This window comes from Typopeltis vanoorti, chromosome 17 (genome assembly GCF_054136105.1).
Source record: "Typopeltis vanoorti isolate ZY-2024b chromosome 17, IOZ_Tvanoo_1.0, whole genome shotgun sequence".
Lineage (NCBI taxonomy): Eukaryota > Metazoa > Arthropoda > Arachnida > Uropygi > Thelyphonidae > Typopeltis > Typopeltis vanoorti.
This window is the reverse complement of record NC_143565.1, coordinates 56,716,222-56,962,119: the sequence shown is the minus strand read 5'-3', so window position 1 is coordinate 56,962,119 and position 245,898 is coordinate 56,716,222. Positions and strand designations below refer to the sequence as shown.

Here is a 245,898-nt window from a genome sequence, read left to right as displayed (position 1 = left end):
TTATAAACACAAATTAAAATTGATACAGTTTAAATAATTTGACTCCATAGCACAGTTGGAAGAATGATGGTACATTGCAGCCTTTGAATGGACATGACCTGGGGTTTGATTCTCATCGTGACGAGAAGAATCTTTATATGAACTTTTTCAATTGAATATAATAAATTTAGTTTAATCCTTTATCCAAGTGTGAGCAAACAAAGTTTGTGCTTGAAAGTATCTTCAGGAGTGGGGTAAGGTGGTACAACACCAGGACACTCCTTGCAAAGGTGGAGCAAGCTACCAACACTCCTATCTCAGTATCTCCCATAATGCAAAACACATCTCCTTGCGGATATGTCTAATGTTATGCATTAAGGGAAGGGCCACAACCCAGACTAGTTTCGACCTTTATTGAGGTCTCTTCAGTGGGAGCCAGGCCCAAGTGGAGATACCAGGCAGAAGCATTAGCAGGTCATCTCTACGTATAGGAGTTGCCAAATGGTGTGCCACCCTTTTTTAATAAATTACTCTGGATTTAGAGAAAGACGTTGAAATTTTATTTTTTACTTGGTTAGAGTATAATAAATTTAGTTTAATCCTTTATCCAAGTGTGAGCAAACAATGTTTGCGCCTGAAAGTATCTTCAGGACTGGGGTAAGGTGGTACAACACCAGAAACTCCTTGCAAAGGTGGAGCAAGCTACCAACACTCCTATCTCAGTATCTCCCATTTGCAAGGAGTGCCCTGGCATTGTACCACCTTACCCCAGTCCAGAAGATACTTTCAGGCACAAACTTTGTTTGCTCACACTTGGATAAAGGATTAAACTAAATTTGTTATACTCTAACCAAGTGAAAAATAAACTTTCAACATTTTTCAATTGAAGGTGAGTTTATATGGAGATAAAAGGATTTTTCTCCCAGAAACTCAGTATTTCATTCCACATACTCTGACAAATCAGCCAGGGGAATACCACAATTTACAGACAAAAAAAATACAAGTGGTGGTGGTGGGTAAGTGATGGTATGGGTGCTCTGTGTAGTTGGTGGATTAAGTGGTGGAGGCAGGGAGTTGTAGAGTAAGTGCCCTCTCTCTCCCGATGATTCCTTGAAGGTATCATGTAACCATGATAACATCTGTGCATCTTATTTTTCAAACACCTTTACCCATTAAGTAGGTGTGCAAATGTAATATAGTATTGAATTAAGCCTATTTTTACAACTCACAAAATGAAATAACTTAATATAATTGAATACATACTTTTTAATACTGTTATTTAAAAAATACAGTCATCTTTCAAAGACAAGTCAAAGACCAGACCATGTGACTGAGTGCATCGCAAAAAGTGAGTCCTGCTCCATAGCAAGTGCTATCTACTGTCTAGTTTTCATGGATTTTATTATTTGTGTTTCCTATTAAATTATTGATTATGAATCATTTCTATAAATTAACCCTTCATTATGAACAATAAACGAAAGAAGATACAAACTGAATTGTGATAAGGTGTGGTGTGGTGTACATTTTAAACCCACATTAAAGAAAAGCATATTTCTGTATAATTACATGTAATGTATAGTAGGAAGGGGTGCTTAAGGGTCAAAGCTGTATAACTGAGAGGAGACCTACACATAGCCTTTAAAGGAATGCAGAGAACCGACCAGGGCTTTTGATCTAATGTCCAATCCTCACCTTCTCGAGGTGCACCCTGTTGGGTATCTACTTGGATACTGAACGAACGAGGATGGGCTGGCAATTTGGGATTTAGCCGACCAAATTGTATTCTTATTGGTTAAACCAAAATAAAAAATGATGGTACAACATGACAAAATTTCATGCCGGCTGGGGCATCGCCCGGTTAAACAAGGCCCCCATTGTTTTCGCCAGGGAACCAGGGCGAACAGCGAAAAGTCAGCTACTGGAACAAATCTGAAAACAAAACCCAACTCAACATCACCATAGTTAAAGATTGGTACTATCAACGTAAGAAGCCTGAATGGTAGAGAAATGGAGCTAGCTGAGGAATTAGATAAGTACCAGATCGACATAATAGGGGTGACTGAAACAAAAAAGACCAAAATTGGTGAGATCTTTCTGAGCAATAAATACAAAATGTTATATTCAGGCAATGACAATCAAGGAAAAGAAGGAGTAGCCATAGTGTTCAACACAAAATACGAGGCTAACTTCTAGTCAGTCTCAAGTAGAGTAATGTGGGCAAATATGAGAATGGAAAACTGGACAATGAGACTTATTTGTGCCTATGGTCCCACAGAAGGTTCTACTAAGGTAGTAGTGGAGGAATTTTTTGAGGCTTTAGAAAAAGCAACTGACACAATGAAAAAGGAAAAGTTGGTCCTTGTTGGGGATCTAAATAGCAGAGTAAGAAATGATTGCAAGACATACAAAAATATTTTGGGAAAATTTGGAGAAAAGAGCAAAGCTAATAATAATGGCAAATATCTGTTGGATTTCTGCTCAGGACATGGACTGGTTATTACTAACACCATGTTCCAACATAAAAATGTGCACAAATTCACATGGAGAGAAGAGGCTAGGAATAAGAAAAGTCTCATTGACTATGTTACTGTTGATAGTGATGTTTTCTCCCTGGTGCAGGACACCAGAGTGTACAGAGGATTTGAAATTGGAAGTGATCACTATTTAGTCTTGAGCAGGATAAAATTGAATTTCATATTGAAAAGAATAACATGAAGAAAGTTTTAAAGCGAATAAAAGTTGAGCAGCTCTCAGATGTGAACTGTAGACTAAAATACACAAATGTTATTGAAGAAAAATTGAAAGAGTTTGAGAACAGGAATCAAACTTGGAGATTCAGTGGCAAACTCTGAAGAAAACATTGATTGATTCTACCAGAGAGGCATGTGGTGAGGTTGTCTGCAAGGATAAAAAAATCAGAACTCCCTGGTGGACACAGGAAGTTAAAGAGGCAGTGAAGGAAAAGAAGAAAGCATATCAAAAGTTCCTGTCAAATAAGTCAGCTTGTGCTCTTAGAGAATATAGAGACAAATGCAAGAATGCTAAACACTGTGTAAAACTAGCTAAACAAAAGCCATGGGAGGACTTTGGCAAGAATATAGAAAATAAATATCAAGAAGGTGGCAAAATATTCTGGAGGTTGTTGAAGAAGCTTAGGAATGGAGGAAAGAGTGCTGTAAAAGGAGTTAGAGATGATAACGGTGACATGAAAACTGGAGAAAAAGATATCCTTGAAGTATGGAGTAATTACTTTGAAAAACTGCTAAATGAAACAAGCAGTGATGACAGCACAGTGGTAAAAAACACTGACCAGACATGCAGGCAGGAATACATATCTATACTTGAAGTAGAAAAAGCCATCAAAGGCTTGAAATGTGGAAAGGCAGCTGGAGTAGATGATGTTCGACCAGAAATGCTGAAGTATGGTGGTATAAGAGTCTTACAGTGGCTGCACTGCATAGTTCAGAAAGCCTGGACAGAGGGACGAATTCCTGATGATTGGAGTAGGGCTCTCATAGTACCCATATATAAAAAGGGAAATAAAACTGAATGTGAGAATTACAGAGGTATTTCCCTACCGAGTGTTCCTGGCAAGATCTATGCAAATATACTTGAGAAATGGTTGAGAAGAATTGTGGAAGAAAAGCTTGGTGAAGAACAAGCTGGATTCAGGCCAAATAGAGTCTGTCAGGATCAGATCTTCACTTTATGACAAATAGTCGAGAAAGTATGGGAATATAACAAAGATCTGTATTTAAGTTTTGTCGATTTGGAAAAGGCATATGATAAGATGCCAAGAGAGAAACTATTCAATATGCTGCAGTTATATGGTGTCAATATGGCATTATATCAAGCAATACTTAGTCTTTATTTGAGTTGTAAGTCAGCAGTTAGAATTGAATGAAGTACAGGAAGATGGTTTAATGTTAAATCTGGTGTCAGACAAGGATGTACATTATCCCCTCTGTTATTCATTATCTATATGGATCACATTATGAAGGAAAGTGGTATTAAACATGATATCAAAATTGGAGACGTTAATGTCAGCTCTTTGCTTTATGCAGATGATGTTATACTTCTAAATAAATCCGCTACAAGTCTGCAAGATTCTCTGACTAAATTGAATAGCTGTTGTAATAGATATGGTATGAAGGTCAGCAATAAAAAGACAAAGACAATGAAAATAGGCAGAATCATTGAAAATGTCAACTGTGTTGTGAATGGAGAACCTGTGGAACAAGTAAAACATTTCAGCTACTTAGGCACGATTTTTACTGAAGATGGTAAATTAAATATTGAAATAGACAACTGAATCAGCAAAGCTGGTATGGTGGGAAGTCAATTGAATAAATTCATATGGAATAAGAGAGAAATTAGTCGGAACACTAAATTAGCTGTATACAAGACAGTGTTCAAACCAGTTTTAACTTATGGATCTAAGAGCTGGGTCAGAAGTAAAACACTTGACCAAAGACTAGAGACCGCAGATATGAGAGTCCTGAGAAAGATTATAGGCATGAACAGATGGCATCAATGGCAATATCATATTAAAAACAAGGATATTAGGAAAGAACTTGACATTGTCAGCATCCAGGAATGCGTTAGCAGAGCTAATCTCAGGTGGTATGGTCACTTAAACAGAATGGGTGAGGAAAGATTAGCGAAACAAGTGTTCTCTGCCAGGTTGGCAGCAAAACGACCCAGAGGAAGACCAAGATATAGGTGGATTGATACGGTACAAAGTGCCTTAGACAATAGAAATATAAGATCTGATAATGTTGGAGTCTTGACAAGTAACTGACTGATTTGGAGGAAAATTGTAGATAGGAAGTTAGTAATGATATAATTTTTTCATGTAGTACTATCATATCCTGAACACCCCTTGTGGGTACATGGCAGGAATTTGATGATGATGATGAATAATTTCTATAAATTAACCCTTCATTATGAACAATAAACGAAAGAAGATACAAACTGAATTGTGATAAGGTGCGGTGTGGTGTACATTTTAAACCCACATTAAAGGAAAGCATATTTCTGTATAATTACATGTAATGTATAGTAGGAATCAAAGAATGTCATCATAACACCACCTATAATAATATTTATGTAAAGCAGACCAATACCTTGGGTAAGTAAAATTTTTTTGTGGATAGCAGATTTAAGTTGTATTTCTAGAGCCCTGCACATACAGTGTATGCGTAAATTGTGAAAGACAGTTGAAGTCTTTGATGAAGTCTTGGGGTGGTCGTAATAATAATAATAAATACATTTCTTATGCCTTATCAGTGTCTTTCACATTCACATAGCAAAGACTTTTGAATATGATATGGCATGGTAGAGGTAGTTGTTGATTCACCATTTGTCTTGATAGCTCCTCCCATTAAGTACAGTGTGAATGTGAACAAATTATTATTATTACCACCCCAAGACCTCATGGAGTCAAAGACTCATCTAGGAGGTCCTTTAATCACACACACACACACACACACACACACACACACACACACACACACACACACACACACACACAGCTCATCATACCATGTTTTAAACACATTCAAACTCTCTGCAGACACCACATTCTCAGGCAAGGCATTCCAATCATTCACAACTCTGCACGAAAAAACCTGCCTCTCGCTCCCCTACTCACACCCTCTTTATACAGTTTCCAGGGATGACCTCTGGTTCTCCCCTGATCTCTCACTATTCTCTGTAAAACTTCTCCAGCATTGATCCTACAACAACCCCTTACCAACTTGTAGGTCTCTATCATATCTCCCCTCTTCCTCCTGTCCACCAGACTCTGCAAATTACATCTTCTCAATCTTTCCTCATACTCGACATTCCAGAGATCAGAAACTACCTTAGTCAGTTGTCTTTGGACCCTTTCCAACATCTTTTCATCCTTCTGAAAACCCAGTGACCAAATCTGGGCACAACTATTAGCTGACTAGATCTAAAGAACCAATTTAGAACAACTCTCTAAATTGTGAAATCTCTAAAGTGTGAAAGACAGCTGAATAATATGATAGTCTTTGCCTAGATACACAAATGATTAATGTCATTTGTGGATCTAGTTATACTGCTCAAAAGGAGTCAGATTATTGTGTGGAATCCACAAGATGAGCAATAAAGATAATTCTTCAACCAACCTGTCCCATAGGAGAGATAGTACCATAATAAACTTAGTTTAATCCTTCGGGGGAGCTGTAGGTGCCAGGGAGAAGAGCCCCCTAGTAAAAATATAATAAAATAAAAAACAATGTTCATAAACAGAGACAAATACAGAAGAAAAATGATCAATCCCTTAATTTTCACAAATCATATAAAGGAATAAATTACAAACCTATCAACAAAATGTGGTTAAAAAAAGCAACAGTAATCCTGAAAAAAAATTATCACATCTTTGACAAAAGTTAGAAATAGATTGTAGGCAATTATATAAAAGGTTCATTTTCTAATAGCATTCTTACAGAGTAACATGATTCACTATCCAACAAGTGAACACAGAGATGTTTTAGCATATGTAATAGACTTATTTAATCATTTTTAATTTAATTTTTTATTTAATTAAATATATAAAATATTTCTGTTTTAACTTTTTTTTAATAATCAATCCTACACATAGGCAAGTAATGAACCAATGTAGTGCAATATACAGCCTATCACAGTCAAGTCTACCACTTTTACACAATCTATACATAATACCCACTTAGTAATCAATGTAAATAAGAAATTGTAAATTCAAAATTTATTTATAAGTGAGTTCTTCTTTCTCATCCATCAGATGACGGATTGAATCCCTTATGTACAAATCTTTACCATCTAAGTTCTATCTCCTGTCATCTCTCTGAAGTTCGATAATTGTAACCTTTCCTTCAAAGAATGTAGTGAAGTTCTTTTTGGTCTACCTCTTGATCGTGTTCTTCTAATGATTCCATTCAAGACTATATTTGGTAATCTTTCAAAGGAATAGCTATGATATCTTCTCTATAGTTTAATTCATGTTTGACTTGCTCATTTGTTTTGTGTTCTGACCAGCGAGTCATTTATTTTTTTAAGCATTTCATTTCAAATGCTCTATTTTCTATATTTCTTTCTGATTGAATGTCCAAGTGTCAGCTCCATACATTCCATATAATAATGGTTTTACAGTGTTTTGTTTGAGGCTTTTTGAAATGCTGTTATTTTTCCTATTTTGTTTAATTTATTCATATTAGATCACCCGGTCTGTATTTTACTGTTTCTGTATTGTTGAGGTTGTGGATAATGAGACTGCCAAGATGTGTAAATTGCTTTGCTTGTTCAAGTATGTGATTTTCTAAGTGTATTGAAATTTTCCTCATCTCTTCCTATTTTCATTGTTTTAGTTTTGCTTAGATCAATTTTCATTCCAAAAGTTTTGCACTCTTCATATAAAATTTGTAATGTGTTTTCCAATTATTCTTTATATTCTGCAAGAATAATAATATTGTCAGCATATTTAATATGGTTGATATTCATGCCATTTATTTGTAAACCTGGTTGTTCAGCTATGGATTTGCATATTTCTTCGAGATAGAAAATAAATAAAGTGAGAGTGAGCAACCTTGCATGACTTTTTTCTACTTTGAATTTGTCTGTTTTTATTTCATTAAATTTGACAGTTTCTTTGGTATCTTTATAATAATTTGCAATAAAGGTTTATTAGTTTTGAATCTAACCTCATAGATTTTAAGATATGTATCATTTTGTTCCTGTCAATGGAATCAAATGTTTGTTTGAAGTCAATAAAACTGCAGTATATAGGTAAGTAGTATGCCCAGTACTTTTCAGCCAGGCTATTAACTGCAAAAATAAGGTCTATATTAAGTTTTTCATAGACCTTCCAGATCTGAATCCTGCTTGATCTTCTCCTATTGTCTCATTCATTAAAATCTGGATTCTATTTTGAATAATGCAAGAGAAAATTTTGTAGCTATGATTTTGCAATGTTATGAGTCAATTTTCACACCTTCATTTATTTCCCTTTTTTGGGAGGGAATTGGTATTACAATAGCTGTCTTTCAATCATCTGAAATTTCACCAGCATATAGTATTTGGTTAGAAAGATTAAGCAGGAAATTGATGGCTGCTATGCCACCATATGTCTACAGTCTGGTAGGAAGTCATCATAACCAGGTAACTTAGATAAGTTCATTTGGTTTATTGCATTCAATATTGGTGAGTACAGTTATAAATCATCAAAAACATCAAAACAAGGAATGTCTGATGTTTGTTGAAACTGTCAAAAACTAACTGATTTGTGTCAGATAATGAAATTTTTGTTTTTTACATTTTGCTATATATTCACCTGTGAATCTGAGGTACAAATGAGATTTTGTTTTATAAATATATGAATAAAAATGCTGTTTTGGAAAACAACAATGATTATACAGGGTGGCCTATAAGTCACGAAGGGGTTTAAAATGTAAATAACTTTATGATTATTAAGTTTTTCATTTTATTTTTTCAGGTATTCTAAAGAACTTTTGGGAAATTAATCATGAAAAGTTCACAACCAACAATGAACCAAATTCATGTAATTTTAGTTTGAAAATGAGCATGGAACTCCTAAGGCACATTTTTGGTGAGTAAATCATTACATGAAGATCTGCAATTAATTGGCCATCACATTCTCCAGATCTGATGGATTCTGAGTTTCTTCCTATGGGATAACCTGAAGGAAAATGTGTATGTGAACAAGCCCCAGACAACCCAATAGCTGAAGGAGAACATTTGTGCAAAAATTAGGCACTGATAGCTGTTCATGTTTCAGCCAGATACATGAACAGCTGTCATGGAACAGCCATAGAAAGGCTGTTCCATGACAGCTGTCTTTGTGAAGCCAAAAATGGAAGGCATTTACACAATGTGGTTTTTCATAACTAATAAAAAAATCTCCAGGTTCTGTGAGAATAAAAAGTTATCAAATGTTTAAACCCTGCCAAGACTTATGGGTCACCCTGTATAAGCCCTTTTAAATTAGAACATAGAACTCTATACTGACTACATCCACATAACAAAACTGATATTTTTCCTGATGTCAAGCCATATATCTGACAATATTTTCAATCACTATGTGCATAAATAAGTTTCCTAAGTTATCATTTAGCAGAATCCCAAAAGAATTTATTCGAAGTAGTCTGCTATTCTATTCTGCACACATCCATTACTGGCTCACAGAGGCCCAGATATACACAATATATAGCTTCTCTTGGTCAAGTCAACCTCAGCTTCTTGAGGTGTGGATTGTTTCTACCATATGGACTGGCAATACCAGTGAGCCTTGCTGCTGCTGTAAAAGGATGATCTTCATCTATGATATTCAACTACATAGATGATCTTCATCTATATAGTTGGGAGTAAATGAATCATCATCAAGTAAATGATCATCACCTTTACCATCAATAAAGCAGATCCACAAGATGGCTGCCAGATAGCTTATGAGACCAAGTCTGATGGTTATGATTTAGGAGACTTCCTGATCAGCTGACACAATCTCTTCCAAATATCATGCTTGGATGGAAGCTGCATAAGTGATATATGAGGGGAAGGCACAAGTGAGGTCATTATGCATGCACATTGGATTAACTCTGTACTGGCAATGTCACTAAGAATCTTCTCCCATAGTATGTTCCTTTACTCTTTTTCACCTCTGAACTTCTAACATGATAATAAACCTAGAAACAAATATAGTATCACTGGAATTAAAATAAAAACAAACCTCCCTCAAAAAAAATATATACACACACTGTGTGTGTGTGTGTGTGTGTGTGCTTGATATCTGCAACATGTTCCTTCTTTCTCACTTCAAATTAACGCTTGTCTGTCTTACGTAGTCTAAACCACAAGATAAAATTTCTTCCACATTCTTCTTCTTCTTCCTCTGTGCATTTATCCCGCTTCCAATGCAGGGTCTGCATGTTACATTAGATATGACTTCAGTTTTTGTTAGTACAACTCCCAACTAGCCTGTTACCAAGCCTGCTGGGAAGGGGGGTATTTTTTTGACTGTAGCAACGCATGTTCATGGGGCCAGTTTGCCTGTTCTGAGGAATGAAAAAACCCGAGTTTCCAGGAGGGGAAAACCCTCTACCTCCGTATGAGCTAATTCACCTTTCGTCGAAAGAGACCAGATAAAGGTTCCTCAAGTCACCAATGGGAACCAAACCCAGATCGTTCCGACCAAAAGGCTTCATCTATACTGACTAAGCTACAGAGGCTCTTATGAAAAAAAAATTTTCTTTGACATTAATTTCACCAATATATGTGATTTAAACACCACTAAAATATGTGTACCATTACATATAAACATCTTTTATATGTAATGGTACCTGCTTTTGAACAAATCCCAAAATACTGCCACCATAACCACAGCATCTTAACTGTTCAAACTACACCATGTATGATTCCTTCTGCCACAAGGGTGGTAGCTGTGCTTTTGTGCAATCTGATATTTCTTACCAGAGGATGCCTAATCTTAAATCTCTCCTTTTTCAACCTTCTATGGCTTAAAATTTCCTTGCCATCTCTCCAATTTCCTCAATTCTGAAACTCTTGAATTCAAGCCTGCAGCCAGCTGGCTGGAAAGAAGACATGCTAACCAATTGGGCAACCAAGCCAGCAATTGACTGTTTTCTCATTTCCACTGACCAAGCTAATTAAGAGAAGTAATGAGCTAAAACAAATTATTCATCTTCCATCCAGAATACACAAAATGCCTCTCTGTTCACCTAACATTCTTGAGTTTTTCTTAACCAGTTCTCCTTCAAAGTACACTGCTGAAGTAATTATCCTTCTCGATAATTCAAATCAAAACCTCATCCAGGTTTCATCTCATGTGGAAAGCTCTCCCCTCTGCCAATCACAGCTCTCCCACGCCAGTGTCCTTTGGCACAACAACAACACTTAGTAAGAAGGAAGATCTGTGATCTTTTTATGCCCTCTTTTCATAATGACTATTATTTCCATTCTCCAGATACTTGTAATGTACAAAAATTATCCATGTTAAAACGAGTGCCTTCACTCCCCACTGTGATCAAAAAGTTTCCATCCAATATCCAAGCTATAGTTTTCCAAAAAAGTGCACCAGACAGGCCCAAGAAAAATTAGCTTATTATAAATGGCCTGAGACAAAAACAACAAAGACCAACAGCTTCATCCAAAGTCTACACAGAAGCCCACAACACTTACAAAACCCATCATTAACAATAAGTCTGATTATAAAAGGATCTGTAGAAATCCTTGCTACCTGGCCAAATGTCAATGGTGACTCTGGTCCCTCACAAAAGCTGTTAGGTGCAATTTCTATCTCTTCTCACCTAGATGGCACTATTGCAACATCAACGAAAATAAGCTGACCCTCCTGGGATCATTCAACTTATCCAATTCCTGCAGAGATGACCAAGTCAAATTACCTCCTTTACCTAGAAAATTGCATTACATGCCTCCTATAACTTTTTGCCAGAAAGACAGCAGAAGAATCTCAACCTGGATACCAAAAATATTTCTGGTCTTCCATCCCCCACCAGTTGTATATAAGAGATGTGCTCTGAACAGTAGCAAAGGAACAGTAACAGGCTACTTGGAGAGACCTGTTCTTATCATCTCTACACTATATTATACTCAGCAGTAAATATGTTACTTTTTTCAAAATGTTATTTTAATCTGTCCAGCTACTAACTCTGTACAAATCTCAAATCTGCCCAACACTGGAATACTGATCTCACATTTTGGAGTGGTGCATCTAAAATCTCTCAAAAAATTTTTGATGCTCTTTATAACAGAGTAATTCAGGTGACTCACAATACTGCTCTTATACTCTTCAGCCACTGTCTCATAGATGGTTCAGTTTCCAATGCATCTTTTCTAGTTATTTTCATGGGTATTGTTCCAAACAACTGGCATCCATCATGTCACCTGCATCTGATACAATAACGTGAACAACATCCTTTTACAGCTGAAATGATGACTTACTGAACCTACTACCCTTTTATCTTCAATTCCATCTTCCTTAGTTCTGTGGAAGTCTTCCTCATGAAGTATTCTAATTACAACCTCCAGCTCTTCAAAAAGAATACTAACAGGCTACTTTGCTCTTGATCCAGCACCACAGGTGGCATCACGCTTGACCCACGAGAGGGCGCTCATGAGTTAAGCGTGGCAGATGTGTGTAAGAAGAGCTCCAGATTGAGATAAGTTATTCTTGGAATAATTAAGTATATATGAGTATTTGTTTGAGTAAGAGCTGCTGTAAAAGTTGTGCGTTACCAGTATTATTAGTGTGGGGGATTTTCTTTTGCCTAAACTTAATTACGAATTTGTTATTATTAGACCTCAGAGTAGTAACTGGCAGAGGAAACATGGTGGCAGCTTTGTCATTCCATGACTTTAATTTAGACTTCAGTCATTTCATTAAGTGTGAGGTGTGCTATATGTATTCTTTTGATTACATAAATGATTTGTGGATGTTTAGGGCAGATGGAAGGAGGGTGTGTGCAAAGTGTGACCTGAAAGAGGAAGTGATGAATGCTAATATGAAATTGATGACAGAAAGTGTTAGTAGCGAGACTGTCATGGGGAAAATGAGTGCACATTCGAAAGAGAAGGATGGTGTGAAAGAGAGGTGAAAGAATATTAAAAAATCAGTAAAAAAGAAAACGAGCAATTTAAAAGCTGCAATAGATTAAAAAGGACGAAAGTGAGGCGAGAGTGGCGGAAGGAAACAAAATTAAGAGAACGAATGAAACTAGAAATGGCGTGACACAGGAAGGAATCGAAAGTGGAAAAAATTGAAAGAATGAATGTTAGTGAAAGTTGGACCGAAAGTACGGAAATACAGAAGGATGAATGAGAGTGAAAGTGAGAAGAGGGGGTCAAGAGTTAGAAAATTAGAAAGATTGAATGACAGAGAGAATGTGACGCGAGATTTGGAAGTTGAATTGGATTGGATGAGGAAAGAGATGAAATGGATGCAGAATGAAATTACGAAAATTTGGGTAGAAACAATTAAAACAAATCATGATGGCATGAAAGAGTTAATGAAAGATGAGCGAGTGGCATTGTATAGAGACCCATTATTAAAGGTGTGCTGGATGATAGGATGTGCAAGATGTTTTTCCAGGCGGTAAAATGAGTAGAGTGATTGAGGATTGGATATGAGGAGGGAGCGAGCAAAGGAGTTGATGAATTCAGAGGTATGAATGATTTGTCAGACAAAGAGCATGTCAGAATGGATATCAGGAGATGCTTAGAAGGATAAAAGAGAATAGTGTGACAGGAAGGGTAGTCAGCATGTTGCCTAGGTATGACTGCAGTGAGATGAGGTGGAGAGCAAGGATTATGAATGATATGCTGGCTGAAATGTGCAAACAGATGGGAGTACAGTTTGTTCATGTGCGGAATGAGTTTGAAGGACAAAGTGAACTGTATGGGAGCGATGGACTGCATTTGAGTGGTTATGGTGTGAGGCGCTTGGAGACCGCTGTTGGAAGACAGAGAAGTGCATAGAGTGGGAGAGAAAGAATCAGATCAAGCGGGAAGTGATGTGGAAGAGCAGGAGAGTAAGACAGGAGGGATTGAAGAGGTGGTTATGAATGAGGAAATGAGTGGTATGAGTATAGAAAATGAGAGAATGGGTGTGCAAGAGGAGCATGGAAATGGGGAGGCCCAGGGTGGACAGGGGTACACAGCGTGAGAAAGGTGGATGCTCCAAGAGGAGGTGAGCAAGTGTAGGCAGGAAAGGAATGGGATGACCAGGGATCAAGAGGAAACAGTTGGAATTGAAAAGGGTTTTAAAATGAAGAAGCAGAAAGGGAAATGGCCCCAGTCGAGCATGGAGAGATCACATCGAGTGAGTGGTATCAGTGGAACTAGCTGTAGATCCAGAAATGAGCTATTGTGTTTGTATACAAATGCCAGAAGTATAAGAAACAAGGCAGATGAAATGGTTGCACTAATTGCATCTGTTCACCCAAAGATTGTCGGAATAAGTGAGACATGGTTGGAAGAGGACGACATCCTGACAGGAATAGAGATGGAAGGGTATGATGTGTTTTGTGAGGATAGAAGGGGTAAAAAGGGAGGGGAGAGTGCTATTGATGATAGAGAAAGAGTTATGTCCATAGAAAGTAGAGATGCAAGAGGGAAATAGTGCCAGTGGTTTTGAGGCAGTATGGTGTGAGATAGAGGTGAATGGATTCAAATATATTGGTTGGATGTTGTTATAGACCAGGTAATGTGGATGGTGGTGATAATGAAATGTATAATCAAATTAGCCAAGCAAATAAGAAAAGGGTGATCATTATAGGCGATTTTAATTATGGCAATATAGACTGGGATGATGAGATAGCAACTGGAAGTAAAGAAAATGAGTTTCTTGAGTTTTTGAGGGATAACTACCTCAGACAGTATGTAACAGAGGGCATGCGAGGATTGAGGGACTTGGATTTGGTCATCTCATCAGAGGATGTAACTATAAATGAGGTGTCAAATCATCCACCAATTGGTGAGGGTGAACCATCAGGTGATTACCTGGATGGTTGCCAGCAGTGCAAGGACCCCTCTGAGAAAAGGATATATGTGAAACTACAAGGGGAGGGGGGGGGGATTATGACGAGCTCAGGAGACAGCTTGTGGGTGTAGCATGGAATGAGGAGTTAGCTGGAAAAGAGATCAATGCAGCTTGGGGGATTTTCAAAAACTATCTAGCAGATGCAATGTCTAAATGTATTCCAGGGTGAGAAGGTTAAATAAGGTAGGTGTGAAATGGATGAATAAAGAGATCAAGCATACGATATAGAGAAAAAGGGAATTGTGGAGGCAGCATAAGAGAAGTGGAAATAACCAATTCCATGAGGTCTACAAAGACCAGGCAAGGAGGGTGACTTGGTTGGTGAGAGTAGCTAAAGAGAGGTATGAACAGCAGTTAGTTAACGAAGCCAAAAAGAATCCTAAGGAGTTCTTTTGATATGCAGCCAGTAAAAGAAAGAATGATTATGGAAGGATGACATTGATTAGAGAAAATGGTATAAAGACAACTGTTGCAGAATGTGTGGTGGAGATACTTAGCGAGCAGTTCATAAAGATCTTTCAATCTTGTGAATGTGAATTCATGGAGAGATTGAGAGCAGTTGATGATGGGGAGGAGAGACTGACTGTAAGTGAGCATATGGTGTATGGGGAGTTGAGTAAACTAGATGTTAACAAGGCTGCGAGACTTGATAATATATCACCACGTATTCTGACAGAATGTGCCAGGGAGTTGACACCTGCCTTGACATATTTTTTTAATATGAGTCGTGCACTCGGTCATGTTACTAAGGAGTGGAAGGAGGGCAAGATTGTGCCACTTCATAAAGGAAGTGATCGAACTCAAGCATCAAACTACAGGCCTATCTGTGTGTCAGGTGTTGTGGTTAAGTTGTTGGAGAAGCTTGTGAGAACTAGGATCCAGAGTTGGGTTGACAACAATGGTATTATCTTTGACGGACAGCATGGATTTGCTAAAGGGAGGCATGTTTTAGTAATCTACTTACTTATTGCAATAAAGTGACTGCTTCCTTGGACAGAGGAGAAGGATACACAGTAATATACTTAGATTTCGCAAAGGTTTTTGATAGAGTACCTCATGATAAACTGATAGTCAAACTAGAGCAGATGGGGTTGGATATTAGATTAGTGCATTGGATTAGAGACTGGCTATCTGATAGGTATCAACAAGTTGTGTATGGGGGAGCGATATCCATGAAAAGGAAAGTCACTAGTGGAGTGCCTCAGGGGTCTGTTTTAGGCCCATTACTATTTAACTTGTATATTAATGATATTGGTGAAGATTTGGATGGGGATATTCAGTTGTTTGTAGATGGTGCAAAGTTGGGACGAACCATGAAGAGTAGTGAAGATGTTGTGGCCTTACAAGAAGACTTAAATAAATTGAGTGATTGGGCAAGGAAATGGAGAATGCGAGTTCAATGTTGCAAAATGTAAGGTTTTAAAATTTGGAAAACAAAGATGGGATGCAGAATTTATGCTTGGTGACGATATATTGTTGGAGGTGGAAGAAATAAGAGATCTGGGGGTGATAGTGGACAAGGATCTGAAATTTAGGGGACACATAGCCAAAATTATGAAGACAACACAAAGGCTTCTGGGAATGATGCAGAGGACACTGACATGTAGAAGTAGGGAGATTCTTGTTCCGTTGTATAAGACTTTGATTAGGCCACATATGGACTATTGTGCCCAGATTTGGTCACCTGGTTTTCAGAAAGATGAAGATATGTTGGAAAGGGTCCAAAGGTGACTGACTAAGGTATTTTCTGACCTCTGGAATGTTGAGTATGAAGAAAGATTGAGAAGATGTAATTTGCAGAGTCTGGTGGACAGGAGAAAGAGGGGAGATATTATAGAGACCTGCAAGTTGGTAAGGGGTTGTTATAGGATCAATGCTGGAGAAGTTCTACAGAAAATAGTGGGAGATCGGGGAGAACCAGAGGTCATCCCTGGAAACTGTATAAAGAGGGTGTGAGTAGGGGAGTGAGAGGCAGGTTTTTTTCATGCAGAGTTGTGAATGATTGGAATGCCTTGCCTGAGAGTGTGGTGTCTGCAAGGAGTTTGAATGTGTTCAAGGCACAGTATGATGAGCTGTGTGTGTGATAAAAGGACCTCCCAGATGAGTCCTTGACTCCATGAGGTCTTGGGGTAGTAATAATAATCTATATGCTAGAGGTTTTGCAGCCTTCTATACATGGGAGTGATATAAAAAAAAATTTAAACACAGCTTATCAGTAATGTAATCATAAACACTCATCTATTAAATGACTGAATAACTTTTTTGATGAATAATGCTAATATAACCTGCATTAACCATAAAGATTAACAAAAACAATACAGATTAATATTATTTGAAAACTAAGGAGGACAATTTGCAAACTGGGCAATAAGGAATAACAGCAATAACAAAAAAATCATGTTCATCTCACTGATGGTAGTTAAAAGTTAAACTCCATCTATAACTAATATTTTTAACTTTTCTATAGGAACTTGCCTTTTCTCCTTCGAGAAAGATCGTTAATTTATTGCAATTGCATCCAGCTTCTCTCTGCTTGCTTTACTTCAGTCAATATCCAAGAACATGCAGAGTAATGTAAAACCTGTAAAACAGTCATGAGGGAGTTTTTGATCGAGGATAACTTGAAAAATGATCTCCTGCTGATGCTATACTAGCCTGAAGCTTCAAGAAGCAAGGTGTTAAGATTTCTAATTGCATCATTTAATAGGATAATTATCAGCTATTTTTCTTTATAAAATGTGTCAACATGCAGATTTGAGTTTCCTAGAAGAGGAGGGAAAAAAAGCATTTGAATTATTGGTTTATTTATTTATTTATTTACTTACTTGAAAATCAATGAATATAATAAAAAAAAATGTTAGTTTATTATTAAAACTTAAAATGTAAATTATTAAATTTCTTAATCTGAGTTATTTTTTTAAATGCTGTGCTGTTTAAATCAGCCTTAGCTAGTTCAAACAAAGATGAATTAGGATTGCTGACTAGAAAACTGTATTATGGAAATGAGGCAGACATGAAGCATAAGACATAGACAAAATAATCTCACTTATTGAAACAATTATGTTCCTAAAAGGTAGCATGATATGTCAAGCAAAAATTTATCATACAAAACTGGCTATCATAAATTGAGATATATTTTGGTAACAGAGTTAACAAATATAGTAATAGATGTTAGATGTAATAGTAGATTTGTTACACGGAGAATTATCAGTGAATGGAATGCATTACCAGAATGTGTTGTTAATGCAAGGAGTGTTAAGGACCTTAAGATTCTATATGATAAATATGTTGTCAGATGAATGAACCTCCCACAATGAGTCTGTCGACTCCATGGAGGGTGTAATAATAATAATAATAATAATGTTTTTGCAAAAATTTTCTAAACGGACTGCAGCAGTCAAAAACATCTTCATAAAGTTCAATTCTGCAACAGTCACATTATTTCCAACTAGCTGCAATATACGTTTGCCATCAAGATGCATGGATATCATCTTCACTCACTAACATACAGACCACAGGTTCTAATCCCACTGTAACATGGAAAATGCAAATGTCTTTAAGTGATAGATGAATTTCATTGTCCAATCTTAGATAACTCTCCTTTGGGAAGATGTAGTTTTATTAAAAAAAAAAAAAAGAAGTCATATAAACAAGAAAGTTAGTAGCCCATTCATTAATCATGAGTCCCTCAATAAGTCCTTGAAGAAAACATTAATAAAGAGAAGATTTTTTACAAACATCTATGCCTTACATTAGTGAGATTTCAGACATATTTTCTACAAGTACTTCTGTAATATAGATGTACTTGTATCCAGAAGTACTGGAGTCCAGTTGATGTGATTAATGGAAACAAAAAAAAAAAAAAAAATCATGGTTTTTGCATCACTGTAATGAAAAAAAAAAAACACATATCACACTGTATAGTTATATACAGATGGTGTTCTAATAAAGAACATTACCTTTCCTTTTTCAAGAAAATACACATGAAAAAACTGTAAATTAAATTTTGATTAAAAAAATATATATATACATACATATGTATGTAATATTATATAACACAAACACAATTATCCATTATATTTTAATATAAAAAAACTTGAAAATTATAAAAATTTAAATGAAAAAATGTTTTCTTTGGAAACCTGTTCTAAAGCAAAATACAACCCAATCTCTCTCTCTCTCAATGGAATCACAGTTCATTAACTCAATGAATAGTGCCACAACTTCAATAAAAGAAAGTAAAGCTTTAATAAATTTAGTTTAATCCTTCATCCAAGTGTGGCAAACAAAGTTTGCACCTGAAAATATCTTCAGGACTAGGGTAAGGTAGTACAACACCAGGCAACTCGTAGCAAAGGTGGCCAAGCTACCATCACTCCTATTTCAGTATCTCCCATAATGCAAAACACACTTCCTTGTGGATATGTATAATGTTATGCATTAAGGGAAGGGACTTACCCCAGTCCTGAAGATATTTTCAGGTGCAAACTTTGTTTGCCACACTTGGATAAAGGATTAAATAAATTTATTATAGTCTAACCAAGTGAAAAATAAACTTTCAAAAAAAGTAAAGTTTTATTGGATGAGATTCTTTGGTCATTTGCACAGTTGCTTGAGGATCCAAGTTACTATGCTTATTTTGGAGGGAGACAGCCACAGAACTTCCTGCTCTCATTATGTCCTCAGTGTACACTGAGAAAAAAAAATTCGGATAGCTAATGTTGGCGGGAGGTTATTATTATTATTATTTGACACCTTCAGGGAGTCCAAAGACTCATCGAGGGAGGGCACTTACTCTACAACTCTGTCTCCACCACTCAATCCACCAACTACAATGAACTGCAACTACACCAATGCCATCTGCCGCCCACCACTAGTATTTTCACAGGCAATCACAAATATCCATGCCCACAGCAGGATTCGAAGCTGCAGCCTTTTGGCTGGAGAGCGGACACACTAACCACTCGGCCAACCAGGCGATTCTTCAAGGTAGGAAGGAATGAGTCATTCCGTTTTTTAGAATTTTTTTTTCTACTTCAGTTTCAACATTTTATTCAGGATAAATGCAGGGCTCAAAAACATGAAAATCAATTTCCAAACAAGCCTTGAATTCGCTGTTATGGTAAGAGTCATATGAAAACAAATAATGACTGCCGTTTATGCAACTCATCAACAATTTCCTTCAGATTTTGTAGTGCAAATTATTTTTGTAGTCTCTGTGTATATAGATTGTGATGCAACTTTACTGCTGACATGAAGAATTTCTTATTCAAAAAGATCTTCAGAATGAGACTGGCCAACTCTTCAATGTAACCTCAGAGCCAAGATTTGCACTTCAGTCACTTTTTGCTGTTCATCATAATAAATTATGAAGACAGTTACAGTAGCCCCCCCCCCTTTATCCACAGGGAGTACGTTCCAAGACACCCCGCAGATATCTGAAATTGTAGATAGTACTGAACCTTATATATACTACATTTTTTCCTATACATACATACCTATGATAAAGTTTAATTATAAATTAGGCACAGTAAGAGATTAACAACATCTAATAATAAAATGGACATTTATAACAATACGCTGTAAATTAATAAAAGTTATGTGAATATGAATGGAATCTTAGCAATCTCGGCATACGTTTTTACTATTATTATTTATTTATTATTTTATGAAGTCAAGAACTTTCACCTTTTCATTTAAAAGGAAGCACTTTACAGCTTCTCTCTGGCATATCCGAATTGCCAGCATCACTACTCTTGTGCTTTGAGGCCATTATTAAGTAAAATAAGGGTTACTTGAACACAAGCACTGCGATATTCTGACAGTCAATCTGATAACTGAGAACCACTCAGAGCAGTGTGTAACTTAAAACTTATGAACTGTATATTACTAAAAGAAAGAGCCATACAGCTTCATTTTGCGAATTCATAGGAAAAGTGGATATTAGATCCAACATTATATCAAAGATGAATGTTTGTAGAAACTATGAAGGTTCCACAAGTTGACCTGAGAGATTACAAGAATACAATCTTCAGTATCCCTGAATTGTCTTCTTACACTAGTTCTCAGTCAACCTGCGAAACTTTCATAGTTTCTACAAACATTCGGCTTTGAAATAATGTTGGATCTAGTATCCACTGCCTATATAAACTGCCTATATAATTATAAATTGTTTATTTCTGGAATTTTCCATTTAATATTTTCGGACCAGGGTTGACTGCGGATAATGGGGGAATTATGGCACTGTGTTAGAGTAATAACTTCAAGTTAATATAAACCAAAACAGTCACTCGACATTTCAACCTTCACATCAAGATGAATATATCTGGAATATATGTATTTACAGAAAGAGAGACAAGATACATCACAATCAGGGCAGCGCATTGCAGTTGTGCAGATTGTGCACCGCACAAGGGCGCTTGAAGATAGAGGTGCCATTTCACCAGAGAAATAATAAAAAAATATATATAAATTTTCTTATTCTTGAATTATATTGTACTATATAAATTACACAATTACAAATTATAGTTAATGCAATAAAAATGAAATTTTAAATCAGTCAAATTATTATGAATTCTTAATAATCTAACAACATTTTTAACTTAATACATCACCAGTTTTATTATAATTTGTTTGAAGTGAAACGTTATCAATATTACCACAGATTTTATTTCACAGAGTAAACATCGACTCACTGGAGTCGATTATTTCACACTGGAGTGATAACTCGCTCCCTGCAGTAAACAATACACCATTCCCAACAGCCATTATACTGCAGAAACACAAAAACCAATTAGTTTCATCATGTCACTGGATAAGGTTCACAGACATTTGCAGACTGTGTAATATATTTCTCAACAAATAGTGCAATTACAGACAACTGGGAATATAAACACTAATTAATGAATCGCATCTTCCCTCCAACAGAAACTGCTATATACAACTCAAGCAAACCACGTTGCAGGTGCAACATATGGTTTTGCTTGACACTACCCTGTCATGAACGTGTTAAAACTAAGAAATATATAGTGAATGCATTTCAGATATTATGGAAATCGGTTTAAGAGAATTAGCATTTCAATTTAATTGTCAGCTTGTTTTGTTTGGGTCGTGCGATCTTTTGTTAATACTGCACCAATCATATCCACTTCTTAATAGTTGCTTTTTCTCTACTGGCCTACAATAGTGCACATCTTTCACTTCTCATTAGTAATTTGTCAAGGATTGTTCATTACGTATCTCAAGTCTGAAATTACTAGTAATTTTTGCTTGATATAATGGGAAAGAAGATGACTCTATTTGGGTAGATAACTTTGATTGCACACAAGAAAACCACTATGCTCTCGAGGACAGAAGTGATGGAGAATAGAAGCTTCTTGGTAAGTCATATCCATTTTCAGTTTTTTTTTCTGAAAACCTTAGTTTCTGAAAATCCCCGCATATATCTCGCAGCACGATTTTTTAGCTTTAATTTTGGAAAAAAAGTCTGAGTTATAGTCAAGTAAATACAGTAATTTTTTTAGCTTTCAAATTGTTAAGTATAGATCATTGGTTAAAGACTGGTTTATAAAACGCACAAAAGAGAGCAATATAGCAGATATAGAAATAAGCAATTTCATTGATGATAAATCCTCTCATTGATGATAAATTATTTATATTAAGTAAAAATGTATAGTATCTTTATAAATTTTGTTCTATTAAAAATAAATCATATTTTTTTGTTTAAATGTACATCTAAATTCAAATAAAACAGACATTTACAATGAAATATATTGTTATTTATTATTATTATTATTATTTTGATAAGGGATTTTGAAAAGGTACTTAGTAATAATGAAAATTAAAGAAGGAGAACACGGATATCTGAAGTTTCAGAAACAGTGATCTATCCAAAAATATTTAGTCTGAAACATAGGTGTATATTATAATGTTCGTTTTCTTAAATTCCACTTCGAATTTGGATAGAAGAAATAGCATCTATCCAAATATGCACTTCTTACATTTTTTTCAGTCATTTCAATTTTGAATGTGAAATATTGAGTGTATTGTGTGTTTAAGTGACTTTGATTTTAATTGTGTACTTATTTTTGGATTTTTGATAGACAAATAAAATTTTAAAGATAATAGTTTATAAATTATAAACATATTAATCAGCTGAGGGACCACAGCTAAAAATCCCGTATATATGCGGGGTAGATTATCGGAGCGTCAGGCTGACGTGGCTCGAATTAAATTAATAAACATAGGTTATTTATGAGCTATAAAACTCTTTAGATGATCTAAGTTTGTTTACAGATACTGCAATTGGCCCTTTCTTGATACTTTTTTGGTGTATTTTTGCATCATTTCATTTTGTGTGTTACAGTAACAGTGTTACTGTGCAGTTGCCTTTTGTTTTATAAAATATATTTATGGTTGTTTGGTAAATTTTTTGTGAATTTGGATTATTATTCACGTAAAGTAAGTACATCTATTATATTTTTGCTAAGTTTGAAAATCAGTTAAATTGTTTCATTTTAGTTAATTATCTTATTTTGAAAACAAAAGATTTTTGTTATTTTGGGTAGATGTCTAGAAAATAAATAATTTTCAATAAGAGATTTATTTATATATTTGTTCTTGTTCTGGTTGGAAGACATTGGGGTCCTTTTACTAATTACTTTAATAAATAATTTTTATATTCTAGAAATTTCTTAATTATTAAACAATTACCAGAATGTAAAAAATATTAAATAAATATCACTGAGAAATCAATCAGTGGCTAATATCTCTACATGTCAATTTTCAAAAAATACTTAAAATGTAAGCATATTTATTATTCAAAACATCTGAAAAATCAAATTCTGTAATAATAAAAAAAAAGTCAGTCTTGGGCCATTCACCTTAAAAATAATAGTCAGTTAAGGGGTTAAAAAATAAGTTTATGGGAAAATTTCAGAAATTATTATTTATTTTGGTGGACAACTTTTAACTTGATTGTTTTGTTGAGTATTGCCCATGTCAAGTAGTTAATAAAGAATTTCCCAAAGATGAATCTGGCCGCAAGTTTTCCGATTCACACTATTATCGAACTTTAGCAAATGGAGAAAAACTTTTATGAAGTTAATTAGTTTATTCAGAATCGCGAAATTCGGTTTTCTGTTATTATTGCAAAATATTTGGTAGTCAAAATTCCCAACTTACTAACGAATACGGTTGCAACAATTGGCAACATTTGAATCATATCTAAAAATACACGAGACAAGTTCCGTGCACATTAAAAACTATTCAAAATACAGTGAACTTAAAATGTCATTGATTAAGAAATGCACTATTGATTGCACACAACAAACATTATACGAAACTGAGAAAAAATATTGGCAATCTACATAATACAATATTTATCAAGACAGTGTATAGCTTTTAGAGGTTCTTCACAAAAACTTTTTGAAAATGAAAACGGCAATTTTTTAAAGTTAGTAGAAACTGTTGCTAAATTTGATTCGATAATGGCAGAACACTTGCATCGCACCCAAACATCACAAAAAAGGAACATTGCTCATTATTTAGGTGATAAAATACAAAATGAAATCATCCGTATAATTTCTGAAGCTATAAAACAAAAAATTTTAGAAATGATTCAAGAGGCAAAATATTATTCATTAATTCTTGACACTACTCCAGATATGAGCCACACAGAACAAGTATCTATTGTTATTAGATTTGTTAATCAAAATAAAGATAAAAATATAGCAGAAATTCATGAACATTTTTTGGGTTTTCAATCTGTAGAAGATACCACTGGGCAAGGACTATTTCAATTTATAAAAAATTATTTAAAATTATTGAATATGAACATTTCGAATTTACGCGGCCAAGCTTATGATAAGTTCAAATATGCGAGGCAAACATAATGGACTGCAGAAAAAAATCCTTGAAATAAATTCAAGGGTTTTTTCATTCCGTGTGCTGCTCATTTATTAAATTTGATAGTTAGTGTTGCAGCTTAGATATCTTGTGATCATGTGAAACTGTAAATTGTTTTGGGGTAATACATGAATTATATAATTATTTTTCAATATCTGTGAAGCGTTGGGCTATATTAAAAAAACATATTCGTGTTTTAAATTTGAAACCACTTTCTGCTACTAAGTGGGAAAGTAGAGTAGAAGCAATAAAGCAACTTAAAAATAATATCAAAGAAATTTACCAGGCTCTTTTTGATATTACGGAAGATGAAACTAAAGATATCGATTCTAGAGTTCAACTTAATTTAAAAGATTTATTCGTTTCAATTTATTTGCTCTGTTCATGTTTAATATGAAATCTTAGGACTTGTACATGTTGCAAGCAAAATAATGCAGAAATCGACATTTGATATAGGAAAAATTACAGAAAATCTTGATTATGTTATACAAGAATTAAATACTCGCCAAACAGACCAATATTTTGAAAATATTATTAGAACTGCAAAAGAAGTAGCAAATGATCTTAATATTGATCCTATTTTTCCAGACATCTGCAAAAGAACAAAAACAAAAATGTTTGGTTATGAAGCATCAGATGAGACAATGCATGATCCTAAACAAAATTTTAAAATAAATTTTTTCTTCCCGATTTTAGACACAACAATAACTTCAGTCACAGAAAGATTCATACTCTTAAAACAACATAGCGAGGACTTTAAAGTTATAAGAGACATTAGCAAATTAAAAAATTGGAGCGATAAAGATTTAATGAAACATTGTAAAGATTTGCACTTAAAACTGAGCAACAATCAAGATTCTGACAATTGAGATATTGATGGTATGACTTTATTTGAGGAATTAAAAACTTTGCAATGTTTTATTAAAAAAGAATCTGCTCCTCGGGATGTTTTAAATTATATATACGAAAATAAATTAACCGACACGTTTCCAACTACTGCAATTGTGAGGCATATTTATTTAACATAGCATCAGGGGAAAGAAGTTTTTCAAAACTGAAACTAATAAAAAATTATATGCGGTCAACAATGTCTGGAGAGTGTCTAACGGATTTATCAATTATATTAATTGAAAATATTATGGATTCATTAGACATTAAAGATATTAAAAATTTTGGGGAGGCTAAAGCAAGATGGATAAATATGTAAAATAAATCTACATTTATACTGATTGTTATATAGTTAAAAGCATATCTCCAAATTATTTTTGTTGTGTAATATTTCTTTTTATATTAAAATAAAAGTAATTTTTGTTTATATATATATATATATATTATTATTATTATTATTATTATTCAGGCCTCCAAGGAGTCAAAAGACTCATCGAGGGAGTCTTTTTTCTCCTCGATGAGTCTTGACAGACATAAAGTCTGTCAAGACTCATCGAGGGGAGGTCCCCCCCTGAGAAACACAAAGTTTATCATACCACTCTTTAAAGTCACTGACCGTTCTCGCTCCCACCACTCCATCAGGCAATGCATTCCACGGCTCAACCACCCTCCACACAAAGAAACCACTCCTTACCCTCTTGCTCACAGTTTCCTTTCGTAACTTCCAGGGATGGCCTCTTGTCATCACTCCTTCCCGCTGATCAACCAAGCGAAAGAACTCCCCAGTGTCAACCCTGTAACCACCTCTCAACAGTTTAAAAGTCTCAATCATATCACCTCTCCTTCTTCTATCCGCCAAACTCTGCAGTCCACATTCTCTCAGCCGATCCTCATAACTATCATTGTACAGTCCTGAAACCATCTTTGTCATCCGTCTTTGTATCCTTTCCACAGTTAATTTATCCCCTTCAAATCCTGGGGACCAAATCTGAGAACAATAGTCCAAGTGTGGTCTGATCAGAGACTTATACAACGGAATGATAACCCTCTTATCTCTGCAGGTCAGTGTCCTTCTCATAATAGCAGCAATCCTCTGTGTTACCTTCACCACCTTTGCAATATGTCCCCTAAACTTCAGGTTTCTATCAATCATCAACCCCAGATCTCTTGTCTCCCCTACTTCCTCCAGTATAATTCCTCCCATAGAGTATGCAGCATCCCATCGATGTTTCCCAAACCTCAAGACCTTACATTTTGCTGCATTAAACTGACACCCCCATTCATTTGCCCATCTATCTAGCTTATTTAAATCCTCTTGCAGGGCTACCACATCTGCGCTATTACTAATAATCCTTCCCAGCTTCGCATCATCCGCAAACAACTGAATATCCCCCTGCAATCCACTGGCTATGTCATTGATATAAAGGTTAAACAATATAGGTCCTAGTACTGAGCCCTGTGGGACCCCACTTGTAACCCTCTGCCTCCCCTATATATATATATATATATATATATATATATATATATATATATGTATATATATATATATATATATATATATATATATATATTCTGTTGTATTTATATATTAAGGAATAAACATTTTTGAAAATGTTTATTATTAAAAATTCCTCATTAATGAATTTCAGTGATTACAATGTTCTACTACTGTTAAATAAAATTTATTTTTATGTATGCGTATAAACTGTTTTGTACTTTTAACAAAGTAAAATTTTTCACAAAAATTTTCCATGGAAACTTATTTTATTGGGGCGCTGAAAAAAGTTTTGCACAAGGACGCCTCCTACCCATGCCACAGCACTGATCACAATACACATAGTATGCCAAAGTCATACTAATTTGGTCAACCATTACTGGCATTACTTTTACAAAGAGTTACAAGGAATATATGAAAAATTAAATAAAACAGACCATATAATTATAGCTGGAGATCTTAATGTCAGAATAGGAATGAAAAAAAATTAACAATAAACCAACAGTAAACAAAATGGAAAGCAACTCATTGACTATACAATATATAATAATTTAAAAATAATGAATACATTTTACAAACATAAAAATATACATAAATATACATGGTGTGCAAGAGAACAAATATCAATAATAGACTGCTTTATAGCAAATGAAAAAGCAGCAAACCTCTTCCTAGAAGTTAAAGTTAGAAGAGGGCTAAAAATTGACACAGATCGCTATTTTGTAACAGGCAAAACTAAGATTTCCACCAAACTGGCTACAAAAAATATAAGAAAATAAACAAACTAGAGAAACAAAATCTAATTACAAAGTAAGACTACTAAATGATTCAAGTATAAGAAATTTATACCAACAAAGGATTAATAACTACTTAGAAAAAATACAAGAAAATGAAGACATTGAGAAAGAATGGAATAATATAAAAGAAATTATCGCATCAGCAGCATATGAAACAGACAAAAAATATCATAAAAATAAAAAATTACATATATGGGACAATGAAATAAAAACAATAATTGAAAATAAAAACCTGGCTTTTAAAAGATGGTTAAGTAGCAAAAAACAAGAAGATGAAATTGAATAAAAAATGATGAACAATAGCCAAAAGAGAAACCAGAAACAGACACAGAGAAAGCTGGGAAAATTTTGTATCATATCTAGAAAACGATATAAATAAAATAAGACCCACTGCGTACAAAATAATAAAACACATGAATACAGATATAAAAGAAACTGCAAATATAAATTGTGAAATAGAAGTAAAGGAATTCTTGGATTACTTTACAGATAGAATGAGGAAGGACGTAGGCATCTGGAGAGATTGCTGTTCTGAACGAGTCAGTGTGTCCCAGGGAGGATGATAGCAGGGGTGGCCTCTTGTGGGAATGGATACTTGGGAGAAGGGAGACAATGTCAGGTAACACTGAGCCCAGTGGAGTCTAGAAGGGATAATGCTGGGTATAGAAACAATGGCATTTATATGCTTTATACTAATGCCAGTAGTATCCAGAATAAGGGAGAGGAATTGGTGGCGCAGATAGCATCAGCCTGGCTAAAAATTATTGTGATCACTGAGACGTGGTTGACAGAAGGGGATATAACAACAGGAATAGAAGTCTCTGGGTATAGCATTTTTCGTCAGGATAGGAGGGGAAAGCATGGTGGTGGGGCGCTGCTTATGATAAGTGATGACCTATGTCCTCTAAGAGTGGAAAATTTAGAAGGAAGTGAGACAAATGATTCTGAGGGCGTATGGTGTGAGGTAGAGGTAGGCAAGACAGGATATTTAGTGGGGTGATGCTACAGACCCAGAAGCACAGAGGATAGGGACCAGGAGATGTTTAGACAGCTAAGTTTGGCAAGTGAAAGAAGAAGGATTGTTATGGGAGATTTTAACTTTAGTATAAATTGAAGAGAGGAAGATGCATGTAGCAATATGGGAATGGAATTTCTAGAATTCTTGAGGGACAAATGTCTTAGGCAACATGTAACAGAGGGAACAAGAGGTTCAAAAGTTTTGGATTTGGTTATAGCATCAGAAGAGTTGATAATAACTGAGTTGATGTCTCTCCCACCAGTTGGAGAGAGTGACCATATGGTGTTGACTTGGAAAATGAATAGACATGCAGGAGTATCAAAGAGACGGGAACTTATGTGGAATTATAAGGCAGGTGATTATAATAGTCTTAGACGTCAACTTCGGGAAGTTTCATGGAGGGAGGAATTGGAAGGCCGGGATATCACCAGTGCATGGGACATTGTGAAAGAATATTTGTTATCGGCAATGGTAAGTTGTATACCACGAGTGAAGAAGAGGACACAATTTGGAGTAAAGTGGATGACAAACAATATTAAACAGGAATTGCATGCGAAAAAGAGGCTATGGAAGAGATATAAGGAGACAGGTGAAGAGATGCATGAGGAATATAAGACACAGGCCAGAAGAGTGACTAGTGTGGTAAGGAAAGCGAAACTGGAATATGAGAGGAGATTGGCCCTAAGATCAAAAGAAAATCCTAGGGAATTTTTTAGCTATGTGGCCAGTAGGAGGAGAAATGACTGTGGAAGAATGATATTGTGGGATAAAAATGGGAATAGAGTGACTGATGCAGAGGACATACTGGAATTGTTCAATGAACACTTTATTGGAGTATTTCATCCTAGAGGAGTCAGTTTTAATGCTAGAGGGATAGGACTGGTTCGAGGTCTGGGGGTACAGGAGGAGAGTGTGTTTCAGATACTGAGTACTCTGGATGTCAGTAAAGCTGTGGGACTGGATGGTATTTCACCACGAGATTTGAGAGAATGTGCTAGGGAATTGACAGTACCTTTAACGTTGCTTTTCAATGAAAGTCTGGCTTGGCAAAGGTGCCCAGGGAATGGAAGGAAGGTAGGATAGTGCCACTGCATAAGGGTGGTAACAGACTGGAAGTGTCTAATTATAGGCCAGTCTGTGTGTCATCAGTAGTTGTTAAGATCTTGGAGAAAGTAGTGAGGGACCGTATACAGCACTGGGCAGATGAGGGTCATGTTATTTGTGAGAATCAACATGGATTTGTGAAAGGACGCTCTTGTTTTAGCAATATGCTAGCCTTTTATAATAAAGTTACAAGAACATTAGATGAGGGAAAGGCATATACTGCAATTTTCTTAGACTTGGCGAAGGCATTTGACAGGGTGCCACATGATAAGCTGATATTTAAGTTGCAGCACATGGGTCTGAATGTCAGATTGGTCAACTGGATTCAGGATTGGCTGTCTGATAGGTATCAGAGAGTTGTGTATGGTGGAGCATTTTCCAGGAGTCAGAGGGTTACAAGTGGGGTCCCACAGGGCTCAGTACTAGGACGTATGTTGTTTAACCTTTATATCAATGACATAGCCAGTGGATTGCAGGGCGATATTCAGTTGTTTGCGGATGATGCGAAGCTGGGAAGGATTATTAGTAATAGTGCAGATGTGGTAGCCCTACAAGAGGATTTAAATAAGCTAGATAGATGGGCAAATGAATGGGGGTGTCAGTTTAATGCAGCAAAATGTAAGGTCTTGAGGTTTGGGAAACATCGATGGGATGCTGCATACTCTATGGGAGGAGTTATACTGGAGGAAGTAGGGGAGACAAGAGATCTGGGGTTGATGATTGATAGAAACCTGAAGTTTAGGGGACATATTGCAAAGGTGGTGAAGGTAACACAGAGGATTGCTGCTATTATGAGAAGGACACTGACCTGCAGAGATAAGAGGGTTATCATTCCGTTGTATAAGTCTCTGATCAGACCACACTTGGACTATTGTTCTCAGATTTGGTCCCCAGGATTTGAAGGGGATAAATTAACTGTGGAAAGGATACAAAGACGGATGACAAAGATTGTTTCAGGACTGTACAATGATAGTTATGAGGATCGGCTGAGAGAATGTGGACTGCAGAGTTTGGCGGATAGAAGAAGGAGAGGTGATATGATTGAGACTTTTAAACTGTTGAGAGGTGGTTACAGGGTTGACACTGGGGAGTTCTTTCGCTTGGTTGATCAGCAGGAAGGAGTGATGACAAGAGGCCATCCCTGGAAGTTACGAAAGGAAACTGTGAGCAAGAGGGTAAGGAGTGGTTTCTTTGTGTGGAGGGTGGTTGAGCCATGGAATGCATTGCCTGATGGAGTGGTGGGAGCGAGAACGGTCAGTGACTTTAAAGAGTGGTATGATAAAGTTTGTGTTTCTCAGGGGGGGACCTCCCCTCTATGAGTCTTGACAGACTTTATGTCTTAGGAAGGACCTCCCTCGATGAGTCTTTTGACTCCTTGGGGACCTGAATAATAATAATAATAATAATATCTTTGGACGGATAATACTGGCATCAAAAATAATTACCAAAACTTACAAAATATCTTAAATGATATGATAACAATGAAAGAATTAAAGCACAACCTAAATAAAATAAAAAATGGCAAATCAGCAGAAGAAGATGGGATAAACTACGAACTGTATAAATTTGCTGGAAAAAAATTTCATCAAAGATTATTAAAATTTTTAAATAATATATATACAAATACCAATAGAACGGAATGGAATACAAGCATAGTAATATCTATATTTAAAAAAGGGGATAAAAAAAAACCTGCTGACTACAGAGGTATTAGTTTATTGAATACATGCTACAAAATATATAGCAGAATACTTAATGAAAAACCAAAAATATACAATGAAAAAATATTATTAGAATGTCAAAATGGATTTAGAAAAGGACGCTCTGCAATGGATGCAGCTTTCTGTTTAAAACTACTTATAGAAAAAAGAAGAGAATTTAATTTGGAAACTCATCTTTTGTAGGCGTTTCTATGGTTTAGCAGTTCAGAAGAAAGATTCTGGTATTGTAATCAATGTTTATTAAGATAAATAAAAAATAAAAAACTCATCTTTTGTTTATAGATTACGAAAAAGCATTTGACAAAGTAAAAAGATATACATTGTTTGATATATTACAAAAAATAAATATACCTAATATTTTACTACATGCAATATTGAATATATATAAAGATAATAAAAATAAAAATAAATGAAAAGTTGTCTGAAAACAATCTATACACCAAGGAGTAAGACAGGGATGCCTTCTGTCTCCAAAACTTTTCAATATTTACATTAATAAAATATTAATACAGTGGAACACCTTAAACAATCAAGGTATAGAAATTTCCCAGAATAACAAAATAAATACACTATTATTTGCAGATGATCAGGTAATAATATTAAATAAGGAAGACAATTTACAAAGAGCAATACAAGTTGGTAAGCGGTTGTTATAAGATCAATGGTGGAGAAGTTCTACAGAGAATAGTGGGAGATCGGGGAGAACCAGAGGTCATCCCTGGAAACTGTATAAAGAGGGTGTGAGAGGCAGGTTTTTTTCTTGCAGAGTTGTGAATGATTGGAATGCCTTGCCTGAGAGTGTGGTGTCTGCAAGGAGTTTGAGTGTGTTTAAGACACGGTATGATGAGATGTGTGTGTGATTTTTAAAAGGACCTCCTAGATGAGTCTTTGACTCCATGAGGTCTTGTTTAATAATAATAATAATATATAATTTAAACATTATAGTAGAACAGTCAGAATGAAAATTTCCATAGATAAAACTAAAACAATGCCATTTTGTTGACAAACTCCAGTTAGAAGCAAAATAATTATTAATAACAAAATAATAGAACAGATAAATACTTTCTTGGATGTGAAATATCATATGAAGGAGAAAAAGACATAAAATTAAATACTTTAAGATTTTTACAGATTATAGGCCTGATAAATAGAACACTCAATCCAAATATAATACAAAAAGAAACACATATTGTACTTACATATTATATGGCAGTGAAATTGGGGCAATAAACAAACAAGATAAAGAAAGAATAAAAACAAGGGAAATGAGATTTATGAGAAGAACTGCAAAATACACATTATTAGATCAAAAAAGGAATGAAGACATTTTAAAAGAACTAAAATCAAAATCAACAGAAGAAAAACTAAACAATTATAAATAAAAATGGATTGAACATGTAAACTGAATGGCCAACACCCGACATCCTAAACAAATATTAAAATTTAAGCCAATTGGAAAGAGAAGGCAAGGTAGACCTCAAAAAAGGATATTGGATGGATAATGAGACCGGAACAGACCAATATGGTCTACACCCATAATTAGTGTTATGATGATGATTACTGGCCTGACCCCTGGTGAGAAAAAAAAAATACTACATAAAAGCTGGAGTCCTATTATCCATTTGGCTAGAGATTACTCACAGATAAATCAGAACATAAACAGCACTGATGGTGGCCAACATATAAAATAAGAAATTATTGCTAAAAGTCATGAAGCAAGAATTTGCTAGAAACCTTGAAACAAATTATGGCTGAATGTGTGCCATCCATATTCTTGAGATTTTTAGGCCACCATTATTGTTTAGATTAGTGTGGTTGATCAAAATATCATGGCTTCCTTAAATTTGCATTCATACCAAGTTTCTGTACAATATAAGGAACCGGTTCTTTTCCATTTAGTGTTAATCAGAGAGGCCGATTTACCAAAAATTGTTAAATCTGATGTGTTCATGTTCCAGTTTCACCAATATACGTTACAGATGCAATTGATTTGGTATACTTCAGGGTTGGCCAGGGGATCCTAATCAAAAAATTAAACAAAAATTGTTTCACTTTTTGTTTAAAAGTAGCATTAAGGTTATAACTGTTAACTGTTCTGGCAAGATTGATTGATTGCATTATGGTCCTTTATCCCTTAGTCAGATTTGCAGTGAAATTATTATGTGACACCTCCAAGGAGTCCAATTTCTGGATTAAAAATATTATTGAGGACTTAGATCACCCATTATGCGCTAGTGACTACCACTGAGTTTTTTTTCCCCTTCTCCTTTTATATTAAAAAAAAAATTACTTGTTCAGTATGGTTTTTATCAGATGTTTGTCCTGAGATATATGTTTTAGTCTACCACTAGGTGGTAGACCATAACAGGATTGGAATAATATTACTGAGCCTTTGGCTTTCTAGCAGTGGATTTAAAAAAACTTACCTGTCAGGATGATTTTGGGAAGTGTATTTTGCAGGATTATGCTCACCAAATGCTTACTCTCACCAAAGAATTTTGCAGCTTTATTAGTATTATCATCTCGACTATATTTCCTAAACATGAAAGTAAACAGATTTGGCGATACTTTTGGAGGATGTGTGCTGCATTTCTGGTTTTGGGATTAAGATTACATCTGCTACTTTCCATCGTGCAAGGAAGTAGTGATATAGTGATATCTTAATATTGCATTAATAACAGCAACAATATGCATTATGGCTTTATCATTATCATATTAGCATGTGACCACCATGGAGTGAGCATCTCATCATACGAGGTACACACTATCACACACAAAACTCATCAAACAGTGCCTTAAAGGGCACCATAGGATGAGCCATCACCATCTTACCACAACACACTCAAACAAAGTATTCCACTTGCTGACTACTCCTGATGGAAATGACCTGCTGCTCACATCCTCCTTTTACAGTTTCCAGGGATGGCCTCTGTTCTACCTCCCCTCTCTCATTCTATTAGAAATTTCTTCCATGTCAATCTGATAACCACCCCTGACCAACTTTATATGTCTCAATCACATCCTCCCTCCTCCTATTTATAAGGTTTTGCCATTTACATTCTTTCAACCTGTTCTTCATATTCCACATTCCAAAGACCACTGACCACAATAATAAATTTAGTTTAATCCTTTATCCAAGTGTAAGCAAACAAAGTTTGCGCCTGAAAGTATCTTCAGGACTGGGGTAAGGTAGTACAACACTGGGCAACTCGTTGCAAAGGTGGAGCAAGATAACATCACTACTATCTCAGTATCTCCCATAACGCAAAACACATCTCCTTGCGGATATGTATAATGTTATGCATTAAGGGTAGGGCCACTACCCAGACTATTTTTGCTCAAACTTGGATAAAGGATTAAACTAAATTTATTATAGTCTAACCAAGTGAAAAATAAACTTTCAATATCTTTCTCTTAATCCAGAGTAATTTAATAAAAAGGTGGTACACCTTTTGGCAACTTGTATAGATAGAGATGACCTTGCTATTGCTTCTGCCTGGTATCTCCACGTCTGGGCATGGCTCCCACTGAAGAAACCTCAATAAAGGTCAAAACTAGTCTGGGTAGTGGCCCTCCCCTTAATGCATAACATTATACATATCTGCAAGGAGATGTGTTTTGCATTATGGGAGATACCGAGATAGGAGTGATGTTAGCTTGCTCCACCTTTGCAACGAGTTGCCCAGTGTTGTACTACCTTACCCCAGTCCTGAATGAAGATACTTTTAGGCACAAACTTTGTTTGCTCACACTTGGATAAAGGATTAAACTAAATTTATTATAGTCTAACCAAATGAAAAATAAACTTTCAACCACTGACCACCTTCATGAATCTTCTCTGGGTATTTTCTAACATATCCACATCACCATGAAAACCTTGTGACCAAATCTATGCCCAATAATCCACGAGACCTCATACAATAGAATCATAAACTTTTTTATTTCTGCACACCAGGGTCCTCTACATCACTGTGATTATCTGATGTTATGACTTCACAACTTGTGCAATGTTGCTCCTGAATTTCAGGTTCTAGTCCACCACCACCACTCCTACCTCCTCTACCTCCTTTAAAGTTTCCCCACCAGTTCAACTTTGCATCTCATCATTGCTTACCAATTTTAAAACTTTACACTTTGCAAAATTGAACTGACAGTTTCACTTACATGCACGTTCATACAATGTATTCAAGTTCTCCTGTAAGGCAATAACATCTGCTTGACTTGGCATTGCTCTCTCCAATTTTGCATCATCTGCAAACAGCTGCATATCAAACCCATCTCAATATCATTAATATAAAAATTCAACAGAAATATTTTTCCAATACAGACTCCTGCAGAACATCAGTAGTGACCTTCCTCTTTACTGCTCTCCCATATACAATTTTCTGATACCTATCTGACAGCCAATCACTGATCCAATTCAGAAGTCGGTTATCTAATCCCATCCATTTCAATTTATTTAACAGCTTGTCACGTGGCAGTCTATCAAAACCTTTGGCAAAATCGAAGTAAACCACTGCATATGCATCTCCCTTTTCCAAGAAATTTGTCGCCTTGTTATAGTACATAAGTTAGTAAAACGTGATCAGGAAGGTGCTCATGCTCACCACGGAGAATACCGCTGTTATCAATAGATTTCGGTATCCAAGTTCTCACCAATCTCTTGAGTACCTTCACCACTACTCCTACACAGCCAATCACCACCTTTATGCAGTGGAGCTATTTTACCTTTCCACTCTCTTGGAACCAGTCTTGGAACAAGAGTTCTCTTGGAACTCTTATTAAACAGGCTTGCCAATACAATTTTCAATTCTCTGGAATATTCCCTTAAGATGCATGGTGATACATTATCAGATTCATCCTCTCCTATGTCCTCTACAGTTAAGTTTTTCACGATTTCACACTGATGAGGATGAAACACACCCTTACAAATTGATCACTGAATACGTCAACAATGTCTTCTCCAGAAGTTACTTCTACCATTTTCATCCATTAACATCATTTTGCCAGAATCATTGTTCCTTCCACTTGCAACATACATCTGAAAAACTCTACAGGGTTTTTCTTGCCCTAATTTGCTAATTTCTGCTCATAGTGTAATGTTGCTGTTCTTACCAACTGAGTCACCTTCCTGGTCTGCTTTTTATACTCCTTATAAAATCTATTGCTACTATAATTAATCTCGTGCTGCCTTCAACAGTATCCTCGTCTTCCAAATTTCATGCTTAATCCTTTTATTCATCCAATTTACACCTACATTATTCAGTCTTTGGACTTTCAAAATACATTTGCACATTGATGTTGTTATATATCTTTTGGACAATTCCCACACAGCATTTAACACCTCATTCCATGCTATAGCACCAAGCTATTTTCTTAGCTTTTCATAATCACCAGCCGTGTAATTCCACATATATGTGAAGAGAAGATGCATGAAGAATATAAGACACAGGCCAGGAGAGTGACTAGTATGCTAAAAAAAGGTGAAACTAGAATATGAGAAGAGATTGGCCCTAAGATCCAAAGAAAATCCTAGGGAATTTTTTTAGCTATGTAGCCAGTAGGAGGAGAAATGACTGTGGAAGAATGACATTGTGGGATAAATATGGGAATAGAGTGACTGATGCAGAGGACATAGTGGAATTGTTCAATGAACACTTTATTGGAGTATTTCATCCTGGAGGAGTAAATTTTAATACTAGAGGGATAAGGAAGGTTCGAGGATTAGTGGTGCAGGAGGAGGAGGGAGTGTTCTAAATACTGAGTACTCTGGATGTCAGTAAAGATGTGGGACTGGATGGTATTTCACCACAAGCTTTGAGAGAATGTGCTAGGGAACTGACAGTGCCTTTGACCTGGCTTTTCAATGAAAGTCTGGCTGAAGGAAAGGTACCCAGGGAATGAAAGGAAGTTAAGGAAGGTGCTATTGCATAAGGGTGGTAGCAGACTGAAAGTGTCTAATTATAGGCCAGTTTGTGTGTCATCAGTAGTTAAGATCTTGGAGAAATTAGTGAGGGACCGTATCCAGCATCAGGCAGATGAGGGTAATGTTATCTGTGAGAGTCAACATGGATTGTGAAGGGCGCTCTTGTTTTAGCAATATGCTAACCTTTTATAATAAAGTTACAAGAGCAGTTGATGAGGAAAAGGCATATACTGCTATTTTCTTGGACGAAGGCATTTGACAGGGTGCCACATGATAAGCTGATATTTAAGTTGCAGCACATGGGTCTCGATGTCAGGTTGGTCAACTGGATTCAGGATTGGCTGTCCGATAGGTACCAGAGAGTTGTGTATGGTGGGGAAGTTTCAAGGAAGCAGAGGATTACAAGTGGGGACCCACAGGGCTCAGTAATGGGACCTATATTGTTTAACCTTTATATCAATGACATTGCCAGTGGATTGCAAGGGATATTCAGTTGTTTGTGGTTGATGCGAAGCTGGGCAGGGTTATTAGTAATAGTACAGATGTGGTAGCCCTGCAAGAGGTTTTGAACAAGCTAGACAGATGGGCAAATGAATGGGGGTGTCAGTTTAATGCAGCAAAATGTAAGGTCTTGAGGTTTGGGACACATCGATGGGACCCTGCATACTCTATGGGAGGAGCTATACTGGAGGAAGTAGGGGAGACAAGAGATCTGGGGGTTGATGATTGATAGAAATCTGAAATTTAGGGGACATGTTGCAAAGGTGGTGAAGGTAACACAGAGGATTGCTGCAATAATGAGAAGGACACTGACCTGCAGAGATAAAAGAGTTATCATTCCGTTGTATAAGACTCTGATCAGACTACAGTTAGACTATTGTTCTCAGATTTGATCCCCAGGATTTGAAAGGGGATAAATTAACTGTGGAAAAGGTACAAAGGCAGATAACAAAGATGGTTTCAGGACTGTACAATATTAGTTATGAGGATTGGCTGAGGGAATGTGGACTGCAGAGTTTGGTGGATAGAAGGAGGAGAGGTGATATGATCGAGACTTTTAAACTTGCGAGAGGTGGTTACAGGGTTGACACTGGGGAGTTCTTTCGCTTGGTTGAACGGCAGGAAGGAGTGATGACAAGGGGCCATCCCTGGAAGTTACGAAAGGAAACTGTGAGCAAGAGGGTGAGGAGTGGTTTCTTTGCATGGAGGGTGGTTGAACCATGGAATGCATTGCCTGATAGAGTGGTGAGAGTGAGAATGGTCAATGAGTTTAAGGAATGGTATGATAGACTTTGTGTTTCCTAGGAGGAACCTCCCAAGATGAGTCTGGATAGATTTTGTGTTTCTTAGGAAGCACCTACCACGATGAGTCTTTTGACCCCATGGAGGTCTGAATAATAATAATAATAATATCTGATAATGTTTGAGTCTTGACAGGTAAAAGATTGATTTGCAGCAAAATCTTAGATAATAATAATAATAAATTGTAGATAAGTTAGTAATGATATAAATTTTTCATGTAGTACTATCATATCCTATACTCCCCTTTAGAGTACATGTCAGGAATTTGATGATGGTGACATCTGTGCTCTGGAACAGTCTTCCTCATGATGTTTCACAACAATTTCAACCTACAGCTCAAAAAAAAAAAAAAAAAAATCATTCAGAGTGGAGGGATTTACTGATGATCCCAACTTCCACTTTAGTAGATTCATTTAACAAAAAAACATCATTCACTTCATGATTTACTTTCCAGTATAATGGCTACAATTTCAAGCAGTTTTCAGAAAAATAGAAACCAGTCATTATTATTCATTGAGTTTTTATCCGAGTTTAAAAAACAAAACAAGACACTAATAAGAAAATAAATAAAATATTTATTTACTTAGTTGCTGATATTTTCCATGTTTTCTACCCAGCATCTTCAGAACACAAATAGTTTGTCAAGGTAAGCAAAAAGTAACAATTAGTCAATAGTGATAGCAGTTTAAAATTGTATGGACAATACAAAGAATCTGAAGTCCTAATTGTTGCCATTCATTGGATACAGAGAGAAATTAGCAAGTATTAATTCAATCTTAAAATCAGTGTCATCCAGATTTTTGGTAAATTGATAAAGCACCCATACTTGTTGAGGTTTGGGTAATGTTTTCAAGATGCGGCTGATTCCAAAAATACTCTCTCTGAGTTGTAATGACATCTGTGTAGCACTTTTGTTTTCTTCTGCCTACATTTTTAAGTTGTTCCCACTATTAACAAATTGTTGCTGTTTGTATACTGTGACAAACTATTTGTACCCTGCATATGCTGGGTAGAAAACTAACACAATATCAGCAACTAAGTAAATTAATATATCATGTATTATTTATTAGTGCCTGGTCTGGGTAGTGGCCCTTCCCTTAATGCATAGCAGTATACATGTCTGCAAGGAGATGTGCTTTGCATTATGGGAGATACTGAAACAAGAAGTGATGAGAGCTTGATCCACCTTTGCTACGAGTTGCCAAGGGATGTATCACCTTACCTCAGTCCTGAAGATATTTTCAGGTGCAAACTTTGTTTGCTTACACTCGAATCAAAGATTAAACTAAATTTATTATAGTCTAACCAAGTGCAAAATAAACTTTCAACATCTTTCTCTAAATCCAGAGTAATTTAATAATAAGGTGGTACACCCGTTGTTAACTCGTATAGGTAAATATGACCTCTCCATTGCTTCTGGGTTAGTATTACCACTCTGGGTCTGCCTCTCACTGATGAGACCTCAATAAAGTCGAAACCGGTCTGGGTAGTAGCTCTTCCCTTAATGCAAAGCAATATACATGTCCGCATGGAGGTGTACTTTGCATTATGGGAGATACTGAGAGAAGGAGTGATGAGAGCTTGATACACCTTTGCTACGAGTTGCCAAGGGATGTACCACCTTACCTCAGTCCTGAAGATATTTTCAGGCACTAACTTTGTTTGCTTATACTTGGATAAAGGATTAAACTAAATTTATTATAGTCTAACCAAGTGCAAAATAAACTTCCAACATCTTTCTCTAAATCCAGAGTAATTTAATAATAAGGTGGTACACTCGTTGTTAACTCGTATAGGTAAATATGATCTCTCCATTGCTTCTGCCTTAGTATCAACACTCTGGGTCTGCCTCCCACTGACGAGACCTCAATAAATGTCGAAACCGGTCTGGGTAGTGGCCCTCATCTTAATGCATAGCAGTATACATGTCTGCCAGGAGATGTGCTTTGCATTATGGGAGATACTGAAACAAGGAGTGATGAGAGCTTGGTCCACCTTTGCTACGAGTTGCCAAGGGATGTATCACCTTACCTCAGTCCTGAAGATATTTTCAGGCACTAACTTTGTTTGCTTATACTTGGATAAAGGATTAAACTAAATTTATTAAAGCATAACATTATTAGTGATTTAACATCATGTAGCTCGTACTATTTTGAATAAATCAATTGTTTGCATTCTACCTTGTAAAAAACTGTTGTTTAAGCCACTGACAGTAGTTTGTTAATTTCAAACTGAAATATTTCGCAGTATATTTAATAATTAATAAATAATACTTTTCCTTATGTTTATGTGTAGATAATTTATAACTGCAGAAATCATTCTAGGAATTGTCATCTGAAGTCTCAGTGGGTGGATAGGTAGAGGTTGTAGTTATTTGTGGTTTTTGTTTGAAGTTACAGATATTATTCTATGGAGACTTTTAAGATAGATGAGATATAACTAGAGATCTTTTTTGTTCACTGATATTCTAATTCCTCCATTACCAGATTTGTCTGCTGATGTATAGATAAAAGTCCATTTTTTGCAGTTTAATAACTTCATTCCATTCAAAATCTGTTCTCCATGTTTTGAATGCAGACTGCATCAAGATTTGCTAACTTAGCTTCAGTGCAAAATACATTAAATTTTTCATATTCAGATTCAGAGTTGATGTTTTGCATGCTTACTTCTCATGCTTTAGATTGTGGGCTTACTCAAAGGCTTTCACCAACATTCTTCATAACTTCTCTTTGACTAAAAGGAATGGAGGTTGCACTATAGTATTTTTCTAAATTTCTTGTTCCTTTCATAATCAGCAAAAAATCCATATATAGGTGATTGGTCCTGATGTACTTAACTAGGCACATTAGCCTAATGGAAGTATATCTAGAATTTCCTGGGAATGGTGAAGAACCAATTAGGAGGTGTTGATCTGTTATTAAGTGATGAATCAACCTTTCACATTTGCAGGAAAGTTAAAATAACAACTGTTACATTTGGGGTATTGAGAATCCTCACCAAGTGATTGAAAATGAAAAGGACACACCAAAAGTCAATGTCTGGTTAGGAGTGCAAAAAAAACGGTGTTATCGGTCCATTTTTTTTTTCCATAGAGCCCACAGTGACAGGAATACATACTTACCTTGACATGTTGCAAATCTTTGCTGTTCCACAGACACCCCCAGGTTTCATGTTTCAGCAAGATGGTGCTCCACCACACTTCCATTGAGATGTTACTACATTTCTGAATGAGAAATTTCCTGGACGTTGGGCCAAAAAAGGAGGCCTAACTGCCTGACCACCTGGATCTCTGGATATGACTCCATCGACTTTTTTTTGCATGGGGCTTTATTAAAGACTGTGTGTACTAGAGAAAAGTTCGAGATTTGGATGATTTGAAACAGCATATAATTGCAGCAGATGCTCTAATAATGCCTCAGATGTAGGAAAACTGTTGGCAAGAGCTCAAGTATTGCTTTGACATTTCATATGCACTTCATTTGATCCTAATAATTTAGTTATTGTTTTTTTCCTGGTTCTCTCAACTGCATATAAGGTGAGATTCCATTCTCTCATACCCCTTCATTGTTTAATTTTTTCAATTTTCAAATGGAAATAAACTGATGATGATTCATGAATCAAAATAATTGTAGTTAATTTGTAACTTTACAAGAATAGTAAATAATGCACAGTTATTCCTCAATCAAAGTTTCAAACTAAAAAAAGTGAATTTCAGTTTACTTTTTTTTTTTAGTGAATTTTATCATTCTTAAATTAATATTGAATCCTCAAGATGCTGAAGAAGTTGACAGTTGATAAACTTCTCCATTACTCTAGAAAAACTGAGATGAGAGCAATAGGTCAATAGCTTAATGGTGAACATTTATCACCTTTTCTGGGAACTGGCTGCATATTGACTGTAAAATCGTGTAATTTCCTTTTTCCAATTTTACTGGAAAAAGGAAATTCTATTCAACATACTTGTGATATCAGCAAAATTTGTTATGTTTAGTAATATAGAAATAAATTTTTGTGTATTGTTAAATAGTGTAACCGCAAAAATTTTGTAAAAGAACAAAGAAAGTTAAATGTGAAATAATTTGTGTCAAAAGAAAGTTACAGACAAAGATATTTCCAAATGGATTATCTTATTAACCTATGGCCTAGGGCTATTACAATCCTGAAGGTCAAATATGTATGGGGGTTTCCTGTCTTAATGCAACGACGGAAAAAAGGTGGTAAGTGCAGACCCATGAAATACCCAAGGGATTAAAACGTAGAAGAACCCAAGGGCAAAGGGACCAGATAAAAGGGGCTTGCTACGACGTTATGGGGACAACAGGGACACAACGAGATGAAAAATCAGCGACGCAGTCATAAGAGGGTTACGGTGAGACAGGTTATGCGGTTGCGATGTAAGTTACGAGGGTTATGGCAACGGAGGTCAGAGGTTACAGAGTCGCAACAAAGTTTTGTTAATCGTCTTCAGGTGGAAGGCCACACAGAAGGAGAGGCAGATTCGATGTGTGTGGCAGAATAAGTTCATCTTTGTTCCGTATTGGGTCTGGGTCCCAATTCAAGGTCAGCGTCCTGCGTTCCAGCCAATAGATGCCAGAAGTGTGAGACAACTAATTTGAGTTGTGCTTGAAGAAAGTAGTTACTGGATTTTCATGCTGCCAAGTTCCTGAAGTTCGTAATAGTAAGAAGAGATCTCACAAGTCCCAGAAAAAGCTCCCGTGTGCATAGCTGAGATCGGAAAGTACAGAGGAAAGAGAATTCAAGAATCTATGAGAGTGGACTAGACTACCATTTCAAAGTAAGGTTATTTATGTTGTTTTTACTAAAGACAGAATTGTGACGGTGATTTGTCTGAAGTTTTCTTTATAATAATAATTAAGGACTATAGGCATTAAGCTATTCTTAGAATTATCTTGTTCAGTTGTATGAGAGAAAACTTAGCATATTTTAAGGTGAAATGATATGTGCTTAATATTGTTGACAATGGTATTAGCTAAGCCTGCCTTTGTTTAGAATGGAAGAATTGCTCTGTGTGATTAAGTGTTAACTAAAGAAATATCACAGACATGTTGTTTTACAAGGACTGTTTACCTAAGAGGTTTAATTGTATTCATGAGTTGATATTGAAGTATAGAGCCGGAGAATTAAGTTGTAATTTTAGCATTAACCCTTTTGTACTTTTTGATTATGAATAAATTGTTTTCTTGTTTAAATAATTTGCCTGATTCCGACTTACCAATGCACTGCTCATAAAAATGAATCTGTGTCCTAGAGTTGAATAGCCATGACTGTAGTATAGAAGTTTTACGTTGCTAGATTTAGTATTAAGTGAGAGAGAAAGGTTCCGTGTTTTACTGAGTGTTTTTCTTTGGAAGTATATTCATCTCCTATCCACGAAATTTGGTGGCGCTGCTAGAAATCAAATAAATTTCCAAATTTCAATTTAGAAAAATGCATTATTCAGACAAAGAGATTGGCTGGAGCCAATCTCTTTCTTTGTCTGAACAAAGAAAGAGATTGGCTCCAGCCAGAGGCAATTTCTTAGATCTAAAGGTTTTGCACACGTCAATAATAATATTTGTGGCCTTGAGACAAAAGGGAAAGAGAGGATTGAAATTTAAGAGATTAAATCAAGCAACAGATTAAGAGCTCAGAGTTACGACTGTTTAAGTTAAGATTGAGTTAAAGTAAGATTAAAGAATTAAGTTAAGATAAGGTTAAAGTGAAGTAAAATTTTGAGAATAAGTTTTGAATATGATAAAATAAAACGTATATTTTGTGAAGGCATAGAAGACAAGATTTAATAAGATTTAATTTAATCACCATAAATTTTTACAGGACTTACTTTCCATGCTGTAAGGCAGATGCTAAACTGTACTCAGTTGGCATAGATGATATATATATATATATATATATATATATGTGTGTGTGTGTGTGTGTGTGTAGATGTTTTGTATAGATGATAAAGAAGAGGTGTTAGCTCAGGAGTACATCTCCTGAGCATAATAGGTATGATTCTATCAGAACCAGCTGCCTTTGTGCCTAAGTATAAAATGAGAAAGAAGATGGAGATTTCAATGAAAGCCAACTGCAATATACTCAGTTCTTATATAGCTTTGACACATTTCTTGGAGAACCAAGGCTTAAAAGGATAAGGAACCAAGGATAAGAATTTGATGTGAAATAGAAAATAAATGTTTCCATATCAATAACAATTGCTTTAATGATATGTTCAGTGCAAATGTTTTGATGAGAAGACTGAAAACAATCTAAGGAAATGGGGCACAGACGTACTGATGATCATCCTACCTGGCATTCTTACAATAAACAACATGTGGATGACTCCATAGGAAAAGAAATCAAGACTAGGGAATGGTTTAAATTGTCTAAACGACAAACCGTATCCACAGTATATGGTCATTAGTGAGCAAGAGTTCTACTATTTAAGAGCGAATAAGGTTATCTGGTAGATATGAATCAATGGTGAAAGAAAATGTCTTAGTATTTCTAGCTGTTTGATATGTGCAGTTGATTTCAGAATGGTTGGTTTCAAAATCAGAATGGCTGGTGGAATTATGGGAGTGATAAAGACAACAAATGAATTGCACAGAATGGAAATGAGAGAACTTTCAAATGAAAATCAAAAACAGGAGATTTTAGGTTAAAAATTCTGACTATGACAGAAAGCAATTGGAAAACTTAAGAGCAGCAGTGTTTGAAGAATATGAAATTTGAGTTGTGGATAAACTTAAAAAATAGGGAAATAGACAATGAAATTAGTTGCATTACAGCATGCAACTAACTAAGAAACTGGTAAAAAAGTGATCCTTATTGGAGATCTAAATAGGAAATTTAGATCTCCAATAAGGGACTCATTAGGAAATGAATCCCACAAGCATATAGCAATGTTCTGTAAAAATATGGAGAAAATGTTTAGGTTAATATTAATGGTAAGTACCAGCTGGATTTCTGCTCAGGATAAAGACTAGTCATTACTAAATATGCTCCAAAATAAAGATGTGCACAATATCGCTGATAGTGATATCTTCATGCGGTTCAGGATGCAAGTATACAGAGGATGTGAAATGGGAAGTGATCATAACTTAATTTTAATCATCATTAAATTCCTGATATGTACCCTCAAGGAGGTGTACAGGATGCTATGATAGCAGTACATGAAAAAGCTATATCAGTACTAAATTCTGATCAACAGTTTTGCTCCAAATTAATCTGTTGTGTGTCAAGACACTAACATTATCAGATGTTATATTTCTACCTTCTAAGACACTTTTTACTGTATCAATCCATCTATAATACATTTACAGGTCTTCCTCTAGGTCTTTTTCCTGCCAACCTGGCAAAGAACATTTTTTTTTGTAATCTTTCTTCTTCCATTCTGTTTAGGTGACCATGCCACCTGAGATCAGCTCTGCTAGCATATTCCTGAATGCTAGCAATGGTGAGTTCTCTCCTAAGATCCTCAACTTTTAATGTGATACTTAATTGATGCCATCTGTTTACCCCCAATCTTTCTCAGAACTCTCATATTAGAGGTATCCAGTCACTGATTACATGTTTTATTTCTAACCCAACCCTCAGATGCATAAATTAGAATTGGTTTGAATACTGTCTTGTATACAGCAAATTTAGTATTCTGACTAATTTCTTTATTATTCCATATATATTTATTCAGATGACTTCCTACCATACCAACTGTAATAATACTGTTGTCTATTTCCATATTTATTATTATTATTTAAGTATAAAGAGCTAATAAGCTTCATTTCGGCAATGAAAACATTACTTAAATTAAGGGGATATTAAATCCCACATAGTTTTAAAACTGAATAAGAAACTCAAAGATCGGAATTAGAGAGTTTCTTGCCGAATATAGTAAACTATAAAGTATCGGTGACACTAGCGTTAGCCAATGCAAGTGATCCTAGTACGCAGTACAATACCGGGCAACTCGTTGCAAAGGTGGGGAAAGTTCAGATCGCTATTCTTAGGTATTTTCCATAATGTAAAAACACATTTCCTAGGAAATGTATGCTGTTATTACATTATGGAGGGAGGTCACTACCCAGACCGGTTTCAGCCTTTTTTGAGGCTTCATCAGTGAGTAGCTGAACTTCCCCCACCTTTGCAATGAGTTGCCCGGTATTGTACTACGTACTAGGATCACTTGCATTGGCTAACGCTAGTGTCGCCGATACTTTATAGTTTACTATATTCGGCAAGAAACTCTCTGATTCCGATCTTTGAGTTTCTTATTCGGTTTTAAAACTATGTGGGATTTAATATCCCCTTAATTTAAGTAATGTTTTCATTGCCGAAATGAAGCTTATTAGCTCTTTATACTTAACTTAATGGTTGCACCTGTTTGGAAAACTCGTTCGCAGAGTACATAAGTTCTTTTCGCTGTACACTTTGGCATTAGGTCTAGCTACTCACTGATGAAGCCTCAAAAAAGGCTGAAACCGGTCTGGGTAGTGACCTCCCTCCATAATGTAATAACAACATACATTTCCTAGGAAATGTGTTTTTACATTATGGAAAATACCTAAGAATAGCGATCTGAACTTCCCCCACCTTTGCAACGAGTTGCCCGGTATTGTACTACGTACTAGGATCACTTGCATTAGCTAACGCTAGCGTCGCCGATACTTTATAGTTTACTATATTTGGCAAGAAACTCTCCGATTCCGATCTCTGAGTTTCTTATTCGGTTTTAAAACTATGTGGGATTTAATATCCCCTTAATTTAAGTAATATTATTATTATTATTATTATTATTATTATGTGCCACCTTGAGGGAGTCCAAAGACCCATCGAGGGAGGACATCTACTTTAAACTCTCCGTCTTCACCACTCCACCAACCGCAACTACCTTCATCATCTACACCAATGCCATCTACCGCCGACCACCACCACCACTAGTATTTTCACAGATAATCACAAACATCCATTGGCATGGATGTTTGTGATTATCTGTAAAAATTCGGATTCAAACCCACAGCTTTTTGGCTGGAGAGCTGATATGCTAACCACTCGGTTAACCAGGCCGTCATATTTAATTGCCATCTTCCCTAAAATAGTGAAGATGGCAATTAAATTGCTGCTTTACTATGACTAAATAGCTGTTTTACTTGTTCTATAGTTTCACCATTGAGGAAACAGTTGATGTTTGAAGTGTTTCTGAATATTTTCACTGATTCTCTATTTTTATTACTGATTTTTATACTAAATTTATTACAGCAGTTATTCATTTGGTCACAGAATACTGCAAACTTGTCCTGGGTTTATTTAGGAGTGTAACATAATCTGTATAAAGTAAAGATCATATCTGCATAATGTGATTCATATAGATGATGAATAACAAAGGAGATAATGTAAACCCTTGTCACATACCTGACATAACATCATCTTGTTTTTGGAAGTTTTTCCACTTGGTTATACTATAAATTAAAGATGCAAGGAATTATATACTTGGTTTAATCCTTTATCCAAGTGTAAGCAAACAAAGTTTGCGTCTGAAGTATTTGCAGGACTGAGGCAACTTGTATAAGGAAACTAAGACTTCATATCACTTGCTTTAGTATTCCATAATGCAAAGCACATCTTCTTGTGGACATGTATAATGCTATGCATTATGGGAAGGATCACTACCCAGACCAGTTTTGACCTTTATTGAAGTCTTTCAGTGGGAGCCAGACACCCAGAGGTGATACTAAGGCATACCACGGCAAATGATGTGAAGGCATACCACCTTTACCACGAGTTGCCCCCGTCCTGAAAATACTTTAGGTGCAAACCTTGTTTGCTTACACTTGGATAAAGGATTAAACCAAGTATATAATTTCTTGGTATCTTTAATTTATAGTATAACCAAGTGAAAATCCAACAACTTTCTCTAATTCAGAGTAATTTAATAATAAGGTGCGACACCTTTAGGCAACTCGTATATGAAAATATGACTTCTGCATTACTTCAACCTTAGTATCACCTGGAGTTTAGATCTCGCCATTTTAATGATGTTGTTAATGTTCGCGGTTTGATTTTGCCATTTCATGTTATGTTATACAATGTGGTGATTGAAATCATTACAGTTTTATTCCATGTGTTGATAGTGAATTGATTATAGTTAATTTTAAATGAAGTTCGTGAGTACTGCTGTTCAGTTGTGTTGGGTTTGGGAAGGCTATTAATCTGAGAATGCAAGTAAATGAACTGAAATTCGCTAGGCCTAACAGCCGCAAGAATCGCCATTGTTGGCACATTTATTTCAGGTTCATAGACTCACAGGATTCACTTGTGTTTACACGCAAATTAATAATGATGAACGTGTTAGATTTGGACATCCTCACAGATTCTCTTGATGAAGAGCTGGCACTTATCCGTGTAAATAAGCTTCAAAGGAAGTTTAAGCTTAAATGGCCATCAATTATGATAGATCCTGACATCATCATAGATTCTCTAGATAAAGAGCTGGCATTCAGCTTTTTAAAGAAACTTCTTAAGAAGTTCGAGCTTGAATGGCCCGGTTTCCTAAATTTCTATTCTTTACCAAGGACTGACGATGATCAAAATGAAGACACTCCTCAAATGGAGGAAAAACTAAATCTAGTAATCTCTGACTCTACTCACTCAGATCAAGGAGACACACACACATGCACAAAAAGCGCAAAACTCTCGCCTCAGAGTCAACAAATGATAATGGCAAGGATGAAGATGCCCCCCAACACAGACTCCTCTACCTCCACTAATGAAAAGGTGCCTCCAGTCATTCTAATGGAGAAACAGAGATGGACAGTCTTAAGAATGACCTTGGCCAACCTGCAGATTAACTATTCCACTGCCAAAAACATAGAGGAGGGCATCAAAATTCAGCCCACTACGGTGACTGATTATAGAAATTTAACCAAGGAGTTGGATGTAAGAGGTATCCAGTATCATACATTCAGACTTACCTCGGAGAAAAATTTAAAAGTGGTACTCCGAGGAGTATCAGACGACATCGAAACAGATGAAATAGCTGCTGACCTCATGCAAGATCTGCCTCCCATAAAGGTCAGCAGAATGAACAGATCAAATAAGACCCCTATGCCTCTGGTGTTGGTGGAGATACATAATATCTACAAAAACATATACAACTTGAAGACAATCTGTGGGCTTAAGGTCTCACCGGAGCCACTTAGGAAGAGCGCCTCTTCTGGGCAGTGCCATAGATGCCAAAAATTTGGCCATGCCCAGAAGTTGTGCAAAGCTCAATACAGATGCTTAAAATGTAGTGAGATCCACCCCACATATACCTGCTCCAAGCCAAAAACCACCCTGGCTAAGTGCGCTAATTGTGGTGACCCTCACCCTGCTAATTACAGAGGGTGCATTTGCCACCCCAAAAACAGGCAAACTGAGTTAATCAGTCAATCCACCTCATTATCAGAAACGAGAGCTCCAGAAACTCAAGTTCATCAGTCACCCAAAAGGATGACAGGTGTTCACCCATCATCAACTGAGCCCTCCAAGAAAATGAACCTTCAACACCAAACTAGAACATTTGCAGACGTGGCCCACCCCAAAAAGACAATCAGGACCAGAATATGCCAAACCCACATTCAAATATAACAGCCATCATCATCACCTCTTGCAAATATGTTACAGGATTTCAGTAACTCAAATCCATCACTAAGCATTACAAAAAGATTCTTACAGCACACAGTCCATTTTATCTGCATTCTCCAATGCATAGGAAAAAATTCACACCAGATTCTTTAAACATTATTGCTCGGAATGCTAACGGACTCAAAAATAAAATACTAGAAATACAAGAATTCAATGACAGATATAATCCAGATATGTTACTAATTAATGAAACTCATTTGAGACCTGCTGACAATCCCAAATTCAAAGGATACCAACTTTACAGGAATGATAGGCTTGATTATAGAGGTGGTGGTACAGCCATCCTCATCACGGAGAAACCAGTCGTCCTCCAGAATGTTAACCTGCAGTACACTCTGGAATCACTGAATGAATTATCATCTGACCACAATCCTATTCTGCTCCAACTGGGTTATCAGAAGGGGACTTCCCCATCACCTCACACCTTCATACCTTGGGAAAAACTATCCAAAATGCTTCCAAACTACATTGACCCGTCCCCCATATTAATTCCAAGGAAGAAATCGAATCTGCAGTCAATACACTTACTGATCAAATCAACACAGCCATAGCATCTATCTCTTCAAATTCAACTGTTTTTAAGCCTAATCGACTACCTGAAGATATAATGAACTGAATCAGGGAAAAAAATAAAGCAAGAAAAAGATACCATAACACCAGGGCACCCCAAGACAATAAATATCTCAACAAAATGAACAGTGCAGTGAGAGATGCACTTAAAGCCCACAGAAACAAACTATGGGAAGACAAATTAGCCTCCATATCACCCAGTGATCAAACCATCTGGAAGCTGCTGAGAAACATCAAAAACAAAAACAAATCTCTTCCCCCTCTCAAATCTGATCTGAACATCATTTACACAGATGCAGAAAAAGCCGAAACTATAGCTAAAAATTTAGAAAAACAGTGTAGCCCTTCGTATGATAATCTAAATTTCAATCATATTTACAAAGTCCACCGCCACATCAGACACGTATTAAAACTGCTTGATACCTGTACCAGCCAACTCACATCTACTTCTCCAGCTGAAATTTATGACATTATAAAGAATTTAAAAAATAGAAAAGCTCCTGGGCCTGATGGCATATCCAACAAAGTTATTAAACTGCTACCCCGAAAGGCCATTGTATATCTTACAACAATAATAAATGCTATGTTCAGGTTCAAGTACTTTCCTTCTGCATGAAAGTTGGCAGACGTGGTTCCTATTTATAAGCCTGGCAAGGATCCTCAGCAGCCTCAAAGTTATCGTCCCATAAGTCTGATTTCTAATTTGCACAAAATAGCAGAAAAAGCTATCCTTTCCAGAATTCAACTTTCAGTAAAAAAGTTAAACATCCTTCCTGCAGAATAGTTTGGTTTTTGCCAGTTTCATAGTACCACTCAATAAATTCACAGACTAATCGAGTTCATTACCACAAGTTACAATTGGCACCAATACACCGGAGCAGTTTTTCTTGACTTAGAAAAGGCATTCGACAAATTATGGCACTTTGGACTACTATACAAGTTGATTTTAGCTGGCATTCCATTAGATCTAGTTCAAATTACAAAATCATTTCTTAGTGGCAGACGAATGCAAGTCAAACTAAATGATATATTATCTACCCAGCGACGATTCTATTAAGCCACACCTTGCCACCAAGAAACCACAAGAAAACCTGCTGAAATTAGAGCACTGTTATCGGAATGGAGATTGCAAGTAAACCCTCAGAAGAGTATCGCCATTCTCTTCACTAAAAATTCAATATCTCCCAAAGATGACATCTTCCTATTTAATACCAAGATTCCCTGGAAAGAGGAAGCCAAATATCTCGGTGTACTGCTAGACCGAAAACTAACCTTCAGTCCACACACAAAAGCCTCATGTACACAGGCATCAAAAATTATTGCACAGCTTTACCCTCTTATCAATAGGAATAGCAAAGTGGACAAAAAAATTAAACTGCTCCTTTATCAGTTGATGATTCGACCTATTATTACTTATGCGTCCCCAGCCTGGAGTCACACCTCAAGTACAAACATCCTCAAACTACAGAGAGTGCAAAACAAATGTCTCCGCATGATCTTAAACGCACCATGGTATATCAGAAATGTCCAACTCCACCAGGATACAAATATCCCCTACATCTACTCCTTCCTGCAATCTTCAGCAGTAAAGTTCTTCTCAGCATCGTCTTCACATCCAAATGAACTTGTACAACAAGCAGCAAATTATGACAAAACAGATTTCTCCAAATATAGGAGACCGAAGGCCATCCTAATTCCTAACGAGAATCTATAACTCACACCCACCTGGGCAGAGCACTTGGCTCATAAACGTTTCCCTACACAGCAACCTTATCAGATAGCAGGGATTATAAAAGCATTTTGCTTCGCCCTTACAGACAGCAAAGTCTTGCGTCTTGCTTAGTATCACCTCTGGATCTGGCTCCCACTGAAGAGACCTCAATAAAGGTCGAAACCAGTCTGGGTAGTGACCCTTCCCATAATACATAGCATTATACATGTCTGCAAGGAGACGTGCTTTGCATTATAGGATACTAAGACAAGTAATGTGATGTCTTAGGGTCCTTATATGAGTTGCCCCAGTCCTGAAAATACTTCAGGTGCAAACTATGTTTGCTTACGCTTGGATAAAGGATTAAACCAAGCATATAATTTCTTGGTATCTTTAATTTACATCAAACCATCTTCCTGTAACTCCTTCAATTCTATCTGCTGACTTACAGCTTAAATGAAGACTATGTATTACTCGATATAATGTCCCATTTATACCATTAAACTATAACATTTTGAAGAGATTTCATCTTGCCACTTTGTCATATGCCTTTTCCACATGGACAAAAGTTAAATACAAATCCTTGTTATATTCCTTGTTATTCCTCTTTATAAGGCGTTGATACTTCCACATTTGGATTACTGTGCTCAAATGTGGTCGCCTGGATTCCTTGGAGATGAGGAATTGGTGGAGAGAGCTCAGAGGAGAGTAACTAAGTTGGCGAGTAGTGTAAAAAATGCTCCCTACATTGCCTGCCTTATAATTTCACATAAATTCTTTCCATTTTAATACCTCGACATGCCTATTCATCCTCTTTCAAGTCAGGAATGACCATGCGGTGAGAGTGACTACATGGTCACTCTCACCAACAGGGAGCAAGCATGACATTTTAGTCACAATCAAATCCTCTGATGCTATGACCAAATCCTGAACTCTTAATCATTGTGTTCCTTCCACCACATGTTGCCGAAGAGAGTTGTCTCTCAAGAAATCCAAAAATTCAATTCACTTATTGCTGCACGTCATCTCCTTTTCTGAGTTTATATCACTATAGTTGAAGTTTCCCATAAGGATCACTCGCTTTGCACTTGTGAAACTAATTTGCCTAAACATTTCCTGCTCATCACCAATTATATACCCTGGTCTGTAGCAAATACATTCCATTAAATATCTTGTTATATAAACATCTCACACATATACTCTCAAGACCAATAGTGTTATCTCCACTGTGATTCTCCATCCTGAGAGGGTGCAATTCGTATATCATAAGTAACACTTCATCACCATGTTTATTTTCCCTATCCTGTCCAAAGCATGCTATACCCTTCGATTTCTATCTCCTGTCAGAACATTCTCCTCTGTTAACCAAATTTCACTGATACCAACAACCTTTGGAGAGGCTGAGTCAATCAATGCCACAAACTCATTCCCTTTATTTCTAGTGCTCACAGCACCTGTATACAGAAAAACAAGTGCATTACCATTATTATAGCCATCCTTGTAGACATTATTACTACCCTCGTACTTCACCTGGCTCTGTACACTGTACCTCAATATCTTTACTGATGATTCTGTTTATATCAGTAATAGTTTCCTGATATAATCATATAAGTAAAGGCCATCGTTTTTTGATAGTCTCTCCACAGTTTGAATGGGGGGGGATACATCATAAATGTAAATGTACCTAATACTGTGGAGACAACCACCGTGTTTGAGTAAAACTTTAGTTTAATATAAACCAAAATCTTAAACTAAACTTATTTGAGTATTAAACTAAAGTTTTACTCAAACACAGTAGTGTTCTCCATAATTTTCCAAAATGTATTCTGATCACTGTGTAAGTCTAAAAGAAAGGTACCTAATACTGACTCCCAATTTATACTTTAAACTGAAACATGCCTTTAATACCTTTTGGCTGATCTTTGTCCATTTGTAAAGTAATTAATAAACAAAAAAAAAAAAAAAAAATATGGATAACTATGTATAATGATGAAAAATTAATATTTGACAATTTTTTGAAAAGTTGCATTAAAATTTTCATTCAGATTTCATATATCCAGAATGCTGGTAGTATTCTTTAATGAAGTAGTAACATGATTAATAAATACTACAGCCGACTGCTTTTTTTTTTTTTTAATATGTCAAGGACAGAATTTTCTATAATATGCCAATGCAATAAAGTAATAACATGTCATCCATTTATGCTGGTATAAGTTTTGATGACAACTTATCAAAATTATTGTAATATATTTAATGGTAAAGAAGCTCATTTCTAATGGCAAAGGAAATTATTATTATTATTATAGGTAGACACAGTCAAGAAGTCAGGGACTCATTAAGGAAGGGCAATGGAAGGAGCAATTCTTGATACCTATCATATCTCTCCTTAAAAACATTCACAACATCTGGCAGCGTAGCCCATTTAGTCACTACACATCATGATCGCGGCCATATAGTCGAAGCCAGACATATGGGGCACTCCATCTCCAAAGTCGTGCAGGCTTTTCACAGGCCACTGTGTCAAGAGTTTACCGTGAGTACATGGAATCGGGAAAAACCACAGCTGCCAGGGAAAACTGCCGTGGTGTACAATGTATCGATGACAGGGGACGCCGTCAGATAGCTCAGATGGTAACAGCGGATAGATGGGCTACAGTGCCGCAGATCACTTGCCAATTCAATGGTACCCTAGTCAGGCGGTGTCTTCTTAACCCCATCTCCTCGCTACGGGGTACAAAGACACCGCCAACTAGGGTACCTCTGCTCACTGCACATCACAAGGCACAACGATTAGCATGGGAGAAGGAACACCGCCATTGGACCCTCAATGCATGGAAAAAGGTCATCTGGACTGATGAGTCGAGGTACACATTGGTACATGCCGATGGCAGGGTACAAGTCATCACCAAGCACATGAAGCGATGGATCCCTCGTGCCAGCAGGGTACAGTTCATGCCGCGGTGGTGGTGGTATCCTCGCATGGGGACTGTTTACATCGGAAGAAATGGGTCCCCTGGTACATCTACCATCGTTCCTCAACAGCAAACGATACAGGGACCTGCTGTCAGATCATGTGCACCCATTTTTGCGTCTACAGCACCCTGCAGGAGACCTGTACCTACAGCAAAAAAATGCACCAGCCCACCACTCCCAAATTGTGGCCAAGTGGGTGGATGAACACTCCACAGACATGAGGATGCTTGGCTGGCCCCCGAGGTCCCCTGACCTCAATCCTATTGAACACATCTGGGATGCTGTTGAGAGAGAGATATACGCACCCTGGACCCTGCTCCGACCAATGTCCGTGCATTGTGGGAGGCTGTGCAGCGGCCATGGATCAGTTTGGCTCCCCAATACTTCCAATGCCTTGTGGAGTCCATGCCACGCTGCATCACCCCGTCATCAAAGCGAAAGGGGATGCTACCACTACTAGGCAGGTATCTCTAATTCAACTGCTCATGAGTGTATATAAATATATATATAATTATGACACCTCCGAGGATTCATTGTGGGAAGGCACACTACTTCACCACACACACACACAAATATTGCAGCATTCCAATTTTGTAATTATCATGGGAAAATTTTTATAGTTTTGTAACTCCACTTATAATATCAAAACAGAAAAATGTAATAAATCAATCAATCTTATCCATTTCTACAGAGAGAGACTAGAGATCATATTCTTGAAAGTTCATATCACAATAACCACAGTTTTATTAAAATTATCCTTTATTATTGATTCCATTCAATCATCAGTTATATATACACACACAAAAATACACACACACACACACAAAAAACTACTCAGGGCAAATCCGTACGGTGCCAACATACAGTGAATCTTGGTTAAAACTACTTAAACGGTGAAGTTAGGAAGGGGCGATTAAAACATACTTATAATTTTCAGCTGGCAAAGTAGAGCACATGTCATACCTCAACTCCAGACGACACTAATTCATTCCATCATAGTTTTAGACTGAGCTAATCTTGCCATCTGGGAGTTAATGTTGGCATTTATTTATTTAATTATTATTTTATTGACCGCAACATGGTAAGAATTTCATTTTATTTTTTATTTTATTTATTTATTTGCAAGCCACAACATAGTCATATGCAAATAATGATAATAATATCGGTACTTACAGACCTCTAAATCCACATGCCCAAATTGGCTTTCATAAGCAAAATTTCTGAAGCTAGTTAGCAGTCACGACATACTAAATGTGGGGTCCAATAGGAATCATTGTTATGAACCCTGACCTAAGATAATTAGGTATCGAAAAGTTTCGTAAAATAGACTTCATATATGAATATCTATTTTAATAAACACAAACAGTCATGGTGAAAAGTAAAGTTCCTCGTGGTTTTTTTGGTAGGGGGAGGAGGAATTTTTTTATCACATGTGTATCATAGGAATGTGAAAGACTGTGAAAATGGGGTGTGCGAAGCATCCCGAAAAAAGTCGTTCAACTTTGAATCTAGAAGAACGTTTTCTAACCATTTCTTCGACGAGAACCAAAGGTAGTCGACCTCTGGTAGGTAGGGTGACCACCCAGCAAAAAGACTTTGTACCATAAACTTATGCAGGAAAAAGGTACTAAATCTGAAAAAAAAGTACTAGATTTTTCTGTAACAAATTATATGTAAATAATATAACGTTAAATTTTCAGTTATTTACATATATACAGGGGTTACAACTCACAACAAAAAAACACTGGAAATATTTTTCATTATTTTTAACAGATTTTGCTACATTAATTATTACATAATACCTCCAGGGAGTCCAAAGACTCATTGAGGGAGAGCACCTACTCTTCAACTCACGGTATCCATCAACGCAACTACGTTTCATCATCTACACCACCGCCATCTACCGCCGACCACCACTAGTATTTTCACAGACTATCACAAACATCCATACACACGGCGGGATTCGAACCCGTAGCCTTTTGACTGGAGAGCGGATACGCTAACCACCCGACTGTTAACTCTTCAGAAATAGACAAGCTGATGAATATTTCAATTTTTCTTTTGTCAAAAGGAATCTGTAGTTTATCAATGGAGTTGGTAGTTTATTTCTTATTTTATTTTTATTTATTGTCACTGCTGAAAATATTCTTTCAGTTGCTGCTGATGAATGAAGGAGGCTCAAACTAATGTTGTTAAATTGGGAAACATTTTTTTCTCCTAACGCATTTTTCATTTCAATAACTTTATTCCAAAAAACTATGAATTCTTGACCTTTTTCCAATGCTTCTACAGTCTTCAATAAATTTCATATTCATTCTCTATCGAAGTCTTCATAACTATTTTCCTCAATAACATCAGAAAAATTTGCAGCAAGTGGCATTATACTGTAAAAACAAACTGAGTTGCACATTTCATGATTCAGCATCGCTAAACTTTTTAATGGAGGATCTTTGAAATTTATTTGTTTGAAAACTTGGCTACAGAACTCAACATAGAAGGACAAACATTTCACTTTGAAGTGTCTTATGTCTCTTTCTGGAACTTCACTCTTATATAAACATATTAGAAGGGCTTCCACTCTCGCCCATAGATATACATTTTCTATGTCTAAAAAACTGACCATTGTCAGCTGAATTTATCTTTTCAATTGGTGTATTTGTAATTTGTAATGAGATTTCATTAAATATTTCATTATCATTTTCATTTTATCTCCTACTGATGAAATTAGAAGATGAAGACGATATTCAAAGCCTGGGTAATCTAAATTTAGATTTACTACTGTTGGTAGGATGAATGCTAAGATGAGAAAATATGCCTTAATTAAGGGATTTTATAGTGCAGTTAAAACTGATTTAGCTTGCTCAATTCCATCTTCTATTGCGCTCAAGATAAAGTATGAAACCAAAGCATTCCATTGTTCTACTATTCTTTACACAACATCATGTATTGAGAACCAACGAGTTTTACGCAATCTCAGCAAATTATGTGGTTTTAAGTTTGATGGTTCCTGAATTTGTTTAAATTCTGTTAATCTTTTAAGGTTTTTTTGTATGAAATTGTAAATATCTGCACATAGTTCTTCTAATGAATTTTCCAGTTCCTTGCATGATTCAGCTGCACATAAATTAAAGCTGTGACATATGAATTTGGCGACGACATATAAATGTTCATTTAATGATTTAAGGCGAGCCTGAATGCGAGAATGTTGTCCTATCATAACTTAAGCATTATCAGCAGCAAAGCCTAATAAGATTGTAAGAAGCACCTTCAGCTTGTTTAATAATTCTATTAGAGCTTCAAACAAAGCTGAACTTGTTGCATCACTAATACAAATGATATTTAAAAACGAATCCTCTGCTGATTTTGTGGAATCATCACAGTAACAAACCACAACTGCTAGAGATTTATTTGCTGTAATATCAGTTGACTCATCAATAGTTAAAGGAAAATAAGTATTTTGAAGTTTTTTTGAGATTTCGTTGAGTGAATATACAACCAAAACATTTTTTAAAAGACAGTCACATTTACTGTGTCCACACTGTATTTTCTTAGCAATTTCACTATCAGGGGAAATTGTTTTCAATAGAGATGGAAGAGTATCATTAAGCTTCAAAGGCAGATTGGGTTCTGCAACATATGCACATAATCTTAATTCTGCATCTTTAATTTGTTTTTCCGACTGGTATTTGGGACTGGATTTAAACAATGACATTATACATGGTGTGCTCTCTTATATTCTACATTCTGTTGTGTTTTGGAGTGTTTGCTTGACGAACAATTAGACTTTTGCCCATTAATGCTTTTATCATAAAATATACAATAAGCAGTTTACCTTTACTTTTACATGAACTGATCCATGATTGGGATCCTCTGACCTGTCTTCTTTGAATTTTTACATAACTGATTTTTTGATCTTTTTAGAAGAATCTTGTAAACCTCAATCTGAATTTGAATCATAACTAGCGTCACTTTCTCTTTTATCTGAATAACCTGTGTCGCAAGTGGTTTCTTGTAAGTGGGAAGGGCCGGCATTGAGATATTCACTTTCAATGGCTCGTGAATGTACTTTCCTAACTGATGCACAGCGCTTTTCTTCCTGAGATTTGGAATCAAATTTAAATTTAGAAAGTATTTCCTGCCACTTCTCCATGTTCAAAGAGAAATCTAAATAACAATATTTTTGATAAAGAACTGAACAAGTTTTTTTTTGAATAAAATTAATCAAAACACTGGACTTCAAAACCCAGTGTACTATACAAATACCTATGAGTACTTAAAATCAAACTGCCACAGCGAGCAATGAATTGAAATTCGTACAACATCGATTCTATGTCATTGAAGTTTCAAATATTTTTAAACATCGGACAGTTTAAATATCCCGACAATTCGCAGAACGCAAAATGATACTGATTTGATGGGTGGTGCATAAATGCTTATCATATTCCCTTTGTCTGAAAAGGAAGTTCTTTGAATGGAGAATTATTGAGCTTTAAGCTCGCTCTGAAAGGGCAGTGAGATTAGCTGTGTTCAGCTGAGCATAGAATTGACTTGGGTCTTTTAAATTTGCAGAATTCTGCTTCATTGTAGTCTGAAGCTTGCTTGATCAGCGGGTTTTGATGATTGTTTGTCTTCGTGAAGAACTTTTCTGTCAGGTCATGGAGGAGGGATGTGATGTAGGGAATGTTGACTTGTCTGTGATTCTGCGAGTTTCTGATAAACCATGGTGCATCCAGAATCATTCTCAGGCATTTATTCTGTATTCTCTGCAGCATTTGAATATTTGTATTCTAGGTATGGAGAGAATACAGAATAAATGCCTGAGAATGATAATAAAATTAGTTTAATCCTTTATCCAAGTGTGAGCAAACAAAGTTTGCACCTGAAAGTATCTTCAGGACTGGGGTAAGGTGGTACAACACCAGGACAACTCGTTGCAAAGGTGGAGCAAGCTACCAATACTCCTATCTCAGTATCTCCTATAATGCAAAACACATCTCCTTGCGGATATGTCTAATGTTATGCATTAAGGGATGTCTAATGATATGTCTAATAGATATGTCTAATGTTATGCATTGTTTGCTCACACTTGGATAAAGGATTAAACTAATTTTATTATACTCTAACCAAGTGAAAAATAAACTTTCAACGCCTGAGAATGATTTTGGATGCACCATGGTTTATCAGAAACTCACAGAATCACAGAGGACAATCACACAGAATCACTTATGCATCTCCTGCATAGAGATGCATAAGTGATGACTGGGCATATTACCATTCTGTACATGAGTAGTTTGTTCGAGTATCCAGTTTGCTTCTTCTGTTGATCATCGGGTAGAGCTGTGCGATCATTTTGGATGTCTCCAAGCTTATGTGTTTTATACGACTGGTGAATTGTAATTTTTTGTCGAGCATCACACCGAGATATTTGACTTCGCTCTGCCATGGAATCTTAACTCCTAGCAGATGTATGTCTTCCTTGGTCTGAACCCTCTTTCTAGTGAACAATATGGCTGAACTCTTCTATGGGCTTTCTTGGATCCTCCTGTCCATCAACCATTTCTCTAATGTATGGATACTGCTTTAGAGTCTTCTGATAGTTTGGGGCTGAAAGAGCTTGCTAATAATGCAGTATCATCTGCATATAATGCAGTGATTGTCGAACTTGGGTTTTGAGGGATATCGGCTATAAAAAAAATCATCTAACGCGTTTTTATTCCCTTATGTGGGGGGGGTAGGCGAGGCTATTTTAGCCCTATCTAACTTTTTGGAGACTCAGTGGGTAGTTCAATATCGACTGGTACCCAATCAGAGATAGCTGTTTCAAGGCTATCACTAATTAAGCGGCACTGAAAAGAGACGACTCAACAAGTGCCGCCATCTCGTGGTCCCTAATGCTAAAACTCGTATTTAATGTCTGAAATAATGTGGGTTCTACGGTCGATTTTCTTGAGTTTACTGGACAAAAAAAACCGAGAAAACACCATCTTGCCCGAGTCAGAGATCGACTAACCGGTCGAAAAAAGGCTTAGAAAAATATCTTCTAGTCTCCGACTAGATTCGAAACCAAGACGTCTTCCTTCGTGCAGTCAAGCGCCATGGTGTGCAAACGCCACATCCACTGAGCTATGTAGATCAGCTATGTAGATAGAAAATAGCAGGGGGAGGGAGTAGTGAGCCCTGTGGCACACCTGCCAGGATCTTGTATCTGGATGACACAGTTTCATTTATTTTGACTTGCATGAATCTGTCTTTGAGGTATGTGTGAATTATTTTTACTTGAATAGTTGGTATATTGAATGTGATGAGCTTTTAGAGAAGACTCTGATACCGCACGTTATCAAAAGCCTTCGCAGCATCTATGAAGACTGCAGCTGTGTGAAGGTTCCAGTTGAAGCCTTTGGTGATGAATTCGAACAGATGGTGTATCTGTTGTATGAAGCTATGGTTTTTTCTGAATCTGAACTGCTCATTAGGAATAACACCTAATTTATCCGTTGCTGACTGAAGCCTTGTAAGGATGCCTTTTTCTGCAACCTTTCCAAGGCTAGACAGAAGACTGATAGGTCTGTAGCTTTCGGTTACTGGGAGTTCTTTCCAATCTTTTGATTGGCGTGATATCCGCCATCTTCCATGTTAAGTGAAAATACTTCAGTCTGAGGATGTCATTGATTACATTGACTAGATGCCCAATGGCTTTTCAGGGGAGTAGTTTGATTATTTTGTTTGTGATTCCATCTGGACCTGGAGCCTTATTGTTATTCAAGTGGGTTATGATATTTATAACTTCTGCTAGACAAGTGGGTGTGATTGGTTCTGTTTCATCCTTTTGTTGTGTTATGGCCTGCTTGACTCGGCGATGAATCTTGTAGATAACATTGATGTTCAAATTTTCATAAGAGGGGTTACATCGAGTTTCCAAGCTGTCTACCAGAGCCTATACCTTTTCCTTGTCAGTATGGGCTGTTCCCTTCTTGGTCTGAATTGGGGATATAAGTTGCCTTTTCGTGCGGAGGGTTCTCAAGAATTTCCAGATGGAGTTGTCCTCTGGGTTTAGCTTCGTCATCTTGGATTCCCAATCTTGCTTTCGATGTTTTTGGAGAGCTTCACGGACTTGTCTATTTATATTATGCAGAGTTGTTTTATCTTGTGATGCTCTATCCCGACAATTGACAATTGACATTTATGTCTTTAAGGGTGAAGCAAAATGCTTTTCATATTCCCCGCTATCTGTTGTGGTTACAGTGAGGGTAAAATTAAAGAGCAGTTTGCTCGCCCTGAATGGAGATTATGCATCGTTATAGGAGGCTAATATACCTTTTAGTTTTCTATATTTGAATATGTCCGTTGGCTCGTATGCTGCAGCTTGTTGAACCAAATCGTTGGGATATGTGGACGTCTTTAGGAAAAATTTGGATGCTAAGGATTGTAGAAAAGAGAGAATATAGGGAATATTTGTATCTCTGTGGAGTTGGTTGTTTCCAACATACCACAGGCCGTTCAGAATCATTCTCAATCACTTGATCTGCACTCACTGTATTTTGATAATGTTAGTATTAGAGGTGTGGCTCCAGGCCGGAGAGGGATAGGTGATTATAGGACGAATTGTCATCTGGTATAGTTGCAATTTGATTCTGTTGCTGAGCTTGCTATTTCTATTAATTAGTGGATAGATTGAGCTATGGCTTTAGATGCTTTTGGGCATGTAGACTTGATGAGTTGGGTGAAAGATAGCTTTTTGTCGAGAATCACACCCAGGTAATTTGTTTCTGTCTGCCAGGGAATTTTAGTATTGAATAGTAACATATCTCCTGCAGGAGGCATTGGCCTTTTTGAGAAAAGAACGGCTGAGCTTTTCCGGGGGTTGACTTCCAATCTCCACTTGGAGAACCAACCATCCAGCTTTAGAAGGTTTTCTTGAAGCTTTCTGGTAATGAAATGGGGTCTGAGAGATCTGGTTAGTATTGTCGTATCGTCCGCATACAGGGCCAAAATGGAGGGCATCGGATTGTGTGGGATGTCTGACATGTATACAGAAAACAGCAATGGAGCCAATAGAGATCCCTGCGGTACTCCAGCAAAGACATGACGCTGGGACGATGTAGAACCGTTGATTTTAACTTGCATTGATCTATTATGAAGATGTGAATGGATTAGATGGACCATTTTTAGTGAGGTACCGGCTGAGATAAATTTGTGCAGGAGTCCAAAATGCCAGATTTTGTCAAATGCTTTGGATAGGTCTAGGAAAGCAGGTCCTTTGCACTGGAGCCAGTTGGCTAGTGGTGATGTATTCGACAATTCTGTGGATTTGCTGGGTAGTACTATGGTGTTGTCGAAAACCAAACTGTTCTTTAGGGAGGATGTTTAGGTCATTTACTGAGGTTTGGAGTCGTGAGAGGATGACCTTCTCTGCGAACTTACCCAGATTGGAGATGAGACTGATTGGACGATAATTCTGCGGTAAGTGTGGGGCTTTGCCTGGCTTATGTATAGGAATCACATCAGCCAGTTTCCAGGTTGAAGGAAAATAGTGAAGTCTTAAGATTGCATTTATTATACTGGTCAGGTGCACTATAGCTTTTCGAGGCAGCAGCCTTTTCACCCTGTTTGAGATGCTGTCTGGTCCAGGAGCTTTATTGTTCTTAAGTTTTTTAAAAATATCATATAATTCAACAGGTGATGCATCTATCCCGATAATTCCATTATTGTGTGCCATATAACGACGAAAAAGTAGATGCTTTCACTGACGCCCTGGAGTTAGGATTCAGCTCTAATTACACACGTTCGGACTTACTATTCATTGAAAAAAATTCACTGGCACGTTCGTTGCACACTTCAGCACTCCAGCAGCTGTGAATATATATGCACTTCTCCTAAGGAAGTATATTCTGTTATCAGGAAACCTAATAATAAAAAGGCCCAGGATCTGATGAGATTTCTAACAAAGTAATAAAAGCGCATCCTCATAAAGCTGTCGTGCATGAAGTAGTCATTGTTAATACAATGCTAAGGTTCAGTTACTACCCCACTCGTTGAAAACTGGCAGACATAATCCTTATTCACAAACCTGGGAAAGCACCACAATCCCCTCAGAACTAACCCATCAACCTCCTATCATACCTCGAAAAAATTGTCGGAAAAATAATCCTTAACCGCTTGAAAGAGGTGACAAACAAAACCAACCTTTTCCCTAAAAGGCAATTCGGATTTCGTAAAGGTCATACCACAATTCAACTGGCTCACAGATTAATGTATTGCATTACAACAGGGTTTAACTGGAAGTAACATACAGGAGCACTCTTTCTCGATGTGGAAAACGCCTTTGATACGGTTTGGCACAAAGACCTCATTTACAAATAACTGATAACTTTCCATTATATCTCATCAAGTTCATTGATTCCTACCTGAAAAACCGGAATTTCCAAATTAAATAGCGTGGACTCCGATTATCTAAGAGAAGAATCACAGCAGGTATCCCACAAGGTTTCCTTCTATCCGCGCTACATTTTTAACATCTATATTGCGGATGTCCCAAGCACAGTATCAACCACAATGGCTTTCTATGCAGACGACATGGCAATTATGACCAGATCACTCAGGCCACACATAGCAACAAACCTTGAAAATTGGTTGAGGAAATGGGGAATAGACGTCATTGCTGACAAACGCTCTGCTATACTTTTTACAAGAGAAACATCGTATTACTGGGGTAATTTAAATGTTCAATGTTGCTATCTAATGGAAACCAAAGTGAAATACCTAGGGATAGAACTAGGCAGTCGCCTCAGCTTGAATCCCCCACATTTTATATGCCTGCAATAAAAACCAATTCAGCAGTTGCCCAGTTCAATCAAAAAAGCCAAATTAGCACCGAGAACAAGCTGCACATCTAAAAAAACAATCATTATACCCACTTTAATCTATGGATCACCTGCTTGTGGTCACAATTCCCCAAAAATTGCAAGTTCTATAAAACAAATGCATCCCAATAATCTTTGATGCCCCGTAGTTTGTCAGAAATGTTCTCCTCCATCCAGATGCAGCCATTCCAAATATCTCTACATTATTTCATGATATTGCCTCCAAACACTTGGTACAGGCAGCTCTTCATCCAAACCAACTCGTTCAAGAGTCATCCAATTACATCGAAAACGGCAGATGGAAACATAAGATCCTGAAGGCAGCTCTGCTCGTCGGTACACACAGTCTCACACAGCCCTCGACAAACTTTCCTCTACATAATCAACTTCTAAGCAATGAAGGGATAAAAATCCATGGGAAGGTCATCCATCTTGTCATAACAGTTAACAGTATGGTTTGCTAGGTTTTAAATGTGGAGCAAAATTTTTACATAATAGGATTCAAATTATGTTGTGCATCATAAAAGGTGGTTACTCATATTAAAATATTTAATTTTCCAACTTGTTTTTATTGTTATACTGATCTTATAACGCGCGACAAGTGTTTGAATACGGGACGAAAAACCCGAGTTTCCGGGGGGGAAAAACTGTTTGCCCGTGCCAGAGATCTACTAACTCGGGAACCGGTCGAGAAAAGACTTAGAAAAATTTCCTCTAGTCGCTGACTAGATTCGAAAGAAATTCTTCCTTCGTGCGTACAAGCTCCGTAGTTTGCTAACGTCACTTCTACTGAGCTGCACAGGCTAGCCTGTGTACCTCAGTATCTTGATGGTCTCTTAAGAAAAGCCATTCCTTTATGAGTAAAAATTTATTTTTCTCACACACTCTTTTTTCTTTTTTTCCTCTTTTTCACACACACACACACACACACACGCACGCACGCACGCACGCACAACCCTTTCAGTGTGATATTTTTCCCTGAGCTGTTGCTGTTTCAATGGGTGATACGAGTACCTCAATAAATTGACATCCAAATTTTATATTTTTCCACTAAGATTCTTATACAACAAGCAACCACTTTGCAAACTCCTTTTCATTCACCATGGAAACCTGCAGAACCTACTCCTCCTCTTCCCTTCCATTCAATGAGTCTCTGTTTGCTGCAATAGCATTCACCAAAAGTTTCCGGAAATACCTAGAACCTTAATTTGTATGCCTTCCTCAAAAGTGCACATGAATGACCAGAAACTCAGCTTGTCAGCAAAAATAAAAATTTCCTTTTATAATTAATCCTTTGTAGAAATGACACGAAAATGTTCATACTTCAACCTCTTGTGGCAGGACTAGTATGGAAAAAAGTATATAATAAGGTGTTCGTTAAATAGATCTAAATATATATATATATATATTATCTGGCTAATAGATAACTAGAGGTAATTAGATATATTTATGTGAACAATAATTACTGCTGGGACGTGATGATTCATTATCTAAATTGATATGCCTAGTAAATAACTACGACAAAAATAAAAATATAATAATAAATAGATTAAGATCGAAATTGATATGCAATATTGGTAATCAAGTGATTTTTAAGAAAAATATGATATGGAAGGAATACAATCTCTACATAAGAATGAGGATCTCGATTATGAAAATTATAAGGCACATGCCTTACAATTTTCTTAACAAGGAATTTGTCATTCAATCTAATAAAATGCCAAAGAATTTTATCTTTCTGTTGCTATTAAAAAAATAAGGAATGTGTAAGTAAAAACTAACTGAATGCAAATGGTATGTGGGTGACTGATGCAGAAGATATTTTTCAAATTACGAGTTTCGTGCCCATTTTGCTAAGAGCTAATAACCTGTTGTATGCAACAGTGAACTAAATTCTAGCTTTTCACTGGAAGTTATTCGCATATATTGGAGGTATAGAGCTGTCGCATAAACTGAAGAAGTAAGCAATGTGGGATGATGAGATATTAGCATGGATGATAGAACACTGTTCAGCTGAACAGACGACGATGCATTTGACCATAGTGTTTATCCAACTCACTAGAACAGGGAAGATCCCATAGGATTGGAAAGACTGTATGATAACCCCATTGCACAAACGAGGTGCAAAGACTAACGTGTTTTGCCTTACTATCGACCTGTCAATGTCTTTGCACTGGTAATGTCCATTACCAGTACAAAGAACCTGTATAGCTCAGCGGAAGTAGTATTTGTATTCATCACCGCTTAGCCACCCGAAGAAAGAGCGTTCTAAACGCCGACTAGAGGATCTTTTGCTAACCCTTTCTTCCACCGATTCCAGAGTACTCAATCTCAAGCACGGGCAAGCTTTTTTTTTTTCCTCGCTGAAACTCGGGTTTTTCGTCTAGTAAACACAAGAAAATCGATTACAGAATCCACACTGATTCAAACACTAAAATATTGTGTTAGGGCTAGGAACCTTGAGATGGCCTCACTTGCTGGCTGTCTCTTCCCTTAGTGATAAGCTTGAGCCGGCTATAACTGATTGGCCACAAGTGGAGATTGAACTGCTCACTCAGTCTCCAAAAGTTATATAGGACTAAAACGGCCCTCGCCTACTTCCTGTAAGGAAATAAAAGCAATTAGCTGATTTTTTCAATTTGGAAAAATTGGTAAAATGGCCTACTCCCGTATACGGGAATAAAAAAAAAGGCGTTAGCTGATTTTTTTTTTTTTGGTAAAAGGGCTTGCATAAATGGGTTGACAGTAAATCTACACTTTGTAAGCGCAGCATGGGTTCACTAAGGAACATCTTGTTTGAGCTTGCACTCATTTTAATATAATATGGTTGAGGAAGACAAGGGATATGGATACACCATGGAATTAACTGCCAACCCATTTATGCAAGCCCTTTTACCAATTTTTCCAAAATGATAAAATCAGCTAATTGCTTTTATTTCCTTACAGGAAGTAGGCGAGGGCAGTTTTAGTCCTATATAATAACTTTTGTAGGCTGAGTATTTCAATATTTTCGTGATAAACATTGGAAATGCTTGACAGGTAACATACAGCTGTTTGGTAATGCAAGATAGGTAAGGTACTCACGAATTCTACTAAAGTAGCAAAAGGATTTGAATAAGCTGGAATCATGGGAATGTGTAAATGGCTGTCCACTCAATGTTTGTAATGTAATATTATGTTATGCACTTTGATGTAATGAGATATCCAATGATTACTTGTATTGGTGGGATTATGCTAGAAGAATCTGATCACGCTGAGGATGATGAAGTTTAAGTCAATAGGAAGTTGAAGTTTAAGCGCCATATAGCAAAACTTGTGAATACAACTTAGAAGATAATTTCAGTATCGAAACGATCATTAACCTTTATGAATATGAAAGTTATTTTTCTCTTTACTATCATCTACGACGATCTTTTCAAGACTTTTGTGCGCAGATTTGCCTTGGTATCTGAGTTGAGAGAGAGAGAGAGTTTATACAGTGGAGAGCGATAAAGATAAAATTGGGACTGTGGAATGTAGATTTTGAGGGCATATCGAGAAGAGTTGTGTTGCCAACACATGCAATCAGTAGAAAGGGTGGGGAGTAAAATGAGAGAGACCTGCAAACTTCTGAAAGATTTATTTAGTCAAACAGTAGATGAAATTTTTAATTTTATGTAGGTTGGAAAGCACGTCATGGCATCCATAGAAGAAGAACGAATATAGTCCAGAAATGGGCGAGAGCTTGTTTTTCTATCACAATGCAGTATATGCTTGAATTGCCTTTGTTGCTGTGAGTTCAGGTAGCGTGAGTGATTTCTAGAATAGTTATGACTGCCTGTAAAACTCACTTGATGAGTTCCTGACTGCCTGGAGGTTTCTGGTAAAAATGATAATAATAATAACTATTTCACTTTTCAGTTAACAAAGGGATAGGTAATTAATTTCACCCTTAAAATAAATGATACTGATGCCTTTGCTCATAAAGTAAATAATAATAATAATAATAATAATAATATATCCAACTGCTTGATTATAAAGGTGATTTATAAAAACTATAAGGTTAGTGTGAAATTTCCTTTGTGACAAAATGTTTGTTCTATATGAAACTGTATCGAGGGTTGGAGATGCAGAACAATCTTCTTGTCACCGACTCGGATATTATTAAAATTGTTGCAAACAAGTGTTAATATCAAAAAAAAAAAAATCAGCTAACGCCTTTTTATTCCCGTATATACGGGAGTAGGCGAGGCCATTTAGCCCTATCTAACTTTTGGAGACTGAGTGGGCAGTTCAATCTCCACTGGTACCCAATCAGAGACAGATGGCCCAAGGCTATCACTAATTAAGCGGTACGCAGTGAAGAGAGACGGCTCAAATGTGCCGCCATCTCGTGGTCTCTAACCCTAACACAATATATTTAATGTCTGAAATAATGTGGGTTCTACGGTCGATTTTCTTGAGTTTACAGGACGAAAAACCCGAGTTTCCGGGAGGAAAAACCTGCTTGCCCGTGCCAGAGATCGACTAACTCGGGAACCGGTCGAAAAAAGGCTTAGAAAAATTTCCTCTAGTCGCCGACTAGACTCGAAACCAAGACTTCCTTCGTGCGGCCTAGCGCGGTGGTGTGCAAACGCCACATCCACTGAGCTACACAGGCTCTCTGTTAATATCACTGTTACAAAATAAATATGCGGCTTATAGTTTTAAACTGCACCCGGGAAGTATCCAAAAAATTCTAAATTAATCAGTATTCATTATTTTTATTTCATGACACCTCCAAGATGTCTAAGGTCACGATACTCGTACATAACTCACAATCTCTCCTACTACTACAACCCTGACCACTATTATTATACTACCACAACGGCACCATCAATATACAGTTCTTTTTTACTTATAGTTTCAGTATCATTGAGGTTGTCGTTTTTTTTATTGTTATTATTGCAATTCGAAACATCGTTTATACTATTCTGCTTATCGTTCTATTATAGAGAAAGTTACTCTTTGTGAAAGGTTACTGTTCCAATTGTGTGCCAATTAAGGGTATATATTACGAAGTACCTTTTATAGATTTCATTCTTAATTTACCAGTTTCAGATGGCGCTGAAGTACACATAAATTCAGACATAAACATGGCTTCGGGAATGAGTATGTGTAGTGATTTCTTATATTTTTAAAATGTACTCAGCTCAATATTTGATTGTTAAATCTCTTAAAATATGTTTGTTACGTAATTAATTCAGCGAAGTCTGTTTTAACAATTGATGTTTAGAATGGTTAAAATTGTACATATTCGTGTTTTATTACAGCTTTGTATTGAAACTGAATTAATGAGCATTATTTCTCTAATTACACTACAGAACTCATGTTATCCATTTATTTTACGAATTTATATATATATATATATATATATATATATATATATATATATATATATATATCAATCTATTGCTATTAGAAAAATCGATTAACCCAACATTACATTAAACAGTTGGTCGATTGGTAGAGCTTCTGCTACTAATGGCTCAGTTAAGTAAGTTTGAGCGCGGTTAGTAGTTGGAAGGGACAATCGTTCGATGCTGTTGGCACACTCTCCCTCGATGAGTCTTTGGACTCCCTGGAGGTGTCAAATAATAATAATAATAATATTATTGTATTATATGCCGAAATCGGATGTCATTCAATTGTAGAGATTGACCAACTTAAGCAGAATCTTGTTTCGTGGTAGCAGAATATTACAGCGAATGAACTTCTAAGAGATAATAATAAAAATAAGTAAAAGTTTCACCTTACACTCCTTGGTGGAAAGGGTATTTTCCTAATAAGAACAGTGAATAATTATTTAAAACCTCGGATGCTAAATTAATTAACATAGAATATTATTGGTAAATATTCTGCCTGTTAAAAGTACTTCTGACAAGTTATATATGCACACATGTGCATATAGAAGTTCAGAATTTTGAAAATCCTGAATTTATTATTATTATTATTCGTGACACCTCCAAGGAGTCCGAAGACTCATCGCAGGAGGGCACCTACTATACAACTGTCTCCACCACTACACCGAACCTCTACCAATCATCTCCATCAATGCCAACTACCACCCACCACTACAACTAGTATTTTTTGTCTGTAAATTGCGTGTTTTCCGAAAGGCCGATTTGTCTGTATGCGGGATGAAAAACTCGAGTTTCCGGGAGAAAAAACCCTGCTACCTCCTTATGAGATCAACTAACTCACCTTCGATTGAAAAAGTCTCCACATAAAGATTCCTTACCATTTATTTCCACTTTGAATATTGCAAGGTTAGTTGCATGGCACACACACATTGAAAATAAATGCTCATAAAAGTAACTAGTGAAAAACTTTATTTAAACAGAGTATCGCCCTGAATACTTTGGTTTTCTCTTTTCATTTCAAATATATTGCACCTGATGCAGTGGGTTGTAATAATATACAAGACTTAAAGAATGTCTTCTGATTCAGTGTTTACAATACTTTTCAGAAGTGAGGATTAATAGGATCATGGACAAAAAAAAAAAAAAAAAAACTTATGGTAATGATATGTGCTTGTAAATTCGATTACCATGATGTTTTAATAAAATTTGAAGGCAGAAAATAAAACTGTTGCACATAACTCTGCTATCCAAAGATATCAGTAATTCCAGTTAAGAAACTAGCAAATTTTAGAAGTGATTTTTTATTATTATTATGGCTATTTTTTTGCCTGTCTTCATTTAGGAGTGTCCCTTATTTTAAATACATTGGATCTTTTCTCAAGAATTCTTAGGGTATTATAAGTGTATTTTAAAGGTAAATATATGCACATTAATAGAGGAAGAAATTTTGCACATACCTTGTTTGGAAGTTAGGATGTCTTCTTTCCCCATACTTCTGCTGTTTGCTGTTAAAAAAAAAAAGGGGGGGTGTTCCGGAAACGTGGAGGGGGGTGTTTGATCAATTAGAAAACCCAGGTTTTTTAAAATAATATATATACATATATATATACATTATTATATTCAAGTGCAGAGGGAGAGCATTGATTTTTTATGATTGAGTCTTAATTTATTCTTGCTTACCATTCTGTAAGCAAGAATAAATAGGAATTTGGATACAGATTCTTGAGGCTAAACAATATTGTAACATTTTTTTTATTTTTTTGTGTGAAAAAGTCTTAATTCATGAGTTAACCATTACAATCTTTTCCCAGTTAGTTTTACTGTAAATTTACAAAAAATGATATTAAGAATGTTCATTAAACTGAAATGTCTAGTGAAAAATGCTCACTCCTTTCCTAGTATTGACTGCTCTATATTAATGCCTTCCACTCGCTCACCACTCTCCATGTGAATATATACTGCTCATGCTCACTTGCTTCTTCACAGTACTGTGTATATCTTCTAGGAATGTTATTTCATATTAATCTTGTTAAGTTCCATCACCAACTTAAGTATCTCCATCATATATCTTTTCCACCTGTCTGTTTTCCACCCCCCTCCCCAACAACCACCAACATTTCAAAGTCCTGATATTGCTAGTCATCTCCAGAGTTTTCTCATCTTAGTGAGAGTGGTCAAAAATGCACTGTCTTATCAAGGTTAGCTCATACAGTAATAACCACCTACTTATCCCAACTTGTCAGTATATCCTCATTGTAAACAGCAGTATACTGTGTTACTTTTGCAATGTTTGTATTGTGTACTTTCTGAAATCCAAGCCATCACTTGCTAGATTTCAAATCTCTCTATGAGCATATTTCCACCAATAAGCACAACCTTATATGTTTTGTACTGTATTGATGCAGCTCCACTAATCCCTCCAAGCTAAATGTCTTTAAATTTTCTTGAAGAGACTTGACATTAACATCAGAACTTTCCCATCCCAATTTTCCATTATTAGCAAATAATATCCTCCATCATTTATATGAAATGTGACTAACAAATAAATTGAATAGTAGTGGATCAAGAACAGAATTCTGTCGCATCCCACTGGTTATCTTTCTTTTCTGGAATGTTGTCTTTAATACATAACTTACTGGTATATTTTACACATACATGAACTTGATATGTGGAAAGTATAGTAGGGAAAAAAAAAGTATGCATAGTGAAAATATTATTATTATTGCTGACACCTCCAGGGAGTCCAAAGACTCATTGAGAGAGGCACATACTCTACAGCTCTCTGTCTCCACCACTCAATCCACCAACTACATCAATGCCATCTACTACCTACTATCACCACTAGCATTTTTCACAGACAATCACAAACGTCCATGCCCATGGCGGGATTCGAACCTGCAGGCCTTTTGTCGGGAGAGCGGATATGCTAACCACACGCCCAACCAGGCTGGCTGCTTACATGCTTATTAAATTGCAGCCGGATTGCTAAATTGTTAAAGTAAGACCTCTCTTTGCAAACTTGCTGTTGTAAAAAATCCTAGTGTCTGTCAACCAAATCCTGCATTCTAATTTCTTAACTGTTCTCTCCACAACTTAATAGCTATGGATATAGACTATATAATTGACTTCTGTTGAGTTAGCTTCATTATCTTAGTGTTCTCATTTAATACTGATTAGAATTTAAAACTGGTCTGGTGAATGATGCTTTTCTTAATATATAAGGTATTATACGTCCCAGGATGAATGGTTTGCATTGTGGTATATCTGAGGCAACTTGTAGTAATGTCAGCTATTCTTTATGTAAGGCTACTTGTGAAGATAGCTTTTGTTGGTTACATTAAGATAAAATATAGATAAGAAGAAGACTAATTCCAGCCAAAAATTCACTTCGCATTATAATTAGAAAGTGAAGGTGCAGTAAACTACCTTTTCTTGATGTTCTCTTCTTAAAAACATCAAAGGTGGGAGGGATTTCATTGGACAATTTACAGAAAGATTGTCCACACCAGATGCTTTCTTCATGCCTTATTTTTTCACCTCCCATCACAAAAAATAGGCATAATTCACATGAGGAAAATGAGCAGTTTCCATTTTAAAAGATATAGATGGGCAGAAAAAAGAACTTCAGTTTCTTCTTTTCTACAGCGAAATCCCAACATTTATTGTAGACCCTATTTCCATCCCATTTATTATTATTGTATGGGCACCTCTATGGAGTCCAAAGACTCATCACAGGAGATCCAAACTATCCACACAATATGTCATACCTCTCCTTGAGCCCATTAACAGACAAAGCACTCACAACTGACTCTGGCAACCCATTCCACTCATTCACAACTCTCCAAGCAAAAAATCTAGTCCTCGCACTGCTACTGACCACCTTTATTCAACAAAAAGGGGAAGTGTTGAAACATTTCCCCTGCATCTATCCTATAAAACCCTTTAAGCAACCTAAGTGTTTCTTTCATATCCCCTTTTTTTCTCTATCAACTAACCTCTGCAATTCACACACCTTCAATCTATCCTCAGAGAACATTCCACAGGCCACCCACCATCTTGGTCACTCACCTCTGAATCTTCTCGACTGCTTCCTCATCCCCAAGAAACCCAGGAGACCAGATTTGAGCACAGTAATCTAGATGTGGATGTATCAAAGCCTTATAAAGAGAAATAACAACTATCTTATCTCTACCTGTTAGTGTGTTCTTCAATAGCCAAGCAATCTTATGGAAACCTTAGCAATATGTTCTCTAAACTTTAACTCTGTCTACCACCACCACTTCTAAATCTCTAGTTTCATCTATTTGCACAGCTTGTAATCTATTTATCCCACAATGCATACATTTATATTTCTCCACATTAAACTAACATCCATATCTTTTGCCCATACTGACAACATATTTAAATCGTCCTGCAAGCTCTCCACATTGCCTTGATTAGCTATTACTCTACCTAATTTTGCATCATCATCAGAAAACAACTGAATATTTTCCTTCAGATTACTTCCTATTTCATTTATGTACAAATTAAACAGTAGGGTCCCAGCACTGAACCTTGTGGCACACCAGCAGTCACCTGTTTTTGTTGCCTTGAATCTGTCCCTCCATATAAATGATATCTGTTTTTTGATATCTGTTCAGCAGCCACTCTCTTATCCACATAACTAGTGTCATATCCATCCAAAAAGTTAATAAATTGCTAACATATGACCAAACCCTTCACAGAGAAATGTTGCCCCTTATAGAGTATCATGTTTTTATCCATGCATTCTTGAATTTTCTTTTTCACCAGTTGTTCCAGTACTTTTACCACTACCACCATGCCTGAGATATTGATTGGTCTATAATTTGCTACTGCTGTCTTAGAACCTTCCTTATACAAGGGAATTATGTCTGTCATCCTTTCCTTGCAGAATTTTATGAGATAGCACAGATTTAAACTTCCTCCTAAGCTTGTCATAATCACCTACCTTGTATTTTGCCTTACTCTGCTTCAATAGTCATCTTATCTACATGACCAGTGTCTTATCCATCCACATCCCTATTCTTTTTGGCTGTAATTCATCTGCTATCATCAGCAGTACCTCTGTCCTCATCCTAATCTTCTTTATTTTCCCTGAAAATGCTAAACCTTTCTACATGAGGAATATGTAAAACATATTCCTCATGTTTTACAATGTACCAAGTCAAGACTGCATGGCCACTTTTGCCAATTGGAAGCAATGTGGCCACCTTGGTTATGGATAGCTTTTCCGATCCTATGACAGATCCAATACTCTCACATTCCTAGTCTCCTCCATCACATGCTGCCTCAAGTAATTATCTCTTAGTAGGTGTATAAATTCCATTTCTTTCCTGCCATGTGATCTTTCTTCCTTCCAGTCTATATCTCCATAGTTGAAGTCCCCCTTAATAATCACTCGACCTGTGTTTATTGTACTAATTTGCTGATGCATGTCTTTCAATTTATCTGTGAAACTTCATGGCCTATAGCAACAACTACCTGTATATTTTGTCTTACTGGCTTTGATCTCACACCCAGACTACTTCAAATAAATACCCACTTTCCTGCTTATCTCCTATTATTTTTGGCTGCAGTTCATCTGCTGTCATCAACAGTACCCCTATCCTCATCCTATCTTCCCTGAAAATACTAAACTTTTCATGTTCTATATATTGGAAATCTTTCTGTCAAAGTCACTGCCTTACTCAAGAGTCATAATATCAGTCCATCCAAACCATATGCAACTTTTCAACTTCCAAAAGTCAGTAACCCCTTTTATAAACATCTGAGTATTTACAGAATTCCATTTTATTGTAATGATGTTTTAAGGATACTTGTGACATAAAGACTGAATAATATATGCACGTAAACACAAGAAAGATATTTAATTAACCAAATATTTTGGTCTGGAAATGGCAGATCATCTTCAGTGGCACTACAAGAACAGTTTAAAAAAAAAATACAAGGTGGAATACTAACAATAGATCATTTAAAAATAGAACAAGCCACGTGATGTTATATCACTAAGTATTAAAGGGAATATTTTTAAGTAGAGACATGATTGAAATAAAGATATTAATTAATAATATTAAATAACATAAAATTAATATGAATTAATGAGTTATCCTGATTAGACTTTCCCAGATTTTTGATATAGATATACAGTCATTCCGATTCACTTTAGGACGATGGAGTAAGGCCTCTACACTTTCTTTGAATAGATGTTCAAATTTATAATGGGATCTCTGTAAGAGGCGAGTTTTTGACCAAAGGATGTTGTGGTTAGTTTCAATCCCGTGCTGAGTTAATCCAGATTTTTCAGGTTTGTTGTGATGAATCGAGGATTGATGTTCTTGGATTCTTTTTTCAAGAGAACGTCCAGTTTGCCCAAAATAGGAGAGATCACAGTTGCAGAGAATTGATAAACTCCAGGAAGAGATATAGTTGAGCGTTTGTCTTTAGGAGAAGGAAAATAGGAAGACAATTTGTTAATAGGTGAATACATAGCTGTTAACTCATATTTCTTCAGAATTCTTGTGATAGGTGTTGAAATCCCAGAGATGTAAGGAATTGGAACTCGACGTATTGAATCTTCGTTGTTTTCTGGTGGATTATAAGAATTGAGAAGATGTTGAGTACTCTTTTCAGAAAAGCCATTGAGTTTCATGTGTTGTTGAATAGTAGAAAGTTCTTTCTGTAGAAAATTAGAAGTAGAACAATTAGTTTTGGCTCTTCTGATAAGGCATTTTATTATTCCTGTTTTTTGATAAGGATGATGGGCTGATTCTTTAAGAATATAACGACCTGTGAACGTTGGTTTCCTGTAAATAGAAGAAAACAACCAGTTATTTTTTTAGACGTTCTCCTCATCTGGTCACCTTCAAATACTCTTACAACTACAGTTTACATACTTACATGTGTAGAAGTTCTTTAAAACATAGCTTACATGTGCAGAAATTCTTGAAATAAGTAAAAAGGAACATCAGTAATATTACATTACACAAGAGAAGAAAAAGCAGAAGTTATTCATCATTTTTACAACACAAATCATGTCATTATTAAGCTACCCTATTTTGAAGAAACTTCCTTTTATTTTAATTCAAAGAATCCACTACTGCTATTCACAACTCCCTATATTAAACAAAAGCTAAGGACTCATAAGTGATGTTTGGAAGTTGTGATCTGTCAGTGTACCCAAGTTCACCATTTCAAACATTTGCTGCCAAACAATTCTAGAAGACAGCTAGTGATGAGTGGCTTGCATCATCTCTTGTTGTTCAATTGGTAATACTCAGATGGTTTATCATCATCATCATCAAATTCCTGCCATGTACCCTCAAGGGGTGTACAGGATATGACAGTACTTCATGAAAAAATTACATCATTACTAACTTCCTATCTACAATTTTCCTCCAAATCAGTCTGTTACTTATCAAGACTCCAACATTATCAGATCTTATATTTCTATCGTCTAAGGCACTTCGTACCGTATCAATCCACCTATATCTTGGTCTTCCTCTGGGTCGTTTTCCTGCCAACCTGGCAGAGAACACTTGTTTTGCTAATCTTTCCTCTCCCATTCTATTTAAGTGACCATACCATCTGAGATTAGCTCTGCTAACGCATTCCTGGATGCTGACAATGTCAAGTTCTTTCCTAATATACTCATTTTTAATATGATATTGCCATTGATGCCATCTGTTCACGCATCTAATCTTTCTCAGGACTCTCATATCTGCGGTCTCTAGTCTTTGGTCAAGTGTTTTACTTCTGACCCAGCTCTCAGATCCATAAGTTAAAATTGGTTTGAACACAGTCTTGTATACAGCTAATTTAGTGTTCCGACTAATTTCTTTCTTATTCCATATGAATTTATTCAATTGACTTCCCACGATACCAGCTTTGCTGATTCTGTTGTCTATTTCTATATTTAGTTTACCATCTTCAGTAAGATGGTTTATCTAATATTTTAAATTTATTTTAACTTGTAATCCTTACATAATTTATCACTTTGAAGAAGCTACTGCATTAACTTATTGGAGTTAATATATTATTTGTTATACTCTAATAATAATATACATTAGTTAGTCAATTCTAATTACTAATCAAACTCTAATTAGTTATTAGAATTAAGTCATAAATCCAGTTGTATCATTTAAATTGTAGTCCTAAAATTCCATTGTTAAATTCTGGTTGAAAGGCTTATGCATTGGTTATTCATAACTATTGTTTTTCAACAAATTACAGTGGATACTAAATAATAATTATAATAATTAATTAATACTTCCTATATTTCAGCAACGTTACATTGCCATCATCAGGGATCACAAAGTAATGATATGTGCATGCAAGCAGGCACTAACAGTGGATAAATGATGCTGAAGAAAGCAACCAGAGTCAGCCCTAGAGTCCTAAATGGTTTCCCTTAGTGGGCTAAAGTGGATGATCTTGGCCATTAGGCTGAAGATCTGTGGATGAGTACTTCCCAAACTTGGGGCAGTTTTGTGCACCTAAATTTGTTGAGGTTTGGAAAGTTTCTCAGGGCTGATGCAGATTCCAAGAATAGCCCCTCGTATTTGTATTTGCTGCAGTTCAGTGTATCCTGTGGTGAGTGTCCAAAGCATGGTCAGCATATCCAGAGCAGCTGTAATGGTGGAAATGGATGTCCATGTGTTCAGAAATTCTGATATTGGCTGTCCTGCCTGTTTGGCCATGCTAGGACAGTTTGCAACTGCAGGGGATTTGGTAGACACCTGGTAGGTCTAGGGAATGTGGCTGGTCTTTATTAAATGTAAATTCATGTTAAGGTACTATACAGTCCTATACGTATAGGACTGTATAGTACCTAATTAGGTACTATACAATCCTGTGGAAAAACTTATCAAATGTAATGATGTTACCAAGTCAGACAATTTTGTTTTGGTGTGATAATATATGTATATATTTATTTATTTAGTTAGTTAGTTTTTTGTTTGCTTTGAAACTTTATTTACTGCTAAACCAGTGTTTTACCAGTGGCCAGATAAACACAGTTCCTCTGATTTAGGCTTATAAGCATCATCTTCCACTCTGGGACTGCATGATCACCCTTGAAGGCTAAAACCAAATCTGACACACACACAAATCTCATATTTCCTCTTATACTTAAAGTAATTATCCTTCAGTAATTGAAAAAATTCTTTTGCTTGATTTCCAAGTATGATTTCTTTATTTAATATATGTTTCCATTGTTAAAATCTTTCATAATAATCACTTGTCTTGCACTCACTGAGTTTTTTATTATTATTATTAACATGAGACCTCCATGGAATCAAAAGACTCATCACAGGATGTCCACATTGTCATGGCTTCTTGATCTATCCTTGTCTCCCTCTACTCTGAAAATCTCCTCCACATTAATCTGATACAACCCTTCACTAACTTATACATCACTGTTATATCCTCTCTCCTTCAGTTCATAATGTTAAGCAAATTACATACCCTCAGGGGATGTACAGGATAATTATTATAGTACTGCATGAAAAAGTTACACCATTACTAACTTCTGATCAACAGTTGTCCTCCAAATTAATCTATTATCTATCAGGACTCTAACGTTACCATATCTTATATTTGTCTCTTAAAGGCACTTTTTACTGTAGCCATCTAAATCTTAGTCTTCCTCTGGATCTTTTTCCTTCTAACCTGGCAAAGAATACTTGTTTTGCTAATCTTTCTTCTCCCATTCTATTTAAATGACCATATCGCCCAAGATTAGCTCTACTAACACATTCCTGAATGCTAACAATGGCAGGTTCTTTCCTAATATTCTCATTTTTAATATGATACTGCCATTGATGCTATCTGTTGACTCCACTAATCTTTATTAGAACTCTCATATCAGATGTCTCCAGTCTTTTATTTCTAATTTGGCTCACAGATCTGTCAAGTTAAAATTGATTTCAACTGTCTTTATATAACTAATTAAATGTTTTGACTAATTTCTTTCTTATTCCATAGAAATGGAATAAGAAAGAAATCTCTGGACTCTCTGTCTAAGATATTCTCGTCCCTTTATAAACCAGGTGATTATATCTGCACTCAGTAATCCATATGCAGTTGATCAAGGCCTTATTCAAGGAACCATAGTCTCTGCGTCTGCATGTCAGGGTTCTCTTCATCATTGTCATAATCTGTTGTGGTCTCAGAATTTTAGCAATGTTAACTCTAAACTTGAAGTCTCTGTCCATGATCACTCCCAGATCTCTCATCTCTTCCCCACCTTTAAAAATTTCCCATTAATTGTATATTTTTCATCCCAACCTTGCCTACCAAATTTCAAGCATTTCACTTCGCAACGTTAAACTTATATCCCCGCTCACTTGTCTTCTCACATAATCTATTGAGATCTTCCCTAAAGGCCACAATATCTGCTCTACTCCTCATAAATGTAGTTTCCCCAGCCCTACATCCTAGTATCATTAACATTAAACTAAACAATAATGATCTAAAGAACAGATCTCTGTGGCACTCTGCTAGTGACCTTTCTTTTATAGGATACCACTTCTCCATACAACCTGCTGCTACCTGTCTGGCAGCCAGTCTCCTGTCCATTCCACTGGTCTTTTATCCATTTCAGTTTAATTATCAATTTGTCTTGTGGCATTCTATCAAAGTCCTTTGAAAAGGCCAGACATACAGACTGGCTTATTGTGAAGTGGAACAAATTACCTTTTTCTACTCCTTTGGACTGTTGCAAGATTTATGTTAAATAGGTGTTTCAAAAGTGCTGTTAATTCCCTAAAGCCTTCATTCAAGACATGATGCTATATCGTCATCCAGCTAATGGCATCAAGTTCAATTACTTAATTCCTCATTTACCTCCTGTGCACTCACTGTCAGTCTCTCCTCCACATACTCTCTGTCTTCTCATAATGTCACATTCATATGAAGATGAAATACTCTAATGAACTGCTCACTGAATACCTTAACTGTATCCTCCGCAGCAGTTACCAATCCGCTGTAATCACCCTCCAACATCATTCTGCCGTAGTCATTCTTTCTTCTGCTTCCTACATGTCAAAAGAACGATCATTTCTGAATATACTGAAGTTTTGCTGTCTTTACCAACTGTTATCTTCCTGGCTTGTTCTTTGCACTCTTCATGCAACTGAATATTACAAATTTCCATCTTGAGTTGCTTCTACAGTGCCTTATACTTTGAGATTTCATACTTAAGTAATCCTTTCATTCATTCATCTATTTTATTCCTACCTTATTTAGCCTTTTCACCTTTGATATATACTTGGATATTGTTGCTGTTAAAATCTCTTGATCAGTGCCTAAACAGCATCTGTCTCCTTTCCAACCAACTCATCTTTCCATGATATAGCTCCTTGTTGTTTCCTAAGTTTTTGATAATCACTAGTCTTGTAGTTCCCCATATATTGCTTCCTCACAGATTGACAGGATCATGCCCTCCATGCAGTCACATTCCTCACAGAATTCATTCCTACATTTGTACCAATTACTTATGTCTGGTTTTTTTTTTTTTTTTTAATAAGTAATTGGTAACTGAACTGTTTTTAATAATTTCTCTTTGCATCAAAGGTTGCAATACAAGCATTTTCCAAAAATCTGTATACATTTAACATTCTTCCTCTTCATTCCAAAACTTAACACGGTACTTATACCCCACTAAGCATAGTTTGCTTTTGTTCCACACTAAATAATTTCGAAATGTTTACTGCTGTTAGTCATTTACCAAGATGGTCTAACATTTGCTCTTCATTTAGAAAGATCTAGGTTCAAATCCCATTGTAGGATGCGAGAACCTTTATTAAGGTTTTTCATTTGAAGGTGAGTTATCCAACCTCGTGGAGGTGGTAGATTTTGGTCTCTACAAAACATAAAATACCAGGTAGAAAAAACATGCAGTCAAACAGATATACTGTCCTCATCAGTTTAGCTGTCTTTTTTTTTTATATAATTCCAACTAAGCACCAGCACACCCTCCATGTTGTCCTCAGCATTCGTGTATTCATTTTAATTATTTATCTCTATAGTTGGATTTTATTTAAATAGAACCCTGTCTTATGGTAAAATATGCAGAACGGTTTGAAATTATGCAGATTAATAACTGCTACAACTAATAGTATTTAAAGAACACTGATGTTTAGGATCTCTTCTAAAATTTGTCAGACCATTTCTACCACAAGGGTGGTACTTGTGCATTCATGAGAACCAACAAACTATGCCAGAGACTGCAAATCCTTGAATGCCACAATTTGATCTGCTTTGACTCAAAATTTCTCTACCTAAACTTCTCTAGTTACTGCAGTCAACCTGCCCTTTTCATATGCTCTCTCTCTTGCTCTCCAAACTCTCCACCACTCTGACCTCTTCAACTTTCTCTCTCTCTAAAGCTCAGCTTTTTACAGTCTAAGTATACCAATAGTAAGGTCATCCTTGGGAGACTTCATTGTCATCATCATCATCTTCAAGGCCCAACAAGCTCCCCTTCCATACTGTGGTTGTCGGTTTTTCTCTTGGAAACTCAGACCACAACCTCATACAAGTCTCTTTTGCTGCAGAACAAACTTACACCCAAAGGACACGAGCCAGTTCACAGGCTCATGTCCTTTGGCATTAAAAGGGTGCCAACTGGGAGGACCTCTATTCCTCCTTCCCATGGTCCAGTTACTGCATCAGTTCTTCTGATCCAAGTGTCTGCTCAGAACGAATAACAGAAATCGTTCTCACAGGAATGAAGGCTTTCATCCCCTATTCCAGTCCAAACTCTCAACTGCCATCCAAGCTTTGGTTCTCAAAAAAGTATGCCAATGCTGTAAAAGTAAAAAAAACCTCTGCTTTACTACATTTAACTCAAGACCAAAACTTCTGCTGCCCTCTCTCTATACTGCATCCCGCAACAGTTGTAAAACAATCATCACCAAGTCTAAGTCAGACTTTGAAATGGCCAAATGCTGCAAACTCACCTCCTTCCCAAATGGCAGTCACTCCTTCTGGTCCCTTGCCAAGGCCATTAAGTGCAACTTCTGCCCACGAAGGTTTTCAGCACTCTCACATCCAGATGGTACTGTAGTCACTTCACCAAAAGACAAGGCCAACTTACTTGCATCACTCTTCTCTTCCAATTCCTGCATTGATGACCTGGGCAAAGTTCCCTCCACTCTACAAAGAACAGCAGCCTTCTTGTCACCTCATAGTCTTCCAACAAAAAGAAATCCAAAGGATCCTTAACAACCTAAACACAAACAAGGCATCTGGTCCTGATGGTATCCTACCTATTGTGTAAAAAATTGTGCCCCATTACTAACACCTATCCTGTATCACCTCTTCATTCTATCCTATTTAATTGGCATCTATCTGACAACATGGAAACAGGTCTACATCCAGTCCATCCCAAAGAAAGGTGATAAAAGTCAACTAACCCACTACCGTCCAATTGCTCTCACTTCTCAAAAAATATGGAGAAGGTTATCAACAACCAACTCTTGAACCATCTAGAGACATACTAACTAATTAGTGACCAGCCGTATGGCTGCCACTCACGATCTACAGCTGATATTGCTTTCACCACCCACCTATGGACTCAAGCCATGGAGAAAGTTGGAGACTCACATGGTTGCTCTCGACATTTCAGAGGCATTTTATCGGGTTGGGCACAGAGATGTGTTCACCAAACTGCCATCCATACTCTGCAACTGAATTGCTAACTTTCTCATTGGTTGCTCACCACATGTCATGGTGGATGACTTACTCTCCTCAGATTTCTCCACCAGTGCAGGAGTACTCCAGGACTCTGGTCTTTCACCCACTCTCTTCCTCTTGTATATAAATGACCTTCTCTCACAGACTTCCAATCCTATCCATAGCTTTTGCTGATGACCATACACTCCATTCAACAAACCTGTTGGTGCTCAAGTATTAGAACCTTCAAGATCTACCACAACCAGGGCCCTGGACTCAGATCTCCTAGCTATATCCCAGTGGGGTGAGGACAACCTTGTAAACTTCAATGCCACCAAAACTCAGTTATGTCTGATCTCTCGCAAGAAAGAGCTCTCACCACTCTTTCTCCCTTACCTTCAGTAATACTGAGATATCTAAACATGATCAGATTTCTCTTCTTGGACTTACTTGCACCTCCAATCTTTCCTGGCACAACCATATTTCAACTATAACTTCTGCAACTGCCGAAAAACTGTGTGTACTTTTTCGCGCAAGACACTACTTCACAGATGCTAACACTATACAAAGCTCAAATTCACCGAGGCATAGGATATTACTTCTATATTTGGGGTGGTGCACCAAAATCCTCTCTAAGATTGCTCGATTATATCCGGAAGAGTGCAATCTGTCTAATTAATGATCCCTCTCTCACAGACCCACTTCAATCCCTCTGTCATAGACGTTCAGTTTCTGCCTTGTGCCTCTTTTATAAATATTTTCATGGATGGTGCTCTACTGAATTGGCCACTATTATTCCTCCACTTTCCTCCAAAATCATTAAAACAAGAACCACTGCTAACCAACACCCTTTTACAGTCCATCTTAAAACTCACCAAACCAACTTCACAGCTCTTCTTTTATTCCATCTACTTCTGTCCTTTGGAACAGTCGCCCACTCTGCCTTCCCCAGAGATATTACAACCCTCAGCTGTTCAAGCGAAATGTGAACACTCCTGATTTCTATTCTTCTTGCACACACATGGCACTAATGTGCCATAGGTCCAGTGGTGTAGCTAGAGCTTTTGCCGCTCCTCTCAATACACACCAAAAATACTACAAAAAGTCAAAATGACATAGAGGGAAATAAATTAAAACACTATGTTTATTTTTGAAGTAAAACTTTAATTTCAACATTTTAAAATGTTATTTTTATAAATGTTATTTTCTTGCTTTTCTGTTAGAAAAATTTTCTCTGACAGTAGTGAGGTCTGTTTCATACTAATGAAGGTAATTCTTAATCAATTTTATTTAGAAAAACTCCTCTCACAACTCGCAACACTTACAGCAATTGTGAGGAAAATTCAACATAGTATTACAATATTTGGAAATGAGTTCTCGAGACTGTATTTTAGAATTAACTGCAAAAGTTCAAAAAGTTCAACGTGCCACCTAGGGTGGTCTGCCCCCTCCGCCCTCCCCTGGCTGTGCCTCTGCATAGGTCTTGTGGCCTTTCATGGTGTGGACCATATATATATATATATATATTGGTTTTAATTTTATGATTTTTTTGTATCAAAATTTGGCAAAGCTATTAAAATGTTATCAAAATGTGTGCAAATACTATATCTACAGTACTTGTGCCAATAGTAAATCTAGGTTCAGTTGTTATGATTAATGACATCACTATAGAATAATGCTGTTGCAGTTGCACTTCCCTCCTTTATACTGACATCTCTGTCACAATGTGATAGAGATGTAATTGTGCACTACCTGTGTTAATATGAATGAAAATGTGTACCCTTGTTGTATATGTCTTTCATTCATTCTGTCTTCTTATATTAAATAACTTGTTCATAGCCATGGATAGCAGTTTTTTTTGGGGTTGTTTAGAATTAGCAGTGAGACAGTTATAGCCATATCACACTGTTATGACTTATTTGTTTAGAATTAGTCTTAGTATTAGTTATTCTAAACAGCTAACAGCATACTGCCAATCCACTTGTAATGGAAAAATTATTTAATATCACAAACAAGATGATCCATTTTTTTGTTATTTAAAATGAAATGTGATTCATTTAAAGAATTTATGTAAGATATTGTGCTCTACTTTCAGCTACTTCCAAATGGATAAGCTTCTTTACAGAAGCAGGATTGCCTGCTAATGTTGCAGGAAATTATGCAGTATTGTTTACTGACCATCGCATTCAAATGGACATGCTTCTTGATCTTTCAAAGGAGTATCTTTATGACATGGGAATTCGTGTAATGGGAGATGTCATTGCTATTCTAAGGCATGCTAAAATTGCCCATGCACAGGTGAGTGCTTTTCTAGTACTAATAGTTTTCTAATATCATGCAAAAATTAATTTTCCTAAGAATAAAAAACAATTTTGCCACCATAAAACTGTAATAATGCATACAATGTAGGAATAATACCAGAGGAGTTCAGTTCATCGATACTTACATGCTTCTCTCTCTTTCTCTTTCTCTCTCTCTCTTAAAAAGCTAATACTATTAATTGTTGCAAAGAGGGCATCTTATCATTTATAACCATAAAAGTAAAATATTTTTCTCAGAGTTATGCACATTAATTAGAGATAGTTCATAATCTGCATTGGAATGTGGAAAGCAGTTTTTCACTAAGCCAAATTGCTGATTAAAAATTGATAAATTTAACAATCTGCTAACATGAGCATAAAAATACTTCCTGAAACAGAAATAGGCAAAAATAAAAATACCAGAATGCAAAATGTTTATTGAAAGCAAAAGCAAAGATAAGAATGGATAGTAAAGAGACAAACCATATAAAGGAGAACAACAGGGGTGCTCTTTCCCCATCTTGTACTGATGTTTTGCCAGAAACAATTCATTAATGAATTCTAGAAAAGAGAACAAAGCAGACATAAAGATTAAAGAGGTAACTATTAATAATAATAATTATACAGATATATGGGAATTAATGCAATTATGGAAAACATCTGTAAATACTATTTAGGAAATTGAAAAAAATTAGCAAAGTAATCAGGTTTTTCATTAATGTCAAGCAGATGAAAACACAAACCATGTGTGCAGCTAAAGCAAAACAGTATCTAGTGTATTAATATAATTTTAAAACAGTAAACAGTTTTTTGCTGCAATAGTAAACTTGAATATCATGTTAATAAATGACTGGTCCTGTTCTGAACAAAATCCAACGGGTAGTTATCATTTTAGTTAACAATGTGCTTTCTTTAGGTTTTCTCAAAACATTTCTGTTTCCTGATTCATTTCCTGTTCTACTGTTTAAGGTCTTTGACAAGAACCATCTCTTCCATTTTCTTTACATTAGCTCTCCTCTTTAATGACTTGAAAAATTCCTACTTAGTTCTTAGTAGAATCTTTTGTAGGACCATACACACAAATAAGTCTCATTGTCTATTCCTCGTTTTGAATCACTCTGCTCAAAGTTATTTGCATTATTTGCAGTAAGTTTATCTCTATATTTAAATGTTGAGTACTATAGCTGGAGGTGCTCAAGGGTCAAAGCTATATAATTGAGGGAGACCATCACATAGCTTCAAAGGAATGCGGAGAACTGACCAGGGCTTCTGATCTAATGTCCATTCCTCACCTTCTCTTGCACCCTGTTAGGTATCTACCTGGATACTGAACAGACGAGGATGGGCTGCTAATTTGGGATTTAGCCAACCAAATTGTATTATTGGCTTAAACCAAAATTTCAAATGATGGTACAACATGACAGAATTTCATGCCGGCTGGGGGCCGTCGCCCGGTTAAACAAGGCCCCCATTGTTTTCACCAGGGAACCAGGGCAAGCAGTGAAAAGTCAGCTACTGGAACAAACAATAAAACTTCCCAACTCAACATCACAAAAGTTCAAAATCGGTACTATCAACATAAGAAGCCTGAATGCCAAAGAAATGGAGCTAGCTGAGGAATTGGATAAGTACCAGATTGACATAGTAGGGGTGACTGAAACAAAAAAGACAAAAACTTGTGAGATCTTTCTGAGCAATAAATACAAAATGTTATATTCAGGCAATGACAATCAAAGAAAAGAAGGAGTAGCCATAGTATTCAACATTAAATATGAGGCTAATCTTCTTAAATGGCACACAGTCTCAAGTAGAGTGATGTGGGCAAATACGAGAATGGGGAACTGGACAATGAGACTTATTTGTGCCTATGGTCCCACAGAAGATTCTACTAAGGTAGAAGTGAAGGAATTTTTTGAGGCTTTAGAGAAAGCAACTGACACAATGAAAAAGGAAAAGTTGGTCCTTTTTGGGAATCTAAATAGCAGAGTAGGAAATGATTGTCAGACATACAAAAATATTTCGGAAAAATTTGGAGAAAAGAACAAAGCTAATAATAATGACAAATACCTGTTGGATTTCTGCTCAGGACATGGACTGGTTATTACTAACACAATGTTCCAACATAAAAATGGGCACAAATTCACATGGAGAGAAAAGGCAAGGAATAAGAAAAGGCCCATTGACTATGTTATTGTTGATAGTGATGTTTTCCCAGTGCAGGACAGCAGAGTGTACCGAGGATTTGAAATCGGAAGTGATCACCATTTAGTCTTGAGCAAGATAAAATTGAATTTCATATTGAAAAGAATGACATGTAAGAAAGTTTTAAAGCGAATAAAAGTTGAGCAGCTTTCGGATATGAACTGTAGACTACAATACACAAATATTATTCAAGAAAAAATGCTCGTCTCACTGGTCACTATCGTTAGCCTGATCTCCTTCCAGAGGGAATCCTCTGCTATCTCATCCCGGTAAAAACCTTTACGGATGGCCTGAATTGGTGGATGCCGTCATCTCACGTACAGCTCTTCCGATACTAGTCGGTCAGCAATGGGGAAAGGCCTACCGTCAGTCATCGTAGAGCTTCCTTCCACTGGTCAGTATCGTAGCTTCGAACAAGAACAGAAAAAACAGGGGCTTGAAACCCGTGCGAACCTGCATTTATTCTCCTTCGTCGCGCCCTCTTTTCGATACAGAAACCTTCTCACGTCGCCTTTCTATTCACCCTCACGTTGTCACGTCACAATTCTTCTCCTTGAAGAGTGCTTTTTTCGTGGAACGCTAGTTCGATTCGCTTTCCAAGAATGCTTTCGCCTCGGGCATTACGCTATCGTAGGTAACTCGCATGTGACCTTTTAGCATTTTGACATACATTTTGCATAGAGTATATTTTAATCACTAAGGCTTTTAAACAACAAATTTTCCATTTAGACAGACAAAATTCTCTTACTTATTTCTTCTTTTAAGGTAAAATCAAATATGTTCTCTATTACAATTAGTTTTCTTTACTAATAGTACAAGTGTTTCTTGGTCAGTATTATATTCTTGTTAAATCTTGAATGAATGATCCTTTTGATGAAAAGGTCTTCATTCAAGATCTAACACCTTAATGCAAAGCAGTATACATGTCCTCAAGGAGATTTGCTTTGCATTATGGGAGATACTGAGACAAGGAGTGATGAGAGCTTGATCCACCTTTGTTACGAGTTGCCAAGGGATGTACCACCGTACCACAGTCCTGAAGATATTTTGAGGTGCAAACTTTGTTTGCTTACACTTGGATAAAGGATTAAACTAAATTTATTATAGTCTAACCAAGTGCAAAATAAACTTCCAACATCTTTCTCTTAATCCAGAGTAATTTGATAATAAGGTGGTACACCCGTTGTTAACTTGTATTGGTAAATATAACCTCTTCATTGCTTCTGGGTTAGTATTACCACTTTGGGTCTGCCTCTCACTGATGAGACCTCAATAAAGTCGAAACCAGTCTGGGTAGTGGCTCTTCCCTTAATGCAAAGCAATATACATGTCTGCATGGAGATGTGCTTTGCATTATGGGAGATACTGAGACAAGGAGTGATGAGAACTTGATACACCTTTGCTACGAGTTGCCAAGGGATGTACCACCTTACCTCAGTCCTGAAGATATTTTGAGGTGCAAACTTTGTTTGCTTACACTTGGATAAAGGATTAAACTAAATTTATTATAGTCTAACCAAGTGCAAAATAAACTTCCAACATCTTTCTCTTAATCCAGAGTAATTTAATAATAAGGTGGTACACCCGTTGTTAACTCGTATAGGTAAATATAACCTCTTTATTGCTTCTGGGTTAGTATTACCACTTTGGGTCTGCCTCTCACTGATGAGACCTCAATAAAGTCGAAACCGGTCTGGATAGTGGCTCTTCCCTTAATGCAAAGCAATATACATGTCTGCATGGAGATGTGCTTTGCATTATGGGAGATACTGAAACAAGAAGTGATGAGAGCTTGATCCACCTTTGCTACGAGTTGCCAAGGGATGTATCACCTTACCTCAGTCCTGAAGATATTTTCAGGTGCAAACTTTGTTTGCTTACACTCGAATAAAGGATTAAACTAAATTTATTATACAACAAATATCTGAGTTATTAAGTGATTTCTTTAGTAAGTTATATATTCCAGGTGATTCCCTTCCCCTCCCCGGCTTTTGGTTACTGTGATGGGCAGACCAGGCAAAAGAACAGAAATATTAAATCTGTTAAAAGAACTTGACTTGTATACTGTACTTGGACTGGATGTTATATCAGCACAGGCTGAAGGAATGTGCAGCACAGCTTGCAATGACATTGACCTGTTGTTCTTTTTTTGTGTGTGTCTCATATATAAGATCCCTATTGAGTGAAAGGAGAGCAAGATAATTCCATTACATAAGGGTTGAGCTAAGTTTAATGCAGTGAATTATAGATCAGTTTGTATTTCTGCTATGTCATCAAAATATTAGAAAGGCTAGTTACATGATACCATGATACTTCTGGATTTTGCCATGGCATTTAATAGGATTCCACATGCAAGATATTGTTATACAAACTCAAAAGGGATAGGTGTGCAAAAACAGAGCTGTACTTATACTCTTCGTGCGACTTGACAGCCTCGCGAAGAGTATAAGTGGGACCCAGAGCACTAGAGTGCTCCGGGGTCCCTCTCCTCATTGTTTGGGAGACCCTTAAATTGATCCTAATTTTTCGGGGCCTACAGCGAAAGCCTTGTGTGCTTAAATATGGCCCTGGTGCAAAGTGCAAAATAAACTTCTGATATGAACAGGAAAGTGGTTGACAGAGATATTAGCATGTGATATTTATGGAGGTGCTAGTGTAAAAGAAAAAACATGACCAGTGGTGTGTCACAGGCTTCTGTTCTTGTATATTAATGATATTCAGAAGGGTCTTGGAAGGTGATATCCAGTTGTTAGATTATGTTACTAAGTGGAATTGCTTAAGGATTGAAGATATATAACTGAGAGATGACCACATAGCCTTTTAAGGTATGTGGAGTACTGATTGGGATTTCTGACCTAATGTTTAATCCCCACCTTCCTATGGTGCAACCCATTAATAGATATCTACCTAGATAGTGAACAGAGATAGATACTATCATCACCATCATCATCAAATTCCTACCATGTACCCTCAAGGGGTGTACAGGATATGACAGTACTACATGAAAAAATTACATCATTACTAACTTCCTATCTACAATTTTCCTCCAAATCAGTCTGTTACTTGTCAGGACTCCAACATTATCAGATCTTATATTTCTATCGTCTAAGGCACTTTGTACCGTATCAATCCACCCATATCTTGGTCTTCCTCTGGGTCGTTTTCCTGCCAACCTGGCAGAGAACACTTGTTTTGCTAATCTTTCCTCTCCCATTCTATTTAAGTGACCATACCATCTGAGATTAGCTCTGCTAACACATTCCTGGATGCTGACAATGTCAAGTTCTTTCCTAATATCCTCATTTTTAATATGATATTGCCATTGATGCCATCTGTTCACGCCTCTAATCTTTCTCAGGACTCTCATATCTGCGGTCTCTAGTCTTTGGTCAAGTGTTTTACTTCTGACCCAGCTCTCAGATCCATAAGTTAAAATTGGTTTGAACACAGTCTTGTATACAGCTAATTTAGTGTTCCGACTAATTTCTTTCTTATTCCGTATGAATTTATTCAATTGACTTCCCACGATACCAGCTTTGCTGATTCTGTTGTCTATTTCTATATTTAGTTTACCATCTTCAGTAATAATTGTGCCTAAGTAGCTGAAATGTTTTACTTGTTCCACAGGTTCTCCATTCACAACACAGTTGACATTTTCAATGATTCTGCCTATTTTCATTGTCTTTGTCTTTTTATTGCTGACCTTCATACCATATCTATTACAACAGCTATTCAATTTAGTCAGAGAATCTTGCAGACTTGTAGCGGATTTATTTAGAAGTATAACATCATCCGCATAAAGCAAAGAGCTGACATTAACATCTCCAATTTTGATATCAGGTTTAATACCACATTCCTTCATAATGTGATCCATATAGATAATGAATAACAGAGGGGATAATGAACATCCTTGTCTCACACCAGATTTAACATTAAACCATCTTCCTGTACTTCCTTCAATTCTAACTGCTGACTCACAACTCAAATAAAGACTAAGTATTGCTTGATATAATGCCCCATTGACACCATATAACTGCAGCGTATTGAATAGCTTCTCTCTTGGCACCTTGTCATATGCCTTTTCCAAATCGACAAAACTTAAATACAGATCTTTGTTATATTCCCATGCTTTCTCGACTATTTGGCATAAAGTGAAGATCTGATCCTGACAGCCTCTATTTGGCCTGAATCCAGCTTGTTCTTCACCAAGCTTTTCTTCCACAATTCTTCTCAACCGTTTCTCAAGTATACTTGCATAGATCTTGCCAGGAACACTCAGTAGGGAAATACCTCTGTAATTCTCACATTCAGTTTTATTTCCCTTTTTATATATGGGTACTATGAGAGCTCTACTCCAATCATCGGGAATTCGTCCCTCTGTCCAGGCTTTCTGAACTATGCAGTGCAGCCACTGTAAGACTCTTATACCACCATACTTCAGCATTTCTGGTCGAATATCATCTACTCCTGCTGCCTTTCCACATTTCAAGCCTTTGATGGCTTTTTCTACTTCAAGTATGGATATGTATTCCTGACTGCATGCCTGGTCAGTGTTTTTTATCACTGTGCTGTCATCACTGCTTGTTTCATTTAGCAGTTTTTCAAAGTAATTACTCCATACTTCAAGGATATCTTTTTCTCCTGTTTTCATTTCACCTTTATCATCTCTAATTCCTTTTACAGCACTCTTTCCTCCATTCCTAAGCTTCTTCAACAACCTCCAGAATATTTTGCCACCTTCTTGATATTTATTTTCTATATTCTTGCCAAAGTCCTCCCATGACTTTTGTTTAGCTAGTTTTACACACTGTTTAGCTTTCTTACATTTGTCTCTGTATTCTGTAAGAGTAAAAGCTGACTTATTTGCCAGGAACTTTTGATATGCTTTCTTCTTTTCCTTCACTGCCTCTTTAACTTCCTGTGTCCACCAGGGAGTTCTGATTTTTTTATCTTTGCACACAACCTCACCACATGCCTCTCTGGCAGAATCAATCAATGTTTCCTTCAGAGTTTGCCACTGAATCTCCAAGGTTTGATTCCTGTTCTCAAACTCTTTCATTTTGTTTTCAATAATATTTCTGTATTTTAGTCTACAGTTTACATCTGAGAGCTGCTCAACTTTTATTCGCTTTAAAACTTTCTTACATGTTATTCTTTTCAATATGAAATTCAATTTTATCCTGCTCAAGACTAAATAGTGATCACTTCCAATTTCAAATCCTCTGTACACTCTGGTGTCCTGCACCAGGGAGAAAACATCACTATCAACAATAACATAGTCAATGAGAATTTTCTTATTCCTAGCCTCTTCTCTCCATGTGAATTTGTGCCCATTTTTATGTTGGAACATTGTGTTAGTAATAACCAGTCCATGTCCTGAGCAGAAATCCAACAGGTATTTGTCATTATTATTAGCTTTGTTCTTTTCTCCAAATTTTTCCGAAATATTTTTGTATGTCTGACAATCATTTCCTACTCTGCTATTTAGATTCCCAAAAAGGACCAACTTTTCCTTTTTCATTGTGTCAGTTGCTTTCTCTAAAGCCTCAAAAAATTCCTCCACTTCTACCTTAGTAGAACCTTCTGTGGGACCATAGGCACAAATAAGTGTCATTGTCCAGTTCCCCATTCTCATATTTGCCCACATTACTCTACTTGAGACTGACTGCCATTCAAGAAGATTAGCCTCGTATTTTGTGTTGAATACTATGGCTACTCCTTCTTTTCCTTGATTGTTATTGCCTGAATATAACATTTTGTATTTATTGCTCAGAAAGATCTCACCAGTTTTGGTCTTTTTTGTTTCAGTCACCCCTATTATGTCGATCTGGTACTTATTTAATTCCTCAGCTAGCTCCATTTCTTTGCCATTCAGGCTTCTTACGTTGATAGTACCGATCTTTAACTCTGGTGATGTTGAGTTGGGGTTTGTTTTCAGATTTGTTCCAGTAGCTGACTTTTCGCTGTTCGCCCTGGTTCCCTGGCGAAAACAACGGGGGCCTTGTTTAACCGGGTGACGCCCCAGCCGGCATGAAATTTTGTCATGTTGTACCATCATTTTTTATTTTGGTTTAACCAATAAGAATACAATTTGGTCGGCTAAATCCCAAATTGCCAGCCCATCCTCGTTCGTTCAGTATCAAAGTAGATACCCAACAGGGTGCACCACGAGAAGGTGAGGATTGGACATTATGTCAGAAGCCCTGGTCGGTTCTCCGCATTCCTTTAAAGGCTATGTGGAGGTCTCCTCTCAGTTATACAGCTTTGACCCTTAAGCACCCAGATAGATACTATCAATTTTGAATTTAGGCAACCAGACTGTATTCTGTATTGGATTAAACCAAAAGACAATAATGGTACAACAAAATAGAATGGCATGCCAGTGAGTTGTTATCTAATTAAATAAGCCTCCTGTTCCCATGTTTTTGTTACTGAACCAGGGGAACCATGAATAGTCAGATTCTGGAACAAACACCAATTCATCATCAGCATATTCAAGATAGGTGCTATCAACATAAGAAGTGGAACTGGCAGAATAATTAGAGAAGTACCACAGCATAATTGATGTTACTAAAACAAAGAAAGGAGTTGCTTAGGGTCAAAGCCAAGCAATTGATAGGAGACCACCTCCCCCCCCCTTTCAGGAATGCAGAGAAATTACTGTGGCTTCTGACCTAATGTCCAATCTTCACCTTCACGTGGTGTACTGTTAGTAGGTATCTACTGGTTACTGAATAAACAAGGATGGGCTGGCAATTTGGGACTTAGCCAGCCGTATTGTATCTTTATTGGCTTAAAACCACAAATGCATATGATGGTACAACATGATGAGATTTAATGCCGGCTGGGGCATTGCCTGGTTAAACAAGGTTCCATGCTGTTTTCCTCAGGGACAGTGAAAAGTTAGCTAATAGTACAAGCTCAAACTCAATATCTAGAAGAAGAAGAATAAACCTGACATCAAAAGAACCGAAGGTAGGAACCAACAATATAAGGAGTATTAATGGAAACTAAATCGAACTTGCACAAAAATTGGAAAATTACCACGTGGACATAACTGGCATTACTGAGACAAAGAATACAAAAACAATATGAGATGTTACTAAATAATAGGTGTATGGTGCTATTATCAGGCAATAATGATCAAGGAAGGGAAGAAGTAGAATAGCATTCAACAGTGAACACGAAGATAAACTTCTTAATTGGAAAGCAGTTTCAAGTAGAAGTGTGTGGGCAAACTTCAAAATGGGCAGTGAAACTTATTTTTGTATATGGTCCCACAGAAGGTTCTTCTAAGGAAGAAGTGGAGGAATTTTTTGATCATTAGAACAGACAGCTGATATAAAGAAAATGGAAAAAGTAGTCCTTGTTGGAGACCTGAACAGCAGAGTAGGAAATAAATCTCACCAGACATTTAGGAACATTTTAGGAATTTGCCCTTTATATGGAATATATAGGCAAAGTGGCTTTACCCTTTATAAAGGAACATATAGGAACTTTGCTCTTTTCTCCAAATTTTAGGAAAATTTGAAGAAAAGTGCAAAACTAATAATAACGGTAAGTATTTACTGGACTTCTGCTCAGGACGTGGATTAGTCATTACTAACACCATATTTCAACATAAAGATGTGCACAAGTTCACATAGAGAGAAGACACAAGAAATAAGAAAAACCTCATTGACTACATCTTTATTGATAGCAATATCATAAGGCTGGTTCAGGATACAAGAGTGTACAGAGGATTCAGAATTGGAAGTGACCATTACTTAGTACTGTTGGAACGTACATCCTAGTTTCGAATCCGCCATTTTGTTGTAACGTACCCTTATTAATAAAATCTATTAATTGCCAATTGATCACTAATACAAATATAGAGAAATTTATATTTATACTACGCCACCCTATATTTAGATTAGTCTATATAAAATAGTAGAATCAATTTTCAATTAAATTAGCAGTCTCCTTACTCATTCAGGCCGAATTCATTTGTTTCATTTGAGGCTCCCGCTAGATTCGAATTATTTATGAACAGTGCAATAAAAAAGAATCAGGCAAACACAGTATTGAAATTAATAAAACAAAACATTTAATATAAGGTTATATGACAAATACATGAATTTCACTTCTAAAATGAGACATTATAATTAAGTTAGTACATCGGGTCAAATCATTCATATTAATTCAGTCTTCAAAATCTTCACATGCAAGTTTCACAGTTTTCTCAATTACAAGATTCCTTACTCAGATTAATACAACAGATTTTCTTGTTTAGTTTGCTCATATTTCTCAGTTATACTCCACACTTAACTCTCAGGTGGCACTTATCATATCATTAAACAAGACAGATATTATTTCAAGGCAAATTATTTTTAACTTCTAACTTCGGCGATATGCCACAGTAAATGTTAGAATGAGCAAAATGGAACTATCACTCAAGTCTTCATACACAGAAACAAATAAAATATGACTGTCCTTACCGGAATTAATCTTCAGCACGTCAGATTTAATGTGAGCACATCTTCAAATTATATTTATTACACCTATGGAACACATTTAAAAAGAATTCTTCAAGGTCATAACTAGATTATTATTTGTCGCGCTTCACAATTCTCGATGGCAACTTTAGGGCAGATTGATATCCTTGTTTACTACTTCACAACAAATTAAGCTCTGTACAATTCTTCCTAAAAGCAATATAGAAATAAGTAGTAATTCTAAGCTAACTGGATCTATTCTGAATCCTTCATTAACCTTCCAGTCCTTTAATTATCCAAATACGGCACCAAATCCCTATTAATGCCACTGCTGACTTTACTTTCAGCTATGTATAAGTTTTCACTTCGTCTTAGCACACTTTTAAATACTACTCTCTTGAATTCCTGCCCTTCAGTTCTTTTTATTTACTTTCACCCCCTTGCTTATATCCTTCCTTTTTCCCGCTTCCAAAAACTCTCTCCTCCTTCTCTTATATTACCACTCATATATATTTTTCTTCTCTCCTCGTTATCAAAGCTCACGGTCTACCCACGTGCGTTCCATTTTATTTCTCTCTCCATGGCAACGAACAAAACGTAAACATTTGTGTTAATGTTACATAAGGCTATACTTTTACATTGAGTAATGAAAAACATTAATAAAATATTAGTTACTTAATTTTCTCTTTCATTTCATTTACAATTAATAATAATAAAATATATGTTACAGTATACATATAAGGTACATTAAATTATATACATATAATTTCTCATAATATTATTGAAGGAATAAAGTAAATAAGATAAATGATATTTATCACTGGGTCCTTCCAATAGTAAAATATACATTAAAATTATTTAATCAAATAATAGCTGATGAAATTCAGGAATAATACATGAAAAATAATTCTTAAGCAAGGGATTAACAAATAATTTTTAAACAAGTCATGCTTAATATATGATAGGTTATGTTAAATGTGAATGAAGAACAAAATATACATAATAATTTCATTCACAGTTTAACAGTACTAAGCAGGATAAAAATGGATGTCATATTGAAAGGAACAATATGTAAGAAAGATTTAAAAAGAAAGTTGAGCAGCTTTTACGGTAAAACTGTAGACTCTACTATACACACATCATTGAAAAAAAGATGAAACAGTTTGAAAACAAGAAACAAACCTTGGAGTCTCGATGGCACACTCTGAAGAAAACACTGATTCAACTAAGGAGGTATATGGTGAAGTTGTCTGCAGGGATAGAAAAATAAGAACACCATGGTGGACACAAGAAGTTAAAGAAGCATTCCAAAGGTTACTAGCAAATAAGTAAGTAGATGTCCTAAAAGAATACAGAGTAAAATGTGAGTTAAGCTATGCGTAAAAGTATCTGAACAAAAGTCATGGGAAGACTTTGGTAAGAGTATAGAAAATAAATATCAGGAAGGTGGCAAAATGTTCTAGAGGCTATTGAAGAAGCTTAAAAATGGAGGAAAGAGTACTGTAAAAGGAATCAGAGATGATAAAGGTGACATGAAAACTGAAGATAGGATATCCTGGATGTCTGGAGTAATTATTTTGAAAGACTGCTAAACTAACCAAGCAGTGAATGTGAACAAAGTGAAGAAATATTTAATGAACTGCAATTAGTAATACAGGTATTTTAGTTTAAGTATTTTAAACTGTCATCGGTCCAACATAATAAATAATAAAAAATTGAAAAATGTAGGCATATGAAGAATGGAATATTTTTCTTGTAGTCATGAGAAACAGCTTTTTAATAATTTAGTTTCATATCCTCAGCAACTTCAGATTTCATGAAAGCAGCCATTGAAATAAATTTCTTATATTTCAGATGGCTAAGGAGAAGATGATGGGTGAAATCACCAAACCTTCAGGAACCATCAATAAATCTAGTGGTAAGTAGCAATAGATTGGCATATTTTCATTATCACAATGGCAAAGGTAACAAGTACTAGCAATCACATTTTGACAGTAAAATTTATACTAATAAATTTTACTGTTTAATACTAATAATTATTAAACAGTTAGATGAACAGGTTGGTTTTAATTATCATTGTTAATAACTGTAAATTTGTAAATGATTGTAATTAGTTAACATATTTGAAATGTTTGAAGCTTTTTAAGTATTATTGAAATTTTATTATATAAATAATTGACAAAGTGACATAAAACATGAATCAAGCAAAATTTATTATGTAGAAAAATTAATTACTAATTAAGCATCTCTGTAGCACAATTGGAAGAACAGTGGAGTGTTGCACTCTTCGGCTAGAAAAGGCCTCTGTCGATTCTCATTGTGATGAGGAATCTTTATATGGGCTTTTTTTTTTAATTGAAGGTGAGTTATCCAATCTCATATGGATGGAGATAGCAGGGTTTTTTCTCTTGGAAACTCAGGTTTTTCATCCCACATACAAGCAAATTGGCTATGAGAACATATGATTTACAGACAAAAAACATGATGGTGGTGGTGGTGGGCTGTAGATGGCATTGATGGTAGCAGTGCCATTATGTTGTAATTGGAGAATTAAGTAGTAGGGGAGATGGCAAGATGTATATTGCAAAGTGGCATGCCCTCTCACAATCTGTCCTTGAATTTTTCATGTTAATAATAATAACTAATTACTAATTTATAACAGTTTAAATTTATATAGATTTGCTATAATTACATTATGAACTTTCTGCAAAACATTTCTTATGATGAATTAAGTTTATAATATAATTAATACCTGATACAAACATATGAATGTTGTGTGTTTAATTTGGGATAATGATATTTCAAATTTTTATATTTTTAAGATTCTATCTTTATATGTATTTATATTATAGATTGAAGGGATTGCTTGAAACCATTTGATTCTAGCCAGTGTCATAGTGTAAAATTTTGAGATCTGTGTGCAAAGCTCATAGTTAAGAATTTATGGAGACACAATGTTTCGACCTCTGTATTGAGATCATCATCAGGAAAATACATATGTATAAGATACAAGTTAAATGCCACTGCACTTTACAAAGGTAAAATGAATCTAAGCTGCTTATTAATCTTTTATCTAGCCTGACTTCTAGTGGGGGGGGGGAAACTAAATTAATAATATTAAAAAAAAAGAATAAAAAAATGCTAAATATAAAATAAATTAAAAACAGAACTACATTAAACATTTCTAAAGTCCTCTCGTATTGAGATTTTCTTCTGGGCTTGTTCAGGTTGCTATAAGGGTTGCAGTTGGGTCCTCCACATTCTTGGAATGATTAGTCCGTCATTTTTGTTCAGGTTTGGATTGTGTTTTAACATTTCACAGGCTTCTTTGAATTTTCTCTCAAACCAGGTTTTGGTGCAGTGTAGGGACTTTGGTGCCTTTCTAGTCAATTCTGTGGTATGCTTGGAGTTTGTGGTCTGATAGGCCTGTTTTTCCATAATGGTGGTATTTAATGTATCGTTTCTGTTCGTCTTTTCTGATTAGGATAGTGCGTTTTCCCCTGTGTAGGGTAGGTTACATGTACATTGGATTTTGTAAACCCCTGGATGTGCCAGGTGTGGAATAGGATCTTTGGAAGAACTGAGTAAATTTCTTAATTTTGTCAGGGATCTTTGAAAGTAGTCTTGAACATTTATGTAGTGTTCTGTGTATTTTTTCTGAAATGCTTCTAACATAGGATATGGCTATGGCATTCTTATAATCTTTGTTATTTTTTAGTTGTATTTTTATAGAGGATCTTGTGAACTGTTTTTTCATTATAGCCATTTTGACAAATGTGGTTAATGATTTCAAATTCTTGGTTCAGAGCTTGTTCATTCGAGCAAATAGTTAGTGATCTGTGTTGGAGAGTGCTTATGACTCCTAGTTTTTGTGTTGGGTGATGGTATGAATTTTTGTGTGTGTGGGTTTGCACTAGACGGAGAAGGAGAGACAGCCTGAGGGAAGACATGTGAGTCTAGAAAAGGAAGAGAGTTGTTGTTTTTGATTTGCTGTCTCTCCTTCTTGGTCTACCACAAACCTGCACACATGGGCCAGTACATACACAAAAACTAAGAGCCATAAGCACCCTCAAATACAGAGCACTAACTATTTGCTCAAATGAACAAGCTCTAATAAACCAAGAATTTGAAATCTTTAACCATAACATTTGTAAAAAATGACTATAATGAAGAAAAAAAAAAATTCACAAGATTCTCTATAAAAATACCACTAAAAACAAAAACAAAAAAGATTATAAGAATGCCATACCTTATGTTAGAGGCATTTCAGAAAAAAAACACAGAATACTACATAAATACAATATCAAGACTACCTTCAAGCCCCCTACAAAATTAAGAAATTTACTCAGTTCTTCCAAAGATCCTCTTCCACACCTGGCCCACCCAGGGGTTTACAAAATCCAGTATAGATGTAACCTACCATACATAGGGGAAACAGGACACTATCCTAATCAGAAAAGACGAACACAAACGACACATTAAATACCTCCATTATGGAAAAACAGGCATATTAGACCATGCACTCCAAACATACCATAGAATTGACTGGAAAGGCACCAAGTCCCCACACTGCACCAAAACCTGGTTTGAGAGAAAATTCAGAGAAGCCTGTGAAATGCTAAAACCAAACCTGAACAAGCCCAGAAGAAAATCTCAATATGAGAGGTTTTTAGAAATGTTTAATGTAGTTCTGTTTTTAGTTTATTTTTATATTTATCATTTTTTTTAAAAATACTTTTTTATTTAATTATTTAATTTATTTTTTAATATTATTAATTTAGTTTTTTTTTCCCACTAGAGGTAGCTATATAAAAGATTAATAAGCAGCTTAGATTCATTTTACCTTTGTAAAGTGCAGTGGCATGCAACTTGTATCTTATACATATGTATTTTCCTGATGATGACCTTAATACAGAGGTCGAAATGTCGAACATTACTTTCCTAATATTAAGTAAAGTAATTATTTTAACCCGTGTGTTGTGTTTCCATAAATTCTTAACTATGAATGGTGACCACCATGTAATCTTAAAAGAAAGAATGTGTGCAAAGTTTTTTGACAGCATCTTCTCCCTTAAAATTTGGGTTGATATCCCATTGAAGAAAAATGGTCATATTCACATTTGGATTTTGTAATATCCTAAGAACCTCCAGTAGATCTGCCTCGCTTATCATTGCAATATATGTTCTGTGATAAATTTTGCAAAAGGAACACTCATTTAACTATTCCTTCTGGTTCTTTTGGCTCCCTACTTTACTTCTTTAAAGTTAACCTATTATTTGACTGATTTCTGTTGGCCTACACAGTTAATTTTCTTTCAAAATCTGATTTTGCCTTCCTTATGATATTTGTCAACCTTCTTGCTTGTACTTTGTACTGCTGATGTGCATAGTGATCTTTTTTCTCTGTACATTCCATGCACAACAACATCTTTTGCACCTTCTGCTGAATTCTTCTTCTTCTTCTACTACGCATTATTCCCGCTTCCCATGCAGGGTCCGCGTGTTACATTAGATGCAACTTCTTGTTAGTACTACTCCCAACCGACCCATCGCCTGGTCTGCCGCTGGGGGGGATATATTTTTGACTGTAGAGGCGTATGTTCATGGGGCTGGTTTGCCTGTTTGTGGGATGAAAAATGCCAGATAAACTGGCGGAAAAACCCTACTGACCGCGCCCAAGACCGGCTAACTTGTCTATGCCTGAGGAAGATCCTCAAATTCCTCACGTCTACAACGGGAATCGAACCTGGGACGCTCCTTCCCCAGGCATATGGTTGCGAAGCGCAAAGCCACTAGGCTAACTGCGCGGGTACACCTTCTGCTGAATGATGCTACTAATTTATCTCATTAATGATGTGACCCAATTTATCCTCCTGAGCCTTAGTATGTAGTCTGTTACCACTTCCCTGAAATGTTTCTCGACCATTTTTCATCCATTGCTAATATCCTCTCTTGCAGCTTCTTATTCCATTGTACTATCTTCTAAACTGTCTTCTAAGTTTGTTATACACACACTGGCACTATTGTTCCATTTATACCCCTTCTTAACCAAAAATTTAATGTTTAGCTGCAAAATGGCTAACTTGATTATACATAAATCCTCTGATGCTGTCACCACATATAGTAGTCTCAATCCCAGGTCTCCTCTATCAAATGCTGTTTCTGGTAATTATCTCTTAGTAGCTGCATAAATTCTATTTTTTCTGCTCCCTCTCTACATTATGTCCTTTCATCCTTCCATTCTGTCTGCATAGTTAAAGGCATCCATAGTAATTACTCCACTTGCACTCATTGAACTGTTTGTCATAGCATGTCTTGTGCATCTGCCTTTCTTATGCCTTTGCTGTCTTATAACAGCAACTGACTATGTATTTTTATTCCTGTTGGCTTATCTTGCATCAGATGTTTTTGCCTTTCTGTTGAGCATATACTCTTGTTGCCTGAAGTTGTTCTGCTATCATCAGCAATAGGCCCCAACCTCTGGTTCTGTTTTCCTTCCCTGCAAATACAATATTCCTTACATTTTTTATCTTTATTTCAATCAAGTCTTACTAATGCTGTATGTAATTTTTGATCATGTCAAACTAAAAAGTACTGGTGTTTTCTTTCATAGTTACATGGTGATCAGCACATTCATTTTGTAGAATTATTGAAAGAGACTATCCTGTTAGAACAGGATAGAATAAAATTAATTAGATTTTTTTTAATTAGAATAAAATAACACTTGATGTTTCTGCCTTTCATAAGGAATACACACGCACACACACACCTAGTCTAGCCATAAATACTGTTACAACTTGAACAGTGCATAAATCTATCAGTAAATCATTTACTGCTTTCAGCACATATAAACCACATGTATAATGTGCACATAGCCACAGCACTCAATGTTTGAAATGTCCCTTTTTGCCTTCAAGCATGTCAAGGTCTGTGAGGCCACAAATCAATTGCAGCATGCACAACATCTAACGGAAACACTGCCAATGCTCACTCCAAATCGACCTTCAAGCTGGTGATGCTGGGGGTGTTGTTTCTTGCAGGCTACTTTCTCAAGCTCCAACTACATTTTGAAGTCCCACATATTCAGACTGGGACTCCCAAATGGCCAATCAGATAGTAGTATGTGGTTGGAGGCCTCTGAACAAGGTGTTGTTCAAGGGCAGTACCACATGTTCCAGCACAGTGTCTTCATACACTTTGGCAAAGGTTTTTACCCCTTTCTTGCAGAATTGCAACTTGTCTAACATATGTATGCAACATATACATATGTTAGGCAGTATGCAACATTTATATATGTTTGCATACTGCCGAAGAAGTGCCTTTGATTTTATCACCCTCTACTGCATAAGTTATGGTGTTAGGAAGTGTCCAGTAGAACGACAATAGGCTCTCACCCCCAGGTCAATTAAAAAGTGCACATCTATACCATACATAGATGAAACAGGACATACAATTCCAAAATGAAAAGAACACATATGACACTTCCAGTTACTTCATCATGAAAATTCAGGCCTTTCTAATCATATGTTTCGAACGTGTCGCAGAATTGATTGACAAGGCACCCAATCCTTACTGGTATGTTTTCAAAATCAAATAAGCCTGCACATCTATCGCTAATCCATCAACCCAGTCTTATCAAGAATGATAGCTTAAAAGTCCCAAGGATTTGGGAGTTTTAAGCTATCATTCTTGATAAGACCGGTTTCAACCTTTTTTTGAGGTCTCCTCAGTGAGTAGCTAGATCCTGAAATACATTATGGGAAATACTAAGAATAGTGATCAGAGCTTTACCCACCTTTACAATGAGTTGTCCTGGTGTTGCACTACCTTTAGACTTGAACTACGTTCAGGCACAAACTTAACTATTTTGCTTACTTGGGAGAAGGAGTAAAAAAATCAAGTTTATAAAATTACTTGGTATCATTGATATATATATATATGTTGTTTATGTTTATAAATTGGATAAAGAAATCAGAAAGAAGAGAAATTGATATTGAACCAGTGGGTGTCAGATAGTAGACAGAAATTGAAAGGAACAGGATTAGAAAACTAAATCCTAACCAGTAGCCAGTGATGTAGTTTCACTGATACATGTTATATTTAACAATTAAACAGTGAGCTGTGGGTCATGCCTTATCGTGCAGTAGTGAACGCAAAATACATTCCACAATGAACGTGTTAAATATGTAATTATTACTTTTTTTTGCTTTGCTAGAGGTCAGACTATGATCAGTGGCTGACACATCAAAGCATAAACAACCTATATATATATAAAAAAAATTAGTTTGAATGACTATATACCGAGAATGAAAAAGAATAAGGTTTAATGTTAAGATACTACTAGTTTCATTGAATAAATCACCTTCTTCAGGTGTCACAGGCAAAGAATTATACAAAATAACAGAGACATGATAAAATTACATCAACAGATCTAGTATAAAAGACAATAGTACATTTTAAAACAGGAATGTGTGCTGGAGTTCCAATTAAAGTTGACTGCATGCGTCAGCTGTCACGAGTGCGCAAATACTGGACAGTGGCAATGTGTGCATCAGAAAGATTGTAGCTAATTCTGTTGTTAATATGGGATGATTCAAGGGATATTTCTCTAGATTCGATAATCTTTCTTTCGAGTTCATCATAACACACTTGGATATTAGAAGTTTGCGGCCAGTCGAATTCCCGATGATTGGAGTAGAGCTCTAATAGTACCCATATATAAAATAGGAAATAAAACTGAATGTGAGAATTACAGAGGTATTTCCCTACTGAGTGTTCCTTGCAAGATCTATGCAAGTATACTTGAGAAACGGTTGAGAAGAATGTGGAAGAACAGCTTGGTGAAGAACAAGCTGGATTCAGGCTGTCTTTTATACTAGATCTGTTGTAATTTTAATATGTCTCTGTTATTTTATATAATTCTTTGCCTGTTATACCTGAAGAAGTTGATTTATTCAACGAAACTAGTAGTATATTAACATTAAACCTTATTCTTTTTCATTCTCGGTATATAGTCATTCAAACTAATTTTTTATAACATTATCTATCGAGTAAATATGAACGATAATATATATATATATATTGGATAAAGAAATCAGAAAGAATAGAAATTGATATTGAACAACCAGTGGTTCTCAGACAGTAAACAGAAATTATAAGGAACAGGACTAGAAAACTAAATGATGTACACATCATTTAGTTTATGAAGCCAAATTATATTAAAAGTGAGCTATGCTGTAGCTCAGTGTGGCATATTCTGATGCTGCTTGTGTCCCAGTATGGGTGTGTGTGTATATATATATGTATATATATATATATTCCTGATGATGGGTTTGACCTAAAGGTCAAAATGTCAAGTGACATTTTATCCCAATTAAAATAAGTGATCTAATATGGTGGATTGAGTGGTGGAGACAGAGTTGCAGAACAGGTGCCCTCCCTCGATGAGTGTTTGGACTCCCTGGAGGTGTCATAATAATATAATTTGGCTTCATAATTCTGTACAGTGATTTGTCTTCACACTTCTTACTCTCCTTACCTTCTCCCTTTCTCTTTCTGCTGGCCTTTTTATGTTTTATTTTCTCTTCCATTAATCTTGATACTCTGGCATTGGATACATGACTTGCAGTATATTTTTGAATCCCTAACTACCCTTGCATCTTGTAAGGATTGTTCCCTATAAATTAAGGACTTGAAATTCATATTTTTTTAATCATTTCTGGTCTCACACTCAGTTATCTGAAGCTCTCATTACACACACATACTCACTTGCACATTCCTCTCCTCTAGATGAACAACAGTTTCTTCATGTACTTACCTTCAAATCCATCTGGGTGCAATCTCAGCCATACATATGCCCTGTCTTACATCATATTCATTCATAAACTATATGCCATTACTTCTGTACAACATATGCATTGATTCATTTGCAATTATTGACCTCAGTTAGTTCTTGTCATACTATGGCAACAGAATACTCTCTTAGCTTTGTTACTTCCCCCTCCCCTTCTAACACTTTTATATCTTCTGTTATTCCATGCTTTTCCTAGTTTCATTCTGTGTCACTAGCATCTCATCTTCACACTTGAAAAACATGATTTCATCACACTCTAATCAAGTATACCTCTTATCATGGAATCACCATACAATACTATCTCCCTGACTTCTCTTTCCTCTTATCATATGTTTCTGCAAATGTTACTTTAGCTCATGCTTTTTCCTCTGGAAGACCACATAAGTGTACCATCCTTTTCATTTCAACCGTTTTGTCATCCTCCACATCTTTCACCATAACTTCTATTTTTGTATACACTCTTTCCTGATGCTCTTGTTTTTGTACCTCTTGGCAGTCATGGTCACGTTTTTTTTTTTTTAAGATCAATAACATGACATTATAGATCTCAAGAATTATAACATGACAGTGCTATAGATCTTGAAATCTATAACATAACAGTATTATGTGGGAACATGTGATGAGACAGAAGAAAGAATCTGTTAATGAGTGAGTTTTGTGAAAAGTTGGTGGTTGTATTCATTGAAGAAAAGAGCTGTGCTAAAGGATGGAAGAGGATGAGAGTTGGTTCAGCAAATTTGGAGCTGATGTGTGTGTATGTGTTGACCAGAAGTCGCCCATATTTGTACGTGATTAGAGGAAAGTGAAAGAATGGTATGGGCCGATTAGTGGAGCAGCGTCCACAGAAGTACCTTTCTACTTCTCCTCCGTCTTTAAGACAGGTTGAGTCCCATGTAAATAAGCCTTCCACTGTTCTTTGTCCAAAGCAAGCTCTTTCGTATGCCAACAGCTTTGAAAGACCAATTCATTTCTAAGGACTTTATGCCATGTTGGTCCCCCCCCCCCCCTCCTTGGATCTTGTACTCTTCATAGTGCCTTCAAACACCAGGCAAGGAAGTCTGTCTGGTCCCATTCACCTAATGTGACAAAACCAATAGAGTTGATGCTTTTAACTGTGTTAAGAATTGTTGAGTCAGGGATATTCAAATCTTGCAGCATGTGTGCATTAGTCTTATGTTCTGTCCAATGAGTTTTGTTGATTTCTCTGAAGCATTTCATTTCAAAAACCATAAACCTTTATATGAACAATTTTCTTTTGGATGCAATAAAGCATTCTAAGGGAAATTTTTAGTGTGCCACCCAAAATGCAAGAATAGTATTCTAAGATTGAATGGATTTGAGATTTATAAGGTGTTAAGAATTGAGCAGACGTGAAGTATTTTTTTAGAAGAAATAAAAGAAAAAAAAAAGTTTTTTTGTAGGCTGAAGAGGTTATGGACATGATCTGTTTATGCCAGGATAGGCTTCATGTGAAAGTTAATCCAAGAAAAGAAACTGATCTTGGTTGGCAAAGGGAATATTATCAAAAGTGAGGAAATCTTTTGAATATATTCAAGTTTTCCTGGAATATACAACAGGATTGCGCTTTGATATCATTAATGTTTACATTAAATTAAATATGGAAATACTGATCTAAAAATTAGAAATAAAATAGTTGATCAGTGGCTAGTGACCACAGATTTCTGAGCCCTGAGAAAAATTAAGGAGGTGAACCAATACCATTAGTGGAAGAATCGTACTCATCCAGGAATGAGTGAGCAGAGCTAATCTAAGGTAATGTGGGTATACTTAAACAAAATAGGAGAAAAAAGCTTAGCAAACAGTGATGCTAGGAAAGAAAAAGACCCAGTGGAAGAGTTAGAGACTGAGCAGGTTGTGAGTTTGAATCCAACACTGAGGATGTTTATAAAAGTCTGCTCTGGATGAGCTTATATAGCTTTTGAGTTTATAAGGCTTGTCTTTAAAAAGAAAAAAAAAAATATATATATATGCATTGATACAGTTAACAGTTCCTTAGCAGACTGAAATATGAGATATGACAACAGAGTAATCTTTAAGAAAATTCTTGATAGGAAGCTAGTAATATATCCTAGGATAATATTCTGCACACCCCCTTGAGGGTATATATCCCTTTATGGTTTAGCAAGGATTTTCATGAAAATAAAATCCCAGACTAAATTTTCTGTGCACTATGCTCTTTACTGTTTTACTGAATCATGCTTGTTAGGTATCATCTAACACCTCATCACTTGTATTTTCAAATTGCACTAGTGAATAAATGATGTCTACAGTAGTCTCTACATAAAAAACTTCACCTTCATAAACTTTTTTGCTTATCTGATGGAATTCATTTCTTAATTAAATTATATGTTTTTATTTTTGATGGTAAATGCACTAGCAGTCACTGCTATAAAAAATTATTTGCTGTATCAGTGCTATTTTTGTGACAGTATGCAATGGTGCAGTGTGCTAGCACCTTCATTAACCATGACATGTGACATACGGATGCAGTATCATTTTAATTTTAAACTTTTCCTGCTAGCAAAGAATGTTGTTTGACAGAAAACTGCTGGCTATAATAAATTAGTGAAGTATTTAATAAGCCGAAAGGCTATTTTACCAGCGAATATGTTAATAAAAATTTTATGTTAATGTTAATATAAAAACATAAAGAGATTTACCATCCCCCTTTCTATTAACATATTCACCGGTAAAATAGCCTTTTGGCTTATTAAATTAGTAATTAGCAATAAATATAGGAGTACACCACTTCGGCAATTCGATAGTAGAGGTATGTAAGTTCATGTTTCACTTAAAACCTTCATATTCTAGGTCTACCTACTCACTGATGAGACCTCAAAAAAGGTTGAAACTGGTCTGGGTAGTGACCTCTTCTCATAATGTAAAACAATATATATATACATCTCTTAGGAGCTGGGTTTTATATTATGAGAGAATATTAAAGTTAGTGACGGAGTTTGGTCCACCTTTGCATGGAGTTGCCATGATGTTGTACTACCCAAGTGATCATTTACACTTGGGCTTGCCGATAGTTTTTTCAGCATGAAACTCAATGGATTTTGATCCGAGTTTCGTACCCGGCTATAAAAACATAAAGGGATTTGCCATCCCCCTTTCTATTAAATTACTGAAGAGTTGTGGCCAAAGGTTAAAGTCCATGTGAACAGTTAAAATTCAAAACATTCACTATAATGAACTAAATTTACTAATTAGTTGAATTCATTCATTTCATTATTTGATTTGAATATTTGTCAATGCAGGCATATATATTTTTAACTTTATCTAACACAACAGTGATATCTACCAGCTACATGGCCTCTTTTTCAATCTGGTGCCATTGCCATGGCACCAGATTGAAAAAGAGGTCACTATGCCTTAGAGAGAACTGTAGCTAATCCCATCTTTCATTCGTGTTAGCTTCGGTAGATAATTTTTCTCCAAATTAGTCAATGACTGGCTAACTCACCTTCATACATCCAAGTACAGGTTCTTCACATCCTGGACATGGTTTGAACTTGGGTATATCCAAACAAATGGCATTATCGATACCAACAGAGTTTCAGACTCTTGGTATTTCTTTATAAATTTATCACTGCTGTCATCATGAAATTCCTTGTATGTACTCTCAGCAGGTATACAAGATATGATAGTGCCATATGAAAAGTCTACATTATCACTAACTTCCTACTGATAGCTTTTCTCCCAATTAGTCAATGACCAATTCAGTGGAAAATTGTCTGGCAGGACTCTAGTATTGTCATATGTTATATTTCAATCCTCTAAGGCACTTTTCAGCAATCCATTAGATCTTGGCCTTCCTCTGGGTTTTTTCTCTGCTATCCTGGCATCAAACACCTGCTTTGCTGTTCATTCCTCTCTCATTGTTAGCATTCATTACTGAATACTAATAATGACAAGTTCCTTCCTAATATCTTCATTTTTAATATGATTCTTGCATTGATGCAATCTGTTCATGTCCCTAATTTTTTTAAGATCTCTCATATCTGTGGTCCCTAGTCTTTGTCAACTGTTTTACTTCTAACCAAGCCTCAGATCCATAAATTTAAACACCGTCTTGTATACTTATAGTTTCATATTTTGACTAATTTCTCTCTTATTCCATAGAAATTATTTATTTGACTCTCAACAGTACCAGCTTTGTTGATTCTGTTATTTGTTTCCATAATTAATTTGCCATATTCACTAGAAATAGTGCCTAAATAGCTGAAATGTTTTATTTCTTTTATAGGTTCTTCATTCAGAATACAGTTTTTCATGTTCCTGCCTATTTTCATAGTTTTGGTCTTCTCATTGCCTGATTTGCATGCCATATTTGTTACAGCAGTTATCCAGTTTAGTTATGGAATCTTGCAAAACTTTTATTGGGTTTATTTAGGAGTATAATATCATCTGCATAGAAAGCAAAGAGCTGAGATTAACCTCTTCACATTTAGATATGCGGTTCAATGTCACTTTCCTTCATAATCCATATAGATGATGAATAACAGTGGTGATAATGTGCACCCTTCTCTCTCTCACCTGATTTAACAATAAACCCATCTTCCCTATACCGCCTTCAATTCTAACTACTGACTTACAACTTAAATATGAGCTATCATAGTTCCCCACCCCCCTTATTCGTGGGTTTGCTTTCCGAGGTTTCAGTCCACAGTCAACCCCATTCCAAAAATATTAAATGGAAAATTCTAGAAATAAACAATTCATAAGTTTTAAATTGCGCACCATTCTGAGTAGTAGTCGGTTATCAGATCTACTGTCGCAGTTAATAATGGCCCCACATTGCAAGAGTAGTGATGTTGTCAATTTGGATATCTTAAAGAGAAGCCATAAAGTGATTCCTTTTAAGTGAAAAGGTGAAAGTTCTCGACCTCATAAAATAATAAATGGATAATACAAAAAAAAAATGTATGCTGAGGTTTTAAGATTTCATTTGCATTCATATAAATTTTACTGCAGTATATTGTTATAATCATTCTGTTTTATTATTAGTTATTGTTGTTAATATCTTACTGTGCCTAATTTATAACTTAAGCTTTATCATATATGTACGTATTTAATCATATATGTAGGAAAATATATATACAGGGTGTTCGGGATAAATTTGACAGTTTCGTAAGGAAAAAGAAAATCTTCTTTGTATCTATTAAATTTAATGAATTGACAAAAAAACATTACAGGCAGAGTTAATTACAATACTATCAACAAGATTTACTCAAAATAACCACCATTAGCATCGATCACAGCTTCAATTCTGCTTCGGAACCTCGAACAAGCTGATGCTACAGTCTCCCTGGGAAGGGCCGCAAAAACTGTTTTAATTTTATCCATTAACTGGGCTTTTGTATTACTGGAAGTGCGATTGGTGTCTTTTTCAACTGCGCCCCATACAAAATAATCCATGGGGTTAAGGTCTGGGGAGTTTGGAGGCCAAACATTCGGACGGGTGAAGTCGTAGAAATTTTCAGACAACCATTTTTGACTTTTCCCAGAGGTGTGGCAAGGGGCCGAATCCTGCTGCCATACATACGGCCTACCATTGGCTACCCTTGTTATCCAGGGCTTGACTACAGTTAGCAACTCCACGAACAAAGCCCGAATTCCAATGCCAGGGTTCTTCAACACCTGTTCCTGCAGATTTGCGAGGAATTCTGCTGTACGAACGCAATCAGATCGTCTGCTAGGGATCTTTCTTCTTGCTACATCCTCGTAGTCACCATTGCAAGTCTCTAGTTCATGCCTGATTGTTTTTACTGTATTCAGGGAGCATTGGGCAGCAGTCGTAATATCCTTATTTTGATGGCGGGCACGAATCATCATGATACAAGTTATTCTCTTCCATGATTCAGGTGGGTTCCAGCTATCCATCCTTTCTGACATCTTGTATATGAATGAAGAAGGGTCCAAACTTTTAAATGAAGAGAAGTGTGTGTTAATACATGTAACTTACGGAAAAATATAATTAATTATAAATATGTCAAATTTATCCCGAACACCCTGTATATATAACAGAATGATCATTAACTCGGTTAACATACATATTTTTATGAAGAATTGAATGACTAGAACCGAGATTTAAGTAAAAAGGTTTTAATATAAAAACACTACTATTTCAGCCTGTAACAGCTGCAAAGGATGCTGCAAGCACGCACTCTCCCAACAATGCAACAAACGAAAGAACAGCTTCAATACAACTACAACGTTTTCATGTATAGAGACCGTCTATGTTGTTCATAGTCTTTTTAACCTTCAATGTTTAGTGTTTTTTCTTTCTTTTATAATGTCACCTGAAGAAGGCTGTTACAGGCCGAAACTAGTAGTGTTTTTATATTAAAACCTTTTTACTTAAATCTTGGTTCTAGTCATTCAATTCTTCATAAAAAATATATATATATATATATATATATATATATAGGGTTTTACTATCCGCAGTTTCAGGTATCAGTGGAGGAGGTTTTGGAATGTATTACCCCCACAGATAAGGGGGAACTACTGTATGTATTACTCAATATAATGTCCCATTTACACCATATAATTGTGTTCTGAACAGCTTTTCACTTGGCACCTTGGCATGTCTTTTTTTTTTTTAGATCTACAAAACTTAAATACAAATTTCCCATGATTTCTCAACTACTTGTCTGAAAGTGAAGATATGATCCTGATAACCTCTGTTTGTGCATGATCCCATCTTGTTCTCCAGGTTTCTCATCCAATTTTTCTTAGCTCTTTTCAAGTATGCTTGCATAAATCTACCTGAATGCTCAGTAGGGAAATTCTTCTGTAGTTCTTATATTGTTTTATTTTTTTTTTAACAGATGGGTTCCATGAGATCTATACTATAAAGTGGTTTCTGTCCCAGTGTACGAGATTTCTAGGTTTTTGTATCCTCCAAAGCATCCACACTAACTCATAAAAAACCAGGAGTATATAAAACTGCTCTTGCAACATTTGCAATGTGGATCAGGTGGGATGTTCCAGAGAGAGAGAGAGAGAGATCTGTATATCAGAATTATTATAATTAAGAGAGATATCCAGGAAGGCAGGAACTCATCGAGGGAGGCCATACTGTTTGCACTAGCTGTCATACCTGTTCTTGAATTCATTCACGTTACTTGCACACACAACATCCAAAGGCAAACCATTCCAATCACACACTACTGTATGAGAGAAAAATCTAGCCTTAACCCCATTCTTGACAGCATTCATTCTCAACTTCCAAGGATGCCCTTGTATCCTCCCCCCCCCCCCCACATAAAATGAAAACTTCCATTTACTGAAATTCTGTATAACCCTGTAAGAAGTTTGTAAGTCTCAATCATATCACCCCTCTTTCTTTTGTTTGCTAGTGTCCGCAGCCTACAAATTCTCAGTCTGTCTTCATAATTAGTATTCTACAATCCTGATATCATTTTGCACTCCATCCACTGTATCAGAATCACCCTGAAAACCAGGATACCAAACCTATACTCAATAGTCTAAGTGAGGTCTTATCAAGGCCTTGTAAAGAGGTAAAATGGCTTTCTTATCTTTACATGTCAAGGTTTGCTTCAACATCACCATTATTCTCTGAGTTGTATTTACAATTTTTGCTATATGACTTGAACTTCAACTTCCTGTCTACTAAAACTCCAAGATTCCTATCCTCATCAGTTTCTTCAAGCATAATCCCACCAATATAATATGACATTGGTTATCTAATCACACCAAAGTTCATTTGTTTACATTTATTAAAACATTAATAATAATGTATATCAGCAGCACTCCTGATCACCCTACCTATCTTAGCATCATCAGCAAATATCTCTATCTTGTCTCTCAAATCCTTCCCAATGTCATTAATGTATGGACTGAATAACAATGGACCAAGGACTGATCCTTGAGGCACACCACTGGTTACTTTGAATCTTGCAGATTACCTCCTCCTCCATATACAGCTTTTTGATATCTGTTAGTCAGCTATCCTCTCATCCATGCCAATAGTTTAGAATCCAGTCCCATATTCTCCAATTTATTAAGCAGTCTTGCATACTATCTTCTGTCAAAAGCCCTAGCAAATTCCAAAAGTATCATGGTGTATCCATTCCCCTTGTCTAGGTCAATGGTAACATAGTTCTAGAATGTGAGCAAGTTACTAAAACATGACCTTCCCTTAGTAAACACATATTGTTCATTGCAAAGTAGAGATTCTCTGTCAACCTATTTCTGAATGCGAGCCCCAACCAACTTTTTCAAAATCTTCACCATCACTCCTGAGATACTGATTGGTCAATAGTTGAATATGCCAGTCTTTGCACCACCCTTGTGCAATGGGATTACCACACATTCTTTCCACTCCTGTGGAATCTTTCTTGTTCTGGGACTCAAATTATATAGCCTAGTTAAAAGCATAGCCAGTTCAGCTGAATACTCTTTTAGCACCCATGCTATTATATGCAGCATTATCCCATTAACTGATAATGCTGAATTCTTATTCGGTTTGTGCAACAGCTCTATCACTTCCTCCACATCTACATGAATTTCCTCATACGATGAAGAGGTAAGAGTGAGTTCAATGTAAAATATATTTTACAATATATGTAAAAAGATTTCGAAAAGAAATGGAAACATATTGGCCCTTTCACACAACTAACATAGACCGCCGAGTATTATGGCAAAAAATGGAAATACTGTACATTGATCATAATTGTTATATAAGAAAACTTAAGGAAGTTGCAGAAAGGCAAGTGATGAAGTTGTCTGGAAAGATAGAAATATTGGCACTCTGGTGGATTCAGGAAGCAAAATATTGATTAGATTCGTAAGTCGCTGGACTTACATCATCAGGAGCAAAGGTTTTGTATTAATTTTTTGAAAAAAAACTAGTATGATTAATTACACTACAAAATTTATGAACATTTCATCTAGTATAAATAATAGAGTGAAAACTGTTGAATTAAGCAATATACAAGTGAAAAAACAATAGCCAGTTATTGCTGCTACATTCTGCAGCATAATTCAAGTCATATCCCAGGTCTAGAGATGTCAAAGTTTTAATAGATGCAGACCAAACTTGGCATAGTATTAAGCCTTGGTTTTTATTACATGTTGTAAGAGAATGGAGCATTTCTGTAGCCTCTTTAAGTTTTCTTATATAACAATTATGATCAATGTACAGCGTTTCCATTTTTCCCATAATTCTTGGTTGTCTATGTTAGTTTTGTGAAAACCAGAGTGTCCAGGAGAGAAAACCCTACTGCCTCCATGTGAGATCGGCCAACATACCTTCAGTTGAAAAGCTTATGAAATTTCTTTCATCACAAAGAGAAACTCAGGTATTTACCATTCAAAAGGTAACAATGTCTCATTGTTATTCCAGTTGTGCTATGGAGAGGCTTAATCATGATAAATTTAATAAGATAAATAACCTATATCATGATTTCATGTTATCTGTATGTAATTTTGATCGTTAGTAAATATTGCAAATGTTATTATTATTTATTTATTTATTTTTATTTTTATTTTATAGTAACAGGAGTATGTATATATCAGGTTTCCTGATGATCCTTACTCTGCAATTTCTGGGTTGACTGGTAGTTTCTATTAATGTGATTGATGAAATTTAACAGCACACATAGTGCAGTATATGAAAAAGAAGGGGTTGACAGTTGTTATTAATGTGCTGGCTTAGTGGATAACAAACTGAGAGCATGAGTGTTCACTTATTACTTGCTAGCTTACTCATGCTGAATTAAAAAAAAAAGTCATAACCTCTTTTGAGAAACTTAAGAAAATGACAGATATCTGAAATAAGAAAATACAGTATCACTGTTATTACCTGGACAAAACAGTGTGACCTTGGAGTTAAATTTATTAGAGAGTCTCCTTTTGCATCTGTTAGAAAACAGAAAGGCGTCAGAAGTAATGCTTGGCATAGTTGCTTCTACAGAGCAAGATGAAGAAATGGAAGTACAGTGTCATCTTTCATCTACAATACTCTCAGTGTTTCGTATGTTAAAAATAATAGAAAAAAAAATTACGAATCACAATATATGTGTTTTATTTTCCAACTCCTTTAGAAAATTGATTATTGCAATTAAGTTAATATGAAGTGTTAAAATAATTTTTTTCTATTTTGTTATTTATTTAGTATATATAAAATGTCAGTCTTTATTGCTGGTTAAAGTAAAATGCACTGAAGAAATCATAGAAATAAGCTGACTTGTAAATTATCAAAGGTTTCCCCCCATGAGTGGGAGACTTGTTTATATGTGCAGAGTAGTGTTGAAGGGGTGGAGAAACTGAAACAAAAACATAAAAGTTTGCTTAAGGGTCAAAGGCAGCTAACTAGGAGGAGACCTCCATATCACCTTTAAGGAATGCAAAGAACTAACTGAGACTTATGTCAGATCCTTGCCTTCACGTGCTCTGCCAAGTTAGTAGGTATCCACTGGGTACTGAATAAACGAGGATAGACTGGCAGTTTGGGACTTGGCTGACCAAATTTTGCTATCTCTTGGCATAAACTAGAAATGCACATGATGGTACAACATGATATGGTTTCATGCCACCCGGGGTGTTGCCTGGTTAAACAGGCCTATGCTGATTTTGTTTAGGGAACAAGGATGAACATTGAAAAGTCAGCTGCTGGAAGAAACTCCAATTCACCATCTAGAAAAAGAACAAACCAAATATCAGAAAAATTGAAGATAGAAACCATCAATATAAGCAGTATTAGTGGAAAGGAAATCGAATTTCCAGAAGACCCTGAAAAGTACCACATCATCATAATTGGTATTACGGAGACAAAGAAAACAAAAACAAATTAGGTCCTGTGGAATCATAAACACAGAATGCTACATTTGGACAATAACGATTAAGGAAAGGAAGGAGTAGCAATAGCATTCAACACCAAACATGAAGGTAAACTTACATAAGCAAAGTGGATATTAGACCAGCAGTTTCAGAGTAGAAATGATGAAAGTTTTGTAAGTTGAGCAGAGAGCTTGTGGTAACACTTTCTTTAACATCAACGAGTTGCCTTAGTACAGACTACTTAAAAAAGACATAGGTGCTGCCCAAGCATCTATATATTCACCATTTTTATCCGCTTTGCTGATGTAATTTTACATTGCCGAACTGAAGCCTTTTGGCTCTTTATTTTACTAATTACTTTTATGCTCCAACCAAGAGTTTGCTCATGGAAAATACATTTCTCTTACATTTCGAGTTCTTTAGACTAAATGAGAATTTTTGCTCTCTTAAGGTTTCTGCCTGGTCTCTGAAGAGAACCAACCAGTTCAAAACAGCTGTCAGGCCAGTGAAACCTTATCAAAATGGACTAATAAAAAAAGGTGAATGTTGTCTATAACGGTCAAAGCTGTATAACTGAGAGGAGACCTCCACATAGCCTTTAAAGGAATGCGGAGAATCAACCAGGGCTTCTGACCTAATGTCCAATCTTCACCTTCTCGTGGTGCACCCTGTTGGGTATCTACCTGGATACTGAACGAACGAGGATGGGCTGGCAATTTGGGATTTAGCCGACCAAATTGCATTCTTATTGGCTTAAACCAATATAGAAAATGATGGTACAACATGACAAAATTTCATGCTGTCTGGGGCGTCGCCTGGTTAAACAAGGCCCCCGTTGTTTTCGACAGAGAACAAGGGCGAACAGCGAAAAGTCAGCTACTGGAACAAATCTGAAAGCACACCCCAACTCAACATCACCAAAGTTAAAGATTGGTACTATCAACATAACAAGCCTAAATGGCAAAGAAATGGAGCTAGCTGATGAATTAGATAAGTACCAGATCGACATAGTAGGGGTGACTGAAACAAAAAAGAAAAAAACTGGTGAGACCTTTCTGAACAATAAATACAAAATGTTATATTCAGGAAATGACAATCAAGGAAAAGAAGGATTAGCCATAGTATTCAACACAAAATACGAGGCTAATCTTCTTGAATGGCAGGCAGTCACAAGTAGAGTGATATGGGCAGATATCAGAATGGGGAATTGGGCAATGAGACTTATTTGTGCCTATGGTCCCACAGAAGGTTCTACTAAGGTAGAAGTGGAGGAATTTTTTGATGCTTTAGAAAAAGCAACTGACGCAACGAAAAATGAAAAGTTGGTCCTTGTTAGGGATCTAAATAGCAGAGTGGGAAATGATTGTCAGACATACAAAAATATTTTGGGAAAATTTGAGAAAAGAGCAAAGCCAATAATAATGGCAAATACCTGTTGGATTTCTTCTCAGGGCATGGACTGGATATTACTAACACCATGTTCCAACAAAAATGTGCACAAATTCACATGGAGAGAAGAGGCTAGGAATAAGAAAATTCTCATTGACTATGTTATTGTTGATAGTGATGTTTTCTCCCTGGTGCAGGACACCAGCGTGTACAGAGGATTCGAAATTGGAAGCAATCACTATTTAGTCTTGAGCAGGATAAAAGTGAATTTCGTATTGAAAAGAATAACATGTAAGAAAGTTTTAAAGCGAATAAAAGTCGAGCAGCTCTCAGATGTGAACTGTAGACTAAAATACACAAAGATTATTGAAAAAAAAATGAAAGAGTTTGAGAACCGGAACCAAACCTTGGAAATTCAGTGTCAAGCCTTGAAGAAAACATTGACTGATTCAGGCAGAGTCATGCGGTGAGGTTGTCTGCAAGGATAGAAAAATCAGAACACAGGAAGTTAAAGTGGCAGTGAAGGAAAAGAAGAAAGCATATCAAAAGTTCCTGGCAAATAAGTCAGCTTGTGCTCTTAGAGAATACAGAGACAAATGTAAGAAAGCTAAACTCTGTGTAAAACTAGCTAAACAAAAAGTCATGAGAAGATTTCGGTAACAACATTGAAAATAAATATCAAGAAGGTGGCAAGATATTCTGGGGGATGTTGAAAAAGATAAGAAATGGAGAAAAGAGTGCTGAAAAAGGAATTAGAGATGATAAAGGTGATATGAAAACTGGAGAATAAGATATCTTTGAAGTATGGAGTAATTACTTCGAAAAATTGCTAAATGAAACAAGCAGTGATATCACAGTGGTAAAAAAACGCTCAATAGGCATACAATCAGGAATACATATCCATACTTGAAGTAGAAAAAGCCATCAAAGGGTTGAAATGTGGAAAGGCAGTAGGAGTAGATGATATTCAACCAGAAATGCTGAAATATGGTGGTATAAAAATCTTACAGTGGCTGTACTGCATAGTTCAGAAAGCCTGGACAGAGGGACGAATTCCCGATGATTGGAGTAGAGTTCTAATAGTACCCATATATAAAAAGGGGAATTAAACTGAATGTGAGAATTACAGAGGTATTTCCCTACTGAGTGTTCCTGGCAAGATCTATGCAAATATACTTGAGAAACGGTTGAGAAGAATTGTAGAAGAAAAGCTTGGTGAAGAACAAGCTGGATTCAGGCCAAATAGGTGCTGTCAGGATCAGATCTTCACTTTATGACAAATAGTTGAGATAGCATGGGAATATAACAAAGATCTGTATTTAAGTTTTGTCGATCTGGAAAAGGCATATGACAAGGTGCCAAGAGAGAAGCTATTCAAAACGCTACAATTATATGGTGTCAATGGGGCATTATATCAAGCAATACTTGGTCTTTATTTGAGTTGTAAGTCAGCAGTTAGAATTGAAGGAAGTACAGGAAGATGGTTTAATGTTAAATCTGGTGTCAGACAAGGATGTACATTATCCCCTCTGTTATTCAATTATCTATATGGATCACATTATGAAAGAAAGTGGTATTAAACCTGATATCAAAATTGGAGATGTTAATGTCAGCTCTTTGCTTTATGCAGATGATGTTATACTTCTCAATAAATCCAAAATTGAATAGCTGTTGTAATAGATATGGTATGAAGGTCAGCAATAACAAGACAAATACAATGAAAATAGGCAGAAGCATTGAAAATATCAACTGCATTGTGAATGGAAAACCTATAGAACAAATAAAATATTTCAGCTACTTAGGCACGATTTTTACTGAAGATCATAAATTCATGATCATCATCATCATCAAATTCCTGACATGTACCCTCAAGAGGTGTACAGGATATTATAGTACTACATGAAAAATTTACATCATTACTAACTTCCTATCTACAATTTTCCTCCAAATCAGTCTATTACTTGTCAAGACTCCAGTATTATCATTATCAGATCTTATATTTCTATCTTCTAACGCACATTGCACCATATCAATCCACCTATATCTTGGTCTTCCACTGGGTCGTTTTCCTGCCAACCTGGCAGGGAACAGTTGTTTTGCTAATCTTTCCTCGCCCATTCTGTTTAACACGCTCATTGCCAAGCTGAAAATTGGAATTTCGTATGGTGGCCAATTTTTTTTTACTTCATAGCGACGTCCGCGTGATGGCCGACCGGTGAGAACTCTCACCACGCGATATCGAGTGATTCTTGTTCCACAGGTTCCCCGTTCACAACACAATTGACATTTTCAACAATTCTACCTATTTTCATTGTGTTTGTCTTTTTAATGCTGACCTTCATACCATATCTATTACAACAGTTATTCAATTTAGTCAGGGATTTTTGCAAACTTGTCGTGGATTTATTTCGAAATATAACATCGTGCGCAGGTTTAATACCACTTTTTATCATGATGTGATCCATATAGATAATTGAATAACAGAGGGGATAATGTGCATCCTTGTCTGACACCAGACTTGACATTAAACCATCTTCCTGTACTTCCTTCATTCTAACTGCTGACTTACAACTCAAATAAAAGACTAATTATTGCTTGATATAATGAACCACTGACACCATACAACTGTAGTGTTTTGAATAGCTTCTCTCTTGGCACCTTGTCTTATGCTTTTTCAGATCTACAAAACTTAAATACAGATTTTTGTTATATTCCCATGACTTCTCAACTATTTGTCGTAAAGTGAAAACCTAATTCTGAGCCTCTATTTGGCCTGAATCCTGCTTGTTCTTCACCAAGCTTTTCTTCCACAATTCTTCTCAACCGTTTCTCAAGCATACTTCCATAAATCTTACCAGGAACACTCAGTAGTGAAATACCACTGTGATTCTCACATTCAGTTTTATTTCCCTTTTTATATATGGTTACTATGAGAGCTCTGCTCCAATGATTCAGAATTTGTCCCTCTGTCCAGGCCTTCTGAACTATGCAGTGCAGCCACTGTAAGACTTTTATACATCCATACTTGAGCATTTCTGGTCGAATATCATCTATTCCTACTGCCTTTCCACATTTCAACCCTTTGATGGCTTGTTCTATTTCCAGTTTGGATATGTATTCCTGATTGCATGCCTATTGAGTGTTTTTTTTTAATCACTGTGCTGTCATCACTGCTAGTTTCATTTAGCAATTTTTCGAAGTAATTTCTCCATACTTCAAAGATATCTTATTCTCCAGTTTTCATATCACCTTTATCTCTTTAATTCCTTTTACAGCACTTTTATCCATTTCTTATCTTTTTCAACATCCCCCAGAATATCTTGCCACCTTCTTGATATTTATTTTCAATGTTGTTACCGAAATCTTCTCATGACTTTTGTTTAGCTAGTTTTACACAGAGTTTAGCTTTCTTACATTTGTCTCTGTATTCTGTAAGAGCACAAGCTGACTTATTTGCCAGGAACTTTTGATATGCTTTCTTCTTTTCTTTCACTGCCTCTTTAACTTCCTGTGTCCACCATGGAGTTCTGATTTTTCTATCCTTGCAGACAACCTCACCGCATGACTCTGCCTGAATCAGTCAATGTTTTCTTCAGGGCTTGCCACTGAATCGTTAAGGTTAGGTCCTGTTCTCAAACTCTTTCATTTTTTCTTGAATAATGTTTGTGCATTTTAGTCTACAGTTCACATCTGAAAGCTGCTCAACTTTTATTCGCTTTAAAACTTTCTTACATGTTCTTCTTTTCAATATGAAATTCAATTTTATCCTGCATATGATTAAATGATGTTCACTTCCGATTTCAAATCCTCGGTACATTCTGCTGTCCTGCACTGGGAAAATATCACTCTCAACAATAACATAGTCAATGAGCCTTTTCTTATTCCTTGGCCATATGAATTTGTGCCCATTTTTATGTTGGAACATGGTGTTAGTAATAACCAGTCCATGTCCTGAGCAGAAATTCAACAGGTATTTGTCATTATTATTAGCTTTGCTCTTTTCTCCAAATTTTTCCAAAATATTTTTGTATGTCTGACAATCAATTCCTACTCTGCTATTTAGATCCCCAACAAGGATCAACTTTTCCTTTTTCATTGTGTCAGTTGCTTTCTCTAAAGCCTCAAAAAATTCCTTCACTTCTACCTTAGTAGAATCTTCTGTGGGACCATAGGCACAAATAAGTCTCATTGTCCAGTTCCCCATTCTCATATTTGCTCACATCACTCTACTTGAGACTGCGTGCCATTCAAGATTAACCTCGTATTTAATGTTGAATACTATGGCTACTCCTTTTTCTTGATTGTCATTGCCTGAATATAACATTTTGTATTTATTGCTCAGAACAATCTCACCAGTTTTGTCTTTTTTGTTTCAGTCACCCCTATAATGTCGATCTGGTACTTATCAAATTCCTCAGCTAGCTCCATTTCTTTGCCATTCAGACTTCTTATGTTGATAGTGCTGATCTTGAGTTAGGGTGCAGTTTAGGATTTGTTCCAGTAGCTGACTTTTTGCTGTTCGTGCTGGTTCTATGGTGAAAACATTGGGGGGGCCTTTGTTTAATCAGGCGACACCCTAGCCATCATGAAATTGTAACTTGTACCATTATTTTATATTGTGGTTTAAGCCAATAAGAATACAATTTGGTCTGCTAAATCCTAAATTGTGAGCTCAACCTTGTTCATTCAATATCCAGGTAGATACCTAACACGGTGCACCACAAGAAGGCGAGAATTGGACATTAGATCAGAAGCTCTGGTCAGTGCTTCTGATATAATGTCCAAAGCACCCCTAAGAAAGACGTTAAGAAATATATTCACCAAATTACTCACCTGACATTTTGACCTATGTATCAAGGTCATAAGGTCATCATGTATAGTATACATGTATATGCAGAGAAACAAGGTACATTCCACTCTGCATAGTATGCTGAAGTCACACTAATTTGGTCAAAAGTAGATAAAAAATAATAATAGGTGAAATTAATGCTTAGTCTTGAACTGAGGGTTTGCTAGGGAACTTATTATGTGGGCTAAATCCATATTCTTGATGATTTTATGCTACCATTATTGTTTAGGTATAATGTTTTAAATAATGGCTTTACACTTAATGATATAATCACGTAATCACAAGAAAGATATTTATTTAACCAAATATTTCGGTCTGGAAATAGGCTTTACACTTGTAAGAGAAATCTCAACAGAATTTATTATTTTATTTTATTATGTATATTTTGCTCAGTATATCATGAGCTTCATTCAGGGAGAAGGCAGAAGAACTTTTTTTTTCTATAAAATGGTGGGAGTTCAGGGGAGAATGAGAGGTCATCCTTGGAAGCTGTATAAGGAAGGTGTGATCAACTTTCCTAGCAAAAAAGCAGGTTTTCTGCTAAGAAAGTTGTGAATGATTGGAATGCATTATCTGAGAGTGTGGAGTTGTAAAACTTGATGTTGCTTAGAAATACCAAAGTGCTTTACATCGATTTTTACCAAGGTCAAGCCTCATGAGAATCGTTACAAAAACAACCTTGTTTGTCTCTATGTATTTTATGTTAAAGATTAATGTAAATAACCCTATGGGAATTGATTGTATTTACTGTTTTAACTAAAGTTTCTAGAATGTCAAAAACAAAGGCAATGCTTTGCTATCGGAACTTTGTATAATAGCTATGTATAAGAGCACAAGAAAGTTGTTTACGAGTTAAGTGTGTGAGAAAGTTGTTTGCGAGCTCTGCACATGAACACCTTCAAAGCTAGTATCAAAGAGAATCCCTAGTTTCAGAGAAGTTTCCGCTGCCCGACAAGACAAGAAAAAAAGAGTACACTGAAGAGAAGAAAGAACGGGCCAGCCTTACCAAAAAGATCAAGGAGAATTGCCGATTTCTTCGGGTTTATGACCCTTGGTGCAAGGTCCTGAGAAGGCAAAAATAAAAGGGGACTGAGCCGAACATCATGAGGAGAGTCCAGGTCCAGCTGCTGAGAGAGGAGGCGAAGTCTAGTTGCTGACAGAGGGGAGACGAGATCCAGTTGCTGAGAGAGCAGAGGCGAGGTCCAGTTACCGAAGCAGGAGAGGTGAAGCGCTGTTACTGAAGAGGGCCAGAGGCAGTCGCGGAGAACCAGAAGCAGTTGGACTCAGAGGACCAGACTTTATGGTGAACCCATGCCAGAGGAAAAAATTGGGAGAACAGCTGATGCCAAGTTCCGCTCGGACGTCCTAGTGCTGCGGGAAGTCAACCGAAGCCAAAGGCTGAGTGATCTTCAAGCCTGTATGCTGAAACTTCTTGCCTGAGCTTTTGAGTACTGGGAAGATTGCAGTTCAAGACCTGCTGATATTCCAATGAAATGCCCCCTGAAACAAGACTCTCCGGACAGAAACCTAAGGCCTGTGATGAAAGATAAACCATAGTGACTTTGATGCACGACCTTTGGAAGTTGTCAAAGCTGTCCCATTTTTTTATGTACTTTCTTTTGCAATCTAGGAGATATGTCATAGATTGACTTATAAGAAATAGCAATAAGAAAAATCTATAAGAGAGTCCTCTGATTTGTTGATTGGCTGGAATATAAATTGTAAGATAACTTACCGTAGCTAGCTAATCTTTTTATAAGTAAATTAGTCTCTGCAATTTAATTTTTTTTAGCAGAGAAGTAACAGAGTAATTATTTTGTGTAGTCATTTAATATTGAAAAGGGAAAGTTTGTTTCTTTATACCAAAAGTATAAGGATAGGTAGAGAGAGAGAAACTTCCCTATCGCTTATTTAATGTACTTTGTTTCTATTGTAAATAAATGTGTTTTAATTATATGTCAATAGAGTGTGCCGCTCGATTGTTTATTTTGCAATGCACTGTTCCTAAATAAATGCGAACTTAAGAGCAGGAAACCAAGTAAGATAGCCGAAGCATATAGTTAAGTGCAAATAGACCCACAACTGTTTGTGTAAAGTTTTACTGGAGGAATTTGTGTTAGAGAAAGAGAGAGAGAAATCAACCGGCCATATTACTGAGTTTTATGCCAATTAAAAGATACTGCTGGCGCAGTCTTATCAAATAAATTTTCTAGTATTCATAGGCATAAAACTCGTGATGCGAAAGGTAGATAAACTAAGCACGCAATAGTAAGATGGAATAGTGAGAATAAGAAAGGAATAAATATAAAATTAATAATAATAACGGTGGCTTATAAAAAGCAAGTAAAAGCATAATGTTTACAGTGTCTGCAGAGAATTTGAATGTGTTTAAGGCAAGGTATGGTGAGTTGTGTGTGTGTGTGTGTGTGTGTGTGTGTGTGTGTGTGTGTGTGTGTGTGTGTGTGTGTGTGTGTGTGTGTGTGTGTGTGTGACAAATGGACCTCTTAGATAAGTCTTTGACTCCGTGGGATCTTAGGATAATAACTGTTAATGTTTAAATTATGAATACAAGAATGAGTCATACAGCATTTGTATAATATCACGTGTCTCAGTCGCATCTGTACAGTCAGAGGAAACGCTATTAGAGTTCAGAGAAGTGGAGATAGATGTATAATTAATTAATTAAAAATTATAAACAATTAACAGCACTCACTTCTAAAAACTTAGAGATAGGCATACAGTCTCTACACCCCATCCAATTAAGATTAGGATGGGGTGTAGAGCTTCACACGAATCAAAAAATAGATGATCAGATTTGTAATGATTCCAGTGAACTGTACATCTAGGGTCGATGGCATGAGAAGCAAGATCTGAATCTTCAGATTCCAAATATCTTATATAATCTTGATGTTCTTGGATTCTAATCTTAGCAGAATGGCCAGTCTGTCCAAAGTAGCAGTGATGACAAGAACATGGTATTTGATAAACACCAGGCAGGGATAGAGGTGATAATATATCTTTAATAGGCAGTAAGAAAGATGACAAACTCTGGGCTGGTGTGAAGGCAGTATACAGATTATTATCTGTGAATGGTCCTTGCTAATTGTTTGGATGTTCCTTTAAGGTAGAGTGTGTGGATCCTTTTAACATCAGATTGCAATCTTGGAGATGGACAATATTATCAAATATTTGTGATAATTCTCATTTTATTATATTATTTAATATTATGATTTTATGATATTATTTGATATTATGATTTTATGATATTATTTGACAATAATAATTTTGATATCTTTTTTGGACAGACTGGTCATTCTGATATGATTAAAATCCAGAAAATCAGCATTATATAAGATTTTTGGACTCTAAAGGTTCAGGCTTTGCTTCTCATGCCATCAGCACTAGAATAGGTTTACATTTGATCCTCTATTTTTTGTATCTTTTGAAGTCATACACCACCATCCTAATCGTAATCAGACAGACTGTATGCCCATCTCTAAGTTTTGCAAAGTGATTGCTGTTAATTGTTTGTAATTTTTTAAAATTAATTATACATCTATACCCACTTCTCTGAACTGTAATAGTTTCCTCCTACTGTATAGCTGCAACTGAGATGTGATATTATACGCATACTGTATAACTCGTTCTTGTATTTATAATTTAAATGTTGTTACCAGTTCTTCTGCCTTCTCCCTAAATGAAGCTCATAACACATTGAGTGAAATATAGGAGTAATAAATTCTCTATAGGAGAATTTATTACTCCTATAGAGTAATATATATATATATATATATATATATATATATATATTACACATTATTAGCAATATATTTATAAACAATGGCTAGGGCAAAAATACTATCAATAAAATGCAAATAATATACATTACGGTAAAATCATAGGTAAAAAATAAATAAAATAAAATATCACATTCAGTTTAACAATTTTTGTACCACAGGCCTCTTGGATCGGGCTCTTGAAAACTTGTGAAATTTTGGTCACCATCCTATTCAAAACAATAATGGTGGCATAAAAATCCCAAGAATATGGATGGTGCACATTCTATCCACATAAATTCTTTCCAAGTTCTCCAACAAATCCTCACTATAGGACTCTAAATGATAATTTCAACTCTTATAAGCTGCCATCGATATTGTTCTAATTTATCTGTGAATAATCTCTAATTTATCTCTTGGTGATTTCTAACCAAACAAATAACAGGACTAGCTTTGATGTAGTATGGTTTTTTTTTTTTTTTTTTTTATCACCATTAGTGTAACGGTTGACCAAATTAGTATGACTTTAGCATTATATGTGAATTGTAACATAGCTTGTTTTTTAGTATATACACTGGTGTCCAAAGCTAAGGACAAACTACATTTTACCTGTATATGAAAAAATTTTCATGACTACAGCCAAATGTAGTAATAAATTATATTACACAGAATGGTATTATAAATTTTGTACAAATTAACTTGCTATACATTTTTGCCAAAAGTTATAAATTTCCTAAATACATAATTAAGGAATTAATGTATACAGTGGAACCTCGGTTGTTGAACGCCTCTTCTCGAACAAATCGATTCCCGAACATATTTTCCAAACCAAAATCGCACCGGTTTCCAAAAAAGATTCTCGGTTCCCGAACAGACAAACCGGCATCCATGTGATCCCCGGGCTGAGATGTATGGCGGGAGAGTATCACTTACGCCGCAGCCTCCTCTCAATCCAGACACCTGCTTGAAGTTGCAGTGCCTTTTCTGGATTTTCTTTGTGTTTTGCTGGATTTTTTTAAATAAATTATTATTAAATAAGCCACCATGAGACCGAAGAAGGATAGTGATAAAAGCAAAGTGAAAAGAAAAGTTGTTAGAACCACGATAGAGGTGAAAAGAGAAATCTTATCAAAACATGAAAATGACATTCGTGTCTCGGATCTTGCTATGCAGTTTGGTATGGCGATATCAATGATCTGTAATATACTCAAAAATAAAGAGGCGATCAAGGGAGCTGATGTTGCAAAAGGAGTTAAAGTTGTTACTTAACAAAGAACTCAGACGATCGAAGAAGTGGAAAAATTGTTGCTAATTTGGATAAACGAGAAACAGTTAGCTTGGGTAACCAGGCAATTTTTTTTATTCAGTGGATCCATGAAGTCTTTACCTCAAATGTAAGAAAATACCTTCAAGATAAAAATTGGCCATTAAAATGCCTTCTTGTGATGGACAATGCTCCCTGCTCACCCTCCAAGCTTGGAGGACGAGTTGGTGGAGGAGCTTGATTTTATCACAGTGAAGTTCCTATCCCCTAACACGACTCCTCTAATCTAGCCCATGGACCAGCAGGTCATTTCAAACTTTAAGAAACTCTACACCAAAGCACTGTTTCAAAGGTGTTTTGAAGTGACCTCTGACACAGAATTAACACTCAGAAAATTCTGGAAAAATCACTTCAATATCCTCCATTGCTTAATATTCTTGACAAAGCCTGGGTGCAAGTGACTTAGAGGACCATAAGCTTGGCCTGGAGGAAATTGTGGCCAGAATTTGTAGCAGACAGAGATATTTAGGGCTTTGAGGCTGAGTATGTTGCTGTTGTCGATGATGTTGTGTCTCTGGGCAAACACATGGGCTTAGAAGTTGGCAGTGCTGATGTGGAGGTCCACAGGAATGAGCTCACCATAGAAGAACTGGAACACCTTCAGAAGGAGCAGCAAAAGATGGTGATTGAAGAAATGTCTTCAGAGATAGAGGAAAGAAGGAATGGAGGATTCCTAGTTCTTTGATCAAAGACGTGCGAAATGGGGTGAGGTGCAAAGTTTTTATTTTATCTATTTATTGTGTTTATTCTTTTTATGTAAGATTTTATGCATTTTCATTATTTTTGTATACGATTTTATGGATGAAGTACTGTTGTAAAGGTTTAAATAAGTAGTCATCTGGGGTTCGGGAATGGATTGTTCCATTTTACATTAATTCTTATGGAAAAATGGTTTCAGTTTTCAAACAAATCGGTTTCCGAACAGTCTTTAGGAACGAATTATATTCGACAACCAAGGTTCTACTGTACACTGCTTACAGAAAACTATGCAGAAAGACATTTCAGTATGGAATGTGTTGTCTACCCTGAAATGCGATGCAGATCTCACAATGCTGTACCATGCTTAGCACCAAGTGATTCAGGAGTTCTTGAGGCAAAATGACCCACTCCTACTTCAGAGCAAGGATGAGGTCTTGTTTATTTTCTGCAGGGGAATTTCGTGCAGCACTGCATCTCCCTGTTGCATCCCAAATGTGTTCTGTGGGGGTTGAGATCTGGGGGAGTGTATTGGCCACTTGATTCGATTAATATCCTCAGTCTCCAGAAGTATCGCCACTTCTCGTATACGATGTAGTGTTGCATTGTTCTCCACAAAAGTGAATTATTTGTCTACAGCACCATGGAACAACTGAACATGGTATTGAAGAACTTCGTTGCAATGTCGTTCATCAGTCATAGTCCCTTTTTCCGACACTGGTAGCTCTTTGTGTCCATTAATCACTGCTGTATCTATCCTTTTTAAGATCATTCTCGAGATGGTAAGCAGTGCCACTTTCACGCCTGATCAGTTGTTGTCTAGAATCAGTGGAAAGACTAAAAAGGATAAAACCTGTCTGTAAAGAGTACGTTGGTGCCCTGTCCAATTGTTATGGATACAGCATCACTGAAAACCTGCTCTATGATGAGCTGTGGATAAAGGGACGCAAACCTTTTAGGCCTTTTGATGTATGGACCTACTTGTCACAGACGTCTTGCCACAGTTTGTCGAGATATCTGTGTACCTGTGCTTGAATGGATCAGACTTGCAACTTGCCTCCTGTGCTGCGTCGATTACGTTTTGTTGTTATAACCAAAAAGCTGTCCTCATGCTCCATGGTAGAGCGAGGGGAACCTCTTAGCAAACATCTGGAACACATTCCATTGGTTTGAAAACCTGCCCAGAGCCTGGATACAACGCTATGTGAGATTCCATATTCTCTGGCAATATAAGTAATTTTTTGGTCTTCAAGCTTTCCAATAATTTTTCCCAATGTGAAATCTTCTAGATGGTGACTTTGAGATATTACAAGACATCCAAGTTTACAACCTTATTCCTTCATGAAAAGAGCTTCCAACCAAACACAATTAGCTTAGTCAACCCTTTTGCTTTTTATCCTGTTAAGTGCTGACACATGACCACTTTGCATGCTATTTGAAAATTTGAATGTGTGCCCTCTTTCTACTCGAAATCATCAGTTATACAAATTGCCAGAAGCTGATTCATCTGAATTTGCAGTTGTAATCTTCAGAAATAGTGTTTGTCCTTAGGTTTTAGGACACCATTGTATATGTGTTTACTCTTAGATGATGACCTTCATATGAAGGTTGAAGCATTGGTTGATTATTTTGGTTTATATTAAACTGAAGTTTTACTATAAAATGGTAGTTGGTTCCATTTTTTAAAAAATAATGAATGCTAATTACTGTGTAACTATGAATGAAAGGACTTTATTGTAATGTTTTTGTAGTCTAATTCTTTATGAAAACTAAATTGCCTAATTTACTTTTCATAAGGAAATAGTTTTTGTGATTGCATTCTAATAACAGTTGTGAACATGTTACTTATTAATGAGCTGCTTCCTTTCTTTCCTTGGCACATCCAAACAAACTTCATCTCTTTCCTTAATTTTCAGTTCTTTACTGTTTAAACATTTTCACTGATAATACAGTTAGCTCGAGTGTGTATATTCCAGGTGTGCAGTGCACGTTCACTGAATAGCAGTATCGCCGATATTGATTTTTGCATTTATTCCTCTTAAAGACTTCCCTAATTGTTTCATAGCTTTGCGTGATTCCTAAAAGTAAATAATATACTAAAAAGTGTTCTCATGAAGTGGACACTTTTCGACATGTAATCATTGCATCACATTTGCATGGATGTACAGTCACAGATATGGACACCTTTGAGCCCTTTGAACAGACGTACAGTTGGTCAAATGCCTAGCATTCCAGTGGCTTTAAACTACCCAGAAGGCAAGGCAGGATGTATGCTGAGACAATAGCACTGGAAATTAGTGACTGTGATTGGTTATTGTGTCAACCAATCGAATCAAATATTGTTATTTGTCATGAGTTGCTGTTTTTGTTTTCTGAGTTTCATTTGTTTTGCATGCATGAAGTGTGAACTGGCATGTTTAGGAATTTTTAATATATAATTTCCTATAAATAATTTATAACTTTTTTTGCCCATATTTACAATGAGAAATAGTGTTGATGATGTACCGAATGTCCTGTTTTTTGCCAGAGCTTTTGCAGATTGTATGATTGTAGTTGAAAGAGGTAAGCCTCGTTCTCCTCTTCCAAATTTTACTTACAAATATACCAACCAAATATAGCTTAAATTGATTGCAATTAATTGATAAAGTATTCAGAGTTGTCCTAAAATTAATTTCATTGAACCAATTAAGATGAGTGCTGATGCACTATGCACTTTTAAAACTTTCATAGATCTATAAAAATGCAATATTATACAGTAAAATTGATGTGAATTTTGTAGTGTGGGTTACATAAGCCACACGACAGCACACCCAACTGAAATGGGCATGCAACACTACTGAGTTAACTAATAGCTTTAACGGAAAATGTACGCTAGACATTAAAGTAAGTTTCACAGCTTACAGATGTCATAAAAATTATATAGAATTTATTCAAAAACTCCAATATATTTGATCCAGCTTTACGTGGACATCATCTGAGAAATAGATTGTTTACTACATTCCAAAGATGAATTAAAGTAATGAGTCTTAAATCATGCATATATTAACTCATGCCTTGGTTACAGCTGCAGTATATGATATTACACTATTAGAGTTCAAAGGAACAACTGTAGTAAGTTGTGTAGATTAAAAAAAAAAAAAATAATAATTATTAATTAAAAAAACTTATAAACAATTAAGAATGATCACTTCCCAAAATTTGGATATTGACATACAGTTTGGTTGATTCAGGTTCGGATGATTTCTTATCATTTCAAGGAAAAGACAATCAAATTTGTACTTGCTGGAGTGAAGAAGTTTTGTCTGGTTCCAAAGAACTCTGTGCTTAGTGTTAGTAGCATGAGAAGCAAGGCTAGACTTGTTTAATTCCAAAAATGTAATATAGTCTAGATCAGAGGTGGGGAACCCTTGGCACACGTGCTAGACATAGCATGCCGACAACTTTTTTCTGGCATGCAACCCAGGACTCACCTTAAAAAACAATTAAATAAATAGATACATATCCAACATCTTTGCTGAGTTATATATTTTAACTTAATAGAATACACTTAAGTAGAGTGATACCAAATAAAAATGCAATAAAGAAACAAACTATTAACTGTTTTAGCAATAAAAAGTAATAATAAAATAAAACAAACATCCTATTTCCAAACCATCTATCTCTGTGATATACTAACCTACAAGTTTTGTCCCATTCGATTGTTGTATTATTCGGCAGGCAGCCAGTCATGACGTGACTCCTTTACCATCATTTTATATATTTTTTCGTGTTTCGTAAAGAATTTATCAGTTTTCTAAAGTGTGTATATACATGGATTTAATTAAATCATAAGTCATTAAAATATGAATTGGAAGTATGTATTGTTAATTTAATGTCAAAACCATCAGCAAAGAATGCTCTAATATCTAATATTTTCTAATATCCTCTTCAAATGAAGAGGATATTAGAAAATTTAAAGAATATTGGAATGAAAAATTTGGTATGATTAAGAAACATGATAAAAAATTATGCATTTTATGTTCCGAATCAGTTTCAAAATGTCTCTTGACAGAAGAAGTCCTACAAAAGACATTTTGAAACTGTTCATAAGAACTTAAGCAATAAAAGTGAGCAAGAACAAAGAGAATTAATTTCTCGTTGACTGGGCAAGACCCAAAAACATTCCAATACTTTGTGATAAAATTCATTTTAGGTAGGCCTAGTTCCAATTTAGTTGTAGCTAGTTTTGAGGTTTCAAAGGTTATTGCCCAACATGGAAAACCACTCAGTGATGGGGAGTGTGCTCCTTTCCTTTTTGACAATCTTTCAGAAAAGGTAAAAATTATTTTGCGCATTGTTTTAGGGATATTGTTTTAAGGATAGGATAATTAAGTTGGAAAGGAATACAGCAGAACAATTAACAAAGGATTTGGCTTCATGTTTTCTATTTGTGTTGGTGAGAGTACAGACATTACATCATCAGCTAGGCTAGCAGTCTTTGCTCAATTTTGTAGGTGAATGAAGTATGCAAAGAGATGATTAACTTTTGTAACACTACCTGAACGAACCACTGGGTTGAAATATGTAAAGCAGTTATGAACAAATTATCTATTCAACAAATTGATATTTCAAAAGTGGCATCCGTTACAACAGATGGTGCACCCATTATGATTGGCAAGGAAGCAGGATTTGTAAATCTGTTTGCAAAACATGTTGGTCATCCACTGATAAGTTTTCATTGCATCACACATGAGGAGACTTTATGTACAAAAGCTTGCCTAAAGGGACTTCAAGAAGTGATGCAAACAATAACTAAGTTTGTTAATTACATTTCTGCACATGCTTTGAATAAACTTATCAGTGGATAAAAATTTCAGAATCTAAGTAAAGGGGATAAAAATCCCTTATTGTTTTTCAGCCAGTATGCAAAACTAAGATCGAAAACTACGATCTAGACGTTTCATGCCGACAAGCTGTCGGCAGATCCAAGTGTAAGTGACCACTTGGTAGTGCCACACCAAGGCAACTCGATGCAAAGGTGGAACAAGCTCCCTCACTATCCATGATATTTTCTCATAATGTAAAAACGCACAGCTCCTAGGAGTTGTAGAACTGCTTTACATGAGGAGAGGTCACTACCCAGACCGGTTTCAACCTTTTTTGAGGTCTCATCTGTGAGTAGCTAGACCTAGATAATATCAAAGTTTAAGTGAAAAGAACTTACATACCTTCGTTATACGAATGCCAGAAAGGTTTGCCACTATATTATATTATAACATATTATAACTAAGATGAAAAGCCAAACGGCTATTTTTTCTGGCAAGGTTGATAAGTAAAGGGGATAAAAATCCCTTATTGTTTTTCAGCCAGTATGCGAAACTAAGATCGAAAACTACGATCTAAACGTTTCATGCCGACGAACTGTCAGCGGATCCAGGCGTAAGTGACCACTTGGTAGTGCCACACCAAGGCAACTCGATGCAAAGGTGGAGCAAGCTCCCTCACTATCCTTGATATTTTCTCATAATGTAAAAACACACAGCTCCTAGGAGTTGTAGAACTGCTTTACATTTCAGTTGTTGAACTGCTTTACAGTTGTTGAACTGCTTTACATAAGGGATTTTTATCCCCTTTACTTATCAACCTCGCCAGAAAAAATAGCCGTTTGGCTTTTCATCTTAGTTATAATATGTTATAATATAATATAGTGGCACACCTTTCTGGCATTCGTATAGCAAAGGTATGTAAGTTCTTTTCACTTAAACTTTGATATTATCTAGGTCTAGCTACTCATTGATGAGACCTCAAAAAAGGTTGAAACCGGTCTGGGTAGTTACCTCTCCTCATAATGTAAAGCAGTTCTACAACTCCTAGGAGCTGTGTGTTTTTACATTATGAGAAAATATCAAGGATAGTGAGGGAGCTTGCTCCACCTTTGCATCGAGTTGCCTTGGTGTGGCACTACCAAGTGGTCACTTACGCTTGGATCTGACGACAGTTCGTCGGCATGAAATGTTTAGATCGTAGTTTTCGATCTTAGTTTCGCTTACTGGCTGAAAAACAATAAGGGATTTTTATCCCCTTTACTTATCAACCTCGCCAGAAAAAATAGCCGTTTGGCTTTTCATCTTAATTTCAGAATCTATCGAATGAGGTGGATTCGGTCGAGGTCTTGTTCTGAAATGATTTGTTGAATGCCTTGATGAGATAAATTTCTTTTTGACTAATCAACAAATGGCTTATAAAGAAATGTATGACATCGTGTGGGTTTGTAAACTAATATTTTTTTTTGCAGATTTTTGCAAACATTTAAATTACTTGAACCTTAAACTACAGGGCTCTGGTAAGACTCTTGTTGTTATGTTTAATGACATAAAGGCATTTGAAATGAAACTAGCAGTTTTATAAGAGGGATGTGGACAGTGAGAGATTTAGGTATTTTCCAAACCTAAAGAAATACATCAATGATCTTCAGAAGGATGAAAAAACAGACTGCCAATGTCTTCAAAAGCTATTTTTAAACGTCATTGTGTCAACTGTTAAGCAGTTCTCTCTAAGATTTGTTAAGTTCAGAGAATTAGAACAGACTGCAAAATTCATTGAGTTTCAAGATACTGAAACTGGCTGAATTTAAACTTGCAGGTGTTTTCGTAGATAAATATGCATGATTTTCAAAGTAGTTCAATTTGGAGCAGAAATTTGTTGACCTCATAGTTGACTTGGAAAATATTGAAAAGGAGCGATTAGAGACAGGAGTAACAGAGAGAGAACTGCAGAAAATGAGCTACTAAGGACTTGGAATACTACTCCAGAAACGTTTGTATGTTTAAATACCCTTGCAACAGCATTACTATCCGTTTTGTATCTACATATTCTTGTGAATGATTGTTCTCAGTGATGAACTTTGTTAAGTCTCATAATAGGAGTAGCCTTACAGATGAAACTAGTAGCACATGCATATCTCTAAAGGTTACAAAATATAAACCTGATATGAATTATCTATCATCAGTGATGCAGCAACAGAAGTCTCATGCTAAATAAATAAAACATCCACCATTTTTCTTTAGTTTTGATTTCATGTTTTCTGCTAAAAAATGCTAAAGATTAAAGGATTAAGAATTAATAAAAGAACATCTTTAATTTTATTTTCTTTTATTGTGCTTTAGTCAAGTAAAATGATAATAGTATAATACTCTAACTCTAATAGTATAATTTGATATATGACATTTATGATATTATTTTGATTCATCTTTTGAATGTAGTTAACGATCTATCTCCGTGACGATGTCCACGTAACGTTGGATGAAATACATTGGAGTTTTTGAATAAATCTTATATAATTTTTGTTACATGTGTGAGCTGTGAAACTTTAAAAATACAGTTAACTGTTATTGCAGCAACAGGATTGTTTATGTATGTATCTTCCTGTGTTGATGGGTTTTCTGTAAACGTAGAAAGAAAGGATGCCATTGGAAATGTGTATCAGGGTATTATTTTCTTTTTCTATAGTGAACTGAATTCTTGGGTGCTGTTCATTGAGATGTAGGAGGAAAGAGTCTAATGTGTCTGAATTATATGTTCAATAGAGAACACATCATCAGTATATCTTAGTCAGAATAGTGGTATCAAGAGCATGTTTTTCAAAATGATCCATATAATAATTGGCTAGAGCAGGGGGGGGGGGAAATGGCTGTATCCTCAGTCTGTTTATAAGTGGTATCTTTCTAAGTGAAGTAGCTGTAATGAATGGTAAAATTAAAAAGATCAATGATATCAGGGGAACATTTTTTAGTATTTAAAGTGTCAAAAAGAGGGATATATTTCCCTCTGTATTTCCAACCTAGAAATATATCTTTGGATATATTTCTGGTTTAGAGCACAACTTTCATTCTCAGGAAATAATGCTTTATTGGTATTTTTTTTTGAAATTTTTTGCTCTGAATTGGAACAATTTATCAGATCAAATGAAATGTTTGCTACTATGGATTAAATCTTCAAAGATAGATATCCTAGAACCTAATCATCAATTGTTTCAGTAGGATAGAAATATATTTACAAAAAAATATTGTTCCACTCTGTAATAATTGTCTGAGGATCAAAAAAAGGATTTGTTCTTCAGATATTTATTTCAAAACCTGTTTATTACCATGTTAATGTGGAAAAATTTTTTTATAGATTGGGAGAAGGGGTAGAATAAGGGGACATCCCTGGAAACTGTGTGAAGAGAGTGTGCGCCAGGGCAGGCATAAGGAGCAGGTTCTTTGCATGGAGAGTGGTTAGTGAGTGTGATGCATTGATGGACAGTGTAATGAATGTGGATACATTGGATGATTTTAAAGCATGATTTTTAATCTTTAAGTTAAAAAACATTGCAGGAGGCACACTGTTATACAGTGTGTGTGTCTCCTGCAATGATTCTTTTGACTCCATAGAGGTCTGGTGTTGATGATAATAATAAAATTAATAAAAAGTAGAAAAAAAAATCTATATCTCATTCGTCGTACAAATATATAAATTAACAACTATTCATGGGTTGGTTCATAGGTTGAAAGTCACATAACCATGTTTGTAGCGAACAGAACTTACATCCCTTCTATGAGAATTGCCAAGAAGGTGTCTTAATAAATTATTAATTATATGAGGAGCCAAAGGCTTCAATTCGGCGACATGAATTTATTTGAGTTAAGGGATATTGCATCCCATATTGTTTCTTAGCCGAATAAGAAACTCAAAGAGTTTCATGCCGAATAGAGAAACTATATAAAGTTCGACGATTCCAAGCATAAGCAAATACCTGGAAAGCAGCACCTGATCCATTTAGGTAGTGCAAACTGAGGCAACTCATAGAAAGGGTGAAGCAAGCTCCAATCACTATTCTTGGTATTTACCCATAATGTGAACTTAGCTCCTAGGAGCTGTATTACTGTTCTACATTATAAGAGGTCATTACCCAGACCGGTTACCTATATTCAGCTAAGAAACAATATGGGATACAATATCCCTTAACTTAAATAAGTTCATGTTGCCGAATTGAAGCCTTTGGCTCCTCATATAATTAATAATTTATTAAGACACCTTCTTGGCAATTCTCATAGAAGGGATGTAAGTTCTGTTCGCTACAAACTTGGTATTAACTAGGTCTACCTACTCACTGATGAGACCTCAAAAAGGTTGAAACCGGTCTGGGTAGTGACCTTCTCTCATAAAGTAGAACAGTAATACAGCTCCTAGGAGCTAAGTTCACATTATGGGTAAATACCAAGAATAGTGATTGGAGCTTGCTCCACCCTTTCTATGAGTTGCCTCAGTTTGCACTACCTAAATGGATCAGGTGCTGCTTTCCAGGTATTTGCTTACGCTTGGAATCGTCGAACTTTATATAGTTTCTATATTCGGTATGAAACTCTTTGAGTTTCTTATTCTGCTAAGAAACAATATGGGACGCAATATCCCTTAACTTAAAAAAAAAATAAATGTGTTGAATTTTTTCTTGACAATTATTCATAAGACTATTACACTTTTTTTATATATAATCTTTGTCAAGTAGCTTTATTTTATCCTCCTACATCTTTCACCACTTTTTTCTATTGGCATCCCCAGGGAATACAAACCAGTAAGCTAAAATGAAGGTTACAGACTAGGTTATAACTGATGGTTCTAATTCATACAAAAAATTGGTATTGTGGTGACAATGTGCGTGTCTCGTTAACGTGATTTATTCATTATGGTTCATGACGTAATTGTTATGAAAGTTCATTTCTTTGATGTTTAATGATCTGATAAAAGTTTTCCAAATTTCTGGTAAAATTAGACCATGATTCTTGTTTAGGTTTTCAGTTTTACAGGGGCAACTGTAGCTGCTTCTTTAAAGGTTCTTGAATGGTAGTTATCTTCTATGCATGGCATAAGGTTCTTATCCCACTCAATGTGATGGTTAGTAGAGGCAAAATGGCATGAAAGACCTGAAATGTCTTGTCTGTTATTTCTGACATATCCTATGTGTTCTTTCTTTATCGTTTCAAAGCTTCTAGAGGTCTGACCTATGTAACTAATACCACATGAGCAAGGTATATTATATACTCCAGAGTACTTGTAGAATGGGTGAGGATCTTTTGGTGATCTTAAAAATTTCCGAATAGTGTTGATTCGGAATGACTTCTTTATCATTTGGGATCATACGAAAGAAGAACTAATGAATTACCTCAACCAAATCAATAGCTTCCACAATACCATCAAATTCACATTAGAAATGGAAAAAGATAAAAAACTGCCATTCCTTGACATTTTAATAAAGAAACAAACCAATAATAGTATCAACCTATCTGTATACAGAAAACCTACAAATACTGAACGTTACCTCCATTCCAACTCAGCTCATCACATAGCTCAGAAACTTAGCATTATCCATAGTCTCAAGAAAAGAGCTATACAGTATACGACAGACAAGGATTACCTACTAACGGAATTAACCACAATATCCAGAGAACTTTCTTTAAATGGTTACCCAAAAAGACTCTACAACAAGATTCTCTTTACTGATATACCACATCGACAACGTGATGACGTCCAATACATCAGTACAATTACGATTCCTTTTGTCAGCAACCTTTCCAAAAAATTAGCTAACCTTTTAAAACCACATAAGATCAGAGTGGCATTCAAACCAATCAACACTATTCAGAAATTTTTAAGATCACCAAAAGATCCTCACCCATTCTACAAGTACTCCGGAGTATATAATATACTTTGCTCATGTGGTATTAGTTACGTAGGTCAGACCTCTAGAAGCTTTGAAACAAGAAAGAAAGAACACATGGGATATGTCAGAAATAACAGACAAGACATTTCAGGCCTTTCATGCCACTTTGCCTCTACTAACCATCACATTGAGTGTGATAAGAGCCTTATGCCATACATAGAAGATAACTACCATTCAAGAACCTTTAAAGAAGCAGCTACAGTAAATCGCCCGTAAAACTGAAAACCTAAACAAGAATCAAGGTCTAATTTTACCAGAAATTTGGAAAACTTTTATCAGATCATTAAACATCAAAGAAATGAACTTTCATAACAATTATGTCATGAACCATAACGAATAAATCACGTTAACGAGACACGCACATTGTCACGCACAATACCAATTTTTTGTATGAATTAGAACCATCAGTTATAACCTAGTCTGTAACCTTCATTTAAGCTTACTAGTTTGTATTCCCTGAGGATGCCAATAGAAAAAATTGGCGAAACATGTAAGAGGATAAAATAAAGCTACTTGACAAAGATTATATATAAAAAAAGTGTAATAGTCTTAAAAATAAATGTGCTTTATAAATTTCAAGAATCAGGTAATCAAACTAAATTAATTGGATCAGTTTAGACCAAAGATCAGCTCTTTCCAGAGTTGTAGACAATCTGGATGACAATCTATAGCTTGGCTACCTCATAAATATTATGATATTTTCTGCACTGCATAGGAAGAGACCATTAATTATGGAAATAAGCAGAAGTGTTTGTTGTACTGAGACCTAAGAAACCAAACAATAACCAAGCAAATTATTGACCAATATCCCTATTAAGTATTGCAAAGGATATCTCTTGAAATGCTTTACCTTTTTGTCAGTCAATATTCTAAAGCACCAAAGCTCTTGTGAACAGGTGTTAACTTGGACCAATATATCAAGAAATAATATAATGATATACTGAAATCAGGGACATTTGTACCCAGTATTTGTAGATTTTAGCTAGAGCCTCCACATCTCAGTCAGTATAGATCAGGGGTCATCAAATTTTTGAGACGGAAGAGCCAAACCTGTCCCTCACAACAACTTAAAAATTATTCGAGAGCCATAAACATATTTTTACAAATAAGGAAAATTTAAAGTAATATTATAGCAAATTTTTAGTAATATATAACAAGTTATAATATTAATTATATCTTTATTAAATGAAGAAAAAATCACACAAAAAATTGCTCTCATTGGTTTTAATCAGCGTGAGCAATGAGCTTGCATTTCCTTACAAAGTTTCTGTATGTCCGGTTTGTAACTAGTTGTTTTTAATTTAAGGCACGATTCCAAGTTGGCATCAGTAATTTGACTCCTCAATTTACATTTAATGCAATTCATGTTAGAAAAAATCTGCAAATGACCTCAGATGTCGAGGCACACTAAAACCTAATCCTAATTAGTCACTTGTTTGGCTTCCCTGCCTACCATGTACTCAACCATCCCCTCCACTCCCTCTGTATACCCCCTGCATGCTCACTTTCCCCTCCCTGACATCGTGCATCTTAGTGCCACAAAGTTTTGCGAGACCTATAAAACAAATGAAATCGCCATTATGTGAATAAAATCCTTTTAAAAATTTTATAAATGAAACTATGATAGTTTTATTTTCATTTTCAATTTTACTTCAGAGCCACATGTACATACCCAAAGAGCTGCATGTGGCTCACGAGCCGCAGTTTGCCGACCTCTGGTATAGATGAAATAAACTTTGGTCAGAAAGACCTGGGTTCGATTCCTGTCCAAGACATCAAGAACCTTTATTTAGTCTCTTTCAACTTAAAGGTGAGTTAGCCAGTCTCCTATGGCGGTAGAGAATTTTTTCAAGAACAGACAAATGGGCCCCATGAACACACTTCTACAGTTAAAAATCCTCCCCCTCCCCCATCAATACCAGACTCTGTGACAAGCTGGTTGTGCTATAAAGAGGAAGAATATTATGTGCAGATTTTAGTTGCTTACAATACAGAATTGACAAGGTTTATTGTATAAACTTTGATTTTTAGTGCCATATACATTGACAACCTCATACTGTAAGTAATAGGTGATTTAGAATATATATATGTGAAAAATGTAGTAAGATGTGTGTGTTTAAGAATGGACCACCCCCAAGGACCAATGTTTGCACTACAATTTCAAGGAAATTTGCTTATATGGATCATAGGCTTTAAAGTAATTCAGTCAGAGTAATCTAAATCAAGAAAATTATGGAGGACTATTTTGAAAAATAGAGACTAAAGACAAATGTCATCTTTCCACCTAAGCACTAAGTATGGAAACACCGACACTTACAGATCTTCAACTTTGGGTGGTAGATGATTTTGATGGTGTGAGTCCTTTGAAAGCCTATGCAGTGGCTTGAAAAACACCTAAAAGTAGGTGGCTCATCTCGAAAAATCCAGTTTATCTGAGAGATTATGCTATCAGCCTTATCATATAGGCAGTATTTTCATTAAGTTGTCATTGAAGTTGAAATCCTCAAGAATTGCTTTAATCTCAAAATTAGCTTCCTAAACATGTAGCACTAGTGCAGATATACTAAGGACTTGACCTGATGCTGATTTATTCTGTTGCAAGTCACTGTGCTCCACTATGAAATATAAGCTACTGTTGTGAGATTGTTCTCATTTAAACAGTACTATGAAAGTAATATCCCTGAAGCCAATACAGACACAGTAACTCCCTGTGTTGGCAGATATTGCTCCTCCACATAATTGTTGTACGTAGACTATGTCTAATGTACAGAACTGAAAAGAGCCGTAGAGCTTCAATCGATCAAAACTTTATGTTCCGGATTAAAATTGAGGATACTCTTTTGAAATTGTTAGGCCAAGAATAATGGCTTTTGTGAAGATATTGTATTCGTGGAGAGGAGACAGGAGCAGAAAGTGATATCTCCTGCGAATGCACACCCTATGAAAGATCCAACAGTTATGACTCAAACTCTAGGCTATAATAAATGGATATTCAATATGGATATTTGTAAATGTAATAGAAGATAAATATCAAACAGTTAGGTTGGAAATTAGTCTAGATATTAAGCTGTGACCTATTTTTTTTGTCATTTAGTATAGCAGTTCTTTTAAGAAGTTTTAACTGATTTTTTTAAAATAGATTGTGTGATGATATATGATATGGTATATCTGTGTGATTTCTTTGCTGAATGAATAATAGAGCAATGAACTTGTTCAAAAATTATAAAGGGTCTACTCAAAAATAAATAGAAAGAAAATCAAACCTTGATTTGTCAACTTTGGAATTGGAAGTTTTGAATTCTTAATCTTGAAAGTTGGCTTACGTGTGTTTGCTATAATACATTACTTCATTTGCAAAATGCAAGTTCTAAATCGTTTGTTTAGTTGTCTTTGAATTTTTTTTTTTTTGTGTGTGTGTGTGGTGAGGAGACAATAGTAACAAATACGGTTCACATCATTGATACACCTGAATTCTTCCTATTCAAAGATGTCATCAAATATGTGCATCATCATCACCACTGTCATTATTGACAACATTTTAATAGATTACAAGCTAAAAATATATATTTAGCCCTGCATATTTCTACTGCTTGATTGATTCAATTTCTTCAGACATCTACACAAAGCATAAAAGTGAGTAGTGAACTTAAAGATAATTAAGTTATTACTTAGCCAAAATATTCTGACATGCTATAGCATTGGATTCACTGATTGCAAAAAAATCTCATTAACCTCCCTACCGGCCAGGACATATATATATACGTCCAACAAAACCTAGATACAATGCATACTATTTGTTGAAAGAACATGAATAAGTGCAAGTCAGCCATCATATCCATTACAAAGTGTGATAATCCTTCACGCTGAAGAGAACACTTAACCAGATTACTTGTCATTCATAGTTGCATTCATTTACCTATATCAAGAAATGCAGCTCCTTGCCGCTTAGTGACTAGAATCTTAGTATTATTAGACTAAATACCTGCAAATTATTTTTATCATATAATTTAGTTTTTAATGCCAGTGCAAAATAAGAGATCTTGTCATACTTTCTTCACTTAAATATTGTATCACCTTAGAAAACCAATGTCATTATCAGTTGTTTGTGCTAATTGTGTTTAATATCTTAGTCGACAATGCATTTTATTCTCCAACAATTGGATTGAAGATAATTATTTTTGTCTAACAATTATTTTATAAATTCACGAAAATCTGAATCTTAAAAAAATATGGCCCCCATATGTTCCAAATTAAGTTTTCTTTATGTTTTATTCATAATCATATTTGAAGAAGACGTTACAGATTGTGGAAAAAATCGGTCTTGGTTGTTCTTCATAAGAAAGGCAGTGCTTTAGAATGCACCAATTACAGAACTATTGCATTAATGAGTCATCTTGGCAAAGTGTTGATGAAAATACTAACAGAACGCTTGAAGGTTTTTTTAGTCTTTTAGGTCTTTTAGTCAGATGGAGGCACATCTTCCGGATGAGCAAGCCGGATTTTGACAAGATCAAAGTACAGTGCAACAAATACTCGCACTAAGACTAATAGCAGAGAAAGCTCGAAGAAAGAACAAAACAATATATTGCTGTTTCGTGGACTTACAAAAAGCATTTGATAATACTGACCAAAATGTAACAAGACATCTTGTCTTGGAATCCTATGGTGTGGACAATAAATTGATCTGCCTGCTGAAAGATATATAAACAGCCAAGCACAAGCAAAAATCAGGATAGCAGGTGAGACTGGAGATTGGTTTGCCACTAGTCAAGGCACAAGACAAGGGGACCCAATATCACCAGTCATCTTCATCACACATCTGAGAAGAACACTAAATAAGATTAAAGAAGAGGGTAGAGACATTTCAATAAATGGCATGCGAATAAACTACCTCTGCTTTGCAAATGACATCGTCCTGATTGAAGAAGACACAGCAAGGCTGGAACAGACATTGCAAACACTATACACAGAAGGAAAAAAGATATGGACTAAATGTCAACTTTGAAAAAACTAAAACAATGATATTCAGACAACAGGAGTTACTGAACAGAGTTACGATAGATAGATTTCAACTGGAAAATGTGGAACACCACATATCTTGGATGCCATATGACGCATGACTTAGACCCCAAAAAAGAGATAAAAATTAGAATAGCCAGAGCAACAACTATTTTAAAAGTTATGGACAAAATATGGAAGAGCCGAGCTATAAAGATGCAAACTAAACTGCGCATTGTAGAAACCTGTATCTTCAGCAGCATGCTCTATGGATGCGAGGCCAGGTGTTAAACTTGGATTCCAATTTTAATTTAATATTTGTATTCATATATATATCATCTGTTCTGACTTGTCCCCTTTAGTAATTTCTTAATCTAACATCAGTGAGTCATGTCTTAACTCTCAATCTAGGCCGATGAGCAATTTTACAAGATGTGCACGTGGTCTTATGAAGACAAAGGAAATGTTGTTAATTGGTGCCAATTCCTTTGTTTCAATTCTTGTACTGGTTCCTTTTTAATTTTAGGGAAAATTTATATTTATACTGTGCCACCCTAAAATGTACTTGATGAATATTTATTCATGGAACCAAAGTCTAGATCAGCACACTGTCTCGTAATTCTTAAACACTTAGCAGAGTATTCTCAATTAATCTCACTGTTAGGATTTATCTCACAGTCATAGCCCCCTATTTTATGTTTGTTATTCTTACCTCCCGCCTTGGTTCGAACTTTCATGAACAGTTCAGTAAAATGAAAATCAGGCAAGTCTTCATATTCATTTCAAAAGAAATTAACATTTAATTCACTGAATAGACATAATACATGTTATAAGAAATTTTTACTGACATAAAATTAATCTTGATAATATTGGGAAGTGAGTAGTTTCACTTGTGATTGCTAAATCTCCTTTAACATATTAGATCTAATTTCATACCATTAATTCTAACAAAGATCTAACTCTCATCTATATATGACACCATTAAAGACTATTCTTTCTATAATTCACATACATTCACAAATATCTTTACACTATTATTCCAACTAAAGTATAGAGTTCCAACTAAAGTATAGAGAATCTTCAACTCAGGGCTGAGCCCTTTCAATGAGGGCTCAGTCCTGAGTTGAAGATTTTACCTATATCTAATTATTGTGCCCTACACAATTTTACATAACAAATAAGAGTCTGCATTACCAGTAGTTGGGGACGTACTAAGCCTTCGTGTGTATCCCTAAAGCACCTTCAATTTCCAGATTACTTTCCAGATTTACCTTGGCTTTTCTACACATCAGTTGAATTCGGACATGACACATCGCTGGTGGGGGGGGGAGCAATTCTGGCTCCCCGCTCGCTCATCAATCAGCTGGGCATGGGTCTTCTTTCTCCAGCGTGATCTGGAACTTTACCATGTCAGGTCATTCCATAGCCTAGAACTGCCCATGGACACTGCCGCTTGCTGCGATGACCTCACGATGGACTTTTCTGCCGATGACCACTCCAGTACAGGGAATGAGAAAAAAGCCACGAGCTGGCGCCACAGCACCTTTTAAAACGCGTGCCCTATGTGTCTTGCCTACGTCATCCTGATTTCTCCCTTTCCTCATGGTGCGTCACGCCTTTCAGCACCTAGCGCCAATCTCTCCCCTAGCGTTCTCTTCAGAGGACATTTGCGTGCACATTCTATTAGGTGCACATGTATGACTTCAGGCCATTGCTGTATAATCGGATTGTCCTTTGCCTTCAACATTGTAATAGCACTTACATAGATTACACACAGTTTAAACTTCACCAAACACTTAATTATTTTCAATATGATGCATTAGGTAAAACTTTCTTAAATATTAACGTAACTGATAAATTAATACTGGCTCTGGAATTGATAAACCATGTTAAATCTGAATGAAGGTAAAGGTTTTGACTTTTCCTTTCATTCAGAGTATAACACAGGGTACTCCTGAGAGAATCTGAAAGGAGGATATTGGCATTTGAGAGGAAGTGCTATAGAAAGATCTTGAGAATAAGCTGGATACAGAAAGTGAACAATGAGGAAATCTACAGAAGAATACAACCGAACCTAATCCAGCAAATAATCAAAAGGAAACTACGTTTATTTGGCCATATATGTAGAATGAATGATGAGAGAAAACTAAAAACGTTGCTGTTTGGAATAATTGAAGGAAAGAACAAAAGAGGAAGACCAAACAGAAAATGGGGCGATGACATCGTCAAATGGTGCAGAAACTCTATACACAAACTGAGTCATCTTGCACAAAATAGAATGTAATGGAAGAATCATATCAAGATGGCAGCAGACACCTACAGGCATTGGACCCATGGTTGTTGATGATGATAGATATTATGTTGCAATTTTGAAGATGGGATACTTTTGCTATAGTTATACATACAAGGCCCACCTTTCCTAATTGGGTTGTGGGGGCAACAGCTGCAAGAGGAACTTCCAGTGGTCACGATCCTCTGCCACCAAGCACGGGTGTTCTGGTGGGATTCCCAAATGTGTCCACCCAAGGTTTTGGATATAATCTATCCAGCGAGTCCTTGGCCTTTCACCCTCTGACTTGGCAAAGAGGGCTTGCTGAGGGAGCCTCTTGTGGCATTCTGACCAGGTGCCTGTACCAATGTAACTGTGATCTCTCAACATGGAGAAGCAGCGGTTGAGTATTGAGGGTTTCCCAAATTGCAGAGCTTCTGACTCTGCCGAGTCCTGTCAGCCCTGCAACCCCTCGAAGTTACCTCATTTCAGCCACTTGGATTTGTGTCCGCATTCTTTCGGTCATTACCCAACTCTCATGACCATGGGTGAGGATGTGGGGACATAGACTGTATTGAAGACAGCCAGCTTTGCCTTCTGGCTTAACTCCCGCTTCAATACTACCAAACGGCCAAGCTCCCGCAATATTGAGCTTGCTAAGCCAATTCGAGTATCTAGCTCTACGTCCCACTTTCCATCATTCGTGAATATGGACCCAAGGTATTTAAACTTCTCCACCTGCCTCATTGGGACTCCACTTACATGTTGAGTGCACTGGGATGGTTGTCTTGAGACCACAAATGTTTCAGTTTTGGCCACACTGATCTTCATTCCGGCATCTGCACAAACAGCTACAAACCTATCCAGGGTCTGCTGGAGGTCATCTGTGGAAGAGCTAAGCAGAACTAGGTCATCTGCAAAAAGCAGACATCCAATGCTACATCTTCCAATTCTGACACACTCACTGCCTCGGCTGTGCCTATCAATCCAGTCCATAAATATCGTGAAAAGAGGGGTGACAGAACACATCCTTGTGGAAGCCAACGGAGACTGTGAAAGGTTCAGACTTTGTGCTGTTTACCCTGAACAAAACTCTGGGCATTCATACAGGGACTTAATGGCAGCTAATAGTTGGCCATCCACTCCATACTCCTGTACTACTTGCCAAAGCTTATCCCGAGGAACCCGGTCATATGCCTTCTCCAAGTCCACAAATCATGTGTAGACATTCCTGGCATATTCCCAAGATTTCTCAAAGACTTGCCTTAAAGTGAAGATTTGGTCAGTTGTGCTTCTACCAGGACGAAAGTCACATTGATCTTCCTGGAACTTTGACTCAACTAGGCTCCTGCACCATCTTTCCAAGCACCTAGCATACACTTTCCCAGGCAGGCTGAGCAGAGAGAGATACCACGATAGTTACTGCAATCCTTCTGGTCTCCCGTCTTGAAGACTGGTATTATTATGCCTGTCTCCCATTGCTTTGGTGCTCGCCCAGATATCCAATATATAGTTCAATAGTTCATCATTCAAAATATGTATAGGTGCATGCATCAAAAGTGAAATTCATTTCCAAATTTTTCATAATGGAATTAAAATTGTATTTTACTTTTGATTGCTAAACTCTGCCCCCCAACACTATCACAATTTTTTTTTTTTTTGAAATATGCATATTATAAGGCCGTTTTAATAAATAAAAATGCAGTCTGCTGATAGCGAACCTTTGTCTTTTAAATTTTCACAGTGTGTCCACAGATCAGAATTTTTCAAAGTAGTACTAATAATATTTTTATTAAATAACAAAATAACAAAGTATAAAAATAATGGTGTTTTTAGGACAGAAAATAAGATTAACCTTCATGTTTAACTTTCATGACATAAAGATGACTTTTTAAGTACGGACAATAACAGGTAATCTGTTTGTAAAAATTTAGCTAAGTGCTATTCCCTAAAAAACTGAATACTATGATCCAGAAAGAAAACAAGATAGCAGTTGTAATAATAAAATTGCCAAAGAAATAGTATGAATAATAGATGAGAGAATTATTATTTCATTTAATTTCTCGGTGGGTAAAATGAAATCATAGATTTCAGATACGCAAATGTGAAGTATGTTGCAAAAACTATGAAATGCAAATTAGAAGAAAGTAGATAGTTACAATTCAGTTATTGTGAGCAGTCGTGGTGGTTTTGATTGGAATACTTCAAAACAAACATAAAATTTAAATTAATGTCTCGGATAATTACCGTATATTTTACAATGGTTAAGAAACAGAATTATTGTTAGGGAAATGAGTAATCTAGAAATAATAATAACAACAATAATTGTTGTTATTATTATTATCCCCTTTATGGAAGATAGTACTTTACAAATCAGCTAATCTTTCCTAAATTTTTATTGTATTGATTTTTTATTATTATTATTATTATTTTTTTTTTTTTTATTTTTAGGAAAGTTATTGACCTTTTTAGTTATCTTACACTAGCTACTTAGGTGGCGCTTTTTGGAATTGTCAGTTATTGTTTCATTTGAGCTTAATGTACTGAAGATGCTTGTGACACACAGGCAAAAATTATACTATTAAATAATTTTTGTATGTGAGTTTTTGTCGTTATTAATTTTGTATCGATATGTCTACTCACGGTATACCTCTTTTAAAACTTAATAATTGTTTTGTTTTTCAACTGCAAGTTCATTTGAAGTACTTCTTCTGCACTACAGCCCCATGTAGGTAGGGCCTTGGCCTCCTATTTTTTTGGGGGGGTTTCATAACTCACTACGAGGTGGGATCATTACCCCCACGCTCAACCATGTGTAATTGTCTGAAGCGGTGTGTTCTTAAGACCAGTTTGCCTGCTTTGCAGGAGGTAAAACCCCAGATAAACTAGGGAGAAAAACCCTGCAGTCCATGCCCAAAACTGACTAACTTGGCTATTTCTGAGAAAAGATCCTTAGGTTCTTCACATCAGCGACGAGAATCGAATTCAGGACACTCCTTTCCCAGGCATAAGTAGCAAAAAAAAAATCGTGCACTTTCTATCAAAAAAAAAAAAAAAAAAAGAACATTGTAAATTCACACTCAATGAAAAGAAAGTACTCCATATTTTCTTCTTTTTGTTATTATCTGATATTTTCTTGTAGCACAAATAAAATCACTGCACATTTGAATGAAAATTTACTGCTAGCTTAGATAAGTTGTGAAGTAGCTATACTTTTACTACTATTTTACACTAAATTGTATGAGCATGTTCCCCACGTGATTTATGTTTGTGAAAACTGTTTTGTGAACGGCTTTGAAAATAATTATCTGAAATATCTGTAGGTTAAATAGGTTGGTAGACCACCCCCCACCAAAAAAAAAAAAAAAAATTGAACAATTATATAACACCTATGTACCTTTTTAAAAAAGTTCAAATCTTTCTTTTTTTCCCCAAGATAATTGTATCAAATAGAATTTGTAATTTTTCGATAATAAAAGTGAAACTGTGATTATTATAAATTAAGAAATTATTTTGACATAAATACTGTATCAGCTTGTAAAAGAAATATCAATATTTCTGTTTACAACGTCTACTAATCAAAAACTGAAAACGAAACAAGACATTGCTGATGTACTCTGCACTACTGTTTGAGGCAGTATATTTGGAATTTTTTTATTGGAGGTATTAAGAGGTAGAAATTTGACTTTTATAAAGTTGTGCTCACCCAATCCTCCAATCCTAGGTGGTGAGCAGGAGCATTGTCTAGCACAAGAAGTGCTTTAAAAGGTAGATTCTTTTCAAGGTAGTTTTTTACACTGGGGACTAACCCTTCATGGATCAATCCACTCTATAAAAAACTTCCTTGTTACCCAAGACTTACTGTTAGATCTCCACATCACATCTGGTTTACTTTTTATTGCATTGTTTGATTTAAACACTCTGGGATTTTCTGAGTGAGACACTAACATAGGTTTAATTTTATAGTCACCACTAGCATTACCATACAACAAACTGTTCCTTCATCGGTTTGTGTCCTGGCAGTGCTTTCTCTTCTTGTGTGATATAAGTTTGCTTAGGCATCTTTTTAAAGAAAAAAAGTCCTGTCTCGTCACAATTAAACATTTGCTGAGGAATAAATCCTCCATCCCTGCATAAGTTTTAAATTCATCCACAAATTGATTAGCAACATCTTTGTTAGCACTGGCAGCTTCTCCATGCCTTACTACATTATGGATCCCAGTTCTCTTTTTAAAACACTCAAACCATTCTCTACTAGCTTTAACATCCCAGGGGTTAAACACTTAAGGTCACCATGTAGTTGCTTAGTTTTTTCATAAATTATTGCTTCCGAAATACTGTCACATGCCATTTGTTTATCATTAACCCATACCAACAAAAGTTGGTATGGGTTAATGATAAACAAATGCTGTTAAACTGCATTTCCTCAACAGTGAGATCTTTTAAGATACAAAGTTTTCACTCCTTTTGCTATATCAGCATTTCTAATCACATCTCTATTTTTAATAATAGTACAGATTGTTGATTTCCATTTGCCCATTTGGCTATTATCTGATATTTTAAATTCATCCACAAATTGATTAGCAACCTCTTTGTTCTATGGATCCCAATTCTCTTTTTTAAAACGCTCAAACCATTCTCTACTATGTAGAGAATGGTTAGGTTAACTTAGCTTAACAATTGAACCAAACTATTGAGCTCAATAGTTTGGTTCAATTGTTAAGTTGGTTCAAGTTCTTTCAATAGTTGGTCTGGTTCTTCCTTTTTCTGTTTACTTTTATCACTGCACTTTTTAGGAACCATATTAACTAATTATTAAATAAGCACAACAACACAACTGAAAAAAGAAAACACTTTGAATAAGAAAGTAATTTATCAAAATTACGATACTAAAGAGTGGATTCACAGCACTTAAATAGAACCAAACGCACTGACGCAAACTGATCAACTACAGAGATAATGCTGGTTCATGTGAGCTTCGGTGCGTTCGTAAAATGAATAACTTTCACCAATGGTACAATTATTTTTCAGTGTAAAAGTTCATAAAACGATTTGTTCGTTAAGGAGGTTTTACTGTAATGCAGTTTAACAGAATTTGTTCATAAAAACATAAAAACTTGTTTCTACAACTGAGGTGTGATGATGATCTGTATTAATAATATTTTGCAAGAAAAGAAAAAAAAGTTCATATTTATTTCAATAAATATCATTTAAAAAAATTTATATGTATTTAACATATTGATTTTCAATGCAAATTAAAACGAAATAACATAAACTGTCTTGTTCTGTTGCACTGATTTGAAGAATAAAAGGCAGAAATTTACTACTATGAAATAAATGATTTGAAATGGCTGATTTGGTCATTTAGGATTGATTATTTATTTTTGCACATGTGAAATTTGTTTTTATTTTTGGGAAGAGATACAGTAAATTGTGCAGCAAAAAAGTATAAATATAGAAAGACTGCAGGGTATTCCAAGTAATGCAGTAGACATCAAGTTAAGTCACACAAAGGTCACCCCATCATAGTTAATCTACTGATGGCTCTACAATCGCTGTTAAGGGATTAATAACAGAAGAGAGTAATTACATGATAAAGTTAGAATGCCAGTGATGTTTTGATCCATGAAAAATGCTAAGGTGGTCTAAATATTTCATCCACCTTGGCCAGTAGGGAGGTTAACGTACCTGATTCCAGATCATTTGATTATATCTAATTAAATATAGTAGTTAACTATTCTTCCTTATTATAGCCTTCTGTGTTATCTTGCTTATTATACTGATGAAAACTTATAAAATATTTTTATTTTTTTATAATTTTATGTTTATTTTACTTTGCATAACAATTTTTACTTAATTTGATAATGCATTGCTTTAGTGTAATGTGCAGGATAGATGTAGCTGAGATTAAGAGACATGTCACACTTAGAGATAATGACTGTTATTTATGCACAGTCCCTTAATCCCAGCTTTGATTTTAAAATGTTATAAATTTTAATAGATGCTATGGTTATTTGTGTGTGTGAAAGAGAGAGAGAAAGAGATGCTACAAAATGCTATAGAACTCATATAATTCATGATTTGAAATTGGATAGTTATTTTCCTTTAGCAGCCACTCGCATTTTGGACCATTATACCAGGAGGAGCAGTGATCCTTTCCTAAGTTCACCTAATCAAGTGGTTTCCAGGGTATCTGATGATTCACAAATGGTTTTAGAGGGTTAGTGAGAAATCTTTCAAAAGGAAAAAGAAAGCAGAATATTGGGTCTTTCCTGCTCCTTTTATCTGTCTAACATGCTGCCCTTCCTATGTGTGTGTGTGAATTTCAAATCTCATTTTACTAATTCCTTGCAGTTTAAATCACATGTTAGCTTCTTCCATTTAAATGCTATTTCCAATTTTCCAGTCATGTTGTTTCTGTTTAATACTTATTTTTACTTCACTAAAATTATTTATTTGAATTAACGGCAGTAATTTTCCCTTTTAAAAAAAAATTACATACACAGTGATCTCTCAGTTATCTGACTTTCAGTAATCTAACTTTCAGTTAACTAATCATTGAATGGGTCAGCATGTCATTTGACTCCTGGAACAAGCACTGTGTAACTGTAAATTCAATTAATTGTATCCTCAATTAACTAACTGTTAAATCATTTCCCAATGCAATTAGATAATTGGGCATTCACTGTATATATATATGTGTGTGTGTGTGTGTGTTCAAAAGAATAGAAGTATTATTGGGTGCACAACTAGCCATTGCTTACTGATTTAAATCAAATAAATGCAATATGTGACTCTCTGCTAACTTGCTGATATATATATATATATTCGTGTCCAGCTGAAAATCTATAGTGGTGAGTGACTTCCTTGATTTTCTCCCTTTTTTTTTTTATTTCTTTATAGCTATAGGAATTATATTTTTAAAAAATTGATTTTTTTTGGAAAAAAAGAATACGAGTTATTCACATAAGTAGAAATTATTACAAACCTAGAAAGATCTGCATTTAATAAAAAGAATTGCTTAAAAAATAATTTAGCTCTAAGTTTTTATGTAATTATCATACACACACTCACTCTTCATTGAGAGCAAAACTTATTACAAAGAAATTTATTTTTCCCTCTCATTTTGATATTTCCTAGCTCTGACCACTAACCATCGTATTTTTATTTATTTGTATGGGGTTCCCCCCCATTCCTCTACTGTCCCTTAGTACTGGTTGAGCCCTCCTAGTGAGGGTTTAAGTATGTATTTTATGATTGTAGATCCATATGTGTGTGTTCACAGGCCGGTTTGCCTGTTCTGAGGGATGAAAAACCGAAGTTTCTGGATATAAAAACCCTCTACCTCTGTATGAGATCGGCTAACTCACTTTTAGTTGAAAGAGACCAAATAAAGGTTCCTCATGTCACGGATGGGAATCGAGCCCACGTTTTTCCGACCGAAGGGCTTTGTTTATACCGTATGAACTATAAAGGCTCTACCATCATATTACGTAATCTTTATATGTAGTTCTCTCTAATTAAGTATGTGTGACCGCCACATAAAAAACCCCAGTTAAATAATTTTATTACATGTATTGCTTTCTGTTTGAAATAATTTTTACACTTCACACTCTGAACACTGTAATTTTCTTAATCTATTCCAGTATGCAAAACTAACAGAGGCTTTGCAACCATCACAGAGAATTAAAGTATGTTGCTATGGCAAAAATCAAATTGAAATTACGCAATGGATTTGTTTTAAAAAAAATTAAAAAGCAATTCCAACACAACTTCTTCATACAGATTTATGGCATTGTTGGAGTTTATCATTCTTATATGATGTCATAAGATTTCTTGCAATTTTATTATTTTGCTAAAAATTGCTATTTGTGAGCATACACTTGTTCCAAACAGTTACTTTCTAAAATTAAATATACAACCCAGAAGAAATTGAATTACGACACATTTTTTGAAGAGTATTATAGATATTGATCTCGTATCAAATATGAAACAAGATCTAATTTAGAAAAATTTATGTGCAAGAGCTGTTCAAAAAGTTTGGACCTGACATAGACATGGAATTGCCAAAATGCTTTGTCATTCTAGCCTTTCTTATTTAGTATGAATGTATGAGAAATGTTATACGCATATATCAAGTGGTTTTTGTTCGAAGAGAGTGCTTTCATTATGTGTCAAGTAAGAGGAAGAATGACTATGGAAGAATAACTTTAATGATTGCTGATGATGACAAGGTGACAGAATGAGCCTTGTTTCCTGTTTTCATTTTGTATCCCTACTGCCTTATTGGTCCATGCAGTAGTATTGTCTGTATCTTGCAAAAAAACTTAGCACACATCTTCAGCAAGATATACGCTAAGTGAAAAGAATAATGTAAATTAAGACCAAGTGAAGAAAAGGCCTAGGAAATCCTGGTGAATTTGGAAGTTCTGAATCAGTTTGATAGAGGTGAGCATAGCATTGACATTTAAAAAGCCATGCATTTGAGTAATTCTACAGTAATAATAACTGATACAACTTGCAAGAGTTCTCAATTGTCCACCAATCTCAGCATGACCAGAATAACGAAATCTTGATCTCATGCAGTTGAGAAAATTGATAGAATACTGGCTATATGGATTGAGCATCAGAACTAGCAGAGCATGCCTTTGTCTGGGGCAGTCATATGAGAGAAGGTGAAAGATTTGTGTGAAGATCTGATGAAATTTGAAAAACAACCAACCCCTTTTGCTAGAAGTTGTGGATGGTTCAACCGCTATAAGAATTGCTGTGCATTCCACAATCCAAACATGACTGGCAAGACTGCTGCTGCAAATCACATTGACACTGGAGAATATCACGAATTTCTTTACAAAGTGAAGATAGCAGAAGGAGGTTACAATCAAAAGTTGAAAACTGCAAGTCAGGTTTCCATTCAAGAGATTTTTGAAAAAGCAGCCTTCAACATCTTATGAGCTTTCAACTTCAGTATGCCAGCTAAAGAAAATCTAATTAAGATGTGGTTGTGATGTATTAATCGTGAAAATGAAGGACTACTTTAATAGTTATTTGTTTTTTATGTATTGAATATTTTATTTACTACTCTTATGCTTAAAATTAGAATAGCAGGTGAGACTGGAGATTGGTTTGCCACTAGTCAAGGCACAAGACAAGGAGACCCAATATCACCAATCATCTTCATCACACATCGAGGAAGAACACTGGATAAGATTAAAGAAGAAGGTGGAGGCATTTCAATAAATGGCATGCGAATAAACTACCTCTGCTTTGCAGATGACATCGTCCTGATTGAAGAAGATGCAGCAAGGTTGGAACAGACATTGCAAACACTGTACACAGAAGGAAAAAGATATGGACTAAATGTCAACTTTGAAGAAACTAAAACAATGATATTCGGACAACAGGAGTTACTGAACAGAGTTATGATAGACAGATTTCAACTGGAAAATGTGGAACACCTCATATATCTTGGATGCCATATGACGCATGACTTGGACCCCAAAAAAAAAGAGATAAAAATTAGTATAGCTAATGCAACAACTACTTAAAAAGCCATGGACAAAATATGGAACAGCCGAGCTATAAAGATGCAAACTAAACTGTGCATTGTAGAAACCTGTATCTTCAGCAGCATGCTCTATGGATGCAAGGCCTGGGTACTCCTGAGAGAATCTGAAAGGAAGTGCTATAGAAAGATCTTAAGAATAAGCTGGATACAGAAAGTGAACAATGAGGAAATCTACAGATGAATACAACCAAAAGAAAACCTGATCCAGAAAATAATCAAAAGGAAACTATGTCTATTTGGCCATATATTTAGAATGAATGATGAGAGAAAATTAAAAACGGTGCTGTTTGGAATGATTGAAGGAAAGAACAAAAGAGGAAGACCAAACAGAGAATGGGGCAATGACATTGTTAAATGGTGCAGTAACTCTATACACAAACTGAGACATCTTACATAAAATAGAATGCAATGGAAGAATCATATCAAGATGGCAGCAGACACCTACGGGCATTGGACCCATGGTTGATGATGAAAAATAGGTGGATTTGTGATTAAATTAATCTTGAAAGATCAGAATCTTGTTGGTTTGGGAACGCAACCTCCATGTTATAAGCCTCCCGTTGTATTCGTTTTTGACATATGCAGTAATTCTCGAGAACGCAATGCCCACATATAATGAGAGTTGGTAACTCTCATTGTATTCCCAAACAATTACAAATTGCAGCTCTTCAAAAAAACATCAACAAACTTCTATCTTGGTCCTCATTTGCATCCCACACATGACACTGATGTGCTTCTAGGTTTCTTGACCTCTCGTGTATGGGATCAATGTAAGAAAAGATTCTTACCAATATTGTTCTATGTCTTTTGCTTAGTGATTTTAGCTTTCTTACATTTTTATTTCTGTTCTCTTATTGCACTGCTGATTTATTTTGCTTGATGAAACGTTCAGTATGTTTCTTCTTTTCCAGGACTACCTCCTTAATCTCTGGAGTCTGCCATGAAGTTTGGATTTTTCTATCCTTTCAAACTTTCATCCTTTATCCCTGGCTGAATCAGTCACATCACTGTTTTATGCCTCAGACTCTGCATCTGAGTCTTCATGGTGTGGTTTTCATTTTCTTAAAAAAAATGAACAGTGGTAAGAATAATCTTTGGGCCTGTTGATTTGTGCTTTGACATATATAGACAATATTATCATCATCATCATCTCCAGGAAGTCAAAGACTCATCGGGAGGGGGGGGGAGTCAAATCGCCTTGTACCAGCTGTCATACCTTCTCTTAAACTCATTCATACTGGATGCAATGACTGCTTTAACAGGCAAATTGTTCCACTCACTCACTGCTCTGTGTGAGAGAGAGAGCTCTTATCCCTTCATAAACACACCTGAACTTATCTTCCATGGTCTTTCTCCCCTCCCCCCCTTGTTCTCTCCTCACCTTCCATATAATGAAAAATTTCATCACTTGATAACCTGTAACACTCCTTGAGAAGTTTATAGACCTCTTTCATATCATCTCTCTCCTCTTTGTCAATGTCTGCAGTTCACATATTGCAGCCATTGACCAATATCATCGTTCTCTGTGCTCTTTCAATAGCTTCTTTAATCCTTTCGAACCCAACAGGCCAAATCATCATGCAGTGGTGATTTGGTAGTCAAGGTGCATCATATCAAAGTCTTGTATAGAGACAAAGTGACTTCCTTATCCTTAAATGTCAATGTTTGTATCAAAAGTGCAGTTATCTTCTGAGTTGTATTAGCAGTTTTTCTGTGACCTTTGAACTTGAAATTCTTATACACCATAGCTGCAAGATCCCTACCCTAGCTTTATCAATTTCTTGTAGCTTAATCCAACCAGTATAATATGTCATTGGAAATCTCATCACATCAAAGTGGATAATTTTACAATTACTAACATTGAATTGAATTGATAGTCATTATCATTTGCTCATTATTCCACCTTATTCAAATCATTCTGTAAGTGCTAGATATCAGTTGTATACCTGATTGCCCCTATCTTTGCATCATCAGCAGACAGTCAAACATCTCCTGTTAGGTACTTCCCAGTATCTTGGATGTAATGATTGAACCACAGTTACCCAAGGATCGATCCCTAGGGTACACCATTAGCCACCTTAAACCTGGTATCCCCCCCCACACACACACATACCACTTTCTTGAACCGGTCTTATATTCTGATCCCATATTTTCCAATTTATGCAACAGCCATTCATGTGGTATCCTATCAAATACCTTAGCAAAGTTCAACAGTATCAGTGTATCCATTCCTTTATCCAACTCAGCTGTAACATTAGTATAAAATATGAGCAAATTGCCAAACCATGACCTTCCTAAATTTAGTGAACTTATGCTATTCTTTGCAAAGTATAGCTTGTCTGTCTGTCCATTTCTCTATGCAAGTTCTTACCATCTCCTGTGAAATCTTCACTACCACTCTAGAGATACTGAAAGATCAGTAGTTAGACACAGATTTTTTTACCACTTTTGTACAAAAGATATCACATTTTCATTTCTGTGAGATCTTTCCTGAACTGAGACTCAGGTTATACAAACATGTCAAGAACTAAGCTAATTTGGATGAACATTCCTTCAGAATATGTACTGATATCTCATCTATCCCTATTACGAAATTCTTCTGCAGGTTATACAACAGCCCTTGAACCTCATTCTTATGCACCTCTATCTCTTCACCCAAGGTAGTGGTAGCACCGTACACCATATTATACACACCTGGTTAATAGATCTTGGCAAAAGTGAACACTCATTATTTGAACAATCTCATCAGCTTCTGGCACAGGGTGCTGTCTTCATTTTCTAAAGTTAATTCTTCTACATTATTTTTTTCTTTTACTTCCAGCATTATGAGAAAATTCTTTTGGGCTGCTTTTAGTTCTGCACAGTCAGTTTCTTTTCATACTCTGATTTAGCTGTCCTTGCAATATAACTTTTCTGGCCTATGCTTTATACAATTCAGAACTCCTCTTACTCTCACAATATTCCTTCCACATCATCTTCTTATGGATCTCTTACTTAATAAGATTGCACAAAATTGTAAATTTCTGTGCACTTTTAAGTGTACTACTTACTTACTTATCCTTTTAATGCTTCATGGCAAATAAGGCCGAGATCCGTTTCTTTCAGATACCTCTGTCCTGAGGCACCAGTTCAACCTCTCCCCAGCTCTTTCAGCCAGCTGGTCTTATTTCCTTTTCTGTCATTCTCTGCCAAGTCAATTTAGGTTTTTCAGTTTTCCTTTTGGGATCCATGTCAAAGCCACTTCAGGAATCTCGGTCCTGTCCATTCTCAGTATGTGCCCAATCCTCTATGTGTTTTTATTTCATCGATGATGCTTTTTTTTACACAGTCAGCCTATATAAGTCATCATTTGTTATACATTGGGGAAAATATTTTTAATATTTTATTCAGGCATTTGGTTTGAAAACTTTAATTTTGCTTCCATGTCTCTGATCCATATAATAATACAGCCTTAACATTGTGTTTGAAGATCTTTGTTTTGGTTTTATTTTGGTGTTTTGAAGATTTTTATATATTATTTAATTTCCTGAAAGCAGTATTAGTTTTTGTCAGTCTTTGCATTATATCACTGTTAGTTCCACCTTCAGTATCTATTTTTCTCCTAAGTATGTAAAATTCTTAACTTAATTCTATAGCAGGCTGAATGATTTTGATCTCTTTGTGGCATTTGCTGTTTATGTACTTTTGTTTTGATTTCTGGGGGTGGGGAATTTGCTTTTGAACAATTCTTCTTCTTCCCATCCATTCCTTAGGATAGGTGGAGTACCCTGATTAGGGGTTATGATGAATTAATGCAGCTGGCATATCACTCCTCTGCTGAATCCCCTATAGCATAGTTTCCCAAAATGTGATATGCCTATCCCCCAGGGGTATTCAAAAGGGCTTGGGAAGGGTGGGGTGTGTATGAGGCACTTTTTAAAATTTGATTACTTATTTTTAAATTTTTATTTTTTTTGTCAACATATTGCAGATAAGTGCAAGTCTTTTCCATAATCAGTTTTTCAATAAGTAAAAAAATCTAAATTAATTTTTCAATAAAACATGTCTCTTGGTGTGTATCAACTGACCTTCGTTAGGGCTGCATCTGGTTAATAACACCATCATGTTCCAGCTGCGTGGTTTGAACTATTTGCATTAAAAGTTTAAATTCAAATAGTTGGAGTCACATGGTCAGAACCCTCTGCTAAATTTCAAAATCATTCATACCTTAAATTGTAACAGTCTTCCGGGGCATTGTTTCACCACCCTTACATGCATCTACTGCGATTTCTGGTCTTGTGCACCTCAGAAAGAAAGGAAAAAATGACTTGTTGACATGGTGCTTCCCCAAAATTTTGTTTCTATTGTATGTAATTGGATTCGTGTAACTAAAAGGTATTTAAAATATTTTCACATTTTTGCATATTATAATGCAAATAAAATGTATATCTTTATAGTTATTTGTGTTTTAATCAAATATTATGACTTCACCCAGATTGGCTTTGCCTGAGAGGAGGTATGGCGATGTTGCAAAAATTTTAAAAGGGGTACGTGAGAACTGAAAGTTTGGGATATACTGCTCTAAGGGCAAGTATTTATACCTGTCGATTTATGTGTTTAGAAAGCTGATTTGCTTCTGAAGGACAAAAAACCAGTTTCTGGGAGAAAAATGAAACCGGGTAACTCATCATTTGATCAGAAATACCTGATAAAGTTTCGTCACATCAGAGACTGGATTCAAATTCAGATCTTTCCAACCAAAAGACTCATTGTATCAGCTGAACTCTGGAGGCTCTTGTTGAACAATTGGTAACTTGTAACTAATCATCAAGATAATAATGTGTAAACTTTCCAACAATAGTTAGGGATTTGGAACTCAGATAACGATCATCATCAAAGTCCTGATATGTATCCTCAAGGAGGGGGGGGGAACAGGATAATTATGATAGTACTATATGAAAAATTACACCGTTACTAACTTCCAATCAACAATTTTCCTCCAAATCTGTTATCTGTCAAGACTCCAATGTTACCAATTTGATTATATAGAGAAACCTGTGGAGAATTCATGACTAAATTTAACACACATGAACCACAGTAGTAGGTTTTTTTATTACGTAAATATTTCGTCCTAGGTATCTTAGGACATCATCAGCACAGTAGAATAATACTTGGAATGACACAAAGGATAGGGCACGTACGTACAATGGAATCCAAATTGCGTGCAGTGGTGCGTTGCGGCCTGAACTTAAATTCAATTGAATTAAATTAAAATTAAATTACAATTAAGTTATTTTTACACAATTTTGTATGACAATTTCCCATAAAGTATGGAAAATTTTCCTATAAAATTGTGTAAAAATAACTTAATAGTAATTTAATTTTAATTTAATTTCTGGACCAGGGGGTTTCCAGATAATCCAACCCTTATCCCACCCATAGTAATGTACTATATGCTTTTTATATAAGATTATCATTAAAAATAAATAAATATAATTTATTCAATGTAATGCATAATTGGAGAACATGTTTGTGTGTCAGGTGGGAGGTGAGATAGAAAAAATTTATTTAGAATATTCTTTATTCATTTACTCAGCTTAATGGAATTAAGATAAACTTAATAGCAGTTTTTCTCTCTTTTTTTATGTATATTAAGGTTTCATATATTATTAGTTTGTGCTTGTATCATCAGGAACTTTAAACCTGGTTTCATCACATCTCTTACTTATAGGGAAGGAAACAGTTATTAATCTTAAAAGGAAATCTACAGATGTTCCTCAGATCTCTTCATCCAAGAAAATAAGAAGAGTACTTCCTGAACATGAAGGTTCATACCAAATCAAAATGCCTCAGGGAACAACAGAGAGATCTAGGAGGATTTTGGAACAACAAGGGCTTAAACCAGGTATTGCATCTGCTAATCTTCAGGAAAACTTATACAGCAATCCCTCGATTAGTGCATCATTTTTTTCGATACCCAAATTCGATTAGTGCGCCTACATACATCTTAAAAATAAATGTTACAGATTTTTAAAATTTTCTATTTATACATTCTTTATGGCTAACTATATCTCTTTGTAACCTTGAAAGAAAGGGCTATCAATGATGGAAAAGAAGAATTCCACGCTAGTGATGGGTGGTTTGAGAAATAGTCTACATAATGTTCTAATCAAAGGCGAAGCTGTGTGTGCAAATAAAGAGGTTGTCGTATCCAGAGATTTTGAAGAAAATTGTCTAAGAAGGGGACTATTATGACCAACAATTTTTTTTTAAACTGAATATCTTCCAAGACTTTTCTGGCCAGATCAGAGAAATCTCAGCCTGGTTATAAAGTCGAATGAAATTACTGCTTGCAATATGTGAGCCATTTGGAATCACATTCTTCGACATTGTGCAAATGATTTTAGAGGCTTTTCAAATGAATCTAAGCTAATTAAATCCCATTCTGATAAATTGAGTGATTCCGATCTGCTAAATTTAGATGCACAGCAGGAAGATCCTGAAGAAAATGAAGAAAATTTAATCACTGACAAGCCCAAAGAGATTTCACAGAAACAATTTAAAAATATTTTTTGTACAATCGAAGTTTTTAAGCAGCAATGCTTACAAGCTGACCTTGATGAAGAGAGAAGCAGTAAAATTTCCAGAGGTAGTAGAAGAGGCAATAGGGCCATACTGTCAGTTGTATGAAAAAAAGAAACACACACTGCCTGCCAAACTACATTAGCTTAATTGTTAAGAAGCAGAATAATGAATTTATATTCTGAATATGTTTTATTGTTTTCACCTTAAGAGATATACCCTAATTCTTTTATAAAAAAAAATCATGGGTCAAAAGAGAAATTTGAGGAACGAATTATACTTTTTCCCATAGGTTATTATATTCGATTAATGCGCCTGTTTTAAAGAACGCATTAGGTGCTCATTAGTGACATTTCGGTATTTAAGCAAAAACACCGAAATGTCACTACAAATCATATATATACTGTAACATTTGATTGCATAATGATAATTTGCAATAATAAATAAAATAAAAATTGCAAACTGTTTCTATTTGCATATAATTCTTTTTAGTATTATATGCAAATACATGCTAAAATTTTTTAACTATTTCATAACGGTTAATTAAACAGCTGTTTTTTAACAGCTTAAAATTTTAATTTAACTGTTTAATTAAACAGCTTAAAAAAAGAAAAAATTCAGAAATGTTCGGTTTGTCTGTTCTAGATTATGCTTCTCACACACAAATATTGTACATACAATGCAATACTGTATAATATGCATGTATCTATGTTCCCATGTTATATTCGAAACTTAATTGTGCCAGTTGGTCATATTGTTAATCGACTTTAGCAGTTATGCTATTCTCCATCTTGTCTATATATCCAAACTTTTAGTTATAGTCAGCCAGTCATGGAGTAAAATAAACAATGTATTATATTTAATTTTATTTTAATTAGTTAGAATATTTCAGATTCATCTCTCTGATGGTACATTGACTTCAAAGATCAATTATAAAAATAATAAAATATTTATCGTAAATACAGGTATCCCTTGATTAACGTGATTAATTAATCCCTTGATGTTATCGCGTATATCAAAATCACATTAATCAAATATAATACTCAATGGTAAAAATTGCAATTCATCCATGATCGATTACATTATTAATAATTCGTTTTATATGGTACTCTTTTAGCAAAAATAAAATATGAATGAATGCAAAGTAAATGGTTAATAAATGCTTATACCTACGTTAGTCACTGTAATTTTTTTATCAAAACAAAAGTTATCAATAGTCGTTTTAACAGTTTTCGTTTTTTTTTTCTTATCAGCATAAATTCTATGATAACAAGCAAAATGACTCTAGACCTCGGCAAACACCTTCAATTAACATCTGGATCCATATCTGTCACTTGCTGCTTAAGCAATTCTAAACTGCGAAATATTCCATCCAATTCTTTGTCACTGAAATCTTTTGAATTTGAATCCAATAATTCTTTAACAACTTCCATCAACACCATCAAAACCAAGGTCTTCACCAATTGCAACGATTTCTTCAACCACGTTGTTCACATGATTTTGAAAAACCACCTAAATCATTAGAGCATTTCTGGCAAAAAGTTTTTCCAGACAACTCTCACACAGCTAGAAGAAACTAACTTCCACGAGTCATGAATGTTTTCAATTGCATTTTTAATGTTAAAATTTTTCCAAAATTCTTGGAGCATAATCGCATTTTCTCCCATTGTTGTTTCTACTGCCTTTGAGAATGTCTTTTTAAGAAAATAGGCTCTGGGAACATGGATACGTCTGAGGAATGATGCCATCATGCTCACAACTTTCTTTCTCTTGGCCAGGGAACACTCCTCGAGGCTTGCATGTTTTTCTGTAGTAAATTTAAAGTGAGTTGATTAAAACTCTTGTCGCGTATATAAAGAGATTGTCGCAATTAATTTCGTTGTGTTAATCAAATCCCGCATTAAGCAAGGGATACCTGTATAGTAAGTACTCGCTTATCTCTCAGATTCCTTAGATTACTACACAAGTTAAAGATATCACTTAACTAATTATATGTCTTCTGGTAAGCTATCTCCCTGTAGTGATCATATTCTCCATAGAATTGCAGTTAGTAAACAGTTTCTGCTATTCGATATATCTAACCTTCAGATTCTTACTAAATACAGTGAATAACTATATGATCATTCCAGAATTACTCTATATGAGGTCAAATAAAATTCTTTCACTCTCTGACTTTTATAGTTAATTTAATTGTAAGGAAATAACATTAAATACCATACAGAATAATGAACACGGCATTCAGCTGAAAGTTATTTTTTTTATATATATTAAAGCTTTCCATCTTTTATCTTTTATTGTTTTTACTGAATCATTCATTCTGACTTTTCTCTCAAATTCCTTAGAATACTACACAAGTTAAAGATCTCACCTGACTAATATACTTACATATGTCTTCTAGTAAGCAAGTCTCTTTAATGCATCTTTCTTTCATTTTACTGAAGTCAGCATGAAGAATAATCGCCCTGGCAATAAAAATGTATTTAAATGGGGCAGTTCCAAATGCACATCTTCTCATTAATTACATAGCATGTTTGCTAATATACGAAGGCTCGATGCATTATGGTGTCCTTTAGTATTTACTTCACAGTTCCTCCTTGGAAAGTAGTTCAAGATACATATAAAATCTTTTCAAAATTTTTTATTCCACCTTTCCAGCTATCCTAGTTTGACTACTCATTTTTCTAGTGTTCTTGTTACCCAGTGACAGCTGTTCTAAAAAACAACTATTGTGCATGTCCATTACCAAGATTTAAAGCAAAACTCAAGTGACAAAATGGCTGTCATTACTACAATGCTTGCACATTGCAACAGAGTATGGCATAGAAACAGTACTGTAAACAATGTAAATTAATATATAATATGCATACAATATTTCTATGTTTTTCCCTAAGGATCACAACATTACAGTAAACAAGTTAGCTGTTTAAATACATTTAAGTTTCTTTTGTATCGTCACTGTTTAATCACACAGCAGTTTGGCACTACTAACATATACAACTGCATCACGAAACATAAACAGATATATATATATATATATATATATATACTACTCATTAATGAAATTTTCACTTAGTATATATAATAAAGGAAACAATGAACATAAGTAAAATTATTATGTAAAAATATTATTTTTACACCCACGAGGGAACAATATGGAAACTTGTTCACACATCATTGGTCCCACAAGCATTCCCAATTGTTGCTAAGTACTTATGTAAGCACTTATTGTATCATGGTTTGTCATTCCTTGAGTTGTAAAGCAGTTGCATGTAACTTACACTTAGTTGCACTTTCTTGAATGACACAGAATGCATAAGTAAAAACATTTTTAAACTGCTTCTTTTTTACACATGATGCCACAGAAATGGAAGGACTTGACTCTTAGAGAGCAAGTCACTCTTATCATGGATTTCACTAGTAAGCTGTCACAAAATGAAATAGCAAAGTTATGAAATAACACAATCATGTCTGAATTATTTACTGATACTGAACATTACTTTCAGTAATGTTTTTCTCTTCTTGAAATGAAAAGATATGAAAAATTTCTTTATCATTATTATTATCATCAAATTCCTGATATGTACCCTTAAGGGATTTGTCAGATATTATAATAGTACTACATGAAACTTCACATTATTACTAACTTCCAATCAACATTTTTCCCTCCAGTTTTTGCCTGTTGTTTGTCATATCTCCAATGTTGTCAGATCTTGTATTTCAGTCTTCTGAAGCACTTTTTTGATCCTCGTTCGAATTTTTATGCTGCCATTCTTGCATGAAAGACCCGTTTTGCTAATCTATCTCCTCCCTTTCTGGTGGCTCTGTTCACAATGTTGAATTCCTTCCTAATAACTTCATTTTTAATTTTAATATTATTCTGCCATCTGTTCACTGCCCTAATTTTTCTCAAAACACTCATATCTGTTGTCTCCAATCTTTGATAGATTATTTTATCTTATTTCTAAACCAGCTCTCTATTTAGTGTTTAGTTTAAAATGTTTTCACTGATTTTTCTCTTATTCTTTATACATATATTCAGTTAACTCCCTGCCATACCAGCTTTGCTTATTCTGTTGTCTATTTTCATATTTAATTTGCTGTCCTCACTAAAGAATCATTCTTAAATAGTCAGTGTTTTACTTGTTTTTAAGTTTCCATTTTGGGATACAGCTGATGTTTTTTATTTATTTGCTGATTTTCATGCCACATTTTTTACAGCAGTTATTCAATTTAGTAAAGGAATCCTGCAGACTTGCACTGGATTTATTTACTTTCCTTCATACAGTGATCCATATAGATGATGAATTACAGTGGAGATGATGTTCACTTCTGTCTCATACATGATGTTATGTCAAACCATCTTCTGTATCTCCTTCAATTCTAACTGCTGACTTACAACTCAAATATACACTATGTATTTCTCAATATAATATCTGGTTTACTTTATATAATTGTAACATTCTTAATAGCCTTTTCTCTGGTCACCTTATCATATACATTTTCCATATCTTCTTCTTTTCAGCCATTTTCTGCTGGTCTTCGTCCAGCAGAAAATGGCCGAAAAGAAGAAGTCCACTGCTGGACGAAGGCCTCCTCCAGTTCTTTCCACCTTTCTCTGTTCTTGGCAATGGTTGACCAACTTTCCCCAATAAATTCTGACAGTTCATCACTCCACCTTCTTTTAGGACATCCTCGGCTTCGTTTCCCTTCTCTAGGAATCCAGTTCATAAGTATGATGGTCCATCGCTCATCTTCTCTTCTGGATAAATGTCTGGCCCATTTCTATTTTAGTCGCTTGTGGTGAAGAATGATGTCAGTGATGCGAGTCTGGCTTCTTATCTTTTAATGTGATGCCTAGCATCAACCTCTCCATTTTTCTTTAAGTTGTTAATTTATTTGCCAGTGTGCTCTTGTTAGCGACCAAGTTTCGCAACCATATGAGATGACTGGAGGTACACACTGGTTAAATGTCTTCCTTTTTAAACAGAGTAGGACATCATCGTTTTGAAAAATGTTTTTCAATTTTCTGAATGCACTCCAGGCAAGTTGAACTCTCCTATTAATTTCCTTTTGGAGTCCACAGTTTAGGTCAATAAGATGACCTAGGTATATATATGAAGAGACTCTCCAAAAAATTGTTTTCTATTATTATGTTTTTTGGTGTTAATAAACAATTAAACATGATTTTAGTTTTTTTCTGTTTATCTTTAGACCGACTTTTCTGCTTTCATGAACATAGGTCTTCTATCATTATATTAAGGTCTTCTGGAGTGCTTGCAAAAATTATGATATCATCTGCATATCTTAGATGTGTTAAGTTTCTGTTATTACTTTTTATACCAAGGTTTATCCAGTTTATATTATTAAATATTTCTTGAAGGACTGCTGTAAAGATTTTGGGTGATAGAGAGTCTCCTTGTCAGACACCTTTTTCAATTGATATTTTATTGCTACTCATGTGAAGTTGGATTGTTGCTGTTGCAGTGAGATATATTGCCTGGAGGAGGTCCATATATTCTCCAGGAACTCCCTGATTCTGGAGTGCATTGATTATTGCGTTAGTTTTGATGGAATCAAATGCTTCTTAATCAATGAAGGCTAAACAGAGAGGCAATTGGTTTTCTTTGCTTTTTCTATTATTTGTTTTACTGCATGAATATGATCAGCTGTGTTGAAGCCTTTACGGAATCCTGCTTGTTCTACTGGTTGATTTGAGTCTAGAAGAGGTGTTAACCTGTTTGTTATTACTTTTGTGAGAATTTTGTACAGATTTGAGAGAATACTAATTGGTCTATAGTTCTTTACTTCTTCTTTGTCCCCTTTTTTAAATAACAGTATCAGAGTAGCATTTTTCCAATTTTCTGGTATCTTCCCCTCTTCTAGGCATAAATTTAGTAAGTTTGTGACATGGTGAATTATATTGTTTCCTCCCCATTTAATTAATTCTATGTAAATTAGGTCTTCACCAGGACATTTTCCATTTTTCATTTGTTTTAATGCTTGTTTTATTTCATCTGAAGTGAATGGGGGGATGAATTCCATATGCGATGGAGAGGAGTTATTTATATTTGATTTATCTGTTGAAGGATCACTATAGAGTTCTTTATAAAATTCTTCTAGCCTGCATAAGATTTGGTCTTGGTTCCTTATGGTAGTTCCATTCTTATCTTTTATTGCAGTTATTTGACTTTTGCCAACTGATAAATATTTTCTTAGTATTTTCATATTTTTATTGTTTTCGATTGTTTCTTTTATTTTTTTAGTGTTATAAGATCTTATTTCATTTCTCATCTTTTTCCTTATTGTTTTGCATAGTTCTGCATATTCTATTTTAGAAATTAAGTTTTTGTCTTGCTTCATATTTCGTCTCTTTTTTAGTAGTTGTAGGGTTTCCTCTGAAAGTTTATGGTCTTTTTGTTGTTTCTGAATTCATTGGCTGTTGAGATTATTACTTCCATTAGGTTTTTGCTTATTTTATTTATGTCTTCTTCTTCAAATATATTTATTAAGTCTAGTTTTTGATTGAGTTTTTCTTCGTAATCCTTCTTCTTGTTTTTGATAGGGTTTAAGTTAACACTTTTTGATTTTTTTGTTGTTTAGCCGTTTTATTCTTTCCCATTTGGGGTTTATTTTAATTTTGGCTCTGACCAGTGTGGTCACTTCCTGGTTTTACTTGATTTAGTACTGAAGTATCTTGAACTATTTCTTTATTATTACACAGTATATAATCTATTTCATTTTTTATTTCTCCGTTTGGACTTCTCCATGTCCATTTTCTTTTGAGGGCTTTCTTAAAAAATGTATTCATAACATAAAGCTTGTTACTGATAGAGAATTCTGTAAGCGCCATTCCCGAGTTGCTGCTTGTGCCATATATGTATGGCCCTATTGTATCTATTTGGTGAATGGGATGACCTACTTTGGCATTAAAATCGCCCATTACTATAGTAAAGTTTTGATTGCGGTTTCTTTTTTTATCTAGAGCGTGCTGCAGTGAGTCATAAAATGCATCTCTCTCTCTCTTTTCATCAGTATGGGATGAGGTGGGAGCATATATTTGGATGATCCTGATTTTAAGTTCAGAGTTTATTTTAAGTGTTATTTCCATTATTCTTTCATCTGTATAATTAAATTCTTCTATAAGGTGCGTAATTCTTTTCTTCATTAGAAATCCCACTCCGTATTGTCCTTCAGTTTTCCCATAATAGTATAGGTAGTCTCCATTTTTTAGTTTTATTAAATGTTCATCCTGCCTGCCTGCCTGGTCACTTCCTGGTTTTACTTGATTTAGTACTGAAGTATCTTGAACTATTTCTTTATTATTACACAGTATATAATCTATTTCATTTTTTATTTCTCCGTTTGGACTTCTCCATGTCCATTTTCTTTTGAGGGCTTTCTTAAAAAATGTATTCATAACATAAAGCTTGTTACTGATAGAGAATTCTGTAAGCACCATTCCCGAGTTGCTGCTTGTGCCATATATGTATGGCCCTATTGTATCTATTTGGTGAATGGGATGACCTACTTTGGCATTAAAATCGCCCATTACTATAGTAAAGTTTTGATTGCGGGTTTCTTTTTTTATCTAGAGCGTGCTGCAGTGAGTCATAAAATGCATCTCTCTCTCTCTTTTCATCAGTATGGGATGAGGTGGGAGCATATATTTGGATGATCCTGATTTTAAGTTCAGAGTTTATTTTAAGTGTTATTTCCATTATTCTTTCATCTGTATAATTAAATTCTTCTATAAGGTGCGTAATTCTTTTCTTCATTAGAAATCCCACTCCGTATTGTCCTTCAGTTTTCCCATAATAGTATAGGTAGTCTCCATTTTTTAGTTTTATTAAATGTTCATCCTGCCTGCGAACTTCACTTAAACCTATGATGTCCCATTTAATATGTTTTAGTTCTTGCTGTAAGATGGTAAGGTCTTCCTTAAGTGTTCGACAATTAAATGTTCCTATATAGAGGAAAAGAGAATTACTGTTATATTTATGAGTTCTTTGGGCTATTCCAGTATTGCTTATTATTTGGGAAAGCTTCCCCACTGCATCATCCTCCATAAATAGTTTCGATCAGAGTAGTCATATCCAGTGATTGCCCATTCTGGTCCTGGGCTTTATGGCCTTTCTTTGTTCTTCTTGGCATTGTAGTGGAGGGGTTGTGGCCTAATCTCCCACGCTGGCCACATAACATCTTGAGGGATGCATTTTAAGAAATTCTAACTGCTGACTTACAACTCAAATATACACTATGTATTTCTCAATATAATATCTGGTTTACATTATATAATTGTAATATTCTTAATAGCCTTTTCTCTGGTCACCTTATCATATGCATGTTCCATATCTACCAAAATTAAATACAGAACCCTATTATACATTTTCCATATGCATTTTCCATATCTACCAAAATTAAATACAGAACCCTATTATACTCCTATGATTTCTCAATACTATTTATCTTTAAATGAAAATCAGATCCTGACATCCTGTATTTCTTGAACTCATCTTGTTCTTCTCCAAGTTTATCTTCCATAATATTTCTTATTACTAAATAGCTTAAGGAAATTACAATGCACAATAGAATATACATTAAAATAAATTTTAATACATTTTAATACATAAGTTTCTTAATCGGCTAAGAAACAATATGGGATATAATATCCCTTAACTTAAATAAGTTCATGTCACCGAATTGAAGCCTTTGGCTCTTCGTTATAATTAGTAATTTAATAGGACACCTCTTGGCAATTCTCATAGAAGGGATGTAAGTTCTGTTCGCTACAAACTTGGTATTTTAACTCGCTGATGAGACCTCAAAAAAGGTCGAAACCGGTCTAAGTAGTGACCTTCTCTCATAAAGTTGAACAATAATACAGCTCCTAGGAGTTAAGTTCACATTATGGGTAAATATCTAGATTAGTGATCGGAGCTTGCTCCACCCTTTCTATGAGTTGCCTCAGCTTGCACTACTTTCAAGGGTCAGGTTGCTGCACTATCCAGGTATTTGCTTACGCTTGGAATCGCCGAACTTTATATAGTTTCTATATTCGGCATGAAACTCTTTGAGTTTCTTATTCGGCTAAGAAACAATATGGGATATAATATCCCTTAACTTAAATAAATTTTAATACACTTCCAATATTTCGGTAACGTCACGTTGCCATTTTCACAGGAACTTAAAAAAAGACACGTGCACGCAAGCACAACACACAGTAAATGAGGACGAAGCAGGAAGCTATTCTTTCTTCTAAAAGTCCTGATGGTGTCCCCAAGTGGGCAATGTTGGTATTCTTGGCCGATTGGGCTGAAGGTCTTCTAATGTAGGTTTCCCAAATTTGGGGCAGTCTCATGCAACCAAATTTGTTGAGGTTTGGATTGTTTCTTAGGGCTAAGGCTGATCCCATGAATAGCCTTTCGTATTTGAATTTACTACGGTGTATTATCGTGGCTTTCTTCCATCGTATTCAATGGTGGGTATCCAGCGCATGATCTGCAAGACCAGAGTGGCTGTATTGGTGAAACCGGATGTAGTCCTTGTGCTCTGAAATTCTGATATTAGCTGTCCTGCCTGTTTAGCCAAAGTAGGAGATCTTACAGCTGCAAGGGACCTGGTATACACCAGGTGTATACCAGGAGTGGAGCGGTTAAGGGATGCCAATTTTTTATATGGTCTGTAACAAGAAGTTAAGTCATGTTTTTTTAGGATTTTTGTAATTTTTTCCGAGGTGCCTCGGATATAGGGAATGGTGATGGATTTAGAGTAATCCTTGTTGTGAAGGAGGGGGGGGGGGAGTGGGTTGTGGTTTATTAGTTTCTATATTTTTTGGGGGGTAGCCATTGGCTGAGAAAGTGTTGAGAATGTGGTTTAGTTCTGTGGTTAGGGCATTGTCATTTGAACAGATAAGTTTAGCCCTGTTGTGTAATGTCTTAATGATTCCATATTGTTATGGGGGAGGATTGTTGGTGAATGTATCTGCCTGTATGGGTTGGTTTTCTATAAACTGAGAAAACCAAGGTTCCATCAGGCTGGCGGGTGACTAGTGTGTCTAAGAAAGGAAGGCAGTTGTTTTTTTCCTCTTCCAGGGTTAACTTGTTTCTGGGATGTTGGTTGTTTAAGTGTGTTAGGAAGGAGAGGAGTGTATCAGAGCCATGTGGCCAAATAGCAAACACATCATCAACATAGCGAAGCCATATGGTTGGTTTTTGTGGGGCAGAGTTTAAGGCTTTCTCTTCAAAAGTCTCCATATAAAAGTTGGCCAAGGGTGGGGAGAATGGAGAACCTATACATTCACCAACAATTCCTCCCCCCTCACAACAATATGGAGTCATTAAGACTCTACACAATAGGGCTAAACTTATCTGTTCAAATGACAATGCCCTAACCACAGAACTAAACCACATTCTCAACACTTTCTCAGCCAATGGCTACCCCACCCCCCCAAAAAAAAAAAAAATCCAAAAAATATTGAAACCAATAAACCACAACCCCTGCCCCCCTCCCTCCACAACAAGGATTACTCTAAATCCATCACCATTCCCTATATCCGAGGCATCTTGGAAAAAATTACAAAAATCCTAAAAAAACATGACTCAACTTCTTGTTACAGACCATATAAAAAATTGGCATCCCTTAACCGCTCGATTAAAGACCCTCCCAGACCTACCTGGTGTATACCAGGTCCCTTGCAGCTGTAAGCTATCCTACTTTGGCCAAACAGGCAGGACAGCTAATATCAGAATTTCAGAACACAAGGACTACATCTGGTTTCACCAATACAGCCACTCTGGTCTTGCAGACCATGCGCTGGATACCTGCCATAGAATATGGTGGTAGAAAGCCACGATAATACACCATAGTAAATTCAAATACTAAAGGCTATTCATGGAATCAGTCTCAGCCCTAAGAAACAATCCAAACCTCAACAAATTTGGTTGCATGAGACTGCCCCAAATTTGGGAAACCTACATCAGAAGACCTTCAGCCCAATTGGCCAAGAATACCAACATTGCTTGCTAGGGGACACCATCAGGACTTTTAGGAGAAAGAATAGCTTCCTGCTTCATCTTCATTTACTGTGTGTTGTGCTTGCGTGCACGTGTCTTTTTTTAAGTTCCTGTGAAAATGGCAACGTGATGTTGCCAAAATATTGCAAGTGTATTAATATTTATTTTAATGTATAACCAACGTCTAAGCCTTTCCACTAGAATAATATTTCTTATCTTCTCAAGTATGCTTACATGTTTGAGAAGAGGCTTATGGGTGAAGAGTTGGCATGACCAGAGATATATGTGTTGTCAGTCTGAATATTTTTCATATTCAGGTACATATATATATCTGTCACAGATGTATTATTGGCTTTGCACATCTTATGTGAGAGATTGATATAAAACAAAAGTGTATGATTTTGTTTTTGTAATGATATGTTGATAAATCCAGCTAGTACTTACCATTATTATAGCTTTGCTCTTTTCTCCAGATTTTCCTAAAGCATTTCTGTGTATACATATATCTGTCATTCATTTCCTGCTCTAATGTTTAGATTTTAACAAGGACCAAATTTTCTTTGTCAACAATTTTCTGTAATAGGAGAACTGAACAAAGAAATGGAGAAATTTTTTTGAATTCAAAAATATCTCCATTTCTTTGTCCACTGTCTCCATTTTGATGTTTGCCCATATCACTCTGCCTAATATTGCCTCCCATTCAAGAAGATTGTCTTAATGTCTAGTACTAAATATATCTTCCCTTTCCTTTATTTAGAAGAATCTCAGCTGTTTTTGTTTTCTTTATTTCAGTAACACCAAGTATGTTAACAAAGTACTTCTCAAAATCTTCTGTTAGTTCCACGTATTTTCCTTTGATAATGCTTACATTGATGGTGCCTATCTTTAATTCTGCTAATGTTGAGTTGGAGTCTGTTCCAGCAGCTGATTTTCCAGTGTTCCTTGATGAAAACAGTGTTGGCTTTGTTTAACCAGCAATGCACCATCTTGCATGAAATTCCATTATGTTGTACATCGTCTTTGTTTTGGTATAATAGGAATATTTGGGCTGCTGAATCCTAAATTGACAGCTCATCCTCTTTTGTTATCCATGGAAGATACATACAAATGGGGTGCACCATGAGAAGGATCGGACATTAGATTAGAAGTGCCATTAATTTCTTTACATTCTCTAAGAGGCTTTGTGGAGGTCTCCTTCCAGTTATTTAGCTTTGACATAAGGTTGCCCAAAAATTATTTATGCTCTGAATTTATCAGTATATCATTACAAAAACAAAAATTTGTTTTTGTAATAATGCATTTTTGTTTTATATCAATCTCACACATGAGATGCTCAAGCCTATATAACACATTGGTAGCAGATATACATATGCAACTGCAGACTTGACAACACATCTTTCTCTGGTTTACTGATTCTTCACCCATGATCCGCTAAGATCTATGCACATAATCACCTATAATGGATGATCGCATATTTTACTTTGAGAAAATTGCTTGAAAAAGCAGTTGCTAATTTGATTATGTGGTGTGAAAGTTATATTTTATTATCATTTTGACTATCTTTTCAGATGTACCTCATAATATATATTAAATAAGGAATAGTGGTATTTTGTTCTTGTGTGTTTGGGGAAGGGGAAGCAGGTGGGCATAGCCCTCCTATTTTCCCTTCCCAAATACATGAGTATTTTATCAGTTTTATGGGAACTATAGGCCAAGAAAGTATTGCAAAAATAGTTCATTTCTATGGAGAGAGCTGCATTATTAGAACAGATATCTCTGTGTGTAAGTGTTTTTAGAAGTCCATACTCTTGGACTGGATGATGAGGTGATTGTTTATGTATATATCTTCCCATGTCTGTGTGTATTGACTTTCTAGAAATGGAAAAAGATAGTGAACCATCTGAAAGGTGAGTGATTAATGTACCAAGAAAAGGCAAACAGCCAACATCCCAAAATTCACTTCAGAGTGAATTTTGTGTGAGACATGGATGCACAATATCTCCACTGTTATTCATCTTCTCTATGAATCACATTATTAAAGAAAGTGAGATTATTAAAGATTAAAGAGACTGATATCAGAACTGGAGATGTTAATCTCAGTTCCTTCATTTACACAAATGATGTTATACTCCTAAATAAATCTAGTACAAGTCTACAGGATTCCCTACTAATTGAATAACTGCTGTAATAAATTTGGCATAAAAATCAGCAATTAAAAAAAAAGTCCAAAACTATGAACTTTGGCAGGAACATTGGAAACATCCACTGCATCCTGAATGGCAGAATCTGTAGAAAAAAAGTAAAACATTTTAGCTGTTTAGGCACACTTTTTGGAGAAGATGGCAAATTAAATATGGAATAAACATCAACAGAATTAGCAATGCTGGTAGAAAGGCAACTGGATAAATTTATGTGGATAAGAGAGAGAGAGAGAGAGAGCAAAATTAGTCATAATGCTAAATTAGCTGTACAAGACAGTTTACAAACTAGTCATCTTATGCATCTGAGAGCTGGGTCTTAGGTGCATAAGATGACTTGATCAAAGACTGAAGACCAGAGATATGAAGTTTTTAAAGAGATTTGGGAATTAACATGTGACATCAGTTGCAGAATCATATTAAAAATGAGGATGCTAGGAATGAATTTGACATTATTAGCATTCAAGAATGTGTGAGCAGAGCTTATCTCAGGTGGTATTGTCACTTAAATGATGCTGTTTAGCAAAACAAGAGTTTAATTAAAGTAATAAAAAAAATAAATCCCATAATGCATAGGATTATACATGTTTGTAAGGATATGTGCTTTGCATTATGGGATACTAAGGCAAGTGATGTGAAGTCATTAGCTTTATACCAGTTGCCCCAGTCCTGAAAATAGTTTAGGTGCAGGCTTTGTTTGCTTGCACTTGGATAAAGGATTAAAGTAAGTTTATGATTTCTTGTTATCTTTAATTTACAGTATAACCAAGGGGAAAAACTTCCAAAACAAAAGTTTTTTTGCCAGGAAATAGACCCAGAGGAAGACCAAATCTAGATAGACTGATACAGTAAGAAGTGCCTTAGAAGACCAATATATGAGGTCTTGACAATATTGGAGCCCTGGCAAATAAAGATCAAATTGAAGGAAAATTGTTGATTGAAAGGTTGTAATAATGTTGCCTTTTCAGGTAGTACTCATATTATGCTATCTCTACCCTTCTGGATAGGGTAGGGATAGCACATTATAAATATTAGGAATTTGATGAATGAATATGCATATTTTTTAATTTTCATAATTAATGTTAGATAGGTATGTTTATTTTATAAATAATTTAATGGAAAAAAAGAAAGAGAGCACACAAAAAATTTTCTAAGATGATGAGGTGGCACAATAAAAATACTTCTAATATAAGCTACTTCTACTAGGGTCGTTTGAAAAGTTTGGTAAATTTCCAATAGACAGCGACACAATTCATTCATTCATATCAATGTCAGCACATATTATCTTTTTCATGACCCCTGGCAAAATTTTATCCACGTGTGACACATAGTTCTCGTTTGGCAAACATTTAAAATGACCGTGTTTGCATATTTCATAAAAATGGAGAAAAACAAGTTTTGTGCAGTGATAAAACACTTTTATTTGAAGAAGTGGACAGCCCCTATGATCAAAGCCGAGTTAGATGCAGTTCATGGGGGACTCTGCACCAGCATTAAAAACTATTTATTTTTGGATAAATGAGTTTAAACATGGGCATAAGTCCATCGAAGATGAAGCGTGCTCTGGACGCCCAACTGAGGTCACTATAAAGAATCATTGACAAAATCCATGGTATCGTTATTGGAAGACCACCAAGTGAAAGTGCGTGAGATTGCTGAGATTGTAGGCATCTCAACTGAACAGATGTATAATATCCTGCATGAAAAATTGCACATGAAAAAAAGCTGTGTGCGTGCGATGGGTGGCACGATTGTTGACTGTTGATCAAAAATGCATGCGAAAAGATATTTCACTGCAGTGTTTTGTGATGTTTAATTGCAATTCGCAGGATTTTTTGCTTGGATTTGTGACTGTAGACAAAACTTGGGTCCATCACTACACACCTGAGTCCAAGCAGCAGTCAAAACCTGGTGAAAGAGCACCAAAAAAGCAAAGACCAAAAAATTTTGTCAGCTGGGAAGGTATGGCCACTGTTTTTTTTGGGGCGGATTTCCAAGGAATTATCATGATAGACTATTTGGAAAAGGGTAAGATAATAACAGGAGTCTATTATGCATCATTGCCAGACTGTTTAAAAGAAGAACTGAAGAAAAACGGACAAGATTGGCACACAAAAAGTGCTATTTCATCAAGACAATGCATCATTTCATATATTGGCCGTCGCAGTGGCAAAATTGCACAAATTGGTTCCACATCCACCGTATTCTCCAGACTTGGCCCCTTGTGACTTCTTCTTGTTCCCAAGCTTAAAAATTTTCTTTGAACGAGGATGTCATCAAGGCTGTCAGTGACTATTTTGCCTACTTTTAAGATGGGATGAAAAAATTGGAAACTTGCTGGACCAAATGTGTAGACCTCGATGGAGGTTATGTTGAGAAAAAAAGTTGATTTTTTAAATTAAAAAAAAAGTCTTTTTTAACTTATTTTAACCAAACTTTTCAAACAATCCTCGTAAGTAAAATTTAGAAACTACTGCTTACTGATTGATCCATAGAAATTTTTAACATAAATACTCTAACAAAGTATTTATTTATAACTGTTTTCAGTTAATCAAAAATATGAAAATAGCAACTCCTTCTACAGTTTAATATAAATATAATAAAGCCTTTTATTACATAAAACCTTTTAATTATAAGTATAGTCTCAAACATTCACTTTTAATTATTTAAAAATTGCCAGTGATTATAATTCTTCATTTCAGGAAAACGTTCAGTATTTGATCGACTTGGTGATAGTTCAGTCAGTAGTTCAACAGATTCTGTGAAAATCAGGGTAAAGTATTTGTGTTAATATGTTTTATTTATATGAGAAGAATGCTATAAATCATACCAAATTTTTACATGACTACACAAGTAAATTACGCTTTGGGAATCCACGTACAATGATCTCTCGGTTGGTATGTCAACAAACTTCTGGTTCATCACCGTGTAATTGTACTTCCAGTTATCTAGCTGGCAAATTGTTCTCCTGTTGGAATTGGTTTATATTGGGGAGATTACTGTATGCAATCTAAGTATTAATTGTTACCATAATAATATTATTTGGGGTCACTCGTTAAGTGTCCCCTTCCTATGGCCACTATTTTCTTTCAGGAAAATCACTCCTATCTCAGTATCTCTCATAATGCAAAACACATCTCCTTGTGGATATGTGTAATGCTATGCATTAAGGGAAGGGCCACTACCCAGACTGGTTATGGCCTTTATTTATCTTAATTGGTCACACGTCATCCCTCAAGCAGTTTATCCTTCACTGTCTACCGCAAGCCTACACAATGGCATCACATGCCACCAGTGGTACTGTACCATAGGTTGAGAATCCCTGCTGTATGTATATTAGAAAACAGTAATGAAGGAGGATGCTATATTTGGTTGGTACATTTGAATTACTCAAAGGTGTAACATTTGGAAGAGGAGGACGAGGCTTCCCTCCTTTGACTACAATACTGTTTCCAATTGTAAATATGGGCAAAAAAAGTAATATAAATTTATATTATTTTTTATAAATTAATTGAAAATTATATATTAAAAGCTTGTCTATATTATATATAAAAACTTGTCTACCATGTCAGTTCACACTTTACACTCTCAAAACAGATGAAACTCAGAAAACAAAACCAGCAACTCATGACAGATAACAACATTCAATTGGATTGGTTGACACAATAACCAATCACAGCCTCTAGGTGCTATTATCTCAGAGCTCATCCTGCCTCACCTTCTGAACAGTTTAAAACTACTAGAACGCTAAGAATTTGACCTGCTGTACATCTTTTTGAAGGGCTCAAAGGTGTATGTATTTTGAATGCACATCCAGGCTATGCACAATGTTTATGCATCAAAAAGTTTCCTCTTCATGAAGCATTGGCATATATGTTTACTTTTAGGAATCACACAAAGTCTGGAAAGAAGTGGGGGAATCTTTAATGGGATAAATGCAAAAATATAATATCGGTGATATTGCTAGTCGGTGGATAAGCACTGCACACCTAGCACACCCTGAATATTTGTCCCCGCCAGCTAATATATACATGCTAACTCTTATCACCACCCTTCACAAAAACTTGGAGTCATTCTTCAAAAACAGAGGTATAACAATTTGCTCTAATGAACAAGCTCTTAAATAAGAATTACAAATTATTAGCAATACATTCATAAATAATGGCTATAGCTCAACTATCAATAAAGTTCTTTATAAAACTTTGTTTAAAAAAAATAAACATAATATAGATTACAGTAAAGCCATAGCTATCCCATACATTAAAGGGTTATTAGAAAAAAAATAAAGGGAATTCTACACCATTAAGATTATAATGCTACTTTTAAGCCACCTATAAAATTAAACATATTCAATTCCTCTGAGGATCCTCTTCCCCCCCCCTCCCTCCATTGACTCACCCTGAAGTATATCACATCCATTCCACCTGTGGTTTACCTTATGTTGGTGAAACTGGACATACAATTCCTATCCATAAAAAAAAAAAAAAAAACATTAAATTTAACACTTTTGGTGAAGCAGGCTTCTCAGATTGCACCCTTAATGCTTTCCATCAAATTGATGGAAAACTATTCTTTACATCACACAAAAACCTGGCAGGAATCAAATTTAAAGAAGTCTGTGAAATTTTGATCAACCATCCTAATCTTAACAATAATGGTGGCATAAAAATTCCAAGAATTTGTATCACACATTCATCTCACAGCAAGTTTTTCAGCAAACTCGGACTTTAGGACTCTAAGCAGTAATTTCATCTCTTATTTGCCACCATCTATACTGTATTTTTCTAATTTATGTGTAATTATGTGAGAGCATGTTTCTCTCTAGTTCAATTTATTTTTTGTAACCAAAAAGATGATAATAATAACAGGACTCTCTAGCATTGATGTAGTAAGGTTGTTTTTCTTTTTCACCAGAAGTCAGGCCAGTAGTTTTAACGGTTGACCAAACTAATGTAACTTTAGCATACCATGTAGATTGTAGTGTATCTTGTTTCTTTGTATATATGTGTATACTTTATATATATATATATGATGTGTGATTATTTTGGTTTATATTAAGCTGAAATTTTATTTTAACATGGTAATTGTTTTCATAATTTTTATAATGAATGATTTTTGTATTTTGTACACCTGTTTAATTAGGACATTAGGAAATGATGATAATAATTTTATTTCACTCCACTCAGTTTTTTCTTTTTTTTCTTACCACTTCAGTGAAAGAGGGATGACCTTTTTTCTTTCTTTTTTTTTTTTTTCAGTACATTAAATCTCCTTGTACTGCATAAGTTGTAAATGCTCCACCATTGAGCTAAGACAACTCAAATTTCATTGATGTAAGTAACAGAAAACTCCAGTAGATAATAGTGAAATATCTTATAAACACAAAGTACTAATCATTTTGTTCATTTTTTTTTGAATTGATTATCATTTCCACTTTCATGTTTTATACTATCTATTAACACTTATCTATTAAGAAGGGAAATTTCACATTTTAATAGCAGGTATTTGCCATAATGGTATAAATTGCTTCTTATAAATTTGAATGCAACATTTCCAGCAGGTGGCAGTTATATACCAAGTAGTTATTAAATGCTGAGTGTATAAGTAGTATATTGTTGATATTACAAAGCAAGGTAGTTAACCACATCCACTAATGATCACTAAAAAAATTAAAATATTTTTCTGAATAAATCTCTACTTTATTATCAGACCAGTATATCTAAAATTTGTATGCGTATTAGTATATAATACTAGTAAATTTATTAGCCTTTTTTCTTTTAATCATAGAATTCCTCTGTTTTTGAGCGACTTGGACCAGCTAAAAGTCAACAAAGCCATGAACCAACATCAACATCAACTTCCTTCACTGAAGATGATAAAGAAACTATGGAAATTGGAGAAGATGATGAAGAATTTTCTGGACCTCCACTGCAATATCAAGGAATTTTTAAATCTGCTGGTTTGAAAAAAGTCATAAGAAATAATACTATTAAAGTTACAAAAGGTAGGCACTTTTCATATATTTTCAGATAAAAAATTAAAGAAAGAAAAGATTACTAATTTTCTAAAAGCTGTTACTTTTCCCGAAATTAATTTTATCATCATCATTCAATTTGTGATATTTACCTTCAGGGAATGTAGATAGAAGAAATTTGATATTATGATAGTACTACATGAAAACATTACCAACTTATGGACAATTTTTTTTCCAAATCAATCTGTTATCTGTCAAGACTCCAATATTATCAAATCTTATGTTTTTGGTCTTCCAAGACACTTTTTACTTTATCAGTACACCTAAAATCTTCCTCTGGAACTTAAAAATTTAAATATAGGCTATGTATATTTATATTGCCCTTTATAATGTTCCATTTACCAATTATAACTGTAGTCTTTTGAAAAGCTTTTCCTTCAGCAGCTTCTTCTATGCCTTTTCCAGATCTACAAAACTTAAGTACAGATCCTTGTCATACTTCCATGAGATCTCAACTATTTGTCGTAAAGTGAAAATCTGATCCTGACAACCTCTATTTAACTTGAATCTAGCTTGTTGTTCTCCTAGTTCCTCTTCTACAATTTTTCTCAGTCTCTGTCCAGTACACTTGCATAAATCTTACCTGGAATGCTTAGTAGAGAAATTCCTCTGTAATTCTCACATTCCACTATTTTCATTTTTTTACAGATGAGTACTAAGAGAGCTCTATTCTAATCATCTGGAATTGAATCTTCTGACCAAGCCCTCTGAATTCTACAGTGTAGCTGGTGCAAAACTTTTATACTTCCATATTTGAGCATTTCTAGTCAAATATCATTTAGGCCAGGGCTGTCTAAAGCACAGGCCGCATGCAGCCTGCAGTGCGATTTTGTGTGGCCTGCCTATGCGGTTTGATTTTCATGAACGAAGAAATAAAACGACAAATTGAATTAAATGCATATCAGAGATTTTAATTCTATCACTAATCGATAATCTCGATGTTGGTAATTTTATTTGGTGCTTTTACATCACTATATACCCACGTTTTTCAAATATTAGATCAATACAAAAATATTTTGGGAAAACTTGGAGAAAAGAGCAAAGCTAATAATAATGGCAAATACTTATTGGATTTCTGCTCAGGACATGGACTGGTTATTACTAACACCATGTTCCAACATAAAAATGTGCACAAATTCACATGGAGAGAAGAGGCTAGGAATAAGAAAAGTCTCATTGACTATGTTATTGTTGATAGTGATGTTTTCTCCCTGGTGCAGGACACTAGAGTGTACAGAGGATTTGAAATTGGAAGGGATCACCATTTAGTCTTGAGCAGGATAAAATTGAATTTCGTATTTGAAAAGAAGAACATGTAAGAAAGTTATAAAGTGAATAAAAGTTGAGCAGCTCTCAGATGTGAACTGTAGACTAAAATACACAAAGATTATTTAAAAAAAAATGAAAGAGTTTGAGAACAGGAACCAAACCTTAGAGATTCATTGGCAAGCCTTGAAGAAAACCCTGATTGATTCAGCCAGAGAGGCATGTGGGGAGGTTGTCTGCAAGGATAGAAAAATCAGAACTCCATGGTTGACACAGGAAGTTAAAGAGGCAATGAAGGAAAAGAAGAAAGCATATCAAAAGTTCCTGGCATATCAAAAAACTTCATGTTGTTAGCATCCAGGAATGTGTTAGCAGAGCTAATCTCAGGTGGTATGGTCACTTAAACAGAATGGGAAAGGAAACTTACCAAAACAAGTGTTCTCTGCCAAAAAAAAAGACCCAGAGGAAGACCAAGATGTAGGTGGATTGATACGGTAAAAAGTGCCTTAGAAGATAGAAATATAAGATATGACAATGTTGTTGCCTTTATCGGGTAGCAGATTGATTTTGAGAAAAATTGTAGATAGGAAGTTAGTAATGATGTAAATTTTTCATGTAGTACTATCATATCCTGTACACCCCTTGAGGGTAAATGTCAGGAATTTGATGATGATGATATCATCTAGTCCAGCTAACGTTTCACGATTTCGAAGGTTTTTCAACCTCAAGTATTGATATGTACTCCTCTTTGCATTTCTCTTGAAAATTTTCTAATATGGTTCTATTACTGCGCTTGGTTGTCTGCGCAGTTAGCCTAGTGGCTTTGCGCTTCGCAACCATATGCCTGGAGAAGGAGTGGGTTCGATTCCCATCGGTGACGTGAGGAGCTTAAGGATCTTCATCAGCCATAGCCGAGTTAGCTACGGATCTACAGCCATAAATACTTAACCCCCCACGAGGGGGCTCAACTCGCCCCAATAGGGACGTGGAAGAAAAGGGAGGAAACTCCATATGAATAAATAAATAAACTGCTTGGTTCATTTTGAAGTCTTTCCAAGTAATTACTCCAGACATCTAGAATATCCTTATCTTCAGTTTTTATGTCACGTTTATCATCTTTGATTCCTTTTACAGTACTCTTTCCTCCATTTTGAAGCTTTTCAATAACATCCAGAACATTTTTCCACCTTCCTGACATTTACCTTCTATATTCTTACCAAAGTCTTCCCATGAATTTTGTTTATTTGCTTTTACATACAGCTTGGCTCTCTTATATTGTGCTCAGTATTTTTTATGGCATCTCTCAACTTATTTGTTAGGAGCTTTCAGGAATTCTTCTCTACCAGGACTACTCCTTTAACTTCTTGTGTCTGCCATGGTGTTTTTATTTTTCTAACCTTGCAGACAACTTTTAAACTTTTTTACATGATGTTCTTTGCAATGTTATGTTCAGTGTTATCCTACTTAAAACTAAGCAATGGTCACTTCCAGTTTCAAATACTCTGTATACTCTTGCATCCAGAACTAGCATGAAGTCACTATTACCAATAACATGGTTAATGATGCTTTTCTTATTTCTTGTGCCTTCTGTACACATTAACTTGTGCACATTTTTATTTTGAAACATGGCATGAGTAATGACTAGTCCATATGCTGAGCAGAAATCCAGCAGATATTACTGTTATCTGTTATTATTATCCTTGTACTTCATATTTTCCCAAAACATTTTTATGCCTGGTGGGATTTGCTTTCTACTGTGCTGTTTAGATGTCCAAGAAGTATCTCTTTTTCTGTTTTTTTATGTTAACTGCCTGCTGTAGTGACTTGAAAAATTCCATTTACTTCTTAAGTTATCTATTTAGGATATTCTTCTGTCGGACCATAGGCACAAATAAGTTTCATTGTCCAATTTACCATTTTGAAGTTTGCCCACATAACTTGACCAGAAACTGACTTCCAATTAAGAGGTTTTTCTTGATATTTGGTGTTGAATGCTATTGCTACTCCTTCCTTTCCTTGATCATTATTGCCCAAATATAATATCCTCTACTTATTATTTTGTAAAATGTTACCTGTTTTTGTCTCAGTAATGCCAATTATATCCATGTGGTACTTTTCCAATTTTTCTGCAAGTTCAATTTGCTTTCCTTTAATACTTCTTATATTGATGGTTCCTATTTTCAGTTCTTCTGATGTCGGGTTTATTCTTATTCTTTCTAGATGTTGAGTTGGAGCTTGTACCAGAAGCCAACTTTTCACTGTTCACCCTGGTTCCCTGACGAAAACAGCAGGAGCCTTGTTTAATCAGACGGTGCCCCAACTGGCATGTAATCTCATCATGTACTGTTATATGCATTTGTAGTTTAAGCCAATAAAAAGTACAGTTTGGTTGACTAAGTCTCAAATTGCCAGCCCATCTTCTTCATTCATTACCCAGTAGATACCAACTAATTGGGCGCACCACGTGACGATGAGGATTGAACATTAGGTCAGAAGCTCCATTTGGTTCTCTGCATTCCTGAAAAGTGATGTGGAGGTCCTTCCAGTTATTTGGCTTTGACCTTAAGTGACCCCTTTTTTTTGTTTTGGTAACATCAATTATGTTGTGGTACTTCTCTAATTTTTCTGCCAGTTCCACTTCTTTTCCTTTGATACTTATGTTGATAGCAGTGTTCTTGAATTCTGCTGATTATGAGTTGGTGTTTGTTCCAGTAGCTGACCATTCATGGTTCCCCTGGTTCAGTAATGAAAAGGAGGCTTACTTAATTAGATAACAATTCACCTGGCATGCCATTCTATTTTGTTGTACCATTATTGTCTTTTGGTTTAATCCAATACAGAATACAGTCTGGTTCCCTAAATTCAAAATTAATAGCATCTATCTCTGTTCACTATCTAGGTAGATATCTATTAATGGGGTGCACCATAGGAAGGTGAGGATTCAACATTAGGTCAGAAATCCCAATCAGTACTCCACATACCTTAAAAGGCTATGTGGTCATCTTTCAGTTATATATCTTTAATCCTTAAGCAATTCAACTTAGTAACATAATTAAACAACTAGATATCACCTTCCAAGACCCTTCTGAATATTATTAATATACAAGAACAGACGCCTGTGACACACCACTGGTCATGTTTTTTCCTTTTAGACTTAGCACCTCCATAAATATCACATGCTGGTATCTGTGTCAACCACTTTCCTGTTCATATCAAAAGTTTATTTTACATTTTGCACCAGGGCCATACCTATGCACAGGTGCACAAGGCTCTAGCTGGAGACCATGAAAACTTTGGGTCAATTTAAGGGTCCCAATCATTGAGGGGGGGGAAGCACTCTAGTGCCTCGGGAAAAGCATAAGTACAGCCCTGTTTTGCACACCTATCTATTTTGAGTTTGTATAACAATCTTTCATGTGGAATCCCATTAAATGCCATGGCAAAATCCACAAGTATCATGGTAACATGGAACTAGCCTTTCTAAAATTTTGATGGCATAAGAAATACAACAAACTAGTCTATATTCGCTCTTAGTTCAACCCTTGTGTAATGGAATTATCTCGGTCTCCTTTCACTCAGTAGGAATCTTATACACCTCCAAATCAAAAAATTATAATAATAAAAAAAAAATGTGTTAAACGATTGCATAGAAAATAATTATTACCAAATATGAGTTAGCATCATCGAAATGTATGTACTTTGCAGATTATAGATTATATAACCATGTAAACACATAAAAATGTAATATAATTATGCCTCTGTAGAGCAATTGGAAGAACGACAGTACGTTGTGCCCTTTGATTGGAAAAAGCCTAAGTTCGATTCTCGTCATGACGGGAGGAATCTTTATATGGACTTTTACAATCGAAGGTGAGTTAGCCGATCTCATATGGAGGTAGCAGGGTTTTTTCTCCCGGAAACTCGGGTTTTTCATCCCGCATACAGACAAATCGGCCCTTCAGAACATACGCAATTTACAGACAAAAAATACTAGCTGAGGTGGTGGTCGGCGGTAGATTGCGCTGATGTTGTTGATTAGTGGTAGAGGTTTGGTGGAGATGAAGAGTTGCACAATGGGTGTCCTCCCCGCGATGAGTCTTCGGACTCCTTGGAGGTGTCACAAATAAAAAAAAAAATTAAAAAAAAATCAGCTAACGCCTTTTTATTCCCGTATACGGGGAGTAGGCGAGGCCATTTAGCCCTATCTAACTTTTGGAGACTGAGTGGGCAGTTCAATCTCCACTGGTACCAATCAGAGATAGATGGCCCAAGGCTATCACTAATTAAGCGGTACTCAGTGAAGAGAGACGGCTCAAATGTGCCGCCATCTCGTTGTCCCTAACCCTAACACAATATATTTAATGTCTGAAATAATGTGGGTTCTACGGTCGATTTTCTTGAGTTTACAGGACGAAAAACCCGAGTTTCTGGGAGGAAAAACCTACTTGCCCGTGCCAGAGATCGACTAACTCGGGTATTGGTCGAAAAAAGGCTTAGAAAAATTTCCTCTAGTCGCCGACTAGACTCGAAACCAAGTCTTCCTTCGTGCGGCCAAGCGCCGTGGTTAGCAAACGCCACATCCACTGAGCTACACAGGCTCATGTCACAAATAATAATAATAATAATAAATTTAAGAAAATTGTTATTTGAAAACATTCACGAAATTAATAATTTTTAAAGTGGTTCAAAATATTAGCATAATGCAAAAATAAATGCACAGAAATTACAGTCAAAGGGAAACAACATGATATTAGTACTTTGTTTCAAACCCCCCCCCCCCCTAGATTTTATGACCATTTGATGTTTATCACAATATGCCTATATTGTTTGCAGACTAGAGAGAAGTTCATTTTTGTCTCTTGGGGCAACTTCTTGCAAACATTTCTTCATAATTCCCCACAAGGTGTACGAGACTTCTGTAGTTGACAAAGTGAGAGGTTGCAGGATAAATCTGGTCAATTTGCCAGCCAAGGAATTACAATGATTTGCCGTTTTTTGAATCACCTAGTAGGGTCTTGGAAGTATGACAAGAGGCTGAATCTTGCTGAAAAAGGAAATCACCATCACATAAACCTTCTGATGCCAGTAACATAAAGTGCTCAAGAATTTCTTGGTACAGGAATTGACCGTTTTGTACACAATACACACTTACCTGGATTCTCTACGGTCATACAAGCCCAAACCATGACAAAGGTTGCAAATTTCACCGTTTCACACATTTTTTTTATCAAATGCTTCTTGCTTAAGATGCCAAACATGTATCCTTTGACAAACACGAAACACACAAACACATACTTTCGTCTCTAAAAAATACCTTTTTCCAGTCCTTGATCCCACTTCATTCCTTGCTTACACCATCACACTCTAGCTGCCTTTTGCTTCGAAGTCATAAGCAGCAATATCTTAGGCACGTGCAATTTAAAACCCAATTTTTGAAGTCATCACAATGTCATAGATTTAGACATATTCCATCTCCTGTGAAAATACCTTACACTTTGGAAGCAGTTTTTCTTAACGACGTTCTGCAATCTCCTTTCATCTCTTGATATAGTTATTATCTTGTCTCAATACTCTACTCACGCTTGCTTGAGAACATGCTTAGCTTCCAACATGTCACTCGTTCGACCCATGTTTAGCAAGCGATCAACTGAAATCCATGCGCAAACAATTCATCACAGAATCAATCCTGCAGCTACTGAAATATATGCTATTGTGATGATCTCCTCAAAACCAGTCAGAAAAATTTGGAATATCCTAATATTTTGAACCACGTTAAAAATTATTCTAATTTTATGATTGTTTTCAAATAATAGTAGTCTTATAACTTATATTACATTTTTATGTGCTTACATGGTTATATAATCTACAAAGTACGTAGATTTAGATTATGCTAATTCATATTTGGCAATAATTATTTTCTATGCAATAAATTAGAATTGTAAATCATTTAGCACAGTTTTTTTCATTATTCTAATTTTTTGATTCGGTAGTGTATATGAGACAAAAAAAAACAACAGGTCAGTATCATTGCAAGCTGTACTGCACATTTCTTCAGCACCTTTGCTGATATAACATCCAGTCCAAGTACAGTATATGAGTGAAGCTCTTTTAATAGATTTAATATTTCTGTTCTTTTGTCTGGTCTGCCCACCACAGTATCCAAAGAGCTGTGGAGGAAAAGGGGTTGCCTGGAATATATAACTTACTCAAATAATCACTTAATTTAGCTATTTGTTGTGTATTTGACACTTTTCTACCATTTGCTTTCAGAAAAGTTATGGTCATTCTTCCTTTTACTTGATACACAGAGATGAAATTTTTTTTAATTTCTTCTGACCTATTTAAGGATTCTAGGTTAAATATAATACTATACATAAACCAATGATTGAATACAGGAACATAAACTATCAAGACTAAATGTAGAGTTTAATAATCAGATGTCAAAAATAAGAATTTTCTGATTGGCTGATGTAATTATTAATTTCACTTTGGTTTTTTATCTTATTTATTATTTTATTTTGTATTTTTTTTTTTTTTTTTTTTTTAACCACAAGAGGTCAGTCTAGGCAGTTTAATTGTTTTAGATACACACACTACTTTAATGCAGTGTGTATATAGTTGATTCCAGTTACATCAACTTTTTATTTTTTCAGATCTGCAAGCTCGATTTCCTTGCCATTAATACTCCTTATGCCGATGGTTGCTACCTCAGTTCTTCTGATGTTAGGTTTATTTTTCTTCTTCTAGAAGTTGAGATTGAGTACGTTCCATTAGCTGACCTTTCACTGCTTGCCTAGCCATAATGAAACCTCATTATGTTGCACCATCATGTTATATTTGGTTTAAGCCAATAGAAAGTACAATTTGGTTGGTTAAGTCCCAAATTGCCCGCCCATCCTCATTTGTTCAGTACCCAGTAGATATCTACTAACTGGGGCACACCACGTGAAGTTAAGAATTGAACCTTAGTTATATATCATATATAACGTACTTCTCCTTGAAACCATTAACAGACAACAGAAACTGACTCAGGTAACCAGTGCCATTCATTCACTACTCTCCAAGAGAAAAATCTGGTCTTTATGCCCTCCTTGCTAACCACACTCTTACCCAACTTCCAAGTATGACCTCTTGTTCTCCCCCCTCCTCTAGCCAAGTGCAGAAACATTTCCCCTGCGTCATAAGTAATAACTTAAATGTTTCTATCAAATCCCCCCCCCTGCCTTTTTTTGCCTATCAACCAACTTTTACAATCCACAAATCCTCACAAAAAAATTCTACAGACCACTCACCCGTCTTGGTCACTTACCTGTGGATTTTCTCCCCCACTTCCTCATCCTTAAGAAATCCAGGTGAGTAGACCTAAGCACAGTAATCCAGATGTGGTAATTTCAAGGCTTTATAAGAGGAATGATAACTCTCTTATCTCTGTTTGTTAGTGTGCTTCTTAATAATGGGGTAATCCTCTGAGCTATCCTGGCTGCTTTAGCAATATGCCCTCTAAACTTCAGCTCTCTATCTACTATTATACCCCCAAATCCCTGGCTTTCATCAATTTCCTGAAGTACAGTTCTTTCAATGTGCAGTTCAAATCATCCTGCAAGCTCTCTACATTACCTTGATTAACTATTACCCTACTCATATTTCCATCATCAGCAAACAATTGAGTATCTCCCTTTAAATTATTTCCTGAATCATTTATGTACAAATTAAACAACAGCTCTCTGAGCACAGAGCCCTACAGCACACCACTAATCACCTACTTTCTCCTGGATTCTTCTCCTCCATATACTACTTTTTGGTATCTGTCCATCAGCCACCCTTTTATCCTTATCACCAGTTTCATATCCCTTCCCATTTGTTGCAGTTTGTGTAACAGAGTTCATGTAGTATCCTGTCAAACAGCTTTGAAAAATCTAGCAGTATCATCATGTAGCCATTCTCTTTATCCAACTCAGCTGTCACTCTATTATAAAAAGTTAGTAGATTACTAAAGCAAGACTGACCCTTCACAAAGTTGTGCTACCCTTCATAGAATGTCATATTCTTATCCACTCAGTCCTGAATTCTCTTTTTGACTAACTTTTCCAGTACTTTCCACCATTAATGTGATATGATTGGTCTATAATTTTTCTGCCACAGAATTAGATCTACCTTTATGCAAAGCAATTATTTTGTCCTCCTTTGACTCTCTTGGGACTTTGCACGAGCTGAGATTTAAATTGAACAACTTAGTCAAAGGCATTGCTAGTTCCCCTGCACATTCTCTTAAAATGCAAGCCAATATCCCATCCAATCCTACAGCTGTATTTGCATTCAGATTCTGCAATATCCTAAGTACCTCCAATTCATCGACCTCTTTCTCACATCAGTCCCCTTCTCACCTCTGCCATAACAGTATCTTTACTTGCTTGATATATACCCTTGCTAAAAGGTCAGCCAGTAGTGCAACAATTTCGTCTGCCTCTGTTACTTCTCTGCCACCTGAACTAATTAAAGTTATCCTTCCATAGTTATTCGTCCTTCTACTTGCCACATAATGAAAAAAACTCTGGGATTTCCTTTTACCTGCTTGTCTAACTTCTCATAATCTGATTTTGCCTTCCTTCCTTACCTTGCAGTTACCTTTTTAGCCTGTTCCTTGTACTGATCATGGGTTAGCTGGTCACCTTTCTCCTTACATACCCTGCATAATGTCTTTTTCTTTTTTGCAGTGCTTACTTAATGATATTACTCATCCATCTAACTCCTACCCGATTTACCCTCCTGACCTTAGGTGTACAGTGTGATATTGCTTCCTCCGGATACCCCTTGACTATCCCCATGCATTGCGAACATCCTTCCCTCGCAGATCTTTATGCGATGTTACTGCTTCAAGCTACCTTTTGATTGTATCATGATCATCTGCCTTATAGTTACACATGTACCCTTTCTTGACTGGAATTTCCATTTGTTTTGCTGCTTCCCAAGTCAAGACTACATGATCACTTTCCCCAATTGGTTGCAATATAGGCACCTTAGTTATGGATAGGTCTTCTGATCCTATAATAAGATTCAGCACTCTCGTAGCCCCTCTGTCACATTCTGCTTCAAGTAATTATCTCTCAGTATATATAAATTCCATTTCCTTCCTGCTATGTAATCTTTCCTTCTTCAAATTCTTGTCTCCAAAGTTGAAGTCTCCATAATAATTACTCAACTTGCACTCATACAAATCTGCTGATGCATGTCTTTCACATCATTCCTGGTTATAGCATTAACAAATTTTATTATATTATTGGCCTCAATCTCATGCCATATTGACTCAAAGGAATTGTCATCTACCTGATTGACTTCTACTCTTGTTGGCTGCAATTCATCTCCTATTCATCAGCAGTATCCTTTCCTCTCTGTTCTGTCTACTCTGTCCTTCTTGAAAATACTAAACCTATCACATTCTATTCCTGTGACTATGTCATCTGTTGTGAGCCAAGTCTGACTAGTGCTTATAACTTTTGGTAAGGTTGCACTAACCAATGCCCAAAACTCCTCCATCTTATTCCTGATACTTATAGCATTAGTATATAGAAACTAGCAATCCCTTAGACCCTAACTATCTTTATATCCTGAATTGACTACCGCATTCAATATTGTTGCCTGAGAGACTAGATTCCACATTTTTTGTTCATCGCACACACTCATTCACTTCATGGATGCCTTCACATACACTCGTCTGCATCTGTCCTAATTTCTTTAGTTTTTTCTTAATATTGCGCTTCCACACTCAAATGAACAAAGCTCTCTCTCTAGATACCTACTCTGAATCTATTTAAGTGCAATCCATCAGCATTGTACAAATCTTTCTGTCCATCAAACTAAGGCCATAGGTTCAAAAACTATATATCATTCTTTTTGAACAACCTGGATATCAATTCATTAGCTATCATGGCATGGCAGCAGACTCACAAACTTCACATTCTCATGCTTCTCTTTCACTTCTTCCACATCCTTCCTCATACAATTGGTTCCAGCCAAAACCATCAATTCTTTCACCTTCCCTTTATGCATTTAACAGCATTACTAATATTATTAATTTTCACACCAAGGAAACAAGATTTTGTAGCCTGTTGTTGTAGCCTTTCAATCTCAAGCTTTGTCTTGTAAAGGATCACATGCAAATGCGCTATTTCTTTATCAGATCTTCTATGTTCTCCTGAACTTACAGTATTATCACTGTTATCTACATTTTTTGGTCTACTATCGATACACTCTTCTCTACTATAACATATTTTTTTTTTGCATTCACTCTCAAAACATTTATGATATGCTCGCTCACCAGTTTCGTTTTCCTTCCACGAATCCTTCAACTTTCACAAGCACATCTCACAAATTTTACACTGCAGAAAATTGCAAATTGGGTGAGCTAAGAGGAGGGTAAAGCAGAAGTGAGACAAGTCAAGAATGGAAGAGAACAGAGAGAAGTACAGAGAGAGAGAAAGCAAGAAGCCAAGAGAGTTGTTGCACAAGTGAAGGCCATGGCATATCAAGATCTTTATGATCAATTAGAAACAAAGGAAGGACAGAGAAAAATTCATCAATTGGCAAAATGTAGAAATAAGGCATCAAAGGACATTACACATGAGGCAGATCAAAGACTCTGGAGGAAGAATATTAAGGAAGGATGTGGGTATAAGAAACAGAAGGAGAATATACTTTGAAGGGCTTTTGAATGAGGAAAATGCAAGGACTCACAGAGAAGATGGGCAGCCTTTTGAGGGGATGGTGCAGAACATCAGTAGAATGGAAGTGAAGGAGGCCATAAAGAGGGTGAAGAATGGAAAATCAGTGGGCCCTGACAGTATCCCAGTGGAGGCATGGAAGGCACTGGGGGAAGAGGGAATTGACCTGCTGTGGGACCTGTTCATAAAAGTTTGCCAACAGGAAAATATATCCAAGGAGTGGAGGGAAAGTACTCTTGTCCCCATCTACAAGGGTAAAGGGGATGCATAAAACTGTAAGAATTACAGACAAATTAAGTTGATGTCCCACACAATGAAAATTCTAGAAAGGGTTCTTGATAGATGACTGAGGAAGGAGGTGGAGATTGTAAAGGAGCAATTTGGCTTCATGCCTGGTTGATCAATGACAGATGCTAGCTTTGGGTTATGGCAGATGATGGAAAAGTTTTGAGAAAAACAACCAGAGCTACATCTGGTGTTTATTGATCTGGAGAAAGTGTATGATAGTGTGCCAAGGCAAGAAGTCTGGAGGTGTCTGAGGGAGAAGAAGGTACCAGAGAAATATGTCAGGTTGATGCAGGAGATATACAGGAATGTGAACACAAGAGTTTGGACCTGCCTAGGAGAGACAGAAAGTTTTCTAGTGACAGTTGGCTTGCATCAAGGGTCTGCATTAAGTCCGTTCCTGTTTAATATTGTGACGGAGGAAGTGAAAGGAGATGTGCCTTGGACTATGTTGTATGCAGATGACATCGTGCTGTGTGCAGTATCAAAAGAAGAAGTGGCAACCAAACTGGAAAAGTTGGAGGAAAGTACTGGAAGAGAGAGGTATGAGACTGAGCAGAAGTAAGACTGAGTATATGTGTTGCAAAGTGGATGGCAGCCAGGAGACAGATCTGGAGCTGGAACGAAATATCATCAGGAAGGTCAGTTGCTTTAGATACTTAGGTTCAACAGTGAAAGAGGATGGAGGGGCTGAGTGTGAAAAGAGGGTGCCGATCAGTCTAAAAGGCAAAATTTACAAGATAGTAGTGAGACCAGCTGTGACGTATTCTATGGAAACTGTGGCCCTGAGGAAAAATAACATATGCAGGATGTTATTCTTTCTCAGGTTATTCTGTAGCAGAGATCAGAATGCTTAGATGGATGTGCAGTGTGATCAGAAAGTATTGTCTGAGAAATGACTATGTAAGGGAACTGTGAAAGTTACAAACTTAGGAGCGAAGATATAGGAGGCAAGGTTGAGATGGTTTGGTCATGTGATGAGGAGGGAAGACAAATATGTGGGAAGAAAGGTCATGCAGATGGATGTGCAGAGAAGGAGAAAGCGTGTGTGGCCAAAGAAGAGATGGAGGGCAACTGGTTGAGGATGAAGAACTTGGATATGGTTACAGCCCAAGACAGGAGGATGTGGAGGAGACTCACTGAGAACAGCAAGTTCTCAGTGAGTCTTCTCTCAGCAAGTGGGACAAGCTGCAGAAGAAGAGAAGAACAAAGATGTCTTCACAACATTGTTCTGCTGTGTATAACTGCCATAAGATCAAAATATAAGAGACTGTGTAGGAATGGGGAGAATCCCACATGAATAAATAAATAAAAATCTCTCTCTCTCTCTCTCTCTCTCTATATATATACACGGATGTCCAAAACCTAAAGACAAATACTATTTCTGGATATTATAACCACAAATTCAAGCAAGTGACAATTTGTGTAACTAACAATTTTGAGTAGAAAGTTACACATTCATTTCAAATCACACGAAAAGGTGTCACGTGGTAGCACTCAACAGGATAAAAGGCTGTACTGAGTGAATTGTGTTTGAAGGACGCTCTCTCCGTGAAGGAATAAAGTTGCAAACTTGGATGTCTTGTAATGTCTCAGACATATCATTTAGATGATTTCTTCTTCTTCCTCCTTTTTTCCCCTTTTATCTTGTGGTGTCAAGGGTTTCATTTAACCACAACTATACACAAGGATAAGATGATAAACCCTATGCCTCCCAGTGTATCCTATGTCTGTAGAGTTCTCAAAGCCAGTTTGCCTGCTTGCGGGATGAAAAACCCCAGATAAACTAGGGAGAAAAACCCTGCAGGCTGTGCCCAAGACCAGCTAAGTTGGCTATGTCTGAGAAAGATCCTGAGCTCCTCATGTCGGCAATGGGAATCGAACCCAGGACACTCCTTTCCCAGGCATATGGTTGCAAAGCACATAGCTCGGCTAACCATGCAGACTAGATGATTTCATGTGAGTAAGGATTATCTTAAAGTCTGAAGAAAGCTGCAGAATTAATAACTGATATTGCTAGTGTCAAATCTCACGTAGCATTGTATCCTGGCTTCGGGTAGCATTTCAAACCAATGGAATGTGTTCAAGATGTTTGCTAAGAAGTCATCTTCACTCTACCATGGAGCATTAAGACAGATTTTTGGTCATAACAGCAAAACATAATCGACGCGGCATGAAAGTTTGAAAGTCGGCTCCATTCAAGCACAGCCATGCAGATATCTTGACAAACTGTGGCAAAACATCTGCAATAAGTAGGCCTATATATGTTCGAAGGCCTGTAGTCTGTGTCCCTGTATCCACATCTCATCATAGAGCATGTTTTCAGTGGTGTTATCCATAAAAATTGTGCTGCGATAGTAAGCAGCACCATTTTTGCAGTAGATCAAGAGAATGTTCTTGAAAGGGATAGATTTGGCAGTACTGGTGTGGGGAGGCATTATGCTTAATGGATGCACTGAGCTACAAGTGCTGGAAAAAGAGACCATGACTGGTGAATGAAGAAACATCCACATCTCATCATAGAGCATGTTTTCAGTGGTGTTATCCATAAAAATTGTGCTGCGATAGTAAGCAGCACCATTTTTGCAGTAGATCAAGAGAATGTTCTTGAAAGGGATAGATATGGCAGTACTGGTGTGGGGAGGCATTATGCTTAATGGATGCACTGAGCTACAAGTGCTGGAAAAAGAGACCATGACTGGTGAATGAATTTCTTCAGTGTTAGGTTCAGTTGTTCTGTGGCACTGTTTGCAAAGAATTCCTTTTTATTGATGACAGTAGCACACAACGTTATACATGAGCAGTTTGAGATACTTCTGGAGATTGAGCATATTAATCAAATCGTGGCCAGCATTCTCCCCAAATCTCAACCCCATGGAACACATATTTGGGGTGTAATAGGGAGAAGCATTGCTGTGTGAAATTCCCCTCCAGAAAACAAACAAGGCCTTATCTTTGTTCTGAAGGAGCAGGAGGCCAGTTTTCCTCAAAAACTCACTGGACTGCATTATACTTTAGGGTTGATGCATTCCATACTGAAATGTCTCTCCGTATAGTTTTTCTGTAAGCACTGTACATTAATTCCTTAATTATGTCCTTAGGAAATTTATAACATATATTTTGTGTAATATAATTTATTAACATGCTGGCAATAAATTTATGTCCACATTTGACTGTAGTCATGAAATTTTTTCATATACAAGTAAAAATATAGTTCATCCTTAGTTTTTGGACACCAGTAGTTTAAGGAAATACACGTTTTTACTTATGTCTAAATAACTTGGTCTATCTCACACACTTAGAAGAAATAAATACAATAAATTAACTCAGTATTATTAGCAAAAATTTTAAAAATTATGTGTCCACAGTGTTACAAGTCGATGGCATTCACAGATATCCTCAAACCCAGACATTACATATTGATTTTTTTTTTTTCTTGCAAAATTCCATGGCTTTGTGATTGTCATCATACTTACAGTTTTATATACATATTGTTCTGCCTTATGGATATCAAATAGTGTTAAACTGCATTATTAATTTTCTGATTTTGAGAACGTCTTTTAAATTATCACAAATTTGCATACAGAAATATTTATGAATCTCTGTCTTTCACCGTCACCTTTAAAAATCAACAAATGTTTTTTTTTTTTTTTTTAATATGTTCATTTCAATAATAGTATCTCCATTGCTTTACTGCTCTAAATATATTGCCTGAAAGATATATTCAAATTAATTCAAATTTTATGATCATTTTGGAGTACTCCAGTCGCATGCTTTTTTCTCTCACCATACCAGAAACTGTGGTATAAATAATTTTTGTCTGATTTCCTACTTGTAAGGGAGCATATTTCATTTCTTTATCCAAAATCTATTATTCCATTTTACCATTTCGAGAAGAAAATGAATAAAAGAATACTGCTAATATATCAGTCTGCTGAATCAGATGTTTTTTAATACTATTTCAATTTGATTATTGCAGCCACCACCTTCTTTTCCTTTTGGGCCTAGTACATCTAAATAACTCAGTCTATCTCACACACTTAGAAGAAATAAATACAATAAATTAACTCAGTATTATTAGCAAAAATTTTAAAAATTATGCATCCGCAGTGTTACAAGAATTGCTTAGAGTAGTGGTTCCCAAAGTATGGTACATATACATCAGAAGTCTTTAGGGGATATGAAGCACTTTTTTAAAAAAAAACTTTGATTACTGTTTTATAATTCTCTTGCTGTATTGTTGCAGCTAAGTGTGGTCTGATTATATAATTAAGGAAGTTTGAAAAAAATGTATCTCTTGGCATGTATTGATTGACCTCCATTAGGGCCACTTAATGCATGATTGTGTTCCAATTGTGTGATTTAACTTATTTGCTTTGATATTTTAAATTTAAATGGTTCAAACCCATTGTTTTTGGGAACTCTGTGCAAAATTTCAGGATCATTCATATCTTAAATTTTAACAGACCTCGGCAATTGTTTCACCACCCATATGTGCATGTATGCATATTTAACTGTTTTTATGTCACAAGTTGTGACAAATGTATAGATTATATCTGCACAGCAGGGCGATGTGTAAGTAAAGCCAACTCTAAAAATTCGGACGATCCCTAGGCCACTTTATCGTGGATCTTGAAGTGCAGCCTAATAATAATTAATATTAAAAATATTTAACTAATATTGATATCTCTCCTTTGTCTTTTTCTCATCAGGGATTAAGCATTTGCCTGTTCTGACCTTACTGGTCTTTCCATCTTGCAGCTGGTCTTTCTTTCTCCCCCCCCCCTTCCCTTTAGTCTGTATTTATCCACATTTTTTGGTAGCCAATATTCCTTGATCTTTTCATTTACATTGTAAATACCCAGCTCTCTTGTAATGTCTCTTCTAATATTTTATATGGCCTAATTTCTCTTAAAAATCTCATTTTTGCTGCATGTATTTTACTTTAATCTTTTTTTTTTTAACAGTTCATATTTCTGAACCATATAATAGAGCATGAGTTGCCATTACTTTGTAAAATTTAAGTTGAACGTGTGGGAAGGCTTATGTGTTCATAGTGCCATGTTGATTAATTTTAATGGTATAGATGAAAACACAAACTGATAAGAAAATAACTATTTATTAACTTATTGCTGATATTTTGTTGGTATCTTGCATCTTCAGAGCCCAAAACAGTTTGTCACAGTACACGAGACAACCACAATCCAGTGTAACAATGGGACTAGTTTGAACAATTGTAACGTGCAACACAAAGACCAAACGCCTAATTAGGCGGCATCTATGTTTGCGGGGGGGGGGGGGGGGAACAGAGAGAGAAAGCAGGTATTAATTTGGTCTTAAGATGACTGTCTCCCAAATCTTTGGCAAATTTATACAGCCATACTTGTTGAGGTTTGGAGTATGTTTCAAGGCTTTTGTTGATTCCAGGAACAACCTCTCTGACTTGTAAAAGCTTCTATGCAGCAATTTGGTTTATTTCCAATCAATCCTGTGTTCAGGGTCTAAAGCATGGTCTGCTAGACCTGACTTGCCATATTGATAGTGCCGGATATATTTTTTATGTTCACTGAGGCAGATGTCCACAGTTCTTCCTGTATATCTATAGTAGGCTCGATGACATGAATGTGATAAAGGAGAGATTCTGTCCTTGGGTGAAACTCTCATCCGTTCATATACCAGCAAAATATTATTAAGACAGAATTCAAGGGAGTCAGAGACTCATCGAGGGATGCCACACACACACACACCAGCTATCACACTTATTCTTGAATTCATTCACACTGCTTGCACTCACAACATCTAATGGCAATTCATTCCAATCACGTACCACCCTCTGAGAGAAAAATCTAGCCCACCCCCCTATTCTTAGAAGCCTTCATTTTCATCTTCCAAGGATGCCCTCTTGTCCTTTCCCTACCCTCCATAAACTGAAAAATTCCATCAATTGAAATCCTGTATGACCCTTTCAGAAGTTTTTAAGTTTCTTATCATATAATCCCTCTTTCTCCTGTTTACTAGTGTCTGCAAATCCTCAATCTGTCTTCATAATCAGTATTCCACAATCCTGATATAATTTTTAACATTCTCCTTTGTACTCTCTCCAATCTATCAGAATCACAATGGAAACTATGAGACCAGACCTATGCACAATAGTCTAAGTGAGGTCTTATCAAGGCCTTATAAAGAGGCAAAATTACACCCTTACCTTTACATGTGAACATTCGTTTCAGCATTGCTATTATCTTTTGAGTTGTATTTGCAATCTTTGACACATGGCCCCTGAACTTCAATTTCCTATCTACTAACACTCCAAGATCTCTGGCCTCATCAGTTTCTTCTAGCATAATCCCGCCAATATAATACGACATTGGATATCTAATCATGCCAAACTGAATGACTTTACATTTACTGACATTAAAGTGACACCCATTTTCCCATGCCCATAATTCCAGCCTATTCAAATCATTCTGCAAGTACTGCATATCATCAGCATTCCTGATTACCCTACAATACTAAATTTAGTTTAATCCTTTATCCAAGTGTAAGCAAACAAAGTTTGCACCTGAAATTATCTTCAGGACTGAGGTAAGGTGCAACACCAGGCAACTCTGAGCAAAGGTGGACCAAGCACTCATCACTCCTTGTCTCAGTATCTTCCATAATGGAAAGCACATCTCCTTGCAGACATGTATACTGCTATGCATTAAGGAAAGGGCCATTACCCAGACCAGTTTCAACCTTTATTGAGGGCTCATCAGTGGGAGGCGGACCCAAACATGGAGATACTAAGGCAGAAGCAATAGGAGAGGTCATATTCACCTATACAAGTTGCTAACAGGTGTACCACCTTATTATTGAATTACTCTGGATTTAGAGAAAGATGTTGGAAGTTTATTTTGCACTTGGTTAGACTATAATAAATTTAGTTTAATTCTTTATCCAAGTGTAAGCAAACAAAGTTTGCACCTGAAATTATCTTCAGGACTAAGGTAAGGTGGTGCAACACCAGGCAACTCCGAGCAAAGGTCCACCTTTCCTTGGAGTTGCCTGGTGTTGCACCACCTTACCTCAGTCCTGAAGATAATTTCAGGCACAAACTTTGTTTGCTTACATTTGGATAAAGGATTAAATTAAATTTATTATACTGATTACCCTACCTATCTTTACATCATCAGCAAATAGCTGAAGTTACTTGTCAAATCCTTCCCACTGGGCACTCATTAGCTGAACAACCTCTTCTGCATTTAGAAGAGTTATCCTTTCACATTCATTCTTTCTTTTACTTGCAGCATATTGATAAAATTCTTGTGGGTTGTCTTTAGCACACAGAGCCAGTTTCTTTTCATACTCAGACTTTGCTTTCCGTACAACACTTGTGACTATTCTAGCCTGCTGGTTATAACATTCGTAACTGATGTCATCCTTATGCACACAGTATTCCTTCCACATCGGCTCTTTTCTTACGAATCTCTTGTTTAATAAGATTACACATCCATTTGACTCCTACCATATTTATTCTTCGCACATCATTTAAGTATTGTTTAAATGCTTCCTGTACTGTCGATATTCTTTCCATCCAGCAACCAATCCCATTCCACTGAACTCAGTATACTCCTCAGTTGGTCATAATTTCCTGCTTTGTAGTTCAGCATGTAACCTTTCTGAATGAAACATTCATAAACTTAGTCACTTTCCAAGTGAGTACCACATGATCACTGTCACCAACCGGAAGCAGAATAGTTATGTCTTTAACTGAAATGCCCTCTGACACTATAATCAAATCTAATCTAACATTCTTTGGATGATTTTTTGGAGACCAACAAGGAGAACTCACCAGAAATGCTTTGGGGACGAGTCAAGGTGATAATACAGGATACAGTGAAGAAATATCTCTGCCCAATAAGAAGACCAAGAGACCCATGGATATCAGATTGAACATGCGAACTAATCAAAAAAAACGGTTGAAAAAACAAAGTGACACAGGGACTGAAGAATACAAGAGATTATATAGAAAAGTCAGAAGAGCCATCAAGCAGGACAAGGAAAAGTTCTATACTTTGCAGATTCTCAGTTAGATGTTTCTTTGAAGAATGTGTTTATATTTTTGTGTGGGGTATAATTATTACATAATTGGTTTGTATTTGATATAAGATTGTATGAGTATAGAATTGTTGCTGTTAATTTCTAATTTTACTATTGTGGTAGTGATGTTGTTAAGCCTTATCTTGCTATTGTGATCGTGTTGTTGTAAGCCTAATCTTGCCATTTCAGAGCATGTGTCCTGGGTGTTAAATTGAAAACTATTGATTATAAGTGTATAATACTGAGGTGATTATTTGAAGCAACATCAAATAACTAACAAAATGTAAATTTTGTTAGGTATTTTATTGTTTAATGTTGTCTGTGTAATGATGTGTTTGATGAAGCATTTTGGTAATTCCTGCAGTTTTTTAAATAGTTAGGGGCATGGTACGTTAAAGAAGCCTAATTTTCTGGTTAAAAAATCCTAATATGTGTATCTTATTTTAATTTTAATCAGAACTCAATATGATAACAAAATCACAGAAAATATGCTTGAAAGGGCACAATCACAAATGTAATATATTAAGTGCTTTTGATAAATTACTTGTTAGTGAAAGTTTGGTGGATGTAAATGTAACATTTTCTGGTGAAGGAATGACCCTTAAGGCTCACAAAGTAGTTCTATTTGCAAGCAGCCCTCATCTATATAGTATATTTTTAGAGAACTCAAGTAATCATCCTTTTGCCATTTATTATTATTATTATTATGGGCAACTCCAAGGAGTCCTTAGGCTCATCGAGGGAGGCCCTGAACATCATATCAAGAAAAACTATTCGGCATTTGCACAGTATCTATCATACCTTGCTTTGAACTCATTTACAGTCATGGCACCCACAATAAACTCTTGCAGCTTATTCCACTCATTCACCACTCTCCAAGTAAAAAACCAAGTTCTAACACCCTTGCTAACTACACTCTTGCTCAGTTTCCATGGATGGCCCCTAATTCTCCCATCACCAGACCTGTTCTGAAAAATTTCCTCTGAATTAATCTTATAAAAACCCTTCAGTAAATTGAATGTCTCAATCATATCACCCCTTTTCGACCTATCAACCAATTTCTGTAACCCACAGATCTTCAACCTGTTCTCGTAAGGTTCATTCCATATACCAGCTATCATCTTGGTCACTTGCCTCTGGATCCTCTCTACCTCCTCCCCATCAAGAAGAAACCCAAGAGCCCAGATCTTGGCACAGTAATCAAGATGGGGGTCTTATCAAGGCTCGATAAACAGGAACAATAACTTACATATCTCTGCTCGTCAAAGTATTCTTCAGTAACCTAGTGATCTGATGAGCTAATTTAGCCACTTTTGCTATGTGACCCCTAAACTTCAACTCCCTATCCACCAACACACCCAAACTTCTGACTTCGTCAACCTCCTGGAGTACAGTTCCACCAATACGATATACTGCTGCTAATTTTTTTCACCCCAAAATGCATAACCTTACACTTTGCTACATTAAACTGATATCCATTCTCATTAGCCCAGACTGCCAATCTATCTAAATCATCCTGCAAAAATTTTGACATAATGTGCATTCACTATTGCTCTACCCAACTTTGCATCCTCAGCAATTAAATGAATAAATTAAATAGCAGTGGTCGAAGAACAGAAGCCTGTGGCACGCCACTATTAACAGGCCATCTTTTGGACTCCACTGCGGAATAAACTACTCTCTGATATCTCTCCATCAACCATCCTCCTATCCATCTCCATGTGCTGCACTTTACTGATTAGAATTCCATGTGGTATCCTGTAAAGGCCTTAGCAAAGTCTAGCAGTATCACTGTAAATCTATTACCCCTTATCCAGTTCAGCCGTCACTGTATTATAAAACGTGAGCAAGTTACTGAGGCCATGATCTATCCTTCACAAAACCATGCTATCCTCCATACAGTATCCCATTTTCATTTATCCATTCCTGTATTTTGCTCTTGACTAATATCTCTAAAACCTTGACAATGATTCCTGATATCTGATAGGTCGGTAATTTGCAACATCAGCCTTGGAACCTCCTTTATGCAATGGAATTATTTTCCCCTCTTTCCACCCCATCAAAACTAACCCAGAGCTGAGACTTAGATTAAACAATATGGTCAAGGGAACTGACAATTCCTTTGCCGCTTCACATAAGACTCGAGCTGGTATACCATCCAATCCCACAGATGTATCTACATTAAGGTTCTGTAATATACTATTCACCTCCATTTCATTCACTTCAATTCCTGTATCAGCCAATTTGTTCACTCATTCCTGCAATATCACAGCCTGGATGATATACCCTTGCAAAGTGTTCACTTAGTAATTTTGCTATTTCATCTGATTCAATTACCTCCCTGCCGTTAGCATTCCTTAGACTCATTTTGTCGTATATATTTTTCCTTTTACTTGCAGCATATTGAAAGAACTGTTTGGGATTCACTTTAGCTTGCATTGCTAATTTACTTTCATAATCTGCTTTAGCTTTTCCCACTAGTTACCCTTCTGGCCTGTGCCTGCAAGTCACCTTTTCTCCTTAAATTTCATCCACAATTGTTTCTCTTTTTGCAGCTCAAGCTAGTGTTATTCATCCATTTAACTCCCACTTGATTTACTCTCCAGACTCTAGGTTTGCAGTCAGCCATTACCTCCCTCAAATGCTCCTTAACCACTTCCCATGCACCATCAACATCCAGCCCTTGCAGTTTAACATGCCTTGGCACTGATCCAAGCAATCTCCTAAGCTCATTGTACTTACCACCCGATAATTCCACATGTACCCTGTCTTAATTGAAAATTTCACATTTAGCCACTTCCCAGATCAAGACCTTATGATCACTCTCACCAGTTGGTGGCAATATGGTCATATTCATGATAGTCAATTTCTCAGATGCAATTACTAGGTCAAGCACTCTCGAATGCCTAGTATATTCCATTACATGCTGTTTCAAGTAGTCATCCATTAGTAACTGCATAAAATTCATTTCCTTCCTCCCATTTATCCCCTCCTCCCTCCAATCACTGTTACCATAATAATTACCTGTCCTCCACTCATTGAGTCTATTTGCCTATGCATACTGTCTCCATCATCTATTCCATTGCCTGGTCTCTAGCAGCACCCAACTATAAATTTTGTTCTGCTCACCTCACTCTCACACCAGATAGCCTCATATATGCTATTTTTGCTATCCTGAAATTGAACTTCTATTCTCTTGGGCTGCAGTTCATCAGCTATCATCAATAACACTCCTCCCCCATTCTTTTCTCTCTGTCTTTCTTGAACACACTATACCCCTCAACATCCAGCCCTTGACTGGATGTTGAGAGGTATAGCACATTCTATCCCACTAACTATATCATCTTCTGTTAGCCATGTCTCACTAATCCCAATAACCTGTGGCCAGGAAGAACTAACAAGGCCAAAAATTCCTCCTTATTCCAAATACTCTTAACATTAGTGTACATAAAGTGCAGAAGTCCCCTAGCCCCACCCCTGTTTTGACGCCTTATACTAACTATCCCATTTTGGTTTGTTATCCTTCATCCCAACGCAGGCATATTATACACATTCTTACTCAACTGCCTCACTGATGTCTGCCTGTCAACTTAACAGCATCCCCACCCTCCCTAAAAGCTCTAGTTTCTGCACATCCACTTTTACTTCATTCAGCAACAATTTTTCCAGTCTCTGAACACCAAATCCATTCAGATGCAAACCATCCTTCTTGTATAAGTCCTTTCACCCATCAAACTCCACACCACTCCTCCTGCATAACCTATGCATAGAGTCATTCATAATTATGGCCCTCCTCCTCAACTCTACTCTGTCATACTGCGGCAACAGACTAACTATCTTAACTCTCTCACGCTTTTCTTTTGCTGCCGCTAGTAATTCTTTCAATTCCTCTCTCATAGCAAATTTTTCACCTTTTAAATCGTTCGTTTCGGACACTACTATCATTTCTTTCACCTTATGCTTCTGTGCTCTAATAGTGTCACTTACATTATTAATTTTCGATCCCGGAAAGCACGATTTCATCTATTACACCTTTTACTGCTGAATCATCATATAATACTCACTCCTTAATTTTTCTTTCACTCCTCTTGATCATGTTCTCATTTATCTTATCACACACTTGCTTCTTTTCGTTAGCTGATCCACTCAGTAGACATTTTTGTAATGTCTACATTACAAGAGCAATTACAAATTATAGGAATTTGTAATCGCTCCAGCTGTTGATTTGCACTATGTATCACTCAACGCAACCGAGCCATCTCCCTCATTGCAGTTAACTCTTTGTTTATTTTATCAGTCAAACCATTCTCTTGCCTTGTACTTATACTTTCACCATCAACTTCACTTTTAAACTCACTCTCTATGCTATCTGGCATTACATCACAGTTTTTTTTTCTATCACACATTCACAATTTTCTATCGCATTCTGACTTTCATCCACCACATCAATCTCATGATTGATGTGGTGGATGAAAGTACTACCATCAACGTGCCCTCTTACTCCATTTAGAACATTTATTGATAAAGGATAGAGTAAATGGTCAAAAACAGGGAAACGGTATTTTTCTAGGGAGGCAGGTGAGAGAGTCAGCTGTAAATAGTACTGTGGCCATTAATTGCTGTGAATTTGGGATTAATTGTTCACAGAAAATTAACAGTATACAGAGTGGGCTATTTCACACACAGGGAGATTATGGGAGGAAGGGAGTATTGCAGTTTATGTATACTGATGCCCGAAGTATTCGGAATAAATGTGAAGAATTTTTGTCATTACTTAGTGCAACTTGGCCAAAAATTATAGGAATTAGCGAGACTTGGTTAACTAAGAATGATATAATTATAGGGATTGAATGTAAGGGGTACAGTATTTTCAGGCAGGACAGAGATGACAGAATGGGGGAAGGGATTTTACTAATGATAGACAAAGTCAAAAAAGGTAGAAATGCCTCAAGGTGACAGGTATGTTGAGGGCATTTGAGGCTGTTTGTTGTGAGATAGAGATCAACACGGCAAAATATGTAATTGGTTAAAATATTTATTTATTATAATAAATTTTATTTTAATATTTTAATAAATATTAAATAAATATTTATTAAAATATGTATAATCCAAGGGGTATAAGGGAGAATGTAGATAGTATGTATTGGCAAATTAGCATGATGAGTGAGGGGCGAGTAATTATTATGGGAGATTTTAACTTTGGGGACATAGATTGGGAGAAGGAATGGTCACAAGGAACAAAGGAAATGGAGTTTATACAGTTGTTAAGAGATAACTACTTGAGACAGCATGTAATGGAAGCAAGAGATTCAAGAGTGTTAAATCTGGTCATAGCATCGGAGAACATATCAATAAGTAATTTAGTTACATTGTTTCCACTTGGGGAAACCATCATGTGGTCTTTACCTGGGAGATTGTAAGATGTGCTGAATATTCTGTTAAGAAAGGGTATATATGGAATTACAAGGCTGGCGATTATGACAAGCTGTGAGAAGTCAGCTTTCAGCAGTGCTATATCATCAGAATTTAAAGGGGATATATGTTGATGGTGCGTGGGAAATTGTCAAGGAGTATTTAAAGAGCTTTCTTTAAATACTCCTGTATCAGACTGTATTCCCAGAGTCAGAAGGAGAAATCAAGTAGGAGTAAGATGGATGAATAATATTATTAAGCAGGAGTTGCAGATACAAACAGAGAAGAAAAGGTTGTGGTCGAAATATAAAGAAAATGAGATGAGCATCCCCATGAGCAGTACAAGGTACAGGCAAAGAGAGTAACCTGTATGGTAAGGAAAGCCAAAGCTAATTATGAAAGGAAGCAAGTTGATGAGTCCAAAAGAAATCCTAAGGAGTTCTTTCACTATGTGGCAAGTAAAAGGAAGGATAACTTTAAAAAGTGTTGATGGTAGGGAAATTACAGAAGCAAATCAAATTGTTGAGTTACTTAGTGATCATTTTGCAAAGGTGTACCATCTTGATTGTGATATTGCAGTGCTGAATGTGTCATTGACTGATGAGAGTCTAGAGATAGATGAAATAGAGCGGCTTAGTATATTACAAAACCTTAATGCTAACACTGCCATTGGGTTAGATGGCATATCGTGTTAGGAGAATGTGCAAGAGAATTAGCACCTCCTCTAACCAGGCTGTTTAATTTAAGCCTCAGTTCTGGTAAAGTTCCAATAGAGTAGAAAGAGGGGAAAATAATTCCACTGCATAAGGGAGGCTCCAAGACAGAGGTTGCAAATTATAGACCAATCAATATATCTGGAGTAGTAGTTAAGGTTTTGGAGAAATTGGTAAAAATTAGAATTCAGGACTGGGTGTACAGCAATATGATACTTTATAAGGGGAAACATAGTTTTGTGAAGGGTAGGTCTTGTCTCAGTACTTGCTTACTTTCTGTAATAAAGTAACAGTGGAGTTAGATAAAGGAAATCCTTACTCAGTGATACTGCTGGACTTTGCAAAGGCATTTGACAGGATTCCACACAGAACTCTATTGCATAAAGTAGAGCAAATGGGTATGGATCTGAAGTTGGCGATTTGGATTAGAGGGTGGCTGATGGATAGATATCAAAGAGTGATTTGCAAAAGAAGCTGAGTCCAGGAGAAGGCAGGTGACTAGTGGTGTACCTCACGGCTCAGTGCTTGGTCCTCTATTGTTTAATTTGTACATTAATGATATTGGAAATAATTTGAAAGGAAATATCCACTTGTTTGCTGATGATGCAAAATTAGGAAGAGCAATAGTCAATTCAGAATGTAGATATCTTGCAAGATACCTTAATAGGCTGACGGTATAGGCTAAGGTAAATGGCTGTCTGTTTAACGTGGCTAAGTGTAAGGTGATGCACTTCGGGAGGATGAGATCACATGCTGTTTACTATATTAATGGAACTGAACTGCAAGAAGTTGACGAGGGAAGGGACTTGGTTATTGTGGACAGAGAACTTAAGTTTAAAGGGCATATTGCAAAGGTTGCCAAAACATCACATCAAATTACAGTTGTTGTAAGAACACACTGGCAAGAATAGAGTTCCAGATGAGGAGGCACAATTATAAAAGGACGTTTTATTTGATTCATGACTTAAAGCACAAGTTTAAGCCTGAATTGAATGTCATCAAAGACAGGAATGGAGCATTACTAACAGAAGAGTTGGAATGACAAGGTGCCAAGAGAGAAGCTATTCAATACGCTGCAGTTATATGGTGTCAATGGGGCATTATATCAAGCAATATTTAGTCTTTATTTGAGTTGTGAGTCAGCAGTTAGAATTGAAGGAAGTACAGGAAGATGGTTTAATGTTAAATCTGGTGTGAGACAAGGATGTACATTATCCCCTCTGTTATTCATTATCTATATGGATCACATTATGAAGGAAAGTGGTATTAAACATGATATCAAAATTGGAGATGTTAATGTCAGCTCTTTGCTTTATGCGGATGATGTTATACTTCTAAATAAATCCGCTACAAGTCTGCAAGATTCTCTGACTAAATTGAATAGCTGTTGTAATAGATATGGTATGAAGGTCAGCAATAAAAAGACAAAGACAATGAAAATAGGCAGAATCATTGAAAATGTCAACTGTGTTGTGAATGGAGAACCTGTGGAACAAGTAAAACATTTCAGCTACTTAGGCACAATTTTTACTGAAGATGGTAAACTAAATATAGAAATAGACAACAGAATCAGCAAAGCTGGTATCGTGGGAAGTCAATTGAATAAATTCATATGGAATAAGAAAGAAATTAGTCGGAACACTAAATTAGCTGTATACAAGACTGTGTTCAAACCAATTTTAACTTATGGATCTGAGAGCTGGGTCAGAAGTAAAACACTTGACCAAAGACTAGAGACCGCAGATATGAGAGTCCTGAGAAAGATTATAGGCGTGAACAGATGGCATCAATGGCAGTATCATATTAAAAACGAGGATATTAGGAAAGAACTTGACATTGTCAGCATCCAGGAATGCGTTAGCAGAGCTAATCTCAGATGGTATGGTCACTTAAATAGAATGGGAGAGGAAAGATTAGCAAAACAAGTGTTCTCTTCCAGGTTGGCAGGAAAACGACCCAGAGGAAGACCAAGATATAGGTGGATTGATACGGTACAAAGTGCCTTAGACGATAGAAATATAAGATCTGGTAATGTTGGAGTCTTGACAAGTAACAGACTGATTTGGAGGAAAATTGTAGATAGGAAGTTAGTAATGATGTAATTTTTTCATGTAGTACTGTCATATCCTGTACACCCCTTGAGGGTACATGGCAGGAATTTGATGATGATGATGATGATGATGAGTTGGAAATCAAAAACAGATGGGAAGAATACTGTGAGGAACTGTACAACAGAGTGGATAAAGAAAATGTGGAGCCCTCTCACCAGGAAAATTTTGATTTGGAACCTCCTCCACTTAGGCATGAAATTGAAAGCACAGTTAAGCAGCTTAACAGCAGTAAGCCCCAGGTGCAGATGAAATCCCAGCAGAGTTAGTTAAAGCCACAGGGATGGAGGGATAAAAGAGTGTTTCATAAATTGATTACAAGGATATGGGAGACAAGTTCATGGCCTAGAGACTGGAAGAAGTCAGTTTTCATACCACTACATAAGAAATGTGATATGAAGGCATGCAAGAACTATAGTACTATTAGTTTAATATCTCATTCAAGCAAAAATTTTATTTTTGCTTGAATGAGATATTAAACTAATATCTCATTCAAGGAACAAGCAGGTTTTAAGAAAGGTGCGGGACTAGAGATCAAATCCTTTGCCTTAGACAGATTATAGAAAAATATAAAGAATTCAGACTCCCTCTGGTAATGTGTTTCTTAGACTACTCTAAAACCTTTGACTTTGTTGAGCATGTGAAACTGTGGGAAGTAATGAAAAGAATGGGTTTTCCTCAACACACTATCAGGTTGATAGCCAACTTGTACAGGGTGCAAGAAGCCACGGTAAGAACAGGTGTTGGATTGACTGACTGGCTTCAAGTTGGAAAAGGAGTTAGGCAAGGATGCTTACTTTCTCCTCACTTGTTTAGTATATATGTGGAGAACATCATACATGAAGCATTGGATGAGCTCAGGACATGAATTAGGATAGGAGGTAGATTGATCAGTAATCTGAGGTATGCTAATGATACAGTACTCCTTTGTAATGACATGGAAGAACTAGGACTAATTCTTGACAAAGTTAACAAGATCAGTAATAACAGAGGACTTCAACTCAATCCTAGTAAGACAAAGATTGTGGTTCTCAAAGGAAATACAAACAGAAAATCTCTTGAGAAACAAGTGTACCTTAATGGAGAAAGAATTGAGGAAGTCAGCAAGTTTGAGTACCGTGGATCCATTATTAATGTGAAGAATTGCTGTTCAGAAAAAGTTAGGAATGGCTAAAAACAACAGTCAGAGACCTATCTAAAATCTGGAAGGATGGATATCTCTCCATGGGAACAAAGTTGAGGATTTTGGGTGCAGTTGTTTTTCCAACAGCGACTTATGGATGTGAGACTTGGAACGTAAAGAAGTCAGATAAGAAACGGATATCTGCTTTTGAGATGTGGTGCTCAGAAGGCTGTTGAGGATATCATATACTGAAAGGTGTACAAATGAATGGGTGTTAGAAAAGATCAGTAGAACTTTAAGGCTCCTTAAGGATATTGACAGAAGAAAGTTAAAATATAGCCTTTTGGCTCGTTATTTTAGTAATAATTGATGGGTACACCTTTCTGGCAATTCATATAGTAAAGTATGCAAGCTCTGTTCACTAAAATCTTGGTATTATCCAGGTCTACCTACTCATCGATGAGACCTCAATAAAGGTCGAAACCGGTCTGGGTAGTGACCTTCCCTCATAATGTAAAACAGTAATACATCTCCTAGGAGCTGCGTTTTACATTATGAGAAAATATTAAGGACAGTGATAGTAGCTTGCTCCACATTTGCTCCGAGTTGCCCTAGTGTTGTATCACCAGACGTTGACTTACACTTGGACTTGCCGAACGTTCTTCGGCATGAAACTCTTAGATTTCGATCTTCGAGTTTCTTATTCGGCTTTAAAATAATGAGGGATTTTTTATCCCCTTAATTAAATAAAGTTAAAGTATTTTGAATACATAGAAAGGATGGAAGCGGGACTTCTCAGAACAGTAATAGAAGGTAAAGTTCCTGGGAAAAGAGGAAGGGATAGACCATCAATGAGACAGATGGATGGTGTATGTGGAGTGACTGATCTTCAGAGTTGAGGCCACCAGAAAAGCAAGCAATAGAACTACGTGACGAGGCCTGGTGTGGCACATCACCGAGCATCAGAGTGACTATACGGCATCTGTAGATGCCTAATGAACATATAGATAGATACATATAGAACATTCTTTGATCATGAGTTCCTTCTGTCACATGCTGCTTGAAGAAGTTGTCCCGCAACAGCTCAATAAATGTATTTTCATTCTTCTCATGAGAATCTCCTGCTACCCAATCAATATTTGGATAATTAAAGTCTCCCATTATGATTACTCTTTTCACACTCATCTTTTCTATTTGGTGATGCATTTCTTCATTATTAGGAACTGATCCACCAGGTCTGTAACAACACCCCCACTATGTAATTAATCTTGTTAGATTCCATCTCAGACCAGATAGCTTCAAACTCACTTCACATGCAATATTGTTAGTGGTGGTAATACTACAATCATAGGTCTCAACTCTAACTGGATTCAAGTCATTCGATATCATTAGCGGCACACCCTCTCCTATCCTTTCTAAAAATACTGTATCCTTCATACTCAATACCAGTTAGTATATCTAATTCATAACCAGGTCTCACTAACTAATACCTACAATTTGAGGTTGCAACATATTGACTAAGGCAACAAACTCTACCCCTTTGTTTCTTATACTCCTAGCATTTGTGTTCAGATATAATAATCTACCTGTTTGTTCTTTTGTATAGCCTTGTCTGCAGTCTGCCTGACACAATTGGACAACTTGCAGATCTCTATTCTTCTCTGATGCCTTATACATGTAGACATCTTTGCACATGTTTGATGGGTCCAAACCGGATGAACACAAACCCGAAATCTTTCTCTCCTCGTCAACATTTCCACGACAAAGCCCATTCCCATCATTAACACAGTCATATAACATTGTTGCTCTTACATTCACATTCACACCATTCCTCCCTTTATAATTTAATTTCCCTGACTCTCTGTGTTAGGTCTAATACCAGTTATTAGTTTTTCTAGACTCCTGATACCAAACCCATTCAGGTGTAGGCAATCTCCCTCTTATACAAATCCAGTCTTCTCTCAAACTCACCACACACACATCCATAAACTCGCATCCATTCCTTCTACATAGCCTATGCATTAAATCGTTTGCCATCTTAGCCCTTAATTTATTTTTACCATAGCGAGATAAAATACTGATGATTTTCACTTTCTCACTCTTTACTCTTGCCTCTTCCAACAACCCTTTCATATCTTCTTTCAAATATCAGCAATAAGTTAATAAATAGTTATTTTCTTATCAGTCTGTGTTCTCATCTATACCATTAAAAGTAATCAACAAAATTTAAGTTGGATTTCTCGTCGTTTTTTTTTTTTTTTTTTTTTTCCAATGTCCTTTTAATAATTGTTCCCCAGATTTTTTTGAAATTTCTTTATTTTTTTTCATCTATATCTTTATCTTTTAGATATGTTATTATGCAGCCTAAATAATTAAACTGCATCATCTGTTCTGTTATTTTATTTTCTGTGACTATTTTTGATCTAAAATGATCTTGACCTTTAAATGCTATGATTTTGATTTTCTTTTGCAAAATTTTTATTGTTGGCTTATTTTATTTAATTTATAAACTGATTTTTGTCGGTCATTTTCATTGTCTTGTAATATAATATAATCATCTGGATACTGCATTGTATTTTCTGATTAACTGAATACCTTGTTTTATTGTTGTTTTCCAGAGTTGGAGATAAACTTCATCCCTGTCTTCTGAAAGTAGATTGTTTGCAATATGCTTAAATTTTTTATTCACAGATTTGTATATTTTGTAACTTGAATTTAGTAAACTTATTTCTCTGTAATTTCCTCAATCATATCTGTCTCCTCTCTTAAATATAGATATTACCTTAGCTTTTGACCAGTCTGATGGAACTTCACATTTCCTCCAACAGTTAAACTCTAAGAATTTTTGATGTAAATATGTACTTTACTTCAAAAGCTCTATATTTATACCATCTAATTCTTCTTTATTTTGTTTTTGAAGGAATGATTTATATGCTACTTGTTTTTTCTTTTATTGTGTTTTCTACATCTGTGTTCCAAATTTTTAATGTTCTTTTTAATATTTTATGTTTCTTTCCAAGTACTTCAGAGGCTGCCTTATGAATTATCTTTATTAAAGTTTTTTATTCTTCTTCTATATCTTCATTAATTTGGCTTCTTTTAGGTAATCTGTTAATTGTGATTGATATAGCATTCCGATTCTTTGTAATAGATACACTTTGTATACTTGTTCTATTTCTTGTTTTTTCTTATTTATTTCTTTCAAAAAATTTCATTTCCTGTGTACATCTCTCATATGTGGAGCAAGTTTCTGATTAGTAATGCTGTAGCCAAGATCTATAATCTTGTTCCTCTGTCATTCCAAGTATTTTCTCCATATTTATCTAAAATATTTGGGATTGGATTATTTCCAACTCTAGCATTAAGATCTCCTGCTATTAGTATATAGTCATTTTTTATTACATCTATTTAACTGTTTTTGTAGTTCCTCATAAAACTGTTCAGAATCCTCTTTTCTACCTTCTTCATGGGCATAGATGCCTATGATACTTAAGTTGCTTCTGTTTCTTTTTGATTTAACTGTTATAATTCAGTCATTTACCAAATTGTACTTTTATATTCTATTTTTCCATTTATTATTAATTAAAATGGCCACTTCACTTGTAGCTCTGTTATGCTGGTCCACTCCAACTGCACGTAATATGACCATATTTTGTCCCCTTCGGTTTCTTTTTTGTGTCTGTTATCATGCCTATATTAATATTGGTGATTCCTTTAATAATTGATTATAGTTTGTTTTAGTTGAATTATAGTTTATTTTCAAACTTTGCACAAGAAAATTATATCACTTTTGGAGTACATATACAGTAGCAAACAAATTAATCTGAACACTTACATTTTAAAGAAAAAATTTAATCTTGCAAGAAAATAAGTTCATTAATTTGCTAAGGCATGGACTCCACCAACATAGAACACAATTTTCTTATTTCTGCATCTTGAAACCATATATTTATAATGGATTATATTAAGTTATCCTTTGTATCACAATTTAATTTTCCAAGTCTCTTTTTCACTATGGCCCACAAATTTTCTATTGGGTTAATATCAGGAGAGTCAATATCACTGAAGCAACCTGAAGAGTTACCTGGCCACTCATTGGAGAAAACAGTGATCCTGTGGGACCACTGTTTTCTCCAATATTTTTATGTATTGGTCACTTTTCATCATACCATCACCAGGCACAAGTGATCCTGGACTGTCATGTGTTTAATAACAACCCCAGAAGATCTTTTTAGTGGGTGTTTAGGCATTATAGAAGGTGGGTGGGAGACATCTTCTCAGCTGTTGATTTGCAAACATAGGGTACTCACTCTCCTTGGACAAAGAAATGGCTCTCATTTGAGAATATGACCTTCCACTTCTCAATAGATCAATCTTTGTATAGTTTTGTCTACTAGAGCCTCTTTTTCTGCATAGCGTTCAACAGTTGTTTCTTTTTTTGGTTTAATGTTTCTGACACGACGAACTGTCATGTTAGAAACATTAATCCCACTACCTGTCAAGTCTCTTAAGTCTACAGTAGACAATCTTGAATTCGTTTTGCTTTTCCTAACTAGTAAACAATCTTGAGTAATTGTAGTTTTCCTTTTTCAAGCACATTTTCCTTTTCTGTCAGGAAAAAAGGTACCTGTCTCCCTAAACCTTAAAATCGCATTAACAGTACCCAAACCAACACCACACTCATTGGCAATATGTCTTTAAGTCATGGATATGTGCTGAGAAAGAGTACATATTTTTGAATGCTTTCTTGGAGATGTATTCATTTTATAGCTACACAAAATTAAGAAAACACTATGAATGTCAACTTGTTTACACTATTAAAAATGCACAACACTATTAATAAACATTGTGGAGGCAGTTAGAACACACAGCACTCAACCAAAATAATGAACTAAAACCAAATTATTGTGAACTGAAACAAAAACCAAACCAAAAACTTGACGAAAACAGCTTGTTCAGATCAACAGAAATATTTCTTTTGTTTTTTCCCCTTACTTTCAAAACAAAGTATTCAATATTATTATTATTTTGCTATTTTTGCACCAGATGAACATTGAAAATAATTATAATGTTATTAATATTGTTTTAATCGCATGTTATACAAAGGGCTCAGCTGGTATATAACAGTCATTTCATGACTGTTTCAGTTTCTAATTGGGTGGGGGAGGGATACTGCAGCTCAGATTACTGCAGATAACATTATAAATTATTATAAATGTCATGATATATGTAAAGATTTATGTTTTGTTTTCTATGAAGAAAACTTTACAAGTGCAGGAACTAAACATTCTGTGAAGTGTAATTTTTAACTGGGATTATGAATAAACTAAACTTAATTTAGAGCATATAATTTTTTTTAAAAAACTTGGACAAATGGGATTATTTCATAAAATAATTGTTTTTGATGAAAGCTGTTCAGGAATAACACATTGATTCTGACAGTGCTTTTCCAAGGCAGGTACAATATCCCTGTGCAGTAAATGATTACAACCATTTCCCATACCCATCAATAGCTGTCTTTTTAGTGATTTAAAAGTAAAAATTCTAGTACTGTTTGGAAGTTTATCTTATTTTGTCCTTCCATTAATACTAAACTGCAATTATTTGATAAAAGAAAAAAAAATTCTGTAAGGAATTGTCGTTTCTTGTTTTCATTATCACTGGCTCTGAGATGTTGATGTGAATGCAAGTTAATCTGGCACTCTCTTGAGTTTTATGGATTATCCCCCCCCCCCCCTCCAATGGTGATAACTCTTGACTTACACACTTCATATTAATGTTCCTGCAACTTTGTTACATATTATCCATATTTTGGTGAATATGTAAATCTGTTGTGCCTGGTAAGGTGGTTCAAAAAGTTTCAAGTATTGAAATATATTGTCCAAACAAGGTGATGTTAACTTTTATTTAATATGTTTTTCAGTGATAATGTCAAACCAGAAATCATTGCCATCATTAAAAAAAGTGAGCATAATAAGAAGAATAGGTCCTAAAACATCTTCCTCTGCTGTGTCTACCACTACAAAGTCTATTCAGCCTACTACAATCATCCTTAGAAAATCTCTTGCAGAAGCTACTTTACAGAAAAAGAATCAATCAGCAATAACCACTGCTGGCATTCTAAGCCCAGGTAAGTTTGCATCTTGAAAATTATCATATGCATTAAGTTATTCATGTTATCCCTTTTTATAATAAAATGATTTTGCTTATTTATTTGACTGAAGCTATTCCATGGATAACAGTCATGTTGTCATATTCATATTTCCGTATCAACAATAGGTTCATTCTGCATTGCTGTGTTGCATATGACAGTTTATGTCAAGATATATAATTCTGGCGAAGTGATAATTTATAGTTATACATACTTTCCAATACTTTAGGATGTTTTTAGAGTCTTATGCCACAAATATTCCTACTGTATTAACAAGCATGGACAAATCACCTATTGCTGTATTTAACCTTGGGGTGGGACACGACAGTTTGTCTCATACTTCTTGTGGCATCTGCATTGATTTAAACCAAAACGTGTTGGGAGATGAGAATGTGTTTGTTTCAGGATATACTAGAAACCACTAATTAAAGGGAATCCTATATCTGGTTGGTATATTCAAATTACTGAAAGATGTAAATATGTGAACCAAAATTAATCAGACATGAGCCATGTGAGAATGAGTAATACCTATAAGAGACACAAATGAATTACTAATAATTTATAGTTATGGTATTATGTGTGTGTCCAGTAAGTGTGGAGTGGAAGGAATTGCATGCCCTCCTATAATGTCTAGATATTCACATGATGGGAGTGGAAAACCTGAGAGAGAGAAAGAAAGAGATTTGTTTAGAAAATATAAATAACTAACCAATAGTAAACAACACTTGTATACATCGGAAGCTTGGTAAACAACTATAGGGCAGGAGCATATCCATCGAAATAATAATGTCAATCAGATGATTCATCAAAATGTGGCATGAATTATGTGTGCATTGATAGAGTGCCAAGTGAGCATATCATCCTATAAAATTTGTTCTGCTTGTTATGTCATCATCAAAACGTCATCAAATTCCTGCCATGTACCCTGAAGGGGTGTACAGGATATGATAGTACTACATGAAAAATTTATATCATTACTAACTTCCTATCTTGTTAAATTGGATTTAAACGGTATTGATGCGAACACAGATCGATAAGAAAATAACTATTTATTAACTTAAAAGCTAATATTTCGCTGGTATTATATCCAGCATCTTCAGAGCACACAAACAAAGTTTGTTACAAATGCGAGACAACCACAATTCAGCGTAACAGTGGGACTAGCATAAGTAATTGCAGCGTGCAACACAAGACTAAAGTCCTAATACAGTGCCATCTAAGTTAAAAAAAAAAAAAAAAAAAAAAAACAGCAGTACAAAGTTTTGAAAAAATTTAAAATTAAAATAAATAAATATTAATTTGGTCTTAGGATGACTGTCTCCCAAATCTTTGGTAGATTTATATACAGCCATACTTGTTAAGGTGTGGAGTATGTTTTAAGGCTTCTGTGCAGTACTTTTGTTTTTTTCCAATTGATCCTGTGTGCTGGGTTATCCAATGCATGGTCTGCCAGACCCGACTTGCCATAGCGAAAATGTCGGATATATTTATTGTGTTCACTGAGGCGGAGGTCCACAGTTCTTCCTATCTGTCCGTAGTAGGCTCGATGGCAAGAACAGGGCATTTCATAGACTCCTGGATGTGATAAAGGAGTGAATCTGTCCTTAGGTGAACAGATGAGAGTTGATAATTTCACATAAGGTTTAAATACGGTGCACAGTTTGGTGTTTGTTAAGCACCCTAGATATCTTTTCAGATGTGCCTTTAATATATGTGATGTAGTTTTGTTGTAGTCGTTTGTGGTAGATAGTGGGGGGGGGGGGATTTCTGGGTAGCATTTAGCATTTTATCTATCTTATGGGGATTATAGCCATTGGTTATGAAGGTGTGACACAGGTGAGAAAGTTCAGCAGTGAGAGCAATGTCATTGGAACAGATTGCTCTAGCTCTATGGGTTAGTGTTTTTAAGATAATATTGTTGAGAAGGGTGATGGTGTGATTGTTTGTGTAAATATCTCCCTGTATGTGTGGGTTTTCTATTAACCGAAAATGATAAGGCACGTTCTGGAAGATGTGTGATCAGTGTGTCCAGGAATGGCAGGCAGTCATTGGCTTCTAGTTCCATTGTAAAGTGGATTTTAGGGTGCTGGCTATTTAGATGCACTAAAAATGTATTCAATATGTCTGGGCCATGTGGCCAAATAGCAAACACATCATCAACGTAGCGTAGCCAGAGACTAGGTTTGAGAGTGGCTGTGTTGATAGCTAGCTTTTCCAGATGTTCTATGTAGAAGTTGGCTAAGGGGGGGAAAAAGGGGATCCTGTAGCTGTCCCATCTAATTGTTTGTATATTTTCCCTTTCCATGTAAAATAACCTGCCTGTACTGTGAATTTAAATAGCTGAAATATATCAGGGGGAAATTGTGAATTTAGTAAGTTAAGTGTTTCAGTCAATGGTACATTAGTGAATAATGAGGTGATATCAAAACTCACAATTAGGTCAACTATTTAAGGTGCAATTTTTTAAAATACATTTTAGGTGGGTAGAATTTTTAACAAAAGAGGGGGAATTGTTTATGCAAGTGGCTAGTAGTTTGGCTAAATGTTTAGCTAGTTTATATGTAGGACTGTTTATACTATTTACAATAGGGCGTAAAGGTGTACCTTGTTTGTGGATTTTTGGAACTCGATATATTCTGGGTGTTTTAACGTGAAAAGGTTTGAGTTTGTTGATTGTTTCTTTTGGCCAGGAAGTAACTTTGTTCAATAACTTGCACACCTTATTCTTTTGTGAGTTGGTGGGATCTCGATCTATAATTTGTCATTTCATATTCTGTTGTATCCATTACTAGTTGCATTTCCTTTGTCTGATTTGGTTATTATAATGTGGTTATTGTTGCGTAGCTCTTTTAGTGCCATTATTTCTTTATGTGGGATATTATTTTTGGGAGGCTTAGAATGGATTACGATATTGGCCACATCTAGCCTAATATTATTGGCTATTGCTAGAGGTAGGTTGTTTATTCCATGTTCAACAGAAGCCATTATTTTGGTTTTTGGAACTTCTTTAGGAGTAACGGTAAAAATTGTGTCCACGACTTAATGCACTCTTGGCTTCTTTGGTTAAGGTTAACGATGATAAGTTCACAACAACATCTTGATGTAATTGCGGCTGCTGCGTTGCTGGAGGATTTCAAATTTCTTCTGGTGCCGGTTTTTAACTTTAGCGAATTCTTTATTGGCTGTGAGTCAGAGATTCCCTCCAAGATATCCCATAGCGCCGGGTTCAAAATGTCAGATAGTATATCACGTAGTGCACTGTTGGAAGAATTTATTTTTGAAAGTTCTCGGCGAGTAGCTTATATCTGTTCCGATAATAGTGCTAAACTCGCTCGTTTATAAATACGTTGAGCTTTGCCCGAGTGAAACTTGTTCTTAATTTTTATACAGTTTGGTATAAATGTTTGCAGATTCACCCAGGATATCCCATAGCTCCGGGTTCAAAATGTTAGATAGTATATCATGTAGTGCACTGATGGAAGAATTTATTTTTGAAAGTTCTCGGCGAGTAGCGTATATCTGTTCCCATAATAGTGCTAAACTCGCTCGTTTATAAATACGGTGAGCTTTGGCCGAGTGAAACTTGTTCTTAATTTTTACAGTTTGGTATCAATTTGGTATCTCGGCACCTTTTTAAGAAGGCTGTTCAGTTGCTGCGCCAATTTTACTTTCCACTTACTGTATTGTCATGCCTTGCGTATGATATTATCTCCGTGAAGAATATTTAAATGCATAGATAGGCTTATGTGTTCATCATACATGTTGAATTGGATTTAAACAGTATTGATGCGAACACAGATTGATAAGAAAATAACTATTTATTAACTTAAAAGCTAACATTTCGCTGGTATTATCCAGCATCTTCAGAGCACACAAACAAAGTTTGTTACAAATGCGAGACAACCACAATTCGGTGTAACAGTGGGGTTAGAATAAGTAACACAAGACTAAAGTCCTAACACAGCGCCATCTAAGATAAAAAAAAAAAAAAACAGTAGTCCAAAGTTTTGACAAAAAAATATAGTAGTCCTTGAAAGTTTTGAAAAATAGTAGTCCAAAGTTTTGAAAAAAAAAAAAAAAAAATTAAAATAAATAAATATTAATTTGATCTTAGGATGACTGTCTTCCAAATCTTTGGTAGATTTATACAGCCATATTTGTTAAGATTTGGAGTATGTTTTAAGGCTTCTGTGCAGTACTTTTGTTTTTTTCCAATTGATCCTGTGTGCTGGGGTATCCAAAGCATGGTCTGCCAGACCCGACTTGCCATTGCGAAAGTGCCGGATATATTTATTCTGTTCACTGAGGCAGATGTCCACAGTTCTTCCTGTCTGTCTGTAATAGGCTCGATGACAAGAACAGGGCACCTCATAGACTCCTGGAGCGAATCTGTCCTTAGGTGAACGGATGGGAGTTGCCAATTTCACATAAGGTTTAAATACGGTGCGCAGTTTGGTGTTTGTTAAGCATCCTAGATATCTTTTCAGATGTGCCTTTAATGTACGGGATGGTGATAGTTTTGTTGTAGTCTTCTGTAGTAGTGATAGTGGGGGGGGGATTCCTGGGTAGCATTTAGTATTTTATCCATCTTATGGGGATTATAGCCATTGGTTACGAAGGTGTGGCACATGTCATTGGAACAGATTGCTCTAGCTTTATGGGTTAGTGTTTTTAAGATACCATATTGTTGAGAAGGGTGATGGTGTGATTTTTTGTGCAAATATCTCCCTGCGTATGTGGGCTTTCTATAAACTGAAAATGATAAGGAACCTTCTGGAAGATATGTGAACAGTGTGTCCAGGAAAAGCAGGCAGCCATTGGCTTCTAGTTCCATTGTAAAGTGGATTTTAGGGTGCTGGCTATTTAGATGCACTAAAAATTTATTCAATGTGTCTAGGCCATCTGACCAAATAGCAAACACATCATCAACATAGCATAGCCAGAGACTAGGTTTGAGAATGGCTGTGTTGATAGCTAACTTTTCCAGATGTTCTATGTAGAAGTTGGCTAAGCGGGGAGAAAGCAGGGATCCCATAGCTGTCCCGTCTAATTGTTTGTATATTTTCCCTTTCCACAAGCCTAAAATCCACTTTACAATGGAACTAGAAGCCAATGACTGCATGCCCCTCCTGGACACACTAATCACAACGTCTTCCAGAAGGTTCCTTATTTTTGGTTTATAGAAAACCCCACACATACAGGGAGATATTTACATAAACAATCACACCACCACCCTTCTCAACAATATGGTATCTTAAAAACACTAACCCATAGAGCTAGAGTAATCTGTTCCAATGACATTGCTCACACTGCTAAACTTTCTCACATGCGCCACACCTTCATAACCAATGGCTATAATCCCCATAAGATAGATAAAACACTAAATGCTACCCAGAAATCCCCCCCCCCCACTATCTACCACAGAAGACTACAACAAAACTATCACCATCACATACATTAAAGGCACATCTGAAAAGATATCTAGGGTGCTTAACAAACACCAAACTGTGCACCGTATTTAAACCTTATGTGAAATTGTCAACTCTCATCTGTTCACCTAAGGACAGATTCACTCCTTTATCACATCCAGGGGTCTATGAAGTGCTCTGATCTTGTCATCGAGCCTACTACGGACAGACAGGAAGAACTGTGGACATCCACCTCAGTGAACACAAAAAATATATCCGGCACTTTCGCTATGGCAAGTCAGGTCTGGCATGACCATGTTTTGGACACCCCAGCACTCAGGATCAATTGGAAAAAAACAAAAGTATTGCACAGAAGCTTCAACAAGTCAGAGAGGTTGTTCCTGGAATCAACAGAAGCCTTAAAACATACTCCAAACCTTAACAAGTATGGCTGTATAAATTTACCAAAGATTTGGGAGACAGTTAACCTAAGACCAAATTAATATTTATTTATTTTAATTTTATTTATTTTTATTTTTTTTTTTTTTAATTTTTATTTATTTTTTTAACTTAGATGCCGTTGTATTAGGACTTTAGTCTTGTGTTGCGCATGCTGCAATTACTTATACTAACCCCACTGTTACACCAAATTGTGGTTGTCTCGCATTTGTAACAAACTTTGTTTGTGTGCTTGAAGATGCTGGATATAATACCAGCGAAATATTAGCTTTTAAGTTAATAAATAGTTATTTTCTTATCTATCTGTGTTCGCATCAATACTGTTTAAATCCAGTTCAACATGTGTGATGAACACATAAGCCTATCCACGCGTTTAACTTCCTATCTACAATTTTCCTCCAAATCAGTCTGTTACTTGTCAAGACTAACATTATTCAGATTTTTTATTTCTATCGTCTAAGGCACTTTGTACCTTATAAATCAACCTATATCTTGGTCTTCCTCTGGGTCGTTTTCCTGCCAACCTGGCAGAGAACACTTGTTTTGCTAATCTTTTCTCACCTATTCTGTTTAAGTGACCATACCACCTGAGATTAGCACTGCTAATGCATTCCTGGATGCTGACAATGTTAACTTCTTTCCTAATCTCCTCGTTTTTAATACGATATTGCCATTGATGCCATCTGTTTATGCCTCTAATCTTTCTCAGGACTCTCATGTCTGCGGTCTCTAGTCTTTGGTCAAGTGTTTTACTTCTGACCCAGCTCTCAGATCCATAATTTAAAATTGGTTTGAACACTGTCTTGTATACAGCTAATTTAGTGTTCCAACTAATTTCTCTCTTATTCATATGAATTTATTCAATTGACTTTCTACCATACCAGCTTTGTTGATTCTGTTGTCTATTTCCATATTTAATTTACCATCTTCACTAAAAATCATGCCTAAGTAGCAGAAATGTTTTACTTTTTCCAAAGGTTCTCCGTTCACAACGCAGTTGACATTTTCAAGCTTCTGCCTATTTTCATTATCTTTGTCTTTTTATTGCTGACCTTCATACCATATCTATTACAACAGTTATTCGATTTAGTCAGGGAATCTTGCAGACTTCTAGCGGATTTATTTAGAAGTATAACATTGTCCGCATAAAGCAAAGAGCACATTAACATCTCCAATTTAGATGTCAGATTTAATACTAATTTCCTTCATAATGTGATCCATATAGATAATGAATAACAGAGGGGATAATGTATATCTTTGTCTCACACCAGAATTAACATTAAACCATCTTCCTGTATTTCCTTCAATTCTAACTGCTGACCTACAACTCAAATAAAGACTAAGTATTGCTTGATATAATGCCCCATTGACACCATATAACTGTAGTGCAGCACTTCCCAAACTGTGGGGCACAGCCCCCTTGGGGGTCATAGGTTTTGTTGAGGGGGGCCGTGAAATAATGAAAACAAATTTAAAATGCATTAAGACTAAGTAGATTTTTTTTATTTTAAAAGAAAAGTATTTAACTTTTATTATTTATTATTTCTTTTTTGTTATTTTTTATATTTTAATGGAAAAATTCACACATTGGTGTTGGTTCATAAACTTTGCTTCCTGCGTATTTCAGTGGTTAATTGTATTTACTTCAAATGCTCTCCAGGGAAGCTCCAAATCTTCCTGTCCCTTTCATCACGCGTTCGTAATCAGGGACTGTTCATATTGACTTTATATACATATCAAAACTCGTTTTATATTATCACTGTCATCCAAGCTAGTTTTCTATTGCCAATAAAAGTTTCGCATATACTTCACACGCGAAAAAAAGCTTAAACAAGTTCATGTGGGGAGATAGTAACTCGCTTGCAGTGGTAAACAACATGCCCTCCCTAACAGCCACTATACTGCAGAGGCAATAAAAACAAGTACTTTTATTATGCCAGTGAATAAGGTATGAGGAGTCTGTGTAATATATTTCTCAACAAATAGTGCAATTAGAGACAACTGGGATAAAAACACACTAATTAATGAATCACATTCAGAAAAACTTCCCTCATACAGAAACTATGCTGTATAGACTGAAACAAAACCATATGTTGCATGGGCAATCACAGTATGTAACTAAAAACTATTGTTATTAATTAGATGTGTGTGAGTTCGATTTCCCAAGGCAGCAACAAAATTCAACCGAACATGTTAAAATTCGTAAAAGTGTTAAAACTAAGTTATATATATATCAACTCATCAAATCAACTAACGCCTTTTTATTCCCGTATATACGGGAGTAGGCGAGGCCATTTAGCCCTATCTAACTTTTGGAGACTGAGTGGGCAGTTCAATCTCCACTGGTACCCAATCAGAGACAGATGGCCCAAGGCTATCACTAATTAAGCGGTACGCAGTGAAGAGAGACGGCTCAAATGTGCCGCCATCTCGTGGTCTCTAACCCTAACACAATATATTTTAATGTCTGAAATAATGTGGGTTCTACGGTCGATTTTCTTGAGTTTACAGGACGAAAAACCCGAGTTTCCGGGAGGAAAAACCTGCTTGCCCGTGCCAGAGATCGACTAACTCGGGAACCGGTCGAAAAAAGGCTTAGAAAAATTTCCTCTAGTCGCCGACTAGACTCGAAAGCAAGACTTCCTTCGTGCGGCCTAGCGCGATGGTGTGCAAACGCCACATCCACTGAGCTACACAGGCTACTTATATATATATATATATATATATATAATGAATGTTAGGGCAGTTTCACATATGGAATTCGGTTGAAGCGAGTTAGCATTTCAACTCAATTGTCAGCTATGCTTTTATCTTTCGGTTGCGCGATCTTTTGTTAATACCGCACCAATCATATGCATCATCATCATCATCATCACCAAATTCCTGTCATGTACCCTCAAAGGGTGTACAGGATATGACAGTACTACATGAAAAATTAACATCAATACTAACTTCCTATCTACAATTTTCCTCCAAATCAGTCTGTTACTTGTCAAGACTCCAACATTATCAGATCTTATATTTCTATCGTCTAAGGCACTTTGTACCGTATCAATCCACCTATATCTTGGTCTTCCTCTGGGTCGGTTTCCTGCCAACCTGGCAGAGAACACTTGTTTTGCTAATCTTTCCTCTCCCATTCTATTTAAGTGACCATACCACCTGAGATTAGCTCTGCTAACGCATTCCTGGATGCTGACAATGTCAAGTTCTTTCCTAATATCCTCATTTTTAATATGATATTGCCATTGATGCCATCTGTTCATGCCTATAATCTTTCTCAGGACTCTCATATCTGTGGTTTCTAGTCTTTGGTCAAGTGTTTTACTTCTGACCCAGCTCTCAGATCCATAAGTTAAAACTGGTTTGAACACTGTCTTGTATACAGCTAATTTAGTGTTCCGACTAATTTATCTCTTATTCCATATGAATTTATTCAATTGACTTCCCACCATACCAGTTTTGCTGATTCTGTTGTCTATTTCTATATTTAATTTACCATCTTCAGTAAAAATCGTGCCTAAGTAACTGAAATGTTTTACTTGTTCCACAGGTTCTCCATTCACAACACAGTTGACATTTTCAATGATTCTGCCTATTTTCATTGTCTTTGTCTTTTTATTGCTGACCTTCATACCATATCTATTACAACAGCTATTCAATTTAGTCAGAGAATCTTGCAGACTTGTAGCGGTTTTATTTAGAAGTATAACATCATCCGCATAAAGCAAAGAGCTGACATTAACATCTCCAATTTTGATATCATGTTTAATACCACTTTCCTTCATAATGTGATCCATATAGATAATGAATAACAGAGGGGATAATGTACATCCTTGTCTCACACCAGATTTAACATTAAACCATCTTCCTGTACTTCCTTCAATTCTAACTTCTGACTTAAAACTCAAATAAAGACTAAGTATTGCTTGATATAATGCCCCATTGACACCATATAACTGCAGCGTATTGAATAGCTTCTCTCTTGGCACCTTGTCATATGCCTTTTCCAGATCGACAAAACTTAAATACAGATCTTTGTTATATTCCCATGCTTTCTCGACTATTTGTCGTAAAGTGAAGATCTGATCCTGACGGCCTCTATTTGGCCTGAATCCAGCTTGTTCTTCACCAAGCTTTTCTTCCACAATTCTTCTCAACCGTTTCTCAAGTATACTAGCATAGATCTTGCCAGGAACACTCAGTAGGGAAGTACCTCTGTAATTCTCACATTCAGTTTTATTTCCCATTTTATATATGGGTACTATGAGAGCTCTACTCCAATCATCAGGAATTCGTCCCTCAGTCCAGGCTTTCTGAACTATGCAGTGCAGCCACTGTAAGACTTTTATACCACCATACTTCAGCATTTCTGGTCGAATATCATCTACTCCTGCTGCCTTTCCACATTTCAAGCCTTTGATGGCTTTTTCTACTTCAAGTATGGATATGTATTCCTGACTGCATGCCTGGTCAGTGTTTTTTATCACTTTGCTGTCATCACTGCTTGTTTCATTTAGCAGTTTTTCAAAGTATTTACTCCATACCTCAAGGATATCTTTTTCTCCTGTTTTATGTCACCTTTATCATCTCTAACTCCTTTTACAGCACTCTTTCCTCCATTCCTAAGCTTCTTCAACAACCTCCAGAATATTTTGCCACCTTCTTGATATTTATTTTCTATATTCTTGCCAAAGTCCTCCCATGACTTTTGTTTAGCTAGTTTTACACAGTGTTTAGCTTTCTTACATTTGTCTCTGTATTCTCTAAGAGCACAAGCTGACTTATTTGCCAGGAACTTTTGATATGCTCTCTTCTTTTCCTTCACTGCCTCTTTAACTTCCTGTGTCCACCAGGGAGTTCTGATTTTTTTATCCTTGCACACAACGTCACCACATGCTTCTCTGGCTGAATCAATAAGGGTTTTCTTCAGAGTTTGCCACTGAATCTCCAAGGTTTGATTCCTGTTCTCAAACTCTTTAATTTTCTTTTCAATAATCTTTCTGTATTTTAGTCTACAGTTCACATCTGAGAGATGCTCAACTTTTATTCGCTTTAAAACTTTCTTACATGTTATTCTTTTTTTTAATATGAAATTCAATTTTATCCTGCTCAAGACTAAATAGTGATCGCTTCCAATTTCAAATCATATTCCAATCCAATTTCCAATCATATGCACGTTTTAATAACCTGCTTTTGCTGTCTGTTTCACGTTAGGCTTAATTACCGTGAAGGGAGAAAAGTCACAAAAGAGAAAAATGTTCCTGGTCCCGGGATTCCCTTATTCAGGTAATATTCACTAATTTCATGTTATCAGTCTGTGGTGTACCAGTATCGGTAAGTGGTGATATTATTTGATCTATTCTACGTTAAAAAATTTAACCCTGAGATGGATAAGTGGCTGATAAAAAAATTTCAAAAAAATCCAGCGAACAATCAGAAGAAGCAGAAACAGACTCAAAAAAAAAAGGACATTATTTCATATTTTACCAGAACAGCCCGCATCATCTTCAGAACCAAACGGTAAGAGGCAAAAAATGTAATATATGCATTTGATTTTTGCAATATTCGCTGTGTATGTTTTGTAGTGAATATAAATACAATAAATATTATAATAATATATCTCTCTGTTACAATTTTTTTTCGAGGGGGGCCTTGAAATATTTTAATTTTTGCAAAAGGGTCTCTGACATTCAGAAGTTTGGGAAGCACTGCTGTAGTGTATTGCATAGCTTCTCTCCTGGCGCCCTTTCCAGATCTACAAAACTTAAATACAGATCTTTGTTATATTCCCATTATTTCTCAACTATTTGTCTTAAAGTGAAAATCTGTTCCCGACAAACCTCTATTTGGCCTGCATCTAGCTTGTTCTTCTCCAAGCTTTTCTTCCACAATCCGTTTCTCAATTATACTTGCACAAATCTTAACAGAAACAGAGGGTGAAATTACTTTGTAATTCTCACATTCAGTTTTATTTCCCTTTTTATAGGTATGTACTATGGGAGGTCTGCTCTAATTATCTGTAATTCAACCCCCTGACCAGGCTGAATTATGCAGTGTAGCTGCTGTAAAACTTCTCACCTCCATATTTGGGCATCATCATCATCATCATCAAATTTCTGCCATGTACCCTCAAGGGGTGTACAGGATATGATAATACTACATGAAAAAATTACATCATTATTAATTTCCTATATACCATTTTCCTCCAAATCAGTCTGTTACTTGTCAAGACTCCAACATTATCAGATCTTATATTTCTATCGTCTAAGGCACTTTGTACCGTATCAATCCAACTATATCTTGGTCTTCCTCTGAGTCATTTTCCTGCCAACCTGGCAGAGAACACTTGTTTTGCTAATCTTTCCTTGCCCATTCTGTTTAAGTGACCATACCACCTGAGATTAGCTCTGCTAACGCATTCTGTATGCTGACAATGTCAAGTTCTTTCCTAATATCCTCCTTTTTTTTAATATGATATTGCCATTGATGCCATCTGTTTATACCTCTAATCTTTCTCAGGACTCTCATGTCTGCAGTCTCTAGTCTTTGGTCAAGTGTTTTACTTCTGACCCAGCTCTCAGATCGAAAGTTAAAACTGGTTTGAACACTGTCTTGTATAAAGCTAATTTAGTGTTTTGACTAATTTCTCTCTTATTCCATATGAATTTATTCAATTGACTTCCTACTACACCAGCTTTATTGATTCTGTTGTCTATTTCTATATTCAATTTACCATCTTCACTAAAAATCGTGCATAAGTAGCTGAAATGTTTTATTTGTTCCACAGGTTCTCTGTTCACAACACAGTTGACATTTTCAATGATTCTGCCTGTTTTCATTGTCTTTGTCTTTTTATTGCTGACCTTCATACTATATCTATTACAACAGCTATTCAATTTAGTCAGAGAATCTTGCAGACTTGTAGCAGATTTATTTAGAAGTATAACACATCTGCATAAAGCAAAGAGCTGACATTAACATCTCAAATTTTGATATCATGCTTAATACCACTTTCCTTCATAATGTGATCCATATAGATAATGAATAACAGAGGGGATAATGTACATCCTTGTCTCACACCAGATTTAACATTAAACCATCTTCCTGTACTTCCTTCAATTCTAACTTCTGACTTACAACTCAAATAAAGACTAAGTATTGCTTGATATAACGCGCCATTGACACCATATAACTGCAGCGTATTGAATAGCTTCTCTCGGCACCTTGTCATATGCCTTTTCCAAATCGACAAAACTTAAATACAGATCTTTGTTATGTTCCCATGCTTTCTGAACTATTTGTCGTAAAGTGAAGATCTGATCCTGACAGCCTCTATTTGGTCTGAATCCAGCTTGTTCTTCACCAAGCTTTTCTTCCACAATTCTTCTGAACAGTTTCTCAAGTATACTTGCATAGATCTTGCCAGGAACACTCAGTAGGGAAATACCTCTGTAATTCTCACATTGAGTTTTATTTCATTTTTTATATATGGGTACTATGAGAGCTCTACTCCAATCATCAGGAATTCGTCCCTCTGTTCAGGCTTTCTGACCTATGCAGTGCAGCCACTGTAAGACTCTTATACCACCATACTTAAGTATTTCTGGTCGAATATCATCTACTCCTGCTGCCTTTCCACATTTCAAGCCTTTGATGGCTTTTTCTACTTAAAGTATGGATATGTATTCCTGACTGCATGCCTGGTCAGTGTTTTTTAGCACTGTGCTGTCATCACTGCTTGATTCATTTAGCAGTTTTTCAAAGTAATTACTCCATAATTCAAGGATATCTTTTTCTCCCGTTTTCATGTCACCTTTATCATCTCTAACTCCTTTTACAGCACTCTTTCCTCCATTCCTAAGCTTCTTCAACAACCTCCAGAATATTTTGCCACCTTCTTGATATTTATTTTCTATATTCTTGCCAAAGTCCTCCCATGACTTTTGTTTAGCTAGTTTTACACAATGTTTAGCTTTCTTGCATTTGTCTCTGTATACTCTAAGAGCACAAGCTGACTTATTTGCCAGGAACTATCCTTGCAGACTACCTCCCTACATGCCTCTCTGGCTGAATCAATCAATAAGGATTTTCTTCAAGGCTTTCCTCTGAATCTCCAAGGTTTGGTTCCTGTTCTCAAAGTCTTTCATTTTTTCTTCAATAAGCTTTGTGTATTTTAGTCTACAGTTCACATCTGAGAGTTGCTCAACTTTTATTTGCTTTAAAACTTTCTTACATGTTATTCTTTTCAATATGAAATTCAGTTTTATCCTGCTCAAGACTAAATAGTCATCACTTCCAATTTCAAATCCTCTGTACACTCTGGTGTTCTGCACCAGGGAGAAAACATCACTATCAACAGTAACATAGTCATTGAGACTTTTCTTATTCCTAGCCTCTTCTCTCCATGTGAATTTGTGCACATTTTTATGTTGGAACATGGTGTTAGTAATAACCAGTCCATGTTCTGAGCAGAAATCCAACAGATATGTGCCATTAGCTTTGCTCTTTTCTCCAAATTTTCCCAAAATATTTTTGTATGTCTCACAATCATTTCCTACTCTGCTATTTAGATCCCCAACAAGGACCAACTTTTCCTTTTTCATTGTGTCAGTTGCTTTTTCTAAAGCCTCAAAAAATTCCTCCAGTAGTAGAACCTTCTGTGGGACCATAGGCACAAATAAGTCTCATTGTCCAGTTCCCCATTCTCATATTTGCCCACATTACTCTACTTGAGACTGACTGCCATTCAAGAAGATTAGCCTCGTATTTTGTGTTGAATACTATGGCTACTCCTTTTCCTTGATTGTCATTGCCTGAATATAACATTTTGTATTTATTGCTCAGAAAGATCTCACCAGTTTTGGTCTTTTTTGTTTCAGTCACCCTATTATGTCGATCTGGTACTTATCTAATTCCTCAGCTAGCTCCATTTCTTTGCTATTCAAGCTTCTTACGTCGATAGTACTAAATCTTTAACTCTGGTGATGTTGAGTTGGGGTTTGTTTTCAGATTTGTTCCAGTAGCTGACTTTTCGCTGTTCGCCCTGGTTCCCTGGCGAAAACAACGGGGGCCTTGTTTAACCGGGCAACACCCCAGCTGGCATGAAATTTTGTCATGTTGTACCATCATTTTTTATTTTGGTTTAACCAATCAGAATACAATTTGGTCGGCTAAATCCCAAATTGCCAGCCCATCCTCGTTTGTTCAGTATCCAAGTAGATACCCAACAGGGTGCACCACGAGAAGGTGAGGATTGGACATTAGGTCAGAAGCCCTGGTCGGTTCTCCACATTCCTTTAAAGGCTATGTGGAGGTCTCCTCTCATTTATACAGCTTTGACGCTTAAGCACCCCTTATATATATATTTGAGCATTTTTAGTTAAATATCATCTACTTCAGCTGCCTTTACACATTTTGGGGTTTTGATTTCTTTTTCTACTTCGAGCATTGGTTTAAAAAAAAAAAAGGTCTGAAACTATGAATGTCTATGAATTAGGTAAGCCAGGAATCCTACTCTGAAGACTATAAACATTATATATATTTTTTTCTTCTTGGCATATAGAAGCCCAAAAAAAGAAAATTATTGATCTCGCACTAGAAATTGAAATTCATCTTTTCCTAAAGACTTCTAGTATCTATATCACAGTGGAATTCATACAACATATAAATTATCTAAAGGGCTTTTCAACTTATGGTGAGTTAGCTAGCTAGTCTCATATAGAAGCAGCAGAAATTTGTGTTTCATCCTTAAAAATAGACAAACCAGCAGAGTGCATGCATTTAACAGACTTATCATCTTGTTGATAGGATTAATTGTTCTGTGTCAGTCTGTTTGGCCTGACACATAAGGAGTAGATGATATAAAAGAAACTGAAATTTTCAAAGACCAAAATGATTTCAAACAAGATAAGTATGGTATGGGAGAAGATGTGAAAGAGTTGTAGAGGGAGTGAAAAGCAAGAGTTGAGATTGTGAAAATAGGCTAAGGGATATCTGAGAGAATTTTATCACTATGTAAGAAGTAAAAGAAAGAATCACATGAAAGGATAACCTCAGTAAATGTGAATAGTAGAAAATTGTTATGTGCGCTAGAAATAGCTGAGAGTTACAGTGTTCACTTTAGTAAGATATACATTCTTAGCTCTCTGAAAGGGAACTGGGTGAAGAAATAAAAAATGAGTGAGTTACAGATGTTAAAGCTATTGCAAGAGCTTTATTTGAATACAGCATTTAAACTAGAAGATATCAGCACTTGCGGAAGAAATGTGTAAGAGAGAGTGTAAGAGGCATTGCCCTTGATGTGGGTGTTCAGATTGAGTCTCAGAACATGAATGATTCCTAATGAGCAGGAAATGGCTCACCAAGTTTCTTGATAGAGGACAGAATGGGTTTCATTAAAAATAAGTTTTCTTTAGAAATCTGCTCACATTTTGCAGTAGAGTAATGATAGAGTTGAATGAGGGAAAAGCATATACCATGATCCTTATGAATCTTACCACATCATTTGACAGGATTCCACATGAGTGGTTGTTATACAAAACTCGAAAAACTTCTGATGTAAGTAGTGGAGTGGTTGAATGACAGTTACAGAAAGTGATGTATAAAGGTACTGGAAGAAGGAGACTAACTGAGTGGTGCATCATGAGGTTCTTTGTTGGGCCATTACTATTTAATTTTTATATTAATGTTGGTCTTGGATGATGATATTGAGTTCAGTGGGTGATGAGGAACATAGTTTATACAGAATCCCTTCAAGTCAAATTAAAAAGACTGGCTTCACGTGCAAATGACAGTGGATTCAGCTTCATTTTTGCCATGTGTAGGGTTAGGTAATGTGAATGGTGTTGCTGGCAGAGTGTTACATTAATGGGAATCTGAATTTGTAGCAAATAGTTTCTCTCTAGTTTAAAATTTTAAAATAATGGATTTCTCCTTAAATATAAAGAGCCAATAGGCTTCATTTCGGCGATATAAACATTATTTAAATTAAGGGGATATTAAATCCCACATTGTTTTAAAACCGAATAAGAAACTCAAAGATTGGAATCAGAGAGTTTCATGCCAAATATAGTAAACTATAAAGCATTGCCGAAATGAAGCCTATTGGCTCTTTATATTTAAGTAACTTAATGGGTGCACCTTTTTGACAACTCATATAGCAGAGTATATAAGTTCTTTTTGCTATACCCTTTGGTATTAATTTGGTATAGCTACTCACTGATGAAGCCTCAATAAAGGCTGAAACCGGTCTCGGTAATGAACTCCCACCATAATGTAATAACAGCATATATTTCCTTGGAAATGTGTTTTTACATTACAGAAAATACCAAGAATAGCAATCAAAACTTTACCACCTTTGCTGCGAGTTGCCCGAGATTGTACTACGTACTAGGACTACTTGCATTAGCTCACACTAGTAATCGCCGATACTTTATAGTTTACTATATTCGGCATGAAACTCTCTGATTTCAATCTTTGAGTTTCTTATTCGATTTTAAAACAATGTGGGATTTAATATCCCCTTAATTTATTTAAAAATGATAAAAGCACGGGTAATTAGGCTAGTAATTTTCTCCTTTTGTATGATATTTTCAAACACAGGGGAAAAAAACCTAAAAAGGATTCAACTCCAGAATAATCAGGAAAATGCATTCACTCTCAGAAGGTTTTTATTACATAACTTATTCAAATTCTTCAAATATCCGATTTCCCTAGTTGGACAAAATGCCAACTAGATCACTTGGTGATAAATGTTTTTTCATCACCCAGTGTAAACACTATCACTTTGCAGTGTTTTCACTGAGTTTTCACTTAATTAGAAGCCTGAAGTGGCTTACTATCATGTTTGGTCTTCAGAGCAAGATCTCTAGTTTCTCCCTCCCCTCTCTTCATACATCATATGGGTAATACCCTTCAAGGACATGCCAAATATACTGTATATGATCCAGCCCTTCCCTTCATTCAAGAGCACAGCAGTAAAACAGTTCTGCAAGCCAGTGACTAGTTAATATAGTGTAAAATATCATTAATTAAATAAATGTCGGCTGCACCTTTGTAAAATTTACATTAATTATTTACTTTGTCTCAACTTGACCTTTCTTAACTTTACTTTGTTCAACTTCACTATGATGAGACTATCATTTGCTTTAACATACACTTCTCAAAGTTAATTCTACTGTGACCAATTTCTACCCCCCCCCCCCTGCTATTAAACAAGCTTTGTGTTGTAAGTTTATTTAAGATATGCAGTTCCCCATTCTCAAACAAATCAATTAGAAAATTTATTTTATTTTCGACTACGGCATCTAATTTGAGTAAATATTGTTTGAAAGTTAGGGTGAGGAAAAACAGGAATTAATCACTAACTATATCCAAATTCTCTGTATGCAAGTCATGACTATTCGTACCTTATTATGCCTGCAGGTTTGCATTTTTTGGTCTTAGTCTCCAGATAGAGACTTTCTCTCTCTGGAAACTAAGACTCGAACCTGTCAGATAGTTATAAAACAAAAACATTTATTTTCAACTTGACAAGTACAATATACATGAGACATTGTGCAATTATCACACTCAACCTTTTTACAAACAGAGGAATGCAATTTATATAATAAAGCTCACAATGCACACAATTACTGGGTTACCTCGTTAGACATAAACCATGCAAATACTCGCTCACTGTATAAACAAGTTAACAAAATGCTTCTCTTAAAGACAGACTTAACAATTGCCTAACTATATACAATTTCATAATAGCACTGTTCCCATATTATAACTAAGCACACATTCATTATTTAAATATACAAGTTAACAAACAATCTTCCCACAAAAAAAAAACTTTTGACTTAGTTAGTGCCTGTTTACAATCAATTTCTTCTAAACACGTTCACAATTCCGAGATACACTTCCTTAACAAATACAAAATTAGTGCCTACTTACATTTTTACCATGAATAAAGAGTCCAAACAAATTACAGCATGCTTCCTCAAGATAGTAGCTTCTTCTTTCTGGTTAACTTTCTTGCTGCTTGGACATCACAGACATCACTTATAGAACTTTTCCTCCATCAGAAATTTCGATATGGAATCAGCCATAGTTACCACGAGGCTTGTGCGTAACTGCTCTCTATCTGGAGACGAAGACTCAAGAGTCATCAACGAGAGAAATGGCCTGCTGCGATCTGGAGATGAAGATCTAACAGCGCTCGACAAGAAGAAAGCCCACAACGGGAGAAGAGCCTCAACGAAGATACCACAATCTCCTTTAATGCAAAACCTTGCTCTTTGTTCTCTATATAATGTCTTTTCGGGATTAGCTTTTAGCAGTGACGTCATTGCTGCCCATTCGGTCAACACCGGTTGACCTTGTGACCTTTGGTTGGTGTTTCATCATCGCTAATCTGGCATAATCCCTACTTACAGCTCAACATATATGCACTTTTACAGTAACATTCTATTTAGTACATTATATTTTCACAATTTCTAAATATTGAGAGAAAAAAAATATGAAAATATCTATGAAGTGTGTGATCATATACAGGTTGCTTAGCACGGTTTTGCTTAACGCGGATTTGATTATCACGGCGAAATTAATAGCTGCAATCCCTTGATATATGCGGCAAGAGTTTCTATTAACGCGCCTTTAACCCTGAGGAGCACGCAGCTGATCTGACAGATACAAGCAAAATGTTTAATATAAATATTCTTACACAATTCATTGTATAGCTTGGAGGTCATGAGTAGCTGTGCATTCACATGTTACAAGTGATATTCCGCACTGTTTTTTGCTGTCAGTTTGGTTTAACACATGTTATGTAAAGGTTTGTGATATTTGACAGTAAACTGTATCTGAGAGATACCGCGACCTCCAATGTTAGTATAGTATGGTTTAGTTTTTTTTTTTTTTTTTTTTTATTCTTTGTTCAATAATTTTTAGATTGTAATTGAAAATAAAAAAACCATCATGTATTACAATAGAGAGCCAAAGACTTATTTATCATACATGTCCTCTAGAAGATGTGCTTTACATTTATGGAAAATACTAAGGAAAGTGATCTGGAGCTTACTCCACCTTTACTACAAAGGTTATTTATGCTTGCATCTGCCGAAACTTTTAGTTTCTATATATTTGGCATGAAATTCTAGTAGTTTCTCTATTCGGCTTTGAAAAAATGTTGGATTCAATATCCATTTAATTTGTACCATCATGTATTATATTTGCAGCATTTTTTTCTTTATGTTTTATTGCTTGTTTGACGAAGTATGGAGAGTCATTTTGCTTGTTATTTATGTTATAGAATTTATGGCGATAAGAAAAAAAAACTAAAACTGCTCAAACGACTCTTGATAACTTCTTTTGATAAAAAAATTGCAGTAAATAATGTAGGTACAAGCATTTATTAAACATTTATTTTGCATTCATTTTTTATCTTTCCTAAAAGAGTACCACATAAAACGAATTATTAATACAGTAATTGATCATGGACAAATTGTAATTTTTGCCATTGATTATTAGATTTGATTAACACGATTTTGATATATGCGGTAACGTTGAGGGATTAATTAACTGCGTTAATCAAGGGATATCTGTATATAAAGACAGGAGAGCATAAATCCTTATATAATCATATCGTATACAGGCAGCCCTCAGTTTACGCCGGTTGCCTACGCATGCTTTCTTACTGTAGTGTGGTTGAGTGAGAAATGACACAGGCACTCTAAGTGTTTGAGTGTTTACCGAGCTACTACGACGTATATGTATCAAACCTAGTTTTAATGTTGAATCTACCTAATTGTTCTATTTAATTTTTTTTACGTACATACCTATTTAAATTGATAAATTACGTAATTACATACCATGTCTGATAATAGAAGTGCAGAAAAATTAGCAGAACTTGGTGTTAAGAAGGCACGGAAATCAATCACACTTGAAAAGAAGGAGGTGATTCGAAGAACGGAAGATGGGCAGACACGTGCTAATGTCTGTAGAAGTATGAACTTACCTCCATCGACTGTTACTACAATTATGAAAAATGCAGATAGAATAAAATAGTCTGCGCAACAATCTACGGCAGCACTAAATGCAAAACATGTATGTTATAGCAAGGGTAAACTTCATGAAAAAATGGAAAAATTATTATCATTATGGGTGGATGACTTGAATCAGAAAAACATTCCTCTGACGCAGGCTGTTATAACTGAGAAAGCAAAAACAATTTTTGAGGATCTTAAAAAGACAGATGGAGGCGAAGAAACATTTTTAGGAAGCAAAGGTTGGTTCATGAGATTTAAGTCTCGAAGTAAGTGTCAAATTATTTGGTGAGGCAGCAAGTGCAGATGTTGCAGCAGCGGCTGCTTTTCCTGAAGAATTTCAAGACTGTGTAGAACAAGGAAGTTATCCTCCTGATCTCATTTTTAATGTTGATGAGGCTGGGCTCTACTGGAAAAAAATTGCCATCACGCACCTTCATTTCCTGTGAAGAACATTCCGCTCCAGGTTTTAAAGCTGCAAAAGATAGACTTATGCTTCTGTTGGGTGCAAATGTCTCAGGAACTTTGAAGCTTAAACCAATGTTGGTGTACCATTCACAGACACCACGCGCCTTCAAAGGTCTAAAAGCCATGCTGCCAGTTTGTTGAAAATGGAACATAAAAGCTTGGGTTACTCAAGACATTTTTATAGATTAGTACACAAATTATTTTTGTCCTACCGTGCTTCGCTTCTGTAAAGAAAATGATTTGCCAGCCAAGGCATTGCTTCTCTTGGATAATGCTCCTGGACATCCTCAAAACCTTGCTGAAGTAAGAACACCATTGGATGTCAAGGTTATTTACATGCCCCCAAATACAACATCGCTTTTGCAACCGATGGATCAGGGGATTATATCAATCTTCAAAGCCTGTTACCTCCGTATAACATTTATGGAAATGGTAAGAGTCTTGGACACTTCAGGAAAAACTATTAAAGACTATTGGTGGTCATTCGATATATTGAGGGGCATCGAGGCAGCTTGGAACAACGTGTCAGCAAAGTGTTTAAAAGGAGCATGGTGAAAACTTCTTCCAGCATTTATGCACGACTTCGAGGAATTACAGCAAGAGGAGAATGTTATTGAAGATGTTACCAAGCTTGTGTGAGAGGTCGGATTGTACGATATTACAGCTGAAGATGTGACAGAAGTCTTAGAGAGCCATGATAAGCTTCATTAAGCAATGAAGACTTAAAAGAATTAGCCAAACAATTAAGTCAACATCCAAAGGAGGAGAAAGAAAATGAAGAAGGTCCTCTGAGAGATATGAAAATGGCCGATTTACAGCGTATCCTTGCAAGCATAGAGACATTGACTGATGAACTCTGCGAAATGGACCACGATTGGGAACGGAGTGCAAACATGAAAAGGAGTGTAATCATCTATTCGACCTTACACTGAACTCCTTAAAGAAAGAAAAAGAAAATCTAGGCAGTTAACACTAGATACTTTTTTTTTAAAAAAAATGCAGGTGATCCGAAACCAGGAACTTCAACATAGAAATATGTAATATCTTTTTGAAGTTTCATATTTTTTGTATATAATTTTGTTTTGTTTTTGTTATTAATAATTTTATTTTAACAAATATATATGTGTGTATTATCAAAGCTTTAAATATAATAATGTTACACATACTCATGTACATATTTTTTGACTGTGGAACATAACTTCATACCTCCCATTAAAATTGGGAGGTATGTTTTACACCATTCGTTTTAAGCCGATTCAGTTTATGCCTGTTTTTTCAGGAACGGAACTGAGATGTAAACTGAGGGCTACCTCTATTGCAAATATTATTCTTGATAAGATAAAATAAGTAACATTATCCAAAAAAATATTAATAATAAATATGACATACATATTCCTGTGTTTCTTTGTAATAATGCTTCTTATAATTTGTTTTATTTCCAGAATCTGGAAAGCCAGTGAGAGAAAGTGTGAAAACTAGACTTGGCCATAAAATTATTACTGCTCCTGCTACCAGTTCTTCCAATCATAAAAAGGGAACAGGAACCTCCTTGCTAAGGCTGACTGCCAGTAATATTGTAGCCAAAGCCAAGGCTGCTGCTAGAATTGCTGGAAGAAGTACTCTGGTCAAAAACACTGTTTTTGATAGACTAGGTCCAGCAAAAACTATAAATTAATGTGAAGTTGTGTATACCTATACACTTACATAAACATATTTATTGACTTGTATATGAATTTTTTTAAATCACATTTATTGCAAACACGATAGTTATACAGATACAGATATTTCAAAACTCATAGTTCTGTCCCCCCCCCCTGTGCTGTCTTTCATTGGATGGCAGGATATGAACTGTATAAATATTTTGAAATCTATTTCAAATAAATTTAATTATTTTATAACTAATTGTATGTCAACTTTATTTTAGTTTATATCACATTGATTAATCTCTTGATTTTCTATCATGTTGCGGTATTATTTAATAGATAGTAAAAACAAAAAACCCAATGATTTTGCTAGTTAAACTAACAAAAAAATAAAAAATAGATATTAACTTCTCTTTTGTGTACTGTCAAACTCATGGATCAAATATAATTGGAATAGAAGGATGCAATAGTTCCTGTTTTTATGTAATTTACTATTATTATATGACTCATCGAGCAAGTCCAAGGACTCATTACAGTAGGATGCTCCACTCTACATAATCCACCATCTACATTATTTATTTTTCATCTACTGCCACAAATATTATACATACATTTTGTCTGTATGTGGTATGAAGGTCTTGTGTTTTTGGAGGGGTGGACCCTGTATCTCAATGCATAATCAGCTAACTCACCTTCTATTGAAAAATCTCATACAAGATTCCTCTTATCATGAGGAGAATCAAACTCAAGTCTTTTCCAATCAAAAGGTGCAGTGGCCCATCATTCTTCAAATTGTTCTACTATGGAAGCACTGTTATCCCACTTCTTACAAATCCATATTTGGTTTTGAGATAGTGTTTAGGTGTTCAATTTGTAAAGAAAAAACATGTGTGTGTGTATTTTTATTTTTTTAAAGAAAATAACTGGGGTTGCTTAAGGATCAAAGCCAAATAACTGAGAGAAGACCTCCACATTGCCTTTCAGGAATGTCGAGAACTGACTCAGACTTCTGACCTAATGTCCAATCCTCACCTTCATGTGGTGCACCTTTTAGTAGGTATCCACTGGGTACTGAATGAATGAGGATGGGCTGGCAATTTGGGACCTAGCCAACCAAATTATACTCTTTATTGGCTTAAACCGCAAATGCATATAATAGTACAACAGGATGAGATTTCATGCCAGCTGGAGTGTTGCCCAGTTAAACAAGGTCCTGGCTATTTTCATCAGAGAACCAGGGCGAACAGTGAAAAGCCAGCTACTGGAACAAGCTCCAAATCAACATCTAGAAGAAGAAGAACTGAAGATAGGAATCATCAATATAATGAGTATTAATGGAAAGGAAGTTAAGTTTGAAGAAGAGTTGGAAAAGTACCATGTGGACATAATTGGCATTACTGAGACAAAGAAGACAAAAAATAGGTAACATTTTACAAAATAATAAGTATAGGATATTATATTTGGGCAATAATGATCAAGGAAAGGAAGGAGTAGTGATAGCATTGAACACCACCAAATATGAAGAAAAACCTCTTAATTGGAAGGCAGTTTCAAGTAGAGTTATGTTGAGCAAACTTCAAAATGGGGATATAGAAAATGAAACTTACTTGTGTCTATGGTCCCACAGAAGATTCTTCCAAGGAAGAGGTGAAGGAATTTTTTGAGTCATTAGAACAGGCAGCTGACATAAAGAAAATGGAAAAAGTGTCCTTGTTGGAGATCTGAACAGAGACTAGGAAATGAATCCCACCAAGCATATAGGAACATTTTGGGGAAATTTGGAGAAAAGAGCAAAGCTAATAATAATAATGGAAAGTATTTACTGTCTGCTCAGAAAATTGACTAGTCATTACTTACACCATGTTTCAACATAAAGATGTGCACAAGTTCACATAGAGAGAAGACACAAGAAATAAGAAAAAGCCTCATTGACTGTGTCATTGTTGATAGTGATATCTTCATGCTTGTTCAGGATACAAGAGCATACAGAGGATTTGAAATTGGAAGTGGCCATTACTTAGTACTAAGCAAGATAAAAATCAATATCACATTAAAAAAGAACAGTATGTAAGAAAGTTTTTAAAAAAAATTAAAGTTGAGCAACCTTTACAATTAAATTGTAGACTCGACTATACAAACATTATTGAAGAAGAAAATGAAACAAACTGAAAACAAGAATCAAACCTTGAAATCTCAGTGGCAAACTTTGAAGAACATGTCAATTTATTCAGCTAGGTAGGTATGTGGTGAAGTTGTATGCAAGAATAGAAAAATAAGAACACTATGGTGGACACAAGAAGTTAAAGAAGCAGCTCTGGAAAAAAAGAAAGCATACCAAAAGTTCCTAGCAAATAATTTGGCACATGCCCTAAAAGAACGCAAATGTAAGTGAGCTAAGCAATGTGTGAAAGTAACTAAACAAAAAAACCATGGGAAGAATTTGGTAAGAATATAGAAGGTAAATATCAGGAAGATGGAAAAAAGAATTACCGATGCTACTGAAAAAGCTTAAAAATGGAGAAAAGAAAGTATGTAAAAGGAATCAAAGATGATAAATGTGATATGAAAACTGAAGATAAGGATATCCTAGATGTCTGAAGTAATTACTTGGAAAGACTTCTCAATGAACCAAGCAGTAATAGAACCATACTAGAAAATTTTCAAGAGGAATGCAAAGAGGAGTACATATCAATATTTTTTTTAGGTAGAAAAAGCCATCAAAAGTTGATATATGGAAAGGCAGCTGGAGTAGATGATATTTGACCAGAAATGTTTAAATATGGAGATCTAAATGTTTTGCAGTGGCTACACTGCATAATTCAGAGGGCCTGATCTGAAAGTCGAATTCCCAATGAATGGAGTAGAGCTCTCATGGTACCCATCTATAAAAAAGGGAAAAAAACTGAACATGAGAATTACAGAGGAATTTCTCTACTAAGTGTTCCAGGTAAGATTTATGCAAGCACATACTTGAAAAGAGGTTGAGAAAGACTGTAGAAGAGAAACTTGGAGAAAAACAAGTTGATTTAAGACCAAAGAGAGGTTGTCATGATCAGATTTTCACTTTCAGACAAATAGTTTAGAAATTGTGGGAATATGACAAGGATTTGTTTTGTAGATCTGGAAAATGCATACAACAAGGTGCCCAGAGAATAGCTTTCCAAAACACTACAATTATATGGGGTGAATTGAATGGAACATTATACAGAGCAATACATAGTCTATATTTAAGTTGTCAGTCAGTATTTAAAATTGAAGGAAATACATCAAATCATCTTCCTGTATTTCCAAATTCTAAATTCATTTCTAAACCCAGAGATAAGACAAGGATGCTTACTATCTCTACTCTTATTCATCG

General features: G+C 35.8%; 1 protein-coding gene across 4 annotated transcripts; it reads left to right on the top strand.

The window, feature by feature from the left end:
- Positions 1 to 70,618: 70,618 nt before the first annotated feature.
- LOC150097413 (uncharacterized protein C19orf47 homolog) lies at positions 70,619 to 242,622 on the top strand. Of its 4 annotated transcripts, none has more exons than XM_090407370.1 (9): positions 70,619 to 70,658; positions 86,700 to 86,902; positions 99,435 to 99,498; positions 154,415 to 154,522; positions 163,581 to 163,754; positions 180,344 to 180,414; positions 183,429 to 183,645; positions 219,306 to 219,512; positions 242,340 to 242,622. In XM_090407370.1, the coding sequence occupies exons 1-9, from the start codon at positions 70,643 to 70,645 to the stop codon at positions 242,570 to 242,572; spliced, it is 1,293 nt and encodes a 430-aa protein (XP_090263496.1). In that variant the 5' UTR covers positions 70,619 to 70,642; the 3' UTR covers positions 242,573 to 242,622. The 4 variants fall into 4 exon arrangements, with proteins under 4 accessions (XP_090263496.1, XP_090263495.1, XP_090263498.1 ...); XM_090407369.1 differs by having other exon boundaries at positions 154,412 to 154,522; XM_090407371.1 differs by having other exon boundaries at positions 70,624 to 70,690; positions 154,412 to 154,522.
- Positions 242,623 to 245,898: the final 3,276 nt, after the last annotated feature.

Excerpts from the sequence above, each read along its gene's own strand:
- LOC150097413 (XM_090407369.1), top strand. Across the intron at positions 183,646-219,305 it reads TACTATTAAAGTTACAAAAG|TGATAATGTCAAACCAGAAA; the intron begins GTAGGCACTTTT and ends TATGTTTTTCAG. Across the intron at positions 219,513-242,339 it reads TGCTGGCATTCTAAGCCCAG|AATCTGGAAAGCCAGTGAGA; the intron begins GTAAGTTTGCAT and ends TTTTATTTCCAG.